Source organism: Pseudonaja textilis, chromosome 7 (assembly GCF_049901715.1).
Source record: "Pseudonaja textilis isolate UNSWEBS1 chromosome 7, rPseTex1.2, whole genome shotgun sequence".
Lineage (NCBI taxonomy): Eukaryota > Metazoa > Chordata > Lepidosauria > Squamata > Elapidae > Pseudonaja > Pseudonaja textilis.
This window is the reverse complement of record NC_141996.1, coordinates 32,756,307-33,044,664: the sequence shown is the minus strand read 5'-3', so window position 1 is coordinate 33,044,664 and position 288,358 is coordinate 32,756,307. Positions and strand designations below refer to the sequence as shown.

General features: G+C 36.3%; 1 protein-coding gene across 27 annotated transcripts; it reads right to left on the bottom strand.

The window, feature by feature from the left end:
• Positions 1-88,617: 88,617 nt before the first annotated feature.
• On the bottom strand, positions 88,618-215,549 carry BBX (BBX high mobility group box domain containing). 27 transcript variants are annotated; one of them, XM_087937400.1, is made up of 19 exons: positions 214,633-214,796; positions 211,914-211,986; positions 181,981-182,153; positions 169,707-169,758; positions 156,858-156,921; positions 130,690-130,860; positions 124,929-125,171; positions 122,338-122,536; positions 121,070-121,137; positions 115,361-115,441; positions 114,474-114,554; positions 112,498-112,557; positions 109,741-109,821; positions 104,740-105,658; positions 103,110-103,248; positions 101,800-101,948; positions 99,940-100,059; positions 96,914-97,106; positions 88,618-93,434 (listed from the first exon to the last, which is right to left on the bottom strand). In XM_087937400.1, exons 6-19 carry the CDS (start codon positions 130,849-130,851, stop codon positions 93,347-93,349), a joined length of 2,583 nt encoding a protein of 860 aa, XP_087793526.1. In that variant the 5' UTR covers positions 130,852-130,860; positions 156,858-156,921; positions 169,707-169,758; positions 181,981-182,153; positions 211,914-211,986; positions 214,633-214,796; the 3' UTR covers positions 88,618-93,346. The 27 variants fall into 27 exon arrangements, with proteins under 27 accessions (XP_087793526.1, XP_087793524.1, XP_087793521.1 ...); XM_087937398.1 differs by lacking the exons at positions 181,981-182,153; positions 214,633-214,796 and adding an exon at positions 214,930-215,396; XM_087937395.1 differs by lacking the exons at positions 156,858-156,921; positions 214,633-214,796 and adding an exon at positions 214,930-215,388.
• Between the last annotated feature and the right edge of the window lie 72,809 nt (positions 215,550-288,358).

The following is a 288,358-nucleotide window of genomic DNA, read 5'->3' as shown; positions in this document are numbered from 1 at the left end:
AAAGAAAATGCTGGATCTGGTTAAGGCATCAGCTTAGAAAGCAGGAGACTGAGAGTTGTAGTATTTCTTAGCCATAAAAGGAAGGTAGATGAAAGACCAACTCACTACACAGAGTTGTTGATGTCGGGGAAAATAGGAGGGGGAAGGTGAACTGAATCTGTTTGCGGCCTTATTTTTAAAAATAATAAAAGTGGCGTATAAATAAATAAATAATTGCTCTTTTGAGGGAAACTCAAACCCCTCAAGTCTTTCCCCTTCCTATTTCAATTACAGCTAGTGGAAAGTATGTAAAGATTTGATTTTTAATTTAAAAAGAGGAGGATTTTTAAAAAACTTGTAACTCCAAAACTTTTTTTGTAATGTATAATAATGTGTAATTTTATAATGTAGATTCTTTGTAATGTTCAGAAATGGATCCTCTCCCCACATCCCCAATAACCACTTTAGAAAAAAGGCTTACAGGAAGATTGATTTTCCAGCCTTCAAGTCTTAATTAGCTTTCCTCTATCTTTCAATCTCCATTGTTCCTAGATAACTATTCATACAGGTTGGGAAAAATGGAAAATACCCCATGTAAGTAAAGATATGGGGGAAATAACATATCAATTGCTCTGCCTGTATCTTCATATATTTCACAATTATTCTGTATTTTTACCAGAATCCTTCTGCTTCCAGCCAGCCTAAGTGAGGTTATCATCAACATGATTGTATGCTTGGTAGATGCTAACAACATATATCTAATATTGAAACTTCAAAATCTGTATTACAAAAGCAAAAGGTAACTATACATTTCATGTAGAAATAAAGGGAGACTAAACATGATAAATTCTAAATACCCACCAGCATCCCACAGATTGTATAGAAAAATCTATCTGGCAGGCAGCTTTATTGTTTTACTGTCTTCCTCTGAATATCCAATGCTCTGTATTAATAAAACACAACACCCACCCCCCAAATTAACTTTTGCTGCTTTGTATTGGTTAGTTACATGGTACAATTAAAATAATCTATTTTCCGATATTTTCTGCCAGCTGTAATTTACCGTCTCCTCCCACAGCATTTTTTTTACATCTGTTTAGGCAATTTTCCTTTTCTGAGAATGAGTGATGCTCGTTAAATATGTTCATTTGCAATTTTTTTGGTTAATCTGCATTTAGATGCCAACTCATACTGTAGAAAAGATGTCTCTGTTTTGATGTTTGAACTGGCCAAGAATTATAATGACTATTAGACACATTTCAAAACCTATTTCTTTAGAGCTAGCAGAAATAATGACATGAAAATAGGCGGACTGAAGGGAAAATGGCAGCAGCACAGGGAAGACGTTCTGTCTGCCTGTAGAACTGAGTCTAATGTACTGGAGTGCAGCCACCATGTTCCAATATAACTTTCAGGCAGTGATAAAGAAGCAGAAGTCATTGAACTGCTATGTAGATTATTCATATCCTGCAATAGCAACTGCTGTTCTCTGATCAAAATTTAAAGGCAAGTTTCCAACCCAAAACAAGAAAGCAGTTTTCCATTCACTTCTGTGGAAGAAACTATGTGCATGTTAATACTTAAAATGCTTGGTCCACCTGTCTACCTTCATTTCCTTTAGTGTTCCCATATGTCTAAGTTGATTTCCAGTTGTATGCTGCAGTTCTGGCATCCAAGCCAAAAAAGTAGAAAGTAGAGAAAACATCCCTGTAGAAGGTACAGGAATGTCCCTAAGAGGAGTTGAGTTGTGTTTGGGTTTATGCACTAATTGCCTGAGCAAGAAGAAGGCAATGCATGCTCCACAACTGCTTTCCCTCCCTTAGGCAAGCTGGAAGTATTGGCATTTGGAAGAAGGGAACAATGAAGTCTCCTTCAGAATCATCAATAGTTCCCACCAGCTCATGCAGGTGCGTTGATTGGGCATGCCCTATACCTTCTTCCAGCAGATCAATATTCCTGACCATTCACGAGGGAAAGAAATTGATACTGCATACCCTATCACCTCTTTCCCACTTAGACTATCAGTGGTCCTGGTCTTCTTTCATCCTTCCCAGCCATTATTGAGAATTCCTGATACTAGCCAGCCTAGAAGCATTTCAGCCAGTGCTGGGGGAGAAAAGAGAAGAATCCTCACCCCTGTATTGGACAAAGCATTTCTGGACTGGATTGCTTCCAGAATCTTTGCTGAAATCATCCAGTCTTGGACCATTTAACCAGAGGTTGGACTGGCTACTGGATAGCTTCAGAAAATGTCTCTATTCTTTATCTTTGCCCCAACTAACTTGTCTGAAAATTCTGGTTGTCATGATGAACAAAAATAGAAAAGAGAATGAAATTGCAATGAAAAAAATAAGAGTTTCTTTCATCTTTCCACATGAGATCATTTAACAGGTGTTTATAACGTTTCATTTGTTCCAACCTTGTCCAAACATTTGGGAGGGTTTGTTGCCATTTTTCTAAATTATAATAAGAAGAAATGGTTAAATTAAAATATATGGAGAAGATATGCTCTTTGTTTAGCAAATGGCTAAACTGCTTCCAAAAAGACATCCAGGACTGGTGACCTAATACAATACTTAGAGTTGTGAACAGACCATGGGAATACTCATATAGTAGCTCTGTGACTAGAAATTACAAATCTATATGTCAACTTAACTGTATTACAGGTTTATTACAAAGCTAAAATACTATTTGGAATATCTTGGAGAAAACGCAATGCAACATCATTTTTAATTGAAAATCAACAGGTAAAGTTTTAATACATCCTGTCAAAACATGGGCAGGGAATCTACAATTTTCTAAATGGAACTACAATTGCTAGCATTTCTCATCATTGACCATGCTGGTTTTTCTTGGATGTATCATTTAGTGAATTCTGGAAGCCTACTGGTTGTCATTCCGCTATAGAAAAAAAATCAACCTAAAATTAGTATCATCACTGGACAGTTTTGTTGCATCAAGAATTATGATTCACTAGCAGCTTTTGATTGAGCTGTGGGGTTTGGGGCTGCATATAGTCCTGGATCCCCAGATTATAGCTTTCATTCTAGGATAAAGAATGGTAAATAAGATTAAAGAGCCCAAGTCATGTGTCCAAAGGGCCTATCTGCTCCCAAGATCACTCTTCTGGCACTTTTCTGGCCAGGGGATTAACTTTTTTCTTGTGAAAGTAAAAGAACTAAATTTCCTCCCCATTCCTGCTGAATTCCTGATATTTATCAAACACTTCTTTCCAGCTGATACTATTGGCATTTTTAAAATAACTTTGGTGCAAAGAAGCTGTTAACTTCACTTTAGTTTGGCAGCAGTTTTACTGCCCAGGGGGTGGTTATTTCTTTTTGTGCTTAATTTTGTGTCACAGATTCACCAACTGCCCAGGACTTTGTCTCAAGTTTGGTATTTCCCAGCTGTCAAGGGATGAATGTTTTCTAAAGGGCATAAGTATGATACCATATATGTGTGCATCAGGTGTTTGACTTACTCTATAGCCTGTGGCTTTCGCCATCTGCTTCCATTATCTGAACTTTTTTGCTCTGTGGATATGTCATTTGTTATTGCTTGTAACATACGTATAGCCTAAACTATACTATATTAATCTATGGGGTGGGAAGTTGACATGAATTTGTACTGATTAGGCAACAAGAAGTTTTTAAAATCATCTAAATCAGGGAGATTTGATAATTATCTCTTTCTTTATCAATGGACTGTACTGGGAAGGTACACTTAGATATCAACCTTTTTGAATTTAAAACCTATCATCCTCATCAGATACTGAATATGCAGTAACATTTCAGCTTTAGTGTTAGAAGGGGAGGAAAAACAGGCTAGTTTTGGATAATATATTGCAGCTGCCAAAACAACTAAAATAACAACCCCAGAATAACTAGATATCCTAAATATCCTACAAGCAAAAAAAAAAAAAAAGCCACACACATGTTGCAATTAAAATATCTTCTGGTATTGAAAAATGCCAAGTTTCTTCATTGCTTTACTTAACTTTTTAGAGATAGAATGAACATTGGTATAGAGTTCAACAAATGTTTAATATAGTATTTAATGCATGGCTTTAGAACTTTGGTGTATAATTTTACTTGGACCTCCTCTCCTCTCCCCCACCCTGCTCCTCCTATGAGAAACAAGCATTTCCCCCTTATTATTATAAAAAAAATATACAAATGACCTGTACTGAACGGATAGTATACATATTTTGATGTAAATATGGTTGTACAGTTATTTGTGGAACTACTGGCTATTACACATTTCACTGAGTGATCTTATTGTCAATGTTATCAATTTTGCACATTTGTTTTCCGTCTCATTAAGACATTGTAGCTCTATTGTCAGAAAAAGAGGACAAAACTAGTAGTTATGCTATTCTTTTCTTTCTCCTTACTAAGAGAGAACAAATGAAGATGTAACAACAGGGATCTGCAAGAATCAACAATGAGGAAAGTCATAATTCAGTTGCAGCTCAAATATCTGTATGTAAAAAGCATTGAGTATAAATTCTGATTATACAGATATTGAAAGCAATCCTGTCTGAAACTTCAAAGTGTATCTGTTAGTTTGCACAGACTAGAAATACATATTATTTGTCTGCGCAAATTCAGGTTTTGACTTTTGCCTGGATGCCAGAGACATCAGGAAAAAAAGTATATACATGCAAGAAGTAGTGAGTTTCAGGGTAAGGAATATTGAGCTAAAACATCTCTGAATGAGCAGAGATGATGACCATGACTAAGACCGAAGGACCAGTGACCAGACTGCTCTTATGAAAAATCTCCAAATAAGGAGAGGAAGGGAAGTCACCCAGTTATATTCCAGATGGCTTCTTCTCAGGACACTAGGATAGCAGTTTCCTGTAGGTTTGAGAACCCTAAGATGAAAGGAACCATCATGCTTTCAAGTACATCAAAGCCTTTTAAAATCAGCCCCCCCAACTCCCAGCCCATGGCCCACTATCTGTTTGGAACCAAGATTGGCCAGTGCCTCTGTGCGCACAGCTCAAATTATGTGAGTGGTGGGCTAGTGTACGCATACGCAGCTTGACTTGCATGTGTGTATGCAGCTCAACTTGTGTGAGTGGGGGGCCAGCACACATGCACGCACCTTGATGTGCAAGTGGGGGGCTGGTGCACATGCACACACCTTGACTTGTGTGATCAGTGGTCTGGCATGCATGCATGCACAGCTCAACTTGCATGATTGGTGGGCTGGTGTGCATATGCTTGCAGTTCAACTTGTATGATTGGAGATCGGTGCACATGCCTGTGCAGCTTGACTTATACAGGCCAGTTCTCCTCTTCCTCCACTGCTAGGCCACCAACCCATAACCAAGGTTGGGAACTGCTGTTTAAAAGAACACTGAGCTCACCCCTTTTATGATCGTTTTTGAAAATTACCTATTCAACTACCATAAGGACATCAGAGATCTTCAAAACAATTTGTTTCAAGCACTATCTGGTAAGTTTTTCTTTGTTCCTGAATAAAATAAAAATCAACTATATGCTTAAGAATGTAGAGAATTAGAAATAAGTGGGAAAAAGCTAAATAAGAATCTGATTTAAGAAAAGTTATAAATAAATTAAGGGATCAGACAAACTTTGAATAATGGAACATTAGAACTTTTTCTACAAAATTTTGGAAATAATTACATAAATGAACAGTAGATCTGTGAAACCAACTGATTTATTATCGTCAGTCAAAACAGTATTTTGAGAGTTGATATTATAGAAACAGAACTAGAGATGATTCCAGGCATAAAGAGAAAATAAGAGTCTGTCTTATGTTTTTGATCAGCATTGGAATTTGTAAAATATCAGAAATGCTTTTACATTTGAAATACTTCATGAGATTTTTGAAGAGTGGGGTCAAAAAATAGTATTCTCATGCTTCTGTGGATATACTATGCCCTAAAAACATTAAGGAAGAAATTACTGATGTGAAAGAGAACATCTTGGAAGATATAGAATATGAAGAGATGAAGCAAATTTCTCCTGATGCAGAAATACCAGAACATTAATGGAACATACTGCATTTTTTGTATAAAAAGCACTAGAAGACAGACAAAATAACTAACGTGGAGGTACAAATGACGAGTCAAGAAAATAACCTGGATAAGAGATAGAACTATTTTTTTTTACCTGGATAAGGATTTTTTTACAAGATTTAGAAAAGAAATTGGCTAAAGTCTTGAGGAAAGCTTCAAGATAGAAAAAAAAAAAGAAAAGAAAAATGGAAGGGAAATAAAACCCTGCAACATTTGCAAAGTACAACGTTGGCTTGTTTGATGAAGATTCAAATGATATGTTTGTATAAATCTGGGGTCCCTATAATGACTTTTTGCTGAAACTAGGACTGCAATGTTAATGATTTATGGATTTGCATATGGATAAGGGATGGGTTATGGGAAGAAAACATACTTGCATGTAATATTACATGGGATGGTGAGTTATTAAGTTTGTATTTTGGATGCAAATAGGAAGCTACTTTTTAATATTTGTTTCTACTAAGTCTTATACGTCTGCATAAGGAAGGATTATGGGCTGCAGTTCAGGATCCACTGGATGTAAATGCTTGAGATCCAGATAATGAGGACGATGCCAAAAAGTTAGCTGACTTTAAATGGAACAATGAACGAGCTCTTTGTATAATTGGACTAACACTGAGTGACCAGCAGCTAGTCCATATTCGTGGAGAAAAGTCTGCTGCTAGGTGTTGGGAGAATTTGATGAGGGTTTATGTTCGTGACAGTGTAGGTGCACACATACATCTTACACGTAAACTGTTTAGAGCACGTCTTCTGAAAGGTGGAGATATGTTAGCTCATTTGAACTTCATGAGAAGAACTTTTCAAGAGCTACATGAAAAGGAACTGATTTTTTCAGAGCTACATCAGGTTTACATCATTCTTTCCTCATTGGATGAAAGTTATGATGATTACATATTTTCACTGGAAGTCCTGATGAGAAATGAACTGACATTGACTGACATAACCAAACGATTGTTAGAAGAGGCAAAAAGAAGGCTGGAAAGAGACCAACTGAGAGAGAAACAACCACAAGAAGAGGATTTGTTTTCAACTACCTATACTGTTAGGAAATGGTTTTCTTGTGGGGCTAGGGGACATATAGCTAGATTCTGTAAGAAGGGAAAATGACAGAATACTGGTAATCACCAGAAGGCTAAGAAGAATGTTAATTTAGCTATGTCTAGCAATTCAACTGTAAATCATGATTTGTGGGTAGTTGATAGTGGAGCATCACAGTGCATTACTAGAAATAGAGGTTTGTAAAGATGTCCACGAGTAAGCAACATGTATCATTGACAAATGGATAGAAGATGAAAGCATCTGGTGAAGGTACTGCATATTGTTCATGTGTAAATGAGCATTTACCTATGTTATATGTACCTAAACTGAAACTTAACTTGTTATCAGTAAGGGCTTTAGTTAATATTGGTTATGTAGTAACCTTTAGGGGAAATAACTGTATAATAGAGAAAGAGGGTAAAAGTGTTACTGCTACTTTAGAGAATGATTTATATGTTATACATGATGACCAGCTGCAGATGGCTAACTTGGTTTATAACAGTGTTAAGCCACATGATGAATGTATACATTTATTGCATACACATCTGGGGCACATTAATTTCAAAATGTTGAAACAAACTGTCAAATTGTCAGAGGGAGTAAAAGTAGAATCTTGTAGCAAATACTTAAAATGTAATGCTTAAAATGTAAAACTTAAAATGTAATCAGGAGAAAAGCAAGGTTACTCCAGCAAACAGACTGAATGGGTTTAAGACCAATGAACCTTTAGAGGTTGTTTTTGCTGACATAATTGGTCCTAAGAAACCCAGTTGGGAGGTGCCTGCTATGTTTTGAGTATAATGGATCATTACTCATGGTATGGTTTCTGCTATCTAATGAAAAAAAAACCAGAAACATTCCAACATTTCTTTAATTGGCTAAGATTTGCAGAAAGGAAAATGAGACATAAGGTAATTACTTTAGTTACAGATAATGGGACTGAGTTTATTAATAATAGATTCCAAATGATGTTGAAATTGGCTGGTATTGAGCATAAGCGTTCTGCACATTACAGGACACAATATAATTCATTTATAGAACGAAGAGGGCAAATGTTACAAGCCATGGCTCACATTATGTTATCTGATTCAGATTTGCCTGAAACACTTTGGGGTGAAGCCATAATGTGTAGCAACCATGTGTTAAACAATTTGGTGAACACAACAACTGGTGAATTGCCATTCACTCGTTGGCATGGCAGAAAACCAAATGTAAGTTATCTACACACATTTGGAGTTCCAGCATGGGTGCATATTCCCTCACAAATAAGACTGAAAGGGCAACATAGAGCTAGGAAATTATTTTTCATAGGTTACGAGGCTAACCATAGATCATTTAGATTCTGGGCTCCAGGCACAGCTAATATTTACTGTAGTGCTAGTGCTAAATTTCTTGAGCACATTGAGTGGAATAAACTAGAACAGGAATCCAACAATGATGTTATCGACACCCAAGTAGTCCCTAATGATAATTAAACCATCAATAGCCATTAAAGAGGAAGAACAGGCACAGGAGGAAGTAGAAGAACAGGAGCAGGTGGAACAGGAGAGTCCACCAGTAAGCCCTGAGTTGCCTAGATGTTCAACCAATGTAACACAACCACCAGATAGATATCAGGCTAGTATAGCATGCCAAGTAAATATAATTCCTACTAACTATAATGAGCTGAAACTGTATCCTGCTAAGGATCAGGCTGCTTGGCAGGAAGCAATGGATAAGGAACTGAAATCCTTACAAAGTTTGGAGGTATATGAAAATGTCAGGTTACCACGAGGTGAGCATACCATAGGGTGTAGGTGGATTTATAAAATGAAGACAGGTGTGGATGGGACTGTTACCCATAAAGCCAAGTTAGTAGCACAAGGGTTCAATCAGTCAGCCAACGACTACGACAAGGTGTTTGCACCTAGTCTGAAGGCTACCACATTGCGAGCAGCATTAGTGTGAGCACTAAAAATAAATACACAATAAAACATTTAGATGTGGAGACGGCATATCTTCATGCACCATTGCAACATACTATATTTAAAGAAGCCTTTGGGGATAAAAACTGATAACAAAACTGGTTGCTGGAGATTAAAAAAGAGTCTATATGGATTGAAGCAATCAGGCTATGAATGGAACCAATGCATAGTGAAGGAATTAACAAAGATAGGTTTTGTAGCTGGCATGGCTGATCCATGTTTATTCAAAAAGGAAAGTGACGGTGTAATTTCATTGTTGCTATTGTTCACTGATGACATAGCATTAATCACTAAGACTGAGCAAGAAGCTGCTGAGATTAACCCTAACCCTAACCCCAACTCTAACCCTAACCTAACCCTAACACCTGTCTGATCTTGATGAATACAAATCACCGGGGCCTGATGGATTACATCCCAGGGTTTTAAAGGAGCTTGCAGAGGTCATCTCAAAACCACTGCACCATATCTTTCAAAAATCCTGGAGCACCGGGAAACTAACAGAGAACTGGAAAAGAGCTGATGTGGTTCTTCAAAAAAGGGGGAAAAAAACAGAGCCAGGAAACTATAGACCAATCAGCCTAACATCAATACCCAGGAAGATATTGGAAAAGATAATAAAAAAACCAGATCTGCCAGCATCTAGAAACAAGTAAAGTAATAACTAACAGTCAGCACGGGTTTGTTAAAAACATATCATGCCAAACCAATCTTATTTCATTCTTCAACATAGTGACTAAATTAGTAGACCAGCAAAATACTGTGGACATAGTATATTTAGATTTCAGCAAGGCATTTAACAAAGTAGATCACAACCTACTTCTTAGTAAGCTAGAAAAAAGTAGAATAGATAGCACCACCATTAGATGGACTCGCAACTGGCTGACAAACCATACTCAACGAGTAGTCCTTAATGGGTCTAAGTCTACATGGAGGGAAGTAAGCGGTGGGTGCCACAAGGTTCTGTCTTAGGCCCAGTACTCTTCAATATCTTCATTAACAACTTAGATGAGGGAATAGAAGGGGAACTTACCAAATTTGCAGATGATACTAAGCTGGCAGGAATAGCCAACACTCAAGAAGATAGGCTCAAGATCCAGATGGATCTTGACAGACTGGAACACTGGGCCATATCTAATAAAATGAAATTCAATATAGAGAAAAGTAAAGTCCTACACTTAGGCAAGAAAATACAAAAGTGCACATATAGACTGGGTGAAACCAGGCTTAATAGCAGTAACTGTGAGAGGGATCTTGTAGTCTTAGTGGACAACCAGCTAAATATGAGCCAGCAGTGTGCAGCAGCAGCCAAAAAAACAAATGCAATTCTAAGTTGTATTAACAGAGGGATACAATCAAGATCAAGGGAGGAACTAATACCATTCTATAAAGCTTTAGTAAGACCACACCTAGACTACTGCATCCAGTTTTGGTCACCATATTGTAAAAATGATGTGGAGACTCTAGAAAAAGTACAGCGAAGAGCAACCAGGATGATTAGGGGATTGGAGACTAAAACATATGAAGAACGGTTACAGGAACTGGGCATGGCTAGTCTAGTGAAGAGAAGGACCAGGGGAGACATGATAGCAGTCTTCCAATATTTGAGGGGTCAAGTTATTTTCTAAAGAGCCTGTAGGCCAGACAAGGAATAATGGATGGAAACTGAACAAGGAGAGATTCAACCTGGAAATAAGGAGAAACTTTCTGACAGTGAGAACAATCAACCAATGGAACAGCTTGCCCTTGGAAGTTGTGGGAGTGCCACTTGAGACTTTCAAGAAGAGATTGGACTGCCATTTATCAGAAATGGTGTCCCGCTTGGGCAGGGGGTTGGACTAGATGACCTATAAGGTCCCTTCCAACTCTGATTAGCTGCTATCTGTTATCTCTTAAGTGCTGACATCTACCAAGGGCTATTAAGAAAGGTGGGGGCTACTTTCCATTTCTCATCCAGGAAATATTCTGCCTTTTAAATATTTCTCAAAATATTTCATTCTTATAGGAGAGGGGTCTTCCCTCACAACCTTCTGACAAGGAAAGTCAATGGGGAAGCTGGATTCACTTAAGAACCATGTTACTAACTTAACAACTGCAACGATTCACTTAACAACAGTGGCAAGAAACATCATAAAATGGGGCAAAACTGACTTGAGATGTCTCATTTAGCAACAAAAATGCTGGCCTCAATGGTGGTCAGGATTACCTGTATCAAACTCAAGAGAAGGAAGGACTAGTTCTTTTGGTTCAGGGTTGTTCATACTGTACTTATAACATATAGTATAATCTAGTTCTGGCCCTAGCATTTTACAAATGATAGTGAGAAACTGGAGGAGGTCAACTAAGATAAGGCGTCTTAGGAGAACCTCCTGGAGGTATTGGACACAGGTAGTTTTTGATACAGAATTCTAATGCAGCCTTAATCTTAAACTGTGACATTCATAAAGCAGGGGACTGGAGGCTAAAACATATGAAGAACGGTTTCAGGAACTGGGTATGTCTAGTTTAATGAAAAGAAGGAATAGGGGAGACACGATAGCAGTGTTCCAATATCTCAGGGGTTTCCACAAAGAAGAGGGAGTCAAGCTATTCTCCAAAGCACCTGAAGACAGGACAAGAAGCAATGGATGGAAACTAATCAAGGAGAGAAGCAACTTAGAACTAAGGAGAAATTTCCTGACAGAACAATTAATCAATGGAACCACTTGCCTCCACAAGTTGTGAATGCTCCAACACTGGAAGCTTTTAAAGAAGAGAATTGGATAATCATTTGTCTGAAGTCGTGTAGAGTTTCCTGCCTAAGCAAGGGGTTGGACTAGAAGACCTCCAATGTCTATTCTATTCTATTCTATTCTATTCTATTCTATTCTATTCTATTCTATTCTATTCTATTCTATTCTATTCTATTCTATTCTATTCTAGGACTAGTTCTCCTTATCAAAATATAAACCATTCAAACTCTCTGCTCTAGAAGTAAACTTGACTACATTTAATTTGAAATGTTTATCTATGAATCAATTTTTTGAGGCCTCTTACTTTAGAAAGTATTTCTTCAAGTTCAGTTATAATGTTGCCTTCATGACAAGTATTCATGTCAAACTGAGAACCTCATTTGTGTAAAACTCATATTGAAGTACATACATTAAAGATGATGTGAATTGCTAGCCAAAGTACGTTACTATAAAAGCGACAGCTAGAAAAATGTTAAAATATTCACTGTGAAAACAGGGAGTGGGGGAAATCTTCCTGTGAATTACACTCTTCCCTCTGTTCTAACCTGACACAGAAAAACCTGTATTAAATTCTGAACAAAACCTCCTGTTTAAAAAACTTCTTCGAGGATCTCAGTGTAAGTATACTTCAATGACTACAAAACCAGCTAACATTCAAGAACATTTTCTAGTATCAAGATAGATAGTCCTTGTTGGAGGAGAGCTTAGATTTTTCTCTGTCACTTAGGTTTTAAAAACATCTTTGTCTCTGCATGACCAAAGGCTTCATCCTTTCATGTATTGCAAAATAACAGCTACTACTGTGTATCACAGGTGTCAACTTTTCTCTGGAGACGGTGACCTTAGCCCACAGCTTTGCTGAAAGCTCTAACACTCAGATCAAGATCTGCAGTTCAAATCTATATTTTTATTCTGCCAATCTGCCTCCCTTTTCCACTTATACCTTACCATATCTATACTGAACACCACATTGAACTGTAACCCTATAGATATTTTCATGAAAGCTACTCCAGTTAAATTCAATTAAATTTCATCAGATTGTGCAATTATTTCCAAGTGCTGACAGGGGATGGAAGTAGGAGATAATTGAAAGTCTTCAGTAAGTGTATACGAGATATTTTAACTGAATAACCCTAAAATTATATTTTAACTGCATGTCACACCATAAATTATGCCAAATTTGTAATGCTTCTTTCCTACCTTCCAAATGTTTTTCCTCTTCTAAAGTTTTTGGATCTGCTCATATGCTCTTATTTCAGATACTTCCTTTTCCTTTATTTGCTTAATTTGTAAATCAAATTGGTGAAATAATAGTAATAGCACCTAGACTTATATACTGCTTCATAGAGCTTTAAAGCGCTCTCTAAGCCAGTGATGGCTAATCTTTTTGTCATAGTGTGCCGAAAGTGCATGTGCGCGCATGTGACAGTGTGCACACATGCCCACACCCATAATGTAATGTGCAAGCATTTCCCACCTCCCGCGTATATGGACACAAGCCCCAGTGCTCCCTCCATGTCCCACGCATACGCGAGCGATCCCCCTACTCCCCGTTTTGGGCCTAGTGGACCTTCTTCCAACCTCCTGGGAAAAAAATGGGCTGTGGGGAGATCATGCACATGCAACCCCCTGTGCTCTCCTGCCTCCACACATGTGCATGCATCTCCCGCATGCCTCCTGCCCCCACACATGCACAGCAGAGACCCAAAAATCAGCTGGCCAGCAGGAGGAACACATGCATGCTCAGTGAAGCTGAACTGGGGCAACGGCTCGCATACCCGCAGAGAGGGCTCTGCATGTCACCTGTGCCACTCATGCCATAGGTTTGCCATCATGGCTCTAAGCAGTTTTCAGAGTCAGTATATTAACCGCAACAATCTGGATCCTCATTTTACAGATTTTGGAAGGATGGAAGGCTGAATTAACCTTGAGCTGCTCAGAATTGAACTGGCAGTGGGCAGAGTCAGCCTACAATACTGCACTTAACCACTGTACTCTTAATGCAAAATAATGCCTGGGTAATGCATGAAATAATTTCAATAATAAATAGTACTTATGAAAATCTAAATTTTATTATTACAATCAAATAGTTTTTTTATTATTCAGGATTGCAGGAAACAATCCCTTACTTCTTCATCTTTTGACTGAAATTCCTGTTTATCCTATAGACAACTATGATCTTCACTGCTACAACTTATTTTTGGTGCTGCTGCTAATTTCATTCATTTCTCCCCTTCCCAGTTCTTCATCCAGAAGTGTAATAGAAAAGATAGCCACCTTTTTCATTAGTCAGTTGTGTCCATAATTCCCATTCTTTATTCCATACTCAATACAAATTCCTTACTTTTACTTTTGCGACTCTTCATCGTCTATCAATTTTATTCTACTTTAATTTATTGCTGTAAACTTTTTATGACTTCTTTTATCTAAAACTAATATCATTATTGACTGGTGCCCATTTATATTACCTTAGGTAATCTCTCTGGTACTTAAATTTTTGTCATGTAATAGTTCAGTCTATGGTGAACTGCTTTAGAGCCAAATCCTCAAAAAAATGACCAATTGCTTAATGACCAATTATTCAAAATTACAACAAACTGCCTAAAAGATACTTAAAATCTAGTTTTGAAGTTCTGACAGACATGTGACCACATTATGGGCACTTAGTAACTGGTCTGCATTTATGGCAATTTGCAGTGTTCTATAGTCACATGACTGCAATTTGCAACCCCTTTTTGCTGAAAAATGGCATTTACTTCTGTTTCTTTGACAAAAAAAGTCTCATAGAGAACAGCAGGTTTGCTTAATGACCACTGTGTTCGCTTAACAACTGCAGATTCACTTAACAATCATGGCGATTTGCTCAACAATGGCCACCAAAAAATTGCAAAATCAAATCAATCACATGATGACATACTTTACAACTGTCACAACTTATGACCATAAGAGAGAGTCTCTCTCCATTACAGTCATAAGTTGAGGCCTACCGATAACATTATCAATGTGTGAGACAGTAGTGGTTTTTTTGGCTGTTAGTAGTAGTTGTGGGAAGAGAGATACCTTCTTCCATGATGTTTCCTTGGTATTTCCTTAGCGTATTGTCTTATCCCAGATTATGTTTGTGCATTGGCTGTTGCGTGTCTTCGGCGGGGAAGGAGGTTGTTTTAGAGTGCTTCCTTACTAAGATTTTGATTGCAACTTTGGAATGATATGTAAATATGATTTAATGTATCTCTATGTGCCTATTAATGGCTGAATTGTCTGAATTTCAGGAATTCTCTAAAATTTTTGAGTTTGGCTTGATCTAAAATGTTGACTTTTCTATTTGAAGCTCTGGTTGAGTTTGTCCATGTGTTGCAACAGAGTTTTGTCATGTCTTTACATCACCAGATCATGTTCATGGATGTGATCTACTAGTCTTTTACCAATTACTGTCTAACATTACTAATTACTATCTATCCTAATTACTGTCTTAAGATTATATATTGTAAGTGATTCCTGTTTTTTCTTCTATGGTTTGGGGGTCTTTTGGTTTTAAGATATTTTGGAAGAATTTTGTTGGTTTGTGTGCTAAGTGATGCTGAGTCTACAATAGTTCGTTAATTGACTCAGAAATGTTTATGATATAAGGGACCTGGCAGCTAAAAAGACCAAAGGAGTATCTTTTTAGTTGATTAACACAACATATTAAGATTATAATGTGATAATGGAAATAGAGATCTTGAACTATGAAAAACAACAAGAAATGCTGGCAGAACAAGAAGGGTGGGACAACAAAGAAGCCATCTTTAATGACCAAGCAATTTTAAGCGGGGTAAAAAAGGGAAAGGGGGGAAGGGAGTTAAAAACTTCAGCACTGAAGCAACAACCAAAAAAAAAAAAATTGAAAAGTAATAATATCAGGAAGAAGCAGAAGGGAGGATCACAGAAGGGAGAATCAGATAGAAAAGGGAATAAAAAGGGGAGGGAGAAGAAGAGAGGGAAGAGGGAAAGGAAAAGAAGCTACAAAAGACAGAAACAAGATATAAAGGTACAGGAAAAATGTACAAGAATTAAAGGTATAAGCCTATTTAAAACACACAGAGACAATGATTAAAATTTAACTTGAGAGGATTCTGCAAGGGTGCATGGGATAGCATTGTTATATTATAAATAGTTTAAAAATATGTTAGATGATTAAAGTGATAGAAAAAATTTCTATTGATGTGTAGTGGAACATTCGTTTGTAAAGAGAATAAGGCTCTCAATGATTTGAAAATTACGTTTAAAAAAAACTGAAAAGAAACATGGAAGATTTTTATCAGTTGACAAAATGAACTTGAATAAGAATAATAACTTTACTGATTACTGTTAATAACTATTGTTTGTTTTTTTATTTAAAGACAGTAATAAGTAAAATATGAAATATAGACAACTGATATTACTAGGTAATGTTTGTTAAAAGAAATAGAAATGTAAAAGATTGTTATTAATATTAATAGCAGAGCTGTACTTGAATAGAATAATTATTCCATTTACTATTGTTATACGTATATACACAGATATACACTGCTCAAAAAAATAAAGGGAACACTTAACACTTAAACAACACAATGTAACTCCAAGTCAATCACACTTCTGTGAAATCAAACTGTCCACTTAGTTTGCAATACTGATTGACAATCAATTTCACATGCTGTTGTGCAAATGGAATAGACAACAGGTGGAAAGCATAGGCAGCAAGACATCGCCAATAAAGGAGTGGTTGTGCAAGTGGTGACCATAGACCACTTCTCAGTTCCTATGCTTTCTGGCTGATGGTTTGGTCACTTTTGAATGCTGGCGGTGCTTTCACTCTAGTGGTAGCATGAGACGGAGTCTACAACCCACACAAGTGGCTCAGGTAGTGCAGCTCATCCAGGATGGCACATCAATGCAAGCTGTGGCAAGAAGGTTTGCTGTGTCTGTCAGCATAGTGTCCAGAGCATGGAGGCACTACCAGGAGACAGGCTAGTACATCAGGAGACATGGTGGAGGCTGTAGGAGGGCAACAATCCAGCATCAGGACCACTACCTCCGCCTTTGTGCAAGGAGGGACAGGAGGAGCACTGCCAGAGCCCTGCAAAATGACCTCTAGCGGGCCACAAATGTGCATATGGCTGCTCAAATGGTCAGAAACAGACTCCATGAGGGTGGTATGAGGGCCCAATGTCCACTGGTGGGGGCTGTGCTTACAGCCCAACACTCTGCAGGACATTTGGCATTTGCCAGAGAACACCAAGATTGGCAAATTCACCACTGGCGCCCTGTGCTCTTCACAGATGAAAGCAGGTTCACATTGAGGACATGTGATAGACGTGACAGGGTCTGGAGATGCCGTGGAGAATGTTCTGCTGTCTGCAACATCCTCCAGCATGACCAGTTTGGCAGTGGGTCAGTAATGGTATGGGGTGGCATTTCTTTAGGGGGCCACACAGCCCTCCATGTGCTCGCCAGAGGTAGCCTGACTGCCATTAGGTACTGAGATGAGATCCTCAGACCCCTCGTGAGACCATATGCTGGTGTGGTTGGCGCTGGGTTCCTTCTAATGCACAACAATGCTAGACCTCATGTGGCTGGAGTGTGTCAGCAGTTCCTGCAAGACAAGGGTATTGATGCTATGCACTGGCCTGCCTGTTCCCCAGACCTGAATCCAATTGAGCACATCTGGGACATCGTGTCTCACTCCATCCACCCATGTCACATTGCACCACAGACTGTCCAGGAGTTGGGGGATGCTTTAGTCCGGGGGTGGGAGGAGATCCCTCAGGAGACCATCCGCCACCTCACCAGGAATATGCCCAGGCGTTGTAGGGAGGTCATACAGGCACGTGGAGGCCACACACACTACTGAGCCTCATTTTGACTTGTTTTAAGGACATTACATCAAAGTTGGATCAGCCTGTAGTGTTTTTTTCCACTTTAATTTTGAGTGTAACTCCAAATCCAGACCTCCATGGGTTGCTAAATTTGATTTCCATTGATAATTTTTGTGTGATTTTGTTGTCAGCACATTCAACTATGTAATGAACAACGTATTTAATAAGAATATTTCATTCATGCAGATCTAGGATGTCTTGTTTTTTTGTTCCCCATATTTTTTTGAGCAGTGTATATACATATATACTTTTTCCTTTTAAGAATCTAGTGTGTATTTTAAGGGAATGTACCAAGCAGAATTTGATTGAAAATAGATATGTGTTATAAAATAGAGGTTAGAAAATGAATGTTATAACTGTAAAGATGTAACTTAAATTTTTAAATAAGATTTGAAAAAAGATACAAAGGTGTTACACTCTAGTCTAGTAATTATAGGGGAAAATTTGTTTTATGTGAAAAGATAATATGAAATTGTAAACAGGACAGACGAAAGTATAAAAACATTGATTAGAAAGATTTTAAAAATTAGAAAAAGATATGTAATTGAATTAAGAAAGGAATGTGATAATTTAAAATAAGGCTATAGGAAGTAAAGAAAGGGAAAAGCTATTGAAAAAATTGTGAAAATAGTTATAAGATATGGATTAGAATGTATAAGATAAATATGTATTGAGTTTATGTCTGTATGGAGAAGTGATAACCCGGGGCCATGCTGTTCTCAAAAAAATATATTTTATTTGTATTTGTATGCTTTGTGAAAATTTAAATAAAACTTTTATTTAGAAAAAAAGATTAATGTGATAATGAATACAACCATATTTATTTATTTTAGCTTAGTTTAGAAGTTGGTTTGGATCTGCTATTGCTTTCCAGAACATAGAGTATGTCTTAGCTTGATGTGTTAATCAGCCAAGTGTAGTTTATTCAACCAATCATAATTAACCAAAATTGTGCTAGGCAGAAAAAAAATATTCTGCATTTCTTTTTTTAACCAAATTTTATTCCATTCAGTGAAAAAAGACGTGCCTTTGTTTAAGAAGAATTTTAGCTCTGAGAAATGAAAACTGAAGGCAATAGCAAGCAGCAATATTTTTATATGCACAAGGATGGTAGGACTTACAAATACCTACATTGGAAAAATGGATGGTTCAAATGATGGAATTGGTGGTGATGATGAAATTGACAGCTTTGATTCAAGACTTGCCCAATCTTATTTCTACTTGGAAGCTATTTGTGGCATTTTTGTGAGACAGTGAGAGAAATTAAATTTTGATTTTGGGTTTTGATATTGAAGCTATGGGTTTTGAGAAGTAAGGTGGACGCTCATTTAGGAGTAAGAGTTGGCAGTACTTTTTATCTATTTTTTAACCAATGAAACTTGAAAGGTGTTCTTTTGCTTTCTTTTTTTCTTTGCTTTTTCATTTCTTCTTTACTTAGCACTTTTATCTTGCTTTTTAACAGACAAGACTAAATTTGATGAGACTCCCATCTATGGTGAACACTTTAACTCGGACTCAACAAGAAGTTGGATTTTATTCTCTTTAGGTATCTGAGGTAAATTAGCATTCTGTAAGTACTGTTTAACTCTTTCCTCATCAATATTCTCTTGCATATATAATTTCCCATAGAAGTCTCGAATGATTTCCTTCTTCTCTTTACTACCATGGCAAACTTGGCCTTGGTCATCTATTAATTGCAATATTTTCCTTGATTCTTTCTCCTTTCTCAATTTGTATGCTAACCATCTACCTGGTTTGTTTGCATCTTCAAAGTAGTTCTGTTTAGCACCTCTAATTTTCTGTGCTAATTCTTCTTTTTCTATTTGACCCATTTTGTGTTTAATTATATCCATTTTTAGCTTGATGTCCTGGCATTTGTGTAGTTCTTTTTCAAGTCTTTTATGCTCATCCTCTAGGGCCTTAGAGGCTAGTCTTTTCATAGTATTCCTTTTCCTTGTATAGTCTGTTATCAAGCCTCTAACATATGCCTTCATTGTATCCCATACATTCTGAATTAATGTATCTTCTTTTTTGTTTTCTCTAAAGAAAAAAGCTAATTCTTTCTCCATCCACGGGTGTGAAGTCTTTTTCCTTTAAAATAGTATTATCCATCTAGATCTTCCTCTATCCATCTAGATCTTCTTTTTTGTCCTTTCCATTTAATTCTCATTGGATTGATCTGCCCAAGTACTTGTTTCAATATTTATTTCTTGAATGTTAGTTATTAATTCTGTTGACATCCATATCATATCTATTCTGGACCATGATAAATGTCTATTTGAATAGAAGGTGTATTGTTTAGTTTTAGCATTTTTTTCTCTCCATGTATCTTTTAAATTTATTTCATCTACCATTTTAAAAAAAGATTTAGGGAGAGTCTTTCTGTTTTGCTTTATTGTTTTCTGTGCTGTATAGTCCAATTTATTGTCTATAATTCCATTAAAATCTCCCATCATAACTATATTAGCATAGTCCAGTTCGATTATTTTCATATGTAATTTTTTGTAGAATTCTTCTTGTTTGTCATTCGGAGCATAAATTGCAATCAGGAGTGTTTTCAGATTATTATCCATTATTTCCGCCATTAGTATTATTCCATCATCATCGGTATAGATCAATTTTGCTGGGGTGGTCTCTTTAATATATAAAACCACTCCTCTTTTCTTACATTGGGTCAAGGAAGTAAATATTTTCCCTAATTTTGGCTGTACCAACAATTGCTCATATTGTTTTTTAATATGTACTTCTTGTAGACAAATTATATCAAATTTTAATTTCTCTAATTTATGAAAGGTTTTCCTTCTTTTAAAGGCTAAGTTAAGTCCATTTATATTAATTGTAATCAATTTTTTCTCTTCCATGGTTATATTTTATAGTTAGGTTTAGCAGCTCTCGTAGATCTTAGTTCATGTTGTTCTTTAGCTTCCACCTTTCCACCTACTGCGCCTTCTTTTTCAGTCGTCATTTGGCAGTCCTATTGGAATTCAATTAGTGAAATCTCTTTTTCTGCCTCTTCCTCTTTCCTCCAAAAAATTCTGTATAAAATAATTCCGCTTTCTCAATTGAGTCAATTCTCTATGTCTCTGTTCTTGCCCTGTGAACATTAAACCTTCTGGAATCAGCCATCTATAATTCTCTTTCTTAAGTAGCATTTTAGTCAGGAATCGGTATTCTCTTCTCATCTCTCTCACTCTTCTGGGTATTTGTTTCAAGACCGCAATCTCCTTGTCTTTGTATTTCAGTGTTTTCTCTTTTGCCACTTGCAATATTTGCGTTTTAATGGCTTTCTTTGTAAATCTAATGTGAACTTCTCTTGGTAAGCTATTTCTCATCGCATATCTTGTGAAAACTTGATAAACCTCATCTATTCCATCCATCATCTTCTCTTGAGTTATTTCCAAAGGTTCAGCCAGTATTTCTATCATTATCTCAGCTAGGTTTTGTCCTTTTTCTTCCTCTACATTTTGGAATCTAAGATAGAATACTGATCTATCCATCTCCCATCTCAACATACCACTTTTATCTTGTTCAACCACCGTTAATCTATTATCAATATTTCCAATCTTCTTATCTCTTTATTTATCTTCTTCTTCAATTTTTTGGAATCTCTCATCATACTTCAACATCATTTGTTGGATGTTCTCCACTTTTTCATCGGTTTTCCCTGTTCTTTGTTCAATGTTCTCTGTTCTTTGTTCAATGTTCTCTGTTCTCTTTTCAATATTCTCTGATCTTGCTTGAATATTTTGAATTCCTTGCTAATCATCTGCAGAGGCACTTTTTCTTGTTCTTTTTCTTGCTTTAACATTGTCTGTATTGAACGTTGTCCTCCAGATGGTGGAGAGGAAGAAGTAGAAGTTGAAGAACCAGGAGCTGTAAATTTCCTACTCATTTTAAGCAATTCAAAATCTTCAGGTTCTTCTAAACCTTAATCCCGTTATGAAGTAACCAATTATAGTTCAAAATAAAAATAGTAGAAAAAAGAAGCCCAATAATAATAATTAAAAAAAAGAAAAAAAAGGGAGGACAAAATTTCTTCAGGTTCTTGTATACCTTAATCCAATCAATAGTTGGATGAAGAAAAAGACTTAAGAAAAAAGAAAAAGAAAAGAAAGGAAAAGGAAAAATTCTTCAGGTTCTTCAACACCTTAATCCAATTGAAAGGTCTCAAATAGAAAAAAGTGCATAAGAATAAACCAGAAAGGTAGATGAAAAAACAAAAATACCAGGAAAGGAAGAAAAAAGGGCTTTTAAGTCTTTCCCTTTAAAATAAAAAGAAAACATAGAGATTGGACTTCCAAAGAAAAAAAGAAAAACAAAGACAAGCTCCAACAAAGCCAAAAACCCATATAGTTATTACAAAAAAAAAGATAAAAAAAATACAATAAAGCTGATGAGGAGGGATAGCACAACTTAGAAAAAGTAAAAAAAAGGCACACTGCACTTTGTTTAATTATCCAAAGCTCTTATTATAACTCTCTTCTCCAAAAACTTATCAACTTTTTCCCCCTATGTTTCAACACCAGACTCCACCTGTTGATAGAAACCCAGAAGAGCACCTGCAATAATACTCTCCCATGCTCTTCCCTTTCTCTTATCAAATAGCAATGTCCTTGAAAAAGAGTCTCAGTTCTTTCTTTCTCAGCTTTGTCTGGTCACAGGGAAATAGAATATTTTCAAGCCTCTAGTTGGCAGTGTTACAAAGTTTCTTTGCTCTCACTTTCCCCCTCCTTTTCTGAGCAGGATATAATAAGAATTAATAAAAAAAAAAGAAAAAGATATTTTTAAAAAATGAAATAACTAAAGGGAGCCTCTAGCCTAAAATATTATAAAATCAAAAAGGAGAAGAAAAAAAAATAGTATAAATGAAAAAACCAGTCCAGTTTCAAAATAGAAGATCATATATAGAAAATCCAGCAATGAGAGAAAAAAAAAAAACCATTAATTTGACATTCCTGTTTAAAATCACCGCTTAATCACTTCTGTCAAAACTTTTACAGATTCTTTCTTTTCCTTAGGGTGTCCTTTCAGATCTTAGAATTAAAAAAAAGTTCTCACCAAACCAGCACACTCTCTCTTTCTGCTCTCTTCCGTTTCAGAGCTGTCCAAACTTCAGCAGCTTTAATGGCTGCCTCTTTGCCGCTGGCAAGAAGAGCTTCTCCCGGATCTGCCAGGGACTTTGCAGTATCCCTGGGATTGACAGGATGCGTTCTTCACTTTCACCATCTCTTTGGGATGGTTTAGATCCGATAGGACCGTCCAGGAGCAAAGATATTGGCAGCAATCTCAGACCTCCAAGATCGCATGTCGTATCGTCGCGACACCAGCTCCACAATATAACGATGATGGAGTTAACTGAAGCACTTAAGAAGCAAAATAATGGAAAGGCATCAGGCCCAGATGGACTTCCGGCGGAATTTTACAAAACATTACAAGACTCGTTGAATCTTCCAGAAGTTATGAATGAAGTTATGAATGAAGTTATGTTAAAGAAGAAGATACCTAAATCATGGTCAGAAGCCTATATTACACTTATTCCAAAAGAGGAGGCTGACCCATTACAAATTAAGAACTATAGACCCATTTCTCTACTAAATGCAGATTATAAAATCTTTGCTTCAATATTGGCAGAAAATATTTAAATAATTTTATCCATCCTGATCAAAATAGATTTCTGCCAAAGAAACAAAGACAATATGAGAGTAATCTAGGACACTTTGGAATACTACAAGGCACATCCTGAAAAACAAATGGCTCTGATAATTCTAGATGTACAGAAGGCATTTGATAATGTGAATTGGTGATTCATGTTATTATTGTTGGAACAGATGGGTTCAAGCAATAGAAGCTATATACTATAAGCAAACGGCAAAGGTAATGATAGAGGGAGAAGTGACAGACTCTATCAATATAAGAAAAGGAACAAGACAAGGGTGCCCACTATCACCTTTGTTGTTTGTGTTAACTTTGGAAGTGCTAAACAGAAATATTAGAGATGAAAAGAATATAAAAGGAATGAAAATCAAAAAGGAAGAATTTAAGCTGCAAGCATTTTCAGATGAACTGGTTTTTATCTTAGAAGACCCTTTAGAAACAACATCAAAATTGATACAAAAGATAGAGACATATGGAAAGGTGGCTGGTTTGAAAATAAATAAAGATAAGACAAAGATTTTGACAAAGAATATGCTATTAAGACAAAAGGAAGAACTGGCAGACTTATTGAAAATTCAGGTCACAGATAAGATTAAGTACTTGGGGATATATTTGACAGCAAGATGTAGTACATTAAAAGAGAATAATTATATTAAACTTAAACAGCAGGTAGCGCTAGATTTGGCGAAATGGGAAAATTTACAACTATCACTAATAGGGAGAATTTCAAGAATCAAGATGAATATATTACCCAGAATTTTAAACTTGTTTCAAACAATTCCAATTAGGCTTGGAAAAGACTACTTTGAAGATTTAAATAAAACTGTGTTGAAATATATATGGCAAGATAAGAAAGCGAGAATAAAGTTAAAACTTTTGCAAGATGCTAGAATTAGAGGAGAATTTGGTTTGCCTAATTGGGAGTTGAACTACCAAGCTACAAATCTGATGTGGGTTAAGGAATGGATAACAGTAAGAAATACTAGATTGTTGACATTAGAAGAACATGATTTGTTGTTGGGGTGGCATGCTTTTTTATGGTATAAAGGAACAGGGGTATTTCGGAAGACATTATATACGGGAGTCTCTGTGGTTAAACTGGGAGAAGATTAAAAGACAATGTTATTTGAAAATTCCAATCTGGTTATCAACCATTGAAGCATTTTCTTATCCTATAATATATAAAAAGGAACAAACAGTTAGATATGGTGAAATATTGAATGAAAAGGGTGAACTTAAATCTATGCAAAAACTAGAGGAACAAGGTATAAAGATGAATTGGTTCTTATATGCATAAATACATTTAAGGTATGATAAAGAATCTAAAACAGAAGGTTTCTATGATAAACTGACTGACAGATAAGATTTTGACAGGTACTGATTAATAAGTGATTTAAAAATTGTATGGATATTTATTAGAAATTAAACTAGAAGAAGAACAAGTTACAGAAACTGTGATTGCTTGGGGGAAGAATTTTGGATATGGGATTGATTTAGAGAAATGGCAAAAATTGTGGTCTCAAAATTATAAAATGACAATGTCAACAGCATATAAAGAAAATTTGTATAAGATCTTTTACAGGTGGCATTTTCCCCCCGACAAGAATAGCAAGAATGTTCAAGAATAAATCCGAAAAATGTTGGAAATGTCATCAGACACCTGGCTCATATTACCATATTTGGTGGACTTGTGCAGATGCTAAAAAATACTGGACTAAAATGCACATGTGGTTGGAAAAAATGACAAAAAAATATAGACTTGAAACCAGAGATATTTTTATTGGGAATTTTACCTGAAATATATAGTAAAGACTTGAAATACCTGATTGTAAATGTATTAACAGCGGCTAGGATTGTATTTGCTAAAAACTGGAAAAATGAGAAAATACCATCACAGGAGGAAATCATTAAGAAAATATTGGAATGTGCTGAAATGAGTAGATTGACATTTGAAATCAGAGAACAAGATGATAAACAATTTTATAAAATTTGGGATCTTTTCTATCAATGGTTAGACAATAAAATGCAGTAATGAAATATGTAGACTTTTAGAAAATAATAAATATATAAAGATGTACTTCTTTCTTATTATATCTACAAAATGATTTTAGGATAGATTTGGGATGATAATATGAACTGTTATAAAATAAACTAAATAAATTATGATTATCTTGTAAAACATGAATGAATAAAAGTATAGTCAAATGATTAATAATGATACTAAGGTATTTAATTTTTGATTGACAATATGAGATTATATGCAATGTAATTGTAATTGAAGACTACGAAATGGAAGCACAAAACAATTTGTAAACCAACCGGCACACTGTATGTACACCTATGGAAGATAGCTTGATGTTTTTATGTTTTGTTTGTTTATGATTGTTTTTAAAAACCAATAAAAATTGTTTTTAAAAAAAAGAAGTTGGATTTTATGTCTAAATGACTCCTTCCATTTCCATATTTCCAGATTCTTTTATTCTTAATGTCATCAAAAGGTCATCAAAAGGTCATGTAAAAGCTGTTTTTATACCATTCTGCCCAAATTTAAAGCACTTAGAAACATTTTAATGTTATCACATTACGGCTTACGCTTGACTCTGTTATATCTGATCACTTTGAATTAAACCTTGTTGTATTGCATTTGAAATTCAAATAAAGTCTTGGCTAATTCATGAATCTCTACCGCATGAATTAAGCACTTAATTAGGGCAGATGGTATTCTTTTCTAGCTCCTCTTGTGTTGGACAACCTTGATATCCAGCTAATTTATTTCTTTATGTCACCTTGAAATCAACAGTAGAGATGCCTCATAATGCTGCATAAGAGTGCTCAAAGCTCAAAGCTTTTTCAACATGGCAGACAAAATTTCCATGGTGGGAAAATTTTGTACCTGAGGATTACAATGGGACTGACCAGGCCTTTTTAGAGATGTGGGTTTTTTTTTTTAATTTTTTTAATTATATTTTCTCTTGTGAGTGTATTAAACTTTTTCCTACTGTTTTCACACCTGTTTTTTTTCCACTGAAAATAAGTATAAATGGACTTTTGGGAAGGGGACAGGGTTTGGCAATTTGCTGCTGTATTACAAGAATTTCAAGAGGTATTGCACCTGCAAAAAGAGATTTGGAACCTCTTGTTGGCTATAAGATCATGGGTTAGCTGGGGAAGAAGGCAGAGCCTCCTCGCCGACGGGCGGTAGATCACAACTCTCTGCAGCTATCGTTCATGCACTTTCGTCGGAGAGCCCCAATCATTTTGATTAGGGGCTGAAACTGCCTTGGAGGGGCAGCGGAGTAAGAGGAAGGAGCAAGCCTGATTGTGGGGAGCCACATCTCCCCCTCCCGGGCTTGTTTTTTTTTCCTCCTGAAGACAACTGCAGCGGTGGTCTAAAATGGCCATCCTGAAGAGGACAACTCAGCTGGACTAAGATTTGTGCAGGAGGGAAGAAAGAGGTGGATAACATCTGAGCCGGGACAACTGGGCAATATAACTAAACAAAAGTACCCCAGGATTAAGGTAATATAGAATTTTTAAGAAAAGAAAAGTGAGTGGCGAAATTACAAAGGGACAGAGAAGATCATGGGTTAGCCATCCACTAAATTTACATCAAAAGTCAGCCAGTTATCTATCAGAATTCATTACTACAGCATTTCCAATTAACGCCCAGCCATACCCCAAATAAAAGTCTAATGTCACCAAATAAAAGGTAGTTTTTGGATGTGTCTCATAATCTATTATTTTACCAAATACTTTTTAAAATGTGCATTACCTATGCTTTTGTATTAAGCATTTTAAAATTTCTAAAACAAAAACTATTTTCTTTCATATTTTTGCTCTGGCCCAGCTACACTCTGAATGCTCAAAATGTTTATGAAAGGCTTTTTCTTTGGGTAGAGTTCATCTATATTTGGACATTATCACACTAGCATGCAGAGACAGAGGAGGAAAGAGAGGAGGAGGAAAGATCTAGTTGACAAAAAGATTGAGGACTCTGTTGAAAAAGAACATATCCTCAGATTTGCAGCTTTTGAACAGAGTTTGTGCCAAGAGGAGATCTTACAGGTCCATGTATAGTGGGCAAATGAAAAATAACTATCATTTTAAAACTCAATCACTATATTTATATCCCAGCTGTTATTTTAAAGCAACTTTCTGGAAACAAAACAAACCAAGACAACAAAAAAGCAGGTTTGATTACATTTCAAGAGAGCAGTGCAATTTGTGACTTACAACTGTATTACCTGATTCTGTCAACTCCATCTCAAGAATCTCAAGGGCTAAAATTTTCAATGGCCATGGCACAGTGCTTTATTTTTGTTTTGTGCGATAAAGACTTAGGGGAGTTTAAAGACTGTAAGAATCAGCCAATGCTAATATTGTTATCTGTAAGCAGAGGATGATAATGAAGAGAGAAAACAAACTAATTCTTCTGGTTATGGTATTGAAAGATTACTGACTGAAACGTTTGGCTTTCTTCTGCTTCAAGGAAAGGTTCCCCAAAACTGACATCAAAAACTGTTGCTGGATTAAAGAAAGTCCATACTGAATTCTTATTGCATTTCTTAAAGCATCTAAAACTGTAGTTGAGAATAATATTTTGGTAAGTAATCTCTTTTTACTTATGACCACACCAACATCTGCATTCCACAAACTAGTTAAGAGAAAACAGTGTTAAGATGGATTCTTGATCCTGTGACAAATGCCACGTGAAAAAATATCTCGGCAGCAAAATGTTCTGAAAATGTGAGAACCAGCTTGAATGTGTTGTCAGGAATAGTTCTGCTTAGAATATTTAAAAAGAAAGTATCTGTAATACTACTTATCACAATTCACATAAAGGAAAAATTATTCTATAGTTTGTAAATACTAAGCAGAAATTCTTGTCTACTTTCACCAACTTTATCTCTGATTTCCTATACCGTCTAGAAATAACTACACAAGCAACTATAAATTGGTGGTTTTAAATATCTTGTCCAAATTCTTATTTGTCTGATCATATATTTGTAGAAATCCAGACAATCAGTGTTGGGAATGTTAATTAGTAATATTTAAAATCTGAAAAAAAGTTATTCCCCCAAAGGGACACTTCTTTATAAAACCACTCCACATGAATGTTCATGCCCTTGACAGCTTCTCCAACAACTGTCATAATTCATATACTGAAATAATTCATAAATAATTTGTGAACATATAACAGTTTGTCAAATTATCCTTCCAATGAACCTTTTTAAAGCAATTTGTTTAACATTGCAGGAGACAGATATAAATGAAAACAGTTACCAAAATGGAAACCCAAGTTTTTATTTCAATTTTGATTTGGCATTCCAGCTCCCAGATATCTCTAAAAAAACCCTTCTATATATGTATTATAAACACCAAGTGAGAGGTTCTTCTATTTGTTTTTTCATATTACATTGTCTAAAGTTTAATTATTGTAATATAATAATAATAATTCACAAAATACAATGAGTGCAAATAGAAACAGAACAGCTGGGGCAAAAGAAAGCAACGATGGTGCCAATAGTAATAGGCAACTTGGGTGCAATCCCAAAACAACTGGAGTACCACTTGAACACTTTCAGCACTGACAAAATCACTATCAGTTAACTGCAAAAGACAGCTTTACTTGGACAGCTTACATTCTGCAATGATATCATCAAACAATAACATCTGTCTATCCCAGGTCCTTGGGGAGGAGTTGATAAGTGGATTAAAAAAAGCAAAATCTACTGTAATATATATTATATGATAAGTGGATAAAAAAAGAAAAATCTAGTGTAAACATCTGTGTGACAAACAACAACAATAACAACAATAACAACAATAATCAAGATCTGCTTATCCCAGGTCTTCGGAAAGGACTTGATAGGTAGCCAAAAATGCCAAAACTAGTCTCAATATTTGGCTGATTTTTCAAGCAGCAGATTTGTTGGGAAGAGATATAGATACAGAAATATCACAGATGGTGGAGAACATTGAGAAGAAATGTGATTTCCCAGTTGTGAATTGGCCAGGAAGAAATATAGACTCAGAAATCATAGAGTCGACTCCATACTCAGGAAGCTTAACATTGTGCTTTTATATAACAGCAGAGAGCTCTCTGGGTGGATAAATGGCAAATAGTCCCACCCCCCATTTATTTTTATTTTTAAATATATGTCAACATCAATACATGAACAGTGTGGCACCTGGGTATCATTCATTTTGATTCAAGTAGCAATAATAATATTAATAATATTTGTTACATTAGTCAAACTTATTTAATCCTAGTATTAATATACGTGTTTGTTTTAAAGTAATTATTCAATATTTCAATGTTTCATTTTAATGCCAATCACAATATTATTTTAGCATATATAATATTGGCATCTTTCAACTTCTAATCTTTCTATCTAGTTATTGCTTTTATTCTATTATATAAAAATATGTATGCTAATATTCCCCCTATTTCTCATTTCTACCTCTAGTCTAGCTTCTTGTCAGGCCATCATTACTAATCCTAGTATTAATACACATGTTTATATTAAGATATAGTCCTTCATTATTTAGTTATTAAATGTTTCAATGCACCATTCTGGTGCCAATCACCATATTGTTTAAACATACATAATAATACCATCTTTCAACCTCTAATCTTTCCATCCAGCTATTGTTTTATATAAAAGTATGTATTCTTATTTCTTCCTCTATTCTAGTTTTTAATCAGGTCATCATTATATTAGAAAAAAAAATTCCTTTCTATCCATCATCTCTTGTTCATTTGAATACTTCAATTCTTATTCATTTTTTAGCTTGCGTCCCATACTTCTCTCTTGGATCTTTGCCTCTATCTACAAATGTGTCTTCACTATTCAGTCTAAATATTTCTCCCATCTCTATCCTCGTATGCCAGGTTTCCAGAGTATCTGCCCAAGCCCTATCTTCCTTTCAAAAGTACCTTCCTGTTTATCTGATTCCATTTTTAAATCTCTTAAAGTACTTTCCCCTTGGTTTATTTCATCAGTCATTATCTTTATGTCTTCTCCTTTCCATCTTCTTGCTTTATTTGTTGATTTGTCTGTTTTCTTTTCTCCATTCTCTCTCTCTTTCCTGGACTTTTTGACCTTCATTCATTATCAGCTGTAGGGTATTTTCTATTTTCCCATTTATGCCTTGCGGTAGGTTCTTTATCTCCCTGTGATTCTTTGTCATAGTATCCTTAATGATTCGGAAGATCAACACCATTTCTTTTAAAATTTCACTCATTTCCCCTTGGTGGAGCATCTTGTCTTATTTTAGTAAGTCACGCTCTTACTCAATATTCCAAAAACAATATATTCAAGCCAAATGCTGCTCCTCAGAAAGTACAGTAATCATAGTTCTTTATATCCTAGGATTATTCAATCAGTTCCATTTAGGTAGTCCAGGAAGCTTTCCAAATGTCAAAAGTCACTTTACTTTACTTAAAAGTCTTCCTTATTCTTACAATTGAGTCTCCAGTAATCATAAAGTAGATAATTATGGAACAGTAGGTATCACCACAGTCTTCCAGTTGTTTATTTCTCTTATCAGAAACATTTCCAGGCTTGTAGGGGTATGATACATTTTCCATTTATCAGTAGGTGGCACCCTTAGCTTAGGTTTCAGGATTGTTTCAAATTTGAAAGTTATTTCATCCAATTTTAATTCAATTTATGGAGGCAAAGTCAGTTATTCAAGTAGATAGTTCCAGCATTTTAAAATGCATTTCCAAAACAATGCCTACCCAGTTTGAAAGTTCAATTTTCCATGTTTTAAACTTTTAAAAACTTTTATCCCCTTAGTTCCTTTCTTTTGGGTCTAGAATTTTTCTCTGTATAATTATTCGCTGCTTCAACAAATAGTTATAAGAATCTCTTTTCCTGGATTTTCTTTTTTTATCTTTTAGGGTTAGGTTCTACGTAAAAAAGGAATAATCTCACCGAGTTCCAGTTCACTGTTCATCTACACTGCTCCTGCACTTTTTTTTTTTTTTTTTTTTTTGTCCGAGCTTCCTGGTAGCCATGATAGCTGCCTCTTCTCCTTGTCATGGATGAGAGGGAAGAAGCCTTAGGTTGAGTGGAAGAGTGGCGGCTCTCTGCAACCTACAGGGCACCCCCCCTTTTCTTCACCACCCCTACAGGATGGCTTTAGCTCCTTTCAGAGAGAACAGGGAGAACATGGTGCGGGAGTGCAGAGACCCACTCCTCACATCCGATCTTGCTGCGATGTCAGCTGGAAGTTTTTTGTAAGGGGTTTTAAGGAGAATAGGAAATTGACTTAATATATCTAATTGAGGAACAATTTGATCTGTTTTTTGGGGGAAAGGTAGCTTGGCTTTGGAGACTGGACTTATTGTGCTCAATCAGCAATTGATAAGAAATGGTTTAAAAGAAAAATATGGATAATTGATCCAAGACCAATTAAGGTTAATATTTGGGGTGATTGGGGATTGTAGCTATGGTAAATTTTCTATGAATTTATTACAGTAACAGTTTGTTTACAGAGAGCTTTGGAATTTCAATCTTATTTTTGTCTTATTACTGTTCACAATTTTTATTACATTTATACTTTTATATAATATATCCATTATTATGTTTTTTCTGTTAATCATTTTGTTATAAATATAGTTTATAGATGACAAGCTAACAATTCCAAGTAGATTTAGTAGTTTAATAATTTTAAAGTCTTTCGACCTGCCTCGCAAGGAGTGGGAAACCAACGTTGGTGTATTATACTAATCAGCATTCAACTAGATATGATGTTACGTGTATATATGTCAGTCTTTTTTTAAAGACACTTTTTTCATGTTAATGTCATTTTTGTTGTATTTATTTTTTGTTTCTAAAAAAATATTTTGATGTTTTAACCTTCTTTGAATAAACTAACATTTTCAAACAAGAATCAAATTTTAGTAAGTCATTTTTCTGCCATCTCAATAAGAGGCTTTACATTGAATATCAGAGTGATTTATAATTATATAAAACTAGCTCTATACCCTTGCTTCACTATGAAACTATGTGATCAAGCTTAGTTTTGAGGGAAACCAAGGGGGGAAATTGTGCCTCTGCCTACCAGCATCCATCGGTATTCATCTGACTGGCATCCTATCAGTGTGTGAGAGAGTTGAGGGCTGTTTGGAAACTGAAACATGGAAACTGAAACAATATTTGCTGTGTGAGCAAGAAGGAGACAGCAAGGAGCCTGGGCGTGGCTTGAGCTCAACTGTTCTGTACTAAAGCTGGTTGTTGCTGTTAAACTGAAACTGAAATAGAAACTCCTTTCTTCTGCTTGTGTTTTGCATTTGAAACAGATTTCTTTTCAGGTGGGGAAAAGAACTCCTTAGCATCAGAGTGTGTTAATAATAATATATAAAATATTAATGCTCTGATGGTCATTTTGAAAAAAATCCTTTCTTAGTGAGCACCTAGAAGCCAAGAGGAACATATGTGCCAAATTTCAAGTTTGTAGGCTTTACGGTTCTGGAGATTTTGTGATAATGCATGAGTGGTATTTCACTTTTATATATATAGTTATATTTAAAGGTTTTAGCAACATTAACCCCTTAATCATTGTGTATGTGAATATGGAGATACTCATACATATACAGAATATACTAAAGTATACTGTGTCATAATATTTCTTTATAATTTCATGTTAGGTTCAGATCTGAAATTTTAAGGCTAGCTGAATTTGGTAGATAATGAACAGCATTTTTACATATTTTAGATTTCATTTTACTAGAGAAAAGCTTAGATAATTTAACACCAAAATTATGCAGCTTTCTGAATAAATTTAATCTAGTTTCTGTTTGTAGCATCAATTGACCTGAGGTAATTTGTCTGTTTTAGAAAAATCCACGAAGCAAGATATATTTATTATAATAATATTTCAGACATTTTGAAGGTTTGAAACCTAAATAATTAAGATTATCACCCACAGCTTAATATGACATGCCTGCTTTTTGCCATTATAGGCTAACACAGCTCTGCTATAATGTTCTGAAAGAAGTCAGTGCCATTTGTAATAAGGTTTCTATGGAGATGTGTAAAAAATGGTTTGGTTTATTGCACACATTCTCTGGAAATAATTATTCTTGGAAAAATATCTTCAGTAGCATATGTTTATACCACAAATTGTATAATACATTAATTGTATTAAATACATATAATATTATATACAATTATTGTACATTTATGTACAACACAATATCAACAGTAGGTTCAAATTTCTAGGTTCTATTATATCACATGGTCTAAAATGGACACCTAACATAAAAAAAGCCCAACAAAGAATGTTCTTTCTGTGCCAACTCAGAAAGTTCAAACTGCTCAAGGAGCTGCTGATACACTTCTACAGAGGAATTATTGAGTCTATCATCTACACATCTATAACTGTTTGGTTTGGTTCGGCAGCCCAACAGGACAGACACAGACTTCAGAGGATAATTAGGACTGCAGGAAAAACAATTACTACCAACTTGCCTTCAATCGAGGACCTGTATACTGCACGAATCAAAAAGAGGGCTGTGAAAATATTTACAGACCCCTCACATCCCGGACATAAACTGTTTCAACTCCTTCCCTCAAAACGACGCTATAGAGCACTGAACACCAGAACTAGACATAAGAACAGTTTTTCCCCGAATGCCATCACTCTGCTAAATAAATAATTCCCTCAACACTGTCCAACTATTTACAAAGTCTGCACTACTATTACTATTAATCTTCTTATCACTCCTTATCGCCCTTCCCCTCCCACTTGCAACTGTATGGCTGTAACTTTGCTGCTTGTATCCTTACGATCTATATGGACTGTTTCCTAGTATGATTTGATTGCTTATTGTACCCTATGACTATTATTAAGTGTTGTACCTTATGATTCCTGACTCTTGATGAATGTATCTTTTTTTTTATGTATATTGAGAGCATTTGCACCAAGAAAAATTCCTTATGCGTCCAATCACACTTGGCCAATAAAAGAATTCTAAAAAAAGAATACTAATTCTAATAATTGTATATAATAACAATATATTATGTATAATATAAATATGAAAATTATTATTAGACATTTTAAAAGGAATGCATATTTTATTTCCACTTAGTTTATTTAGGCAAATTAATGATTAAAATTTTTATGGCATGATCAGATTATAAAGTTCTCTCTCTTCCCCCTCCCCACACACTTCCTCCCTCTGAATTTGCAAATCATGAGGTGATTAGAAGGAACTATTTGTAACTGGCCTATCTTTCCTTACAAATCTTACAGAAGATATTTGGGAGATGAAGTGACAGAAGGCACACCTAGTGGAGGATTAACATGTTGGATTAATGTTAAAGATTCATGATTAATATAATATGGATAGACCAAAGAACAAACAAAACAAATCCATAATGAATGCACAAATGCATTGTATATATTACTAGTCAAAGCCTATAAAATTTAGATGTTTCAAAGATAGATCACAATCAAAAAGAAAATGGTATGCAATGGTTAATGAAATTGAAATAACTTCATCTCCTATCATATCAACCAACAAAAGGCAAGAGGAGAAAACAAGAACAGAATAATTTAATTAAAGCTATGTCCTTGCTGTTGTGAATGTTGATTACCTGACAAATGCTAGAATGCTGCATACTGAACAATCCATGATATATTGGGTCCTTCTGGGTCCTTTCTAGGCAGCAGAAATCTTGTCTGCTCTACTGTTTTAATTCATTTGGCTCCATTCCAACTCTGTTATTCTGTATTTCTGTATTTTGGGTCATCTTTTCAGATATTTTTTTTTTTTTACCCAAACAGAGAAACAAAATTATCACAGGCAAGGAAAAGGTCAGTGGCAGCAATTTCCAATTTCTATTGTTGTAGTTTGTGGGAAGCTGGCAGGGAGCATCAGAAATCTACCCTTTTCCTCCTTGGCTGACCCACAGAACTGTCTTGCTACTTTGTGGTGGTAGCGCTGGGAGAAAACAATAGAATGGCTATGAGCAGGCAGAAAAACAGTGAGATTATGAGTGATTTTTGACTTCCTGTAGGCTTCCCCACTGACTGCTTGTGAGAAGCTGGCACAGCGCATTGGAAATCACTCAAACTCCTCCTTCTTGGCTGACATGTGGAGCTGCTGTCACTTTGCTGAGAGGAGGGGTAACAATGGGAACTGTGAGGAAAACTGCATCCCCACTTTCCATTTTAACATGTCCCCAAGGGCCTCCTTCCCCCAGGAAGAAAGAAGATTCACCCATCAATTGCTAGGGCACTTCAGTCAGCCCTACCTCATGAGTAGACACCCGAGTCATTTCCTTATCCTTCCCTTGCCGCCCACTGCCATTAAGAGATTTTAAATTTCAGCCATGGTCCAAAGCAGCCAATGACTACTCACCTTTCAGGCCTTGCTGCAAGCTGATTAGTGCAGAGGCAGAGTGAAGAAGGAAAGAGGGAGGGAAACACTTCCATCCTCCCTTTTACCACATAACTTATGGTTTTGTGGGAAGTATATTCAGATGCAGAAGGCACAGTGGCACTGAGGCAGCTACAACTTCCCCAGATTTCACTCCCACAGGAGTCATGAGTCCCAGCTTTTTGGAAGTCATCTCATTTGAGTTATCTTGGTTCAATAATGGTTGCCCTTCCAGTTTTAGCCAATTGAAGATTACAAACAGTCACAAGAGTTTTAGTAATATAGAGATTTTTCGGCTTAATGTATTTTAAGATTCACTTCTTAAAACTACATTGTGCAGAAAAGGTCTCTGTACCAGCTAATGAAATGCAGTTACCTCTTCATTAAAATCAGTGAGATGTTTCATAGCAATTCTCTACACTGTAACCATGGAAATGGGACAATATATAGCATCAGAATGAAGTGATATGTAGAAATAAAATGCTCTTAGTGACACTAAACATTTGCTACAGCATCTTTTTAAAAAATCAGATGACTAGATGGCTATTTCATGAACTTCAATAACTAGAATTTTATTTCATAATCAAGTAGGAAAAGGTATGCTGAAGCTGGCAGACCAAAATGTTCACAATAATGGTTCTGATATAGTTCGTGTACGTTGCATATGACTAATGATCCAGAGAGTTTCCACATATCCACCCATATCAAGATTATTCATCTGTTAATCTCAGTAATGCCCCTACGAGCATCCCAGAGGCCCACAGATAAATTTCACTGCAGCCTTTCTAAAAGTAAACAATTTCTCCCAGTTCCAGGGGTATATTTTTATACTCTTTTCTATTCTCTGAGCAATAATAGACTTTAGCACTTCACTACTTATTTAGATTTGAATTCTTTTTTCCCCTTCAGTCATAAAAACAAAAGAAGAGCTAATCAAAATAATCTTGTAATTCAACACTGTTCTCACTTTAGTCAATCAGATGCCAATAGAAAACTTACAAAAAGGAGATAAGAAAATAGTGCCCTCTAGTCATATTCCTTGGCAACTAGTATTGAGAATTTGCCTCTAATATTGAAGGCAACAAGCAGCCTCTATGATTAACATTATTTACAAAATATATAGGCTGGAAACCAGTGGAGGCATATTTTGAACCATTCCATTATACAGACGAAAGTCTCACACCAGAGGAAAGAAGTCAACATACTATTTTATAGACAAGAAATATGCTGCAATTGTCTTTGTCTAGTAGGATACCTTAATCCCAAAAGATGTCCATAAATTTGGTTGATGTAGAGACATCTTAGCTGTATCATCTTTAGACTGAAGTAGGCAAAATAACATCTTTATGACCATCAGGTTTTTTTCTCCTGCTCTGAAAAGAATGGTCAGATTTCAAGAAACAATTACCTAATAATTTGTAGAATGGTAATGTTGGAAGGGATCTTAGAAATCACCTATCTGTCTACACTCACTTCAAGATTCATTAGAACTTTCTGACAGAAGATCACCCACCTTCTACTGAAGATCTCTACTATTTCATGTGGCAGCTATTCTAGCAGCTACCAGTTTACATCATGAAGAATTTCCTCCTAATATTTATTCTGAATCTACTGTCTTTTAGCTTTAATTGTCTTGTAGTCTTGTAGTTTTAACCCACTGCTGCTGATATTGCTCTCTTAGAGGAATAAAGAATAAGTCCACTCTTCTATATGATTTCTTTAGTTAATGGAAGACCGCTATCATATCTCCCACAATTGTCTCTTCTATAGATGAAGTATATACAAAATTTAACTGTTCTGAATGACGCACAATATTCCAACATGGGGGTTAAACAGGGAAGAATATGTAGGACAATTATTTCCGATGCTCTGGACCAGTGGTTGCCAACCGGTGGGCCGTGAGAAAATTTTGGTGTGCCACAGAAAAATCTCACCCCCAGAGCACCCCCACAAAGCAATTAATCCAGGCTGCACAGAAACACAAGGCTGCGCCGCCCACATGGCCTGCGGAAACCCTTCCCGCCAACTAATCCAGGCTGCACAGAAACACAAGGCTGCGCCGCCCACATGGCCTGCGGAAACCCTTCCCGCCAACTCCTTACCCAGTAAACTTGCCTACTAAATTGCTATTTTTCCTTTTTCCAACCATCATCTGTTCTGCTGTGCTGGGAGATTTAGATTAGCTAGGAAGCAGGAAATGGTTGGAGTTCTTGCTTTCTAGATAGTCTTTAGATCTTTGGCTCAGCACAGCCAAACCTCCCTTAGGACTGAAGGTTTGTTTGCAAGTAAATTCAGTGCACTCACAGCAAGCAAATTTGAGAGACTGAGCTAGCCGATGGCAGATAGATAGATCACTGAATGATTCTGTGAGCAACTCAATCTGCCTGCTTTGCCTGATTTTGGGTAAAAGTTGCTCTTTTTTTAAATAAAAAAATCAATATTTACATGCATGGTATGTTGTGAGCTAATTTTGTGAATTTGCTTGCTAGCAAATTTTATGTGACAGACTAAGCTAGCCAATGGCAGATAGATAGATGTCTGAATGAATCTGTGATTCTGTGAGCAACTCAATCTTCCTGCCTGCTTTGCCTGATTTGGGGTAAAAGTTGCTCTTTTTTTAAATAAAAAATTCAATATTTATATAAATATTTATAATATTTACATACAAGCCATGCCCAACCAGTCACATGACCAAGCCACACCCACAAATTAGGCCATACTCACAGAACCGGTTAGTGGTCCCTGGGATCTAAAATTATGAGTTTGGTGGTCCCTGAGGTCCAAAAGGTTGGCGACCCCTGGACTATATGTTCCTTTTAAGGAATTTAATGAAGGTAGGATTTTATCAACTACATTACACTGCTGGTTCATTTTTAACCCATGCGTGACAAATATACACAGATCCTTTTTACAGGGACTACCAGGAACTACTGTGAAACCAGATATTCTCTATGCTATACTTATGTCTTTCTTTGTACTTGCCCAGTTTCAAAACTGTACTTCTCCCTATTACATTCCATTGTATTAATTTCAGATGTAGATATCTTCCTTCTCTAAAGTGTTAAACAACTTTCCAGCTTTTTGTCATCTAGTATCTGAAAAGATTCCCTTCAACTTCCTCACCCTCATCATTGATAAACAAGTTGAACAATATAGAATTTAGGAAAGAGCCTTCTGTTATTCCACTCAATTCTTTCCTCCAAGTTAAGAGGATCCATTAATCATTTATTATGAATTTACCTATTTGCAATATCGCCTAACCCATATTCTATCATTTTATTAAGATTATGTAATATTACATTGAAATATATTGTATTCGCTGAGATTCATGTATATGTCTCTGCACTTATTTGATCTACCAGACTGCCAGTTCTATAATTTATTTTTCACTACACCTAGATAGTGCTCCACATTTAGATTCCTAAAATGTTTCTGTCTCCCCAAAGTACATTGGAACAGCAATTCAGCAGTTAGTTGTATCTCTTTCAATCAGGGGATCACCAGGTTATCCTGACTATTAAAATCCCTTGCCAAACTCCAAGATCTGTCTATCTTGGGACAATCCATAAGACATTCCAGGGTTATACTGCATGGATTCTACAGGCACCAACATTCATCTATTAATCTGCTCTGGCCTCCTTGTTCCAACTGATTTCTTAAAAATTCTTTAAGTAAATAAAAAGGGAACTGGCTTGCCATAAAGCAAAGCACCTACTTCTTTATTTCAGGAATGGACCATAAATATCTTACTGGAATGGAAAAGTACTGCAGAGAAGTTTCATTTTGTGGAAAATGCTATTTTGCAGTGAATCTTGCCTATTATAGCAGCCATTTTCTAAAAGGCAAATCCTTATAATAGCTATTGTTTTGTATGTGTGTCTATCCCCTCTCAAAATTCTAATTGATCTCTGAGCTCAAAACGGTTGGCTACCCAGTAAAAACTCATTCACAGAAATAATAATTTTTTAAAAAGTAAAGCACTGTGAAATTCATTCTGGGATACATAAATGGAATGAGAGATGATGATGATGATGATGATGATGATATCCTAATTTTTAATAAAATTCTACAAAGGATCCAATGTTGCTTTTTGTGATTTTCCACTAGTTTTTCATTAAAAACAAAAGCAAACAAAAATAAGGGAAAGACAAAGTGATTTGCAGCGTAGGATGTGTTCCCTGGAAGCACCTTGATATGCAATTTGAATAAGAAAACCTATATTATCCCTGCAAACAGAAAAGGTAACTAAGAATGATTGAGACAGGCTGATTATTCAATGAAAGATAACTATATTTTTTACATTGACTTAGCTTATCTCTATATTTTTCATAAATTCTAAAAGGAATTCATTGATTGGTGGAAGAATAAGTAGAAAAAATTGATCATACCATTGATAATATTATTTGTAGAGTTTGTTGTCGCTTTGAGCGACCGGTCTGTTGTTTCGGCTTACTGGTTGATTGCTGAATTCCTCTCAGAGAATAACCCTCGCAAGGGTGAGATAAAGTAACCCTCGCAAGGGTGAGAAAATAGCCCTCGCAAGGGCGAGATAGCGCGGGACCCTCGCAAGGGTGAGGCTAGGCAAGACTCTTGCAAGAGTGATTGCCAAGCAAGCGCAAGAAATGAAACACACAAAACACAAGCGATCTTCCAATGAGGCAACACTTTGAGCCTGGGGGAGATCGGATTCCCCGGCTGCGCCTGGAACAGATGGAAATGTCCGGGCTTCTCTGCTTTTCCGCTCCTCGCTTCCCCCAGGCTTTTAGCTGTCCTCTTTTATTGTGCTAATTCAAGGGAGGAGGTGAGAGAGGAATTTTACAGGAAGATAAAGAGATACAATGTTAATCTTTTAGACCAGGCTACGTGACATGAGCAACGAACTCTGTAATTGCTACTTTGTAACTGCTATAGATAAGCATATCTTCTTTGAATACACATTCTTTGTCTGCGGTTAATCTTTTATTAACTCCCTTCCTGTCAGTGCTTTCCTGCTACAATGTTCTGAACTGAATACGTGCTGTTTAGCAAGATTTCTTCTTGTGGAAAAATACAGGACAGAGCCAAGGTAAAATAGTCACAATTCCTCCTTTTCTTTATTTTTTGTGCTCATGACTCTAGGTAGAGTTCTTTCTCTTCCAGAGTAGTCTCACAAGGTGGCAACAAGCCCTTCGGTTTGTTGATGCCTTGCAGAACCAGCTCATACGAGGAGAAGTCCTCATCCCCCGAGTCGTGGCTGGACCGAGTTAAGAAATTTTCTTTGGGAGAAAAGAAGTTATTAATGTCTATTTCCTTCTCTGACTCTTGGTCAGAGTACCATTCCAACAGCGGTTTTTTGACCAGATCTTTTGATTCAATGCTGGATGTAAGAAAGCTAACTGTTTTTTGAGTATTGTTAATTTCATTGTCAAGTGTTTTCAAACGATCCCTCAATAATTTTAGTAAACGTCCTATTACACATGGACCAATAGTACATGCAAGAAGCAATAACACAAGAGGACCTATTAAGGCTGATAATAGTGTTGTTAACCAGGGAGAAAAATTAAACATGCTTTGATACCATGACTGTCCTTGTTGTCTTTCATTCTCTCTATCCTTCAATCGTTTACGTAATTCAGCCATGGAATCTTTAACAATTCCTGAATGATCAGCATAAAAACAACATTCTTCTTTTATTGCTACACATAATCCCCCTTTGTTTAAAAATAATAAATCCAGACCTCTTCTGTTCTGAAGAGTCACTTCAGTCAGAGATGAGAGAGAATTTTGAAGAGCAGTAATTGAAGTCTCTATTCGTTTGAGATCTTCATCTATTTGTAAACTAAGAGTAGCTAACTGTTGATGACCAACAGCTAAAGCTGCTGCACCTGTGATTGCACCTGCTGCCCCAAGGCCTAACAATACAGATAGTGTTACAGCTGTTATTACTTCTCTTTTTTTATGAAGGGGAAATTGTGGAGATTCAAGTTCATTAATAAGTTCTGACCCTGGATAAAATGTGATCTTTGGAATCAGTTTTACCTGAATGCAAAAGGATTTCTGAGCAATAAGAACATCACCATGAACACAAGCAGTTGCTCCTGTGGAGCATGCCCATATAGAATTATTACCTGGGATAAAGAATTGTCCTTTGAGACGAGCTGTGATATTGCCATTGGAGGTGGTGTATAGAGGACCATAGCCTCCAATGTTAAGGTTTGATCTTTCTTTTGGTAAATATACATCACAGTGATATCCAGATGAAACCTTCTGACAATATTGAGAGTGACTGGCAGGTATGTTTCCTAGGCAACATCCCTTACCTACTATGTCAGTGATAGTGATGGAGGAAGTATTCCATCTGCATTGTGTGTCACTGGTGGAGTTACTAATAGGTTCATTGGAAGCTACTGCTTCATAGAATGGTGGCAAATCAGATAAGCAAAGCCAACATTGATCAGTTTTGGATGAATCATTAAGTGTAGTTGCTAGCAATTTGTAAGAAGAATTAACCAATTGTACTAATGGATTCACCTGAATATTGGGTTTTTGTAGAAAGTTTGATTTCAAATTGTGATTGGGACCAATATCATAATTAGACATAGATATAGAAAGACGAATTGTAAAGATATTCCCTTCATCTCCTAGACCATCCCACTGACGTCCTCCCCAAGTAAACCCAACCATCCATTGTTTTTTTGTAAGTGTCTTTCCTTTTGCAGTAAATGTGATTCTGAGTGGATTTAGTCTCTGTCCACAACAAGGCCTTGAAGAGCAGGGAAGATGTTCTTGAGCACGGGTAATATGAATATAGTCATTTTTGGTAGGCGCTTCCCACCAGATATGACCTGTGGATACACAACTCCATTTTTTACAATATCTGTCAACTACCCCACCGCAGGCAGCACGAGAAGCACCAGTACTGTGAGCAGGACAAAAATATAGTCTAAAGTTGTGAACAGGTGCTGGAGAACAGGAGCCTTGCTTGTCCCATATATCAGCTTGTAGTTTTTTATCTGCGAATTTTTCTACTCCTGTCCCCATTTCAGCAAAATCCATGAAAAGCTGAGGAAACCATGGCCATCTAGTATAGTTAGTGGTGGTGTTTAAAATATTTCCTTGAAAATCAAGGATAGTCCAGGTATAATCTTGAGGTTGATGTTCATTTGTAGAAGGTTGTATGCTTCGAGGAATGCGATGATAGCCAAATCTTGGAACAGCACGAGATGCAGACCGCTTAGAGATGGAGTTGTCAGCGATGAAGACAGGGTACCCAAGATGGCGAGCTCAAATGGGAGCTGTAGTCTTACGATGAGTGTCATCAGGGATGGGGTGGCGTCTTCGCACGACAGGTGTTTTGTAGTGAACAGGAACCCAGGAAGATGAATGATGCAATATGCATTTGGTGACATCACAGGGTGGAAAGCAGCAACGAAGATGCCATTGCAGTTTGTCTCCAGGAAAAGTTGTCTCAGAATTAGCTTGAGATGGCAATGTAGGAAAAGCAGAGGATAGTGGAGGAGATGCCACTGAAGGAGTGGAAAGTAATAGAACAGTGTAATTAAAGTATGTGTGATTGTGAAAAAATCCTAAGCAAGAATAAGATCCTATAGTAGATAGAGTAACATGTATAGTTAAAAATATTAAACAAAGAGAATAGTAATAGTGAACAGTAATGTCAGAAGTAGGCGAAAGAAAGCTACCATTGTGTTGGAAAACATAATTACATGCAGAAAGGAGATTATCTTTAAAAATAAAGGTAACAGTGTCAGCAAGAAAAGTAAAAATAGCATCAGGAGATGCCCTGAATTGAGAAAAGACAGGAAATATTGATATCAGAAGAAAAATTAGAGTTAGAGTTAGGTTTGCCATGGTAAGGTCTGACACAGCGAGCAGGAACCCAAAGCACTCGATCAGGAAGTTGGACAGCAGCGTAACCTTTTCCCCAGGTGATGAGCTGTGCAGGACCTTTCCACGCAGGATCTGGAAGCTGTCTGAAATAAACAAGAGGACGGGAAGAGGGAACTACTGGCTTGGTGAAGTGGCGAGAAGCCGCTGTGGAAGAAGGAGAGCCAGTAAGATTAAGAAAGTTAAGAGAATAGAGAGTAATGTTCAAGATGTTTTGTAACGCCGGGAGGTTCGGGGGCCTAAGCCTTTTTCCCTGTTTGCCGATCAAGGGCATTTTTCAGAGTTTGGTTTGCCCTTTCCACAATAGCCTGACCTTGGCTATTGAAAGGTATGCCAAATTTATGTGATGGCCCACTTATGGCAAAACTCAGCAAAGGGAGAACTGACATAAGCAGGACCATTATCTGTTTTGAGAATTTTTGGACATCCCAACGTTACGAATGACCGAATACAGTGTTTAATAACATTTTAGTAGCCTCTCCTCTTTGTAATGTTGCCATAATAAACCCTGAATATGTATCAACTGATACATGAATGTATTTCCAGGGAGCAAAGGGAGGATAATGAGTTACATCCATTTGCCATGTATCACAGGCTTGAGTACCCCTAGGATTAACACCTTCAGGGATACCTTTGGCCTGCAAGCTACATGTTGGACATTGTTGAATTATTGCTGTGGCTTCTTGATATGTAATCCCAAATTGCTGTACCAAGGCCTTCTTATTTTGATGGAAATAGTCATGACTCTCCCCAGCTGAAAGCTGTTGTGGAAGAGGAGAGGAGGCCATAATTTTACAAGCCTCATCTGCCATATGATTGCCTTCTGCCAGGAATCCAGGCAATTGCTGATGATTTCTGATATGAGCTACAAATAAAGGTTTCCCTCGCTTTTTCAGCAGTGTCTGAAGCTGTAAAAAAAGTGTCATGAGAGAAGGAGGGGTAACAGGAGAAATATATGCATCGAAAATATGAGCAACCATCTGAGTAACATACATGCTATCAGATATTACATTTAAGGATTCCTGTGGAAAAAGAGACAAGGCCAAAGAAAAAGCAGCTAACTCAGCTTGTTGTGCTGAGTTCTGTGGGGCAGTTAAGCGTTTGTTCCATTGAGCATTTTCACACCATACACATGCTCCAATATTTTTTGAACCATCAGTAAAGACAGTTAAGCCTTCCTTCAATGGCTGTTGGACAAAAGGTGATTGTAAAACAAAAGGAACTGTCTTCAACACCTGTAGTCGTGAATCAGATGGAAGGTGGCATGACACTTGGCCACACCAATCTTCCAATGCATCCTGCAGTGTTGTGGAAGTCTGAAAAAGAGGTTCCCATTGACTAATCTTAAAAGGAATATACAATGTAAAAATATCCATTCCCATCAGGGCTTTGGTTCTCTTGTGCCCTTTTTGTATAAGAAAAGCCATTTGTGCTGCTTTAGTAAAAATAGAGGTTTTTGGAGTATGTGGTAGGTGTAACCATTCCAAGAAATGAAGATTTTTTGCATTAGATACTTGAACAATTATTGCAGTCAGTAATTGATGAGTGGAAATAATAGCAAGAGAAGGTGGTGTGTCTGCAAGTGCACGGTTTACCCATTGAGTTGCTAGGGCTGTGTTTACTTGCTTTAAAGCTTCTAGATGCTGAGCTGAAAGATAGACCTTATCTGCAGGATTTTTTAATCCTACTAGTGCTTGAAAAAGTGGTGATAGCATCTGTGTGGTTAGAGCAAGATATGGTCAAGCCCAGTTAATAACTCCCAAGTACTGCTGTAATTGAACCAATGTGGTTGGCTGTGGAAGTGTGAGTGAAGGAATATGTGGAGATGCTGAGGAAGCTAAAACCTTGTGACCTAAATATTGCATTGGGTAGTGAGACTGGATTTTTTCAGGTGCTATATGTAACCCTGCTTTTGCTAATGTGGTCAAGAGGATCGGAAAAGTTTTTTGTACCGTCCCCTTTTTTAAAGAAAAGCAACGATCTCCTATTGCAGCCAATGCAAGATTATTAAGAGCAGAAGAATCATATAAGTAAGGAGCTGCAACCACACCCTCTATTGTAAGAGAAGAATTGGGAATAAGCAAGACAGGTGTGGAAGGAGGAAGAGGTTTGAAAAGCGTTGCAGTTAAAGGAAGAGTAAAAACAGCACCAGGATCATCATACACAAGATCCTCTAACAATACCACAGGAAACGTTGTGGCAGTTAGTTCAGCCTTTGTGGCGGGGCTAGCTGAAGACCCCTCAATTAGTTTCCCGAAGGTTGTGAAGGAGAAGGATTAGAATAACAATTTGAAGCCCAATGATAGCCTTTCCTGCAGCGAGGACAGATAGTTTTTGGCTTAGATGAAGAGGGTGGACCTCTGGTTTGGCCACGAAAAGCAGCTCCTCCCCCTGGCTTACGACATTGATTTTTAAAGTGTCCTGGCTTGCCACAGTTAAAACAATTGCCATTGCGTGTTAAAGCAAAAGCATCAGGAGGAGAAGTGGTAGCAGAATTAGGATTTGGTAATGAAGCTGTGATTGCAGTAGCAAGCATATCCATTTTATGAGTAGTCGTTCCTACAATTCTACAGAGTTGTAAAAACTCAGCCAAAGTCACTCCTGGCTTATTAGCGACTGGCTGTAGAATTTTTTGACAATCATGATTAGCATTTGAATAAGCCAATTTTATAAGTAATTCTTGTTTAGCAACAGGATTATCTATCTGTCTATCTAAGGCTGTCTGAAGCCGACTTATGAATGAAGCATAAGGTTCTTCAGGTTCTTGCATAATTTTTAAAAATGCTTGAATGGACTGAGAATCTGAATCATCCACTCGCTTTAAAGCATTCATAGCACACATATGAATAATGGCAAAACTACGACGAGGAGAATTTTGTTGTTGTGCTAAAGTAGAAAATTGACCTTTCCCCAGTAACTGATTTTCAGTTACTCCAGCAGGCAAACCCCTGCAGATTTCAGCCTCAATACCTTTTTCATATTCAGATTGCCACACAACATATTGTGCTGGAGTCATAAGCATAGAAAAAAGCATTTTCCAATCATACAATAACATAACTGTATTAGCTGTAACCAAAGAATCAAGTATTCCCCTAGTAAAAGGAGAATGCAATCCATAAGTTGTAACTGCATCTTTTATATTTTTCAAAACTTTAAACTCAATGTTACTATGAACATTGCCTCCTCCCCCAGGGATGATAGTCATAGGATAAGCAGAAGGTTCTTCTGTTTCTAAAGATAGAGGTGATGACAAAAGATTAGTTATGATTCCTCCCATAGGATTCATAATAGGAGAATCAGAAAGAGAAGAAAGAGCAGAAGGAGGAGGGGAAGAAATATCTGAATAAGGAGGTGGTAGGGAAGAATTTGATTCCAAATGAGCTGCAAGAGGCTTAGAAGTTTTTGAATTAGAAGAGTGGGAGTCAGAAGAAACAGGAGAAAAAGAATTTTCAGGAAGACTAGAAGGAGGATAAATAGTTGTTATAGCAGCCATTATTGCTCTCCATGAAATAAGTATATCCATGGGAGCTCTGGGAACTTCATGTAAATATTTTCCTAATTTTTCCCAGTGAGAATGGCTAAGAGTTCCAGCAGATGGATAGGCTGGACAGTGTGCCTCAATATAAATTATAAATTTATTTAAAGATTTTTTAGAAATAGGGTACACAGTGGTACCATTGGTTTTTTGAAAGGAATTAGCCTTCTTCACTAGATTATAAAGTTCGTCCCTATGCCCTGACGAAACTTGAGAAATCGAGGCGCCCATACTTACTTTTTTGTCGACGTAGCCTATACCAGGCGAAGAAGAATGAGGGTGAAGGAGATGCACTTCTAGACAAAAGTCACACCTTGGAACCAGTAAGGCGAAAGGATCCCAGACGATTAGAGATCCCGGACGAGCCCCCAGCTGTCGCTTCGAGCGACCGGTCTGTTGTTTCGGCTTACTGTTTGATTGCTGAATTCCTCTCAGAGAGTAACCCTCGCAAGGGTGAGATAAAGTAACCCTCGCAAGGGTGAGAAAATAGCCCTCGCAAGGGCGAGATAGCGCGGGACCCTCGCAAGGGTGAGGCTAGGCAAGACTCTCGCAAGAGTGATTGCCAAGCAAGCGCAAGAAATGAAACACACAAAACACAAGCGATCTTCCAATGAGGCAACACTTTGAGCCTGGGGGAGATCGGATTCCCCGGCTGCGCCTGGAACAGATGGAAATGTCCGGGCTTCTCTGCTTTTCCGCTCCTCGCTTCCCCCAGGCTTTTAGCTGTCCTCTTTTATTGTGCTAATTCAAGGGAGGAGGTGAGAGAGGAATTTTACAGGAAGATAAAGAGATACAATGTTAATCTTTTAGACCAGGCTACGTGACATGAGCAACGAACTCTGTAATTGCTACTTTGTAACTGCTATAGATAAGCATATCTTCTTTGAATACACATTCTTTGTCTGCGGTTAATCTTTTATTAACTCCCTTCCTGTCAGTGCTTTCCTGCTATAATGTTCTGAACTGAATACGTGCTCTTTAGCAAGATTTCTTCTTGTGGAAAAATACAGGACAGAGCCAAGGTAAAATAGTCACAGTTTGTCCCCAAATTTGTTTGTATACAAATATGCAATTTATATATGGAGAATTTGTCTCTGGTGCATACACTTTCAGTACACATACAAACAACAAAGTTATATAATCATAAAATACCAATAGGAGAAAATATGAAAAAGATAATGGTAATACAGCCATGCTACATGGATAAATATCATTAGACATAAGACAGTACTGTGGTAATTAGTTGTTCAGCAGAGTGATAGCACAAGGGAAAAACTGTGTTTGTGTCTAGTTGTTTTGATGTGCAATGCTCTATTGTAGCATCCTGAGGGAAGAAGTTGAAATAGATTATGTTCAGAATGTGAGGGGTCTGTAGATACTTTCTCATTTCTCTTTTTGACCCATGCAGTATGCAGATCCTCTGTGGAAGGCAGGCTGGTTGCAGTTCTTCCCCACCACACTATCCTTTGAAGTCTGTACCTGGTTGCTGTACCAAACCAGACAGTTATAGAAGTACAAATGACAGAATGAATAATTCTTCTCTAGAATTGTATCAACAGTTCCTGGGGCAGTTTTTCTGAGTTGACACAGGAATGTCATTAATAAAAGGAAAAAACAGCATTGTGATAATAACACGTATCAATATTGCCATTCCTCAATTACATAGAGGCAGAAATGCTATTAGGCTTGTATTGGAAAGAATGTTTTCAAATATATGGCGTAGTTCTGCTTTTCAGTTTCTACAGACCCGATTTTATTTCCTTGTGAAGTATTTAGTTTATTTTTTTTAAAAGGAGGAGGAGAATCCCACAAATCACCAGTTCAATGATCTCATTTCTAGTTTTCCACTCATTTCTCTTTTTAATATCTTGTTAACATTTATTAATTTGGATAGTGTAAAGAACAGAAGCTGGTGTTTCACAGCACATCTCTGCTTAATGCAAGTCAGGAGATTATATCATACCTGTCTTTTTTCTGGGCCCACATACTTTGATTCTTGCTTAGAATGCCAACTTTGGCTAATGATCAAGCAGTGTGTAGACATCATCCTTGGATTTGTTGTGGGTGCTGCATCTAGCTGTAAAGCTCTTTGAGGTGTTATTAAATCCAGAAGTGAATAAATAACAGAGGGCCTTGTTCCAATATCTTTTAAATGTGTAAAAATGTCACTTACAAATGTTGAAGTGATTATGCGCTAATTATAACTGACATTTTAACAAATTGAGTTTCTATTTAATTTTAACACTTCAATTTTATGATGAGACCTGTGTTGTAATTTTTGGTCTCAAGGACAGTTTGAGCATGTCTTGGTAGCATGACACACATTATGATGCAGAGAGGGTGTAGCCAGCATTTTCTGAAAGATTTCACTGGCTGAGAACAGCAAACTCCTTTTAATCATGCTGCATAGTGTATAAGGCTGGAAGGTTACATTGTCACCTAAGGAAGAACATTCACAGGTTCTTCCTCTCTCCTACTTGTAAAAATAAAGGAACATTACATTAACACCTGAACATCTGCTGCCCTTTCATCCCATACAAAATCAGCTGCCTAAGGGATTCATAGCACTCTACCTAATCTTGCCCAATCATTTTTAATTCTAAACCCCATGACATCAAGCTACCTAGATCTATACACAAATAAATACATGGATGCTAGCACGAAGTAAGATGCTGGGGATGGGTTGTGGGGGAGAAAGATGTTGGAAAGGATCAAATGCTGAGCTGAATGAAAAATATGAGAAATTAATTGGAAACAGGAATTACAAAATTCATAAGTAGAAGGGAAAGTAACACTCCTCGGGGCCTTTCCCTACTGCTGAGTTGGTGTTATTCACCTATCCTTGATTCAGCAGAAAACTCTATAAAAAAGAAACTTGCAGTCCCCTGCTGTCTCTACTGTTTCTTTTGCAAGTCACTGTAATCACCTGACTTCCCTCTGGGACAATGGATAACAAAGTTGAACAGATTTAGATGAAGAAAATTCTCACATTAGTACCAGTACAGTTAGACAGCTTAAAGTTTTGTTGGTCATAGACTAGAGTTGGGAAGAAGGCATTGCCATGAAGACACAGAAGAACAGAGATGTGCTCAAGACAGCAGTGTGTCAAGAGCACATGGATGTGGAGAAAGAATTTTAGACAAGTGGGCTGGCCTCCCTTGAAATAGGAAAAGTAAGGGGCATATGAGACCTAATATTATTTGTTTCAATATGACAGGACACATTATTTAAAGTAGATGATTACATGATAAACGAGACAAAATGAGATTCAGGAAAAACATTTCACATCTCAGGGGTGATGTACAATAAAATGAAAAGAAAATTACAACATTGCATATATAAGTTGGGAAACAAGGTTATGGACTTGGGGCAAGAAATAACTGGCTCAGAACTGACACGATGAATTCAGAGATCATCAAAGAAATGACAAACAGGGGGTGTACATCTGCCATGAATGTTGAAATGGAACTAGGATGGGGGAAGGTGATAGAATACAGCATATAATTCAGGAGAGAAATATCCTGAGTGAATATCTAAGGTCAAAAAGCAAAAGAAAAGCAGGTGTGATATGAACGTTGAGAAAATAATCAGGGTAGGGTAAAGTATGGATAAGGGAACTTTAATTTCATAGTATCCACAAAATCCTGAATGAAATTCTTGTTCCCTTATCTCACATGGTAATGGTCATGGAACTTTAGGCAGGCATCCAAGCAGTATTGCCTCCTTTGTGTAAACTTCCAAATATTTTCTTACAGATATTTTCCCTTTCTTCTTCTGATTTCCCTGGAAAATGTGTAAAATATGGAAAGCAAAAAAGTGATGACGTTTGTGACGTGAATCTGGAAAGGGGGTGGGGAGGAAACATTAATATGAGATAGATATTATAGTAAAACTCAGTGACTAGCTGCACAGTATCTTTAGATTGGGTAGTCCTTCTCAAAGTCAGATACTGTTGTTTGATCATGTTAAAGGTATCATCACAATATATAAGCTGTTCCAAGTAAAGCTGCCTTTTGCAATTGACTGATGGTGATTACAACAGCTAATCAGGTGCTGTACCATCTAGTGGCTCACTGACACCAGTAGCAATTGAATTACCTATATGGTACCATTAAAGGATAAGCAGCAAGCTGTTATTTTGGAATCTGAATGTATTCCTGAAAGAGGAGAGACAGAGAGTTGTAGGGGGCTTCATTCCATAAGTAATCAGAAATGCATCTTGGGAGTGGTAAGGGAGGGGAAGAGACATGGAAAAGTCAACAGTGTATAGGGGACCCATCAGCATGCAGAATCCCCGGCACTAGGTGCAAGATAAGTCGCAGAGCAGTATGTGGAAATCTTAACCCTACAATTGAGATTCATTTACTATCACTATTTCTAAGGAAACGTGGCACTGCACCCCATGATTTCCAGCCCACCAAATGCAGACCTGTTGGCTTCTAATATAAGATCACAGATTTCTAATGTATGGAATTCCCAATGGCATTGGTGTGTTTTAAACCTGTGTTTTTAGAGAGGTTCACCCCCCCCCTCCCCACACTCCTGCAACTTTAGTGAGATTCCTCATGAAGATTACATGGAGAATATCCTGGGTACTCTTGCATGTATTTTGGGCCTTTGACACAGGGTATCTCCAGGCATGCAACACATGATCACTCATATATCGTATACTACTTGCCCAGTTTTCCTTGACTTACTGTTAATTCACATGGATGGTTGCTATAGAATATGAGCCATACATATTGCTGACGTATCACCTGACTGTCCTTCAGATGACTCCTGCTTTCTGTGTGAGTAGTTTGGGTGACTGCTTTGCTTTGCTATCTGAAAACTAGCTGAGCACTGCATGGTAGTTTCAAAATGACTCAGACCAGTGGTGGTCTGAGCCAGTTCACACTGGTTCAGGCAAACCAGTAGCAAGGATTTGGCATGGGTTGCAGAACCAGTAGTAACTTCTGTCTGGCCATGCCCCGACCCACGTGCCCAGGCGCTGCTTATTCACTTGCCCCGCCCACCTGATGCTTGCTCACCCTGCTAGCCTAATGCCAGCCCACCCAGTCACTCCTTAAGGTATTTCCTTTCCCCCCCCTCCTGACAACCAGCTGCTCCTACAGTCAACTGCGCCAGGATTCCCCTCACTTACTTACTGCTTCACCCAGGAGTCTTCCTTGAAGCCCAGGAAGACAAAACAAAAAACAAAAAAAACACCAACCCTTCAATTTTTTGCCTTCCTGGGCTCCAGGGAGGCCCCAAAACAAAGAGTGGGGGGATGTTGCGCCCCCAGCAGGCTTAGTTTTCTGCCTTCCTGAGCCCCAGGGAAGCCTTCTGGGAGCAAAAATGCCCTCCCAGGAGGCTTCCCTGAGGCCCAGAAGGCCCCTAAAGGAAGCATGGGGGTTTCTGGGCCCCCAGGCTCAGTTTTCTGCCTTCCTGAGCCCTAGGGAAGCCTTCTGGGAGCAAAAACATCCTCCCAGGAGGCTTGCCTGAGGTCCAGAAGGCCTAAGAAAAAGGGGGGAGGCTGCAAAAAGCAAAACAAAAAGCTACGCCCACCTAGTCACATGGCCACGCCCACTAGCTATGCCCACAGAACCGATAGTAAAAGTTTTTGAATCCCACCACTGACACAGACCCTAACTTGATCAAGGTGTAGCCAGCACGATGGGCATCTTCTACCTCTAATCGATGCTATTCCAGAGACCAGGGATGGAGACAGATTATACATACTTCATAGGTTCCCACAATATGGCAAAGTGTAATAGAAGGAACTTGGAGTCCTGAATGCATCAGGCAGGCAGGCAGAAACAACGAAGAAGCAGTACTTCAGATTACAAAGGCCTGTCGCTTTCTTTTTTTGGTACCATGTCTGTGCTCATTTGGGGGCATCCCTCCTTACTCACCTACCCCCTTGGTATCTGCTGCAATGCAGCAAAGTGAGGGGTAACTCTGCTTCTGAAGTTTTAGAAGACTATTTAATTGACTATCTTCACCTAACACTTCCATGGATAGGGATATTCATGCAGGATACCAATGAGTGAGGGTACTGCTGTTCAGTTTCCAAATGTTTTATGTGAAGTTTAATCAATTTTCTTTTGATATAGCCCCTGTTGTCAAAAGACAAGATATCAACACGTACTGACACATATGCTGTCAGATTGGACCCCTCTACAACCAAGTACTCAATTTGTCTATATGTTCTTTAGGATTTTTTTTTTTTTGAGCAAGTCCACAGCATATATGTTGTGTAAGCTGGGACCCCTTTACAAGCAGGCACTCAACATTGGCTTTATCTCCTTGAGCATCTCTCGAGCAATTCCATAGCATGTATAGTTTATTGTAAATGGAGCTGAATTAACTTGCCTGACAGTTTCATCTAAGTGGGGAACGCTATAGATTCCAACCAAATACATTGCTCAAAAAAATAAAGGGAACACAAAAATAAGACATCCTAGATCTGAATGAATGAAATATTCTTATTAAATACTTTGTTCATTACATAATTGAATGTGCTGACAACAAAATCACACAAAAATTATTAATGGAAATCAAATTTAGCAACCCATGGAGGTTTGGATTTGGAGTTACACTCAAAATTAAAGTGGAAAAAAACACTACAGGCTGATCCAACTTTGATGTAATGTCCTTAAAACAAGTCAAAATGAGGCTTAGTAGTGTGTGTGGCCTCCACGTGCCTGTATGACCTCCCAACAATGCCTGGGCATGCTCCTGATGAGGTGGCAGATGGTCTCCTGAGGGATCTCCTCCCACACCTGGACTAAAGCATCCCCCAACTCCTGGACAGTCTGTGGTGCAATGTGGCACTGGTGGATGGAGCGAGACACGATGTCCCAGATGTGCTCAATTGGATTCAGGTCTGGGGAATGGGTGGGCCAGTCCATAGCATCAATACCTTCGTTTTGCAGGAACTGCTGACACACTCCAGCCACATGAGGTCTAGCATTGTCGTGCATTAGAAGGAACCCAGGACCAACCGCACCAGCATATGGTCTCACAAGGGGTCTGAGGATCTCATCTCAGTACCTAATGGCAGTCAGGCTACCTCTGGCAAGCACATGGAGGGCTGTGCGGCCCCTAAAGAAATGACACCCCATACCATTACTGACCCACTGCCAAACCGGTCATGCTGGAGGATGTTGCAGGCAGCAGAACGTTCTCCATGGCATCTCCAGACCCTGTCACATCTGTCACATGTGCTCAGTGTGATCCTGCTTTTTTCTGTGAAGAGCACAGGGTACCAGTGGCGAATTTGCCAATCTTAGTATTCTCTGGCAAATGCCAAACGTCCTGCATGGTGTTGGGCTGTAAGCACCACCCCCACCTGTGGACGTTGGGCCCTCATACCACCCTCATGGAGTCTGTTCCTGACCATTTGAGCAGCCACATGCACATTTGTGGCCCGCTAGAGGTCATTTTGCAGGGCTCTGGCAGTGCTCCTCCTGTCCCTCCTTGCACAAAGGCAGAGGTAACAGCCCTGATGCTGGGTTGTTTCCCTCCTATGGCCTCCTTCACATCTCCTGATGTACTGGCCTGTCTCCTGGTAGCACTGCCATTCTCTGGACACTACGCTGACAGACACAGTAAACCTTCTTGCCACAGCTCGCATTGATGTGCCATCCTGGATGAGCTGCACTACCTGAGCCACTTGTGTGGGTTGTAGACTCTGTCTCATGCTACCACTAGAGTGAAAGCACCACCAGCATTCAAAAGTGACCAAGCCATCAGCCAGAAAGTATAGGAACTGAGAAGTGGTCTGTGGTCACCACCTGCAGAACCACTCCTTTATTGGGGATGTCTTGCTAACTGCCTATGCTTTCCACCTGTTGTCTATTCCATTTGCACAACAGCATGTGAAATTGATTGTCAATCAGTGTTGCTACCTAAGTGGACAGTTTGATTTCACAGAAGTGTGATTGACTTGGAGTTACATTGTGTTGTTTAAGTGTTCCCTTTATTTTTTTGAGCAGTGTATATGGACCCCTCCAACCACATTCATATCCTGGGTCTCAAGGTTAATGGCTTTGACTCCTCCCTCCCGCCCTTGAATTCCTGCCAGCTTTCCCAATTACTCAGCTTGTGGGAAGCTTTCAGGGAGAAAGCAAGCAATAAATTGCATGTATAAAACCAACAGGCAGATAAATGGCTGCTGCTGGGTGATGAAGGGAATGAGGCGATATGCAGTAGTGCAGATCAGGAATAGTATTTAAGGGTAGATGAGAGCTGCCATATAGTTTGGGAAGGGTTTGTGTGGGTGCAATGATGCTGCTTGGGTTGTGGATTGTGTACATGTGGGCAGCATAGGTCAGGAAGATTACCCAAAAGGAGCACAAAAAGTGTCATGTGGGTCAATTAGAGCCTGAAGGGAGGGCTGCATGGGTCAGAAAGGGTGTGTGAGAGGTGGTCAGAGCAAATGCAGGGCTGGTAGTAGAGGTTGGAAAGGGTGACTGCGAGTATGCAAGAGGTACCATGAAGGTTAGGGATGGCACACATGGGGCAGTACAGGTTGGGAACAGTATGTGATGGGTAGCCAAGAGGTGTTACATGCATGAGGAAGGTGCAAGGAGGGGCATGGGTAATGGAAGTGATATGGGGTTTAGTTAACCCAAGGGAGCAGGATGGCTTAAGAAGTGTGTGTGGCAGGAGGAGCCACATGAGTCAGGGAAAGCATGTGAGATTGGTGGCTGGGTGGGAGAGGTAGCAAAAGATTGTAAGACTGGCTGAAAAACTGTCGTGGAATGTTGAAAATGAAGATTATATGACTGCAGTAGGAGCCCAGCAGCATACAGTAGCACTGAAGCAGCCACAAACTTCTTAAATTTCATTGCTTCCTGCTTGACTTTTGAGATTGTGAACTTCTCTTGACAAGTGACCTGTCGTGGGTGTACTTTCAGTTTTGCTTGGTGGCTTTACATTTGTTTAGTGGCCTTACTTGTTGGAGCAGCTTTCCAGTTGTTTTATGGACTATTGGCCATTGCCTTGTGGATTAATCTTTTCTTGCTTGTGGCAGGCTTTATTTGGGACAGTTCTGACGCAGGGTGAAGGGAACTGCTGGGGAACATCAATAAAACTCTCTATAAACCACACGTATATCTACATGTGTGTGAGTGAGTGGGGCAGCACAGGATCCCAGATGTTGGATGCATTCTGTAAGTTAGCCCATTTGAGGTACTTTGATTCAAAAAGTGTTGTTCTGTGATGCACTATTTCAGCCAGTTAAAGGATATGATGAGATTTTTCATAGCATATACAGATGCATGCAGAGATTTCTAGTTATCTCTGCCAATCATTACTGTATGTTAGGGTTCCCTTCTCTTGGAGGTGCTATAGCAGAGGTCTTTTCAGCGAATTGTAATGTTGGAGAATGGTTTAACAGGGAAGTACAAAATCAGAATAGGGCACAAAGAGCAATCAGAGATCAGCCAGATCAGAGAAGAAAAACCTATTGATCCTCCAATACACCTGATGCAGGGTAAAACTGACAACCACTGTATTCCCCCATTTATTCTAGAATCAGGCAGATAAAGGTACAGCTACACATTTGAGTAGTCCTAGTGGGATGCGTATTGAGCATGAGGGAGCATTGTTCTATGTTCTACATCTGATTGCAGCACTGCAAAAGTATTGATTAAATCTGATGCCCAGAATTCCTTTTTGGTAGATATACCAAAAAGCTATATACTTTAGTTTAATAAATAACAATGAATAAAATTGCTCTACTGGCATAGCCATCATTGGAAACAGGTGGGTTGGCAAAATATTATGATGCAAATTCCGTTCTCTGTACACTTTCACATGATGTTGTGACCTTGACACAAAAGTCTAGAGCTTGCTTTGTGATGTCAAGATGCCATGTTTCATCACTTTGTTATGATTATAAATGCCCGTGCCTTTTCATTCAGTTTTTAAAAATATGAGTAGCAGAAATTCTTCAGCTTTGTAGGTTTACTAATTCAGATATGTCCTACCTGCAAATGCTTCAGCTTCAATCATAACAATACAAGAGCACACAATAGATACAAACTCAAGGTTAACTGCACCAATCTTGACTGCAGAAAATACAACTTCAGCAACAGAGTGCTCAATGTTTGGAATACTCTACCTGACTCTATGGTTTCTTCCTCAAACCCCAAAAACTTTAATCTTAGACTGTCTACTATTGACCTCACCACCTTCCTAAGAGGCCTGTAGGGGGCGTGCATAAGCGCACCAATCGTGCCTACCGTCCCTGTCCTATTGTTTCTTTTTATTTTTCTTATAAGTATCTATCTCATGTATTCAAAACTATGCTTATTCTTATACCTGTATCTTGTAAGCGATTGACAAATCAAATAAATCATATATATATATATATATATATATATATATATATATATATATATATATATATATATGTATGTATGTATGTTATGTCTCCTCTTGGAAATTCAAACGAACAAACAGAAAGCAGCCGTTTCACTATCAAATCAAACTGAAGGAAATAACAAGATAACAGCTGGCAGAAACTGTTAGGACTCCCCTTCGAAATTCAAACAAACAGAGAGCTCTTTGCAGTAATGTCCTCATTCAAAATAGTCATTTTGTTTCTGGCAAAAGGCACCAGCTCAGCTGTGTCCTTTTATACCCATTAAGGCAACGTGCTAATTAACTGGCTTGCCCTTCAGGTTAACGTTTCCTGGTTCTGACGTCAATCCACGATCTAACAGTCATCAGATTCAAAACTCCCAACAGGACCGATCCTTCCAATCACAACACTATCCCCCACCGCAGGGCCCTTCCCCCGAGTCTGATGATTAACTTGACAATGTTTCGTTGACAACCCCACTCTGTCTCCCACAGCCAATGGAGGCGTCGCTCATTCCAATTGTCTCAGGTGGTCTACACATTGGAGACTTGGAAAAGAAATACCGTTCTGCGACCAAGCCACCAACGGATTGTGCAAACGCAACCAGGACATTCCGAGCACCAAAGGGAGATGAAGGTTCGAGGTGATATAAAAACTTATCGCCTCCTCATGATCCCCAATGATCATACGCACTGGCTGGGTGGCGAAACAAATGGGCCCAGACTTGAGCTCACGCCCATCCATGGTTTCCACCTTAATGGGTGGATGTACAGCAACCAATGGGATCCCATAGTGCGTAGCAAAAGCTCGGTCCATAAAGCTGGTTGTAGCCCCTGAGTCCACCAACGCAACAGCGGGAATTCCCTCCTTCTGTGACTGTAGAAAAATTGAGTGTCCAAAAGTAAATGCCGAGGAGGGCCAGGATTTACTTCAGCAATTTGAGGTGGGGATGTGAAATGTGTCCGACCTAGGGTTTCCTTGAGGTCAGGTCTACCCTGTTTTCCTGACAAGCCAAGAGTGGTTTCAGGTACGGGTCTGCGGGTCCCTCTCCGTTTGCAGGAATTAACAAAATGTCCCAGACCCCGCAATAAAGGCACAAGCCTTCCTGGAACCTTCTCGAACGTTCTCGCACTGTTAAGCGAGGGCGGAGTGCACCTAACTCCATCGGCTCCTCAACATTAACCGTGGGTTGGAAAACTCTGGTGGCGTGGGTTGTGCACGAGAAAACGAAGATGGTTCCATACCGAGCCGTTTGCGTCCATGTTGCTGTAAACGAGCTTCAATTGTAAGCACTGAACTATCAATGCATCCAAAGTTAAAGCCCTCTCTGCATGGACCAGCTCATCTTTGATGGCATCAGACAAGCCTTCCTGGAATGCAGCCATATGAGCGGTTCGTTCCAGTTAGAGTCCAAACACAGCAAACGAAATTCTGCAACGTAATCCTGCAGGGAACGTTCCCCCTGATTTATGTCCCATAACCATCTGTCCACAGTTTGTATCTTAATTGGGTTCTCAAACATCACTCTCATTTGTTGAAGAAAACCCTGGAAATCATTCAACAATGGGCTATCTTGAACTAACAAGGGAGTAGCCCAATTAGCAGCCTGCCCAGATAAAAGGCTAAGAATAAATCCTGTCTTGGCCCGATCATTTGGAAAGTTTTCAGGCCTCAAGGACATAAATAATTGACACTGCCCCAGAAATGCCGGAAACATGTCCATTTGTCCTGAAAATTTCTCCGGCATGGATACTGGGCTTTTCCTCTCAGGAGGGGCAGGGGGAACAGCAGCAGGGCTTGGTAAGCTGGAAACATAATTCAGCAATTGTGTTACCTGATTCTGAAGCGTCACATTGCTTTGCAGTAGCTGATTAATTTGTTGTTGTTGCTGCTCTACCAAACGCTGCAGTTGATTTAAATCCATCTTGCTTGAAAGATGGTTTGTTTGGGCCAGAAACAATAATGTTATGTCTCCTCTTGGAAATTCAAACAAACAAACAGAAAGCAGCCGTTTCACAATCAAATCAAACTGAAGGAAATAACAAGATAACAGCTGGCAGAAACTGTTAGGACTCCCCTTCGAAATTCAAACAAACAGAGAGCTCTTTGCAGTAACGTCCTCATTCAAAATAGTCATTTTGTTTCTGGCGAAAGGCACCAGCTCAGCTGTGTCCTTTTATACCCATTAAGGCAATGTGCTAATTAACTGGCTTGCCCTTCAGGTTAACGTTTCCTGGTTCTGACATCAATCCACGATCTAACAGTCATCAGATTCAAAACTCCCAACAGGACCGATCCTTCCAATCACAACATATATATATATATATATATATATATATATATATATATATATGTATGTATGTATGTATGTATGTATGTATGTATATGTATATTTCTTTCTTAAGTTTTCGCGGGTACTTACATGTATGGCATTCGGCTTTGTTCGGGTATTTTCCCACGTCATAGTAGTTGTGCTTTTAAAGTTGTAGCGACGTTTCAGCAGAATCTCATCTGCCATCATCAGGCTTCTGTATTGTGTTTGTCTGTGAGTCAGACTTTCACAACCATTTCTGTTTTAAAAGAAGCCTGATGATGGCAGATGAGATTCTGCTGAAACGCTGCTACAACTTTAAAAGCACAACTACAATGACGTGGGAAAATACCTGAACAAAGCTGAATGCCATACATGTAAGTACCTGTGAAAACTTTATATATATATATATATATATATATATATATATATATATATATATATATATATATATATATATATATATATATATATATATATATATATAAAGTTTTCACAGGTACTTACATGTATGGCATTCAGCTTTGTTCATATATATATGGATCTTTGGTTGTTCGGGTTTTCTCCGCGTAAGATTCAAGTATCTAGGCAACGTTTCGATGAAGTCTCATTCATCATCTTCAGGCTTCTGTCTTCGGCTCTTGCTTCTCAGAGTGATGTGAGATTGCAGCTGCTTCTTCCTTTTAACTGCTAGTGAGGGTGGGACTTGATTGGGTGGGGGCTTGGCTGTGTTCTGATTGGGTGGGGTGTGTTCTCATTGGTAGGGGTTTGGCTGTGTTCTGATTGGTTGGGGGTTGGCCGTGTTCTGATTGGTTGGAGGCGTGTTCTGTTCAGGTGGGGGCTTGGTTATGCTCAGGTTAGTCTTAGTTGCTGGGGATTTGAGTTGGTGAGCTGTGATCTTGCTGTTTGGCTTCGAGTTCGTGGTCGTGCTGCATCTTCATAGTGGGTGTCGGTTTGCTTCATGTATGGCTCGGAGGGGTTTGAAGTGGGTAGTGATGCAGCTGCAGTGCAGCTTCTGGTCCATGGTCGTGTCTCATCTTCTGAGTGGGTGTGAGTCTGTTTTCTACATGGAAGTGTGGTGGTGGCATCTTGTGTGGCTCTCATGGGTGTGGGTCTGGTGTCATTCTTCATGTTAGGTACTTGTCTGTTCATGAGGGCGGGTTTCCAAATGGCTGGAAGGCGGGAGGTGTCATCTCATTTGTTCATGCTGTGTGGGCGTTTTCTATCTCTATGGCTTCTCTGATTATTCTGCTGTTGAAGTGTTCGGTTTTGGCGATAGTTCTGGTATTTTTAAAATCAATTTCATGTCCTGTGGCTTTGAGGTGTTGGACCAGGAAGAGGTCGTTTCTTCTTTTTTGATTGAGTTCTTATGTTCTTCAATGCGTGCACTTATTCTTCTGTTCGTTTGTCCAATGTATGTGGTAGGGCAGGCAGTGCAGGGGATTTCGTATACTCCTTGGTTTTCTAATTCAATTTTGTCTTTGGGGTTTCTTAGGATGGTGGATATTTTTCTGTTTGTGCAGAATGCTGTTTTGATGTTGTGTTTTTGGAGGATCTTGCTGATTTTGTCTGTAGTGCCTTTTATATATGGGAGGAGGGCTTTGCCGTTTTCTTGTTCTCTGTCTTGGATTTTGGTTGGGGTTTCTTTTTGGATTAGGTGGGTAATCTTCTTTCTTTGGAATCCATTGGCTGTAAGTACGTTGGTGAGAGTGTGTAGTTCGGTTTTTTGGTGTTGTTCATCGGCTAAGCATTTTGTTCTGGAGATGAGTGTCTTGGCTACGGAATTGATCTGTGCTGGGTGGTGGTGTGAGAGTGCATGTAGATAGCGGTTTGTATGTGTTTTCTTCTGGTAGATGGTGTGTCCTAGGGAGCCATTGGATCTTTTGTATACCAAGACATCTAGGAAGGGAAGTTGATTGTTGGCTTCTGTTTCCATGGTGAATTGTATTTTGGGGTGTAGGCTGTTGAGGTGTGTGAGGAAGTTGTTCAGTTTTTCTTTCCTGTGTGGCCAGATTATGAAGGTGTCATCTACGTATCTGAGCCAGAGTTTGGGTTTGTGGTCGTATTTTTCTAGAGCTTGTGTTTCAAAGTGTTCCATGTAGAGGTTTGCGATGACAGGTGAGAGGGGTGATCCCATGGGTGCTCCTTCTACTTGTTTGTATTTTTGTTTGTATTTCACTACCCACTTCAAACCCCTCCGAGCCATACATGAAGCAAACCGACACCCACTATGAAGATGCAGCACGACCACGAACTCGAAGCCAAACAGCAAGATCACAGCTCACCAACTCAAATCCCCCAGCAACTAAGACTAACCTGAGCATAACCAAGCCCCCACCTGAACAGAACACGCCTCCAACCAATCAAAACACGGCCAACCCCCAACCAATCAGAACACAGCCAAACCCCCTACCAATGAGAACACACCCCCACCCAATCAGAACACAGCCAAGCCCCCACCCAATCAAGTCCCACCCTCACTAGCAGTTAAAAGGAAGAAGCAGCTGCAATCTCACATCACTCTGAGAAGCAAGAGCCGAAGACAGAAGCCTGAAGATGATGAATGAGACTTCATCGAAACGTTGCCTAGATACTTCGAATCTTACGTGGGAGAAAACCCGAACAACCAAAGATCCACATACAAATACCCGCGAGAACCTCAGAAAACAAATATTGCACCTCTACAGGGAGGAAACCCACCATCTGACCAGGACTTATGAAAAACTTGAAGTCCAAAGAGCTTCCATTTTATGTGACCTTGCATTCCTATGTAACTGCTGAGATAAAAATTTAATTCCCACAACCTTCCAATTGAAATTCCACACCAACACAGCAGCCACCAAACGCATCCTAAAAAGAACAGAATTGGCCCTAATTAGAAATGAACTTCACACAAAAAGGTTTCTCCTAGACCAAATCAACAAAGATCTCCTCACACTCCACCTCAGACTCAGCAACAAGATTCACCCCCTACTTTGGGTCAAATCCAAACAACTCGCTGTCTGGAGAGCCGAAACACAGACCACCCTCAAGACAGACACACACACCAACAAACTCAGGAAACTACAACAACGCCAGAAACCAACTCCTCCCCCCCACAGCCACACATGAAACAAACAGTGCACAACATCTCAGACAAGATCCTCACTGAAGCTGAAACCAAGGTCCTTTCAAAAGGATTCAACTTTGCTGTCGCTCCCAAACACATCCCCACAGAAACCATCATATGCGGAGTTGAAACCAGCCTGGCCAAAACCAACCCTGACGATGCTAACAAAATCAGACTCGAAATCACCAACATCCTCTGCACTAACAAACCACCCAAAAGCAACTTATCCAAAGAAGAACAAACTGCACTACTTAACCTGAAAGAAGACACCAGCATAATAATCCTACCAGCAGACAAGGGCAACGCGACAGTGGTTATGAACACATCTGACTACCAAACCAAGTTAACCAACCTACTCCAAGACCCCACATACAAACCCCTAAAGACAGACCCCACCACCTACCTAGAAAAAACTACCAAATCCAAAATAAAAGCCTCCCCCATCAGTGAAGAAATCCAGCAAAGAATCATACCCAGAGAGAAATCATCCAGATGCCCTAAGCTTTATGGTCTCACCAAGATACACAAAGAAGGAACCCCACTCAGACCAATAGTCAGCTCCATAGGCTCACCTATACAAAACCTGGCCAAATTTCTCGCCAAACAACTACAACCCTATGCAGAATCCATCAACTCACACGTAAGAAACTCATTCCAGTTCATCGAGATCATAAAGAAACAAAACTTACAACCTAGCGACCTACTAGTAAGCTTCGATGTCATATCCCTCTTCACCCAAGTGCCAATAAAAGAAGCCTTGACAGCCATCCAAGACAAATACAACCCCCAAGCACATCCTAGATCTGACCAACCACTGCCTATCCAATACATACTTCACCTACAATGGACAAAAATACAAACAAATAGAAGGAGCACCCATGGGATCACCCTCTCACCTGTCATCGCAAACCTCTACATGGAACACTTTGAAACACAAGCTCTAGAAAATATGACCACAAACCCAAACTCTGGCTCAGATACGTAGATGACACCTTCATAATCTGGCCACATGGGAAAGAAAAACTGAACAACTTCCTCACACACCTCAACAGCCTACACCCCAAAATACAATTCACCATGGAAACAGAAGCCAACAATCAACTTCCCTTCCTAGATGTCTTGGTATACAAAAGATCCAATGGCTCCCTAGGACACACCATCTACCAGAAGAAAACACATACAAACCGCTATCTACATGCACTCTCACACCACCACCCAGCACAGATCAATTCCGTAGCCAAGACACTCATCTCCAGAACAAAATGCTTAGCCGATGAACAACACCAAAAACCGAACTACACACTCTCACCAACGTACTTACAGCCAATGGATTCCAAAGAAAGAAGATTACCCACCTAATCCAAAAAGAAACCCCAACCAAAATCCAAGACAGAGAACAAGAAAACGGCAAAGCCCTCCTCCCATATATAAAAGGCACTACAGACAAAATCAGCAAGATCCTCCAAAAACACAACATCAAAACAGCATTCTGCACAAATAGAAAAATATCCACCATCCTAAGAAACCCCAAAGACAAAATCGAATTAGAAAACCAAGGAGTATACGAAATCCCCTGCACTGCCTGCCCTACCACATACATTGGACAAACGAACAGAAGAATAAGTGCACGCATTGAAGAACATAAGAACTCAATCAAAAAAGAAGAAACGACCTCTTCCCTGGTCCAACACCTCAAAGCCACATGAAATTGATTTTAAAAATACCAGAACTATCGCCAAAACCGAACACTTCAACAGCAGAATAATCAGAGAAGCCATAGAGATAGAAAAACGCCCACACAGCATGAACAAACGAGATGACACCTCCCACCTTCCAGCCATTTGGAAACCCGCCCTCATGAACAGACAAGTACCTAACATGAAGAATGACACCAGACCCACACCCATGAGAGCCACACAAGATGCCACCACCACACTTCCATGTAGAAAACAGACTCACACCCACTCAGAAGATGAGACACGACCATGGACCAGAAGCTGCACTGCAGCTGCATCACTACCCACTTCAAACCCCTCCGAGCAATACATGAAGCAAACCGACACCCACTATGAAGATGCAGCATGACCACGAACTCGAAGCCAAACAGCAAGATCACAGCTCACCAACTCAAATCCCCCAGCAACTAAGACTAACCTGAGCACAACCAAGCCCCCACCTGAACAGAACACGCCTCCAACCAATCAGAACACGGCCAACCCCCAACCAATCAGAACACAGCCAAACCCCTACCAATGGGAACACACCCCCACCCAATCAGAACACAGCCAAGCCCCCACCCAATCAAGTCCCACCCTCACTAGCAGTTAAAAGGAAGAAGCAGCTGCAATCTCACATCACTCTGAGAAGCAAGAGCCGAAGACAGAAGCCTGAAGATGATGAATGAGACTTCATCGAAACGTTGCCTAGATACTTCGAATCTTACGCAGGACAAAACCCAACAACCAAAGATCCACATACAAATACCCGCGAGAACCTCAGAAAAAAAAATATATATATATATATATATATATATATATATATATATATATATATATATACACACACACACACACACACACACACACACACATACATACATCAGTGATAGAGAGAAATGTGAAGCATGTAACTTACATTCATTCTTGTCATGTAAGGATCACTTTTGAAGACAGTTGTTTTGTCAATTATATTTCCAGGTTACTGCATTAGCTCACAATTTCAAACAAGCAAGATACAAATGAACAGAGAAAATCAACCTCTGGTCTTCCGGGTTGAGCCCTCCTTGCTGACAGACCATAGATCGTGACTGTCCGCGGCTATGGTCCGTGCTCTTTTGTCAGAGAGCCCCGATCATTGCGATTAGGGACTGAAGCTGCTGGGGGGGTTGGAGTAAGGGGAAGCCGCAAGCCAGGTTGAGGGGAGCTGCATCTCCCCACCCCTCAAAGGTGGTCTAAAATGGCCACCCCGAAGAGGAGGACTCAGCCCGACTAAGATTTGTGTAGGAGGGAAGAAAGAGGTGGATAACATCTGAACCGGGACAATTGGGTGAAACAACTAAACAAAAAGTACCCCGGGATTAAGGTAACATTGAACTTTTGAGAAAAGAAAAGTGAGCGCAGAAATACAAAGGGACAGGAAAAAAAAAGAAATAAAATAATTTTGATAGCTAAGCAGGGCTTCGAACTGGGAAAGGAAGAAGCTGGGACTAAAGACTTAATTAAATTGGACTAAAATATTTCGGCAATAAAATAAACGTGGACATAAGATTGTCAAATAATAATAATAATAAAACTTACAAATTGGAGACTGGATTGTGCTGGAATATTGAGGTTCGAAAAACCCTAAATAAAAAAATAAGGGGAAAAGGTGAAGACTTTGTATAACGGAGAGTGCCATCTTCTGACAAAAACTTGAACTCAAAAGGGAAAGCATCCTGTTTCTGTATGAACTTGTGTTGATATAATGTTAAAGAAATATTGAAACAAAGTAAGAATCTTAGAAAGTGAAAGCTGAACCAGAATAAAGAAAGAAGCAAGGAAAGACTGATTGTGGGATTGATTGACGTTTTTGGTATAGACCCTGGTCTGGAACAACTGAGAACTTTAGAAAACTGGAAGAAGAAAGAAGGAAAGTAAAAGTGTGTTTTGTGGACTTCAATGATTATAAAATATAAGAGTGTGTAATGATGATATCTCTTTGGGAATTAAAAATGGAACTTAAAAATATTAGAGAACTGCTACAGCAGTGGTCCCCAACCTTTTTTGTACCAGGGACCAGTTTCACGCAGAAACACCTTTTCAAGGACCGGGGGGAGAGGGGGAGGAGTCCGAGTTTGGTGGTTTGCTTGCAGACGTTTCATTACCTGACTAGATAACATCTGATGTTATTACCTAGTTGGGTAATAAAACGTCTGCCAGAAAACCACCAAGTTCAGGGAACGCCAATGCCTCCTCATTGCAACCCTGAGCGACAGATATTCTCTTCTATTGGGACATTTAAAACGGAGGGTTTCAGCTGCAGATTCAGGAACTGCGCCGGGCTGAGAAGTGCCTTCAAAACTGAGCACTGGGCGGCGGTGGCCCGCGGCTGTCTCTGCGGCTCAGGACAAGTCCCTGCAGGATGGCTGAGAAGCCTCGTCTCTCAGCCCTGCCTCCCTCAGCCTTATCCCTCAGGTGTCTGCCTCGTTCCTCTCTCTGTCACTCTCTCGCTCCTCCACCAGCCCAGGAAGAAACTGCTTCAAAGAAGCCGGCAGGGTGGATTTTCCTGTCAGCGCAGCTCCTCTGAAGTGCCCATTCACCCCCACCCCGCCGCCCACGGTTCAATCCAGTGCTCCGTTCTGCCTGCCTGCCTGCCTTCATTTCTGGTTGTTTCGGAGTAGCTTTGGCTGAGAATAATAACTATTCACCTCTTTTACTCAGCCGAAGCTGCTCCGAAACAACCAGAAACGAAGGCAGGCAGGCAGGCAAAACGGAGCACTGGATTGAACCGCGGGCGGTGGGGTGGGGTGAATGGGTGCTTCGGAGGAGCTGCGCTGACAGGAAAAGCCACCCTGCCAGCTTCTTTGAAGCAGTTTCTTCCTGGGCTGGTGGAGGAGCAAGAAAGTGACAGAGAGAGGAACGAGGCGGGAGGAAACCGAAGTCGCTGAACCGGAGAGCAGGACAGGCTTTGGTTGCTTCCTCCCTCCCCTTCTTTCATTTGCGTCCTTGATCCTTGATCCCAGCAGCATTCACCGAAGGCGAAGAAAGCCGCCATTTTTATTTTATTTTTATTTTCTTTGCGGCCCGGTACAAAATGATCCATGGACCGGTACCGGTCCACGGCCCGGTGGTTGGGGACCCCTGTACTACAGGAAAGAGGCAAATCACTTTGCTCTGTGTTAGAAGAAATGGCAATGGCAATTGAAGAACAAGAAGAAAGAACTTTAGAGGAGGAGGAGGAGATTCAAGGAGAAGCCATCTTAAATAGACAATTAACACAAAGAACACTACAAAGATGAATGGAAAGAAGGCAGGCTAAAAAGTTGAGCTTTAAGAAGTTAATCAAAAAGGGGAATACCTGTGAAATTAGGAGAGGTAGAAAGATCCAGCAGAAAAGGGGGAAAGGAAGATATCAAGAAAAGAGGGATATAAACCAGAATGAGAAAAGATATGGGAAAAAGAGGGGAAGGACAGGCAGTAAGAAACCAGTGCATGAAATGAAGAACTATGGAAATAGTAAAATGATGAAAAGAAATCGTTTTTTCAGAGATAATGGTTGATGAATTAAAAAGGGGATTCTGCAGGATGACAAGGGGTAACAAGAATATATTTGCAATTTAAAAAAAATACTTAGAAAATAGGGTAATATAGATTATTAAAGGAGGGATAGATACTGATAACTCTTATTAGATGAATATATATATTTATTTTTATTCTCAAAAGAAAAGTTAAGGTTTATTGAAGACATTGTTATAATTGAAATGGATGTGAAGATGTTTAAAAATGAGGTAAATATCAGTGACCAGAAATTGAATAGTCAATTTTTTCCCTTTTACTTCTTTTGAAATTAGAAATAAAATTAAGGGGGGGAAAATATGTTGCAGAATCCAAATGAAAAGATGTAATGATTATTATTGTAACTACTTAAAACTAATGGTTTATTGGGAATTAAGATGAGGGAATAAAGGTATATTTTAACCACTGAGATGTCACACTCAAAGCAGTAAAAGGGGGGAAACCTATACTTGTTTCTTTTTCTTTTGTGTTAAAACTTGTATTAACCTAGAATCTATAGAAAGAATGTGTGATGGAAAGAAAATATGACAGATTAAAGAACTACTTAAATTAATAAGCTAATATAGACTATTAAAAGGAAGGGGAGACATTGGTAACTTTTTTTTATTAGGCAAACATATATTGTTACTTTTATGTTTAAAATAAATATTAAAGGATTATATTTGAAATAATTGAAATGGAACGAAAAAATGTTTTGATTGAGATTAATGTAAGAGACTAGGATTAATTTGCTTGTTTCTCTCCTTTCGGAAAGTTTGAAATGGAAAAGGTAATAATAGAATTAAGTATGCATATATGAATGTATAACTACTGTCATATTTGTATGTAAAAGTGATGACCCAGAAATAAGTTGTCCACTAAAAAGAGCTTTTTGTTTTTATGTGAAAAATTGAATAAAATTTGTTTTTTAAAAAAGAAAGAAAATCAACCTCCATTCGTACAGTACACCAACCTCCATTCAAAAACCCATTAAAAAGTTCTTGTGTAAATTTCAGAGTATCCAGATTTCTTCAGTTTTTGTAAACTGTTTTCTTTTAGAGTGTAAGCATGCTTATTTAGAAGTAAATCTTACTATGCTCAATAAAACATACATCCTAATAATTGTGCTTAAATTTGAAGCTTAATATCATTATATTTTTAAATTAGCAGCTTAGCCCTATAAAGCGTGATTCTGCCTCTTGATTTAATAACTTGGCTAGACAAAAGTGGCATGGAGAACTCAGGAAATAATTCACTCTGTACAACTTTAGTAAATTGATAGGAACAACATTTAAAGAAAACTGGGTAAGCAAATACTGTGCAGCAATTTGGAGAAGGATAGAAAAAAGATTAGCAATTAAAAAAGAAAGAAAGAAAGAAAGAAAGAAAGAAAGAAAGAAAGAAAGAAAGAAAGAAAGAAAGAAAGAAAGAAAGAAAGAACACCACCACCTTACCAGAAAGATATTCACAAGTGTGCTACAGAGTTTTTGTTATAAGAGTTGAAAACAAAGTCCTTCATAGAAACAAGACAGTTTTTCTCTTTCCACATCAAAGCATTTATATCATTTTTCCTCATTATGCCAAATCAGTCACTTTTTAACTTGGTTCCCAATTCTCATAATAAACTACATGAATCAGTGCCTGAATGTCTGTGATTTGTCTCTTAAGAATATAGAAGAAAGGCAGTGACAGATAGAGAGAGGAAAACCCTTGTGGCTTCTAGCTCTTTGCTCACGGAAGGATTCTGGAGAACTGTAGAAGAATGTCATGTACTGTGTGTGGAGTATTTCCCAATCTGGACAACTTCCATATGCATGGATATCTCCCAGAATCCTTAACATGATAGCTGAGAAAGCCTAAAAGTAGATGTTCACAGATATGGAAGCTGGGAGATTGAATTAAATAATACATTTAGAGGTAAATGCAAGATGCAATGATAAACTTGCTAGCAATGAGTTAAAGCTATCAGATTTGGGATGCAAAAATTCAGATAATGGTACCAGAGATACAAGTTTTCTTCTAGTGGCTGCCCATATTTTCTGTAGCTTGGATATAGTAGTCCTATGATGCATCAGATCATTTTTTCTGATGTCTCCATTGATCTGCAAATGCATCATGGAACATCTTAATTTTCATCCTTTTTATGTTATAGGATTTTTCAAATACACTGAACTTCAGGTGGGCAAAACCTATGTATTCTATAGCAAGGATGAGAATCAGAAAAATAGGAGCATTTAAAAACAAACAGAAACTTTCAAATGTTCCCTCTTTGATACTGTGAACTTGTTTTAGAACTAACCTCACAGTCCAATGGAAAGCAATGCTGCAAAATGAAAAAAAGATAATATATCAAAGTCAACAATTAATATCAATAAGGAACAGGAAAAGCCCTTTTCCAAGGGCATCAGGGGATGTAAAGAGGTTTCATAAATTGGAGGTCTGGATAAATTGGGTCTTATTGTAATCTCATTGGTAGTATCTATCTAGTGCTGCTTGCTTCAACTTTTCATTTTAATAGGCATGTATTATTTATAAGCGGTTGTGATGTGCCACAGGTTGTAACCATTGCTTTGCTATGGCTGCTTGTCAAGAGCACTCATTATATTTCTGGGTATAGAGCATGTAAACACACATACGCCCATTTTATTGTGAACACATTAATAATTCAACCATTTGTCAGGCCAGGGGATCTATCTGGAGCTCTTTGCATTTTGAAAATACAAAGTTGCAGAATCCCAAATCCCACTTTTGACTAAAAAAAAAAATGTTTTCTGAAAAATAGAGAATTTATGGAGAATTTAGAGCAGGAATCGTCAAGCTTTCTAAACTATTGAGTGCATTTGGAATTTAAAGGCCAGAACACTGTAGTGATTCAGAAACAGGACTCAGATTCTTATCTACCTTCAGGCATAAAAATTCAGTGTCTCTGGACTTGACATAGTCTCTCAGGCCAACGTATTTCCCAGGATTGTTGTTCTGGAGAAAAAAGGAAGATGGAGTTGTAAAGATGCCACCTAAATTTCCCAAATAAAATAAATATATATATAATAAGATTGAAATTAAGAATGGAATTTTTCATTCTAATTAGCACAAAATGGCTATTGGGTATGTCCTGGTATACAAAACTGTTAGCCAATCACACATCACTAATTTTGCAGAACAAAATCTAATGAATATGTTACAAGAATTTCTTTGGGGGCAATCCAGAATGGGTGTCATGGTTGACTCGCTACGCAGCCTCATTTGCAACCAGACAACTGTAACAGAAGGGGGGAGGGAAAGTATTGGAATATAAAGGAGGTTTGGGAGGGAAATTTGGAATACAAGTGTGCTGACTGGAAGCCTGAGACAGACCCAACACCACAAGGTCACCAGCTGGGGAAGTCCAAGGCAAACAGATTGTTCGCAAAACAAAGAGAGTGCAAATGATTGGTGGACAATGGGAGGTCCAGAGGAAATGGGAAAGTTTTAACTTATGAAATCATTAGGCTTTTCTACTTCTGTAACCACATGAAATCTTCAAAAAGTTATAATCTTGGTAAAAAAAATGTGCCAGGAGTTCTTTTGCTGTCTAATCTAATGTGTGATGACCCTCTCAAGGTGGTGCCACCATGTCTCAAAAGCGACCTTAACTGCCAACAGTTCCTTGTCCCAAATTGTATAGTTGCACTCTCAAGCCGACAACTTCCGAGAATAATAAGCGCATGGGAACAAGGTGCCTGCGAGAGCATAGGCCTGGAGGAGCACCACACCAACAGCCACATCGGAAGCATCTGTTTCCACCACAAATGGCTGGCCTGGATCAGGGTGTTTGAGGATAGGCTTGGAAGCAAAGGCAACTTTCAACGCCTCGAAAGCTGCCTGATCCTTAGCACCCCCATGGAACTTCTCCCCCTTCTTGAGCAGATTAGAAAGGGGAGCAGTCAAGGCAGCAAAGTGGGGGATAAATGTGCAGTAGTAATTTGCAAACCCCAACAGTCGCTGCACATCCTTAACCCACTGTGGAGGTTCCCACGCCTGCAACGATTGTACTTTTTCCAGGTCCATTTCCACCCTGGCAGGTGAAATACAATGTCCCAAGAAGTCAATCGTGGTTTGTGCAAACTGACACTTCTCACGTTTAGCAAACAGGTGGTTATCGCACAAATGTTGTAACACCAGCCGCACATGTTGCCAGTGTTCCTGCAGGGAGTCTGAGTAAATTAAAATGTTATCTAAATAAATGACCACATATTTATCCAACAAATCACGGAAAACATCGTGCATGAAGTGCATGAACACAACTGGGGTACTGGTTAATCCAAAAGGCATCACAGTATACTCAAAATGCCCGTACCTTGTCCGGAAAGCTGTTTTCCACTCGTCCCCTGCACGAATGTGAACCAGGTTGTAGGCCCCACACAAGTCCAACTTCGTAAAGATCTTAGCTTGATGAAACCGCTCAATCAGTTCAGGGATGAGGGGAAGCAGGTACCAATTCCTCACTGTGATTGCATTCAACTTGCGGTAATCACAACACAAATGTTGCTCTCCTGATTTCTTTTTCACAAAAAGCAACGGTGCAGCCAATGGGGTGGTAGAAGGCCGGATAAACCCTTTCCAGAGGTTCTTGTCAATAAAATCCCACAATGTGGCCAACTCCGGTTCCGACAGGGAATATATCCAACCCACTGGCAATTTTGCATCAGGCAACAAATCAATTGGACAGTCATATGCCTGATGTGGAGGCAACTGATCAGCCTCCTTCTCCCCAAACACATCAGAAAAATCCACCAACTCCGCAGGTAGATCCAGGTCCATGGGCGTAGCCACGCTCCCTGCACAGGAGCACAAGCAATGGTTGGCACACTTCCTATCAAAGGACTGCACAGCTCCAGATGACCAGACAATCTCTGGATCATGGGCCTGTAACCACTCCAAACCCAGCACCACCATAAAATGAGGCACTACAGTAATGTAGAACATGGTTTTCTCCAATACGCATGCAAAGGGGTTTGGTTGCAGCAACCACAGGGGCCGACCATAAATCGTCTCTACCATTACTGGCAGGGACACCTGTTACTGAGGAATGAACCACTGCTCTACAAAATGAGCATCCATGAAATTGGCTGTGGCCCTTGAGTCGACCAAGGCTTGGAACTCCACTTGCTGTCAACACAAGATGCTTCACCAATAACAATTGTGGTGGAGACGTCAAAGGTGGCGAGGATGGCAAGGTTGGTGAAGATGGTGGGCCTAAGGACTTTACACCCCGACCTACAGAGCCCCGTAGGCAGAGCGATGCTCGTTTCCCGCCACCGCAGGTGTCGCCACTGTGGATGTCTTAACAGGACACTTGGCCGCAAAATGGCCTCGATTGCTACAATAGAGGCATAAACCATCAAGAAGACGTCCATCCTTTTCTACTTGAGTCAGGCCAGGGTGGCCAGCTCCCAACTCCATGGGTTCCTCCAAAGGCACTTCCACCAAGGGTGCTGTCTTGCTGGAAACAGATACGGTCTCTGTCCGTCGTTGCACCCATCGCTGCTGAAGTCAAGCATCGATATGAAGACACAGATGCATGAGCTCCTGAAAGGCGTGAGGGCATTCAATGTACGCCAACTCATCCAGGAGCTCCGACAACAAACCCTCCTGGAACTGGTCTAATAGTGCTGCCTCATTCCATTGTACATCCTGAGCAACCACCCGAAAACTAGCAATATAATCCATGAGTGAGCCATGCCCCTGCTTCAACTCTCTCAAATGTCTGTTTGCTGTTTGGCTTCGAACAGGGTCCTCAAACATGGCCTGAAACTGATGGCAAAACTTGGCATAATTGTCCAACACCTGGTCGGGCTGGGTCAACAGAGGCATCACCCAATGTGCTGCAGAGCCTGATAACAAACTAATCAAAAGCCCCACCTTATCCCAGTCAGTGGGAAAGTCCTCAGGCTGAAGGCTCATGTAAAGCTGGCACTGCCCCCAAAATGCTGGAAATTGGGCCAGCGAACCTTCAAATTTATCTGGCACTGCCACTGGGCATTTTTGGCGTGGCCGGGCAGCTTGCATTTGTGTCACCTGTGCAGTCAAAAGAGCCACTTGCTGGCTTAACTGGGCAATCTCTGCTCTGAGCTGATCCATAGTCACCCCACAAAAAAAAAAAAAAGCAAAAATAAGTTGAAGGGGTGGCTGGAGTAAAAATGTGATGACCCGTAGTCTCTCAAAATAATCCAAAACCCAAAACATACATTAAAGTCCGGTAATGCCTTCAACTTAACTTCACTGTTTTATTAGGCACAGTTTAAAGTCACAAAAGTAAATAATGAGGCAAAAAGAAAACCAAAACAAACCGCATTGACGAGAGTTCCGAAGCAAGCCAAGATAATTAATCATACATTCCAGGAAGATAAGGGAAGAGAGTCCATGGGAAGAACACCAGCAAAGAAAAACCTCTTTCAAAGAAAACATTAAAGTTTGACTCCAGCAATTCTGACTGCGCAGTTACAAACTTATATACATAGCTCCCAGCTGCAAGCCACGAGGAGGATCATGGTAATCTCCTGAGTAGACCTCGCTTTTTCCTGATCCTGTCCTCCCTGTGTGACCTAGGATGGATAGGGGATGAGCCTGGATCCTCCTCTGATTGCTCAGCTGGCCTCTGCCCTTCCCCAGCCTCCTCCACCACCTCTGGAGCCACACTCCCACTTCCTGTTAGTTGTTCCTCCTCTTCCTCAGAGTCAGTCTCCACCAGGGGCATGACATAATGGGATGGTTGACACCGGGCCTTCCAAAGACCACAGGATAGAGCCAGGGGTGGGATTCTACTGGTTTGGACCAATTCTATAGAACCAGTTGTTACGATTCTGCAGAGTTCAGAGAACTGGCAAATCGCACCACTGGCCTGAGAACAGAACTGAACCTTCCTTAGGACTGAAGCTTCTCTTTTTCAGTGCAGACTCAGTCAGCAGATTGCAGAAAGGTAGATCTGTGAGTGACTGTGTGATTCTGCAAGCAACTCAATCTGCCTGCCTACTTTGCCTTGTTTTGGGTAAAAGTTGCTCTTTTTTTAAATAAAAAATTCAATATTTCCATAAATATTTACAATATTTACATACAAGCCATGCAAGCCATCACATGACCACCAAGCCACACCCACAAATTAGGGCACACCCACAGAACTGGTTGTTAAGAAACTTGAATCCCACCCCTGGATAGAGCAGAGGACAACTGCTTGAAGCAGAGGTGAATTTTATTCAGCAACATAACATATGCCAATCAAAGATGACCACAAAATTAGTGTTTTGTAGTGGTTACTTTTACAGAAAAGTAACCACTACATAAGTTTCTCACAGGAACAGATCCCACCCTCTAGGAATTAATGAAAAGACCAATTGGCTTGATGGCCAAAAAGGGGTGCTCGGTGATCAGGTACCCTGATGGGTACTTTCCCCACCTATTTATCCATTTCAACTGGTTTTCTGCTGAACATCACAGATACAAGTAGTAGGCACATGGAGAATTATACAATCACAGGGCTCAAACGGAACTTGGAGGTCTTCTAGTCCAACCACTGCAGAGAAAGGGATTTTATGTTTATTAATGGGTGGAATCTCTGGTATTCTGAAAGGAATGTTTACTCAAATGGGCTGTCATCTTTGGCCATCTTTGTGTGCCCAGGTGAAGACCTTGGATGATGTGTCCGGATCTGGAAAATCCTACTGTGTATCTAAGGGATTTCCATATCTTAAGGGGACTTCTAATGATTTTGATTGAGTTGCTGATATTAGCTAATTTCCTGGTGGAAGATGCATTTCTCCCAATTGTCTATATGGATGGAAAGACTTAAATAGTTCGTTCTTTGTTCTAATGAGGTCAGGGCTGGTCTGGTTAGGTGAGTGGTCTGGGGTCAAAGGTGACATGGGTGTCCTGTCTTCTCACTAATGCAAAATAAATAATAAATGAATGAATGAATGCTCAAAGTGGAAAATGGGGAGGTGAATTTCAGAACACAGCAGTGCCTTTTCCCCTCCCTTTTGTTCCAACGCTGAACAGTAGTCATTCCACCCTACAGTGAAGCTTCTGCCTGTCATTCAACACTTGGTTTCAGCAATAGGGTTTTCTTACTTCTTGCACAGGAGACAAACTCTGATCTATTGCCAAAAGCGTTGGAATTTAGATCCATCCAATTCAATTGCTGTACATTGAAAGTTCGAGAGCATCCATGGAGTTTCTTCTCCTTTAGTCCTTGGCCCTGTCTCCTTTACTCAAGTGAATGATGGCAGCAAGTGGTATTTGCATAATGGGCTGTAAGTAAAAGTGTGGGTGGTGATGTGCCTTTAACCCCAGTTAATGCAAAACTAAGGACAATTTAGTTTCCAGACATAAAGTTAATTTTATTACCTTGTAATTAATCATTGCAAAGAGTAAATATATGTACATTACAATTCTTCAGGCAACCAACTATACACAATATAAAGAAGAGATGAAAACTATCCCTTTATGCAGCTAGTGGCATTTTAGTATTCACTATCAGTTGTAAAATCTCTGTATTCCATAATATACACAGGATTTAATCTTATAACAAATATATAAGGGATTCTGCAGAAAGCGATACAAAAGCATTATATACACAGGCACCTTTTGTAGAGCAAAACAGAAACAATCTAAGATGAGAACTACAAAACCTCAAATAGGCTGTTGTATAAATATTTACTTGAACATTATCAACAGCCTTTCCATAATGTTGGCTGATCACTATTTTAAGCACACAGTCTTATAAACACTTTTTTAAATGGCGCAGACTTCCTGTAGTTCTTATATTAGTTTTTAAACAGTCTTTCTGACTTTGCTTGCAGATTAAAAAAAACATACACATTTATTGTGGACCCTTACAGTTATTTCAGTCTCTGATCCTTTGAGTATATTTCTATAACTCTTATTTTAATCAGTGTTTCAGGCATTCAGGTTTGTATTTATAGTGTCATAATTACAAGCACTCATAGCAGCCTTGGAATATTGTAATAGAATCACAATGTATTTCTACGGTTTAAAAGTATTATGGAGGGGATGTAGCTCAAACATACCTTTTTATTTAAGTTGCCATGCAAATTAATTCAAAACACTGTACTGTGAAAAGTATCTCTCCCATGGCATTCTACAAAAGGCTTTAAGTTACTAAAGAATTATTCACATGACAATATTTAAATATTCTGTGAATCATTCCTAGTAACATTTCCACACAGTGAACTCTGAATAACTTAATCCATATTTTGAAAATATGAAACTTTTTGTTGTTGTTATCCTGTATTCCCTAATACAAAGAAATAAATTATTTTCACGCCTCTATAACCCAATGAATAATTATAAGCTGCTAGTAATGCACACCAACTGCTCCCAGGTGGAAGGTAACAGACTTTTTAAAATTCTTTTTTCAAGAAACCTGATCATGTAACATGTTGAATACATAGGTTAGAAGAAATTTAAGGTATATGGAGTAGTGGCATTTTTCAGGATTATACTTGGGTTTTGGGAAAAAAGGTGACTTTCCTTTAGATAGTTTGGTGGCATAACCTTTATCTGTAGTTAGTTTTGACTTTTTTGGTGTTAGGATCAACTTCTCAGAACAAGCTTCATTTGAAATATCAAACAGATATGAGGCACAATCTATAGTACATAAGAGCTGCTGTTTATAAATAATTTTGTCCATAGTGCATCATATTTTCAACCACGGTATTTCTAAATTTTGTCCATAGTAAGGAGATCTCCCTTAATAAGCCAAATCATGGTAGGTAAAATGCAGAAACATTCGATGGGGTGGGAATGGGGCAGAAGCAGAAAACACATATAAAGTGGCCACAATGATCAGTTGTTGAGTTTATGGTTTGATTTCAATGAATGTATAAATTTGAATGATTCAAAATTACAGCCAGTGCCTCAACATATTAGTGGAATGGGATTTATAGCCCCACGGACCACAGATCTCTGCCTTTTTTGGGGAGATCAAATGGTCATTTTAATATAACATGTTTATCCATCTTCCATAAATCTAGTGGGCTGTCCAGCTACAGTCTATGTTGCAATACATGTTGTACAGTAAAACATAGATGTGCATGTATAAATATGTGGAGGTATGATAATAAGCAGCAACAGAAGAAACAGAAGAAATTGTATGTAATTCTTTCTGTAAGTAATGTGATGCATTGACTTATCTATCATTAATGTATCAAAAGCAAAATATGTCTTGGAATACTGCCAAATGCTGAACATTTGCTGAACCATTCTCTACTGAAGGCAAAGGCCCAGCTTTTGTTTAAATGCTATAAACTAATGATTGAAAAATATACGGGTAATCCTGGACATACAACAGCTGATTTGGTGATTGTTTGAAGCAGAGATTTGCCGGTTCTCTGAACTACTCAAAATTTCCGTTGCCGGTTCTCCAGAACTGGTCAGAACCTGCTGAATACCACATTCAGCAGGTTCTGACCAGTTCTGGAGAACCGGCAGTGGAAATTTTGAGTAGTTCAGAGAACTGGCAAATCCCACCTCTGACTGGAGATGTTACAGGATCCTTCCCCTGCCATGCCCACCAAGCCACGCCCAAAGAATCGGTAGTAAAAAAAATTGAATTCCACCACTGGTTTGAAGTGACAACAGCATGGGAAAAAAGTGACTAGTGACTGTTTCTCACGGTTACAATCTTTGCAGCATCCCCATGATCTCATGATCCAAATTCAGATGATTGGCAAATGTTTCATACTTATGACCATTGCAGTGTCCCAGGGGGTCATGTGATCCTTTTCGCAAATTTCTGAGAAGCAAAGTCAGTGGGGAAGCCAGATTCACTTAGCAATCGTTACTTATTTAACACCTGTAGTGATTCACTTAACACCTGTGGCAAGAAAAGTTGTAAAATGGGGCAAAACTCATTTAACAAATGTCTCTTAGCAACATAAATTTTGGGCTCAATTGTGATCATAAGTCAAGGATTACCTGTAATTTGAGCAGCTTAAATCTTAACCGCTTGCTCATGAGATTCAATAAGTAAAACAATGGTAGTCAAAGTTTTAAAGCAAAGATTAAAATTCAAAGGATGAAATATGGTATGTATTTGAAATATTGGTATATACTTATTGAAAAGGAATAAATTCTTAGTATGTTTTGCAATCAAAGTATCCCAACCTTGAAAATTTTTAACCTTATCAAAAGTGGCTGTAGTTGGAAATGACTTTTTAAAAGACAAAACAAAGACTGGAATGGGTCTCTTTGAGGCTGTACACACATAATAAAATTAAAGCCAAATATTTCCACCTGTTTTCACTTATTACCCCCTCTACTTCAGAAATTCTAGCAATATTTCAAAATAATTACAATAAAAATACAAGCAAAGGAAATTCTAGGCTGAAGATTTAATCATCCAAACTGTAGCTGGACTTGAGCTTGCTCTATCAATTGCTCTGGAGGAAGGATCCTAGAAGTATGTTCAATCTTTTTTTTTATTTTGTTTACAATTGTTCACACTGCTTTATCGGGTACTTTGGGAGACTTGATACATTATAAAAATAATGGCATAATAATACAATAAATAGAAATGGAAAAAATTACACATTGTCTTCTTTCCATCTGAGGGATACTTAAATGAAATTAGAGTTCCCTTGTACCCAAGTATTATGTACAATAGAACTGGATTAATAAACAAAGAATTCTAAGAGTCTGAGTCTAAGACATTTATAATTACAGTGTGGAATTTCATAAAATTAAGTAAAGGCAGATTTAGCTGAATTACAATGAAACCCTCTAGTTGTCTATTCAGATATAATCCCTACTGAATTTAATAATCGTATCTTTATTGGCATGACTGCAGGCATGAAGTCTTAAAGTTATTTCATTTTGGTTGAAACGTATAATGTTGGGTTTAAAATATAAATGTTATTTTCCATTTCAGACTACAGCTGCATAATTATATAAGTTTAGGTATCCCAGTAAATATCTTTCTCTGTAAAAGCTTTCTTCCTCATCCAACATTATTCAACACCTTTTTTCCCTTTAATTAATGAGCATTATTAATTTGAAGTAGCAGACTCCAGCAACAATTGTAAGACATATGGTCTAGACCAGTGATGGCAAATCTATGATCTGTGGTGACACACCATGATATTTTGGGTGACAGGCCAGCATTCACCCACACCCAACAATATTCTCAAAAGCATACCCTGTTCTTGCATGATTTTCGGAGACTAGACAAAAATGGGGTGTACCCTTGTACAGCCACCACAACCACCACAAATCATGTCTAGAGTGGTAGTGGAAAAGCATCAGGGTAGGATGCAGGACTCTGTCAGTAGAAAGAAAACAACCCCGTGAAGTTAACTGACACGCAGATAATCCTGGGAATCAGGATTGGACCACATTTTTAAAAAATGAATATGTAACATCTTGTTTCTTTTTTTAAGGTGTGTGTATGTCTGTATCTGTGTGTAACACACCAGCAAAATCAACTGAAGCACTTTTCTAATTGTTGACATGACAAACCCCCCAAAATTGTCATCATTAGTCTAAGCTGAAACTTACCTAGTAAATTGGGATAAAAGCAGCAATGAGTTGGATTAGAGATAAAAATAAGTATAAGAGATTTTTAAAAGTATTTTTCTGTTTTGAAAACTTATCACACTTCTCTAAGCAATAGCTTATAAAAAGGCATAGAAGATTCCTAACAAAGATAGAAAGGGCTTTTGAAATTGAATGAAAAGCTACACATTGGCTACTCTTAATTTAGACTATGACTTAACATCTTCTAGCATGCAATGTCACCTTAGCTTTGTTAAGTCACACATTGTGCAACAGCACTGTCTTTTTTCCAGTTGAAATGGAAAGATTAACCTTTGTAATTGAATCTTGCATATGTATAATGCATAGGCAACTTGCAATATTCATCTTCCATATTTTTTAATGTAGAATTTCCAGCAAAAGAGGAACATGAATTTTTAGCTGCTATATTACTAGCAGTTGATTTTAAAAGTTTAGCTTTTTGAAGTGTGCCTTCAAGAATTAAAATGCAATCTGATAGGTAAAAAGGTAGATGTAAAAAAATAACATTTAACATTTTAAAGATAAAGGCTACTTACAATGGCATGGTCTGGGATAAAAATCCAAGATTTAAATTTCTTTTCAGCTGAATTTGCTTAATGACTGCGTGTTTCACTTAAAACCATGGTGATTTGTTTAATGACTGCAGTAAAAAGCTCATAAAAACAGGTGTGACTCACTTAATGATCACATTGCTTTATGGCAGAAGTTCTGTTCCCAATATAGTTGTAATTCGAGGGCTAACTATACTCATTTATTCACTTCCTCACAAATGAAACGTGAATGGTGAAAATGAAAAGGAGCACAATACTAACAAGAAAGCAGCTGAGTTTTATTAGAATAAATATATTGGTATTGGCTCTGACTTCCAGCATAATAGTACAATGCTCTTCTGGTGTCTACATATCACCTGAAAATACTGTATTGCTGAAGAGAATATTGGCTTCAGATTGAATGGATAATTCTTAACAGTGGTAAATAAGGATCTTCCTAGTAACAAAAGGAAAATGGTCAATTCTCAACAAGACAGGATCTTGGTTTCTTCCTTGAGAACTATAGCCTTTATCCAATTCATTCATCCCCTCTTTTATTGCACAGCCTTTTTCTTTCTTTCCACTCCTCCTCTTCTCCTATCACCCACTTTCATCTTGTAACTTTTTGCATCAGCATCTTAACTCACTGCGGGTTACAAGCATTCATTTAGTGCAGGGGTGTGAAACTGGATTTCTGTGAGGGCCGGATCAACACTGTCGTTCTCCTCTGTGGGCTGGCCGGTGGGGGGCAGATGGGATGGACTCCTGCAGCACCCTGCTGCCCAAAATGGGGCGTAGGGGGCTGCACGCGCCCCCCGTGCCCCATTTTGGCTGGCAGAGTCCTGCAGGAGGCCACCCAGGCTGAAAATGGAGTGTAGGAGGCTGCATGTGGGCCCCACCACACTCTATTTTTGCTGGCTGAGGCACCATGGACTGGTCCTTTGCTATTTCCAGGCCAGCTCCATAGGCTGCATCCAGCCCAGGGGCCTTGAGTTTGACAACCCTGATTTAGTGACAGTTCAAAGTTACAATGGCACTGAAAAAAGTGACTTATCTGACTTTTCTGTATTTGCAACCATTGCAGCATCCTTCTAGTAATGCGATCAAAATCCAGACGTTTGGCAACTGGCATGTATTTATGAAGGCTTCAGTGTCCCGAGGTCATGTCATGTGATTACCTTTTGCTTTCTGACAAGCAAAGTCAACAAGGAAGCCCATTTCACTGAACAACCACGTAATAACTCCAGTGATTACTTAATAACTGTGGCAAGAAAGATTGTAAAATAGGGCAAAACTCACTTAACAACTGTCTTGCTTAGCAATGGACATTTTGAGCTCAATTGTGATCATAATTCAAGGACAACCTATATCTAAACTGGCTTCTAACACCTCCTCAATTAAGTATGTTAACATTTTGGATCTATCCAATAATGTGTGTTTTATGGGAAACACCGTCCTCAAATTCAAAATACTTATTAATAGTAAAAACAATATGCCTTGAGTTCAAAACCTATTGCATTTTATTTATTGCTAGACATCTTTTATCAATCCCAATGGCGGATTTCCCTAAAAAAATGTTACATTTCATTATGGCTACTGAAATCCTAATATTTGCATCTAAAAAATCTGCCCAGCAGTACATGCAAAATATTTTGCTTTGCTCTAGGACTCATACTAAGTATATTTGAAATCTGCCAGCTTCATTTTCCCTCTCTTGGAGAAACAAATGCTTCCTGATCATTGAGTTCTATTGTATTAGTCAATTTTTAACTGAATACCAATAAAAGGCACTTCATATGCGCTTGGTGCATTCTAGTCAGATACCATCTGCCAGAACAGCACAGTATAGTTCTGAAGCTTGTTACAGAAAACTTGCTTAAGCTGTAATTAAAACCACAGTAAGAACTTGATTTGTTTATGGGATATGCAAACAAATGTATTTGTTAACTACATTCATGCAATGAGCTAAATACATTTTTAATGGTGAAGCTACAGTGTTCTCCTAGAATATGCATTGCCCTTCTGCACTATATATTCTTGCTGTTGGAATATTATTGCTGTGAGCTCAGAATCAAAATCATGACAGCTGTTTCTGCACTAACTACTTGGTTCATTTTAGTTCTTTGGCTACAACAAAACACATCAATTCTTTTAACATCAAAAAACTCGGCTGAGATTTTTTTTGAGGCAGGGGAGACGCCTAGCACCTTAACTAGCAGATTTTATTATGCAGAGTACAATGTTTTTCAAGATAAATTTAAACTTCTCTGCCTTTGTTTAAAGATAATTCATTCCTATGCTGCAATAAGCGCTATCTTAGAAGTGTACTCCAATTCTAAATTATGCTCACTGTAAGACCCATGAGTTGTCTTAAAAAAGAAACTTAGCTTTTTTTCCTTAAGAATTCTGCTTTTAACCTTTATTTATAAGATTTCAACTCATGCAACATATTAAATTTCCTTTGAGTGACAGCCCTATAATCAGGTAACACAGATTGCAAATTCAAGGTCTAATTTCTATACGCAATATAGAAACAAGAAAATTAATCTTATCAGATTTTCTTAATCATTCTTAGTACACTTTTCTACATTCTCAAACAAGCAGGATCATTCTCCAAATAATGCCTAGCACTCAGTTCCTAAATATATGAAGAAGAGATAATTACTGCATACTCTTTTGACCACCATTCAGAAGTTAGGGTCATTGGTGGGAGTGATTAAAATGCAGTATTGCAACTAACTCTGCCCACAGTCTGGTGTTTCATCCTGACTGGCTCCAGTTTGACTCAGTCTTCCATCTTTCCAAGGTCAGTAAAGTGAGGACTCAGATAGTTGGGGACAATATGCTGACATTTGTAAATTGTCATTCAGAGTCATAAAACACTATAGAATGGTATATAAGTCTAAGTGCTATATATTTTAAAGTAAATGAACATGTAAAGAATTGTCTCTTTTGTTTGACAAAAGTAGTGACAAGCAGAATCAAGCTAGGCATTTCCCCAATGTTTAACATGCCAAACCCCAAAGGTTTGCCATTACTGATTTAGTATATATTTCTTTCTTTTACTCATGGTTGGCACCAAGTATAGAAGGAGCCACATGCTTACTTTGTTTAAAGCAGGCATTGGGCTGATTTTTCTGAAATGCATCTACTCATCTGCATGGATATATTTGTTTTTCACTTTGTAGCATATTCTAACATTGATAGTTAATTTTAGTAGCATTTGTTTATAAATATGTGTGTTAAAGAGCAGGAAATCAGATTCAGCATTAATGCAAGTTCATTTTTTAGGAGCATTGATACGAATGTTTTGCAGGTTTCACACTATTGATTTACAGAGTAGTTGTTGCCTTCACACAATAGATTGTATAGAATTGTTGATGTCAGTTCTCATACCCTAAGTCAGTTCACTAGTTTTAAAAATAAATACACACTCAGGTCAAAATGAAACACTTGTTTATGATAAATGCCAACATGTTCATAGTTTTGACGGGCAACTTTTCCTTGCATCAGGATAATTTTAAAATAAGTATAATTACATATTAGTAAATGTTAAGGAAAGTGTCTTTTTTTCCTTTCCATATCCCTGCAACAGAAAACACCCAAAACATAACAGAACAGAATTTAGTCATATAGTATGGCTATATGACTAATTATAAAACTCTTTTGATCCTAAATATGGTCCCATTTTCAGGTGCAAGGATTTTAATGATTAACTTGGGTCCAAAGTTCTGTATATTCCTTTATCCAGCTGTATTTTTCTTTTTCAAGTTACTGGATGAGTGAATGTACATTGCACTTTCCCACCCACACATCTAAACAAAGAGCCAAATTATATGTTATTTTAAAGATGTAGCTAGCAGCCTTTTACTAAAATATAAGCACAGAACTGATCTGTATCAAAATCCAAATAATCTGCATGCATGTTCCCTAACTTGACTGGGATACTGGAAGACAGCAAAAGGTTAAAGACTTTGTACTCTCCATTCTACTACCCAAACTAAGTTTCTCCTTGATGCTAGGAAAGGGTGCCACACTAGCCACATTTAGCACAGTATGTCTTGCATAACAAGTCTGTCTCATTTATTTCCAAACAACCAATTATTTTTCAAGTTACTATTAAATCTATTACTGACCTTAATGTCTTTACTTGGTACAAAAATAAGTGTTGTTTTTTTAAAAAGACTGATAAATTTAGTAATTAAAAAACAACATTCAGTCACAGAGGTAACTAAAACTTTGGCAGCAGATGACCCAATTTGCTGCAGGAATTCTTAGAGTAACAATGCTCCAAGGTACTTTATTTAACGTTGTGTCCTAAAGCTAAGTTGGAATTTGATGATGATGATGGCTGGGAATTTTGAGTGCCAAATCCAGAGTATCCATCTGGGGGCTGCCAGGCTGGAAAGGGTGTTCTGACATGTTTCATTCCTGGAGAAGAGAGGCTCTCCATCTCCTGTTTGGATTACTGCAATAAACTCTACATGGGTCTACTGAAAAACTATCAGGAAACTTCAGCTGGCCCAAAGTGCAACCCTACACTGCAGCCTACACTGGCTGCCCAAAGAAGGGCAACACAAAGAGCAAACTTCTTTGACTTCTGGGTCTCATTGTAGAGGTTGGCCCTACACAGCATATGGCCAGGCTACTTATAGAACGGGCTTTGTTCCATTACATCAGTCCAACACACCTGACCAGGCAAGAGATATGTTGCAGACTCTATCAGTTAAATAATTTTGACTGACAGGGTCTAAGAGAACTTTCTTTGCGGTTGCCTCCACCATATGGAATATTCTTCCCTCAGATGAGACAGGCACCTGTTCTCTTAGCCTTACAAGAAGGGGTTAAAACATAGTTCTGCACCCTTGTGTTGGGAACCCAAAGGAGTGGGCAGTCATGGAATTGGTACCATGAAAGGCCTCCTTTGCTCTGATTAACCAACTTTTACTGGGTTAACTTTTCTTGCCTCCTTAAAAATTGTTTATAACTTTAAAAATTATAATTTTTAAAACATTTGAACTTCAGTTTGAATTTTACTATTTTAATTTTTTATACACTGTTGTATATTTCAATGATTTATTATATACCATCCAGGTCCCTTCTTGAGGGTGATGGATAGTTTAGAAATATGAAATAAAAATAAATAATCGTGCATATTTTCTGAGGTATCTGAAGTTAGAAAAAAAGTTTTTAGGAATGAATGGGTGCCATATGTAAGCAGCAGTATAACCATAAATTGTATACCAGGGTTTTGAAACTCTGTTCTGAAAAAACCTAGAATCCCGTAACTCCATGGGATTTGGTAGACCATAAAGGGGTAGGAAGTTCATTTGAATAAGGCCAGTGGTATCCATAGCTATTTTTCTAAGATACATTGGAAAAAGCAGGTCTTGTCACAGTTGACATTTTAAAAAGACTATGGTGTGTATATTTATAATAACAACTCATTACATTGCTTCTTGATCAAAGGTCTTACTATTTTTTTAAAAAAATAAAACTTTTATATAACTTTTTTTCTATGGTGTATAAGTTTGAAAATTTCTGTTAATCGGGGTTTATCAATGAGAATATTTCAGAAGAAGGTGTTTTTAATTAAAATGCTTTGAATTAAGAAAAAGAAAAAAATCTTTTAATTGCTGTCTTCAAGTCATAAATTGAACATATTTATTATACCCCGAATGTCTGTAGATATATGCTAATATATTTGAATTTGCTGTAAAAATGTTACATTTTATGAATTATAATCTCTAAAATATTTACCTCTAATATATCTATGTATCAAATGAGTTAGATTTATAGTTTTTCTGCATGACACAAAACTACAAAGATATAATACAACTAAACACTTGAGACATTAAGTTTTTCATTTTGCATCAAAAATTTTTTTTTAAAGTAAATACATACAAATAATCCAAGTATGGAAAAGGATCTATTGGAATTCTTTTCAGGCACACAGATTAAGAGACGACAAACAACAGAAAGGTATGGCAAATGTGATATATATCCAGCAGACTGATAATCCTATTAAGCAAAGAATACAGCCATTCATTATAGAATATTAGACGTCCCCACATAATTGCAGATACTTCCTCTTTCACAAACCCCTATACACCACTGATATTTTGTAAAAATACAACTGTTCACATTTTAAATAGGAAATGTACACATCTGTAAATAAAGTCTCAGAGTAAAAGATTTAAATGTTTTAGACTTCAGGGGTTACCTATAGTCAGTTTAAACAGACCATGTAGTACAATTCTTTAGCAAAACATTTTTGATAATGCTCGGTTTTAGTTTACAAAGAAAAGCAGATGCAAATTATAATATAAAAAATAGCTCCACATATGGAACATTTAAAGGGTTGATAAAATATTTATTTGGAAAATATGATCTGCAACCGATATTTGAAATGAATTGAAAGATCTGATCTTCCAAGATAGGTTAACTGGCAATAGGTACCTGATACTAAAACACAATTTAGATATTCATAGGGGAACAATTCCTTGGAATTATAGGATGAAAAGCTATTAATTTACGTTTGAGAAATACTTAACCACTATAGTTGACAGTCCATTGTGAACTATGGCAGTTTTATATTTTTATTCAAAAGATAAACAACCTGAATATTTTGTTGCAATTAATCATCTATATTACTAAATCAAAGCATTTCAGTTATTGCCTCAAGACCAGGAGCAGAAGAACTTAAGGAAAAAATGGCGTGATAAAACAATAGAAGATTTCAGCATTGGGAACTTATTGTACTTGTATGAACTATTTTTGGTTTTCAAAAACAGATAATTGAAAGTTAGAATTTAGTAACATAAAAAGGTATCTACTGTAATACATTTTGTACTACTATCACTTTTAAGGGAATGGGATAATGGTTCTCATGGAATGTATTTTATATATTGGAGACACAGCAAAGGACAACAGAAAACCTAACATAATTTCATGCCTATGAAATTCTGTATATTAATGGCCTGACCCAGTTTTCTATGAGAAGAAAACTATATAGTACAATGACAAATATTTTTGTATAAGAATGCATGTGTGCTTTTTGTGTGTTTACATTTTAGGTATATTATGTAAAAAGCAAAACTGTTCAGAACTTTCTATGAAAAACATTTAGTACAAATGTTTTGTGCAATATATTTGTATGTATATATGTTTACAATTTGGACTTAAAATGTATACCAAAATTTAATGATAATATAAAATTATAATACCTGCCATAAGGATATTACAATGATAGAATTATTGTGGGTCATAAAGATTTACATTGCTGAAAACTGCTGTATTTGTGTGTGGTCCCAAGTAGTCATCTATTAACTTAAAAAGACTTCATGAGGAATTGTGAAAATAAATGAAATCAACTGAAATAGTTTTAATAGAGGTAGCATCAGAATTAGTTGTAGAATACAGTGCAGCTGAGAGGCATAAATATACATTGGTACAAGGCAAACTCAATTATCATTATAGACTTTACTACAATTTTCCTTCAAAAACAAAAGCCACCCCCCCCAGTGAAATCATGTGATGTTAATGCCCTATTCTTATGCTTTGATTAACTCTCATCACATAACTGTTTCTTTCAGCATACATTTTATATAATCATTGAACATGAATCGATCTTGCAAAGCATTCAAGCTTTTTACTAAGGTTCAGAGCTTTTCCAGTCTCATTGATGACTAAAAAACATGTATCACTGAGAATCAAATGATAATTGCCTACAAGAACTCAATTTTTGAGTTTTGTAGTCATTATTCAGGGAACTATTAGGTTTTCTGGGTATAATCTGAAAAAGTAAGTTATTGCACAGTTCCTCACTCCAGACATCATGCTATATTTTTATCCTCATTCTGCCACTATCTCCAGATCTTCAGTAATAGTTACCGTGCACATGGAATATTCCAAGCCTATCAATGTGAATGTTCTGTGCACTTCTGGCCTCATCTTGAAACCAGATAATGTAGAAGGTTTGCAGATATTCCCATCCTTCCTTATGTACAAATTCAACAAATGCTGTTCCTTCCCCTATTGGGAAGTACTAAGCACTATATGGAGATAAAGTTGTAATGACTGTATATGTGTTTTAAAAGCTGACTGAACTGTTCCTCAGGGGTATATCTCTTTTTTATATATTAGACTTTACTCATCCCATTTATGTTATCCTTGTGATGTCCCACTATCCAACTCTTCTGAGTTTGCAAGTGAATATGTAGAGTCAACAAATGATAAGTGATTAGCAGCTACATTTATGCAATAGAGGTTATCTAGGAAAAAATAGTGAAATTCACAATATTTTAGTTTGCTTTGTATGACACAGATTGAATTGCAGGTGAGAAAAAAAAAGAACTGCTTTGCTTGTAACTTTTAGATATTGTATTAGTAAAAAGCACACTATATCTTTGTAAATAAATATATCCTATTTCTGGCATCACAGTACAATCCAGAGAAAAATACTGTCATTAAGTACAACAGCATGATATAAGCTCCACAAGATTTTACATTAGTTTTGGTCTTGAATCTGGAAAACACCCTAACAGGAGAATCAAAATCTAATGCACATATTAAATACTTTGCAGAACTCATTTCCCATCCCACCTTCTAATACAGTACTAACACAATTACATGAAAATGACATTACAGTATCCTCCCAGCTGAATCTATGCTTGCAATATCAGCTACTATGTGTATATCTCAGAAGTAGGTGAAATCAAAAATCACTAAATAAATAAACTACCATAAAGAAAACTGGGCAGTGCTAAATTTTATATTTAGAAAATATCTCATCTTCAGAAAGAGAACACAGAGGAGAGTAGAATATGTTGTTTATCTTATTTAAATTTTGTTTGTAAAAGAAAAAAAACACATATACAGGTTTAGACCTAGAGGATATTGTTAAATGCATAAATACTGATAACTTTGCTAAATTAGAATGGGTTTGATAAACTATAATACAACATTCTGGAATAAACAGTAGAGAACATAATATTTTGGTTTTTTGAAATAGTTAAGGTGCAACATTTCTTGCTCAAAATGAATTCATGGACATAAGTTTGATAGTGACATTGCTGATATATGAAAATACGTATCACAGAAATGAAATTTCTTTAAAAAAAACACACAAATCAATAAAAAATAAAACAGCAATTTAACAATACATTGTTGGTTTTGCATTTTTTTGTGCTAACAAATGCTCTTTCTTTCTGAAATCAGGGATCCCCATTCTAATAAATTCAGCAAGTCTCTAAAATTAAGACGTCATTCAACAACAAAAGAAAGGAATCATAGGGCACAATTTATCTGGCTATTCTTTTGCAGAACCCCCGCTGGAATGAATGGAAGCTGTGCAATACCTACATTCCAATGTGGATGCTGCAGAGAATCTTCCAAGTGGTGTTGTGCTCCTAACGAACTATAAAGCTTTGCAGGATTTCTGCTACTCTTGGTGCCTAATCGCTTAAAAATTAAGCATATCTACAGAAAAGTTTATTAGCATCAGAAAACACTCATGTTCAGTAAATTGACCCATATTCAGTCCCTTATCTTAGGGATAGTCAACAAAGTTTTGGAAAGAAAGGTAATCAAGGTATTAATTTACTTAGAAAAAGCTAATTTTCCACATTTTTATAAAGGTACCATTCATACAAAGAAATATTTTAGGAACCAAATAGAAATTTAAAATGAAATATAGATGATGTACTTTTGCAAAATGTAGTTATTCTAATGGATTCAATAGAATGTGTATGTTAGTACCCACTGTAAAGATGAAGAGTAAGATATTTGGATTTCAGCTACTAACATATTTGAGCCATAGCTAGTACATGGTCATATATTCCTTTAGCTACCACAATATATGCTCAACGGTATGGCATGATGGCAGCATTCTATTTTGTTAAAATAATTTAGAAAACATTAACAAAATTGAACTATTAAAATAGCTCCACATGTTACAGCAGCATGTGGAAGTTTCTTCTACCTGAATTTTCTAAAAGTTTTTGTTTTCTCATGCCTGTTGAAACTGTTTTTTATTCTCCTTTTTCTTTAATATTTGTAACTTTGAGTTTTCCTTCTTTTTACATAAGTGACAATTTTTGTTATCAATTATTACAAAGCATACGATCTGCTTGTTGTTCCTGGTTCAGACCCTGAAAAGACATGCACTGATTAGAATAATAAAAGGCTAAGCCAAGCAAATTTTAAGAGTCACTTTTTGTATGGCTGTTAAATCCAATTACAAAAAAAGGGGGGGAAAAAACCCCATATTCTCTAAATTTTGTCACATACAAATGAAGAAGGCCTGATAACACTGTGAAAACGCTCATAGAGAGACCTAATTAATATAAAAGGGTCTCACTGAACTAAACAATACCACAAAATTCCACCAGAGACAAGACTCATAGAAAATTATTGCTGGGGTCTGATCAATAGCATTTGGTTAAATCTTTGTGCTATGATGCAAATCAAAATAGGGAAATTTCTTGTGCTGTGGAAGAAGTACCCTGTATTAATGTGTAAATTTCCTGTCAAATTTGTATGAAAAATAAAATGTTGCTGCTAGGAATATTGTTGCCCTGATCCAGTCAGGGTCTGTATACATGTGGAAGGAGACTTCCATTTGTGCATCCCTAGACAGATGGAAAATTGTGTACACAGATGCCAAATTCTCCTACTTGATGTTACAGCAGAATTACTGTACTTGGGACCTTGGACAAAAATTAAAGTACTATCTATCAATTATTTCATATCATGCAGCCAATTTAGGGTGTCTTTTTTAAAAAGGAATCTGTATAGATGCTGCTGTATGTTGTGTTGAATGACAGCAAACTGGCATATATAAAGTAATTAAGAAATGCCATAAAATAATAATAATTATATAAACTCTGGAACCTACTCTGGCAAGAGATGTAGAGATGGAGAAAGGGGATGCAACACAGAATAAAGATAACACAAATTGAAAAATGGTCTGTTTGATGGCCTAAATTCTGTAACATTATTCTTCAGTCATCATCTACTTATACTATACTCAGCACTTTACCATCCCAAACTACCACTGGCACTTCATAAACTGATGAAGCCAATTCAGACTGTGCATAGTATTTATGACAATTCCAGTGTTCATAAAATGTAAAATATATTCATCAGTGTATATGTCAACTGAAAAGATTTTTCCCCAAAGGAGTTGAAGTAGTACTAAGGTCACTTCTGAACAATATATTAATAGTATTTCCCCATTTCACTGCTTTAAACTTTGTCATTCTGAATTTCTGTCCAAAAATAAATGAAATTTTCAAGGCTTGAAATTCAAACCAGTAATCTGTAATCACTGCTCTTATCTGTATGCCAGACCTTTGCTTTAAATGTAAATCTTCATTATTCTATGCTTAATTTAAAAAAAGCACATTAAAGCCTGTCAATATTTTTTTGCCAAAAATTCTATCACCCTGGAGGCAAATTCAGAAAAGTGCAGAACTTCTTGGCCGCATGGCCGCACATAGACCTCAAACAACAGTACACCTCCCATGCGTTCTTGGAGTCTACAAACAGGTTAAATTCACTTTTAAATATAAATGTAGGCATAACCTATTATATAAACCACCCGAGAACTTAAAATGTTCATGTAAAAAGGACTAAGATTATCTAGTAACTAGTGCAGTGTATCAGTTCTTTTTCTTTTCTTTCTTTCTTTTCTTTCTTTCTTTTCTCTTTTCTTTCGCTGTACTTTTGTTTAAAGTAGCTAGACTTCATAAGAACTACTTTTGACAGAACAGGTGCTGTGTGAGCTACAGTAAAGTTTGCCTTCTTCATGTAACTGAATTTACCACTTTAAAAACCTTCACTAGAAAGCAAAGCTCCAGGATATTTCATTTCTGTTCCATAAGAGAAAAATAATATCACTCTCATAGTACATTTTAGGCTCAAGCTAAAGGGACCTGGATCAAGCTACAAGTGAAATCTGTGCCACACTGAACATGAACCACTCATTTTCAGTCTATGAGTTCCTCCATCACATGGACTGACTACCATCCATTGGTAAAGACAAGGCTAGAATATTAGGTAAAGCACAATGTTTTACAAAAGGGTAGAGCTTCACTGGTCAGCACAGGAAATAAGCACTGGAGCCTGAGACATTTCTTTTGGCTGTCCATCACAGGGAAGAGGGGCTGTTCTCTGATTCCTACAAAGGAAGAATAGATGTAATGTTAACTTAGAAAACATACCATTTTTTAAAACCCTGAACATAAAATATAGCAAAAGCTTGTTTTACTGGAGTTTGATACAATGAATTTTTATATGCAGCAGACTAAATTTTGACAGTGATTTATGCCATTTTTTGTGATGATGAAAAATATTTGCATATTATGTAAATTGTAAATTACACAAATGATGTAATTTGTGCCATTTCTGTAATTAGATCATCACACAAATGATTAAATATATACAATGCCCTACTCTTAGATTCAACAATTTTTCTTCCAATTAATATGTTATAGTAAGATGTCACTGTATAATCAATTATATTCAAAGTGCCAATTAAATCATCTAGTAAGAGTAAAGTAAACCTGTTAAAATGTTACAACTTTTGAGTTATAGATGCTTTGTTGAAGAAAAGAAGACAATCTCTTAGTAAAAAATAATAACTACAATGTTCAGATGAAATACTGTTAACATACTGGGAAGTAAGAAAGAGGGCTTCTACCACTGGAGATCTGCCTTCACATTTATATTACATCCACACTAGCTCCTACTAATCATATTAATAAACCCACTCCTCAGTTTAGTGATAATAATGCATCAAGGAAGTGATTACACTAGTAGAAGGGAAAGAACAGAAAAGGCACTTCAATAGTGAATGTATTAGACAATACATCTGAGATTTTTCTTACAATGTACAGCTTACATAGAATACAGACAACTAGAAGCAGTATTTGGAAAACAGCTCCTTAGCTTTTATTTCCTCTTTCAAACGGTTTCCCTAAAAGTTCAGTAACAACAGAACTCTCAGAGTGCTGCTTTTTTTAAATCAGGAAGCTGAACTGCTTGGGCAAGTTATCAGGAACAGTTTTTGCTATATGAAAATCAAGGCCAATTTACTCCACTGTAGTTAGAAATTTCCTGTTCTTAATTCTTACATAATTGCCTTTATAAAAACAACAAGTTTTTTTTTAATTTTTCAAAGGTTGAATATATAAAGTGTTTTATTTTCTAAAAGCTGAAGCTCTCCTACAGATCGTAGAATCCCTTGAACAATTGCTGAATTCTTTTCCTGGGCGTTTCCAATCTTGAGAAAAGGAAAGAGGTATGCTGGCTGCTAAATATTGTACAGAATCCTACTACAATCTTCCCTCCACTATTCATAAATGTATTCCAATCACACAAGGAGGGTGTTAGATTACTTTCCTTGCATGCTTATTTAAATCTTTTTTTCCAATATAGTTATACAGAATACTTTTCACAATACTCTTTCTGTTTTCCTTCTCCTTTTGTTGGAAAGCTGCTACTGCAATTTGAAAATGTCTGATATGTGCATATAATATTGTAAAGAATAATACAGGAATAATGTCATAATGGTAGCCAGGAGAGTAAGCTTTATTACAATTAAGTTTCCTTAGCAATAGTTTCAATGAAACCTAACCATTGTGGGGTGGCCTGGTTCAAATTTCTAACATAGTGTCTCACCCATATATCACAAGGCCCATGCATATGAAACTCTTGAGCCTTAGGGGTTTTTAATAATAATTTTCCAGAGAACCAAAAATATCTGTCCAACTAAAAACCGTAACTTATTTGTGTCACTCACGCTCATGTATTCTAGAGAAAGATAAACTGAGAAATCACTGTGCACAATTTTGTTTATTGTTCTAACAATACTCAACACTTCTATTTCTTTCCTCATATTTCACATGAACTGGTCCTACATAGGCAATTAAGTTTTTGTGAAGTATTTTCAGGGAAATCCTCATCTTCTACATTAAATTCCAAGTATTAGGATACTAAAATGTAACACAGAAACTCTATGTCATCTCTACTGAATAAATGCTCTAAAACATAAATTCAGAACTTGCTTTCTACATTAAAGTATCTTGTGTTCTTGTGTATTGGAACCTGTTTCCTGACAGAGTCTTAATTTCTGTCTGGCCTTGGGTGCTAACATGCTCTGGGAGTCCCTGGTGTTTAGTTCATTCCAGAAGATGTCTGCCATTGTTCTAATCAGACATGTAATGTCTCCAGGACAAAACTTTCAGAAATTGGCAAATACATATGCTTGGCAGATAAAATCTTTTGGAAGAATATTTTGTATTCTCAATTTGCTTACTGTGGTAAACAGAGAAAGATTTGCATTTCTTTTGGAATAGATTTGGGAATTTATATATACACATCCATATATAGTTGTAAGAAAGTAGAAAGAGTATGCTAATCCTATACTTTGGGAAGGCACCAAATCTTTGTAAAAGCTGGCATACTTTTAAGAAGCCATTTTCATAACTTTGATCTTATTTTTTCATCTTTTGATTCCCCCTTTAAAATGGGAATTGAATTTAAGCCAAATTCTAAATTTAAAACAGAAAATCTTGAATATATACACATTGGGTTTCAGGAACCCCATTAACACAATTCTTAACACAAATATAGTGGTCAAATACTTTACAGTCATTCTTATTTCCATTGGCATGGGAAATAAGGTTTGCATTTTGAATATCATTATAATCATTTCCCAAACATTTGTTCAAAATTCCATTCTGGTGAAAATTAAAATGCAATGAAATAATGCTCCAATGTTTAATGCAAAAAGGAGGTTAAAAACTAGCAAAAATAAGAATAAAACAAAAGTGCTGAATGATTTTGTTGACACAAAGGTGTTGCTTTGGCTGACCTATTAGCACAGCCAGTAGAACACTTTTTTATCACCTCTGTCACTCCTTCTCAGTATATGAGAAAACACTAACTGAAATTAAATTGATGCTCTAAGTTCAATAATTGTATTACTGACACACAAATCACATTTCAAAATGCTATCTTTGTGATTAAAGGATACACAATATTGTACTGTTTTTTTAAAAAAAACCCTTTTGTGGTAAACAAAAAAAGGTACAAAATCAGTTTCTGAAAATGTACATTTATGTATGCAAACATATGTATCACCATAACATTTAAATAGGCATAGACATAAACTTTCATTTCAATATTTTGGTGCTGAAAACAGGTAAAATTTTGCAAATTCTACATTTTTTTTTTGAAAAAGGGTGGGTGTGAGTTTAAACTAATATGACTTAACAATGCACACCCACATCATTCTATTATATCAATGTTCATAGAAAATAATATATGCAATCAAACTATTGGACAAGGCAATTAGTGCAAGAAAATGTCACCTTCCCACTGCACTCTACATTCCAGGTCGTTCCTAGGTGCACAGACTGGCTTTTAAGAATTGCAAGTGCTGTAGCACGGTAAAGAGAGAGATATTTTCCCCTTATGGGAACAAGATGGTAAAAAAATTAATGATATCATAGTTACCAAATGATGTCTGTATATATGGAATGTCTAGCTAAAATGCTTCATGAGAGTCAAGTAAATATATCTTGGTCTGAGTGCCTAATTTTAGGCACAACTACAGATATAAAAAGGTTAAAGTTTCTTTTAACTAGTACTTACCTGTGCACATTTTCCATTGCCGCTACCTCTGCTAAGGCAGCTAGACTGAAGAATGCAGATACAGATGGCATGTCTGATGTCATACTATGATTTTCTGCCAGATCATTGTTTAGCAAGGATTCCTTACTGCATTCCATCCCTGTATTTAATGTTCTCTGTAGAGTATTCTGCAGTTGCCCTTTTGGTTTCTCTTCTAAAAAGAAGCAAAATAGCAAATGTTGTTTTAACAGAATCCAATCTTCTTTACACTGAGATGAAAAAAATAAAGCCTTATTCGGGGGGTTTTCTTCTTTATAATCAAACCAATATGGAGACATACAACATAAAAACAAATCCAGCCAATCAATTCGCCATTCACTGTCCATTGAAGAAAATATAGGAGAACTTCTGTTCTTCTAATGCTTACCTTGAGATTGTGCTACTTTCTATAGTCTTTAGTATATTACAAAATGTTTTAAATTGTGTGCATTGTACCACATTTTAAACAAGTCTTAATGTGGTACTTTATTCTTTTGCTAAGCCATTTCAGCATTATTATAAGAAAAGTGAAACATATACTTTTGAAATATAAATTTAAGTGGACTAGCACTGGCCACATTAGTTCAGATGACTATTAGATATACCATAAACCAAAATGAAGTATGAAGCAACAAAAATACTGAAAAGAACAATGCATCCAATAAAAGACAGAATCATAAATACAGCATTAGAATCAAGGGAAGTACAAAAATATTAATCTTGTACAAGATAATGGATAAGTATAGATACAATGGTGGAAAATACTGAGGAACTCTATGGCCAATTGTAACGGGTGCATCATCCATGTCAAATTGAAAGTATTAAAGCAAGTAGTTAATATAATACGTGTATAAAATAATGCAAGGAACTAATTTAGTATGCCTATCTTATGAAAAATAGAACCCTCGCAGAACTAAAGAGACACTGCAAACTTAAGTAGAAAAACATTCCAGAAGGAAATGATGCAACTAGCTACTAGAAAAAAATGTTCAAGATATCCCAAAGAAAGTGGTAAAAGTTTGTGAGTCTTCGCTTTCACCCTGCCTGGGCATCAACAACTGCACTAAACATTTCCAATAACTGTTTTCTCACTCTTGCACATTGGCTTGGAAGAATTTTAGTCCATTCCTCTTTATAAAACAGCTTCAATTCAGGGATGTTGTTGTTAGTAGGCTTCCTTGCTTGAACAGCTTACTTCAGACCCTTCTACAAGTTTTCTATAGGATTATGATCAGGATTTTGACCATTCCAAAATATTAACTTTCCTCTGTTCTAACCATTCCTTCGTTATACAATTTGTATATTTCAGGACATTTTCTTGTAATACAACTTGTCTTTTGGAAGGATATTAGCTCCATAGAAATCAACAATAAGAGTCCTAAAGTAATTAAGACAGGAAGTAGGCAAACATAGTGCCTCTTTAAAAGATGCTGAGTCCCCCAGACCTCTCAAATCCGCTGGAAAATGCTGTTTTGCAACCTCTTCAGAAGGGGTCAACATTGGTGATCCTTGTTTTCTTAGTCCAGAGAAGAGTTCTGAGGAGCTAATCCCTTCACGGGGTCCTATTTGACCACATTCATTAGTTCCACAAAAAGCAAAGTCATGCTTAGTCTGCCATCCTACCCTAAAAGTCAAAGCTTAATATGAATATATAAATGAAAAGTAAAAAATAATCCAACGTAATATGAAGGCAAAGTATGTTTATTTAATGTAGAAGTGACAATGAAGAAATCAAGTTAGTAGACAAGTTTTATTTCTGCGATTCAGTGATAGATAAGTATGGGCAGAGTGCTAGGAAATAAAGTATTGATGTTTGAAATGAGCTAAATTTATTTTAAAAAAGGAATTTGGGCCATGAAGGCAGTGTGAATCGCTCTATCAATTTTCTTTCAACTGCTTCAGGTCAGTGCTGAGGAAGAGAAAGCTGCTCTCATCTTTCTTTGCTAGTGCTGGCTGAAATACTTCTGAAGCTGGGTGGATTTAGCATTGTTTCCAATGGAGATACTCGGTCTGGGAGAAGTTTTGGTCAGGGATGCTTGCCAACAAGGCCGATGGAGGACAGTATCCTATACAGGTAAACTGTGGTTGTAAATTCTTAATGTGGTTGTGAGGAAGTCAGGAATGCTTCCCTTCTGGCATTGCCAGAACATTTGACAAGTGTGAAAACATAACAGTTGCCTCTCTTCCTTACTACTCACCAAGGCAAGCCCCTTCCAATATCACTCTGGGATAACTGGCAGCACTTACTAAATGTTGTGCATGCAACACAAGTATATGATGGGTTAGAAAAGAATGATTATGCCTGGTAAGATTGAGGTAAATATAAGAGGAAAACAATAGATATGTTGGATGAAGGAGATCAAAGAGATTACCAAAATGTCCTTGGATTGATTTTATTACTGAAGGAAGGGAACCATAGCGGGCATTTGTTCATATAGTTGCTACAAGATGAACCCACTCTATGCTAAGTAGTTATACTATCTAGTCACAAGACATAAAATATTACATGATTCATTATGTATAGTTTTCTTGATGTACATTGATCGAGTTTTATAGTTTTCTTGATGTACATTGATCGAGTAATTAGGTATAAATTCAATGAACTTAGATTAATTCAGGATAGGTTCATTTCTTTTTAGACTTTTAAAATACTGACACAATCCCAAAAATTATAATTCAAGAAATCTTTGTACCAGAAATCTGGACATTTTGATAAAAAAAATTGGGGCAAATTAGGAATGGTCATGGGCATTGTTTTCAAGTTCTTTCTTAAGTATATGTGATTTTTTTAAATTCTTTACACAACACTTCATTCTGAAACTGTGTAACACTAATAACACAATATATATTCACTTGTACCAGGCTTTTTAAACAACTAATAGCTTGCAAATCTACATTTTTGCGTTTTCTTTTGTGTTTCTATGATTCCTGGAACTCACAGAGAAATTTGAGTAATGAATGAATTTGTAGTAGTAGCCAAAGAAAATCAGTCATATACTAGTACTTACCCAGACCTTGCCCTGCTGGTGAAACTCGACCATCTGCTGTCCGGACAAGATGTGTGATCTTGGTTTTCCTTGCTTTTCTCTTCTGACTTCCAACCAAAGGTTCTTGTATTACCACAGACTCTGGAATATTTAGAAGAACGTTAGAGCTGTTATTTTTCCCTAACACCTCATTGGTGCTAGAATTAGGTTGCAATGGAGAAGCTACTTGACTGTTAGGAAAATATTCTATACAGATCTTGTAAAAAATTCTAAATAAATGGAAGAAGCTAAGGAAAAATCTATCTACTGTAGTTTCAATAAGACTTAAAAGAGTCACTACAGTATTTAGTTATTTCATTCAAAGTTTTTATCTGCACACTGGAACTGGACAGCAATGAACACATTATTAGCAATGCTATTATTCTATAACACTTTTGATATATTTTTAAAATTATAGGTACTCCTCTATTTATGACCGTTTGTTTAATGACATTCAAAGTTTTGATGACACTAAAAAAGTGACTTATAACTGGTCCTCCCACTGGTAATGTGTGAGAAGGCATCTGACAGGGAAATTCAATGGAGAAAGTCAGATTCACTTACCATGTGATTAGTGTAATAACTGCGGTGATTTGCTTAGCAACAAAAAGTCATAAAATCGGGCATGACTCAGTGAACAATCATAGTGCTTAGCAATGGAAATTCTGATTCCAAGAGTGGTTGTAAGACAAAGACTCATAGGAACAATATTTCAAATGTTGATTCACTGTTTCATCCCATAAAAAGCAAATAAAGTAACTTAACCTTAACTAAATTGGATTGTTTTCACACAAGCCACTGTATTAGAATTCTTCAAGTTGAATTATTTACTAATTTGTTTTATTTTCAGTATTTTTCTTATGGGTATCTCTACTTAAGTAACATTAAATAACTGGTTTCCTCCCTGAGAAGAATGCTTTCAATTATACTTGTAGAGAAAAAAGCTCATTTATGAGTAATAATAGAAGTAATTTAGCTGCAGTGACATCGCTTGGCAACAGTAAAGTATTGTAACATATTAAATATCATATGAAGCAATGTATTTAATACTGAAGCAACATTAAAAATAGCTTAGTTAACCAATTTGTTTACAATCTGTATGAGAAAAGGAGTGAACAAATATAACTTCTAACTGATTGGTAGGAAAGCTTTGACTCAGCAGCATTACTGATCTCTGGGGTGGATGAATCTCTAGTTCTACAGGTATCATGTGCAATCTTGATTAACTTTTGCTAGATTATATTTCACAGGGCTAACACTGTATAGTGTTATTTCATGAATCCTCATATGTCCTAATTGGCTAATGCTTCACACACACAAATAAAAACACAAAAGAGAGATGAAGATTCAAGGACTCCTAATAGGCTTTTTTAAGGTCCCAACTTTAGGATTTAAAGAGCAGAAACTTTTTTCCCCTGATGTTAAATTATGTCCCATTCTTGGAGGCTGCAGTTTTCTTGGCATGTTTTTTTTTCCATTGGCCATTGCCTTTTTCCTAGGGTTGAGAGAAAGTGACTGGCCCAAGGTTACCCCATTGCTTCATGCCCAAGACAGGACTAGAACTTAAGAGTCTCCTGGTTTCTAGCCTGATACTTTAACCACTCCACCAAACTGTTTTTCTGAAAAGTATCAGTAATGAATTATAAAACATAAATATATTACACAAAACAGCCCTGGATTCTAGATTTGTCTTTTCTAGCCCTCTGAAATGTCAGTGGAAAAATAGGAAAAGAATGCAAAAATTCTGACATTCCTTCATTTATCTTCATGCATAAATAAAGAATAGCACTTCTGATCTAAAAATGTGGCTTCAAGTGTGTTTGCATTGCTGTAAGTGCTTACCTTTGTTAGATTTTGTTTGGTCTACAGCATAACTGCCAACTTTCTTCTTTTTTCTTGGTAGAGAGGCATTTTTACGATCAAATGTAATGGGACTGTATTGAGGAAGGCTGTTGAACTTTTTCTCAAATTCTTCTTCAAGTTTTGCTAAGCTAAAGATGTGAAAACAGAAAACCAAACAGATTAAACTAATGTAGTTTTTAAGATACTATTAAGATATTGAATAAAATAGGGGAAATGGTCTAGCCTCAGGACCCAAGTGCTGGAATCTTCTAGAACCTGAATTCTCTTTCCTACAGTCTGGCCCTATCCACTCATGAAAAAGCAGAACCATTAAAGAAGAGCAATTCCCAGCTCTCATCGAAGCATACAATTTTAATAGTATAAAAGGTGACCAAAAGATCTAGCAGGGTCAGTATGGCTGTATTCTCTTAGCCATGTATAGGTAATCAATGAGGTGACGTATTCATCAAACAATATTATGATTTGCTCCTGTACAGGGCAGTTTTGCATGTATAGGCTGCACACAAATGATTTTTCATGTCTTGCACTTTTAAAGTACCATATAAACTTGCAGATAAACCCATTTGCAGATAACTTGATCCTTGAATTTTTAATCAAAATGCCATGGAAAAGGTACCTTGGATTAGCCTCAATTTTTTAAATTTTAATTTGTGATAAATCAAATAATTATTATAATCATTTCATGTATTTTAGTTAAAAAATAAAGGATCAGCTTATCTGTGAGTCAATACGGGTATTTTTAAAAAGTATTATTTGCAGATAAGCCCATTGGGATAAGTGAAACAGTTTTGGGGATATAACATTCTTGACTTATCCATGAGTATATAGGGTATACATGTACATAACTGAAAACAGTTCACTATAGTTTGACTTGACTTCAAATCTAAATTTTGTACATCATTTTTGCAAATCTAAAATTTGCAAATCAAAGAAATCATGATCCAGATAGTATAGGCTGATTTTCCTAAAGGTCTTTCACATGTAACTTTGACAATATAAGTACATTTCTCAGTAACTGTTGTGCTTATTGTGTAATATTCAAAATTCAACATGTAATCTAAGCTAAAGAACCAATTGGTGGATGTATGTATGCATTCATGCATGCGTTTATGTGTGTTTATACCCTTGTTTGTTACTATTCGTATATCCCCTTTTGAAGTTGAAAAAGAAACTGACAAAAGTGACAAAAAGTGAACAAGATATCTGTTTAACAAAATATTTCATTTATAATGATTACCAAACTATTTGGAAAGTAACTTGTACCCTTACATACTTATTATATCACTTACCCCAAAACAACGTCTTCCTTTGGCTTACTTCTTTTTAACTTTTTGTTCCCACTTGCCCCACTTAAGGAAAATGCCCAAGTCTCTTCATTCCAGCATCCTTCCTGATCAGAGTTGCCACCTTTTCCTGAGCTTCGTTTTCCTAAGAAAGTGAGTAGGAAAAAGAAAAATTGCATGGAAATTACTGGGAAACTTTGTAACAGAGACACACTAGAAACATAAATTACTGCTTTTTTGCTAAGTAGGATGACTGATTCATCTCACTAGGTATTCATCAGAGACTATCCTAGGACTCACAAAAGCATTACATCATCATTTAATATGGCAATTTCTGAGCAAGTCCCCATTAATTGATATAAGTAGTATAATTTAATGTTAATTAGTAAGTATGAACCTAGAATTAAGAAATGAAAGAGGAAAATAATCTGCTTAAATAACAAATACATCCATAGCAATCATTGTTTAATAATTCATATTGTTAGCATTTTACAGCCTTCATATAAAGTTTTACTAAGCAACCAGACAGCTACTATCCTTAAGGCTAAAAATGGAAATGTATGTTTAAATCCACCCCCCCCCCCCGCACATATTCCTAAGAGCTCCAAAGAGACTCACATAAACAAATATACAAAGGGAAAATGAGTATTAACTTAGACACTCTCCTCTCTATGTATTGAAAATGATAAACTAGTACTGTTTATAATTGGATGTAAAAATCTTTTCATGCCATAGCATTTATTCAGATCCCAGTTTGCTTGAAGCTGAGGGCTGATTAATCTCTGGGTGAAAAACTACCTTGGAATCCTATGAATCCACAGGAAAAAAGTGAGCTACAACTATAAGCAATGAAGAAATAAATGCATTCTTAGAAGATTTTTGCATATGATCTATATATCTTGCACAATGGTTGTAGGTGCTGGTTTTTCTTTTTTATTAGTACAATGTTCAGCCTCAATGAGCAATCATTTATCTAACGGCAAATGTATAAGAGCAAATGTTTTGAGGGGTACAGCCATGGTATGAAAGATTTTTTTCTAATTAAGATCTAAAAATGTGGAAGGAAGATTTGGGATATGAATTAAGAACAGCCCTTCGAAGTACCAATTATTCATTATGGTATGAAGGTTAGCTACATTCTAACAAAATTTCAAAATATGTGGGGAAGATTAGGATAGACTCCCCAATATTATCAATGACATAAAATGGCTTTAGAGGTTGCTGTAAAACCTATGATGTACAACAATGCACCTAAAATACCAATTCTTGAAGTTAGGCTTTAAGTATCACCAAGGTGATTGAATATTTTGGAAAATATGGCTTATCATTTGTTCGATAGATCTTAGTTTGAACTTGCTAGCCTCTTCTTTTTGTCCCATCTGGAAAAAGCCTTTGCATTGCATTTGAACCACATGGCACGTTAAAAGTGTTATAAATAAGTAATTTAAAACATGGAGAGAAGATATGCAGCCATTTGCTATTATTACTGACACATATTCTAGAAATAAGCTCACTGAAAGCAGACTTATTGTCAAAGACTAGAAGGAATTATATGAATAATGAAACATAAAAACACAATTCATTATAATTTTGTGGGTTTTAAAATTTTGAGATGGACATATGAAAAGCTAAATACCTCTGTCAACATTGGAACGCAGAGATGTAAGCATGCCTTCTGACACCAGTGTTTTGTATAGTGCACCTTTGCAAGCTCTTTCAGATTTTCTCGACCCACAAATTTCTGCCTTTTTATTACAGTCACTGTCCTCAATTTTTACTTGATCTGGTAAACTGCGTGATATTATATCCTCTGCTGGGGTTAGGATATCTGATATTGTGTTTTCAGATACTTCACATGGTACATCCTTGTTATCTTTAACACTAAAAAAATCAGGCGGCTTTGCTTCTTTGGTGGTCTCTAAACATTTTTCTTTCAGTGCTCTTTTTTCTTTTGATTTTACTTTCTTCTTTGGTGACTTTGTGTCCAAAATATTGCCTTTCACTGCAGAAGAAAGGCGAATTTTCTTATGGGACATTTCTGTAAGTCTCTCTGTCCCCCAGTCCCCTTTTGCAACTGCTTCAATAGTATAAATGACACTCTCAATATCTGATTCGGAAGACTGCCTTTTTTTGCAAGTCTTTTTAGGAGTACATTTTTCAAGTCCTTGCCGGTCCAGTTTATTTTTCTTCTTTTTCTTCTTCAGTTTTTCTGGTTTGTTTAATCCTAAAGTGCTGATGTCAGCTACTGATGTCAGCTCATGGGAACAGCATGCAGGATCTTTTGCTGTTGCACTGTCATGTCCAACTAATGTAATGCTGTTCAAAGCTGGATCTGAAATATGTTTACACCTTGTTACCTCTTCGAAAACTCCAGTCTTTGCCTTTTCATGTTCTTGTCCCTTCAATTTCTGAGATTTTTCTGTTTTTACTTTTGTTTTCTCTGAATCTTCAACTTTCATCTGTTCAGATGATTCCAGTGTTTTGACAATCCTGGCTGTTTCAGTTTTTGCCTTCTCAGGTTCTCTCACTTTTACTTCCTCTGATGCAAGGCACATCTGAAACAAAGTCCAATATTAATTCTTCTTTATTATGGAATTTTAAAGATTGCATAACAGTTCTACAAATTACTATAGCATTGGTATACTCATTTTAGTAGCAGTGCATTCTATATTTCTTATACTATATACCATGGAAGATACATCTAACAAAAACAATTTTGTGTCTTCATGGTGACTGCACTGAACTCTTTGAAAGCTGGGAATATACAAATTGTATACAAATACTTTGGAACAAGTATATATTAGACTAATAAATTGTCTACAATGGTAAACACATTACATTCAGTTATGTACTCCAAGCAACCTGGTAGTAAAATCATTGAAAGGCATGGTGAAAACACAGCTTATTTCAATTTCAATTAAGCTGTACGAGTTCTCAAAAAAATAATAATCAAATCTAGAGTACTTGCATAGTACCTTTTAATTTCTGTACTGTATACACATGGAACCCTACTTAAGAGATTTTAAATAACAGCTATACTTCAGGAACTGATCCAACGTGTCAGTTTTAGACTCAGTTTCATCTACAAAGTTGTTGCTTTTTAAACAATTCCAAAGAAAATAATATCAAGGGCATAATAATAATTTATTGGTGTAAATGAAAATAACTGGACTGGACTATGCCTATATAATTATGATGGGAGACTTCAGTGGAATTGTGGAACAACAACAAAGCAAAATAGAAAGATTCTCCCTAAATCCTTTTTTAAAATGAGAGACGAATTAACCTTAAAGGATATATGGAGAGAAAGAAATGCTAAAACTAAACAATACACTTTCTATTCAAATAGACATTTATCATGGTCCAGATTAGATATGATTTGGATCTCAACAGAATTAATATCTAAGATTCAAGAAACAAATATTGAAACAAGTACTTGGGCAGACCATAACCCAATGACAATTAAATGGAAGGGACAAAAAAAAAAAGATCGAGATGGACGCTAAATAATACTATCTTAAAGGAAAAAGATTTTATATAATGGACTGAGAAAGAATTGGCTTTTTTCTTTAGAGAAAATAATTTATTGGTGTAAAGCTAATAAAATGGCAGTGATAGCTTTGCTGACATTCTTTTAGAGTTTCATATTAAAAATGCTTTTATAAAAGCATAAAATTCTTAATTTAATAAATTTCTTGCAGTTTGAATTTGTCAGCATGCTGCATTTGCCTCAAAGTTGGTGGGATGTAAAAAGGATTATGCTGACTTAGGAGATTCTGTCTTTGTACAGATTCTGTCCTCCATAGAATAACGTGAGCAGTAGCAGTAGCATTTAGACTTATATACTATTTCACAGTGCTTTACCACCCTCTCTAAGTGGTTTACAGCATATTGCCCCCAACCATCTGGGTCCTCATTTTACTGACCTTGGAAGGATGGAAGGCTAAGTCAACTGAGTATGCTTGATTTAAAACTAGGCTCTGGTTTCATTTCTGGCATAGAAGCTTACATTGCTGCATATCTGACATAATGATGAATACTGAGCTAAAAGTTTCCAGTATTTAATAAGGAAAATTCTGCCAGTGGGCCTGGGGAACCGAGAGAGGGATGGAGCCCATCAAATGGCTCATGTGATCTGCTGTAGTCGGGGCCGGGGGGTGGGAGTTGGAGGTGATTTTTTATTTACTTTTTCCCAGATTTTGTTCTATTGTACTTTATTAATTTATTTGATTCTTTTTATTAGCTTTTATTGTTTTTTATTTTAAATATGGTTTTACATTCTGTAAGCCGCCTCGAGTTACCATGGGCAAATAGGCAGCAATATAAATTCAATAAATAAATTAAAAACAATGGAAGTGAATGATAACAGGCTATATATGAATGCCAAAAAACTACAGTGTGTCAATATTTCTTTTAAGGACATAATATATAGGGGAGTGAATACAAAGCATAATTGACAATATAAATAAATAATCTTAGTTTGATCATGTGGACAGAATGAATGAGAATCAAATGTATAAAGAATGAGTAGTTCCAGAGGATGGGAAGGACTAAGAAATATGGAATTGATGATATTCAGAAAAAGGGAGAGGTAAAGAAATTTAAATATCGTAAGTCAGCTCATGCAATTTATAAGGCTAGAAAGTACAGGCAGTCCTCCATGTACAACCACAATTGAGCCCAACATTTTTGTTGCTAAGCAAGACATTTGTTAAGTGACTTTTGTCACATTTTACAACCTCGGCTGCCACAGTTGTTAAGTGTATCACAGCAGTGGTTAAATTAATAAAATAGTTGTTAAGTGAATCTGGCTTCCCCGTGGACTTTGCTTGTTAAAAAGTCACAAAAGGCGATCACCTGACCCTGGACACTGCAACCCTCATAACTATGAGTCAGTTAGTTGCCAACCTTCCGAAATTTGATCATGTGACTTGAGGAATGCTGCAACGGTCATAAGTATGGAAAATGGACATAGGTCACTTTTTTCAGTGCCATTGTAACTTTGAATGGTCACTAAATAAACTGTTGTAAGTCAAAGATTACTTGTATGGAGAAATAAAGTGTATGGTATTTGTTTTAGTTATGTTTCCTTTTTATTTTGATCTCATGTCTTTAAATTATTTTACTTTATTATTATTATTTTATTATGTTTGTGTTTTGCATATTACTGCTTTTTCTTAAGAAGAACACAATGTATATGTGTATGCTATATATATATGTAAATTTCTTGCATAAGATCCAGCCTGCTTGTCAATATTTTATTACAAAATGCAGTATTTTATTGCAAATTGAGTGCATTGAATTTACCCATAGAGAAAATCGCTATTATAAAATTTGTATGGAATGTGATACCGCAGACATGTACTTAATTAACAGTGTTTATTTCATTAACATTAACAAAGAACTGAACCCTCTTGGACAGCAAGTCAATTAAGGTCTTACCCTTAAAGATGTTTTAAAAAGAAAAGAATAATAGTTTAAATGCTTTATATACTCTCAAATGTTTTTACAATGTATTACTCAAAATATGTTAAAATTCATCTGCTATTTGTTTGCCTTCCCTTGGAAACTTGGTATATCATTCCTGAAGCTGCTTTTACTTCACTTTTTGTTTTTAAAAGTTGCACACATGAAAATAACAATAAAAATATGCCTGAAAAATATATATAATTTATTGGCACTTGGTTGATTCTCGGTGCAAATATATAAATATGTGCCATGTACTAAACAGATTTATATGCAGTTTCAATGAATTCTAGATTGATGTTCACGTTTGACTGTGCCTGAAATCTTACATTGCAACACTCAAAGAAGGTTCTTTACAATTATTTTCTTTTCCCTTTCTGATCAAATTTGAGGGAATTAATTCAACATAAAAAAACAAGAATTTATCCCCATTTGTTTGCTATCTTTATCAAGAATTATAAATCACCAACTGTGGAAGAAAGACAATGATAGAGGGCAAGGTATATAACTTAAACAATAAGAAGGTATCTTTAGAAAGTAATTTATTCTTGATTAACTACTACCTCTGAGACACGGACAGGCTTGAGAATGTAAGGTGAGGTAAAGACCATGTAGCTGGATACAGCTTTAGGACACTCATCTGTGGAAGCAAGAGAGCTATTGTGTCCTTGGCATACTGCTTTGGCTGAACATAGTGGGAAAAGGATGTCTTATAGTTTAGTGTTTGGGTGGATTTAAGAATCTCACTCTCTGAATGAGAAATAGTTTCCATGATTTCTCTTTTATAGTCTGCAACTGGTCAAGGCCCATAAAAGTGATGAGTGATACAATTTATTCATACATCATTATATGAACTTCTTCCTTTAAAAATATGAAATGTTTAAAATTAAGAGAAATTCTGTATGGACTTTACAATTATGCTCTACCTCAGTAGGCTACTGTTTCCTGAGCTAGCTGTTTGTAACCTTGGTACTACGGAGACTACATGCCTAATGGTTAGACAAGATAAATCTAGATTCTTGACATGAACAATAATTTAAGCTTCTATAAACAACGATGCTAATTATGTCTGTATTAGAGCTCTATTTCCTAGACTTTGGCAACCAGCATCATTCAGCTCCTATTTCCCAAATGTACCAGTAGTAATTAAGCCACAGGATTTTAATACTACCTCTGCCAACTGAAACAATGCTGATGTCCCACACTGTTTCGTTAATTCAGAAGGACCTGAATGGGATGTACTTGATGAGATCTAAAGTAGAAATAAAGAAAGTGAGGGGTTGAAGCAAATAATATTACAAAGTCACTAATAAAGTTGCATCTTCAAGGTGAACACTGAATATCTATGGAAGCTTCACATTTGACAGCAATATTTGGAATACTGGAATTCCATAAAAATAAAAAATATTCCATCAACTAGGTTCAATTTCAATTCAGTTTTTATAGCAAGAATGAATTATACCAATACAAAGAAAATTTAAATTTAAAAGTTACATAACTACACAACTGGAAATTGCAAACGTTTTTTATTTTCATGGTAGTTCATTTAAATTTTATGTACATATAAAATAGATGCAATGAAGCCACGCACTAGAATTCCAATAGCATCAGCTATTTGAATTTCTCTTCTTCTGTCCTCCTTCCATTTAAAAGAAAAAAGGACTCTTCTGTGAACTGAACTGTGTTTAAACCACGCTCTTACAGCCATTGGAATACAACACTTACTTCTAAAAGTGAAAAATAATTAGGCTTGAAATGACAGGGGAGGTGTAGTTGGCTAATTGACTCTGTATTATTGAGATTTCATGCTGTATTTAGTGTCATTATTATAACTACTCTATCTGTGTTTGAGGTAGTATTGTCTACATTGTCTTTTAAATCATTTATATTAAATTTATTTTATCTGACTATTTTGCAACATTCTGAATTAACATGTTGCGAGGGAAAGTATTCTGTAAGGTTCTATAAACTGATGAGTGAGAATGAAACAAAAGTATAGGGGAAATGATTTGGAAGCTCAAATGAAAAAGAATAATGAATAGAATTTATTTGCTAAGGGAAAATTACGTTTATTTAAAATACATGACTTAAGCCACGGTCTATTAATGTGTAAACATGGCAAATGAATTTATCTGAAAACATGTTGATTGTTGAAAGCTGAGAGAATTATGGAGGGATACAAGGCTGATGGAAGGTTCTGAACTCTGGCTGGCTTTTGAGAAAAAATGAATATGATGAAAAAAAGAAAAGAAAATTAGAGTGAAAACAGAATTGCAAGGATAGAAAATGCTGGCCTATGAAAAAGTATTAAAGATAGGGTAATCTTGTAAAAGAAGGAATGTGAAAGAAGAAATAAGGGGACTACTATATTTTTCAGAATATAAGACACTTCGAAGTATAAGATGCACCTAGCTTTTGTGGAACAAAACAAGAAAAAAAAATCTGCCTCTGCCTTTACCTCCCAGCAATTAGCCTCCTTGCAGCAAACAGCCTGTTTCAGTTTCAGCACAGCCTGATTAGCAGAAGCAGCTGATTGTTGGTTGGATCAGCCTCCTGACCATCAGGTGATTCAGGATGCATAGCCTATTGCCGCCCCTGCATGCCCCATTTTTGGCATCTGCATCCCATTTTCAGCCTCCGTACACCCCATTTTTGGCCTGTTCTGGGCAGCGGGGATCGGAACAGGCGGAAAATGGGGTGTGTGGAGGCAGAAAATGGGGCATGCAGAGGCCAAAAATGGGATGTATGGAGGCAGCAATAGCAATGGCAATTGTCGGGAAGTCGATCCAACTGACAATCAGCTGCTTGTGATAATCAGACTGTCCTGAAGCTGAAACAGTCTATTTGCTGTTTGCTGCAAGGAGGCAAATGTCAAAGAGTGGGGGCTGGTGGGCAGGGCTTCAGCAACATTTGTTGTATAACACACAAGACATTTCTACCCACTTTTGGGGGTGGAAAAAGTGTGACTTATACTCTGAAAAATACAGTACTTGGGACAGAATGAAAGGAATTATGTTACAAAGTGCCACAGAAGTAAGGCAAGGATGCTTAGATATAGATGAAAATATAGTTGCAAAGAACATTGCAAAAGGCACTGAACAAAGAATTTTGATGCAAATAAAACGTTTTTGGAAAAAATGAAGGGGACTAAACCAAGAACCTGTAAACAGAGTAAATGAGGACAAAAATAACACTGATAAAATAATTTGAAATGAAGTGAATGGAAATAGAAGTAAAACTGAGGAAATGATCTAAAACGAACTTGAAGTTAGAAAATGTTGAAAAGAATATTTTAGAAATTTATGTGGGAATAATATTGATATTTATTTTAGTTAGCTGCACATGAAAACTCTCTTTTCTTTCACAGAATATGTTGCTTGGTATACAATGAAGTAATATTTGAAGAATTATACTTGCATTTTTTGTTACAAACTTGTATATAAATTAAAGCATCTTTTCAGAACCTAGAGTATTATTTTCAGTTCCAGATTTCTAGAAACATGAAAGTTTTATAGGAATTTATGGGATTGGGATTCTGTTTAGAGGTTGCAAAACAATGTAACATCACTGGAATCCAATATTTTTAAAATACCATTTAAGAAGTGGTGTATGCTTGAAAGTGATGATCAATGTTTTGCAGTTTCTATATATCTATCTACCTTTCATATATTATGGAAAAGACAGATCGGTAAAACTTTTGCTGAATCTATTAATACCTGTCTTCTCTTACTACCTGTAAAAGCATTTTACAGGCAGATTTAAGATTCGTGATCTGATAAAAAATCAATTTGTGTTCTAAAAATAAGTTACATCACATTAATAATTGGGGTGATCTGCGCTAACATAGACAATTCTCAACTGTACCCTTTGGAATATACTTCTGGTGCCTCTTTTTCCAAAGATCATAAAATTAATAAAACAAAATTACCTCAGCCAACTGGAAGAGTGCTGATTTTCTACAGTGCTTGATTGACTCAGGGCCCTTCAACTGGAAGCAAAGATATACAAATTATAAAATAAGCAGAAAGGAATTAAGTCCTTTAAGTGAAAAATAACACATACATGGAAAACTTATTCCTTTTAGGATATTTTATTCTGGCAGTACTAGCATAATCTGTGTTGTTCCTATCAGTGTTATCCTAAAAGTTACAATTTTACTGTAGATTCCAAGATTCTACAGGTGGTGCCTTTCAATGTCTCATTTTTTTCACAATTCTTCTGAACCCCTATCAAAAAGTTTCAGGATTTCGAAGTAATTTTGGTTCTCTCTTTAAAAATGATAGGTAGACACACAAGATCATATTGTGGAAACTAGCTGACTGCTGCTTTAGCTTAATTGGAAATTTACAAATGAGAAATTTATGGTTTATTCTACAATCAATCCCTGGTTTCATCAGTCAATCAACCATGCTTTCCTTTTTTTCACCTTTGATATTCTAAAAAGAAACAGATGATTATGGAAAAGTAATTTTTTTTTCTTATACAAAAATTAGTAGTCAGCCTTTGATCTTTTCATTTCAAAATTGGTTCTGAGATGCTATAATACATTTGATAAAATTGTAAGAATTTTATAATTTTTGTAAATGCATACTATTTGCATACTATTAAATGAGAAATAATGAACTGATGCTATTAGAAATTTGCCATCTTAAATAGGGGTGGGATGCAAATATTTTAACTATCGGTCCTGTGGGCATGGCTAGGTGGAAGTGGCTAGGTGGGCATGGCCATGTCACTGGGTGGCATGGCTTCTTCTTCTCTCTTTTTTTGTGCAGCACCCTTCCTGCTCCATTTTTTTTCCTCCCGGGCCCCAGGCAAGCCTCCTGGGGGGCGTTTTTGCTCCCAGAAGGCTTCCCTGAGGCCTGGGAAGGCAAAAAATGGAGCATGGGCACCCCCCATGTGCCCCTTTTTGCTCCTGGGCCTCAGGGAAGCCTCATGGGTGAAGCAGTAAGACAGTGAAGAGGATCCCTGCACAGCTGATCATCAGGAGGAAAAAAAATACTGGTTCAGCTGAACTGGTAGCTGTTTTTTTACTACTTGTTCGCCCAAACAGTAATATTTTTTATTACCGGTTCACCCAAACTGGTAGAATCCCACCACTGATCTTAAAATTAGATAAGTATGGAAATAAGAAAAATGTGCAAGAAATAGTAAAATAGGGAAAAGACTGATAAAAATGTGAAAAAATATGTGAAGATGGAACAAAGTTTTACATATGCAGAATTAAAGCATATTTCTCACTGATATTCAGAATCCTGACTACTGTTTTGATTGTCTCTGAATTATTAAACATATACATAACGAATGGATATTGTATATGTATACTAGAAGTACAGTACCACTGGTACAATACTTCTCAGTAACTTCAAGGAGAGGGAACTACAATTCAACATATTATTTGGATTTATTACATCAGACAAGTAATTTACAAATACTCAAATCAAAAGATAATACTATAGCTCATGTTTAGTGACAGCCTCGTTTGTAACTGACCATTTGCAACTACAAGGATCTGAAAAAGTAACTAACAACTAATTCTAGCATTTACAACATTTGTGGGTCTATAAAACAAGGAAAAATAATGTAGGATGATAAGAAAAGTCGTGGTTAACAACTGAGTTGCTGGTCCCAACTGTGATTGCTAAATAAAGACTACCTGCATTCAGATCAGTGCTAGAATCAATATGTGACATGCCCTTGCTGTGAAGATTATTCTGCACATTAAATTGCATTCTTTTCTTATATTGCTAATCCAATCCTCGATTTGAGCAGTATATAACTATCCAATGTGTAATTGGGATTAAAACCATATATAACAAAATATAACATATACAGCTACATGATATTTTTACAAAATTAAGAGTTATTTTATCTCCTTTGTAAAAAATAATAGTATAGTTTTACCTCTGAGAACTGAAGTAGAGTTGATTCATCACTTTCTTTTGGATTTTCAGGAACAGTTCCCTTTGGCAGATTTGAAGAAATCTAATGGAAAAGTATTTTTTCAAGGTTATTAACAGTCTATTTTTCAAACGACATATAACATAAATGATATTTGTGGCCACATTATAATTGAGCATTATTTATTTATCAAATATATGAAGCTGCCCAACTGAATGAAAGTGATTGTGTAGCATGTACGAGCATATAAGGAATATGAATAAACCATTTTCCAAAGCAAGTAGCTTTAAAAAAAATGATATAATTTCACAATGAAAATCTTACAAAAAACCCAACCTCATAAATAGACAAATAGGGAATAGCAAAAATAGTCTTCAACAGGCTTTTATTAAATCAAAGATTTTAACTGAATATTTCTATTAGCTGAATGAAATTATGCATCTCATATTGCATGTTAAATGTTTAGAAGCACTCGAATAATGGTTAGCAGTTAAGGTACCAGACTAGAAACCAGCTGAGTTCTAGTTTCACCTTAGGCATGAAAGCTGGCTGGGTAACTTAAGGCCTGTCATTCTTTCTCATCCCTACTCACTTCACAAAATTATTTTTGTAGAAAAAAAAAATAGAAGGACAAAGGAGTATTGGATATGATCGCTGCCTTGGGTTATTAATAATAACTCAAGTAATATAAAGGTGGGATTAAATTTTTTTTTGAAAAAAATAGTTTTTCCAATCTGAATCCAATACTACTTTATTTACAAGAAGTAATAACTGCATGATAACTAAGGCTGTCATGGAATTAAATTGTATTCCATTAAGGAAATATTTTTCAGTAGTTATAAACTGTTGCTATATCACTTAACAAAAAATGGTCATTATAAGGAGTTTACCTCAGCAAATTGTAACATTGTTGAGTTTAGACATCCTTCAATAGAATTAGGGGAATCAGAATGACATGTATTTGAAGAAACCTAAAGTAAACAATATAAAAAGGAAAATTTAAGGATTGAACAAATAATCAAAAAAATTCAACAATATATAAGACCAATAACTTTTTTCTTGGAGATTTACAATATACTGGAAAAAAGGAAAAATGTGTATGTGTGAGAGAGAGAGGGAGGGAGGGAGGAAGGGAGAGAGAGAGAAGAGAATAATACCTATCTGAAGAGAAATTGAATAAAAGACAACAGTCATAAAAATTATAAGCCAAAAGACTTGCAGTAGAAATGTTGATTTAACCAAAATTAACAAAAACATTTCAATAGCCATAGTAGTATATTCCAACAACATAGGACAGCAAAGAAAATCTGAATATTCTTGGCTTTTAAGAAATATATAAAGAAAAATAGAAACTTCTTAAAATAAAAGGAAGATATTAATAACAAGCAAATGATGAATAAACCAAAAGTATTTTAAATTAGGATAGATACATATATGAGTCTAACTTGAAGAAAAAGGAACAGATAAAAGACAAGGTTCCTCATATACTAAAAGAATTTTATAAACAAACAAACAAACAAACAAACATGAGATCAGAAATAGGAATTCCCAACAAAAATGAGTAGAGATAATATAAGGGTTGCAATCGCATTCAGGAAGACTAAATGCAAAGAACTTTCTGATTTTCATATACAAATACACTAAAGAGCAAACAATGATTATCTTCCATTCTACCATAAAACTGAAAGGTGGTTTAGGAATAAAAGTAAAACAGCAATCAGAACTTTCATTTTCATTTCATTTAAATTTCATTTTATAATCTAAAGGGTGCAATTTGTACTTAAATTTTTTTGTCACATAACTGCATTGATTGTTCATTTTCATTATCAGGTACAAACATTAAAAAGCATCTAAATCATTCACAGCTTTTTGCTACACGAGACAGCTTCCCTATAATTAAGTTTTTTATAAGAAGCTAAGCAAAATTAGTAATTGTCAATATCCATAAAACTGTTTAGCAGATAATCATTACTACAATTAGCTTAATTGTCATAAAATATATTCTTAATGGGAACACAATACTATTTAATCTCTACCAATGAAATACACATGAAAATTAAGAATGGAAAAGTGCTTTTTTCTACTCTAACACTATTAATATTTTCTCCTAATTTTTTCTAATTAAAAAGACTAAAGTTTAGGAAAGATTAGAAAAGATGATAATCATAGGCATTGTTCTGCAATATATTTATGAGGTTTTTAGGAAGTGCCTTCAATCTACAATTAAATTCTTAGAACTTTGTAGAAATATGATTTTCTAAATGGAACTGTGATAGCATTACAGTACTGCTACTCTACTATAGTTTACTTTACTTTATTTTACTGTCATTTCACCTTGCACAATGAAATTAAATGCCATCTTCAGTGTACATTATAACTATAAAAATAAACACAAACACACATCCTTCACATTCTATACAACTGAATTGAAAACCCAATATTGCATTAATATTGCACTATACAGTAGAATTCAATATAGTTACTGCCCTGGGAGAGAAGCTGTTTTTCAGTCTATTTGTCCTTGTTTTTATTATCCTGTATCATCTGCCAGATGATAATAGTTCAAAAAAAGGGTGCCCAGAATGAGATGGATCTTTAAGAATGTTTTGAACTTTCTTAAGGCAGCAGGAACTATAAAGCTCTTCCAAAGAGGGGAGAGGGCAACCAATGATCCTCTGGGCAATGACATTAACCCTTTGGAGTGCTGTCCTATCTGCCACTGTGCAATCAACAAACCATACACAGGTGCAATAGCTTAAAATATGCTCTGTGGTGCAGCGGTAGAAGGTCACCAGCAGTTTTTCATTCAGTTGTTGTTTCCTGAGAAGTCCTCAGGCAATTGGAATTGGAATTTCTGTCATTCAGTGATGTGATCATAAAGCATGATGTTGCATGACTGCATTGCTTAGCAACAGCAATACCGGTTGTCATTGTCACTCCAGGATCATATGGGTCATTAAGCAGGAGGAGGTAAGAATTCCAAACAATGAGTGCAGGGATGTGAAGGGGCTGTGGATGCGACAGCTAAGGGGGTGCTACAGAGCATGGGTGTGTTGAGGGGATTGTGGACCAGTGTGACAGAGTATGGATAGGTCAGCAGAGGTATGGTAGCTTGGTAATGATTGTGGGTGAGCCAGAGCTGGAGGCTGGCAGGGCAGTGCTATAGCTTATGAGGTCCCTGGGATCTTGTCCTTATTTCACAGTGGGGCTCCTAAAGAAAAAGCTGCAAGATCAGCTTCCAGAAACAACTTGTGATCTTCCCTGCTGTATTTTCCACTAACCTTGCTAGTAGGAAACTGGTAGCGCAGGTTGCAAAGGAGGATCATATGACTGCAGTATATTACAAATACTGTAAGTGTGTACTGATTGCTAAGTGCCCTAATTGCAATCGTATGACTGTTGGGTACTGTGATGAATGGAACTTTGAGTACTGGTCATAAGTACCATTTATTCAGCATTGTTGTAACTCTGAATATTTGCTGACCTACTGGTTATAATCCTAGGACTGCCTGTACTTAAGCTGGCATAAATGCTTAGAGAAAATATTTATGCTGACAAATTCTCTTAATCTTCTATAAATTCGTGGATGAAGGCTTCCATTCATGAAAACACTGAATTAACAATGCATCTACAGGTTGTCCTTGTTTAGCCATACAGACACTGAAGTTATGCTGGTGCTGAAGAACACTTGTAATTGGTCCCTGCAGTGGTAGCCACTGCAACATTTCTGCATCACATGATAAGAATTTGAATGTCAGAAATTACCAAGGCAATTGACAAACAAAAAAACAATAAGGTGCCCAGTCCAGATGGACTACTGGCAGAGTTGTACAAAGAACAACAAAATATTCTGAGCCAACCCCTATTGGAAGTTTTTAATGCAGTCCTATAGGAGGCAAAAATACCAAAATCCTGGACAGAAGCCAACATTGTACTGATACAAAAAGATGATGCAGACCAGAAACGGATCCAAAATTATAGACCAATATCATTCCTGAACACAGACTACAAGATTTTCACCAAGATTATAGCTGAGAGACTCAAAAATTACCTAAACGAATTTATCCATAGTGACCAAAATGGCTTTCTGCCGAAAAAACAAACCAAACACGATATAAAGACAGTCTTGGATATCCTTGAATTCTATGAATCACATAGCAAATGTCAAGTAGCACTACTATTTCTTGATGCTCAGAAAGCCTTTGATAATGTTAATTGGATGTTCATATTACAGCAATTAAAATATATGAACATTGGCGAAAATTTCTTAAACATAATCACGGCAATATACTCAAAACAAGAAGCCAAAATAATAATAAACGGAGAAGCGACAAATAACTTTAATATACAGAAAGACACAAGGCAAGGGTGCCCACTCTCATCGTTATTATTCATATTTACACTTGAAGTATTAAGCAAGGATAATTCGGCAAGAGCCTCAGATAAAAGGGTTAGAAATTAAAAAAGAAAATTTTAAATTGCAAGAATTTGCTGACAAACTAGTGTTTATCATGGAAGATTCCTGAGCCACTTCTCAGCTGTGTTATAAAGCTCTTCTAAAGAGGGGAGAGGGCAACCAATGATCCTCTGGGCAATGACATTAACCCTTTGGAGTGCTGTCCTATCTGCCAGTGTACAATCGGCCACTTCTTAGCTGTGTTACTTAAATGATCGCACGCAAATTGCATGATCACCAAACCAGTTGTTAAACCTGGAGAATCCCATCCCTGGTGCTTAGCAGTTGACTCGCAGTTACAATAGTCACAGCATCTTATGATTGCCATTTATGCCAGAAAGAGGTTGTGAATTGTGATCATGTGACATAGCAGTTAATGACTGCACAGGATTTGCTAAATAATGGCAAACAGAGCAACTACAATTGCTGGCATAAGTTGGCACAAGCATATGATGTCACACTTTACTACCAAAGCACTTAGCAACAAAGTTACCAATCTAGATTATTGTTGTTAAACAAGGACTTGAAGACTTTTTTCCGGCCTCCCAAAGGCTTGAGGAAGGCTTCTGCAGGCCAAAAACTAGCCCCATTTCATCACTTCCTGTTTTTCTGAAAATATCAGAAGTGACAAAACGGGGCCAGTTTTTGGCCTGCAAAGCCTGCAGAAACCTTCTTCAAGCCTTTGGGAGGCTGAAAAAGGCCTTAAACCGGCCGAAAATCAGCTGTGAGGCACAGTGCAGGTAAGGAGTGGGTGGGGAGTGGGTGGGGATTACGTGTGCATGCATAGAAGGCATGCATTGCCTTCTGGGTGCTGGCACACGAGTGTGAGTGTGTAAGCATGCACACAAATTTTGGCATAGAAACCCAAAAATATTAGCCACCACTGCCCTATATTAATTGCTTTGGTTGGAAAAAGATTCAATTTTTGCTTTATATTGAGTAATGTTCTAAGTGTTTCCAAGATTAATGTAAATGGCAATTTGCATGTTTCAATGCGGAATTCAAGCAGCTAACATCTCTCTTAAATAACAAACTCTTTAGAAACAAAAGGAGAAAAACTGTCTTGTAAAGAAAACACTACAATACTTGCTCATATAATGGCCATCCACAAAGACTCAAAATAGACTAAAATGCACAGCAGTCATTCAAAAAACTCAATTTCTCCATCTTCTATAAACCATAAACATCTAAAATAAAAATTGTAACTAGAATATAATCAATCAAAATTCAAAGGAAAAAAAGGCCATATATCTTCTGAATGAATCTTAAATCACAAACGATTTAACTGTTTTACAATAAGCCAGCAAGCCAGGTTTAATTAGTTTCAAGCCACGTGGGACGTGTAAGTTAATGCCAGCACTTTGAACTTGATCTGGAAAACTATTTCAAACACGTGCAGGAACTTTAGCACGTGCATTGTACTATTCAATGGATTATTGTCACCAACCATCAAGCCACCATACACTGAACAACAGTAGTTTCCAAATTATCTTTAAAGGCAGTTCCAGCTAGGAAGTGTGGAATATTTTATCTGCATAGCGATAAGTGCCTGATTTGTAAGACCTTGCTAGTTTCCACGTCCAACAGCTGAAGGTATTCAAAGGCTCCCCTGGCCATGGCTCCCCAGGCCCCATCTGCTGCTTGAGTTTAGGGGAATCTTCACATTCTGATCTGCTCCTTCAGTCTATCTGAATACAGAGCTAATCCAGCAAGTGGATATGGCAGTTTGCCTATGAACTACCGACTGGGGAAGAAAATACCTCAAAACAAGTGGGGCAATTGTATGGAACAGATAAAAAGAAATAAATAGTTGGGTTCCTCAATGGTTTGAGGAATAGAAATGGAATGCAGCTAGTGGTGCTTGAAACAAAAATTCTTCACATGCACATTTTGTTTCAGAATCTCACTTGTTATTAAATGTAATGAATCTTAATTAAATCCTTTGAAATCTGGAAAGCCCCATTTTGAGTTCTAAACCATCATTCTGGATAGAAATATACTTTTTGACCACTGATCAACTCTTGCTAACTGCAAACGATGCAGACATTTTGAATAGCTGTGAAACTACATTATGTAGTAATGTAACCTATTAAACATTTTCTTTTTTTAAAGAAATAATTAAACAGTAAAGATAATTACTTACTTCTTGTGCAGTCAAGGCATGTTCTCCTGCTAACAGTAGCATGCTGAGGCCTCCCATTTGCGTAGGATCTGACAGAAAAGAAATTATATATGGAAACATTTTAGTCAAAATATTTATTTAGAAATAGTTTAGACAAACATATTGCCTTAAACATCTGGAGCTTTAATAGTGAAGGAACCTGTAATAACTGCATATCTTAACCTAGAAGAAAGGTATCTCAAAATATGTTGGGAAAAATGGATTTTGTCTTTTCCTGAAGAAAACTGTTAGGGGTTTTGTGTGTGTGTGTGTGTGTGTGTGTGTGTGTGTGTGTGTGTGTGTGTGTTTATACGCCTACATAAACAACCATACAGCTATTTTGATTCCTTTAACTGAAAAAAGAATCAAGATATTCGGTATCTTGTAATACAAGGTATTTACTTTTAAAAAATAGAAGATCATGTTAAGAAAAATGAATCAGAATACCTTAAAAAATCACTCTATATACAATAACATATTTATTATGACAAATAAATTACCAAAAAGATACCGATATGACCTGCAAATTGTATAGATATTTATTTATATTTTATTACTGAAATTTAATTCCAGAATAGTTCTGAGCAGCTTACAAAATGTGCAAACATTCAAAATAAATTATAACGTTTTTTTTAAATCTAAGCCTAACAACAATCAACTTCTAATCTAAGCCATTGATACACCACAGGAAACAATCCGAACACTAACTATTGCCCATGTGGTGGAGGACTCACCATACAACCATTCTCCTAATGGCTTTTTAAACAGCCAGATCTTGAAAGCCAACAAGTTGGTACTGTTTAGACTTCATATGGAGTACCATTCCAAGTTATTTACTGTTTAGGAGCTGCTATAATTTGGCATTCTAAGTCTTCTCCAATGGGAGTAGGGCAGAAGAACATAATTACCCCCCTCCCCCTCCAGGAACAAGAATGACAGGATTCAGTAATAACTGATTAAGCAACTACTTGCAATCAGCATAATATTTGAGGACATCTTCTGAAAAACAAGGGAAATAAAAAATTTACTATTATACTGATGGCTCAGGAAGATACCACAGTTAGACACTATGTGAATGAAATGCAAAACTAAATATGCCTTTATTCTAATGTAGGAAGGTTTTAATGTTGGGAGATGAATATATGAAGGGGACTTAGTCATTTTTTTTTTGTTTTTGTTTTCCACAAGTAAAAGCCACAACTCAAAGCATCCTTCTGGTGAGCTTGTAAGACCGGGGTTGACAAACTTACCTGCCATTGCAAAATTCAGCTGAGGGGTTTCTTCTGTCTTCATCAGCTTTTTTGGACTAGGCAAATCTTTTGTAACTTCTGATGGGAAAGCCCAAAGCTTTTTTCGATTTGTTATTGTGGGTGACTGAGCTTTCACAGGTTTGTTTGTAGGTGGACACCATTTGTAGCCAGGATTTGCTTTCATAAATGCATCTTTATACTATGAGAAGAACAGATAATTTACTTTAAAGCACAGCATATTTTTTTGAGAAAAACGGATTAGTTTTAGGTTAACAGATCATTTATGCCATCAAACAAGCAGTCCACCCATGGCCATTTGAAAATTGCCATACTGAAGTGAGAGCTGCTCCCTGAAATAAATGTGTCATGCCTTCCTATACACATCATAACAAAGACAAACTTTCCCTAAAATAAGGAATGCCACTGAAAATACAAACCTTTATTTTCTATGTATATTTCTTGCTGTAGAACAAAGAAATGTTAAGGAGGCTCAATGGCAAGTTTTGTTGCTAATTACTGCTGTTATACTCTTAAACCACATAAAGAATAAAAATTATATGTTTAATTGAATGTTTCTTACACATTCTTGGAATGAACATTACTGGGTTGAACACTTAGTCATATTGTTTCTTTTCAATAGAAAATGTGGAACTTACTTTTAGACTCATATCATGAGAGGCATAGTACTGTACTGTAGGCTTCGGCCTTCTTAACAGCTTTTAAACCGTATGTTTTTATAGAAATATTATACAATAATTTCCTGCCCCATGAATTAAGGCTTTGTTCATCAAAGATAAATTTCCTATTACATTACATTATCCCTAATATGTAATTTACTGCTCAGTGTTTCATGTATCTACTTCATTTCTTCAATTAATTCATTGTCAATATTTTAATCATCAGTCTCCTAATTTCATTACAGATACTTCTAATTTCATTACAGATATCTCATTACAGATTGAGATACAACCAGTCACTTAACTGTCATTCAAAATTACGACAGACTTCCTAAAAGCCATATATAATCCGGTTTTGAAGTTATGGCCATTGCAGTGCCTCTGGGAACATTTGCCCTTACAATTGACCGCAGGGACACTGCTGCATCACTCCACCTCTTTTGTTCCCATCCTTCCCCACTGGGACCCAGGCTTTGGCTTTTTCTGCACATGCCCATTAGCCATTGCACAGCTATTTTTTGAAGATCTCTGGACCTCATGTTGGAGAAGAAGACCACGCATCCCAGTGCCATGTATGGCTTCCTCCCTCAAGCAACAAACATTTTCAGTGCACCTGCAAATCCTTAAGATATTTTGCAGAAGCTTTCTGCAGTCCTGGGCAGACTATGTTAAGCAATTGCAGGTGCAATGAAAATGATAGTCTCTTCTGGAAAAACATGGCACAGAGTCATGTGGTCTGTCCTCTTTCCCCAACATGAGGCTCAGAAATCTTCAAAATAGAAGTGAGGAAGAGAATGTGGGGCCTGGTACAGTGGGGTGGGGATCGGGCAATACTCATGGGGTCCCAAGGGATGACAAGCAGAGCGTGTCAGAAGTGGTGGTGGAGACCTTGGAGTTCCAGAGAAGGCAGGCTTGGGACTGCACTAGACCTCCAAGGGCCTACCCTGATAGATCGTGTGCTCTGCTTAACGACCTACAAGTTTATTGAATAGCTGCATCAGGTGGGGATCCTTAAGCAAAATCACCTTACTTAATGGTCATCACCACTTGTAACTCTAATGGAAAGGATCTATTATAGTTGTAACTCAAGGACTACCTATATATGGCTCAAAAACAAATAGGTATTTATCATTTTCTATTGTATCCTTTTCTAAGAATAGGACTGCATAGTAAAACTATTTGAAATAATGCTAAATTATCCTGTAAATGCACTGCTAAGGAAGAGAACTTAGTGATATAAGTGATATAATTCCTGAATAACTGGAGAATCATCTTATCTAAGTATAATCTTATATTTTATACTTAACTCAAAAACACCTTTGTTGACATTTGTCTTTGAAAATTAACTCTATGCAAAGGTAGGAGAACCTCTATGGGAGGAATTAAATAGCTCATAAAATATAGTTACGTTTTCAAGCATATCATATTCTTGCAAAATTTTAAACAAATAATAAACATAGCTTATTAACATACTTTATTTGGTTGAATAATGGATCATTACTTACACAATTCTTGTCATTGCCAATTCCTTATTTTGATATTTATTAAAATATTTCACTGAACGATGTCCTTCAAATAAAAGTGGAGGGAGCCTCCACCAAAGCTATACAGGTCTAGCAAGGGCCAAAGTGGGTAGAGCAATAAACCAAAGAGGGTGGAATGGAAGCTCTGAAATTTTTTTGTTTGTCTTCACTCTGCTTGCCACTTTTAACTTTTACTTAATACATAAATTTATCATTTATTTCACTATTAACTTTAAGTTGTAGTTTTTAATTTTATATACTATTCTTTGATTTGTAATTGTTAGGATTTTCCTGAATAGAAAAGTGAAGCATAAATCAAACAAATATATTATCATATCAAGAAAATGAACAATATATAATTTAAAGACCTATTGATCCTGTTATTGTATACCTCCTTGGCCATGTCAGTGTATTTTTGTTTTTCTTTAGGCTCAAGAAGAGACCACCAATCTGCCAATATTTTGGTAGCACCACGATTGTCCAGACGAGGATGTTCTTGCCGGACAAGGGAACGATGACGTTTGCAGAACAAAAGGAATGCATTCATTGGTCTGCGAGCTCGCTGTTCTGAAGATTCCTCATCTTCTGTTTCATCAGCATCATGATCAAGACCATCAGCACTCAGAATCTGGATCTATTTTACAATGAAGAAAATATAACATGTAAAGAATGTTACTGACAAGGATTTATTACATCCATAAGTTATTTGTTCTGATACTGTGCTTGCACTGGCACGAAGTAAAGAAATATGTCTGTATCCAAGAACAAAAACAATTTTTTTCTCCTTAAACAGACTCTCCACTAAGATGTTTAAATCTTCCACTTTAGACAGCTTAAGAGTATGAAGTCTTTGATACTAGACATAATATATAAATTAATTAAGTAAATAATATAAAATATTATGTTGGTTACAGTAAATTTCTTCTTCTTTCTCTTCTTCTTCTTTCTCCTCCTCCCTTTCCCATTCCCCCCCTCCAATAAGGATTAGTGTCCAATGAAACTGCATTTCTTTTATTTTTTTAATATTTTCCCCTTCTCCTCTCCTTCCCTTTCTTTCCCTCTAACTCATTTAACTATTGTAATTGCCATATGTCTGTCTGTCTGCCTGTCTCTCTCTCTCTGTGTGTGTGTGTTTGTGTGTATTCGTAGATTTTCACAGGTACAGGTATGTAGGTCTAGGTGTGTTCGGGTCTTTTCCCGTGTAAGATTAAGAGTATCTTGGCGATGGTCCCACTCGCCATCCTCTCAGGCTGATGCTTTCGGCTTCGTACCAGTGCAAGCAGTGTGTGATTGGAGCTGCCGTCTCTCTATAAATACTGGTGGTGGGGGCTGGTGTGCTAGGCTGGTTGGCTGTGCTGCTGCCTCTTGATTGGTTGATGGAGTTGATGTTGGTATAATGGGCTGTGTGATGGCCTTGTGAGTTTTGTTGTGGAGATATCCTGGATCTTGTGCTGTAATCTCCTGGGTTGTTTGTTTTGTAGTGATCTTTTTTCCATTAGCCTCTCGTGTTTTAACGGCTTGCGAGTTCTTTTGTTGTGGTATCCTGGGTCCTGCGTTGTAATCTGCTGGGTCGTTTATTCTCCAGCAAGAGAATAATCAGGGAAGCCATTGAGATAGAGAAACACCCCCCACAACATGAATAGACGGGATGATACCTCCCGCCTACCAGACATCTGGAAGCTAGCCCTCACCAACAAACGAGTCCCAGCCACGAAAACCAACACCAGACCCAAAACAACACGGGACACCACCACCAACCCCCCTCATCAGACCCAGGCCCAAGCCCATCCTATAAACGAAGGATAACCACCATTCAGAAAACAGACCACGGCTGCTTCGCCAGCTGTCGCACCCACCGACCCCAAAACCAAACAAGCTGACACACGCCAAGAACAGACCCAGACCCCAAACTCAAAGCCAGACTAAAACCCAGAATGCTACATCACAGCCACCTGCTCAGGACATCACATCAGAAAACTCAGGAAATTACACCACAAGAACTCAAGAAGTTGCAACACAGCAAATGACCCAGGATATAACAGCACAAGACCAAGGATACCACAGCAATAAATCTCATGTCATCACACAACCCATTACCCAAGTCGTTACTACACAGGAGGCTAATGGAAAAGAGATCAAAACACAAACGACCCAGGAGATTACAACGCAGGACCCAGGATACCACAACAAAAGAACTTGCAAGCCCATCACACAACCCATTACCCAATGGGCTGTGTGATGGCCTTTGTTGTGGAGATATCCTGGATCTTGTGCTGTACAACAAAACTCACAAGGCCATCACACAGCCCATTATACCAACATCAACTCCATCAACCAATCAAGAGGCCAACCAGCCCAGCAGCCAACTAGCCCAGCACACCAGCCCCCCACACCAGTATTTATAGAGAGACGGCAGCTCCGATCATACACTGCTTGCACTGGCACAAAGCTGAAAGCACCAGCCTGAGGATGGCGAGTAGGACCTTGCTGAAACGTTGCCAAGATACTCTTAATCTTTCACGGGAAAAGACCCGAACACACCTAGACCTACATACCTGTACCTGTGAAAATCTATGAAAATATATATACATACACACACACACATACACACACACACAGAGACAAATGGCAAATATATATATATATATATGCTTTTCATATTACGCAGGTGCGTATGTACATAGGTTGGTCAAAGGCAATCCATTTTTATATTACTAACCTGGTTTGAGTGGAACGTATTTAAATAATGAAATGTAGGAATTAAAAAGTAAGATAATTTATTCTAATTTCATTAACAAATAACTGTTAAAATTAGCTTCCTTAATATTTTATGTGAAATTGAAAAATATATAAAAAACAATATATTAACGAGAATAATAGGATCTGGCCAGGTTGAATTAACATTAACTACTTACCTTAAGAGGAACATACAACAATGTTGGAAGGAACTACCAATAAGTGATGTATTATAAAGCATGAAGCTATCCTGGCAATTAAATTCACAATTTCCTGATGGCTTCCAACAAGCAAAGCAGGCAGGAAGTTGCAAGCCCCAGGTGGATTGCAAGCAATCTGGAGGGCAGGAAGTGATTGCTGCCAGGTGGGAGAGGCTTGGCAGTATGGCATAAGTGCAGCAGGGCTAGGGAAGGCTACTGCCAGATGTTGGATGGTTGGCAGATGGCTGGTGAGGAATGAGTGAGGTCAGCCCAAGGATTGCTGCTCTTGGTAAAGGAAGATGTGCAAGTGCCCAGTGAGACATGGCATGAACAGATGGCCAGTGAGACATGTCAGAGGTGGCTGCCGCTGGGTGGAAGAGACTTACCAGAGCAACTTCTGACAAGTGTAGGCTTTCCCCATTGATTTTGCTTGTGGGAAGCCAGCAGGGAACATCACAAATGGCAATCACATGACCATGGGATACTGTAACAATTCTCAGTGCAGCTGATTGTCAAGTGATCACATGCCCATGGAGTTATTGGGACAGATGGAACTTGTGAGGACCACTCAGAAATACAATCCATTCAATGCAGTTGTAACTTTGAATGGTTGCTGAATGGGTTGTCATTAACTACTTGTACACCAATGAAATTCATTTCCTGCTGTCAGTGTTGTAGGACCATGAGTGACAAAGTTTGTCTTCCAACAGATTGTCAGAGTTAAGTTTCCTATCTCTATTATTTTATGTTTCTTTGAAAGATCTGCAGTTTTGATTTTGGACAAATCTTCCACATTTGCTTTGACTAAGTGGATGATAACTGACACCAACAAATATAACTTTTAGTGTTTGTCCATGTACTTTGACTCTTTATAATATTGTCAATTTCATTACTTTGAATTCTCTGTTTATTGCTTCCAATCCCCTTAAACAAACTTTTTTCTTCTACTATTACACTGTAATCCATGATAGGAATTTCACCAGATGTCTGTTATATTAATACATTTTATATACTTCTCTGTACTAGTTGATGCTCATTTTATTTTCCATATCCAGAACATCAAAATATAGACTATGAAGGCCACAAACTTTTATCATTCATCTTCTTTTTGATGTTTCATACTGAGGTGCAATAGGTAATTACATTAAAGACGCCTACATTCTTCTATAATGTTCTAGTTTATCATTTATATCCTCACATGCACATTCTTAGTTCAGAAAGTGAAAAAAACAGTAATAAAAAAAAATAAAACTACAAAAACCAACAGAAAAAATGCACAAACATACATTTCAGATACCATCTTTCATCAGCTCCCCAATTCCCTTTAGAAAAGGTCTATTTTTAAATATAACTGGGGGGGAACTAGAATTTGTGTCAAACACACAACGGCAAGAGGCCATTGCAGAAGGTCAGCCCAATGCCGGAAAAACAAAGTCTCTAAGTCTCAGTCCACCAATCTCCCCAAAATGGGGGATAATCAGATGCTTTTCCAGCATGATCAAAGTGGTTTGATTTATGCCAATGAAGAGATAGTTTTGACGGTAACCTGGTGCCAAGCTATAATGGGCTTTCTAACCAACACTTTAAAGTGCAGTAGGCACCCATTGGTACCCACGCATCTCTGGGTCATTGCTTTTTGTATCAAATGAAGCTTTCAGATGGTCTCTAGAAACAGCTCCATATTACAATAATTGCAATATTTGATTTGCCTAGCCAGTAAGATATGGGTGGGCTTACTCCAGGTTCCATTTCTTAAGCTTTGTTTATCTGACACAAGACATGATTTGCCTGCTGCTGTTTCTGTTTGAACAAGATTTCCCTGAAGTTCAGATGACCCCTGCCTGCCTTTTTGAAGACTATGTTTTATCCCTAAGCAGTAAGTCAGAAGTTTTGTGTCTGTTTCTGTTTTCGATTATTTGAAGTCATCTCCAGCAACTCTATATTATATTTTAATGTGTTTTTCTTTTAATTGAACACACCATGCATGTCCAAGTTGATTGACTAAATGAATAAAAAAATCATTCCAAAAATGCATAGGTGGTTCCCAGTTTCATATAGTGAGGATGTGATAGTCAAATCCACCGTTGGTTTTTTTTTTTTAATAATTATTTTGTAGTTTTCTCTGTTTGGATTTATTGTGTATTTACATGGCTATACTCCAAGAGCTGTGGTGGCACAGTGGTTAGTATTGCTGGCTAATTCTGTCAACTTCCAGCAGCTCGATCCTGACCGGCTTAAGGTTGACTCAGCCTTTCATCCTTCCAAGGTCAGTAAAATGAGGACCCAAATTGTTGGGGCAATATGCTGACTCTGTGAACCGCTTAGGCTGAAAAGCACTATGCAGTATATAAGTCTAAGTGCTATTGCTAAGATCAATTCAAAATCAGATAGTGCCTAAATTGAATTATTTAAATTAAATTAAATTCACTCTGTACATTCTCTTTAGCATCAGATATTAATAGCAGTATTTGGATGAAGGTGGCACAACTTTAAGGAAAAGACTTTGAGGGCTTTAAGGTCTGGTGTTTTCATATGTTAATCAAATATAATTTGAGGAATAATGTGGTCATCTGTTGTAGTCAGGATCCCACAATATGATTCAGGAAATATCTTCCGTTTTCAAACACAGTATATTTCTTATAAAAATGCTTGTCAAAACACCATTAAAGATATGGTTCATTGAGTATACAGTCCATTTTCAGGCTCTGATATGAAAAAAGCTATTTATAAATTAGCTTAATTTCTTAAAACAGGTAGTCCTCGACTTACAACCATTCATTCTGTGACAGTTCAAAGTTACAACAGCACTGAAAAAAGTGACCTATGATGATTTTTCACACTTATGAACATTGCAGCATGCCAATGGTCACCTGATTTACATTTGGATGATTGACAACTGACTCACGTTTATGATGGTTGCCCTGTCCCAGGGCCATGTGATCATCTTTTACAACCTTCTGACAAGCAAAGTCAATGGGAAAACAAGATTCACTTAACAACCATGTCACTAATTTAACAACTGCAGTCATTCACTTAACAACTGTGGCAAGAAATGTTGTAGCATGGGGCAAAAGTCACTTAACAAGTGTCTCATTTAGCAACATAAATTTTGGGCTCAATTGTGCTCATAAGTTGAGGACAACCTGTGTTTTGAGAAGATCCACATAAACTTAGGGGTGTCACTCTTAATTCTACTTTTCAAAAGGGTAATTTTACCTTTTCAATATCTTCCTCGTCTTCTTCCTCCTCCTCCTCTTCAGAAAAGTCAAGAATTTTTTTTGCAAGTAGTGGATGCCACTGAAGACACTTCCTCTTTGGTCGTTTTCCAGTTCCTTCTCCGTCTGTTGAGTGATCTTTATTCCTATTGCTGCCTTTCATTACTGTGACCTACAGGAAAATAAACATGTATATTTTGTATATTAAAACATGTGCATTGAAAACAATATTGCAATGTTTGCAAAAATAATTCATTAGTAAGTGTTATTCACTAAATTTTTCAGCCTTTCACAATGCTACTATACAAATAGTTAATTTTAATGGGATGGAAGAGGAAGATAGCAAAGAAGCCAATGTACAATAGCACTTTTCAAGAAGGTTACGATCTATTTTCTTTTATTTCAAGGACAGGGAAAGATACATTCAAGTTGAACCTTGGAGAACAATCAAACAATTAGAACAACAAAGAAAATAATCATTTCAATTGTTAATTTCAACCAGAGGCTGCACATATATTTTATTAAACTATTGCTAATGACATTCATATTTGTTTGATTAATTTTCCATCAGATTACATCTCAATGTAAGGTCAAATTGTGCTGGTCTCCTAAATGGATAAACTGTTGTTTTTAACAGCCATTTTGGTGTTATGGTTAAAGGCAGGTGACTAGAAACCAGGAAGCCTTGAGCTTTAGTTCTGCCTTAGACATCAAGCGAGGATGCCTACAAAATCTTTGGAACTAAGTAATTTACTCTGCATCTCAGAAAATCACCTTCGAATTTTAGCAGCAAGCCCTATCATGTTTTTAGTATCACAACATGATAGGACCTGCTGCTAAAATTTGAAGGTGATTTTCTGAGATGCAGAATAAATTACCAAATTTCAAAGATTTTGTAGGCACCCTGGCTTCAAGTCTAAGGCAGAAGTAAAGCTCAAGGTTTCCTGGTTTATAGTCACCTGCCTTTAACCATAATACCAAAATGGCTCTTAAAATTATCGTTATTTAAACTGCATGTTCTCAGATTTTTTAAAATACCATTTAGTATCCTAAACTTATTTACACTAAAATGCAAATACTCAGGAGATATGTAAGTACTTCTGAGTGTTAATTCCAATTGCTCATTATTTACTTCACTAAACTATAATTCATCTCTGTGGTACCAGAAATCTCAGCTGCCCACTGTTCGTGTTAATGGCATATAGAAATTCTAATTCATGATGTCCCAGGGTTAAGAACCTTTAATATTAGCTATAAATATATGATTAACACAAGAATGCCTAAAGAAGTATTCCTGAAGGTGATTCAATGAAAATACACCTCCCCACCCCAGTTTAGAGGAAGTAAGTTATTAAATACTACCAGTATTACAATGGAAATCTACCATTTTCATAAGATCACATTTTACGATAATATACCACACATATCAGACTAATTCTTGTTTCCTTGGAGCAACTGATACTCTGTGCTACCACCTTTATTTTCATGCATTTTATTATTTCTGTAATTTTATTTGAAACTCATTTATATATTTGCATTCAATTACAATATAACTTAATTGTATGTAACACATTCTTTAATTTTAAAACTGACTCTCTTGTTATAGTTCTTAAAAATAAGTAGAATGAGAGGGCAGAGCTGGTGTCGCGGCGGTACAATGTGCGATCTTGATTCTCCGAGATCACCGCCGATATCTTCACTGCTGGACGGTCCCAATGGACCTAAACCGTCCCGTAGAGATGGTGATTGACTAGGGCACGTCCTGTCGATCCCAGGGACACCGCAAAGTCCCTGGTTGATCCAGGAGAAGCCCTTTTGCTGGCAGCGGAGAGGCAGCCGTTCTACCTGCTGAAGCTGGGACAGCTCTGGAACGGAAGAGACTGAAGCGAGATGAACTTTTACTTATTATTACTTGAAGAGAACATCCTGAAAGATTTAAAGTGAAATTAAAAGTGAAGAGGAAAGAGTTTAAGTGGTGAAATTAAACTAGTTAAAGTGAAGTTTTTTTTTTCTTTTTCCCTTTTTATTGGAATTTTGAATTTGGTAAAATTACTGAACTTTAAACTGGACTGATTTCTTTTAAATTTCCATCCTTGTTTTCATTTTTACTTTTTTAAATAATTTTTTGAAAGTCTGTTTTGATTAAGACTTTTCTTTTGGATTTCAGTTGTATTTTTTTCAAAAAAAAAAAAAGGAAGGATTCTATTTTTTCTTTTTGTTTCTGGTATTGGATACAAGAGTGGGGAGTGAAAGTGAAGGGGGGAAAAGTAGCACTGCCATTTAGAGGCTTGGACATATTATTTCTTTCTTTCTCAGTTTGTTTATGTACTTGTGCTATACTCAAGGACTCTGAGCTTTGCAATGGAAAAGATAGTGGGATGAGAATGGTAGATTGTTTATACAGGTGCTCATTTGTGGAACTAAATAACTAGAGCTTTGAGCTGAAGTTGAAAGAAAGAAGATTGAAGTGACCTTGAAAATACCGGAACCAGAAACATTGAATTTTATCTATCAAAGAACCTTGGATACTTAGTGGCAGCAGCTGGCTTAATTCTAGATTATTTTAGATCTCCTTTTCTACTCTTCCCCCCTAGTTTGGATTTTTATGTTTGGATTTTAACCACCTATTCCAGAAACTAGAACATTTTTTTTTCCTTCCTTTTCTCTTTTTTATTAAGAGAAATAATACGATTAAGGTACATAAGTGCTTGAAGATTTTTCTTTTCCCCTTTTTTGGGGAGTAGCAACTGCCTGCCTGTACTCCTTTTTTTTCTTTTTTCTTTTTCCTTCTTTCTTTTTTCCTTTTTCTCTCCCTCTTTACAGGTAAGCACAAGATGAGCAGAAAGACCTGCTTCTTCAATACCAATAGCCTCTTCCATCCTTGTTTTCATTTTTACTTTTTTAAATAATTTTTTGAAAGTCTGTTTTGATTAAGACTTTTCTTTTTCCATCTGGAGGACAACGATCAATACAGACAATTATACAACAAGAGAAAGAGAAGGAAGTGACATTACAGATGATTATGCAAGGAATCCAGAAGATTGAAAAGAGGATGGAGAACATTGAGCAAAGAATTGAAAAGACAGATGAGAAAGCAGAAAATATTCAACAGATGATGATGAAATATGAAGATAGATTTTTTTAAAAATGAAGAAGATACACAAAGGGACAAGAAAATTGGAGATATTGATATTCAATTGAGTGATATTGAGAGGGCAGATCCAAACCATTAGGATGGGAAATTGACAGATCAGAATTCTACCTAAGATTTCAAAATGTAGAAGAAGGAAAAGGTGAAAACCTTGCTGAAATAATGACAGAAATACTGGCAGAAGCGTTAGAGATAACCAAAGAGAAGATGATGGATGGGATGAAGTGTTCGGTGTATATACAAGATACACAATGAGAAACAGACTGTCAAGAGAAGTTCACATCAGAGTCACTAAAAAGATTATCAAGACACAGATACTGCAGGTGGCAAGAGAGAAAACTTTAAAGTACAAAGATAAAGAAATTGTGGTGCTGAAAGAGGTACGAGAGATGAGAAGAGAATATTTATTTTTGATCAAAGAGTTACTTAAAAGAGGAGTAAATTACAGATGGCTGATGCCAGAAGGCCTCTTGTTCACCTGGCAGGAACAAAGACACAGAATTGACACAGTTGAAAAAGCCGAGCTATTCTACTTAGAATATTTTAGAGGAAAAGAGGAAGAAGCTAGAAAGGAAGAGTCACTAATTGAATTCCAAGAGGAGTGCATAGCAGTAATTGAAAAAGAGAAAGAAGAAGGTGCAGTAGGTGGTGTGCCCAGAGAGCAACGAGAATTAAGACCTACTAGAGCAATAAAACCCCCTCACAAAGCTTAACATGGATGAAAGAAAATTGATTACGATTAACATAAATGGACTTAATTTGGCTACTAAAAGAAGGAAAGTATTTCATAAACTAGAGAAATTGAAATTTGATATAATTTGCTTACAAGAAGTACATATTAAAAAACAACATGAATATATACTTTAAAAAAAATAGGGAAATTATTTACATCGCTGTCACAATCTAAAAAAATAGGTGTGGTTTTATATATTAATGATATAATACTGGCAGAATTAATTTATACAGATGACGATGGAAGGATTTTGATGGTGGAAATAATGGACAATAATGTTAAAACACTTTTAATTGCAATTTATGCTCTGAATGATAACCAAGAAGAATTTTACAGGAAATTACATATGAAAATAATTGAATTGGACTATGTTAGTATTTGTATGATGGGAGATTTTAATAGAACAGTTAATGATCGGTTGGATTACAAAACGCAGAAATCAACAAAGAAAGCTAAAAAGATATTATCAAAATCCTTCTTTCAAATAAGAGAAGAATTCAACTTAAAAGATACTTGTAGAGAGAGAAACATGGAGAGTAAGCAATACACCTTTTATTCAAACAGACATGCTTCATAGTCTAGAATAGACATGATATGGATGTCAGCAAAACTACTGGCTAACATAACAGAGATCAAAAAAGAAACAAGCACTTGGGCAGATCATAACCCAGTGACAGTTACTTGGAAAGGATACAAGAGGAGATCCAGATGGACCTTAAATAATATGATATTAAAAGAAAAAGACTTTAAACAGAAAATAGAAAAAGAACTTGCTTTCTTCTTTAAAGAAAATAGAAAAGAGGATACATCTCTACAGAACCTCTGGGACACGATGAAGGCCTACACAAGAGGTTTGATAATAGACTATACAAGGAAAAGAAATATAAAACAGAAAAAGACTTTCAAAATATTACAGGATGATTATAAAAAATTGGAAAAGGATTTGCAGAAGTCCCCGCAAAAAAGATATTTAAAAATAAAATGGATATAATTAAACATAAAATGGGACTAATGGAAAAAGAGGAACTAGCACAAAATAAAAATAAAAATGCCAAACAGAATTACTTTGAAGATGCAAATAAACCAGGCAGATGGTTAGCCCATAAACTGAGAAAGGAGAATCAAGAAAGATTAGCCAACTAATAAATGAAGAAAGATATACATGTTATGGAAATGAGGCATAGAAAAAAAATATACAAGATTACTATGGGAAATTGTATTTTCAAGAGAATATTCAAGAAGAAAAAGTTAAGCAATATTTACAGAAAGCGAATTTACCTCAGATACCTAAAGATGTTGAAACAATGCTAGAAGGGAATATAACAATGAGGGAATTAACAGAAGCTTTAAAAAAACAGAATGTTAGAAAAGCACCAGGTCCAGATGGTTTACCAGCGAAATTTTACAAGACTTTTAAGAAAATACTGAACCTTCACCTATTAGAAAAATACCCCAAACATGGACAGAAGCCTACATTACACTTATACCGAAGGAGGATACAGATCTGCAGCAAGTTAAAAATTACAGACCTATATCTCTATTAAATTCAGACTATAAAATCTTTGCTTCAATTTTGGCAGAAAGACTAAAAAGATATTTAAATAACTTTATCCACATCGATCAAAATGGATTCCTGCCAAAGAGACAAATCAAAGACAATGTGAGAATTATTTTGGATACTCTGGAATATTATGAGGCACATCCTGAGAACCAAATGGCTTTGATGTTTTTAGACACACAATTTATGTTATTGCAATTGGAACAAATGGGCTTTGGAAAAAAAATTATTCAAGCCATTGAAACAATATATTATAAACAAACTGCAAAAGTTATGGTAAATGGAGAACTAACAGAATCTATAGATATAAGAAAAGGGACAAGGCAAGGTTGTCCACTGTCGCCCCTGCTGTTTATGTTAACATTGGAAGTGTTGAATAGGAATATTAGAGAAGATAAAGAAATAAAAGGAATGAAAATCCAAAAGGAAGAGTATAAATTGCAAGCTTTTGCAGATGACCTGGTATTTATACTAGAAGACCCATTGGAAACAGCTCCTAAATTAATAGGAAAAATAGAAGAATATGGAAAAGTAGCAGGTTTGAAAATAAATAAAGATAAAACAAAGAATATGCTAGTAAGACAAAAGAAAGAATTGGAAGCAGTCTTAGAAATACAGGTCATAAACAAGGTTAAGTATTTAGGGATATACATTACATCAAGATGGAGTACACTGAAGGAGGATAATTATTTTAAACTCAAACAGCAGATTGCAACAGATTTGACAAAATGGGGAAACTTACAGTTATCATTGTTTGGGAGAATATTTACAGTTAAGATGAATGTATTGCCTAGAATTTTATATTTATTCCATACAATTCCAATCCAACTAGGGAAAGAGTTATTTGAAGATTTAAATAGAATTGTGTTGAAATATATTTGGCAGGGCAAAAAAGCAAGAATAAAGTTAAAATTGTTATAGGATGCAAGAATAAGAGGAGGTTTGCCTTGCCTAACTAGGCGTTGTATTACCAAGCAACAAATTTGATGTGGGTAAAGGAATGGATAACATTAAGGAAGAACAGACTATTGACCTTAGAAGGGCATGACTTGCTGTTGGGATGGCATGCCTTCCTTTGGTACAAGGGAACTAAAACACAGGGGTATTTTAGAAGACATTATATTCGAGAGGTATTGTTTTTGAATTGGGAGAAGATAAAAAGACAATATTATTTAAAAATTCCACTATGGATATCTACCATTGAAGCTTTTTCTTATCCAATAATATATAAAAAGGAACAAACAGATATGGTGAGATATTGAATGAAAAGGGTGAACTTAAATCTATGCAAGCGTTGGAAGAATAAGGTATAAAAATGAACTGGTTTTCATATTTGCAAATACAATCTAGATTTGACAAAGATATTAAAGCAGAAGGTATTTATGACAAGTTGACTGATTTAGATAAGATTTTGATGGGTACTGATGAAAAGGTAATTAAGAAACTTCATGGACACTTATTAGAATTTAAATTGGAGGAGGAACAAGTTAAGGAAATGATGATTGCTTGGGTAGAAAATTTTGGAAATGGGATTGATTTAGAAAAATGGCAAAAATTGTGGTCTCAAAATTATAAAATGACAATGTCAACTGCATATAAAGAAAATTTGTATAAGATGTTTTTCAGGTGGCATCTACTCTGACGAGACTTGCAAGAATGTTTAAGAATAAATCGGATAAATGTTGGAAATGTCATCAGATACCTGGTTCATATTACCATATGTGGTGGACATGTTCGGATGCAAAGAAATATTGGACTAAAATCCACACATGGTTGGAAAAAATGATAAAACAACATATAGACTTTCAACCAGAGATTTTTTTATTGGGAATTATATCAGAAATATACAACAAATTGTTGAAATATTTGATTGTAAATGTATTAACAGCGGCTAGAATTGTATTTGCTAAGAATTGGAAAAATGATAAAATACTTATGCAGGAGGAAGTTATTAAGAAAATTATGAACTGTGCTGAAATGAGTAAATTGACATTTGAAATTAGAGAACAAGAAGATAAACAATTTTATATGGAATGGGATTTGTTTTATCAATGGTTGGACAAAAAGATACGGTAATGTAACAGACTAGATAATTTTGTGATAGAAATGTAATAGATTGATATAAGATATAATATATATATAATCATTGGTTGAAAGTATAACATAAATTTTAAGATAAAACTTGGAATATCTTGTATAAAATGATGGAATAAATAGTTCAGTCATGTATGATTAATAATTGATAAATATATAAGCATATGTTAGTTTGACAATGTGAAAATTGATATAAATTGTGAGTAAATGACTACAAAAGGATAGCACAAAAGATTTGTAACCAACTGACACACTGTATGTATATAAAATGGAAGATGGTTTTGTTTTTATGTTTTGTGTGTGTAGGTTTGTTTTTAAAAATAAAAATTCTTTAAAAAAATATATAGTTGAATATAAAAAGGATAGCAAGTTTAGGAAATCTATGATCCTTGAAAAGTAAGGCAACATTAAACTTCTACTCAGTTTTTATTATTTTCACAGTGGTATATACTGTATGGTAAATCAAATATTATAACAGGACTTTTTTTCTCTATCTTAACCCCATGTCCCATACCAAAATTGCTCTAGAATTCTCTAGTTAAGTAAATAAATATGTTGTATTAGACAATATGGCCCCAAATTCTAAGTTTTAAAGGATCTGTTTATTCTTGGGTTATAACCACCATTGAAAATTGATAAAAACACAAGTGATTCCTGACTTTTGAGTGTCATCTTACCTTGTGATCATGCTAATCCTGTGAAGATTTTTTTATACTTCTGTTTGAGAAGCTTCACAGTAACAAAGAGACTATAAATTATAGCGAAATAAAACTGGTATGTTATCCTTGTTCAATGACTTCTCATTCAACAACTGTTTGAAGTTACAATGGCACTGAATGAGCAATAATGACTAGTCCTTAAAGTCATGCATGCAAGTTGTCTCACACTCCTGTAGTCATGTGATTGTGATCTGGGCACTTGGCAGTTGGCTTGCACATATGACGGTTGAAGTGTTTATCTGATGACTTCCCATGAACAAAATAAATGGGGAAGTAGAAGGAAGGTTACAAGTCACTCCAAAAATTGCTTGAAGTCACCCCCAGCCATGCTACATTTGTGCCATACCTGCCACCTGCACAATCTTCCCTGCCTGGCAATAGCTACTTACCTGTCTATTGGCCTGCTTGTGAGCTCTCTGGCACTCGCTTGATGAACAACAATCCTTGCATAATGATCACTACAGGGTCTTCTGGGATCGTCATCACTAAGCAATGTGGTCACATGATATTGTGATTTACAACTACATCGCTTACGCGAGCTAAATTCTGGTTCCTTTGTTAACCAAAGACTACTGATATTTATTTATTTATGTTTATAATTCAGACTTATAAGGTTATCAAACTCAACATTGACTCTGGGTGGCATACAAATTAAATGAACTCACCTTTTATGACTCTGTAATCAATTCTTAAAATCTACCATTAAGAATTTAAGTTTACAGTATTTTTTAAAAGGCTATTAAAGCTCAGAATTAGCAAGTCCATTCTTGGAATTATGTTTCATAAAGCACATTTTTTAAATTTAACTTTACCTTAAACAATATCCAAAAATTTACACTGAAATTCCTTGATCTCCTTTTTCCATATTCTATTAACTTTAGGCAAAGATATGGATTATAGGTAACTGCTTGAGATTCCTAATGATACATCCAAATCATTGCTGGTGACCTTTAAAATAAACAGTGGAATTATACGTTTTGGAAGAGGACTATCAAAAAGAACCACTGTATATCCCACTTAAAATTTAAGTATTCTAATATTTACTGTACTGTGAGTTGATATTTACTATGCCAGCAGTTTAGATTAGTTAGTTCATTTCCATAACCTAGTCCCATCCATCTCTGTTCAGTTAATTAAACAGTTGGTAAGATACCTATTTATATGAAGGAGTACTAAAAGATTTTTTAAAAAAGGTTTGTGAAATCACAAACAATTTTGCACAAAAAGGCACTGATGAATTGCTACCATTTTGCAACCCATTAGAAGTGGAATTATTCTGTTCCCTGCATCTTTAACTGGATTAAGAAATCTTCTCAGAGTATAAATAATCTCTCAGCATGATACTAAGTGCTCTACTGTATAGTACTTGAGAATCTTTCGGAATAAAATAGTGTCTAAAATGAAGCAGAACCAACATTTTAAATAGTCCTCCAACTTGTAATGAAAACTTTACAATAGATATTATTTGTTATCCTATCTTATGAACGATTGTTTACAAAATTTTCCATGTTTTCCAGATGTTCATTATCTCATTAATGATGTGAAATACAATTTATTGAATAGGTACAACATACAGATTATATTTCCTGAAATAAATTTTATTATGTCATATTATTGTACTGCCTTTCTAAATCAGTGTTCAGAGTATTTTAATATACAGTATAATCAAAAGAAAATAAAACAACGATAAAAAAAGACATGTACTCTGGATATATTAAAATATACTTGTTTGCACCATCAATGAATAAAAGAATCCCACCACGTACAACCTTCAAATATAAAAAGGTGAAATTATGCTTTATTTTTAGAAACCTGAATTTATTGTTTCAGTGGTTAATGAAGTGATATTTTAACTTCCTATAAACCTATGATGAATTTATAATAAAAATAAGATTTGCAAGGTATGGAAGAACGAAGTGAACTGGCTGAACTAAATCTCAAATTATATTATCAGACCGAATGTCTAACTTGGATTACAGACTGGATGATCATACCAACATATAGCTGAATTATTTCTACTGATGAAGTAGGACTCACAGAAGCTTGCATAAATATTTTATATTGGATAAAAACAGAAGTATACAGTCTATAAGGTACCAATAATTATATTGATCCATGGGAATAAATGCAGAAAAATAGTAAGCCTAGACTTACACCCTTGTTTCAGTACTAAATATTTATTTTCATGAAGGTAAATTGACCTACCTCACACCAAAAAAATTATTACTGGAGACATTTTTATAAATTGTGAGATTTAATCTTTAATCAAACCAAAATGAAATATTTGGAGAAGCGAGTGTTGACCATTTGGAATGGTCAACACTCAAGAAACAAACAAATTTCAAAAACTTGCAATGTTAGCACATTTGTTGGGGATTATTTATAAAATGATTTTTAAATGTGTTTCAAAAAGCTGAACGTATCAATATTGCATGGTTAAATGGATGGAGAATTTAAACTAGAGGACTGATGTATCATAACAGGAATACCACTAGAAGATAAATATTAAATTAACTGCAAATATTACATAGTAGGAAAGTAAACTATTTTAATTTTGTAAACTATTACAAGATTTTTGGTAATTCATGTTTAAAAATATTCTGGAAATGTCAGATTTAATCATTTTTTTTCACATTTAATGAAAATTATGAAGCTTAAATATTCAGAAAGATAGATCATAAATGAATCTTAAGTATTTCTACTTTTCTATAATAGCAGTCAAAGATGTAAGAATATGCATCAATGATGCATATTCCCAAGGAGCTGCTGATACAGTTCTACAGAGGAATTATTGAGTTTGTCATCTGCAACTCTATAACTGTCTGGTTTGGTTCTGCAACCCAACAAGACAGACACAGACTTCAGAGGATAATTTGGACTGCAGAAAAAACTATTACTACTACCTGCCTTCCATTGAGGACCTATATACTGCATGAGTCAAAAAGTGGGCTGTAAAAATATTTACAGACCCCTCACATCCTGGACATAAACTGTTTCAATTCCTACCCTCAAAATGCTATAGAGCACTGCACACCAGAACAACTATACACATGAACAGTTTTCTTCCGAACACCATCACTCGGCTAAACAAATAATTCCCTGCTTGTATCCTTATGTCTTATATTGTTTCCTAGTATGATTTGATTGCCTATTTGTACCCTATGACTATATTAAGTGTTGCACCTTATGATTCTTGATGAATGTATCTTTTCTTTTTATGTATGCTGATAGCATATGCACCAAGACAAATTTCTTGTGTGTCTAATCACACTTGACCAATAAAGAATTCATTCATTCAATGTCAAAATAAAAACAAGATTGCAATAGTATTCAATTTTTGCTACAAACTATTTATGGGCTATAATTCTGCAAATGAACTTTTCCAGCTGCAATGTTTTGGTTTCTCTCAACGTTGTTTTTCAAATATTAGAATTTTATCTGACTCATTATATGATGATAGTTTTCTTACATTATACAGAAACTCATATTGTTTATTCTGATGAATTACTTTGACATTGGTTGCCCCTACTAATTATTGATTTTAATAAAAATATAAAGTTTATTATTTTATATCTACTATTAATTTAATATAATCTATTTGGGCACATCTCATCCAATTTTACATAGCTTAATTTAATTTCCTTCTTGTTTCTTTTGCTCTTTTTCTTAGCATTTTGAAATATCTGTTATAATAAAAAATGTACTCTGTGTGGGAGTTATTTTAATTATATATAGACAATTTATTCATCATTCACATACATTTTCATTTTTAGATATTTTTATTAACCATCTTTATATATATACTTGGTGATTTGTCTAAAGATATAGATTTTTATTAGTTATTTTGTTTATTTGTACCCTATCCTCTGTGAATAAGAGAAGCAGTTTCTAAATTTGATAAATGCACACCATGGTAAAATATAAAACTAGCTTAATGTGATATGTAAACTTAAGGAATCCTCTTACCCCACAGGGACTGGCTCGCTTCATCCATGCCGGTAGAGAAGACATGCTGCGGGCACATGTCAGTCAAGGAATTCTGGCTGGTGGGGTCCAGGACAAGAGCCTTCCCTGCCATGCCCCTGCTCTTTGGAACATCTTACCTCCTGATGTGAAATTGGCTCCCACCCTTCTGATCTTTCATAAGGGCCTAGAGACCTGGCTCTGCCAGATGGCTTGGGACGCCTTATGATGGGGGTCACACGGAGATGGTTGATTAACTAAGAGGCAACCCCACTTCCCTGTTATAATTCTATTTTTGATTGTAATTTCCATTTTTATTGTTTTAGAAATATTTATATTTTATTATTTTAATGCTTTTAATGCTGTACACCACCCAAAGTTGCTTCAAAATGAGACGGGTGGCAAATAAATTTAATAATAAACAAACAAAAAATAGTCATTTACTGCAGTTTCCATGTACTGAAGTCTTTAATTGAGAAAGAATAATTCATACATTGTGCTAAATAAAAGCTACATTTTAGGTTAGCATACTATATGCGAAAGGTAATTTAGAAACAGAAGCTAATCTTTTAGGGCACCTTATGAGACTGCCTAACTAGAGTTATAAGCTGATATTGGAGTTTCTATTAGTTTCTTCAAAAGATGGATTATAATAGTAACAATGGACTCTATCAACATCATACAAAAAGCATTTGATAGTTAAGAGAAGCTTTCCCTAGTTGTTCTACTCTCTGGACTCAAGTACTCCCCAATATACTTCAGGGATAATCCACTATTCTCAAGAATATTGTCAAGATTGTATCTGAAAAGCATATGGAAGGTTGTAGAAATCCATTCAGTAGTAATTTCCATTTTAATGGCAGAAGCACAGCACAAAATAAAATCTGAAACAAACCACTTCATCAATTTGTGGTGAATCATGATGCCACATAAAGTTGAGTTTATGAAAAAAAATCAATATGGATCATTAGAAGCTTCTAGTCATGCTAACCAAACATTAGTTCTGGAAGAGTCAAGGATGGAATTTGTACTATTCAATTGTTTTTATGGAAGGCAGTAACTGCAGGAACAATAATGCTGTACTGATAAAATGCAAAAACTATGTTTATGTCCTTATATATGATTTTATATATTGTTTGACTTAATAACAATTATTTAATATTAAGTGAACAGTTAATTTTAATTGGGATCTTAGCTCTAGGATAACTAGGTTATTCAAGTCAGCTTATGAAATGTAAAAAAAGGAAAATGCTCATTTACTTGGTACCAATTATTGACCAGACAGTGAATCAATTCTGTACTGCTTCACAGCAGACAGCTAGTAATGAGCATTTCTAACTTTTACAGAATTAATGGCCTAATGGGGAACATGCTGTGAGCAAATGGTTTCAGTTTGCCAGCAGAGAAGAACAATAAATTGAGTTACCATACAGTAAGTAACTAACAGAAAAGCAAAACTGTCCCCTTTCTCAGTTGAACGGGATGGAGAATCCAAAGCATGGGCTGTCTCCTGCTTCCTTGCTTAAAGACAGAGTCAATCAAAGTTTAGTCCAGCCCCCTTTCCACTGTGCATGCCCAGTTTTTGACTCCATCTTCATGCAAAGAAGACACGAGGAGAGAGTGCTCAGAAAGAAAGATAGAAAATATAGGATCAACGCTTTGGATTCTTTGAGGAAAAAAAGAGAGAAAAGAGAAAGAGTGAAAGTTAGCAAACCATGAGTAAGCGAAAGAGCCGGGACCTCATCCCAAGACGGGAAAGGCTACATAGCTGTTTGGTGTTAAGAGAATAAGCCACAGCAGCCTCAGTAAGAGCGGGCGGACTCTCGATTGGCTAGCAAAGAAGGAGGACAAATTAACTCAACTTTCCCAGAGCCTTCGTTAAACAAACCAGAAGCCACACAAGCCTCCAGAGCTCTCTTTAATTGGGGGCAAACTTAGTCTTAGGCTGAGCAAGCTTCCATCACAGCCACACAAGCCTACCCAGGAGAAAGGGAGGCTAGAGTCCATGCTCAGGCTGGTCTGAGCATACTCTATTGGCAAAAGCCAAAGGGAAAGACCATGGCCGAATTTTCTGAAACAGAGGCAAGCCTGGAGGAGCAGGAATCCCCTGCCCCCAGTGTGAACAGAGAGTAAAGCACAAAGGAACCCAGAGAGGCTGGGAGAGCTTCAGAAAGGCCTTTCAGCAGGGTGTCCAAGGCAGATGAGAGGGAGACATTAAGGAGACAAAGGGTCATTAAGAAATGCTTCCCAAGGGCGGAAAAGGAGGCGGAGAAGAATGGAAATTCCCCTGCTCCAACAGGCAAACCAATAAGTATCAGGAAAGGAGTGCAACACTAGAGGGCACTGAAGACCAGCCTTTTCAGCCTGCTCTTTGTGTGAACGAAGGATTGAGTGAATCAGAAAGACAATGCTCTCAGGCATGCAATGAAGAGCCTTCCCCCAAGAGAAAGAGATTTTCAACTGAGTGTAGTTCTTCCTCCACAGCATCGAAAGTCAGGGAACAGTCTTTTAAAGAGGAAATGAGGGCTATGATGAAAGAGATGATGGCAGAATTCAGGGACAGTCAGGGTAACAGACCTAGCCTGAGACATAATGAGAGGAGATGGGAGGCTCATCAGGAGGAACTGGGCTTCCAGGGAGACAGTTCCAGTAGATCAGACACTCACAGTGAGGCCTCTGTTTCAAGAGAGGAAGAATATAGGGAGTCAGCATTCTCAGATAAAGAAACTAATGAACCAGAAATTTCAATGTTCACAGGTTATTTCCTCACCAGCTGTTTAAGATGCTGCTGGGGAAGGGATAGCAACAGGCCTGGGGAGAATCACAGGGACAGAAGGGTCTGAGTTAGAAACATCTGATCTCAAAGATATTTTTGCCAGAACCAAGGTTGAAAGTGAATCCATTGTTCAGGGAAGTGGTGAAAGGTCAGTTGGACAAACCAGTTATTTTCCCAATGCCAGGGGGGAATGAGAGGAAATTTTATAATGTGGAACTAGCGGACCTATTCCCAATTCCCATGATAGATAGCCCTGTGGCAGCCTCCACGTCTGCTACAGTCTTGGCTAACGAAGCTGAGGATGGTCTAAAAGGGGAGGATAAGAAAACAGAACAGACCCTACAAAAAGTTCACCAGGCCGTGACATAGGTGGTAAAGGCAACATCCAAGGCATCATTTTTCAGCAGAGCAGTCCTGATATGGATTGAACAGATGCAGGAAAGGATGCCACCTGGCGATCTTCGATTGCAACAGGATTTGAACAAAATAACTGCTGCAACAGAGTTCATAGCATACGCCACACTTAATGGGGTCAAGTACGCAACTAAGGCCATTGCGGCTTCAGTAGCTGCAAGGCGACTTGTTTGGCTCCACCACTGGCAGGCAGATCTGAAACATAAATGGAAACTGGCATCAGCTCCAGTTAAAGGGGACAAACTTTTCTGGGAGATCACTGAGCCATTACTGATTGAAACCAAGGACAAGAGGAAGGTCTTACCCAGGAACTTGGTCAGGCAGATAAGTGACCTTCTCCATATACACGGCAAGAGCCCTTTCCTATCTCAGGGGGTGGCTTCAGCCACTCTTCATATACACAGAGACAGTACACACAGACCCCTACTATTCATCCAGATAGGTCAGGATTTAGAGATGGGGTGGACAACGGTCCCAGGGAAGGTACTCCTTCTGAAGTTCGACCGGCAGGGCATTCCGGCATACAAAGTGACAGCCGGAACAATGCGCCCATCGGCAGGAGGCCGGGCCTATTCACCGACTGATGGGTGTTGACTACAACGGACAAGTGGGTCCTAGACACTTTAAGAAAAGGCCTAGTTCTGGAATTCATCTCCATACCCCCAAGCTCATTCAGAAGATACCCGACGCCAAGAGACAGAACCAAAAGGGTAATTATGGAAACAGCAGTTCAACATCTGCTGGGCATTCAGGCGGTACAAATGATACCAGAGAATGAACAGGGACAAGGGTTCTATTCAAACTTGTTTGTTGGGCAGAAGGCGTCGGGAGGGGGTGGAGACCAATTTTGGATCTCAAATTACTAAACAAGAACATAGTATACAGGAGATTCAAGATGCAGTCTCTGTAGGCTATACTAGGGAGCATACGGGAGGGGGATGTCCTGACATCAGTAGACCTCACAAATGCTTATCTGCACATACCGATTACCAGGAGGCATCAGAAGTTCCTGTGGTTTTGTTACACAGGGAGACACTACCAGTACAGGACTCTACCATTCGGCCTGTCCTCAGCACCAAGGACTTTCACCAAGGTCCTGGCAGCAGTAGCAGCCTTCCTCAGGACAAAGCCCATACGGGTCCAATGCTACTTAGATGACATATTAATACAGTCAACATCGACTCTAAGAGCACAGAGCGATCTAGAAACCATGATACAGACATTACAAGAGCATGGCTTTTCGGTGAATTTTGAAAAGAGCCACTTAGAACCGACCAGGCGATTACAACACTTAGGAGCTGTAATAGACACCAACTCCTGCGAGGTTTACCTGTCACAGGAAAGGCAGGACAGCATAAGGTCATCAATAAATAAAGTGAGCACAGCTCCGGGGGTGTCCCTGGACTTGCTGTTACAAATACTAGGGAAAACGATATTGTGCATCTTGATAGTACCTTGGGCCAGGCTGCATGCAAGGACATTGCAGTGGTTCCTATTACCTTACCAGAGAGCAGGCAAGGGCAATACAGGAACCAAGGTACTAGTCCCCACTCCAGTGGTGGAGATCACCTGTAGTGACGAGGGGATGTGGGTTCAAGGAACCCACCTGACTGACTATCACAACAGATGCAAGTTTAGTAGGCTGGGGAGCCCACTGTCGAAGTCAGATTACACAGGGTCAGTGGTCTCAGTCAGACTTCAAGAACAACATCAACTGGTTGGAGCTCAGGGCATCTCATCTGGCTCTAAGGGCCTTCAGGTCAGTGATAGTGGGACAGCATGTGTTGATCCTGACAGATAATGTGACCGCCAAGGCTCATATCAACAGGCAGGGGGGTACTCAATCCCTAGCACTCATGCAAGAAGCAGAGCGATTGGGCCGCTGGGCGGAGATGCACCTTCTATCAATCAGGGTGGAACACATATCAGGAGTGAAAAACGTTCAGGCAGATTGGCTCAGCAGAACAATGGTTGACCACTCAAAAGTGGCGCCTACACCCGGACCTGTTCAGGGAACTGTCATACAGATTTGGGAGAGCAATCCTGGATCTATTTGTGATGCCAGCAAATGCACAACTCCCATGATTCTATTCGAGATTCCCAACACAGGGAGCGGAAGGAACCAATGCACTCCAAGGAGTTTTGCCAAAGGGGCTGCTTTACGCATTTCCCCCACTCCCCTTGATACCAAAGGTAATCAAGAAAGTGATAGAAGAGGGGGCGGAGATCTTAATGGTAGCACCTCACTGGCCCAGGAGGTCTTGGTACGTGGATCTCATAGATCTGTCGGTATCCAGACCATGGAGAATTCCCCCAGACAAGGTAGAACTGAGTCAGGGAGCCATACAACACCTAGAGCCACAATGGCTGCAACTAACCATATGGCACTTGAGAGGACCACGCTAAAGCGTTTAGAGTGCTCAGACAAAGTAATACAGACACTCCAGGCATCCAGGAGACCATCAACCAACAGAATTATGATGCTACTTGGAGAACATTTGGAACCTAGTGTTCCAAGAAACAAATAGATCAAACCACAGTGCTGGATTTTCTCCAGGAAGGCCTGGAGAAGGGTTTAACTCTTAAGGGTTTAACACCTTAAGGAGACAGCTTCAGTGTTGGGTTGCGGGACCTCAGAGTCCCTCTCACGACACCCCCTAATCCGCACGTTCATCAGGGGAGCAACCAATCTAAAGCCACCAGTGATACACAGGTACCCTACTTGGGACTTGACAAGGGTGCTAAGGGCGCTCATGACTGAGCCCTTTGAACTTCTGAGGTCAGTAGGACTACCTTCACTCACCCTTAAGGTGGCCTTCCTAATAGCCATTACATCAGCCAGAAGAATTTCAGAGTTGGCAGCATTATCCGTGAGGGAGGACCTCTGTATAGTTCACCTGAATAGGGTAGTATTAAGATTAAACCCCACCTTTATCCCAAAGATCAATCTTACGTTCCATAGAGCACAAGAGTTAGTACTACCAGACTTCTGCCCGGAACCAGTCCATAGCCTAGAAAGGAAGTGGCACTCCTTAGATGTTAGGAGAGCTATACCCATTTATATTAAGAGAACAAGGCCCATTAGAAAAACGGAAGCATTGTTCGTTTCATTTAGACCGAGTTTGTTGGGACAAAGCGTTTCACCGTCTACCATAGGCAGATGGATCAAGACATGTATCACAAAAGCTTATGAAAGCCAATCACTGCAATTGTCGGGTAACATAACGGCACATTCAACCAGGAGTGTAGCCACATCAGTGGCATGGAACACACAGGCCTCGATTGAAGAGATCTGTAGGGCAGCAATGTGATCATCACCATCTCCATTCATTAGAAATTATAAACTGGACACATTTGCATCAGCGGAAGCATCCTTGGAAGAAGACTGCTACAAAGATTTCACATGGAGATGGCGGCTCGGAACAAGGAGTTGGCCCACCCTCAGGACAATTAGCTTGGGTACATCCCACGCTTTGGATTCTCCGACCCGTACAACTGAGAAAGAGCGTTGGGCTTACCTGAAACGCATCTAGTTGTACGGGAGGAGAATCCAAATCCCACCCTTAGATAGTTAGTCCTGAACTCAGAACAGTCAAGAACGAGCACCAAAGAACTCTCCAAGTCAATCATCAGCCTTCATTAAAAACTGGACATGCACAGTGGAAAGGGGGCTGGACTAAACTTTGCTTGACTCCGTCTTTAAGTGAGGAAGCAGGAGACAGCCCACGCTTTGGATTCTCCTCCTGTACAACTAGAAGATGCATTTCAGGTAACGCTCTTTTTTCCCCTGAATATCATGCCTTCTTTCCATTTTAAGACTGTTATTTCATTCTTTCCACAGTTTAAAATCAGAAGGGTAATGTGTTTATTTAGTTTTGTAATGGATATTTTTAAAAAGAACAAATATTTTAAAGAGATATTCCAACAATATTCCCTTCACCGTAGCCTATTACTAAATAAAAGAACTGTTTTGGCAACGTGAGAAGGAAATAGCTAATTAATAATTCGGGAATGTGTATTTAATTTTCACCATACTAAATAAGTAAGGATGTTGTAATGAAACTTGCAGTTCATTTCTAGTTCAAATAATTGTTAGGTTCATACAAAACTATCATAAAGGAACTAAACATCTAAATTTCAAGAAAATTTAAAGTTATTTTAGAATGATAATGAATTGCTGAGAGATGTCCATAACTGATGCCATTAAGAACTAACTATATGCCTTAATCAAGGCAGACAAATAATAAATCCAAAACCCAAGTAATTAACAGAACAGTTATATTGAAAGAATACTGATCAAGGCCCAAATAAAGAATAATTAAAAATAATCAAACAATGGAAATCATATTTGTAAATGATTTATAACTTGCTTTAAATATAATATAGTTTATTGTCTTTTGAAGGCACAGGATTGGATTTATACTCTAGTACAGGGGTACGGAAACTTGGCTCTTTTATCACTTATGGACTCCAACTCCCAGAATTCCTGAGTGAGCCATAAAAGTTTCCCCATCCCTGGCATACTGGTTGTGGGGGAAATCAATGTTTGACTTGAATGGGACTGTTTAATATACAAACGTAGGACAGAATATGTCTTACATTTGTATATTAAACAGTCCCATTCAAGTCAAACATTGATTTCCCCCACAACCAGTAGGCCAGGGATGGGGAAACTTTTATGGCTCACTCGGGAATTCTGGGAGTTGAAGTCCATAAGTGATAAAAGAGCCAAGTTTCCCTACCCCTGCTCTAGTAGATTTATGTTGTATGTGGAAAAGGTTTAAGTTTTAAATAGGTTAATGGGAACCTGCACTAAACAGAGGAACATATTGTTGTTCCACCTATTTGGTGTTTTTTTTTGTTCAATGATGTGAATTTATAATCTAATTTTACATTATAAATTTATTGGTCATGTAAAAAAAACCCACCACTGTGAGATACTATCATCTTTTGGTGCTCACCACCTTTCCTGATGCTTCCATTTTTTAGCATCTCTAACACATCTCTTAATTTCTTCATAACTTAAGGGCAGATATATTGTTACAAAAACCTTCATTTTTCCTGTTGTTCCTCTTTGGCAAACTCTTTTTCCTTCAGACTGAATTCAAATTAAGATAAATGCATAATTAGAGCCTTGCCATCTATGCTGCTGTATTTCCTCAATGCAAACACAGACTGTTGCTTTTTTGTCTTATTCTAAAATGTATAGAGCTCTAATCTTCTACATAATTAGGTGCTTGACCCTAATGTCCTCTAATGGAGGGTTTCTAATATTTACATTTTTGTATATGGACCTAATAAGTATTTTTGATGAAAGAGCTCAGGTGATGCATATATCAAAAAGTAACTATGGACAAAAAAATTTTTTTCAACGCTACTTCTGTTATTTGACATTACTATACCAACTTTTTACCTTTTTGTTTTGTTTTCAGGATAACAAAACATTTTAGATAATTGCAAATTAGTTACAGAAAAGAAGTGCTGAAAAATACTAACGCAGTATTTTAAAAGCATACATTTATCTTTTCAGTTATTTAAATTTGTTGTCTTAACAGCTAGTAACAACTACAGTAAAACAGTGTCAATTATATTATGTGAGAATTAGGTGCCACCTAGTGGTGATTTTATATTTATATTCTTAAAAAACAGACATATCTGTAAATATTTAATTAGCATAATTACCTAATTTTGTTTTAAAATAAAAATGCATGCCAAAATGTAACATTCATGTTCAAAACTTACTTATAGGACAATATGTATGTTTCCAATTCTAATCATTTTCAGTTTTGCTCTTTCTCTTGTGCCCAGCAATGTCAGCATTTCCCCATCCGATAGTATCCTTATGGACTATTGTTTAAATTATTAAAAATTTCCCTAACTCTTGTGTCTGGATGATGGTTTCAATACATATACAAAAAGCCTGTGCCTTAATATTGAAAACAAATAAACAAAATATAAAATGATCAGGAAGCACATGATTCTTTGCTATTTATCAAAGTAATCTGTAGTTGTTTCAAGAGCTGCATTAAAATTAACGAACTGACTCATTAAAGCATTGTAACATTTTTCTATGTTGCATGAAACCCTGAAAAAAGATTTAATTAATAGCAGAAGTAAGCTCATGTAATGTTTGAAATGTGTATCCCTAGTCTTTTCCAAAGTATGCACTTATAAAGGTATTTCTAAATTGATTTTACCCAAATAAAAACATTTGACTTGACACTTCAATTAAAGCAGCCTGTTGATTTCCAGATACCAGAAATCAAGGGTTCAAACTGGATTTCTTCAAGGGTCAGATCAGCATTTTAGTTCTCCTCTGCGAGCCGGAGGCAGAGGATAGGTGGGACAGATGCCTCCTGAAGCACCCTGCCAGATAAAACAGGGCACGGGGGGGGGTGTCTGCGCGCAGCCCCCTGCACTTTTTCGCCTCCATGGCATCCTGCAGCACTCTGCCAGTTGAAAACAGGCCGTATGGCCTATTTTTGGCTTTGTTTTTTGGCCTGTTTTTGGCCTGTTTTCAGCCATTTTGGGCCCATTTTTCAGCCCATTTTGGGCTGGCAGGAGGCCATGGAGAGTGAAAATGAGGCATGGGGGAATTACATGTGGCCTGTTTTAGCCGCCAGAGACACTGCGGGCCGGTCCTTTGATATTTCCAGGCTGGCCCCGTGGGCCGGATTTAAGCACCCCTGCCATAAATTATTGTACAATTTCTAGCATTCAGAAAACTAGCAATAGCCTAATTGGTTAGGGTGATAATTACATCTTGACATATTTGGAAGAATCAAGGATGACTGAATGTCATGGAATCAAGGAAGGCTACATTATTTTATCCCGCTGTTATTACTTTATAACAATTGTAGATGATGAACATACATACTACTTCATCCTCTTCCTATTTTCCTCAAAATGAGATGGGTTGAGCTGAGAGAGAGTAACTAGCCAAAGTCACCCAGCCAGCTTTCACACCTAATGCAGAGTTACAACTCAGTCTCCAGATTTTTAGGTCAACATCTTAACATCTGGGTATATTTGTATTTGTGTATGACTGTAAATAACAGAAATCTCATACAAATTGGAAGGAAAAAATTCTATATGCTAAAATGTATTATGAAAGTTTACTAATCTTAATTAATTAATTAATTTCTTAAACAGAGATTGAAAACTTGAGATGCCAAGTTGCATGAAGCTGTAAAGTCCCTTTTTATGGTTCCTGATACTAACAGATTTGTTAAACCTGGTGGCCAGAGTTTGACCTTTTTTTAGTAGAAAACACTAAAAATCGTAATGTACTTAGTTTGAAAATAAAAAGAAAGAATGTTTCAAATCCTACCTCCTCCAATACCTATAAAGGGAACATTTAAATACTATCATCACTTACCCTGTAATACATCATTTCCCACTTACAAAGGCCCTTGCTCTCCAGAAATGTTAACATATGCAAGGTTATAAAGATCTCCCAGACTTGTTCTATATAAATGTTAACATTTTATCATGCTAGAAATTTTACAAGATTAGTAAAACCACACACCCCAAAACACACACTCGCACACACACACACACAAATAAATGAACAAATGTGTGTAGTGTGTGTAGTTGACAATTGTTAAATAGGTGAGTTTGCAAAAAGATTTTTGTATTATCTCACATGACAGGTACTATATTTTATAACATAATATATAGGGTATGTGGTTGCTCTACTTTGTTCTCTAATTTTAATTACTTCTATTTTAATTACTTGTATTTAGTTGAAGAACAGGATATAAGAGAATAGTATCAACCAATTTATTTTCAGAGACTCTAAATCTTAACAAAAAGAGAACTAAAATGATATCAGTATTTTTTAAAAAATCCATGCAAAAAGTGCATATACAGCAGACAATTCAACTGCAACAGCAGATGTTTCATATTAATAATAAGTCTGGGATAATATGCTATTAAATTCTCCAAGTGAATTCCCCTGTTAACTAGAAATGACAACCTAATAATAGTAACAATAGGGTCAGAAAGACTGAGTACTGCGAAAGACAGTAACAGTTGATATCCACCCACATCACGATTGTCCCCAAAAGCATTTTTATGGGCAAATACTTGAATTCTATTTTGGAGCAAAACCAAGAATAAATAATAACATTTTAGAGGGATCAAAATAAATCTAAACAAAAAGCCCTAATGCTTTAGGTTAAAGATTTCATGTATTCTAAAAAGCATGGACAGTAAATTAAGTGATAATGCCTAAGTACACTACAGTGCAGTATGGTCTGCATAAATCCAGACTGATTTATAAACCATGGTTCATGATTTAGTATCAAATCAAAATCAAATCATGTTCATTACAGTCAAAAACCAAAGAGCAGAACAAATAAAAACACTCAAAAAATATCCAGTAAAAAAATTACAGAATAAAATAATGACAGATAGAATCTATATTAAAATCACAATTTGGCATCCAATCTGTCAGCTACACATGACCCAACTAAATTATAATATCAATCCTTAAACTGTGAGGCCCATAGTCATTAAATACTAAAATGCAAAAAAGTAGTAATACAAAAGGTTTTGCTTCATTAGTTGTGTAAACAGCTATGGTGGATTAATCAGGTTTATGATGAAACCCCAGTGCTGCTCTGCAGCCACCCGTGTTATAATCAGTCTATTCATCCTTAAGCAAACACTGGAGATAAAGTGTCAGAATGACCAGGATACCTATTGATTATTGGGGATATGTTTTTTTCAAATATCTCTATAGAAAGAGCGTCGAAGGAGTATGTGTCCATTGGTCTCCACCTCTCCTGAGCCATAGGAACAGAGTGTCTTTTCAATCATTTTTTATATTTGCCATATAAGACAGCAGATGGAAGCACATGGCACTGTGCGAACAAAAATAGTTTCTTGTGGTTTGCCGTCTCCAATTGGTTAAGATAACTGGCAGGAGTAACAACATATCTAATAGAATCTGGAGTCAAAAACAACATAGCTTTCCCTAAGTCTGCCCAGTTCATGATTTAGTTAATATATGAACATCTGTCTTTAGTTTAATAAACTTATGATTACAGTATATAATTGCTTAGCACAATGTATGAGCCTATCCACTTCACATTTTTACATATTGTGTCTATGTACAATGTAATCCATAAACGGTACTCAATGGCTTAGAGGTGCTGGAGATGGTCTTTGCTTTGGAGGTTCAAGTCCTAGCACTGCATTGTGGAATGAGCTCCCTTCACTTGCCTCTAGCTAACTTAGCAGTTTGAAAGCATGTCACATGCAAGTAGATAAAGCAGTATCACTTTCGTGAGAAAATAACAGCATATGGTGTGGTAGTATGAATCCAGCTGGTGCCAGACCTTTGTCAATGTAACACCAAGTATGAGGCAATACCAGTGGAAAGAGAAGACCCTGATGACTGCTATAGAACACCATTAAACCTTTCTGAGTGTGGAACTAGTCTGCTCCCTGTGGTGCACTCTGGATAGTACACAAACGTGAACTGAATGTTGGCAATCAAACAAGTACTCTGTACCAATACTGTAGTTTCCTGGATAATGCAACATTTCCATACATTAAATAAATGTAACACATAGAAAATTAGTAACTTAATAAATGATTGTTCCCTTAGAGAGCAGGGCTGTCAAACTCACATCATCACATGACATATCACAACTTCTTTCCTCTTTGCTAAACCGGGCATGGATCTCATGAAAAAAGAATTGGAGAACAAATTTGGAACTTTCTTATTATACATGTTGACAGCAGAAAGACTGTTATATGTGCAAAAATGGAAGGACACTTCAATTCCTAGCATGGAAGAATGGTTGCAGAAGTTGATGGAGTTGGCGGAAATGACTACTTTGATTAAAGAAAAGAACATAAGTATTTTTGTTTTCACATGGAAATACCTTCTGAATTTCATGCTTGATGTGGAAAAGAATGTAACTCTGACTTTGGGTTTTACAGATTAGATTAATAGATCTTTATTGAAATGACTTATTTATACTATTAGGGAAAAGCAAGAAGCTGTGATTTGATATTAATACCTTATTTTATTGTAACAGAGGTTGGAAGTCAATGCTTCTTTTTCTTTTTTCCGGCCCTATCTTTCCTCACTTCACTTCCACTTTTCCCCTCCCCCCTCCCCCTCCCCCTGTCCTTCTCTTTACTTTTATATTTTGTGTTTTATAATACTATGTAACTTAAAACTTTTGAAAAAAATTACAGCATTTCCTTTGTATTGGAGAGCATCTTACACGTTTTCACAAAATTCTTTAGTATAAATGGAGTTTATCAGTTATGTTTGACTTAGTACAAAGCAAATTTAACATTATCTTTGTTAGCTTAAAAAAGTTTTCCCTAAACCCAGGTAAATTACCCCAAATTAGGTAAAAAAAAAATTCTTTGGATAATAACACACATATTACCCAATCACAACAGGGACATTTAAATTGACTTTAAAAGTTTTATCTATATTGGGTTAAAAAAAAAATCTGATATGCAGTTTTGGGTACTGAAGGAAAAGGTTTGAGAAGCACCATCTTAAAGGTATTGCTGCCTGTCATGAAGTTTAGTTTTCTAGTACTGAGTTGGCCCCCTGCCTAATACCCTATTTCATTTTTTCTTCAAAAGCTTAAGTTTGTAAGCAATGTACAGAAAAATAGATGAAGTTAGAAAGTGGCAAAAACATATGAGGTGATATACACTTACTTTGTAACAAGTATATATATTGACTTCTGTAACAGAACTTCATAAAAAAACAAATGCATTTACCTTCCACTCATCCAGAACAGCAATGTACAGTAGTATCTGTGAAGGATTCCATGTGCTAAAGGGACTGAAGAGAGATCTCCAGTAAGCAAATGTACATTATTAGATCACTATTTCTTCTAGGTCCACCATGCATATCTCTTACATAAAATAACCTCCTATAAATATCTATTTGCAAGTAAATCCTAGTGATTCAATGGGTTGATTCCCATGTAAGAAGTAATAGGATATTACTTCAATCTCTTGAATTCTTCATCTAATATGTAGGCCGCTTACATTCAACAGTTGAACACGTCTGCTTTGTAATTATGCATGCTTGTAAATATATATTAGAAAACAATAACTTTTCATCTGAAATTTTATTTAGTACTGTTGAAAAAATGGTAAATTATAGTATATGTATCGTATAACAATGCTCATATAATGATATAGGTAGAAACAGCTCTCTGTTTATCTTGAAACATTAACAGATAAAAAAATAAGAAATTACACCTTGAATAAATATTCAACTATATAGTCTTTAAATTTTGCTTTTGCTCACAGAAAGTAGAATATAAAAAATTGCTTGTTTATTGCAGCCTGATATACTGGGACAACTTATTTCAGAATTCCCGCTGAACATGGCTGATATGCTGTTGGCTAATAATTCTGAGAAATCCAATTTACTTGGTTGGTACCAATTTGCAAAAAGCTACACTAATATTCTAAAAAATATATATTTGGCTTGATTTAGAAACTTACATAATCTGCCTCAAGTTCACCATAGCAATATTATACTGAAGAAGGTATCATAATGAGTCTTTTATCTATTGCTGTCTAAAGAAATCTATTCAGCTAAACATACAGGAATCCTCACCACTTTGCACATTATGATCTAGAATATTTCAAGTTCAAGGTTCTAGAACACTGCCTTATTTGTTTAAAGGGGAAATTAATGCTTCCTGTTTAAATGCATATCAAAACTTCGATAGTTTCTCCCCCTTTGGACTACTACTATATTTCACAATTCACCTTTTGTATTGTGATTGAAGTATCAGGCTAAAAACCGGGTAACCTGGAGTTCTAATCCAACCTTAAGCACAAAGCCAAGTGACTGTGGGCTGGTCATTCTCTCTCAGCCCTAGAAATCAGGCAATGGCAAAACACTTCTGAAATCTTGCTAAGGAAATTGCATGGACTTTTCCAGGCAGTCTCTGAAAGTTGGATACACTCAAAGGGAAGAAAATCAATTATCACACATATACATAACTTGCACCTACTAAGTTTCAAAACAGACATTACTCAATAGGTTCAAGTCTTTTTGCTGTCAACAATATCAGTAGCAACGTAAACGTTTTTATAGCAAGGGGGGAAAATTAAACATAAATTGTTTATACACACACACACACACACACACACATATAAATAAATGGATGGTATTCAGCTTTGTTCGGGTATTTTCCCATGTCATTATTGGTGCTGACACACAGATGAACCCAATACAGAAACCTGATGATGGCAGATGAGATTCTGCCAAAACATTGCTACAACTTTAAAAGCTCAACTATAATGACATGGGAAAATACCCGAACAAAGCTGAATACCATACATATAAGTACCCGCGAAAACTTAAGAAAACAAATATATACATATACCTATATATGTATGTATGTATGTATGATGTATGTATGTATGTATGTATGTGTGTGTATATATATATATATATATATATATATATATATATATATATATATATATATATATATATCTCCGAACAAAGCTGAATACCATACATGTAAGTACCTGCGAAAACTTAAGAAAACATACATATACATACATACATACATACATACATACATACATATGGCATTCAGCTTTGTTCGGGTATTTTCCCATGTCATTGTAGTTGTGCTTTTAAAGTTGTAGCAATGTTTTGGCAGAATCTCATCTGCCATCATCAGGCTTCTGATGATGGCAGATGAGATTCTGCCGAAACGTTGCTACAACTTTAAAAGCACAACTACAATGACATGGGAAAATACCCAAACAAAGCTGAATGCCATACATGTAAGTACCCGCGAAAACTTAAGAAAAAACACACACACACACACACACACATATATATATATATAAACATAATTAAACATAATTTTTTGATATATATGTATGTATGTATGTATGTATGGTATTCAGCTGAATACCATACATACATACATACATATACATACATACATACATACATACATACACACATATATATCAAAAAATTATGTTTAATTATGTTTTTAGATATATATTTTTTCTGATGGCAGATGAGATTCTGCCGAAACGTTGCTACAACTTTAAAAGCACAACTACAATGACGTGGGAAAATACCCGAACAAAGCTGAATGCCATACATGTAAGTACCCGCGAAAACTTAAGAAAACACACACACACACACACACACATATATATGTGTGTGTTTTTTCTGTACAGAAGCCTGATGATGGCAGATGAGATTCTGCTGAAACGTCGCTACAACTTTAAAAGCACAACTACTATGACGTGGGAAAATGCAGAGCAAAGCAGATGCCATACATGTAAGTACCGCAAAACTTAAGAATATATATATGTGTGTGTGTGTGTGTGTGTTTTCTTAAGTTTTCGAGGGTACTTACATGTATGGCATTCAGCTTTGTTCGGGTATTTTCCCACATCATTGTAGTTGTGCTTTTAAAGTTGTAGCAACATTTCGGCAGAATCTCATCTGCCATCATCAGGCTTCTGTATTGGGTTCATCTGTGTGTCAGGCTTTCACAGTTGTTTCTGTTTTAAATTTGGTGCTAGCCTACTGCTGTGTCAGAATGATTTTTTCTTCATCCTGATTGGTTGGGAGTCTTGGTCTGTGTTTATTGGTCTTGGAGTTTGCTGTGTTCTGCTTGATTGGTGTTTCTAATATCTTCTGTCTGTTTTGTAGCATTTTTTTTGTCTTGATTTGCTGGCAACATTGTGTTTCCTGTATTGGAGGCTTTTAGTGCGGCTTGGCTTCGGGTAAATTGACGGCTATCATTTATTAGGAAGCTAGGTTTCATCTGCGTGCCTGCTTGGGGTGTGTTTGAGCTGGAGATATCAGGGGGGTTCTGTTTGTGCCCAGGTGTTTGCTTGGCTTGTGGTGTGGATATTTTTTTGTTTGTGAGTGTAGGCTTCCAGATAATTGACAGTCTGATGGAGTCATCTCTTCTATTCATGCTTTCAATATCAGGACAGCCTTCGGCATTGGCCAAAAAATAGCCAACATCCTAAGAAACCCCAAAGACAAGATCCAGCTAGAAAACCAAGGAGTTTATGAAATACCATGCAACAATTGCCCAGCCACATACATTGGACAAACCAATAGGAGAATAAATGCACGCATCACAGAACACAAGAGCGGAAGAAAATACTTCAGAAAAGAAGAAAATACTTCCTCCCTTTTCCAGCACCTTAAAGCCACAGGACATGAAATTAATTTTGAGGGAACCAAATTAATCTCCAATACTGAACACTTCAACAAGAGAATAATCAGGGAAGCCATCAAAATAGAGAAACACCCCCATAACATGAATAAACGGGACAATACCTCTCGCCTACCCGACATTTGGAAACTAGCCCTTATCAACAAATGAGTCCCAGCCACGAAAACCAACACCAGACCCAAAACAACACATGACGCCACCACCTATCTCTCTCACCAGACTCAGACTCAAACCCAAACCCACCCCACCGACGAAAGACAACCACCATCCAGAAACCAGACCATGGCTGCATCACCAGCTGCCACACACTCCAACCCCCAAACCAAGCAAACGGACACATGCCATGGACACATATCCAGGCCTCAAACTCGGAGCCAAACGAAAACCCAGAACCTCACATCACAGCCACTCCTCATCACGGAACTCAGGAGGCTACACCACAAAACCTCAGGATGTTACAACACAGCCAACGACCCAGGAGATTACAGCACAAGACCCAGGATGTCACAACAATAGAACTCAGAAGTTCATCACACAGCCCATTACCCAGGTCGTTACAACATAGGAGGCTGATAGACACACAGCCAATACCTCAGCCACACATGTTCTTATGAAAAAGCCAGCCAATCTGCAAACATCAACTCCATCAACCAATCAAGAAATGACAACACAGCCAACCTCCCCACAAGATAACCTCAATCTTATATGGGAAAAGACCCGAACAGGCCAAGACCTGCACGTATACATACATACATACATACATACATTGTATTTTGTTGCTTGTTGTTTGGTACTGACGAAAGATTGATCACTCAGAAAAAACAGGTTACTGAATGTGAAAGGATATAGAGTTTGAGATTTGAGTGGCACGCCTATCTATGATATGACAAATCTAAGGTTAATAAAGATTTTCATGCTGTACTGAATGTTTGGAATAAACAGATTGACTTCCAAAATTTCGCTGACTGTCACCCAATAAACTTTTCAGAGGAAAAATGGAATTTACACAAATTTGGTTAACTTAAGCAGATTTATTGACTTTTTGAAGGAGACTTTAAATAAAAAACCAGGGAACAATTGGAACAGGAGGATATTAATTTTTAATTATTTATGTTCAACAGTTAGATACAATTCTGATAAGAATTTTGGTTTTACAAATGAGAAAACTTAATTTGAACTGGATTAGTTTACTATCGATGAGCATCTTGTTGCCAAGATGTATAGTTATTGAATATATAAGATCAATGTTAAAGATTTTATGACTAAATGGGTATTTTTTTTGATAAAATATAATGCTGTCAGTGGGAGATTATATGGAAGAAACTGAAATTCACTTTGAGTTATAATTTAAAGAGAATTTTTTACAAGATGATGTATGTTGATATGTGACACCTGATACATTATCATGAAGTATAATTGGTATGTTAAACATATGTTGGAAATGTAAATTATCTGAAGGCACTTTTTCATCACCTTTGGTGGCTATATAAGAAGGCTAATAGTTATTGGGTTCTTTAATTCAGAGAATTCTTAGAGTAAATGTATCACTGAACTAGAGCTTTTTCTTTTAGGTTTAATGGGTAAACAGATGGAAAAAAATGGGACTTTGTTTTTTTATATATGATATCTCAACCATGCTAGACATTCAGATCATTATTATTAATAATTTATTATAAATAAATTAGGGTAGTTTTCTTGTGAGTAGGTATCTGCAGAATTGGATTGGATTACAAAGCTGGCGCTTCACTAAAATTTAAACCTTTCTGTGGTTTCAGAGAATGAGTTAATCTCTTAATACTGTTATCAGTGACTTGCATGGGTGTCATTCTCTACCTCCTGCTAGTTTTCATTTTAATCAAGAATGACACCAGTCATTAGAGCAACATCATTCCATGCTGAAATGGATACATGACTTTCAGCTACTTGGACATCTTCAGCTACTGGAATTATCCAGGTCTCTAACCTTTAGTCGTTTTTAAAAGAGAAAATTTAGTTCTACTACCTATTTAGATTTATATTAATTAACATTGAATCAAATACGTTGAATTGCATGATGAATTTGAACAAAAGAATAATAAAGTCACCTCATATATGGGAGAAATTAATAACACTATTTAAAACTCAATTGGGTATACAATGTAGATGAAAGAAGCGCTTTACAATCTTCGAGTAGAACAATGGCTCAATCGCATTAAAACAGTAATGTTCTTTGGGACTTACATGGCTGCTTTGAAGATTATTTCTATTATGCAAAGACAATATTTCTGGTGGGATTACCAATGAAAGAGTTATGCATGCACAAACATAAATACGTAGCCAGCAGCAGCCTCTGAAGCGGCTTTACCACCCTTCTGAAGTTGATAACAACTTTACTGCTTCAAGATGTAGTGCATAGTTCATATGAACAAAAATTGTGAAGAGCTTCTTTTGAATGCTTTGCAAATCCTTAGTAATTAATTCCCTCCTGGATTGCCACAGGTTGTTTTTCTTTCTCAATTAGTAACATTGTTAACAAATATTTGGATGGATTACCAATAAATATCACAATGAATATTTGAAAACACCACATTTTCCGATTTAAAAACAATTCCATAAATTTGCTTTCTGAATCACTGAATTACAAAGACCTTTTGAAAAGAATTATTATGTGCATCAAGTCAGACATCTGGAAACTAGCCCTTATCAACAAACGAGTCCCAGCCATGAAAACCTGTTGACTCTTAGCGACCACTAAATTTTCTCCATGATAATCTGTCCCTAATTTAGTCTTTCAACGGTGCCTCCACTGACCCTGTAACAAGGAGAAGTTAGCTTGCTACTAACAGATTCTCTTACATTACTAAACAGCATTTTACAATTCAACAAGAAATCTTACTTTAAAATGTATAAATAAAAACAGTCACATAATTTTCTATTATTTTCAGATTTCCAGTCTACTGAGGTAACTGTTTTGGTAGTTCAATTGTTAGGTTAAACTGAATTTCCTTGTATGTGTATTTAAAATGTTACATAATACAGGCTGAAGATTTTATAAAATACATTCCAGGATTACTCTCGAAAGAAGGAACAGTTTCCTTATGAAAAGGATAACTGACTGAATGAACAACAGAAATAACAATATAGTTGCTGGTGATTATGTGCCATCAAGTTGGTGCTGACTATCAGTGACCACATAGGATTTTCCAGAGTGATCAATCAAGGAGACAATATACTCTTCAGATGTTCTAAAATACATTCATTGCCACTGTAATTGATTTCACACACACACACACACACACACACACCCTTGCTGTTGGTTGTCTTTCTCTTTCATTCCATCTTTTCCAGCATTAGATCCTTCTCCACCTACCTAAGTTTTTGTATTATGTTCATAGTGGGATAATTTGAGCACGCAAGGGAACTATTGTTTGGGGACAGTTGTATAGATGGTTTCTTTATATGTGAGGAAATTCTGGATTCTGGCTAAGAGGTCCTCAAACAAGCATTTCTCCAGGCAACAGAACAAACCATTTAATCAGTTGCCTGCCATAAAAGAATTCTCTCTCCCAACAGTGACATATACTGTAGTTTGCAGATAATCTCTTTTTTGTGTACAGTGAAGTTATTTTATCTGTATGAAGTTTTCAGCAAAAGAGAACAAGAGACCTCTGGTGGCCTAACATAATATTGTTGACTATAAATATTTCCTTATTTTATAAAAATGGGTAAATAGCATACTGTGGATATTTTATGCATTTCTATTGATGTATATTTCGCACAAATAATTTTGTGCTTCATATTGGGAAGCACATTCCCTGATATCTTGTTCATATTCCCTAATTTGGGAAGACTAAAAATATATTAAGTAAACAACTATGTAGCATAGCTTATCAAAACTTTAGTGTGCTGATAGTTTTTCTATAATCTGCAAACTAACAAAGCAACTCTTGAAATATTTTGTTTTTAAAACTATGGCACGATATATAAATACAAAGGCCCCTCCCCAAATAAGTAGTAAATAAAAGGTATTAAAGGTAGGAAATAGAAAAGAAAAACTAAATATAATTTGCCAATACTATTCAATATCTTTTTACCAACCTGATTTTACCATGTCTATACACAAATTTATACTCTGTAACACTGATTATACTCACTCCTTGGGATTTCATCAACCTCACCTATCCAAACCTTTTTCAGTCTCCCCCTTTCAATAGATGCACTCTTTTTCTTTACAAATTTGTTTTCCAGTTTTAATGTTGTTCATTTCCTCTATCTGACCAAACCACTTCAACTGACTTCTTTCATACCAGTTATTCATTTTGAATACAATCAACAAATATTCATCAGCCATTCATTCTTGATCCTATTTTTTATTTTAACACATATGCTTTTTAATCAACCAATTTCAACTGTAATCATCTTTTTTATTCTGACAAAATGAATACTCATGTCAGTATAATAAAGTACACAAAAGAATATACATAAATTTTCCTACTTTCAAATTCATGAAATGAAATGACAATGTCCATCAGTTTCTTGATGCCATAGTTGAGGCATGTGCTGATCAGTAGAGGCAGTCTTGGGAATGCTGCTCCTGAAATACCACCCTTTTCTTGTAGTCAAATCATGCCCGATCGAGATTAAGTCTGCAATCCCATCCACTGTATGTAACCCTCCACTCTGCAAAGGTTAGTACCACCAACACTGGATGGGGTTACAGAGTTGGGCACAGTACACTTTGATTCCTGCCAGTAACTTATCTAGCCTGTTTTAGATTCAACTTCTTAAAAATGGTACAAAATTCTATAATTCTAATTGTAGCCTTATGGCAAACAAGATAATTAGGATATTGCTTGTTTTGTGATTTTTAATCATAGAAGCTTTACAAGGGAGTAGTGTCAGTTTATCAATAACAAGTGAAATCAGGCTTTAAAATTGTTGCTAGTGCTATGAAAATAATTATTTCAAACATGGACCATTAGTTTCTGACCAGCTTTCATAAATACAGGAAAGTGATTTCAGCAGTACACAGAAGAATGGGGTGGAGCAAGCAAAAAATGAGCAGAGGAGGAATGAAGCACAGACAAGACTCTTATAGACTATACTTAACAGCTAAATTGAAGAATACTGCATTACTGACATACCAATAGCATTGCTAACATAAACAATAATAACCCAGTCACTCTTTCATGTAGCACTGAATGTTTAGTGGCCATTAAAGTATACATTATTAGACAATTGGCCCATCCCCCAAATTGAATCATTGAAGACATTCATATTATACTGAAAGCAAGTTGAACTACAGATATATAGGTTTCCGGTACATTTGTTAACTGAAGTCTTACAAGAACAATCATTACAAAATTGAAGATACTAAAACTGCATCATTGTCTGTGGTAGAGAGATTTTTATTATAGCAAGTGCTGGATAAATAGATACAAAGAAAAAGAACCTGGAAATGAAAAGTCCTATGCCAGGGTTCCCATCTTCAAATCGTTAAAGCAACTATGGATTGTTTATTTTTCAGCCTCATCCAGCTGCTTTATAAGTTGTTTCCAATGAGGGCCTAAAGGCACATATTTATCTAATTCATGTAGCAAATGAGAATACCATAAAAATACAGAGCAATACAAAATCAACCTAGTCCTTATCAGAATTCTGTGTGAATATGCGTACAGTTCTAATTTTGTACCTTAACTTCAGGCCAATGGAGCATCCTTGCATTATTTTTGTATTTCCTACTTTTGGTATTGTTAAATTACAGTAAATTATATAAGCACAAGTATGTATATAAATCCATAGCCGTGTTAAGAGTAATGAGCATTTTTCTGAGTTTTACAATTTTCCTCAAAAAGATTTATTTTTATATATATATATATATATATATATATATATATATATATATATATATATATATATATATATATATATAATGATTATACAATTATATATAATTTATGAGTAACTGGACTCTAGTAAACTCAATTTTTATCTGAGTAAAAATAAGCAAATTTAGAATTGATATACTAATACATCAATTTTATCCTGTTTGTTTTCCCCTTGTTTTCCCTTTATGCAGATAATTGTATCTTTAATTAAGAATGCCTAGAACTAAATAAGTCAGAATACATCTTTGAATATGAGACATATAATTCTAAAGTTTGTATGGAACTGAGGTTATTCTACTAGGCCACAGTGTGGTCAAGTAATCTAAAGTTGGCAATACTAAAATAAATCAATTTCTGGAAAATGAACCCATATTGAAGACGGCATGCTTTTTTCTGACAAATCTAACTGGTACAAATTAAGAAAATAAATGTTCATTATATCATAATTTTGCCTTATATTTTCTGCAGATAATTCCAGGAATGTTAAGTTTTAATCCAACAGCAATCAATAATAAAACTGAAACTCTACGTATTTCTATCATTCAAGTTCTTTTTAAAAACACATTTATTTTGGTTTCAGAATCCATGCTTTCAAATTTACCTTTGTCAGTTATCTGTTTATGGTTTAGCTAATACCATCCAGAAAAGTGCATATCACTGAGATTACTTAGTGGAAAAACAGATCATTGCTCTGAAAGCCTTTATAACTTCAAGGCAAATTTGTGAAAACCTATAAAACTCTGTAATGTAGCTGGTTTTATTATTTATACAACCTATGCGCTCCATTTAGTAGATATGAATGATTGTCCAAATCACTAACAGAAAATATGCATCCTTCTAATAATTCTGATCCTGGATTAAATAATATACCTACTTGTTAAGTGTAATCAAGGTAGGTCCAATTCTGGCAACTCTATGGACAAATGCTCACAATTTCAATCTTATCTTTGGAACAAATCCTTATTTCTTCCAAAGATACCCCTGTAATAACCTTCATCCCACCCTACAGTTAGGCTTATAGCTAGAGAAGACATGTTAGAAAGCAGCAAAAAAAAAGAAGAAAAATCTCTTAACATCTTTTTCAACTAACATATTTTATTAAAAGGCATGAAATTTCATGACTTGTAGTTTTCACAATATCTAAAAAGGATAAACTAAGGCGATATAGAAAAACCTTATTCTATGTGTTTTAAAAGTTAAAGAGCCAAAAATTAAGTTTGCTCTAGTAATTAAGGCACCAGACTAGAAATCAGAGATTATGAGTTTTAGGCATGAAAGTCTCCTTGGTGACCTTGGGTCAATCACTCTCTCTCAAGTCTAATTCATCTCATCTAGTTGTTTTATGGAGAAAATAGGGAAGGGATCTTGTAGGTCATCTAGTCTAACCCCCCACCCAAGCGAGAGACCCTACACCATTTCTGACAAATGGCAGTCCGATCTCTTCTTGAAAGTCTCAAGTGATGGCGCTCCCACAACTTCCGAGGGCAAGCTGTTCCACTGGTTGATTGTTCTCACTGGCAGAAAGTTTCTCTGTTTTTCCAGGTTAAATCTCTCCTTGTTCAGTTTCCATCCATTATTCCTTGTCTGGCCTACAAGCACTTTAGAAAATAGCTTGACCCCTTCCTCCCTGTGGTAGCCCCTCAAATATTGGAAGACCGCTATCATGTCTCCCCTGGTCCTTCTCTTTACTAGACTAGCCAAGCCCGGTTCCTGCAACCGTTCGTTGTATGTTTTAGCCTCCAGTCCCCTAATCATCCTGGTAGGAGAAGGAAGTAGTATTAGGTATGTTCTCCATCTTGAATTATTTATAAAAACAATAAAGGCAGGATAGTAAACAAACACAAAACAAGCAAACAAACAGTTGTTTTCTGGAAAGTTTTGTTAATTATTAAAACTATGTGTTCTTTATTCTAGGCATGAAGACTTACAGTACTGTTGTAAGATTTCAGATAAAACCTCTGCCTATGGCTGAATACCTTTGGTAGCTACTATTTTTCCCCATTAATTTGAGTTATGAGATCATGAATGTTATGCCTAGACTTTATAATAATTATGTGCAATCTATGAGTAGTGGACCACATATCTTTATCTTCCCAAAGAGTTATCATTATTGCACAACTGGAAATGATATAGTTACTAACTGAAGAGCTGTCGGGGGAGGTGCCATTTTTAAAAAAGGTGGAAAAGAGAAGCCCACTAATTATCAAGTACCGATCTCTAAATGTATGTTAGAGCAGGTAATAAATCAGGCTAGTATATATATCCTGAAAACAATTGTTAATGAACTTTGGCAGGGAACTGTTCTAATAGGCAAAGGGAATACCGTGAATATAATTCACCTTAATTTCAGCAAATCTTCTGACAAAAATAATTCATGCAACATTCTCATTGATGAGTTCTAGCAAAACTGGCTAGTTAACTGCTCTGAGAGTTAGTTACTGCTTTATATCAATATATCTTGAGGTAAATATTATTTAAGATTTAATTAATGATATGGATAATTACACTGATGGGCTCATTATCAGATTTGAGGATGATAAAGATTGGGAGACCTGGCCAACTTCCAGAATGACAAAACTAAACTAGTTTAATCTGGACAAATTGGCAGACTGGACGGACAGGATCAAGATGTCAATTAATAAGGATCAAAGATGTAAGGTATTACATTTAGGGAGAAACATGTAGGACACACGTACAAAGGGAATCATGATATGTAAGTATTAAATTATTAAAGGAACTGACAGTAAGATGAACATAAGCCAGCAGTGAGAAAAGCTGTCAGAAGAGCTAATCCAGTTTGGGGCTGCATTAGAAGTAACATTATATCAAAGGAATAATGACATTAAGTCATTATTCCTTTCCATTTAGAATTGGTGCATGCATACCTGAAGTACTGGGCCACCATATTTCCAGGTAAATATTTACAATTTTGAGAAATTTCAGAACATGCCAACAAAGGTGATATAGGAATCTGAGGACATATGCTTTAGGAACAGCTGAAATTATTTCTCCATGTCCCTTCATATACCTAACAGAATAAAGGTGGGATTATTTTTGGTTTTTTCTCATGGAATAATCTCAACATGGAATGATCTTTTCTGAAACTCTCCATTAATGTTTTATTCATTTCTTCTTCATATCCATGACCAAAAACCATTTCTTCACAGAACAACTGTGGATCAGACTACCTGTAGTGGTAGATTTTACATTTCATCTTTCATCTATGGGGTGAACAATTAAGATCTAAAGTAGGATAAATTGTTTGACTTTTAACAGGACTGTGTTCTGCTAGGGGTGATAATTTACTACCTTTTTACTACATTCATTCAAATGGAGAGAATATAATGTAAAAAAAACTGACAGCTAAGAGAGGTTGAAAAAATAGTATGAATATGGACAAAATTTAGACATGCTAATAACATACCTAAATCAACAATATGTTAATGACATATCTAATCAAGAACTAAGTCACATAAATTCCTTGCTATTCAAACAGCCTTTACACTTACCATCACCTCACCAGATTAGCAGAGCCTTTCTACCCATCCTTAATTTCGTCTCCTAGAATTTGCAAAAATATATTATGTCAGTATCTTCTGCGGTTTCATTAAAATCCAATTATAAATTAGCAATTTCTAATACACTTTAACAATCCTTCAAAAATACTAAATATTAATGTATATTATGTTAAAATTTGCAGGTACAACACTATTTTGGGGATTTATAGTATAAAGGAAAATGATTTAAAACCATAGACAATGCAGACAAAAAACAATGAAACTAATGGATAATTTATGATAAATGTCAATGTTATAAAAACCCAAACTGTCAAATTATACAGTAAGTATGAACTGATAGGGTTAGGGTTCTGTATTACTGTTCAAAACATTATTACAAATGTATAAGGATCCAAAGGTAAGCCTGTTTTATATTACAGGTTGTATGCATTTTGAGTCTCTGCCCCTACATGCTTGCAAAGAGAAGGCACCCATACGCATTTGACCAGCCAGTTTAGGCTATGCCAGCTTAGGACCCTAGCCAGTTTTTTCCATTTTGGTGGTGCAGGAACTGCATGAGAAAGTTTATTTATTTATTTAGTGTACGGCCTATTATATGTAGACTAACATTATATATTAACATTTCACCTAGATTAGTAAAACACAATAAAATGTACATGTTAAAAAAGATCTGTGTTCAAATACAAATGTCTAGCCCATCTAACCACTGAAGCACATTATTGTTTATATTTTAAAAAATCAGATACTGCAACAATGTATCCCTTCAGATACAGCCTGTCAAGATGTGATATACAGTTTGATGTGGGACACAGCAGTCACGCAGAATGGATGAGACTATGCCCCATTTATATGGAGAGACCCAGCAGACCGACAAGTTAATTGGCCTTAACGGAGCTCTTGTAGTGATTAGTGTTTCACTGTGAGGAAAAATTTGATTAAAAATAGGGCACTACAAAGGGCGCTTGGTCAGTGGCTGCAGAGCCACCTTTTACTCTGCCCATTGCCACTTGACTGTGGGTCCTTATCCAGGAGGAAACATGCGGAAGCTGTTGGCCATCTAATCACCCCGTTGCCAAGTAGGAATAAATGTTCTGCTTGAGTTGGGGCTACATGCAAGAGTGTCCTTCAGGAAGCCCTATCCTTCATTGCTTCTTCCATTTCCAATGCTCATATTAGACCAGGGATGCACTCCTTGCAATATGCTTATCTGGAAACCCACTTTTTCCCCACACCAACCCCTTTCCTCCCAAACAAACCACCACTATCCAAGTCTTCCAACCAAAACACCCTATGTCTCTGCCCCAATCAATACTTGTCTTTGGCACCTCCCTGCCCTATCCTCATCCCATTTGCCAACAACAGTCCTAATAGAGTAATTAAAGATGAAGTGATCAGAACAGCAACTGCTGGCACTAGAGCTGTGCTTTCAATATGATTACTCTCTTCTTATTCCTTTCCCTCCAAATAAATGTAAATACCACTTTTGTTAATTATCAAGCAATGGGATGAGCATTCCAAAGAGATGTTAGGAGGCAACCAAAAATACAGTTGCAGTCATGTGATTTTCTATCTAGTAACTGCTTTGCTTAGTGACTAATTGTGGTCACTAAATGTTACCTGTAATACAACTTAATTTCTTCCTCTAGACTCATGTGAATTATTGCCTTAAGTTATTTGTAAAAATAATAAAGGCATGACATGAATAAGTAAATGAAAATAAATAAAATGATCAGAAGACGTACAAGAGGAAAGAGGAAGACGTGGGCTACTAGATTTTAAATTAAGGAGTCCTTGGTGATATCTGAGCTTGCTTATTGTCTTGCAGTTTCATTATCCTAATTCAGTTACACATCAGTGCTAGCAAGGAGTGCTTGTTTGCTGTCAGTTTATCATCTGGTGACTTGCCCGTCTGTGTAGATGGGGGCAATCTTAGAGATTCTTTGATTGAGATGTTTACTGATGGCTCTTTGGCAGTTTTTGATTGGAGTATTGTGTACTTGATTGTTGGTCTGAAGTTATCTTGGAGTTAATCTATGCTGATCTGGTGCCAATTACTGGTGGAGAGGTTCTGGAGTCTTTTTGTTCTCTTTTGGGTTGGTTATCTCTTTTCCATAGTTTATAGATGTTAATATCTATTAATGACTGATTTGTCAGAGTGTCAGGCTTCTAGAAATTCCCTAGCATTTTTGGACTTGGCCTGGTCTAGGATTATCACATTTTCTCAATTGAAACTATGATTAAATATGTCTATATGTTGTGAAATTAAACTATTTTCATCCTAAGTTCTGACTGCCAGTTGGTGTTCATGGATGTGTTCTGTCAGTCTTCTGCCTGCTTGCCCTACATAGTGATTGTTGCAGTTCTTACATTGTATGTTGTAGATGACTTCTGTATTTTCTTCTGGGGTTGCTAGTTCTTTTGGTTTGTTTGGGATGTTTTGAAATATTTTAGTTGGTTGTGTGCTACACTGATTCATCAAGTATATCTCGGAAACGACCAACAGACTACTACAACTGGAATCACTGTGTGCAACTCCTTTTAGGGTTAGTATTGGTTATGCTGTATTGGGTTGAGCAGTCATTGACTTTTTGATGATGTTGTGTGGCTATCTATTTTGTTGGAATGTGTTGCATAGATGCTCCGTTTCCTTTGTCTGCTGTTCCAGGTGTGCGTTTTTGCAGTGTGTTTGGGCTCGTTTAAATAAAGTCCTTGCACAGCTTCTCTTTTGAGAGGTTGGGTTGTTGCTTTAGTAGTGGAGCAGCTGGTTAGTATGGGTGGGTTTTTTTGTAGACTTGTATTTCTAGTTTGCCATTGTGTCTCTGATGATCAGGATGTCCAGGAAGGGTAGCAAATTGTTTTCTTCTATAATAAACTGGACTCCTTTAAAAAATGTTATTAATGGTTCTGTGGTTGTTCTCTAACTGATCCTTTTTTGTTATGGTGAAGGTGTCATCTATATACCTGATCCACAGTTTTGGTTGTATCTGTGGAAGTTCTATCGCTTCTAGATGTTGCATGACAACTCTGCTCTAAGTCCTGAAAGCAGTGATCTCATAGGTGTCCCTTTAATTTGTTGGTAAATTTGGCCATCAAATCGGAAGTACGTAGTTAAGCAGAGGTTTATGAGATCCACAGTTCCTGGTGTTTTGATCTTTGTGTATTCCATTAAATCAGGTGTACTGTGAAACAATGCAGTCATGGATTCTTTGGCTAATTCTGGATCTATAGATGGGAACAGGGCTGTGACATCAAATGAGACCATGATTTTAAACTGTATTTTAGAGGTGTGGTAGCTTAGTGGCTTAATGACACTGGAATGGTTTCTGTTCCGGCAGTTTGAGTCCTAGCACTGCATGTCAGGGGGAACGCCCGTCATTCACTCATCTTTGAAAGTTTAAAAGCATGTTCTTTGTGAATAGATAAAATAGATACCACTTCAGAGGGGCAGACAAACTGATGCTCTGCGCAAGCAGTCAGATTCCTGTCCTCTGTACTTTCTCATTTGCAATGGCTGTTTGCAAGGTGGCTCTGGGGTGGGAGGATGCCTTGGATGACATTGCAGGAAGAGCTGCTTTTTTTCTTTCTGGTGTGAAGCCGGCTCACCCTAATGTGGCGCACTATGGGAAGGATTTTTTTTCTAAAGCAGAATTGACACTTTGGCAACGAAACTATTACTCTGTAATTGCATTGTAGTCTTCTGGCTAATGTAACAATGCCATACAACAACAACAAAACAACAACAATAATCATCTTGTGGGACTTTTGAATACAGATGGATAGTCATTTAGAACACAACACACCAGATATCACAGTCGTCGAAAACCGACGCGTACAATTTATTGATATTGCTGTACCAGGAGACACCAGACTCGAAAAAAAGAACTAGAAAGAAATCATGAAATATTGTAACCTGGCCATCGAAACTACGCCATTATGGATGAAACAGGTGACAGTGATACCCATTTTTATCGGGGCACTTAGCAACATGTCCAAGAATTTTACAAAATACATTAAGAAATTACAGCTTCCTGCAATAACACCAAGCAGAACTGCAAAAAAACCTGCACTATTTGGAACAGCATACATTTTAAGAAGATACTTGGTCAATACGTAGGGTGCTGGCAGCAACCCGTATCAACCATCAGTGCCAGTCAATAATATTTGTGATACATTTTTAAATGTTCAGTTGACTGAGATTCATGTTTAATGAATAAAAGTATTATAGTAATAATAACAACTGTATTTTGCTGTTTTCTTTTTGGTTTAAATGAAACAATGCTTGTTAAGAAATAAGAAACTTTTAGGAAGAAATGCTATGAGGTTTGGCATGGTTACTTACGATATGACAAGTTTAAAGCAGATTTTGAAAAATAATATTAGGAATGAAATAGTACACATATATAGTAGAGATAAAACCCCAGCCTATGTACGAAAATATTTTTACTGGCATCAGTCCAAGAAGTGTTTTATAGAAAAGAAGCAGGCAATGACAAATGGTTAACATATAAATATTTACTAGTAGAGAGCCTGTTTGGTGTTGGTTAAGGTGTGGCCTAGAAACCACGAGACCATGAGCTCAGTCCCACCTTAGGCATGAAAGTTAGATGGGTGACTTTGGCCCAGCCACTCTCTTGCAGTCCAACTCCACCTCACAGGGTGGTTGTGAGGAAAAAGAGGAGGGAGTATTATAAAGTAATAAAGTAATAATGTTGAGATAGAAATGAAATAAATCAAATAAATCAATAAACAACAATGGGGATTTTAGGATGAAATCAAGAGGATAGTTACAGAAGGATTTAGATTTCAATGGTTCTCACATGCAGAATTAAAAGAAAGATTTAATATAAATAAAAGTATTCCAGAAATATAATATGATAAAATAGATATGAATGAATAACATATGAAACAGGAAGAGCATGTTAAGAATGTATGATAAAATGATCAAGAATTTTGATTATAATATTCTTCTTTCTTCTACACCTACAGTGTAATTCCACAGTAGGTTTAAGGAGCTGCAGATAGCTACTTGTGTGTCCTCCCCTGCCAACACTCTTGGGTACTTTCTGCCTTAAAATCCAAAGCATGGTAAGTTGTTATTAGTACTTTGTAGTAAAAGTATAATATGCATTTAATATAATTAAGACTTTGCATGGAAAAACACCACAATAGAATTGTAATTTCACTTGTGATAGATCTCATGATAAAGTTCTTAAAGCCATAGTTATGAAATAATTAATTTGTACTAAATGAACACATTAAATTGTAAAATTACTGATGTTGAATATTATGATAGGGAAGAACACAGCTGATACCCAACTGTGTATTTGACAGATGCTTGGAGGACACAATTTGCTACCAGTCATCACATAAGTTCATATGCAAAGTATATTAAAGCATTTGATTTCTACAAGTTGAAAGTGAACAACAGGTAGTGAGTCATTTCCTCTTTGTCCCCCACCCCCATTTTTCTCTCTCTAGGACACTCAATCTCTTGCAGCTGTTTTGGACAGGATATCAAACTGGATAAACTACTAGTGTAACTCTGTATACTAATTCTTTATTATATTACTTTCTTAATTTCTGTTGGATTCCTAAGTTCTACTTAACACCTCACACCATTTATTACTTGTCTCTAGCAAATAGCTGATGCTACGTATTAAAAAATTCTTCAGTTTGCAATATATTTAATTTTGACTACTAGTTTTGTAACAAGAACCATTCATATATAAATTGTATGTGTGTGTCCAGCAAACCATTCTTAAAGGGAAAGAATTCAACGTGACAATTTCATATGTACATATGAGCAGAAAAAACACTAATTAACAGACATGCATGTGAGAAGGAAATATCAATTAACATTTGTAATTAAAACATATCCTTTTGTTTATGCCATATAATTATGCAAAACTGTAAGAATGGATACAATTTATCAAATTATGTATCTGCGTACATATTATTGCACTTTTCTACTCCCTGTCAAAACAATTTCTTTCTTTCTTTCTTCCTTTAGATATTACCCAGATATGTTTTCATAAGTTTGACATTTTTATCTGATTGGACAATACTGCGCAATAATGATTAATAATAATTTATTTAATCAGTATTTAACCTTACAATAATTAGGATGTATTAAGCCTGTGAACTTCATGGGAATTTTCAAATGAGAGATAAGCTGTCTGATGTCTGTTTATCTTTTTTTGCATGATGCTCTGGTAGATGTCACAATTAAATATGCATTAAATTGACTTCCCATTTATTAAATATATTTTATCTATATACTATTTAAAATTGGGATTCCTGTCATCTTTAACTAGGTGAAGGGCAAAACTTTTTGAACCAAGTTTAAAAATGGGCTAACCTACAAAATGAAACAAAAATCTGGAACTTCCATGGAATTGAAATTTGGAAATGTTTATAACACAATTTATGACATAAACTTTATCATAACACAAAATGTCATAAATATTTCTTGTGTTGAAATTTGACTGCGCTACACAGTTCAACATGGGCTATTTTTAAGGCAGATACATTTCTGAATGTAAAGTCAGTTCTCAACTTACAACAGTTTACTTAATGTCCATTCAAAGATACAACCACACTGAAAAAAGTGACTTATGACCATTTTTAATGCTTATGAACATTGCAGCATGCCCATAATCACCTGATTCACATTTGGATCAGAGGAAGGATTCAGCTGGTTTAGACCGGTTCAGGTGAACCAGTTCTTAAATTTTTGTGCGGCACTGGTTGGCCGGCCCCACCCATCCCACCCTGCCCAGTCACTCCTTATCTTGCCTTGCCTGCCTTGGCCGTGGCATAGTAGCTGCTGCCCTCTGGCTCCCTTGCTCGCTACCTCAGTTGCCTCAACCACCTGCCCCTGCAGCCCAGCCCACATGCCTGACTTTGCCCCAGCTTCCCATGTGGCCCAGCTCCCTGCCGTGCACCATTCTCCGCTGCCTCCTACATGATCCAGGTACGTCACCCTACCTGCCTATTTACCGGTGTGAATGGTCTGCTGCCGCTTCTTTGCCACCGGTGTGAATGGTCTGCTGCCACCCAAACTGCCACCTCTGCCAGCGCCTTCCACTGCCATCTCTTTGCCGGCATGAATAGCCTGCTACAACCATCTCTGTGCAAACCACTGCCACCTCCACCTCTTTGCCAACCCAAACCGTTACCTCTTTGCCAGCCTGAACTGACGTGGCAAACTGTTCGCGCTGGCAAAGAGGCAGTGACTGCAGATTGTTCGCACTAGTAAAGCGGCAGCAGCAGTAGGCTGTTCACACTGGCAAAGAAGTGGCAGCAGGCTAGTTTCTTGGGGCGGAGTTGTTCCCAGTTGCACCAACAAAGGTCAGAAATAGCTGCCTGCTGTTTCCTGCTGTAAAATTCTTTTTAAAAACCCTGTTGGGCAGCAAGAGCCAGAAAGAAATGGGTGTCGGAGAATCACCATTGCTGTTGTTGCACAAAGGCTCTGGTCATTGCCACAGCCGCTTTGGCCCACCTGCGCCGCCCCAACTTGCCATGAGTGCCATCGAATTGGCCACCCCCAGACACATGACCACCCCAAGCCACATTAGGAAGAACCAGTTGTTAAATTAGTTGAATCCCACCACTGATTTAGATGGTTGACCATTGACTCACGATTATGATGGTTGCCCTGTGCCTGAGTCATATGATCATCTTTTACAACAAGCAAAACAAATGGAGAAACCAGATTCACTTAACCATGTTACTAATTTAACAACTGCTGTGATTTACTTATCAAATCTGGCAAGAAAAGTCATAAAATGGGCCAAACGCACTTAACAAATTTCTCACTTAGCAACATAAATTTTGGGCTTAATTGTGGTCATAAGTTGAGGACAACCTGTATTACAAGGGCAATACATTAGAAGCTATGTCATTTTTTAAGGCATTGTGGAATCTGATAAGGAAATATCTTTGAAACAATAACCCAACAGGTCTTTATTTGCTTCCTTTGCTCTTCATAATTTGTGTTTGTTTTTTATGATAAGTGTGTGTATATATAAAAAAAGAAACTTCTATTTTTTTCTAGTAGGAATTATTCCAGAAAAAAATAATTAAAAATTATTAAACATGCTGAAGGATAAAAAATTGGCTCAATATTGTAAAAGGGTTTTTGCAGACTACATCCAAAAGAAGCCATAGCCACCCTATAGGGGTGGTGAAGTAAAGAGGGGCTCCTTGCCGGTCGAGGGGAGACGTATCTCTCCTCCCTGACTTGGAAAATCTCCCCCATCCGAAGGAACAGCAACAGTCATCATGGCTGCCACGAAACCAGAAACAGCCAGAACATCTAAGAAAGTGCAGGAGTGAAGAGAGCAGTGAACAGAGATTGTTGCTGGATGAGATGTTTTCCCTTTTACTTAAAAATTAACCATCCCACTTTTATTGCTACTGTGACAGGAGTTGAAGGAATATCTGTGGAAACGAGAAGATTTCTTAATGAGATGACCTTGGTGTTCCAAAATTTTATGAACTTATTTGAAGGTATGTATCAGAAAATAGAAAACACTTTGCAAAGAACAAGGAATAAAGATGGGCAGATATCTGGGAGAATTGGCAGCACAAGATTGTACTGGGAGAAATGTTTAGACTGAACAAGAAAGATAGAGGGGAAGATCGAGATAAAGATGAGGAGTGTGGGAGGCAAATTAAAAAATAGATAAGAATTGAAGCACTAGAGAAAACAGATGATTGATAGATAGAACTGCCCTTAAAACATTAAAGTAGCCTGATGTAAGCTGAAGGAGGCAGAAACAAAATTAGACAAGGAAAATATTAGAAGATATTTTTTTATAAAATGAATAAAAATAGATAGAAAGATTAGAAGTTCATAGTGGCCAGGCACCTTTTTTTAGTGTATATTTCAATAATACAATGAGGATCACTTAAAGTGGATAAATGTGATAGAGTTATTAACATCGTTAGCGTGAAATGGATAAATATGAATGATACTCAGAACTAACTTTGTCTATACACAATAGAGAAAAGTTTATTATTAACAATGTTAGCGTGAATTGGATCAATATGAATGATACCCAGTTAAATTTGTTCATATATAATAGAGAAATGTTTAAATCTAACAAGAAAGATGAAGATAGAGACTAAGATGGGGAGTTAGGCATTTTTATTTGCTTATATCTGAACAGTATAATGAGGATTACTTAAATTTGATAAATGTGATAGAGATCACTAATATTGTTATTGTGAATTGATTAATATGAATGTTACCTGTTCACATACAATATGGATGTATATCTTAAAAAATAATAAAAATATATTTAAAAAATACCATGAGATATAATTCTTTTATTATCATTAATAAAGATGAATGAATAATTGTCTATCTTTAGTCTCAATTTGTCCAATAAAATGAGGTTTGCTATAGGTACAAGTATGTAGAATTTATATTTGTTGACCATTTCTGCAGCTATTGCTTGAAAAATAAATGTAAAGTTGCCTACTGATAACTTTAAACCAGTGTTGATCATTCAACTTTACAGATAAAAAATAGAAATATCCATTCTTTGAATATAACAATCATGTTGCTGATTGCAACATTATAATTAATAGTATAATAAAAATAACATGCCTATTTGTTCTAAGAACTTAACTGGAATGGAACTGGAACATGTGGTGCTTGCTTCAATTTTATATATAAAGCAGATGACAGCTTTTGGAATTCTTATTTCTCAAATTCTACTTTGATATTTTGTAAAGTGTTAACAAGCTAAGCCCTTTGATTGCTAACAGAAATCAAACAATGAAATGTTGTCCATTAATTATGAATATTATTTTTCTATATGAGTGTAATCTTATTTTATTTAACATGTTCCATTAATATATTTTGCAGTGCAGCAAAACCAAATTGTCAATGTTATTTCCAGTCAAGGCTACTTTTCACCTAACATATTGGACTTCATAGCAAAAATGAAAAGTCTTCACTTTCAAAGAATACAATGGTTTGTTCACTTAAAATGAATGATAGGAATTTATTAGCTTGATCTAAAGGAATCTCTAGTTCCATGAGTGTTAATGTAACAGAAATAGTGGCAAGTTTAAAACTTTTGGAGACTTGATCAGAAGAAAGAAAAACTCAGGTAAAAAACAAGAGTAGAATACAAATGCAAGGCCGCCCATCAAAGGGCTTCGATGCCTATACATTAATACTCAAAGCATAGGGAAGAAATAGTCCTAATACATTAGAACAGGTATAATATTATTGCCATTATTGAAACTTGGTGGGATGGAATTCACAACTGGAATATACTGCTAGAAATATATAAATTAAAAAGCAACTACCAGACCCAACAAAAGAAGAGGGGGGGCTGTATTATAAGTAAACTAAACCTTTATAGAAATACATAATATCATGGATGAAAGCTTTCTCAAATGCATTTGAGTGAAAACGAGAGGGGAAAAAACGACATTACTATACATACACAATATGGGCCACCCAATCAAGCAAAGGCAACTGATGAAACTTTTGCTACCAAAAGCAGCACTGTATAAAACAGAACAGGAATGCAGATGAAAGTAGGAAAGAAACTGCTAAGAAAACATTCATCCACTCTAGATAATTTCAAATTACCAGGACAAGGAGGTTTATATCCCAGAGTTCTGAAGCAGCTTGCAGACATGTTCTCAGAACCGCTGAACAAATCTTTCATAGCTCCTGAACATGGGGAAACTGCCAAAGGACTGGAAAATAGTTGGTGTGGTTCCAATCTACAAACAAGGGGAAAAGTGGATCTAGGACACTACAGACCAATCAGCTTGACATTTGTATCTGGGAAAATCTTGGAAAAGATAACCAAGCATTGGATTTATAAACATTTAAAAATGAAGGAAGTGATTGCCAAGAAGCCAATATGGGTTTGTTAAATAGATTGTGCCAGATTGCCTTCTTCGATAAAGTGACTAAATAAGCAGATAAGGGAAGCACTGTTATATATATTCAGGTTTCAGTAAAGCATTTGGACACAGTAGACCACAGCTTACTTCTTAGTAAGAAAGACCAATGAGAATATACATAACATCACCAGATGGATTCACAGTTGGCATAAGCATGTAGTCTTTAATGGAACCACATCTACATGGAGGGAAGCATACAATGGGGTGTTATGAAATTCTGTTTTAGGGCCAGTGATCTTCAGTATCTTCCTAAATGACATAGATTTACCTGAGGGAATAAAAGGGGAACTTATCAAATTTGCAGACAGTACTAAGTTGGGGGAACTGCTAACACTTTGGAGGACAGATTCAAGATTCAGAAGGATCTTGCGCATTAGATCATAGCAAATAAGATACAGGATAGTAATGAGAAAAGCAAGGTCAAATGCGCAGGTGCAGACGGTTCATAGCTCAACAATACTAACTGTGAAAGGGGTCTAGTTGAACATCATTTAAGTATGACTGAGCAGTATGCTACAGCTGCCAAAAAAGCTAATGCAGATGGGTGACATAGACATTTGATAAATAAATAAGGAGCTTTTAAGTGATTTGAGCCCAATTTCATTACCTTTTTCCAGGGGTGGGATATGACAGGGTTAACTACCGGTTCGGGATTTACGAGCTTCCGTGCAGGCTGCTAGCTGCCCGCCTGTAAATCATCATTTACAATGAGGATTTGTACTGATAGTTATTTTATCTTTTTCAATTGCAGATAATATTTTTTGCTGTATACTTGCTGTGTCATTTGTGAAAAATATGTATGTATGTATGTATGTATGTATGTATGTATGTATGTATGTTATTCAGCTTTGTTCGGGTATTTTCCCACGTCATTGTAGTTGTGCTTTTAAAGTTGTAGCAACGTTTCGGCAGAATCTCATCTGCCATCATCTCATCTGCCATCATACAGAAGCTTGATGATGGCAGATGAGATTCTGCTGAAACATCGCTACAACTTTAAAAGCACAGCTACTATGACGTGGGAAAATACCCGAGCAAAGCCGAATGCCATATACATATACATATACATATACATATACATATACATATATATATATATATATATATATATATATATATATATATATAAACTTATTACCAGTATGGTAATCTTTAAATATTGTTATCTTGTATAATTTTTAGGCACCATAGTGTACAGACAAAAAGGTAGTGAAAAGGAATGATTGTTATTTGCATTTTTATTGATTTTTATAAATTTAATAAACAATATTAACTTTATTAGTTAACTGCCTTATAATATCATGATGTCTAATTGACTGGCTAGTACCTGCATGTCTTCTGGAGCTGGAAGAGCCATAAGATCTTTCCTTTCCTATTCTCCTTGACCCACTCTGAGATTACTCATCTGGATTTGGGAGGGTCTAACCCATATATAGTGCAGATATTCCTGCATACAATGCCAGGTATTTAATTGTGCCATTCAGTGTATGCTTTTGCTACCTGAAAAAGGTAAAAGTTAAAAGGTTTTAATCAAGAGACTCACTTCACTAATTTCACCCATATGAACATGTACATATAAAGTCACTTTTTAGTTTATATTTTGGATTATACTTTAATTTATAGTTGGAATTCTTTCTTTAATATTTACTAGCCTTTATTAGATTTTAAATTTGCTTTTGTTTAAACACATGTATTAAATGTTAAAGCTTTAACATTTCTTATTTTTTGTAATGGTATCATTTTATTTACTTTTTTATGATCCTGCAATCCCTTAATTCAGGGTAGAGTCCAGGTGACTGGATAGAGCTGAGTATTTACTGTCTGGATGCCCTTCCTGATGCCAGTTCACAGCAGGTATTTTTTCTTTGCACTCTAGTAGAGAACTACACCTGATACTACCTAGGATTAAATTGTCAACCTTCTGAATGAGAGGTGAACATAATTCACCACTAGGCCACCACCCCACTCAAATATTTCTAGAATATTTACCACAAATTAGGGTAAGTTAATTAGAAGAGTCAATCAAACAATATAAATCAGCAACCTTTATTGTACTTAGAAACTTAACTTCTTGATCAATTGAGGAAAACAAAAAAGGGCGTATGAATATTTGACAACAGTGCATATGAAAAAGAATTTAAATATTGTATTACTTATATAATTAAGACATACAATAAATGCATGCAACTGCTTAATAGCTGACAGAAGATATCTAAAATAAAATGCTTCTTCGTGTAGAGATAGTCCTTGACTTGCAACAGTTTGTTTAGTAACTTTTCGAAGTTGCAATGGTAACTTGTTACAAGGCAATCTTTCAACATGACAAGTTTCTGTGTATTTTATTAATTTTTTAAAAAGTACATGGAAAGAAATAATGAGAAAATTCTAGTAGGAAGTTTCACAGATCTATATGCACTTTGGCTGCCCACAAGGAGCATCTTATCTTCCCTTGAGCTATACAATTCAATAATAGTTTGAGAGTCAAAGTTCATTTGCACAACATATAAATGAACCAAGGTAATATATTTGACACAATACTCTAACTCAAATATCAGTTTTATTATTTGACACTGTGTCTTCTGCCTATAGTTTAGTTCCCAAACAATTTATTTTTCAAACTGGCATGAATGGATGCTATTATTAAGAAGTTTAGGCTATGGCTTTAATTTTGTTCTCAAACTTCAGGTATATATAAGAATCCATCTCCCGGCTATTAATGACTGTCTTATAATTTCAGATCTATGGGGTTTTTGTTTATACAGTAAGTATTTTATTTAGCCTTTATCTATTATCCTTGTAAACTGTCCAGAATTACATATGGGAAGCAGGACAAGATATAAATTAATTAAACAAATTAATAAAATAAACAAAATTAAATGAATAAATGAAATAGTTCTATATTCTCTTAACTGTTTTGTTGGAACAATGGTACTCTTGTTTAACTTAAAAACCTTTTTTCTTAGTTTCACAGACTGCACATTTAAAAGCAGGATCCATTTTGATTTCTCTATGGTGAATCTTTGGACTTCCTTCAAATAGTATTTAAAATAGCATGATTATACTTACATGAATATGGCCAAAATACAATGTATAATATAATGAAATACAATTACAAATTTTTTGATTAACAATGTTGTCCCTATGCTCCTATAATGGTATGACTGTCAGAGAAATGATGTAATTATTAACACATTACAATTTACTAGTAAACATAATTAATAAGGTTAACTACATAATCCAGACAATTTAGTAGAGTATTAAATTTGCAGTACCATTTTACAACACCTGTGGAACTTGCCCTCTGTTCTTAGGATATTACCTTCCACAAATTCAGTGGAATTCAATGGTGAAAAAAGTAAGGTTCTACATTTAGGCAAGAAAAACCAAATGCATAGGTATAGTATAGATGGTACCTCGCTCAATAGTATTAACTGTGACAGGGATCTTGGAGTCCTAGTGAATAATCATTTAAATATGAGTCAGCAATATGCTACAGCTGCCCAAAAAAAGCCAACACAGTTCTAGGTTTCATTAACAGAGGAATAGAATCAAGATTGTGTGAAGTGTTAATATCATTTTATAATGCCTTGGTAAGACCACACTTGGAATGCTGCATCCAGTTTAGGTTACCATGATGTAAAAAAAAAAAAGATGTTGAGACTCTAGAAAGAGTGCAGAGAAAAGCAACAAAGATGATTAGGAGCCTGGAGGCTAAAACACATAAAGAACTGTTGCTGGAATTGGGTATGTTTAGTTTAATGAAAAGAAGGAATAGGGGAGACATGATAGCAGTGTTCCAATATCTCAGGGGTTTCCACAAAGAAGAGGGAGTCAAGCTATTCTCCAAAGCACCCGAGGGCAGGACAAGAAACAATGGATGAAAACTAATCAAGGAGAGAAGCAACCTACAAATAAGAAAAAATTCCCAACAGTTAGAACAAGTAATCAATGGAACAACTTGCCTCCAGAAGTTGTGAATTCTCCAATGCTGGAAGTTTTTAAGAAGAGATTGGACAACCATTTCTCTGAAATGGTATAGGGTTTCCTTCCTAAGCAGAGAAGAGCTTCAAGGTCCCTTCCAACTCTGTTATTCGAATTATGAATGTTTTAATTAGAAATTTACTAATAATTATAGTAGCCCACAAAAGTCTATTTCACTTAGTTTCTGACTCTTGGCTCTATTAAATAATTTTGGGAAGAGCTAAATTCAACAATATCCAAATATGGCAAAATATACAACTGAATGTTCCTTTTTGTTTGACATGCATGGAACAAAATTTTCCTACCATGTTATTCCTGAACATACATTAAATACAAAATCACATGATCATGGCAATTTATGGTATTTACATAATGGTATCACTTCATAAGTCACTGCTGAAGCTGTGACTTTGAGATAATTAATTATCACAGTTTTAGTGCAACATATCTATCATTTATGGGAGAAGATTCAGACAAAAATGTAGACTATGACATCCAAAACTGCTAAGTGAGGAGTCAGTAAATTAAGGTTCCATTGTAGAAAAAAACAACTAGAGAACTGGATGTAATCATTCAACTTTCTAATCTTAAGTGTTAATATTAAAAGATTTGTGATGAAAATAAGCAAGAAATACCCTTTTCTCTATTAATATGAACAATTTTGCTATAAACAATACTTCTAAAGTCAAGAACATGGAATCAAGTATTTGTTTGAAAGCATTGGGATGAAACATGATATGTAAACATTATAGTAGTCTTTCAAATATAAATGGAAATGCAACTAGGATTTTGCAAATATAGGTCATCCTCACTTAATGAACCTAATTTAGCTTGGTCACTAAGTGAAGTGGGTTTTGTTTAACAGAAATGTGACATGACCATCCCATTTAGCAATGGTAGTTCTAGCAGTTCCTGTTGCGGTTGTTAAACAAATCCTGTGGGCCATTAGGCAGGGACCCATGTTGATCCAAACCATCTGTAACTTGATCCCTACCAGCTTGAAGTCTTGGTTCTTCTAAAGCAAGAGACTGCCTCCCATTCAAATCTCCCCACTCACCTATCTCTCCTCCTCCCCTTTTGGCTGCTCTGCAAAACCTGAAGGGATGGCTGTTCCCCTGGTATCATCCCCTTTCTCCCTGTCCTCTTCAACACGATTGCTGTGTCCTTTTCCCCTTCATTGGATTTACCATCAACATGAAATTATGCCTGAAACACTGCAACATGTCAAGCAGCCCCACTGCATCAACAAGATCCTGAGCCAAAGTGGGCCAGGAAGCTCTGAACTATGGCATGCCAAGCAAGCACAAAGCATGGATAGCAAGCAGTGCATGAGGTACAGTGTGGCAAGAAGTGCCTGCTTAGGAGCCCATCTCTTCCCAGGCACCAACAATTGCTTACTGAATGAGAAGTGTCTTGCATTGCTCGCCTAGGTTGATCTTGTCCATTACTCCGCCACTACAAACCATTTTTGCAAAACCCACACCTCCTAGAATGGCACTCATGCCTTGGGCTTGATATCACCAGCCAGCAGGATGTAGCCAAGGATAGCGAGCCCAGTGGAGGGAAAGCAGACAAAAATGACAACGAAAGTTAGCTGGAGGGAGGACCAGTCACAAATAGAGGTATGCTTGAATTGTTATCACATGCCTGTGTGGACACTGCAACTATTGTAAGTTTGAGGACTGGTCACACATTCATTTTTCAGTGGTATTGTAACTTTGAATAGTTGCTGAGGGAATGGATGTTAAGTGAGGACTACCTATACCAGGGTATTTTGGTAGGATTAAAAAAAAAAACACTAGACCTCATGATTTTGAGAAAAGAATAATAGAAGATCTTATGCTTTCTGTGCTTCATAATCTATAGTGTATAGCATAAGCATAAATAATAACTCTGGCAGCATGGTCACTGAATTAAAAGCTCAAATTACCTACAAGTTTGTTTACTTGTTTCTTTTGGTTAGAATAAAATACAAATCAGAACATATTTCAGAGCTATACTAGAAAATCCTAACCAAAAGGACTTTATAATTATTTTTGAACATGTGCAAAATAGTATGAAAACATTGGTCTGCATAAATATAAACCAAAAGTTAAAATTAATTCAGATGTGTATTTCATTTTCCCAAACAGATTTTTGTTATTGAAATTGAGCTGCTTTAATGAACAGGAATCCTAATATTCATCAGATCACTTACATTTTATGTTAAATTGAAGGTAATGCTTTTATTTCTAGCCAGTCAGATTAATTTGAAATAAACAATTCTGTCCATCCCCTACTACATATTAGAAGTATTTACTGACAAAAACAGGCCATGAATAAATAACTAAGTGTATTCACAGTAAATCAAAAATATGTCCTTTCCTACAAAAAAATTCATCAAAATTAATTACAATTTATATTCAGAAAATATAATTCAGAAAAATAACACACTTACTGTAGAACTAATGTTAATATCTGCCCTCTAGAACATAGTTTCTCCAGAGGTGAAGTTTGACAAAGTGACTAAATTAGCAGACCAATGAAATGCTGTGGACACAGTATATTAGAGTTCAGCAAGGCACTTGACAAAGTAGACCACAACTTACTTCTTGGTAAGCTAGTAAAATGTGAGATAGACAGCATCACCATCAGATGAATTTTTAACTGGCTAACAAACTATACCCAACAAGCAGTCATTAATGGGACTACATCTACAAGGCGGGAAATAAGCACTGGGGTAGCACAAGATTCCGTCTTAGGCCCAGTATTTTAATATCTTCATGACTTAAATGAGAGAATAGAAGGGAAACTCATCAAATTTGCAGATGACACTAAGCTGGCAGGAATAGCCAACATTCTAGAAGACAAGCTCAGGATCCAAAAATATCTTGACAGATTTGAACAACGGGTTCTATCCAACAAAATGAAATTTAATGTGGAGCAAAGCAAAGTTTCACACCTGGGCAGGAAAAGTTAAAGGTACAAATACAAATTAGGCAAAACCTGGTTCAAAAACAGTAATTGAGAAAGGGACCTTGGAGTCCTAGTAGACAATCACTTAAACATGAGTCAGCAGTTTGTGGCAGCAGCCAAAAAAACTAATACAATCCTTGGTTGTATAAATAGAGGAATATAATCAAAATCACATGAAATATTAGTACCACTTTATAAAGCCTTAGTAAAGCCACACTTGGAATACTGCATCCAGCTTTGGTCACCACATTACAAAAACATGTTGTGACTGGAAAAAGTGCAAAGAAAATAAGACGATTAAAGGCCTTCAGACTAAAACATATGAAGAACAGTTGCAGAATCTGGGTTTGGCTAGTCTAGAGAACAGATTGACTAGGGGGAATATGACAGCAGTATGCCAGTATTTGAGAGGTTGTTGCAAAGAGGAGGGGGTCAATTGATTTTCCAAAGCATCTAAGGGAAGGTCAAGAGACAATGGATGGAAATTAATCAAGGAAAGAAAAAAACAGGAATGAAGGAAAAACTTCCTAACAATGAGGACGTTTAACCAGTGGAACAGCTTGCCTTCAGAAGTTATGAGTGTTTCATCACTGGAGGTTTTTCTTTAAAAAGAGGCTGGACAGTCACATTTCTGAAATGGTATAGGGTCTGCTGCTTAAGCAGGGAGCTAGACTAGAAGACCCCTCCCCCTGGTCCCTTCCAGCTCTATTCTGATTAACCTTTATAAAATGTGTGGGTTTTTTTAAGTAAGACTGGGATCCCCTGGACCCTGTGTGCTGGTTGTACTTTATGTAACGTTTCCTCTAGGGATTTGTTTCACCTATTTTTTATGTTTAAATGGGTTTGTAAAGTGGTTCAATTCCTAGTTTTATTCTGTACTGCCCAGTTACTCTGTATGAGATGGGTAGCCATATAAATTTGACTAAATAGACAAATAAAATATATATGTGTATTGGGTATTAAACTTTTGAAGGTGAATATAGATTCATAAAATGACCACGATGGCAGATGTGTCAATCTCTATTAATTTCAATATATATTTACTTCAAGGTTACCAAAGTGGGAACTTCCAGTAACAAAACACCCATCTACCAGGATGTAACAGTCTCACAGGTTACAAATGCAATGTTGTGGGCCCCAAGACATTTCTTCAGATAGATATTATGCTTGATGACAATGATTTCCCTTGTAGTAGGCTACAAAGCTTCCACATTTTTAAAAGTTACTTTTAAAAAGTTTAAGCAAATCTGTAGGCATTGGGGAAAATGTCTGAATGAATAATTGTTGCCTATTTCTATACTACATTATTAGTTAGGATAAGAGCAAGCTAGGGTTTGCAATTTAATGTTACACTTATTCATTTTCTGAATCTGACATTTAATCACTATCAGAAATTTAAACTTTTTTCAGATCTTTATTTTTATAATTTTATCAAAACTGAAAACTGAAGTTTTATCTATATTGAGACACAAGCCCCAACTTTGCTATCCTTTTCACACATTTTTAAATTTTATTTAAATGAAAATACTACTTAATATTTTATAACTTATTTTTTTATTTTTCTTTACTAAATGGTAGAAAGAATTTTGTTTTCCAATAGAAATTTATTACAAAATAGCTATATTTGACATATAGAAAATTATCTTAAATTAATCTCAATATATATTTACTTCAAGGGAACATCTTCTATCTAACAGCAATTGTCTTTTTCCTGAAAGTTTATTTCCTAATCTTTAGCCATCATTCTAAAACAAAATAGAAGTTATTAGGTTGTTTCAAAATAAGGCTTTTATTTATATTGGTGTACTCCCATTATAAAAACTAACAAACCATTCAGATAACAAAAATCTTCCATTTGTAATTTTTCCATTATTTTGTGTTCTTCTGCCTTTTAATCCACCAAAATTATTGCAACTATTTATACTACCCAAAATATGCCAATTACTATTTAAATTACACATTTAAATATATTTTGATGGCAATATACATACTCCATTATATCTAGATATGTGATTTAGAATAACTATTGCCCATGAAAATCAATGTGAAATCAATCCACTGATTTACACAGAAACTACCAGAGTTTAAACCTAATCTAAGACCTTTAAGGGGAAGGTAAATTTTCTTGAAAATTGATTTGAAATGACTAAGAAAATAGCAATAGTAATATAGACTTATATACTGCTTCGCAGTGCTTAACAGTCCTCCCTAAGCTGTTTACAGAGTCAGCCTATTGCCCCCAACAATCTGGGTCCTCATTTTATCGACCTCAGAAGGATGGAAGGCTGAGTCAACCTTGAGCTGATGAAAATTGAACTGCCAAATTGCTGGCAGCGGGCAGTCAGTAGAAGTAACCTGCAGTACTGTATTCTAACCACTGCTCCACCACGGCTTAATGAAAAGTTAAACCAGGAATAACAGTGATGACAACCAGGATGACAATGAAAAGTTAAACAGGGAATAAAACGACAACTTTCAGAACTGTATGTATAGTTAACACGAGCTTGAATTTTCTGAATTCTATAGGAATTGGCAATATACAATATGCTAATATGAGTATCAGTATACCTGAAGAGTATTTGTTGTGACCTGTCATGTTTTCTGATCCAACTAATTTTATTTTATTAAATGAAAAAAAAAAGGAGAGGAGTATGCAAATCTTTTTATTTAAGAGTTTGTATTTTTTTTAAAAAGAATACTTTTGTATCTCAACCGACAAAGCAAAACAAAGACTGAGACATTTTGGGAAGCCGAAGTTAATATTCCTCAACACTTCTTTGCCTTCTCATTATATAGGTGTTTGTCATTGGCAACACCGTCATATTATGTATATCCAAACTATATTTTAACCATGTTTATGTAAACAATTGCAAACTTTATTTCCTCAAAATTCTAGATGTGTCAGGAATAAGGTCTTATTCCTGTTCACAACGGCCCAGTTCTATATAAATTGTCCTTTAACAACACTAATTGGGATTGGCAATTGCACCTCTAAATAAAGTGGTTATTAAATGGGAAATGTGATTTTCTGCTGGAAAGAAAAAGGACCACTCAGCTTTCACACCTTTTGCTTTTGTTTGTCTTCTAAACCTTCCCCAACCTTTGAAATGGTCCAGTACCTGCTTACTGTCTTGTACACTTTAAAAGCAATACAACTGTGCTGGCAGCCCAAGATAGGAGCCTCTCTTGAAACCTTTTTCTCTCTAATTCTCCACTCTGGGGAAACAAAGTGGATGGAGGGAAACAAATGATTTCTGTAGGCAATCTCTCCTTTGCCTGACTATTTCCCACCACCAATGTTATTGTGCTGCTTTTTATGTGTAAAAGAGCAAAATATACTCTCTTATACTCCCTTTCCAATTTCCCTGTTCTGTGGTGAATAGGGGAGGGAGAGGTGCAAAGGGAAGATTACCTATAGAATGCGCTTACTTCCTGTCTTCTCCACAGAGCAGAGAATGAAAAGAAAAAAATTTCAAAACAATACTATAAGCTGTTACATAGCAGACCTGTGGATCTGAGCCCTGGGTTAATACAATTGCACAGCTTTAAATGTATAAAAAACAATAAGCAAGCACAAAGGTAAATATTTTTTTTAGGCAATTACTCCTTTGTGTGTCCCATTCCCACTGATGGCATGAAACCATTGTTTTCAATGTGCAGAATTGCAAACAGTTGACTCTCGTAAGATCGCTTTCCAATCTCTCTGCTCTGCGAGTGATGGGGGGGGGGGGAGCAAGTTGTATCTGTAGGCAAACTCTTCTTTGTTTGACCCATCCTATCACACCACAAAGTGGACAGATTGGAGAGAGAGAGAGAGATTTCAAGAGAGAAAAATGTTTACTCTTTTACACATAAAGAACAATACAATCATAAAAGGCTCAGACATAGGACAGAATTCCTCAAAACTGGATCACTCCCATTCCCTTTGCAGGGTGAAGTTTGGAAAAGAGGAGATATCAAGAGAGTAAGCTATTTGCAGTTTTTCTTTTTGGAAAACTTGAAACAAGCATTGGTAATTTATAGCTAAACAAGCATTGGTGTTCTTCTGTGTAACTTACTCTTCTATGAACTCCATTTTTATCCAGCACTTTAATAAACAATGTCTATAAACTAGATAAGTTTTAAAGTCCTTAAATGTTATTTTAATTTTTTTTCCAGCTACTTTTTAGTTATAAATTACACATGATTCAGATTGAACAGCATTTTGGAGATGATTAATCAACAGAATTCCATTGCTTCAGAAATAGTTTTTGGAGGGCAGAGCTGGCATCGCGACGATATGGCATGCGATCTTGGAGGTCTGAGATCGCTGCCGATATCTTTGCTCCTGGACGGTCCTATCGGATCTAAACCGTCCCAAAGAGACGGTGAAAGTGAAGAGCGCATCCTGTCGATCCCAGGGATATCGCAAAGTCCCTGGTAGATCCAGGAGAAGCTCTTCTTGCCAGCGGCAAAGAGGCAGCCATTAAAGCTGCTGAAGTCGGGACAGCTCTGAAACGGAAGAGAGCAGAAAGAGAGAGTATGACGGTTTGGTGAGAACTTATTTTTTTTAATTTTAAGATCTGAAAGGACACCCTAAGGAAAAGAAAGAATCTGTAAAAGTTTTGACAGAAGTGGTTAAGCGGCGATTTTAAACAGGAATGTCAAAGTAATGTTTTGGGTTTTTTTCTCATTGCTGGATTTTCTATATATGATCTTCTATTTTGAAACTGGACTGGTTTTTTCGTTTATATCTATTTTTTTTTCTTCTCCTTTTTGAGTTTGTAATATTTTAGGCTAAGGGCTCCCTTTAGTTATTTCATTTAAAAAAAATCTTTTCTTTTTTATTAATTCTTATTATATCCTGCTCGGAAAAGGAGGGGGAAAGCGAGAGCAAAGAAACTTTGTAACACTGCCAACTAGGGGCTTGAAAATATTCTATTTCCCTGTGACCAGACAAAGCTGAGAAAGAAAGAACTGAGATTCTTTTTCAAGGACATTGCTATTTGATAAGAGAGAGGGAAGAGCATGGGAGAGTATTATTGCAGGTGCTCTTCTAGGTTTCTATCAACAGCTGGAGTCTGGTGTTGAAACGTAGGGGGGAAAAGGTGATAAGTTTTTGGAGAAGAGAGTTATAATAAGAGCCTTGGATAATCAAACAGTGTGATAATCAAAGTGCAGTGTGCCCTTTTTACTTTTCCTAAGTTGTGCTATCCCTCCTCACCAGCTTTATTGTGTTTTTTTTTAACCTTTTTTTGTAATAACTATTTGGGTTTTTTGGCTTTGTTGGAGCTTGTCTTTGTTTTTCTTTCTTTCTTCTTTTTTTTGGAAGTCCAATCTCTACGTTTGCTTTTTATTTTAAAGGGAAAGCCTTAAAAGCCTTTTTTTTTCTTCCTTTCCTGGTATTTTTGTTTTTTCATCTACCTTTCTGGGTTATTTTTATGCACTTTTTTCTATTTGAGATCTTTCAATTGGATTAAGGTGTTGAAGAACCTGAAGAATTTTTCCGTTTCCTTTTTTTTTTTCTTTTTTCTTAAGTCTTTTTCTTTGTCTAATTATTGATTGAATTAAGGTATACAAGAACCTGAAGAAATTTTGTCCTCCTTTTTTCCCCCTTTTTTATTATTATTATTGGGCTTCTTTTTTCTACTATTTTTATTTTGAACTATAATTGGTTACTTCACAATTGGATTACGGTTTAGAAGAACCTGAAGATTTTGAATTGCTTAAAATGAGTAAGAAATTTTTAGCTCCTGGTTCTTCAACTTTTACTTCTTCCTCTCAACCATCTGGAGGACAACGTTCAATACAGACAATGTTAAAGCAAGAAAAAGAACAAGAAAAAGTGCCTCTGCAGATGATTATGCAAGGAATTCAAAATATTCAAGCAAGATCAGAGAATACTGAAAAGAGGATAGAGAACACTGAACAAAGAACAGAGAACAATGAACAAAGAACATTGAACAAAGAACAGGGAAAACTGATGAAAAAGTGGAGAACATCCAACAAATGATGTTGAAGTATGATGATTCCAAAAAATTGAAGAAAAAGATAAACAAAGAGATAAGAAGATTGGAGATACTGATAATAGATTAATGGTGGTTGAACAAGATAAAAGTGGTATGTTGAGATGGGAGATGGATAGATCAGAATTCTATCTTAGATTCCAAAATGTAGAGGAAGAAAAAGGACAAAACCTAGCTGAGATAATGATAGAAATACTGGCTGAACCTTTGGAAATAACTCAAGAGAAGATGATGGATGGAATAGATGAGGTTTATCGAGTTTTTACAAGATATGTGATGAGAAATACCTTACCAAGAGAAGTTCACATTAAATTTACAAAGAAAGCCATTAAAATGCAAATATTGCAAGTGTCAAAAGAGAAAACATTGAAATACAAAGACAAGGAGATTGCGGTCTTGAAACAAATACCTAGAAGAGTGAGAGAGATGAGAAGAGAATACCGATTCCTGACTAAAATGCTACTTAAAAAAGAGGTGAATTATAGATGGCTGATTCCAGAAGGTTTAATGTTCACAGGGCAAGAACAGAGACACAGAATTGACTCAATTGAGAAAGCAGAATTATTTTATACAGAATTTTTGGGAAGGAAAGAGGAAGAGGCAGAAAAAGAGATCTCACTAATTGAATTCCAAGAGGACTGCCAAATGGCGACTGAAAAAGAAGAAGATGCAGTAGGTGGAAAGGTGAAAGCCAAAGAACAACGTGAATTAAGATCTACGAGAGCTACTAAACTTAACTATAAAATATAACCATGGAAGAGAAAAAATTGATTACAATTAATATAAATGGACTTAACTCAGCCGTTAAAAGAAGAAAAACCTTTCATAAATTAGAGAAATTAAAATTAGATATAATTTGTCTACAAGAAGTACATATTAAAAAACAATATGAGCAATTGTTGGTACAGCCAAAATTAGGGAAAATATTTACTTCCTTGACCCAATGTAAGAAAAGAGGAGTGGTTTTATATATTAAAGAGACTACCCCAGCAAAATTGATCTATACCGATGGTGATGGAAGAATACTAATGGTGGAAATAACGGGCAATAATATGAAAACATTCCTGATTGCAATTTATGCTCCGAATGACAAACAAGAAGAATTCTATAAAAAATTACATATGAAAATAATTGAACTGGACTATGCTAATATAGTTATGATGGGAGATTTTAATGGAATTGTAGACAATAAATTGGACTATACAGCACAGAAAACAATAAAGCAAAACAGAAAGACTCTCCCTAAATCTTTTTTTAAAATGGTAGATGAAATAAATTTAAAAGATATATGGAGAGAAAGAAATGCTAAAACTAAACAATACACCTTCTATTCAAATAGACACTTATCATGGCCCAGAATAGATGTAATATGGGTGTTAACAGAATTAATATCTAACATTCAAGAAATAAATATTGAAACAAGTACTTGGGCAGATCACAATCCAATGACAATTAAATGGAAAGGACAAAAAAGAAGATCTAGATGGACGTTAAATAATACTATTTTAAAGGAAAAAAGACTTCACACGGTGGATGGAGAAAGAATTGCCTTTTTTCTTTAGAGAAAACAAAAAAGAAGATACATCAATTCAGAATGTATGGAATACAATGAAGGTATACGTTAGAGGCTTGATAATAGATTACACAAGGAAAAGAAATACTATGAAAAGGCTAGCCTCTAAGGCCCTAGAGGATGAGCATAAAAGACTTGAAAAATAAGAGCTACAGAAAATGCCACAGAAAAAGGACATTAAGCTAAAAATGGATATAATTAAACACAAAATGGGTCAAATAGAAAAAGAAGAATTAGCACAGAAAATTAGAGGTGCTAAACAGAACTACTTTGAAGACGCAAACAAACCAGGTAGATGGTTAGCATACAAATTGAGAAAGGAGAAAGAATCAAGGAAAATATTGCAATTAATAGATGACCAAGGACAAGTTTGCCATGGTAGCAAAGAGAAGAAGGAAATCATTCGAGACTTCTATGGGAAATTATATATGCAAGAGAATATTGATGAGGAAAGAGTTAAGCAGTACTTACAAAATGCTAATTTACCTCAAATACCTAAAGAGACTGAAAAAAATGTTAGAATATAACGATGATGGAGCTAACTGAAGCACTCAAGAAGCAAAATAATGGAAAGGCATCAGGTCCAGATGGACTTCTGGCAGAATTTTATAAAACATTACAAGAATAGTTGAATCTTCCATTGCTAGTGGAAGTTATGTTAAAGAAGAAGATACCTAAATCATGGTCAGAAGCCTATATTACACTTATTCCAAAAGAGGAGGCCGACCCATTACAAATTAAGAACTGTAGACCCATTTCTCTACTAAATGCAGATTATAAAATCTTTGCTTCAATATTGGCAGAAAGACTTAAAAAATATTTAAATAATTTTATCCATCCTGATCAAAATGGATTTCTGCCAGAGACAAATTAAAGACAATATGAGAGTGATCTTGGATACTTTGAAATACTACGAGGCACATCCTGAAAAACAAATGGCACTGATATTTTTAGATGCACAGAAGGTATTTGATAATGTGAATTGGCGATTCATGTTATTACTGTTGGAACAGATGGGTTTTGCTAGAAAATTTATTCAAGCAATAGAAGCTATATACTATAAGCAAACGGCAAAGGTAGAGGGAGAACTGATAGAGGGAGAACTGACAGACTCTATTAATATAAGAAAACGAACAAGACAAGGGTGCCCACTATCACCTTTGTTGTTTGTGTTAATTTTGGAAGTGTTAAACAGAAATATTAGAGATGAAAAGAATATAAAAGAAATGAAAATCAAAAAGCAAGAATTTAAGCTGCAAGCATTTGCGGATGATCTGGTTTTCATCTTAGAAGACCCTTTAGAAACAGCATCAAAATTGATAGAAAAGATAGAGACATATTGAAAGGTGGCTGGTTTGAAAATAAATAAAGATAAGACAAAGATTTTGACAAAGAAATGCTATTAAAACAAAAGGAAGAACTGGCAGATCTATTGAAAATTCAGGTCATGAATAAGATCAAGTACTTGGGGATATATTTGACAGCAAGATGTAGTACATTAAAAGAGAATAATTATATTAAACTTAAACAGCAGATAGCGCTAGATTTGGCGAAATGGGAAAATTTACAACTGTCACTAATAGGGAGAATTTCAACAATCAATATGAATATATTACCCAGAGTTTTATATTTGTTTCAAACAATTCCAATTAGGCTTGGAAAAGACTACTTTGAAGATTTAAATAAAATTGTGTTGAAATATATATGGCAAGGTAAGAAAGTGAGAATAAAGTTAAAACTTTTGCAAGATGCTAGAATTAGAGGAGGATTTGGTTTGCCTAATTGGGAGTTGTACTACCAAGCTACAATTTGATGTGGGTTAAGGAATGGATAACACTAAGAAATACTAGATTGTTGACATTAGAAGAACATGATTTGTTGTTGGGGTGGCATGCTTTTTTATGGTATAAAGGAACTAAAACACAGGGGTATTTTAGAAGACATTATATACGGGAGTCTCTGTGGATAAACTGGGAGAAGATTAAAAGACAATGTTATTTGAAAATTCCAATCTGGTTATCGACTCTTGAAGCATTTTCTTATCCTATAATATATAAAAAGGAACAAACAGTTAGATATGGTGAAATATTGAATGAAAAGGGTGAACTTAAATCTATGCAAAAATTAGAGGAACAAGGTATAAAGATGAATTGGTTCTCATATGCGTAAATACATTTAAGGTATGATAAAGAATCTAAAACAGAAGGTTTCTATGATAAACTGACTGACAGATAAGATTTTGACAGGTACTGATGAAAAGGTGATTAAAAAATTGTATGGATATTTATTAGAAATTAAACCAGAAGAACAAGTTAAATTAAGTTATGATTGCTTGGGGGAAGGATTTTGGATATGGGATTGATTTAGAGAAATGGCAAAAATTGTGGTCTCAAAGTTATAAAATGAGAATGTCAACAGCATATAAAGAAAATTTGTATAAGATGTTTTACAGGTGGCATTTCCCCTGGACAAGAATAGCAAGAATATTCAAGAATAAATCCGAAAAATGTTGGAAATGTCATCAGACACCTGGCTCATATTACCATATGTGGTGGACTTGTGCGGATGCTAAAAAATACTGGACTAAAATCCACATGTGGTTGGAAAAAAAGACAAAAAAAAAACATATTGACTTGAAACCAGAGATATTTTTATTGGGCATTTTACCTGAAATATATAGTAAAGACTTGAAATACCTGATTGTAAATGTATTAACAGCAGCTACGATTGTATTTGCTAAAAACTGGAAAAAATGAGAAAATACCATCACAGGAGGAAATTATTAAGAAAATATTGGAATGTGCTGAAATGTGTAGATTGACATTTGAAATTAGAGAACAAGAGGATAAACAATTTTATAAAATTTGGGATCTTTTCTATCAATGGTTAGACAATAAAGTACAGTAAAGAAATATGTAGACTTTTAGAAAATAATAAATATATAAAGATGTACTTCTTTCTTATTATATCTACAAAATGATTTTAGGATAGATTTGGGATGATAATATGAACTGTTATAAAATAAACTAAGTAAATTATGGTTATCTTGTAAAACATGAATGAATAAAAGTATAGTCAAATGATTGATTAATAATGATACTAAGGTATTTAATTTTTGATTGACAATATGAGATTATATGTAATGTAACTGTAATTGAAGACTACGAAATGGAAGCACAAAACAATTTGTAAACCAACCGGCACACTGTATGTACACCTATGGAAGATAGCTTGACGTTTTTATGTTTTGTTTGTTTATATTTTTTTTTAAAAAACCAATAAAATTAAAAAAAAGAAAAGAAATAGTTTTGAAACTTTTTTCCAAACTAATAGGTATAAATGACTTTTTTAAAGGACATTCTCATAAATTGTGCCCCTAAAGAATGCATGATGAAAACCAAAGTATGATAAAATGAGCCAAGGTTTGTGGCATTTATATACAGCATGATTAGGCTTTTAGATAATTTAGATTAATATTTACTCAACTGGCCCCATTAATAAATAAACTAAGAAATTATCCATCTTTTTCTGCAATTATGCCACTACTTCAATCAAATTCCTGAAGCTCTGATACTATTAGGGCATATAAAAATTCAGAAAATTTGAATTGGAGGCATATTTTTTATACAGCTGAATAAATAGTAATGCACAGACATACTTTCACTCATGCAATCAGAGTTTTCTTTTCCTTTTGACCACTTTAAAATATGCACAATCCCCAACTCAAAAATTTTGCTCTAGAGAACCGGCTAAATTTCCAAATATGGAATATCTCTTCTCCACACAAAAGGCCAGTTAATTGCAACTTATTGTACTGCATATACATCCATCACAGAATCAAGATATAATTGTCTTTTGTAAGATTTTAAGGAAAGCATGTATAGGATTCTAGATATTTTTAATTTAATTGTTTTAAACTCTATCACATTTATTTTGGTTTCCTGCCATGTAATTCAAGTAGGTTTAAACAGGTTTTTCCCTTAAAAACAACAACATAGAAGCATTGTCTTTACATTGTACAGTGGCAATGCTTCATCAAAAAATTATTTTCTCACCTAAGCCAGTTCGGTCTAGGCTAGAAACCATGGCTAAAGGCTCTAGGCTAGAAACCATGAGACCATGAATTCCAGTCCTGCCTTAGGGATGCAAGCCATTTGAGGGATTTAGACCAATTATGCTCTCTCAACACAACTTGGCTCACATAATTATTGTTGTTGGGAAAATAAGAGGAAGAAGTGGTATTAGGTGTGTTCACTGCCTTGGGTTATTTATAAAGATATAAATTTTATATTCCATATAAAAATATGGAATAAAAAATACTATATCTACATAATCTAAACCTGTTCTAAAGTAGCCATATTTACTCTGCTATAGAAGAATTTAAAAATAAATCATTTTTGTTTCTTTGTACAATCAGTAAGTGAAACTTACAGGTAGTCCTCACTTAACAACAATTCGGACCAGAAACTCATCATTAAGCAGAATGGTTATAAAGTACAATGACATGTGACTGCACTTGCGATGGCAGTTCCAGTTGCAGTTATTGGGTGAATCCTGCATGGCCATTAGATGCAATGTCACATGATCATCATTTACATCCTTCTGCCAGTTTCTGGCAAGCAAAGTCATCTGATGCAAAGTTTCTGGCAAGCAAGGTCATCTGATCATGTGACACTGACCTAATGGCCATGCAGGATTCACCTAATAATTGCAACTAGAACTGCCATTGCAAGTCAGCACATCGCAAGTCATCAGCTTTGCTTGTCAGCTGGCAGAAGGATGCAAATGATGATCATTAGACTGTTAACACAGTTGAGAAAGTCCAGAAATATTTCACAAGAGTTCTCTGCTCTTCTACTCATTGCAGAATACCTTATGTCACCAGATTTGAACTCTAGACCTAGAAAATCTAGAACTACGCCGCCTTCAGTCCGATCTAAATATAATATATAAAATCATACACTGCAATGTCCTACCGGTAAATGAATATTTCAGCTTCCACCATAACAATACAAGAGCACACAAGAGATGCAAACTCAAGGTTAACTGCACCAAACTTGATTGCAGAAAATACAACTTTAGCAACAGAGTGGTTAATGTCTGGAATACTCTACCTGACTCTGTGGTTTCTTCCCCAAACCCCAAAATCTATCTACTATTGACCTCACCCCTTTCCTAAGAGGCCTGTAGGGGGCATGCATAAGCGCACCAATCGTGTCTACCATCCCTGTCCTATTGTTTCTTTTTATTTTTCTTATACGTATCCATCTCATGTATTCATAAATATGTTTATACTTACACCTGTTATCTTGTAAGTGATTGACAAATCAGATAGATAGATAGATAGATAGATAGATAGATAGATAGATAGATAGATAAACTGTCAATGACTTTGCTTGCTGACTTTGATTGTTGGAAGCCAGAGTGGAGAAATTGGAAGGTCATAACAAGAGGTTTGGTTGGCATAGGTTTTTATGGTACAATAAAGTTAAAATGTGGATTTTAGAAATTACTACGTGAGAAGTGACATATTGAGGATATAGAATAAATTACAAGCCCAGATTGTGCCTGAAGTATCTTTACTGGCCTCAGCAAAGGAAGGATTATACTGAAGAGAAACAGCAGATAGAGAGAAATGGCTAACATATCAAGACTTATTAATACATAAGAGATGAAGAAATTAAGATGAACTCAAGAGAATAACTGACTGCAGAAATCAGTTTTCAGTAGTTTTCATATGCACAATTAAAAAAAAAGATTTAATATGGACAAAAAGACAATTGGAATTTAAAAAAACAAAATGGAATTTGAAATTAAATTATACATCCATGATGATGAACACATAATAGCAAAAATGTATAAACTCTTGTTAAGATTTGAAAAAACAAAATGAGCTATTGGTTTTGGATATAATAAAGATTATTCTTGGGAGAATGTGGGTAACTGGGATTAAATTTACACTGTATTATTTAAGATAATTTTTAATAAAATAATGCATCATTGGTATACAAAACCAGAGAAATTATAAAAAAATATATAAAGGTGTTTCAAGGTAGTGTTGGAAATGTGAAAAGCATGAGGGACATTTTATCAAGGTGGAATTGTGAGAAAGCTAAAAAATTATGGGTATTAATTTAAACAATGGTGCAAAGGATTTTAAGGATTCATATTACAAAGAAACCAGAATTCTTTTCATTAGGACGTACGGACCATGAATTAGAAAAGTCAGTCCACATAGAAAACATGACCACATAAAGCCCAAACTGTCAACATTACCACAACACAGGGAAAGTCCCTTCAGAGCCTTTTGCTCTGTCCACTAGATAGCTACAGACTATGCTCTCCTTTATCTGACTGTTACCTCGACTCAATCGACTAATAGTAAAGTTATTCTATATAGAGCTGCAACAAAATTATTGCATACACAACAACTTAAGAATACTAAAATTCCCACAGTGAAGGAACAGACTTTGAAAATATCAGAATTTGGGACTTCCAGTTGTGCTTCCATCGCGTTGGAGTGGAATCCACAATCATGCGTGGTTTTGCTCTGTGTTCACTTGTTGGTCCCAATAGGGAACAGAAGCACCCTGGAGGAGTGGTGAAGAAAGGGATGGTGAAGAATGCCTGGAGGGTCAAGGGGAGCCTCATCTCCCCTCTCTGACAAGGTAAACCCCCTCCAAAGACAAGTTGCAGCAGTGGTCAAAAATGGCCACCATGAAGACAGGAGGCACTCCGGAAAACTAAGACTGCTGGAGCAGTGAAGCAGTGAGCGGTGTGTGAACCAGGCAAAATACATGGAAATTAAGGTACCCCGGAATTAAGAAACAAAGAATTTTTTAATGAAAGATTGTAGAAGTGGTGACCAGAGAGAGAGAGAGAGTGAAGAAAATTGGGAACTTGTAAAATTGACTTTGGACTTTGAAAAGAATTTATTTGGAGGTCAAAAATTCAGAGGAAAAGATTGGATTATAAAAGGCTTGGAAATTAAACTGGATAATTATTTGGATTTTGGCACTAATAGGCATAACTAAATGCTGGAATTGAATGTATTAAAAAGAAATAATAGCTAATAACTGGAATTAGTTAAATTAATAACAGCTTAAAAAGGGGGGGAAAGTGAAAAGAAAGGGTGGAATGTGGAAACAGAAGTGAGAGCACCATCTAATGGTAAAGGAAAAATTTCAGTGACTCTTTGAAAAGTGCTTGGTTTTTTTAAAATTGGAATTTGAAAGGAAATAAAAGAAATTCCATGACAATAAAATTAAAACCCTGAAAAGTTAATTACTAGAACATTACAAGGAAAAAAAATGTGAAGAAATTGCCCTGGGATTATTTGGTGACTTTGGGAAAAAGTTAGAAAAGAAATTAACAGAAGTAACCTGTAAACAAAGACTTATGGACACTGACTGTTGAAATTAAATATAAGAGACGCTGGTTGTAATAAACTCCTGGACAAGTGGATTGGACATAAATATTAAAGAAAGGGAGGGAAGAAGAAGAAGTGTACGAAATAGGAGAATTATGTGTAGAAATAAAATTGGAACTACAAAATATGAAGGATGATGAAAGAAAGCTTGGAAATATGCAGTATTACACTACAAAAATTAGAAATGGTGACGCAGATTGAAGAATAAAGAGAACCAGAGGGGGAGGAGTTAGAAAAGAGGAAACCAGACTTAACGAACAAGTGGAACAATTAATATTAAAAGGGGGGGAGAGAATTAAAGATAAAAACTTGAGGTTTGATGTGATAATGAAAAGGGGAATTGTTTGGAAAATTAAACAAAGGAAAAGGAAGCAGCAGAAAAGGGAATTACAGAGAAAAAAATCAAGAGAGGGAGGGGAATAAAACAAATAATTGGAATAAGAAATGGAGGGAAATAATATAGGAAAAAAGGGGAATTAAGAGAAAGGACCAGAAAATGATGGGAAGCAGAAAGAAAACAAAAATGAAAAGAAATTATATAATCAGGAGGATGAGAGACAATGGGTAGAAAACAGGAAAGGGGATTCTGGAAGGTAACGTGTGGTGATATAACAAGAACATAGATTTAAAAATAGAAAAGAGTGGAACTGGTATTTTTTTCCTAAGGATTATTGTTATATATAGATTTAATTGAAATAAATATGGAAATGGGAATTTATTCTAAGTATATTAATTGATATTTAATAAAGCGATGAATAAAGTTAAAATGAGTTATGAGAACTGTAATGGAAAGACGATTATCAGTTTCTAAAATTAACTGAATAGAGCAATATTTTTGAAACAAATAGATGATTTAGAATGTAATTAAGTAAAAGAATACCATGCGGAATCTGATTCAAATATATATATGCATATGTGATATTTAGTAGTTAGGAGATTATTGTTAATGTAGAATGTGATAATTAAAAAATGACTATATTATGGTAAATCTTTATAAGGATTTAAAGATAATAAATTGGGGGAGTGTATAAGGTAAAGGGGTGGCAAACTCAAATTGATAATTAAAGGGGACAACTTTTGGATTATTAGAATTAGGATGGAACATAGTGAACAATGAATGGAATAATAGTATGTAATAAAATTGCAAATGTGACAGATAAGAGTAAATATGTTTAATAAATATAGAAATGAAATAAGAATCTTAGATAATATTGTAAAACAAGATATGAAAATATTTAAAGAAAAATGAAATGTTATGATATGAATTGGAATTGAATAAAATAAGTGTAATGAATATAAGAATATTTGAGAATATTTAAAGGAAAATGGAATAAATAATAATACGAGATGAAATTGAATACAAAAAATGAATATGTAACTATGGTCATGTTTGTACTGAAATGTAAAAACCTGGAACCACATTGTTCACCAAGAGATGTTTTTAAAAAAATAAAAATAAAAAATTAATTGGAAAAAAGGACAATTTCAGAATTTGCAGAAATGGCAAAACTGACCTGTTTGATCAGACAAAAGAAAACAGCAAAAACTTTTCTGAAAGATTCCTTATATAGGCTTTTTGCTGAAAGCAGAAAGGAGTGAAATGGATTTATCAAGTTGAAGATTTAAATAAAGATTAAATGAGAGGCTGAAGGAGATTGTATAACATCTAAGAGGGAGGAGGAACAATAAGATTGTAATTATCTGTTGAAAAGAAGATTGGAAGTAATTCATATTTCCCTAACTTTGGGGGGGGGGTTTCTGTATTTTTTCTCTTTTTCCTTTTTTTTTTCTTTAAATGTGTCTTTTATCGTATGAGGTGAAAATCTAAATCAATAAAAAATGGAAAATAGCAATGAGGGTTACCGTGACCGTATGACCATAGTATGCTGTGATTTTTGTAATTGTGAGCCAGTTACCAATTATTTGAATTGTGATCGTGTGACTGTGGGGATAGCCAAACTTTTGCTATTTCTAGCCTAGAATGTAACGAAGTGCCTGAATTGCATTTATTGTATGCAACCTATATGGACAATCTAGTAGAAAAACGATTAAAATTTAGGATAAATTGTATCATTAATTGTAGCCATCTTTTGTGGATAATCTGGATAAGGTCCCTGACATGCTATTTTTTTCAGTTACTATCCCTCATTTATAGCCTCATAGAATATTGTTGCCACTGACACCCATGCTTAATTGTATTGTCCAGTAGTACAATTGGTACGTATTTTGCATCTAACCGCCCATTTAAGTCCACTCTTGCTCTCCTCTAAGGAATGTTTCAAAATGAATGCTTACATTTTCTGCTAAGAGTCATGTACAGAACTTGGAATATTGTACCAGATGATGACCTTGTCATCTCCACAGGGATTGATTACACTCGCTCTTATGCTTCCCATGTTTTATATCTTTACTGTCTGCACATGCCCAAATGATTTCTCCATAATTATTACATAACAGTGCAAGCCTGTATATTTCACTTCATCAGTAAATACAAAATAATTACACTGCTGAGGCCCATAAAAATCTTTCTGGTCCACCTTGCACATAGCAAAGCATGCTGTATTTTTGAATATTCAATTAAACTTGAAAATAAACAGTATTGTTTTCCTCCACACGACCAACAGAACAATATCCATCAATTATTTTCTATGGATCTATTGCATTAAATTACTATGACTCCTGCTGCTCTTTTCTATCTGCAGTAGACACAGAGCTATTGTCAGGGTTAACTGTTTGCAGGCAAAGCCAGCTCTGTGCACGGAGATGAGCACACTAGAAAAAGAAATAGGCTTCTGGGGACAGTCTGAAAGCAGGCTAGTGTTGAATCAATTAACCAATTGCTCTACCTAAAGAGTCAGGATCAAGTCTGGGATATTCTAAAGCAGGGGAAATTTCCCATCTTACCTGACAGGTGCTGAATTAGTTTCTAACATGTTCCATTCTGATCACTGATACTGGTTGTATTCATGTATGACCCAGAAGTTGTAACTGTACTTAGAGAATCTTCATCTTGTTTTCAAAGTCTCTGATTGAACTAGCTGGCATTTAACTTAGATGTGGTAGACAGCAAAACCAAAAATAGGAAACAGAATCTCAACTTATAAATTTTTGTACATTACTGTATTCTTGACATCTGATTCATGATTTTGAATGGAATTAATTCACCTGATAATGTATTTTTTCCACACAATCCATGAATCACTATGTAAATCAAGTTTGATGATGTGCAATAAAAGCAACCAAATGAGTATCAACAAAAACATAATTCCTAAATGTCATCCATCAAGACCAAAGGGACCATGGAATAGGTCTTCACAATCTTGCAAAATGTTAGGTAGGATCGGGCTGCAACTGTTTATGTGGCACACTATTCCACAGGTTGGGGCCATCACTACTCTAGTGCACAATACAAGGAGAGGAATTCTGTATAGAACTCCCATGTCACAAATTACCTTTTCAGGGGAGAACTGCAACTCTGCCAGGAATAATTACTTGTACCAAAGCCACCAGATATTTGTTGATAAACAGCAACTCTGACCTGGGAGAATTTAATCACTACTAATCTCCAGTCATTGGTTCAGGATTTTAATAGCATTTTCAGCTTGGCTGGGTGTCAATGTATAACTGAGTATCATCAACATACTGATAGTACTTCATACCAGATCAACAGATGATGTCTCCCAGAAGTCTTGTATAGTTTTTTAAGAGGCTGACTGAATCTTCCGGTCATGAACATTCAGACTTAGAAAACAATTCTCCCGGTTAAGTAAAATAACATGAATCACATGCTGTAAAAGAAAGAAGCTTCCAAAGTTTTTGCATTAATTTGTTACTGAGCATCAGAGTAATATTACATAATGGTCCCTGCTTTTAAATATGGATGACAGATCTCTGATTAGTATAGACGTCTTTTCTATGAACTATGATGGATTATAATATTCAGACAAATACAAGTTATGCATTCACAGCCTTTCTAATTCAACATCCCCAGATATGATAAAATATAATTGAGAATGCCGGTCTTTGTCAGTTATACCTGATGAAAGTTGCACTGAACTAAGGAGCATCATTTGTGCAATGTGAACATAACATCTGAAGTGCTTCAAAACTGTAACTTTATTGACATTAATTTATTCCATTAATCATCTATTTTGGCTCAAATGAACCCACAAAGTAGCAAACAAAACAAAGAGTTCTTAAACTAACTGATAACTAACATTTTGACCTTGTGAAATATCTTTCTAGATTTTTTTTTTAACTGGAAGATAGAACGGACCAACTGAGAACCCAGAAGCAGTATAGAAGCCCTTTCGCCCAGCCTGCTAGCACAACACACCTCACAGGATCATTGTTACTGGAAATGAGATGAGGAAACATTGCGTGCCACCTTGAGCTTCTGACAAAAATAAACATATGAATCTAATAAATAAACAACAGAACAAGCATCCGATACCAGGAAAATTGTCAGTAAGACCTCTCCTGCAGATTATGATTACTGGCAAGTTTATAAATAAAAACATAGTTTAGTTGTACTTTAAGCTTCACCTTTAGGCTATTGTTGAACCTTTAGGGTATTAAAGATGAAAATAAGTTTCTTATACCTTGTATGGGACAGCAGCCTAGCTGTCACTTTTTCAACTAATTACTACTTGTAGAAGTTTCCTGCAGTAATTAAGACAGGATTTAATTAAGCCCTGGATAACTTTACCATCTTATTGGCTAAGGAAAAATAGTAGGAGGTACTGTACACTAGCTGCAAGTGTGCAAAAACAATCTCCACCAGTCACTATCTTTGAATTCATCAACAGTCAAGATCAAAAAGCTCTTTTAAAAAGCAGCTCTGCTGTAAAGTAGCTAAACAATTATCAATTCTAGTTACCTATTTACAAACACCTGCATTTATCTGGATTCTATTTAAATACCCTAAGGATACTAATTTAGTATATTCTGCCAAATGAACATATGTAGAATAAAGTCAATCTGCATTCATTAATTGTAATCTCAAATAGCTTTGAATTTGAGTCAAACTTAACCATGCTTTCCACATGGTTAAGTTTAATTGAAAGATGAACCTTATGTATTCAACTCAAACACAGTATAAAAGATGTAAAGATTAAGTCAATACTGGAATTTAGTTGATAGTTCTGCTATTAATTCACCTCACAGGGTTGTTGTGGAGAAAATATAAGGAGGAAGGCATATTGGATATGTATGCTACCTTGAGTTATTTGTAAAAGTTATAAAGGTGGGATATAAATAAATAAACAAACAATGTTTACCTAAATCCAAACTTATTAAAACTACTAATAACAATTCAACATCTTGACTTGAAAACATGTACTCAAAGATGTGATGATATACAGGAAGTCCTTGACTTACAACCATAACTGAGCCCGAAATTTCTGTTGCTAAGTAGGACAGTTATTAAGTGAATTTTAACCCATTTTCTAACCTTTCTTGACAAGTTGTTAAGTGAAACATTGCAGTTGTTGTAAAACAGTTGTTAAGTGAATCAAGTTTCCCCACTGACTTTGCTTGTCAGAAGGTCGCAAAATATGATCACATGAACTTGGGACACTGCAACTGTTATAAATATTCAGCGGTTGGTAAGGGTCTGAATTTTGATCATGTGACCATGGGGTGCTGCAATAGTAGTATGGAAAATGGTTATGCCACTTTTTTCAGTTCCGTTGTAACTTCAAACAATCACTAAATGAATGGTTATAAGTTGAGGACTATTTGTATATATTTGAGATTCTGGACATTTACAACTTAGAATGCAAATTTACAATTACTTCAGCACTGTCTTTAAAAATTACATTTATTTTTACTAAACCCTAAGCTGCCTCTAAAAACTAACCTATGATAGTTCGTTCAAAGAAGTTTTAAACCTATAAGGCTTTGATACAATCACATATTTATAATGCATAATAAATGAAGATATACGTGTGTGTGTCTGTGTGTGTGTGTGTGTGTGTGTGTGTGTGTGTGTATACCACGGTAGTCAGGACAATAAATATTACTTACAGTATAGTTTTCTGTATTCATCACTTTCTTAAAACTGCAGTAATACAACAATGTAAAAGAACACAAAGCAATTTGCCTTCCTACATCATCATACTTCATATAAGGCATAGAATTTTAATGTAATTGTATATTAAGGGATTTGAACATCCATTATCTTACTACTGCTATGAGGTAGAAGGATTTTTTTATGCCAGAATATTGTAGTAGGGAATCTGAACAAATTTCTATGACAGAGATGAGATATTTCTAATACATAATCATTAAACCACATCATATTGTGTATCATATGTTTTTGGAAGAGGGATGCAGATAAAGGGAGATTGGATGGATTTATTAGTTAACTAGTGACTACTACTGCTTGCTCTTGAAGATAGACCTATTCTGGAGACTTAATTTATTACTTTTAATAATACCACAACTGACAAGATATTAAGAAACAAATATAGATTTTTGACCCAGGACAATCTATTTATGACTTTTGGGATGATTCAGGATTAAGGTGTCATGGTAAATTTTCTACAAGTAGATTAAAATAATAGTTTGTTAACATAGAGTTTTGAAACTTTAATTTTGTTCTTTTTTACTATTATTGTTTTTCCTTAACTACTTTGTCATTACTATAACATATAGAAGATAAGTCATCAAGTTGTTAATAGATTTAGTCATTTAAAAATTCAGGGTGGCCCATTTCGCAAGGGGTGGGAACTGATGTTGTAATAATATATTAATCAGTATGCAACTATAGGGGATAATATAAGTTCTGATGCATCTTTTTTAATGTTCGGATTGCTTTATGTTTTTCTTTCTTTTAGGTCTTCTTGGATTATGTAGTTTAACTTTGTTCTGAATAAAATAAAAAAATTAAGAAAAAGAAAAAAGAAAAAGTAGAACTATTTATTACCCAAAACAATTGCATAACCTATATATAATGGCAAAATAAATATGAGCATCCATTCATGTAAGAGTGAACTACTAAGACCTTTTAAAAACATTTAGGTATGGAGCCAAATTCACATAGTCCATAATAAGGCATATCAATAATATATCAAGCAACGTGATGCAGAATAAAGACTGCAAGTCTGATCTAACAATAAAAAGAGAGGGTCTGCCACAATTCTCACCTCTGTACAAAGTTCGTGGGGCATGGACCAAGTAATACGATTTCCCAGGGCAGTCCACTTTATGAAATACCTACCAGAGAAGTTTAAAAGGCCCAATTTGGTTGATATTTTGTAAGCAGATCAAATCTATTTTATTCAATGTGGGTTTGGCCTTAGTTTAGAATATCCAATCTCAAAAACACCCATCATGTTTATTGATGATCTTTTGATGATGCCTTAATTTTGTGAACTTCTGTTCACTTTTGTTGTTCAGACCTTTTTTCATATATCCTGAGTCTCTCAAGATTGGGACAGGCTATAAATACAGTTACATAAATAAACATTAAAAAAATTGTAGGACCTAAAATACAACTAGTATTCCTATAGATGCCATGTTCTAATAATTATTAATAGTTATTATTACTATTCCTAATAGTGGAAAATTAAGCAATGTAGTGAATATTCTGGTGGATATGGAGGTCTGCATGAGGAAAAATAGGCTTCAGCTTAACCCAGCAAGACAGAGAATCTTTAGGGTTGGGGCCTTGCAAATTCTAGGACTATAACATCTTTAGTGCTGGGGTTGGACACCCTAGACAGACCCAGTGTGCAACCTGGTAGCCCTTCTGGACTTACAACTCCTGCTAAAGCTAGTGACAGTCATGGGTAGGATGGCTCTTGCACAATTTTGTTTTATTTACCAACGGTGCACATTAATGAATTAGAGGGCTCTGCTCAGTCACTCATGCCATAGTCACCTCCCATATGGATTACTGTAATGTATTCTATATGGAGTTGCCCTTAAAGAGTATCCAGAAACTTTAGTTGGTGCAAAATGCATTGGCTCAGTTATGTGTGCTCCTAGGATGCCAATTGTTACACTTCTGGTCTATGAACTGCATTGGTTGCAAGTCTGCTTCAAGGTTCAATTCAAAGTTTTATTTTTGACCTTTAAACCCTACATGACATGGGGCCAGGTTATCTGAGTTACTGCTCACCTCAATTACATCTGCCCTTCAAATCCAGCAGAAAAAAAATGTGCTATGGATCCCATTTGTTCAGGAATTAAACTTGATGGGCCCGTGGAGGCATGCCTTCTTTGCCATGGTGTCCTCCTTATGGAACATTAGCTACTTACTTTCCATAGCTACTTACTTTCCAGTAAGTTCCTCAAAACCTGGCTCTGTCATCTCAGGGGACCAGTGGGATTTTGAGTTGACTAGCTAATCCAGCTAATGTAATATATGCTTTATACTTTTAAAACTTTTTAATAATGAATGGGTTTTTTTTACATTTTATTCCCATTTTTGTTGTATGCTGTCCAGTGTCACTACCAATGAGACAGAGCTTTAGAGATATAAAGATATTTAAAATCTGGAAAATTAAACTATAGGGGGGAAAAGTAAATTGGATTTAGAGATGAAATTTTCCCAAGTTCCAAAAAAACATACATCCTAATATTGAGTGAATGAAGTCACAACTAAGTTATTACACTAACCTATTTATAAGAATGGCATCTATTATATATATCATCGTAGGGATACTTAATTATTAGTACTGTGGGAGAAATACTCAGCTTTTATGTGTACAACAAAAATAACTAATTAAAATTAATATTAAAAAGGCAAATTAAATTTCAGTAAGCATCAGTGTTGTATAGAATATCTGAATTTTAAAATCAGATGAACTTATTCCCTAGTTCTAACACACATCTACTCTGTATTTTTTTTAATCCATAACTTTTAAATTATTATTACCATTTCAACTAGTTATACTTGTGAAATACTTTATTGTATAACTCTTTTGCTTATTTTAATAATCTATGGCATTTGTTACAAAATATTAATCACATAAACAAACAAAAATTCTTTGGGAAGACAGCTTTATCTCTTAAAAATTTTAAGTGTTTAGAATTTTCTGTGATTATTATTTTCTAAATTTCTATGTTTAAAATATTTATTGGAAACAAGTTTTCAACAAAATCTAATTTATGTATTAACACTCCATAGTAACAAGGAAATTCACCTCGCACATATTGTACATATAGTGCATATTCTTACATTTGCTGCCAGTGCTAACAGGAGCCATGTTTTATGAAGAACTACAATGTGTTAAAGCAGCTCTGACCCCCAAATGACAGATTTTATCTTATTATTATCAGTAATTTGTATATTCAGTTTACATACTTACCTAGGATGGTAAATGAAAATTACAAGGGCAGGAAAATTAAACTGCCGCCAAACCTTTGACATGTGATAATGACCTAGAAAATATTAAATAAGAGAAATATCAATGATGGAACCCCAAACTTACAACTTATTTTGCTTCATCTTTTAACTCCCCCCACAAACATGAAGTTGATATTAAAAAGTGAATCACTGTGTGCCTTGAGAAAATAAAAAGTGGAAAGCTAAATAACTAACAAAAAAAGCATCATGCTTATAAAAGGACACTGGGACTAAGCAATCAGAAGGATGACTTATTTTTGTTTTTCCTTCACCCTCTCTTGGGCCACTATATTTAATATATCCAAGATGGCAAATACCAAGAAAGTTGAACTCACATTGAAATAAGAATCCAAACAGGAAGGAATTGTTCAATCAGGGATGTATATATATTTAAACTACATCACCATCATAGACCAAATAAAATCTGGTCTGGAATCCAAACTGTAGATTAGAGATCTACAGAGGAGAAGCAGCAACATTGTAGCATACTTCCTGATTAAAATCCCTGTTCCCTTTTTCTCACCAAGAAAATCCAAAGAAAGAGGAAAAAAAATAACAAAGATTTGACTCCCACCAGCCTACAGAAAAGGAAAAGAGTTTTTGCTTGCAAACCACCCCCACCCAACTAGCCACCTACCCCACCATGCAAAGTGTAGGCAGGGCCAGAGGGTCTGAGGGTGACCAAGGTTATTAAATATGGAGAGCAGCTAAGAAGAAACCTAGGGCTTTTCTCTCTTTTTTTTCCCCTTCTGGTCACCATCAAGTTTGCATCTTAGTTACAAAATGTCGATCTTAAAGGCTGACAAGACACAGGGAAAGAGAGTGAGGAAAAGAGTCCATCTTGCTGGGGTGGGGGGTGCTTAATGAAAGGCAGTCATGCAATATATAAATCTCAACCTTTCTTGGGGACGTCTACACAACACCTTGCAGGAGAGCGTGAAGCAGAAGAGAGAAGGCAGAGAGACAGGATCTGCCCCATCTTCCTCCTCCACACACCCTTTGCCTCCCCAGCGATATTTGGTGAATCACACTGGCAGAAAACACCTCCCTTCTGCCGCTGCTCTTACTTCCCTGCTGCTCCTCCCCCGCGCAGGCCCAAGCTATGATCCCGCGGCTGCTGCCACCGGGGAGGAGGAGAAAGGTGCCGCTGCTGAAGCCACATGGAAACTCAGAATCCCGTGTTAGCTCCATCTTCTAACGCGTTTGGGGACCGATGGATTGGAAAGGGGGAGGGGATATATAAACGTGCGCGCACATAGACATCCCCCAAACATAAGTAAGCGTCTGGATGGGTGATAAACTGTCCCTATCTCATCCGTGCACGGGATGAGAGCAGGGATCTAAACATGTCAAGGGTAGGGCAGGCAATGGTTTCAAAACCCCAGGCCAAGTGATCGTCCTAAGCCTGCATCTTTCCTTTCCATACTCACCCGCCCCGCATGTCTCTGACAAACTTTCCGACATCTACCGGCAAGTAGTCGCTAATTTTCCCCTTACACTTTTTAAAGGAAAACAGAAAATGAAAAATAAATGAACCAATCAAGAACCAAACGCCGATCGTGACATGAATGACCGCAACCCGGTAATTGCTCTCCCGCCCCCTCAACCCCCCCGCGGCAGAAAAAAGAAAACGGACGGCAGCGTTTCTGTCCTTACTGTCTCCAGCCCCCTTCTACACATACACACACACACACACACACATACACACTCCCCTCGGTCGTACATGTTGCCTCAGCTTCTTTTTGCACCGTTTCACTTCACCTTCCACATTCAACGGCAGCGGATTGTTACAGAGATATTCCTAACACAAACCTACCGCTTTCTAGATCCCGGGATTAAGGAGACCGTCTCCATCTCCCTTTGCTCAACTGTTTTGTTTTGTCCCCCCGAAAAAAGCCCCGATGCTGGATCCAGCTATGCAAGTTTCACATAAAACACCCGGGAGGAAGGAGAGAAGAGGGAGGAAGAAGAGAGCAGGATGCAAGTCTGATTTCTGTAATTTACCATCGACCCGATCTCGCAGCAGCAAATAACAGTTTACCACCCCGTCTGCTGGTTGAAACCTCAATAACGCCTCCAAGACACATATTCTTCTTCCTGGGCAAATAATCTGCAAGTTTTCTGTCATCGCGACCATTCGGCGTTACAACTTACCTTTAGAAATAGGACTTTAAACTGCCAAGGCCTTCCTCTCGCCCCCCCCCCCGCCTCGCTCGCTCTCCACCTTAAACTTATTGACACAACATAATCCCACATTCATGCAAAATCCTGACACAGCCTCTCTCCTCCTACGTCCTTTCCTCCCCCCACCCCCCAACAATCTCTTTTATTCTTCCTCTCGGGTCGCACTATCTCCCTTTTTTTAAAAAAAGAATCGCCTAATAATTGCACATTTTGTTGTTTGTATGGCAGAACGGAGGGAGTGAAAGTAATGGCAAGATATGATTCTGTACCGGAAAATGCCGATTTCTAACTCATAAATCTAAACTGAGCCCCGCTAGATGGCTTTCCGCCCTGCACCCAGCTTCTCTCTTCCCCCTGGCCGCCCACTCTGACACAAAACACGAGCCACGCAACGCAAATAAATCAACGCACCAACATGCCCCCACCAGCTCCGTGCCTCCACTCTTACAATTAAGTTTCATTTCTTGCTGCCCCTGTCAAGACACACACACACACACCCGGAGAAAGGGAAGGTTGTTTTCATTCCTCCGGTGGGGCGCCAGCTTTTATTTTATTTCCCTCCGCGGCTGCTCCTGTCTCTGCGCGGTGAGAGAGGTGCTGCTTTTCCAACGCCGCCTGGCACTGGCTGGCCTACCCTTGTCCCCCTCCCGCGCCGCCTTTCCTCCTAATGCATTGCATTACAACTCACCTCTTTCCTCCGCCTCTCCCACCTCCCCCACCCCCCCAACACACAAACCCGGCGGGCGCGCGCGCACAGACACACACCACGGAACCCCAACCCACCATCCGCTGACCTTCTCTCGGGTTCCCCCATCCAAAGTTTCAGGGGACAGGCGAGCGTTGAGGCGGAAAGTGAACGGGAATTGAAGCAAGAGGTAAAGGACGTCAAAAGGTCTGCGCCTTCCTCGCCAAGAGTCCAGCCCGCCGGTTGTGGCGGCTATCGCTACTGGCGGCGGCGGCGGCGGCGGCGGAGCTGCTTGACGGAGTCCTGGGGGGTTGCCCCAAAGCTTTTAAGTGAGTAATAATAGAAAGGGAAGTGTTGGGAAGAGGAGCCTTTTCTCCAGAGTCGCTCAGGAAAAAAAGGGGGAGACTAGGGCACTTACCTCCCACTTGTGAGTGTATGAGAAGGAGAGAGAGGGGGAGAGAAAGACTGAAAGAGAGGGAGAGCGCTAAACAGCAGTGGCCACTCAGTGTTTCTTTATGTGAAAGTGAAGAGAGAAGCTCTGAGCAGAGCCCACCGCACACTGGTTTCACATACAGTACATGTAAGCCAGAGACCGAAAACATTCATTTTTATAGAAGAGAGCCTGCCATTGGCTCGCGGACTGAAGGACAGATTAGCCAGCCATACAGCTCGCCTGTTACACCCAAAGAGAAAAACGCACGCAACTATACTCACACGGAGGCGCACACATACGGCCCCGTACACGGTCTCCCGCGCGCGGCGCGTGCACGAGCAGATACACGCAAATGCGGTCACGTACCTAGAAATCGGTCTTTTCTAGACCTGTGGGCAGTTTGGTGCCGGGGACGCAGGTAGAAAAGAGAAAGGGGGAACTCGTCTCTTGAGAAGAAACGAGCACTCGTACACGCGCATACAAATGTCCATTAACTGACGTGAGAGGGTGTCTTGGGGTCATAAACTCCCCAAGTCCCTTGGACCTGGAAGTGTGTTTCTTGGTCACCGGCATGCGATGACCCACGGAAAAGCAGGGCTTTGTGTGACGACTTTCGAGGGGAGCTGGTAAACAATTGCCGCGGGACTGAATTTTAGTGGCGGTTGCAGAAATTATTCCAAGCTGTACTGCTCCCACAGAGGCCAAGAATCCCGAAAAGAGAAGTTCATAACGCCCAGAATGCCTCTTTTGGAGGCGCTGCCGGGCAGACGGATACTTTCCTACTTAGAAGTAGCACCCCTCCTCAGGAATGAAAGAAGAAAAAACTGAAGTAATACTTTACTGTCAAAAGCTTCTCATTCAGTATTAGAACAGCAAAGTGATGAAAAGCTGCACGGTTCAGATTTAAAATATACTTGAAGTGCCAAATCTAACCTTTAAATCACTGCTGGAAAAAACAGTGATGGTTATTCAGACGACATTTCATTACAGCAAGACACTTTATTATGGCAGATTTGCCATTACAGACAACTTCATACCATATCTTTTTTATCTGGTCAGCTCCATACGTTGTATTTTGTATCTGGTATATTGAATTGTACTCCACTTTATTGCATAGCTTTTTTTTCCAGATTCACTGAGATTTTCTCCCTTCAACAAACTAACATGGCTGATCTGCTGGAAACCAAATTAAACCGGCAACCTATGGTTGTTCAATTGAGCCAACATGTTATCAATATCAGATTTATGTTTGTTGGCATATTTTGGAGCTTGCCTAACTGGCTTAATTCATTGTATATCATGATGTGGAGTTTGTTTGAATATCTTGAATTTGTGATAAATGTAGTGTATATCATATAACCACAATATTGAAGTGGAAGAGTAGCTATCAGGAATTTTCAACAATTTGTAACCACAATTTTCTCCACCCACCCAGTTATCGGAGAATATTTTAACATCAATTTTTCTGAAATCTCTGCATATAATACATGTTCCCGTAACTAGTAATAACAATTGGGCTGTAAAACACTGTTGAAACAGTATATAAGTCTTAAGTGCTCTTGCTGTTGCTATTAAAATAATGATGAATATTATCATTTTCATGTTAATTTGTCACTGACCATCAGTGTATGCCTGTTAATCAACTTCTCATGATTTATAGAATTCATGCTATAATGAAATAATGTGATGGGGCAGAAAGACAAAGCAAATTTGGGGAAAGGTTTTAAATTGGAGAGTTACCCTGTGGCAACTCACTGTGTTTAGTGACAAAAATTAATAAAATAAAAATAAAATAAATTGGTTCCAAAATGAAGGTAACCTTTGTAAAATATTATTGTGCTCACTATTGTCCTGTATTTTTAGCACTTGAATAAAAAAGAATATTCTCTCTATAGAAAAAGTTTCTCCAGGATATAGATTTTTGTGTGTCATTCTTAATGTTTGTTTTTCTTTTTACAGGGAAGGAATGCCAAAGGGTATATGAAATTATAGGGCCATTTTACAAATTATGATTTAGAAAATAATTATTTTACCAATATGTTACAGTTATCAAGATTTGTGCTAATTCAGATTCCCTGATATGCACCTATATGGTAAAGTTGTTAAAGCATCCATGGCCCTCATTCTGCTGCTACCCAGAAGAGCCCTAAAACCTGGCTCTTTACCCAAGCCCACAAAGAGGGAGACCAAGTCCCCTCACTTCATAGCACTTACCATCTTTTATTTTTATTTTATTTTTGTATTTTCTTTTATTGTTAGCATCCCAGAGTTGGGTAGCATATACATTTAATAATTGTTATTATCTTTCATATCTCTGCATTATGGATGAATTTCATAAAATTTCTTAACGGTTACACTTACTCAAGGGACCCTTATAATACTTAGATGCTTTTCTCTATTCAATCTGTAAGAAATTTTTGAAATTTAGGGAATTATCAAAAGTAATATATTGTGTCACAATGTTTTATTAAAGAAAAAATATATAAGCTGGATTATTAAAAATATTGAAATAATGAAATAATAATCACTCAGTTTTACCACATATTAAATAATACTTTAGATCATGCAAAACTAAATTTTGACTAAAACTAGAAAATCAGTTACGCTAAGTAAACTGTGATTAAATTGACAATGGCTAATCATGTTGTCTAAACCAAGAAAAAACAATAACTTCTTTTATTAATCATATCATGTTTCTTAGATCAGCAGTCACCATCCAGTGTTCCACGGAGCACTGGTGGTCCGCAAGAAAATTTTGGTGGTCCACAGAAAAATTATTTCCAGTTTTTATATTGCACTAAATGCTATTTATCTTTTTAAAACATTCATATTAGTGGTCTGCGGAATTTAAAATTATGAATTTAGTGTTCCCTTAGGTCTGAAAGGTTGGCAACCCCTGTCTTAGATTCACACATATACAAAATATTGAACCACTAAATTGAAGCTGTAGAGAGCCATGGTGGCACAGTGATTGGAATGCAGTATTGCAGGCTAATTCTGCTGATTGCCAGCAGTTCAATCCCAACTTCCTCAAGGTTGACTCAGCCTTCCATCCTTCTGAGGTCAGTAAAATGAGGACCAAAATGGTTGGAGGCAAATAGGCTGAGTCTGTAAACTGCTTAGGCCTGTAAAGCACTGAAGGGTATATAAGTGCTATTGCTATATGGGAGACACCCAACAAGGGGATTTTCCTGCTCAATGGTTGCCTTTCCAGGTTATAGTCAACTCTCACATGAAATCTAGAGTAAACTTTTTTCAAAAATGTATGCCACAACTTACTTACTGGCCTTATATATGCCTGACAATAATTGATGTTTATGCAACAGATTATTTATTTATTTTGGAAACCTATATGGACACTTATACCATAACTCTGGTTCACAGCAATAATTCCATTAATATGAACAATGTTCTGGTATGTCCTGTAATCAACATCATAATGATAGGTCATAATTAAATAATTGAAGTTCAGTAATATAGCTGAACTATTAAAGGTACTGGTATTTCACTGAAAATTATTGCAAAGTAATATACAGTCATATCTATATTATGGCAATATTTCAAATTTGAACATCACATTGAAAAACTACACTGTTGAAAGATGCATGAGAAATGCATATGTAAATCTGTTTATTTAGCCATAATTAGAGCACGTACATTTCTTGTGATCAAATAACAGATTGGATCAAAGTAGCATATCAATTCTTGATTTATTGAACAAACTGTACTTCTTTGATTCATACATTAGACATACTTAATGGTTTACACATCACATTAAATCATAAGTAAATAAAAGTGGATAATATATATATATATATATATATATATATATATATTTGTTTTCTTAAGTTTTCGCGGGTACTTACATGTTTGGCATTCGGCTTTGCTCGGGTATTTTCCCACGTCATAGTAGTTGTGCTTTTAAAGTTGTAGCGACGTTTCAGCAGAATCTCATCTGCCATCATCAGGCTTCTGTAGTTGTGCTTTTAAAGTTGTAGCAATGTTTCGGCAGAATCTCATCTCATCTCAGATGAGATTCTGCCGAAACGTTGCTACAACTTTAAAAGCACAATTACAATGATGTGGGAAAATACCTGAACAAAGCTGAATGCCATACATGTAAGTACCCAGAAAACTTAAGAAAATTATATATATATATATATATATATATATATATATATATATATATATATATATATATGACAAGAAAATTATTAAAATACATATTATAATTATCTAAATAATCCATCTTTATTGGTATCTGGCCAAATTTATTTAGAAACAATGCTTTCAGTCATTTCCACAGGTATCAAAGTGACATATTTCTATCAATTCAGAATGAGGAAGCATTCTTATTCTGAATTGAATATTACATATTTATTTTTTAATAATTGGCATATTAACAGCTGGAATCTAAATATCAATTTTGCTGTCAGTGATCATTTTTTAACTAATGGCAACATGGCCATCTCTAAATTGTGATGAAAATTTTGCCCCTTTTGTACTTTAGTGATATAACATTACTCATAATACATAAAATATGTGCATTGTGACATCACTACACATTTCATCATTTTGATGAAATGCTGAGTTGCTGTGACTGTTCCTCATTAAAAACAGTTGAGAATCAAACTTCAAAACAAATTTAATAAATAATGATGAAAGAATCTTGTTGAATCAATCAGAATTACTTGATTTAAATGAAAAGGAATTAATTATGTCACTATATTATTAGTGCCTCATAAAATCATTGGATAATTACACATTAGTTTCACTGACACTGTACAGTATAGAAGATAGAATTCTTGATGCTTCATGGTTTTACTATAAAGCAACCAGCAGGCCATAAAAATACAATGTCTTCAAGTCATCCTGAACAGCTTCCATAGAAAAATATCAAAAGTATGAAAAGCTGGTGAGTGGTTCAGTAAAATTTAATCAATGATGAAAAATATCCCTTAATCTACTTTTTTCACACATGCATATTGCTTCTGCAACATCAAAATTTACAAAATTATACATTGGGTGAAAGGTCTTGTCCTGTTTTTTGCTTTTCACCTAATTCCTAATTCAATGTCATTCAGTTCTAATATGATGAAGACAGAACTATTCTGTCCATTATTTTCATATCATCTTAAGTGCAGCCCTACTGCATCAGGCAAAGATCCATCTTAGCTGAGCATTTTGTTTCTTATAATGATCAAACAAATTCCTTGGCTTATAAATAGAACAGGAAAGTACACTCCACTGTTGTTCCCCTGTCATTAGTTTCGTATGTAAAGCATAATATCTCCAACCCATATGTAACAGTTTTCAAGACCAATAGTCATTGATAGGTATTGTTGCATAAATGTATTCTTACGATTTATATTTACTGTTTCCTAGTACCATTTGATTGCTTATTGTACCCTATGACTATCATTAAGTGTTGTACCTTATGATTCTTGATGAATGTATCTTTTCTTTTATGTATACTGAGACCATTTGTACCAAGACAAATTCCTTGGGTGTCCAATCACATTTGGCCAATAAAGAATTCTATTCTAAATGTATCTAATCCCTTTTTAAAGTAATTCAAATTAGTAGTCATTGACACATCTTGTCGTAAATTTGACAAATTAATTATGCTCTTTGAAAAAGTTTGTTTTGTCATGTTTAAATCTCATTTCAAACAACTTTATTCCCTAGGCAATAGGCCCTTAGTTTTATTATTTTGTGCGAGTTCAGTAGCATCTTTTAGCATACCAAGTGAATATTGGGATCTCCAAGTTCAGAGACCTTTTGGAAGACTCCTTATTTGTTCATGTCTTTCCATGTCCAAAGTCTTTACGTATATGATAATATATATATATTTTGATCTTTCAACAGCTCTCTGAAATTCTTTGTTAAGTTCTTTCCCGAGACTGTTGTCTTCCCTCCCCCCCCCGCCCCCCCCCATCTTCTCTTCTTGGCAATTTCTATAGCATGCACTTTGCTTTGTTCTGTTGCTTGGTCCTTGGCAATGTCTTTTCACATTCACCATTTGTAACATTTTTATTACAATCAATAATTTATCCTGTTCTCTATTGATGAAGTTCAGAACTACAGAATGATTTCCTGATGTTCTCCATGAAAACAGTGGGTACTGTACATGCTCAACATCATATAATATAAAACTGGTTGGTTTTCTTCTTTTACTTCTACTTCAAACTTACATAGAAGAAAGTTGTGATCTGTTTGACATAAAGCTTCTGGCCATATGTTTGCTGCTATATATGAGCTCTTCCACTTCCTTATACCAATAATGTAGACAATTGTTGGTGTCCATGTATACCAGTGTTTTGCTTTTTTGAAGATTCTGTTAGAAATGAAGATGTTGCTGGATTAACTGAAATTTATAAGACATCCTGCTTTATTTCCATTTTCTAGGTCACATAGTAAGCTACATTTCTTCTTAATATTTCCAATTTTGGCATTCCAGTCTACATATATAAGAAGCACACCAAATTTTGTTCCTCTGTCCATTTCTCATTTCTATCCATCTTTTAATCTACATTCTGTTTTTCATTGGTAATTGATGCATCAACTTGTGTGATCATCATATTAAATGAGTGTCCACAAAATTTAATGTGATCATTGACCACATATTGTTCTTGCTATACCCTTAACTATAAAAACAATACTATTTCTTCTTTGCTTTTCATGTCCTATACAGGAAACAGTCTGATCTTCTGTCTGAAAGTGCTAATTGCAGTCAGTCTCAATTCATTGATATTGCCCAAAATATCAGTGTCAGTCAATTCATTTCAACTTTCCTATATATATATATGTATTTTACATTACACATTCCCACTGCAATTCTGCCTCTGTAGCTTTGGATTTCTTTGTCTTTAAGGCAACATCAGCAATTAGATATCCCGAAGACTATAATCTAGCCACATCATACACATCATTGTTATTTGGTAAGATCTCAGCTCTTTCATAGCAGTACATTGACTGCCATCCAACCTGCCATCCATTCCTGGACTGTTTATCATTTTCTATTTTTTATAAAGATAGAATGTACAAAATGATATACATACTGAAGGAAGGAAGCATGTTAATTGTGCAATAACATTTTGGTTATTAGGAGAGAATGAAAATAGGATTGTAATGCAAAATATCAGGAGGGCTATCCATTGGAGAAAGCCATATCATTCTATAATATTCTTTAAATAATTTAAAATTCTTTCCTATTATTTGAAGTCCACATTCAGATAATCTGGATTAAATATTTCAGTTAATAATCACCTGAAAGAAAATAAGTGCCATTGAAGAATGCTATTGGTGCAATTCCCAAAAATTTCCTCTGCTAGCATTTTATGTATATATTGTACTATTTTCCTTTAAAAATAAACAGGATTCTTTAAAAGAAAATCTCCTCAGATTGAAGTTTATTAACTTCATTGAGACATGTATGAGATATTACTTTATTCTGCTGTTTTTGCACTTTGGGACCTGAGGTGACCATTGGTGGATCTGCAGTGCATGATCTTTCTCGGTAGTGTTGCATGTTTTATTATGAGAGATGTGAAGCATTAAGCCATCCAGCTGCTGCCTGAGCCTGCAGGCTTCATATATGAGCTGTTATCAGGACCAGCTATATTAAGGGCCATGGTATTCTCAGGAAAGAGAGACTATAAGGCTGCCAGAGAAGCACATATTTTATTTGTACAACAATATTCTCATAGTTATGAGCTAAATCCACAGACCTGCCAATTTTATTTATGTGTAATATATTTTGCTCTGCCCTCATCTATAAACTTATTGGCTACTGTATCTTTCAATCATAGAAAAAATCTTGCCTGGAACCCATATAAATATTTGTTCTCATCTTTTGTTTTAAAATATTTCCATTTTTCAAATGCTAAGTACATTTTTGTTATTTTATATATAAAATATTGCATTTACAGTATATCTTGTCTTTTCTCAGGATTTCTGCACTGTACCCCTCACCTTCTTTTGGACAAAGAAATAATAATTATTTCAAGTACCTTTGGCTTCCATAGTCAAAGAATGATTTCTCTTTGTTTTTATTAAGAATATGAAGAATCATGATCAATTATTCAATTCATTCTTGGAATTTTATTTTGTCTTAATATGTAAGTCACCTAGATGCTTTCTGATTGAGGCGGCAAATAAGTTAACTGATTAGATAAATATAAATGCAGATCTCCCTGGCATTCTTGTATATTTATCCTGGATTCATGAGTTACCCAAATATAATTATTTAATATTACATCCAAAAGGAGTATACCCAAATTATATGCAACTTTGTGATACTCTGAATTTACTCACTTGTCTATTTACAGGAATAAGTGCTATAGGTCAGAACTATATTGATGTATTAATTGGTACAAAAGTTAGCGTAATTACTGTAGCCGTGTATGTATGTGTCTATATGTGTTTCTATAGAAAGTCCTTCAAACTTTTACAATTTCAGTGTTTCTCTTGATTTTTGCCCCCAACTATTATCTAATGACTAGATATTATAGTGATTAGTGCTTTGACATGGGAGACCAGAATTCAAAACTCAGCTGGCATCAAGCTTACCAGTAGGGATACTGACCCAAAACACTTCACCTGTCTACATCAAATATAAAAGTCACATGATCAAGAAGAGTACTGCCGGTTTGGATGTTGCCTGGATTTACAAAGTCCACCTCAGATGTTGGGGAAACAAGATAATTGGATGATAAATGGGCTACTGGAACAAACCACACATGGATAAGATAAGAGAGCCTGGAATTGATAGAATGCTACTATACTAGCAGACCCAATGAGAGGGGATATATGAAATGCATGAGAGAACTATAGATGAACAGAAGACGTGCATCCACACTAACTGAGAAATTGCTAATTACTCAACACTTCAACATAATGAACAGTTATGACTGCTTGGAGTTTTATAAGATTAGAGATTAAATTGCAATAAAACTTCCAAAAAATGCCTTGGAATTGTGTAATTGAATGTTGCCCCAAGAAGAGAAAGTAGAAGAAAGTGAAACAGACTGTGCTGACTGTGCTGATTTTGATTGCTTGATGACTTTGGGACCTTAACTATCTTTTGAAAGACTAAGAAAACATTTGGATTGTCTAAAATATATATATATATATATTTTACAATGGTACCTGTTGAAGAACTGAAAATGCAATTTGAAAGACTAAGAGAGGAGGAAGAGGAAGGCAAGGGCTCTTTTGGATCTATCTTTTGCTTTTTAGAAATGGCGATTTCTGCTTACCAGGAAATGCAACAAGAAAAAGGCTGGGATGATGAAGAAGAAGCCATCTTTAATGGACATATGATTTTAAAAAAGGGTAAAAAGGAGAAGAAAATGAATAAGTTCTAAAAAAACAATCAAGAAAGGGAAAAGGTGAAGAATCGATATAATGATAGAAAGCAACAGAAGGGAGGAATACAACAGAGAGGGGAGACTAAAAAGTTGGAGATCGACGGGGGGGCAAAAAGGTTAGATTTGATAAGGAAGGAAGGGATAAAGTGGAGGGAAGTTATAAAGTTATAAAACAAGATGTTAATAAACAATTTTTTTTCAGAGATAAAGGGTAAAATATAATCTAAAGAGAGATTCTGCAAAAGTACACAAGATTGTATTTTAGTATTTGTATTTGAGATATGTGTTAATAGAATACTGTAGGGATTGTGTAATTAATGTTTAATTAACTAATTTGCTATGGAACACTATTTTTAATATACTATAAGATTATTATGTTTTATATTTTAAAATGTTATGTAGAATGTACTAAGCAGAATCAGAATAGAAACTATGTCTAATTTTAAGTGTTAAATTTGGGGGGAAAATAGAAAGGTGTCATACTTCAACCAGTCATTACAGGAAAAAGTTTGTTAAAGAGAAAGATAAATGGATAATTGAAAAAGAACGGACAAAAGATACAAGTGTAATGATTTAAATTGAGATTAAATAAATAAAATAGAATTAAGAGAGTGAAAAGAGGGGAGAAGATATATGCAAAATGTAGAATATTAAATAAGATATGAAATAGTATATAAGCTGAGCATGAATTTGATTTACGTCTGTACAAAAAGTTATAACCTGGGGTTAAGCCGCTTTCTAAAAAGAAGTTTTATGTTTTTATGTTATGTGTTTTGTTAGTCTATGTTTGTCTATTGAGGAGTAATGATGTTGGATAAGAACATATGAAATAGTAATAATATGAAATATAGTAATATGAAATATATGAAAGTATAAGTCTAATGAATAAAATTGAACAGAAATAAAGGAAGAAACAGTAAGAAGGTGGAAAACAGTAATAAGATATGAAGTTGAATATATAAGATGCATATTAAACTGTGTGTGGAAACGTGATAATTTAGAACTATATTGTACTTAAATGAGATGTCTTATTTGTTTTGTTAAGTAGTTGTTAGAAAGGATGTTTTATGTTCTTATGTCTTATGTTTTGTTTGTGTACTCTCTTTGAAAATTAATAAAAAAAAATTTAAAAAAAAACCAGTTATCAAGGCTCAGTGGAGAAGTACCATCAGATAGTATACTGGAAGATGCTAATAGAACCTTCATGACAATCCCTGATTCCACCATAGCTCAAACAATGAATTGGTATATGCTCAGCTGCTGTAAACCTGGAGATGCTTGGCTACATAAAGAACAGCAATACATACCACACATGAAAAATGAGGTTAGAGACCAAAAGTGAAGGCCATTGAAAGAAAGATTAGATAGTTGGTGCAATTACAGAAGTGTGTGAAGGATAAGACTCAGTTCCTGAAAAAAATACAAGGGCCTGACTCCATCTGAAGCCCTAGAGATTTCTAAACAAAGGCTCAGAAGATCCAGGCTAAGAAGATACATTAGAGAAGTCAAGGCCAAAAAAATAATGCCCTGTTTTCCAAAGTGGGTCAAGAACATGAAGCTGGATGGCACCTGGCCTGAACATGATCCTCACCTACTAGCTAAAGAAATTAACAGTGATGCATGAACGTCTAGCAACACAGATGAACCAACTGCTAGCAGCATACTCTCACCCACACTGGCTAACACAAGGAAGGACAGTGCTATCATAAAAGATAACTACAATGGAACAGCACTAGTAGCAATAATCTGTCTCAAACAACATGGAAGTCCTGTTGGGCATCATAACCACCAACATATAGAACTATATGAGCAAGTATGAGCATAACTCAAAAGGTCATTGGGAATACCAAATGCCATTTACTCATAGATAGACTAGTCTGAATAGACTACAGGAAAGCCTATAACTCAATGCCACATACATGGGTCTGTAAAGAGCACACTAATGATCTTCCACAAGAATTCAATGGGATGTGGCAGACAATACTGGAAATCAAATCAAGTTTGCTTACGCAAGTGGCAGTCAAGTGCAGCATACATGAATATGATGCAATGTGCCACTGCTGTTATGTATAAGCTTGAACCCACTGCTGTTATGTATAAGCCAAGCCAGATAATTACAAGGACTAGATACAGATACTAATTCAAGGGTGGAACTATCATCAGTCATCTCCTCTACAAGTAGGCAATGACAACATATTTCTGAAAAATCCTGCTAAGAAAATTGCAGGGACTTGTCATCAAAAAAAATATATTTTAAAAAAAATTGAAGGTAACCAAAAAATCCCCAAATTTTTAGCTAAAAAATAAAATTAAATACTTTTTAACATCGAATAATTTATCTGAGATTATCTTTGAACAGTAACCAAAAGTTGCAATCAGTGTTAAATGTGGTAGCTAGATTTTCTAACGGATGCACAATGCAAAGTTCATATAGCATCTGTATTTAAATATATATACAGATTTTCATTACGTATCAGATATTACGGCTTGGCTTTCTGAGGAACTGCCTCTACTTTTATGAACCTGTCAGGCATTTGCAGTATAACTTTTATTAAAATGACTTCACTACCAGAGATCATTCAGGAAAAGGCCTTTTCCCTGCATCACTCTCAGATCATGGAATTCTCTCTTACAGGAGTTGTATTTGGTTCCCATTTTTGTTTGAAAAAAAAAATCAGTAAAATGCACCCTATGCCATGCTGGTACTGAAATTATTAATTAATTTTAGTGTTTTAACATTTTTTTTAAAAAAAACTACTTTCTCTTTTGTATTTTAATAATTAAAGTAGTATTATTAATATACAGAAAACAATTTCTTTGAAAAAGTGGAATATGAATCAAATATTTCAACATAATATATTTACTTTAAAGAATTTAGCTATCAGTTTAATTTGATATAGGCAAGGTAGTATTTATTTCTTTACATTTATCATTTAAACTTATTACATTTATTTTTAAAATTCTTTTATACTCTTCTACAACCCCACAGAAATTTCATATTGACATTTGCAAATACCAAATTCTTGAAATATCCCTGCTACAAAGTACAATTTTTTATTTGTGCTGTAGGACGTTTCTAGTATTCTAAAATAGTATCAGCAATTTGGTGGTCTCTAGTTGATGTGGCTTTCAACTTCCATCACAGCCAATAACTAATCCGTTGTGGTAAGTCAACCAATTATGGATTGTGGAAACTGCACCACTGTCTGGAGTGCATGAAATTATTTATTCCTGTGATACATAGAATAAATATACCATGAGGCCAACAAAAATATTTATCAGTTGACTTACTTAAATATTATATCTACTTAACTGTCCCAAGTTAATAACTGTGTAACGTACAATGAAACAAATCAATGGTAGTACAAAAACAAAATAAGACTCCATTTAAAATGCAACAAAATATACATACAATACCAAAAGTATATTGAAAAGGGAAAGTTTCACAATTTTCCTGAATACAAGAAGGGATAGATAGCACTGGTCAAACCTCCAGGATTAACATCAGCAATACAGTGGCTGTGCAAAGATGGCCTTCCATCTTGTACAGTACAAATCCATGAAGTTTGGGCATAAAAGGATCCCTTAGAGATGCCTCCTCTAGCTGTCTGAACGGGCTGATTTATCTGTGGCAGAGCATTGACTGATGTAACACAGTGCTATGCTTTATAGAGATTTATAAGTAATGGCTAACACTTTGTACTGGGCTTGGAAGATAAGAAGCCAGGGCAGAAATCTCAAAATTGGTTTTGCTCTGTAACGATGGGATTGTCCTGATCATTTTAGATTAATTGACTCTTCCTAGCTATCACCAAAGACTTTTCCATGTGGAATCCATCTGTATGGCAATTAAGATGTAAATTACTAGTCAAACATTACTATTTGAGGAAAGTGCTTGCAAAAGTGCTTGCAAAATGAGTATTATTCCAAGATTAGTTTATATTCTGAGAGGAATTCTGGTTTATATATCTGGAAAATATTTTAGAAAATGTCTGTGAGGTTCTTAGATTCCAAGAATGTCTTTACAGAAAATAAAATCATCATTTAATGAAGGAGAACTTGGTTTTCCAATTCTAGAGCTATATTATCATTGCTTACCTATTATCAAGTGCTAAATACTGGAAGCCAAAAATCAATTAGCCAATAATATATAAAGCACCTTTGGTTCAATGTACAATATTGAGATCTAAACATACTAAACCTCAGGTATCTCTGGAAATTGTTATGTCAGTTAGAAAGTTATGGAATGTAATATCTAATATTAAAAAAGACCCCTTTTCCCCAAATTGACCTTATGAAATCCAACCTTAAAAATTGAGAGAAAGATAGTGAGTTGGAAAAATTGGATGGAAGTGGGGATTTTGACTTTGGACCAATTAATGATGATGAAAATTTAAGATTCTCCAAGTTAAGAGATAAATGTCTATCAGGTATAACCCAAATATTTACAGTTTTAACATTTATTAAAAACTTGGTTTAAACCACCAGCACTTTCAACATCTGAGACACTAGAACACCTTGTTCAATTTTTTAAAACTAAAAAAACCCTATTAGGTTTTATATTAGTTATCAATAAATCAATGTGATTTAAGAAAAGAGTCAAATAAAGAAGTCGAGATTCCTATATTATCTAGACTAGTCGCTCTTAACCTTTTTGAAAGAATTGCCTCCTTGAGCTATTGAGGAAGTTATCATCATCCCCCTCCCGCAACATAACCTCTCAATCACAACACAGGGAAATAATTCTTCAATTTATGCAAACACGTTTTTTGTTTTCTTTAAAATTGTCATCAGGACATATTGATGCAAATAATTTATTTCCAGTCTTTTCCCCATATCCCAACTGTGTGAAAAATTCTGATGCCAGCCATCACTTTACTCCCAAACTTCATGATACATGTATTTCATTATTATCTTATTTATTCAAGACACTTAAATGCAAATGACCACTGAAAACAAAATTCAATTGGAAGAAAATGAAATTCCTGAAAAAAACAGTAACATTTAATGGTTTAATTACAAGTTAATTTTAAGACTCAAAAAGAAATATAAAAAGGGCATAAGATCAAACTGCAATGCAGGAACTAAGAATTTCAAGACAAAAACTCTGAAACTAAATTAAGATTCGAGGAAAATATATATTCATGCACACTATAAAAAGGGTTAAAAATACACAAATTTTTTACAGAAGGAAAATCAGAGCGACAAATTTAATGGGTAGAGTGATAGAGGCTGCTGCGCAACACGCATGAAAATGAGCGATGCATATTCACATATGTATGGCGTTCTGTACTGAAGCTAGCTGGAGGAACATTTTAAAACAGTTCAATCCACTAATAGCGAGCAATCTGATGTTTTTGTATGACAGATATACAGTGGTTCCCTATAGGAAAAAAGTCTCAAAAATTTCTCACTTCATCGCTCCCATATCACTCCCCCCTTCCATTCCTTTGCCCCCGCGTTGCCCCTTTTCGTTCCATTGCCTGAAAAATGAAATTGCCCCCTGGGGGGCAATATCGCCCAGGTTAAGAACCACTGATCTAGACAATGGAAGAGTGTCTTTTATAGTAAGTCAGTGGATCTCAAATTATGATTTATATAATAAAAATAATATTTAGAATTTATTGGACTCCGTTACATTTGTACAGAAAAAGATTGTTAAAAACAACATTTTCTTTGAGATGTAATAAGATATCTCTTTAAAACATACGTTCTACACTGTCCTCTACTTACCAAGTTTTGGGGAAAGTAGTGAATTACATAAATGATGATTGTGTGACAAAAGCTAAAATTTTCAAAGGATGCTATAGTACATGGAATTTGATAACAGGAGAATGTAAATAGGTTCTTCATGCCCTTACTATGACTAAAAGTAGTATTGTAAGTATAAATGTATGACTCCATTCAATGTATTGAAGATCAGATTGCACTTGCCACATGAGTGGATTGGCGATAGATAGATGCAGGCTTTATTTAGATAAGTATAATTATATATGGGCCTCATTTATACAGAATACACAAGGTTAAAAAGGATAAAAAAATAGATGTGTAAATGTATTAGAAATATATACATATTTGAATAATATTTGGATTACAAAAGTGTATCTGAAGTATTTCCTTTGTATTGATTGATAATGATATATATTACGGGTTTTTTTTCTTTGTTGTATTTCTTTCACATTTTTGTTAGAGTACATTTCATATATGGTATGTTGCTCCATAATTCCTATCCTGATAAACTGCCATAATTTAACAAATATATTTGCAAACCAATTACCATGCTTAAAATATTTTGGCCTTTCCACTGAGGCCAAATACAGAGCTTAAAAATGTTGTTCAGTTCTATTCATTAATCATATATTCTTATATTCATCATATTTGCAGATTTATCAAATCACATCATTCCATTAATTATTCACAAATTCATCTTAATTTATTTCATCCATTATTTTATCCCCTTTTTAATATTATTTTTGCCACTGTTGTATATTTCTATATATTTCATGTACGCCCTTCCCTCTAACTTCATGACATTTACACAAATTATATTTTCCATCTTATTTTCATTTAGCCAATTATATAAACAAATAACAATATAATCATTTTTATGCTATGTTCATATACCTCATTACCAAATATGTAACAAGTTATATACTCTGTTAAAAATATTATCATATCTATCTATCTATCTATCTATCTATCTATCTATCTATCTATCTATCTTTGGTTGTTTGGGTTTTCTCCCGCGTAAGATTCGAAGTATCTAGGCAACGTTTCGATGAAGTCTCATTCATCATCTTCAGGCTTCTGTCTTCGGCTCTTGCTTCTCAGAGTGATGTGAGATTGCAGCTGCTTCTTCCTTTTAACTGCTAGTGGGGTGGGACTTGATTGGGTGGGGGCTTGGCTGTGTTCTGATTGGGTGGGGTGTGTTCTCATTGGTTGGGGTTTGGCTGTGTTCTGATTGGTTGGGGGTTGGCCGTGTTCTGATTGGTTGGAGGCGTGTTCTGTTCAGGTGGGGGCTTGGTTGTGCTCAGGTTAGTCTTAGTTGCTGGGGATTTGAGTTGGTGAGCTGTGATCTTGCTGTTTGGCTTGAGTTCGTGGTCGTGCTGCATCTTCATAGTGGGTGTCGGTTTGCTTCATGTATGGCTCGGAGGGGTTTGAAGTGGGTAGTGATGCAGCTGCAGTGCAGCTTCTGGTCCATGGTCGTGTCTCATCTTCTGAGTGGGTGTGAGTCTGTTTTCTACATGGAAGTGTGGTGGTGGCATCTTGTGTGGCTCTCATGGGTGTGGGTCTGGTGTCATTCTTCATGTTAGGTACTCGTCTGTTCATGAGGGCGGGTTTCCAAATGGCTGGAAGGCGGGAGGTGTCATCTCGTTTGTTCATGCTGTGTGGGCGTTTTTCTATCTCTATGGCTTCTCTGATTATTCTGCTGTTGAAGTGTTCGGTTTTGGCGATAGTTCTGGTATTTTTAAAGTCAATTTCATGTCCTGTGGCTTTGAGGTGTTGGACCAGGGAAGAGGTCGTTTCTTCTTTTTTGATTGAGTTCTTATGTTCTTCAATGCGTGCACTTATTCTTCTGTTAGTTTGTCCAATGTATGTGGTAGGGCAGGCAGTGCAGGGGATTTCGTATACTCCTTGGTTTTCTAATTCGATTTTGTCTTTGGGGTTTCTTAGGATGGTGGATATTTTTCTGTTTGTGCAGAATGCTGTTTTAATGTTGTGTTTTTGGAGGATCTATCTATATATATATCGCAGATTTTCACGGGTACAGGTATGCAAGTCTTGGCGTGTTCGGGTCTTTTCCCGTGTAAGATTGAGAGTATCTTGGCAACGGATCCCAAGACATTTTTGATGTTAGGTGTCCATTTTAGGTCATGTGATATAGTAGAACCTAGAAATTTGAAGGTCTCTATTGTTGATACAGTGTTGTCTAGTATTGTAATAGGTGGTAGTCTGGGAGGGTTTCTTCTAAAGTCTACCACCATTTCTATGGTTTTGTATGTGTTCAGTTCCATATTGTTCTAGTTACATTGATTGTTCCCGTCTGTATGTGGATTCATCGTTGTCTCAAATGAGAGCAATCACTGTTGTGTCATCAGCAAACTTCAGTATTTTAACAGATGAGATGCAGTTTGAGATGCAGTCATTGGTATATAGGGAGAAGAGAAGTGGAAAAAGCACACAGCCTTGGGGTGGGGGGGCTGTGCTGATTGTACAAGTATTGGATGTGATTCTGTCTAGCTTCACCTGCTGCTTCCTTTCTGTTAGAAAGCTTATGATCCACTTACAAGTTTGTTCAGGTACCGCTAGTTGGTTTAATTTACTTAGAAGAGCGTCTGGAATGATGGTATTGAATGCTGAACTGAAGTTTACAAAGAGGACCCGTGCATAGGTATTTGGAGATTCAAGGTGTTGTAGGATGTAATGCAGAGAGCCATATTAACAGCATCATCTGTCAATCTATTTGCTTGGTATGCAAATTGCATGGGATCGAACAGCAGATCCGTGATGGTTTTCAGGTGGGACAGCATAAGACTTTCAAAGATTTTCATAACTACAGATATTAGAGCAACTGGTCTGTAGTCATTCAGTTCCTTGATGGAGGTCTTCTTTGGCACTGGGATGATAGTAGAGCATTTGAAGCAGGAAGGAACATAGCACATCTCTAGTGAACTATTGAAGATTCGGCTGAAGGTGGGGGCCAATTGGTCAGCACAGACTTTTAATCAAGAAGGAGTTATCTTGTCTGGTCCTGGTGCTTTTCCTGTCTTTTGTCTGTATAATAGACAAAAACTTCTTTTTCTGTGATCACCAGAGGTTGTGAACCCAATGGATTGGAGCCAGTTGTAGGAGGCTTGGCTGTTGTTGGTGTGTTTGAGATGTGGGTTGTGGAGATAGATGGCTGAAGTTTCCTTTCAAACCTGCAGTAAAACACATTCATCTGCTAGTTGTTGATTTCCTTCTGCCTGGAAACCATTAGAGAGCATTTCACAGAGGCAGCCATCGTCGGCGCCATCTTGGCAGAGAATCACTATGACTTAGCTGTGATCACTATGAAATAAATAATTTATATCAATTGCTTTGGTCATTCTTTGTGGGAATTCAGGGATTTGTGGTCAAACATGTTTAGACAGGATGATTTAGGAATGCTGCACTAGATTTCTAATGTCATTAGATCATGATTTTGAATTCTGGAGGCCTTCAGTACTGCCTCTTGTTATCAAAAGTTATGGTCTGGATTTCCTCTCAACTTGTTGCCTGGTCTGCCTGTGCTATTGGTTAAATTAATAATTAATTAAATTAATAATGACTATCTATCTATTTAACTAGACACTTTATTGGAATTCTCCGAGTCTTCTCCAAATGCCACTCCAGTTGTGCTGGATGGCAACTTCAAAGTTTTTACTAGTTTATGACTATTTGGTCTCAAAATTCTGTGAATTGTATTGTCAATATCTACTAAAGGTAGGAGGAAGTCTATTCTAGCGCTCTTTCCACTTTAGGCACTATTCCTTTACTCTGTGTTCAAGTAATGCAATATTATCTAATTTATTTTTAACTTAGCATCCTAATATGAATTCTGTTTTCCAAAAGGTCAACTCTTGTTGTTTAACATCACTGGTCACATCATTGGTCAGTTTCTTTTTCAAACATCTCAAATTTAGCTTCCATAAACTGCGTCAGTTTTGGTGTAAATTCCGCAAGCTCTAAAAAATTCTAAATCATTCTTGTGACCATTTGGCCAGGGTCAATTACTATTGTGTGTCTGTGTGTGCATTTATATATATGCATGCCTGTAAAATACAGTATATACATACATATACATATACATACATGCATACATACATACACTTGTGTGTGTGTGTGTGTATACACACACACACACACACACACACACACACACACACACACATATACAACATAGCTTTGCCATAGCTCCATCTAGTGTTCACAAAAATTAATGGAATAAGAAAAAAATTACAGCAGGAAGCACCATTGGAAACAAGAAGAAAAAGTAAAAGGAAACTCCAAAAAGTGTCTTGTCAAGAGAATTTCAGCTTCAGTTTGTTCATAGAAAATTAAATTGTGATATGTTAAAAATATTTAAACTATTCAAGCATCCATCTCCTTTACCTGTTATTGGAAATAATGTCCTCTGACAATGTTTATTTTCTAAACATTGGAATCAGACACTAGATAACTCTTCATTACTATAATCTCGATAATTAACACATCTGTATTCCTGAACTATGATTCTGTGATAAATTACCTTGGCACAAATGTTATTGGTTCTAGTAGCTCTTAGGTGTATTTAACTACCTGTATATTATTCAGGAAATCAGTCATTCTGTGTCATATGTCTCATGTTAGTCAAATTAAATAGAAGGGTAATTACTGGTAACTTAAAACCCAAACACCTATAATCATTTTTCTTCAACTTCACTGTGACATTCCTAAAGAAAATATCTTAACACCTGGTAGCAATAAGTTCATGTATAAACAGGAAGTCGTTAAATGGATCAAAAATGACAAAAATTAGTTCAGGATGGAACCTAGTACAGTGATAATTTTTGAGTTAATTATTTACTTTAGCCTTGAGAGTAATAATTGTTCTGAAAGGTTCTCTGAAAAAAGGTAAAACTTAATACATTGATCTGAGAACTGTGATAGATGTTTACAATTCTTATTCTCCATTTAATTTTAAATGTATTTGAATTAAGGAATGCAAACTGTGGCCATGAGCAGTCAATACACAGAGAGGATTTCGGGATCTAGAATCCTGAACTCTAGATATTTTGCCAGATCTGGAGTGGGTATATCTCTTTATATGAAAGGTGCTATATAGATTTGCTAAAGCTACCAACTCACATATGCTGTATGTTGTACAGTTGTAATTGTAGAAGTTGTAATTGTTATTATATTGTCATTAAAATTTATTTTTCAATTCTTTTATTCTAATCAATTGCTTCATTCCCTTCTCATGAGAGTTTCCATTTCACTGGTCCTTTTTATTTCCTGGGAAGAGGCATCCTGAAGGATCAGATCTGTTTCTCTTTCGTACTTCAGTGAAAATGACAAAGTATCCTTATTTATTTGCTTGATTTACATAGCAATTCATCTCACATACATCTGAGTGGCTTACAGAGTTAAACAAATGGGGTAATACAAAATGAACCAAAATCAAAGACAATTAAAGTAATAAACACCACTAAATAGTCTACTAAAACAATTAAACACATAAATTTGTGGGAGAGCACATTTAATCTAATTAACAATACAGACATTTTGCACATTCTATACCACCACCACCACCACTCACTGAGGCCAGATGGCAAAACCATGTCTTCAAGCCCAGTAGAAAGCCAATTCTGACTACAGGAGGAATGTTCCACAAGATAGGTTCCATGGCAGAAAAGGTTTATTTATTTATTTGTAAAATTTACTGGCCACCCAACTTACCTTAAGGTAGCTCTGTTTCTCCTAGATCCTGTCAGATAACATTCTTTAGTGGATGAAACTTCCAACATGCCAGTTCTAGCAGACCTGATTGAGCCAATTCCTCAAGTAACTTTATGGCACTTGTCTGGAAGAGTTCTGATAACAACTCCTATACTGAAAGGATTGAACTTGGTGCTGGTCCAGTGAAGCTCAAGGGCATCCAACATGACTCTAAGGAATACAATTGACACTAACTAACTTATATTCGATAGGCTGCTTTTTGCAAGTTGGCTCTGCAATTTGTGATCATTGGGCATGGCTGATTACCTGCTGCCTCTTCTCTTGTGCCAGGAGAAGATCTTTTCTACTAGACTGGGCCCCACTTCAACCTCATGTTTGTTGCTAGTTGGGAACACTAGTGTACAACAGTGTGAGTATTTGAAAAAAAAAATCAAGGTTCCATGATGCTTGCTATCATCCTTTCACTGTCTTGATAAGGAAATCCTGCCTTTATCCTCTTTTTTAATTCTGTAGTGGCATCTTCTTTTTTCAGATTCATACAGGGCTTTCTCTAAACTAGGAAAAAAGTCAGAAGAAAAAGCAAGTTTTGAGATTAATATATGGGTGCAGTTCATGAATATACATTGCATGACTACTTCTATAATCAGCTTTAAACGCAAATTCATTAAATTGTACAAAATTGAAATTGAAAAGTAATCGAAAGGTTAAAAACATTTAAAATATATTTACCAATCATAATATTACTTTAAAAGAGAAACATTAAAACATTGATTTATCTAAATCATCTAAGTAATATTACCAGGGAAGCCCCAACAGTACTAGGCATCCAGTTTCAGTCAAATGATCTTCAGGCAAATGATCTTCATAATAATAATCAGATTTTTAAAAAACTTTTTGTGCTTTTTGCAGTCAGACTTGACGTCAAGCAACTGCTTAGACGTGCCCTTGCAGTTTTCTTGGCAACATGTTCAGAAGTAATTCACCATTGCTTTCTTCTTAGAGAATGATTGGCCCAAGGTCATCTCTGGCTAGCTTTGTGCCTAAGGCAACACTAGAATTCACAATCTCTTGTAACCTGGCTTCAAACTGTATTTCAATCTCTACAAAAGCAAAGGAGAATCAAAACTGTTGTTTGGTCCTTTAGCCATTTGCTTAAATAACTGCTGCATCCCTTGGCCTTTCTATCTCATCCCATCCAGCCTAAACCTATCACAATAAATCCTGCCCTTATGCTAGAAAAGTGAAAAGTCCTAAGAAGCAAATCCCTTTCACCCCAGAAAAGAGCCCAGTTGCAGTATTTGAACGATCTAGAACACTAAAAGTCATATTACTCAAAATGGGTTAGGTTTTTTTTTATTCTGAGCACATAATAATCTAAATTCTTGGAATAGTTAGAACAGCTTGAGGGTCCAATTTGAAAGATTGAAAATTTGGAATGTTTTTTAAAGCTCTTATAACAAGGGTCTTCAAATTTGGCAAGTTTAAGACTTGTGGACTTCAACTCCCAAAATTCCTAACATGACTGGAGGAGTAATTCTTGAACTGAAGTCCACAAATCGTAAAGCTGTCAAGTTTGAAGACCCCTGCTCTATAACCCTACATTTTAATATTTGTTGCAAAAAATAGTTCTTTTCCTTACTATAGGTCCTTCCTTCCTGCCTGCCTGCCTGCCTGCCTGCCAAAGTTGCTGTAGGTGTTCTATGTAGGCTTAATCTTAGTCCCTTATGCTAGAATCTAAAGGCGATATCTTAGTTTTATTACAGGATAGAACTGTTGGATCAATGGGGATATCTTAAAATATTACAAATAGGCTGTGATTACAAAACAGATATGTAAAAAGTTAGACGGTAAAATATACAAAATTACACTTAGTGCAATCAAGCAAATTAGAGCAATCTCAAGTCATTTCAGGTTAAAACGGAAAGGATTGTTGTTCGGAAAAGTTTTTGCAAAAATTATTGGGGAAATATCATCTGATATTATTGTACAATACAACCAAATCTGATAGGGCAAACCTCTTTTTAATGACATTATGCTAGTCATGTAACTCAGCTGACTAGAAAGTTCTTTAAAATATTGTGCTAGTTATTATTGTTGCTTAATATATTTTTAAGCATTGGAGCAGCTGCTTATTTTCTGTCCAAGAACGGTGCCAGGTTGCCTCTCCATTGTCCCTCCCATTCAAGTCCCTTGAAATTCGAGGCCAACAAAGAGATGCATAACATAAAAACTACAATAGCAGCATCCTTGACTATTTTGCAATGCTCAATCAAATAAGTTCATAACACTACAGTAGTTTGTGTTTCCCTCTCAAAATTTTGTTCTTTTTTATGTTTAATTGGTTTTGAACTGCTTTTGTAGAATATTTTAATTGTTGGTTTTATTGTATGCTGCGCAGAGACATTTTATGCAAGATATGGGCAACCAAATTTGCTTGATAGATAGATAATTTTTAAAGTCTATTAGAATAAAGTAGAAAAAGTAGATTTTCCAAAGGAAAATCAGTTTTGTTATTAGACTTGAGAGATCTCACCTGTTCCAGTAACTGAAATAAAACCATGGAAGTTCTGATTTACACTATTCATGAAAATAAAAGGCCCAATGCTAGCAGCATGAATATTTAGAAATTATTGGAAACATTTCCACATTGAACTTTCTGGTGCGACAAATAACCTTCTCTTTAGGGAGGAGGAGTAACATGCCTCCCAACTCTTAGGTCAGAGAAGATTGCCTAAATTACAAGGTTTTATTGTTCTAACGAATTTTATTACCATATCTCAGAATATGTTTGATAGTGGTGAGAAAATAATTATTGCTTCTCTTTTTATACCACTAAATTACCTGATACTGATAAGAGGGAACAAAAGCTTAATAATTTCAGGCTGTTTAGAAACCAACAAGTACTGTACTCACAAAAAGGCTTCTCAAGATTGTACTGAATATTTTGTGTTGTTGCAAAAGTCTGACCTTGCACAGGGAGAAAAAGACAGCTGATACCGCAAATCATATGAAAATGCAAAATGTTAAATGAAAACCCAAATAATGGCATCATTCCAAATTTCTGTAATCCTTGTGTGATAGTGCTGCCTTGAACCTTATATGTAGTTATGAAAGCCTTTATTTATTTTGATATATAATATACTGTTTTTCAGTCAAATGACTTTCAAGGTACCTTACAAGAAATACAAAACAAAACAAAAAAATCCAAATGCACAACCAGCTCTATAGTCCTTGGTCCTTGCATAGGGTTAGACTATTATTTTCTTTCTGCTCTTTTATCCACAAACATCTGGTACTTGAGGGTTTTTTTTAAGGATTCTTTAGAAGGGCCATGAAGAACATTTCTTCTGTTTCTTCTGTGGTCAATAGATGGAGTTAGGATGGCCTTTTCCTTGACATTATGTTCTTTTTGTGAGTCAGGATGTCCAGAGATTACAGCAGTCTTTCTCTAAAGATCTTTTGCAACAACAGAAATCCCTCCTTTTATATTTACAAGAAGCACAACAGAGAAAGGTTGATAGAAAGTCATCTAGTGAGTTTCTCCGAACTTTGAGCAAGTACTGCAGCACAATTGCACCAATTGGAAGATATTAGAAGGAGATGGATTAATGTACAATAGTTTCTAATACATTTATTCCCATGTTATTTATTTTGAGAGCTTACTGTAAGGTCATTTGGAAGAGTTGTACTTGTTTATTCAGGAACTTCAGAACCAATATATCTCTGTTCTTGATATTATTTCATACAATAGATTCATAACAGCAGTGCAGAAGTTACTTTAATAACTTTTTCTATTTAATTTTTTATTTGCTATACTGCTTTATTACAATAAAAACTTGCCACAATTTTTATTTTTTATTTAGTAAGAATAATGATTTCATGGTAGCTATGTAATTAATAGCTTGCAACTTTCTTGCTTCTGCAGAGTCTAATTATCCGCTTAGGCATGCAAGTACATTGTTAAATTTGTATTCTTACTTCTCTATTTCTTTTTTTTAAATAAATTTTATTGATTTTACAATTAAAACAGACCAACAATACATACATAAATGTAAGAGAGAAAAAGAAAAGAAGAAAAGACGAAGAAAATAGAAAGAAAAAGATAGAAAACAATTAAAAACATTTTCATCTTCAACAGTTTGTGAGACCTCCTTTTTATCCTTATTTTATGCCATATACACACTTAATCCTTACATATATCTGTATATCACTACTACAATTCTATCCTATCCTCTTTTGCCTTTTAGTGTGAAATCTATCTTTGGTCTATCCATTTGTACCAGCAGTTCCAGCTGTTGTAGTATATTGAAGTGTCTTTATTTTTTAATGCCAAGGTTAATTTGTCCATTTCTTGAAATTTTTTGAATAATCATCTCCTCTGATGGAACATGAGGCTGTTTCCAACATTGTGCGAAAGCCAATCTGGCCGTTGTCAAAATATGTGTTATTATATATTTCACTTTTTTTGGTATTTGTTTATCAAAGATCCCTAATAGAAAGGACTCTGGTTTGAATTCGATCTGTTCTCTTGTCATTTCCTCCAGCCAATTTCTAATTTTCTGCCAATATTTTTGAGCTTCTGTACAGGACCACCACATATGGAAGAAAGTTCCCTCCTTTTTTTTTGCATTTCCAGCAATTCGGACTCATATTGGGGTGCATCTTCACTAATCTTGAAGGAGGAAGGTGCCATCTATAAAACATTAAAACCCCAGTACCTTTTCCCATTCTGTTATGGTGATACTACGTCCTATATTCCTACTCCAGGCTATCATGTTCCCTTTTACAATTTCTTCTAATTCTACTTCTAATAAATAATTATAAAAGTTTGTTATTTTTTTTTGCCTGATCCTAATAAAATTTTATCTAATTGCTGGAGTTTATTGTTAACTCCAAATTCTTTCTTGTCCTGTTTATATCTACTTTGAATTTGAAGATATGCCCACTGATCAATTTTTAATCCCCGATCTTGAAGGTCTTGCCACGATTTCAGATTTCCTTGCGTATCCAATAGGTCCTTATATTTAATCATTTTAGTATTATCCAGATTATTTGGGTGAATCATCGCCTCCATTGTTGAGATCCAAATTAGTATTTTTAAATAGTGTTTTTTCTGTATTTTCTTCCAATTAGTCAATAATGAATCTCTGATTAGGTGTCTGAAAATATTTCTGGCTAGTTTTCCCAACATCCCATAAAAAAGCATTCTACCCCCTCTGTAAGTCATGGCCTTCTAAGAATAATATTTTCTTATTGGTTAAATTCACCCATTCCTTCAACCATACTAAAGAGGCTGCACTATAATACAACTCCCAATTTGGAAGTGCCAGCCCTCCCCTGCTCTTCATATCCTGCATTGCCTTTAAGTTTATTCTGGGTTTTTTCCCTTGCCAGATGAATTTTACAGTTATTTTATTAAGTTCTTCAAAAAAAAAAAATTGTGTACTTTGATTGGGATCGTCTGAAATATATAGAGGAATTTTGGAAGAATATTCATTTTAATAGCAGCGATCCTGCCTAAAAATAAAAGTTGCAGCTTGCCCCATGTTTCTAAATCCTTCTTTACCTGTTGCGTCAATTTATCATAATTAATTTCCTTAAGTGTCTTACAATGTGCTGTCAACCATATTCCTAAGTATTTAACTTTCTTTATCACTTGTATTCCCATAACTTCTTCTAGTTCTAATTTCTGTTTTTCTGTTATATATTTGGTCATTAATTTTGTTTTCTTCCTATTAATTTTTAGTCCTGCTACTGCTCCAAATTGTTCTAATTGATTCATCAATTTTTGTCCTCTTTCTATTGGTTCTTTAATGAAAAAAATCATATTATCTGCAAATGCTTGCAACTTAATATTCTTCTTTCTTAACCTTTAATCCTTTTATGTCTGGGTTCTGTCTAATTCGCGTTAATAATATTTCTAGTGATAATATGAAGAGCAGGGGTGAGAGTGGGCAGCCCTGTCTGACTCCTTTTTCTATTTTTATTGCGTGGGTATATTCCCCGTTTATTATAATATTTGCCTGTTGTGTATTATAAATGGTTGTTATAATATTTTCAAATTTGGTGCCTAAATTCATATTATAAATGTTTTGGATTAAAAATTGCCAATTTAAATTATCGAAGGCCTTCTCTGTGTCTAAAAACATAAGTGCAATTTGTTTTTCGGGGTGGGCTTTGTAACATTCTAAAACATCTAATACTATACTTAAGTTATTCCTGATTTGTCTGGTTGGGAGAAATCCATTTTGGTCTTCATGTATATGCTCATTTAACATTCTTTTTAGTATACTTGCTATAATAGAAGTAAATATTTTGTAATCAGTATTTAACAATGAAATCGGCCTATAATTTTGTATATATCAGGGATCCGAAACCTCCTTCGGGATCAGCGAAATCAATGCCCCCCTCCATGAATCTGGCATCCTGGCTGCCAATAAGACGTCATTAAAAACTTCCAACCATAAGAGGTCCTATTTGTTCTGCTATTGCCTTGTACAGCTTCCCTGAGATCCCATCTGGTCCTGGGATTTGTTGTTTTTCTGGTTCTCTATTGCTGATTTCAATTCGAACCAAGTAATGTCTTTGTTTAATAATTCTTCCATTTCTTCCCCAATTGCTTTATCCTTCATTTCATCTAAATAGTTTCTTATCCTATCTTCATTAACTTCTTCCTTTTTATATAACTCTTCAAAATACTCATGGGCAATTTTTTTTTCTGTTCTATCTCCTGTTGTATATTCCCCTTTCCATCTATTAGCTGGTATATCAATCTTTTTTCTTTCCTTTTTTTAAGCCTGTATGATAGCCATCTCCCTGGCTTATTGGCATGCTCAAAATAAGTTTGTCTAGTTGTATTCAAATTTATAATCATTCTCTCTTGTTCAATTAAATTCAGTTTATGTTTAGTTATTATCTGATTTTGCAATTTTGAATCCTTTGGGGTACTCTGTAATTGAGTTTCTAATTCCTTAATTTTTTGTTGTAATTTGTTTTGCTGGGCGTATTTTTCCTTATTCCTCTTGGCATTATAAGAGATTATTATACCTCTTATTACTGCCTTCATTGTATCTCAAATGTTTTGTTTCGTAGTTGCTCCATTATCATTTTTCTTTTAAAAATAGTTTAATTTCTCCTTGAGTTTGTTGGTATATTCTTTTTCTCTTATTAACTGAGTATTTAACATCCATCTTTTCTTGGGTTTTTCCCTACCCTTCCATATTATCTGAATTGGATTGTGATCTGCCCATTCATTGGGTAGAATTTCAGTCCCTTTTATCTCATTTGCTATTTCCCCATTCATCCATGCCATATCAATTCATGTCCATATTTGATGAGGATTTGAATAGAATGTAAATTGTTTTTCCTCAGGATGTAATCTTCTCCATATGTCAATCAAATTTAACTCCTTCATCATTTCCATGCATATTTTGGGAAGCTCTCTCTTTTTCCCCTTTGTTCCTTCCCCTATTACTGTGGTCTTTTTGATAATCAGCAATAGAATTAAAGTCCCCTATAATACAAATATTTCTTTTTTCCAATCCTACTATTTTTTCCCTAAAGATGCTTAAAAAACTCTTTTTGATCTCCATTCGGGGCATAGATTACCACTAAGAGAATTGGGATGGCATTAATCCAGATCTGCAAAACCAGAGTTCTTCCCTCAGAATCCGACCATATTCAATCTGCTTTCAAATCCTTTTTAACATATACTGCAATGCCTTTCTTTTTCCCCATATCTGCTGGTGCGGTGAATAGCTTCCCTAATTTCAGACATTCTAAGTATTTTTCATCTGATTTCTTTATATGAGTTTTTTGTAGACATACTATATCAGCATTTTGTTTGATTAGTTTGGCTATTATTCTTCTCCTTTTTATTGTCGAGTTTAAACCATTTATATTAATTGACACCGTGTTTCTCCAACAATACGCCCCCCCCAATAGGAAGACCCAGCATGTTTTCTAGGCATAAAATGAAATTAAGCCCCTCCCCCCAAATTTAGGCCTAGTTTAAAACATGCAAAATTGGAAGGGAGGCGGGAGAACTTGCCATTAGGAGTGCCCCGCGGGCAGCTACGCCTCACCGCCAGCCTCTCCTAACACCATGGTGGAGCACGGAGGGCTCCCTTACCCCTCCCTTACCCAGGTCAGCAGACGGGCAGCATTGGCGTGGATGTCTGGCAGTGTTTTAGCAGCTTCTCAGGCCTCTGTAGCTTCCATGGTTCCCACTGGTGCTGGCGCCTCTCTCTCCAGCGCCATCTCCAACAACAGCGTCTGATTCGCTCCTGTTTTTCCTCTGTCCCCGTAACAACAGGAAAAAAAAACATTTTGAGGTACCTGGGAGCGCCACATGCTTCGTTTTGGTTTAATCCCGAGTGGCTGGGTGGGCGTGAGAAGAGCCGAGCAAGCATCTCTGCTGCTGCTACCCTTGGTGCTCCAGCCTCCAGCTCTGCAAGTTTGCAAAAGTTCTGGTGTGCAGCCCGTTCCTGCATTCCAAGCGCCCAGGCTGAGCTGCAGCTTTCCCAAGCACCCAGGCTGAGCTGCAGCTTTCCCAAGCACCCAGGCTGAGCTGCAGCTTTTCCTGTCTCACCAGCACCATCTCCAATAACAGCGGCAGCAGTGGCAGGAACTGTGGAAGCGTTTTAGCCACTTCTCAGGTGGGGGAGCCACCTCCGTAACTTCCACAGTTCCCACCACTGCTGGCACTGTTGTTGGAGACGACGCTGTTGAGAGAGGGACAGCTGCAGCTCAGCCTGGGCGCTTGGAATGCAGGAATGGGCTGCGCACCAGGACTTTTGCAAACTTGCAGAGCCCGAGGCTGGAGCACCAAGGGTAGCAGCAGCAGAGACTCTCATTCGGCTCTTCTCATGCCCCCCCCAGCTGCTCAAAATTAAACCAAAACGCAGCGCACGGCACTCCCAGGTACCTCAAAATCTTTTTTTTCCTATTGTTATGGGGATGGGGGAAAAATGGGAGTGACTCAGACGCTGTTGTTGGAGACGGCCCTGGTGAGTGGTGGGGGAAGAAATTAATTCACCCCCGAAAAGACGTCCTAGCTGTTTTTTCCGGGCTCAAAAAAAAAAAAAAAGGCCCCGGCCTTATTTTGTGAAAAATACAGTAGTAGTTTCTTTTCTTTTCCCATTTAATTAGTTCTGTTTCGCTCTTTGTCTTGTAATGGCTCCGGTCTCTCCTTGTGCCTGAAGATGTGTCCTACTTTCTTCTCTCTCCTGTTGTAATTGAGTATTTCCTTGATTTCCTAAAGTTCCTTCTCTGTTCTTATGATAGCCTTGATCTTCCTGGGAGTTCGTTTCCAGTTCATCCTTACTGCTCTGGTCTTCTGGGCCTACCAATCGGTCATAAAATTCCTGGGCCTTTTCCATAAGTCTATTTTGATTTCCCTTTTGTCCCAAGAAACTAACATCCCCTCTGGGATTAGCCATTTAAATATGATTCTTTTCTGATTTAGAAAAGCTGCTAAGAATTTATAATCTCGTCTTTGTTCTCTTACTCTTCTTGGTATTTGTTTGAGAACCAAGACTTCTTTGTCTTTACACATGATTGTTTCATCTCTTGACATCCTATATATGATATCCCGGACACTCCTTCTCGCAAATCGTATATGGACTTCTCTTGGGCATTTGTGGCGTCTCGCATAATTAGTGCTAACCCTGTAAACTTCATCAAACTCCCTCAAGATGTCTTCTTTATCCTTTTCGAATAGTCCAGCCAATATTCCTGCCATTAGTTGTTCCACGTCTTCTTCTTTGGATTCCACTACATTTTGGAATCTCAAGTATGTAGCAGCCTTATCCATCTCTAGGTAGACCAGTGAGTCCTCCATTTCTTTACTCACATTCTTTAATTCTTCATCTACCCTTTCTAATTTCCTTTCAGTTCGTTCTGTCCTTTTTTCTACCTCTTTTATTGTTGCTTCATTTTTCTCCAAGACCTGCTGTAATAATCCAACTTTGTTCTCTACTTTGGAGATACCCACTTTCATTTCTGCTTTTAATTTCCCCATCTCCTCTTTTAGTTCATTGATATCTGCTCTCATCTCATTATAGTTTTTCATCATTGTTTCTTGCAGCTTCATCATCGATTCCTGTAAAGTCAGCAGAATTGATTGGATGTTGGCATTCGAGATGTTAGCTTGTTTCTCCACTGGTAATGTTTCTTCAATGGTTTTTTGTGCCATGGGTGAAGCTGTTGCCGACATAATTGTTAATGTCGGGGTGACCTTTCTTCCAGTTTTCAGAGCTGTAGTTGTTGTGGAAGTCATTTATTTTAAGATTTGTTTCTGTTGTAATATATTAATTATATTATCCCAAATTAACATTCAGTAATAGAATCTCTATATTAGGATTGACTGGTATCTAATTACTTAATCTATCTATCTGCTGGATAGCTGTGCTCATAGATAAAAATATTATCACTGTATTATTTTAAATCCAAATTCTAAATCACATATATAATTTTGTAAGGCCTCAATGCTCAGCCTCTATACATAACTTCACATAATAAAAATAAATAAATAAATATTATATCCAAATCCAACTATATTTAAATATTATAAATAAATATATGCATCATCTAACCTTTTTTTAAAATATTCCTAAACACAAACAGTATTACATTCATCCCCAAGTGGATTAATTGTGATCGCACAATGAATTATAATATTAATATATAAAATCCTATAGCTATTAATTAATGTTACTTAATGTTCTTACTATTTTCCCTATATATCTAATCAAAGTATAACTATCACTATTATTAATAAATCAATTAAATCAGTTAATTCAATTATTTAACAATCAATTACAACAATTTTCCTTTCCCCAGTATACATATTTATAATCATTATAAAGAGAGATTGAAGAAGGAGAGATAGTTCATCATAGAGCCGGATGGTGGGGGAATAAAGAAAAAATGAGCAAATGTATACAGGAAAAAGGGAGTAAAGAAGGGGAAAAGGGAATTTTAAAGTAAGTTTTTAGCTTTCCGTCTCTAAGTTTAAGAGCTTACACTCCAAACGCACCGGAAGTGGGGAGGTAAGAAATGCTGAGTAGTGACTGTAATTACATGGTATCTCTACACATTCGGAAGCTTCCACTTTTACTTTTCGTCTTAGTGTTCCTAAGTTCAATTTTCCTGATTTTCTTAGATGGAACCACCTCCTCAGTTAGATCACTATACTCCCTGAAGGGCAGTTATGTGGTTTACATCAGTTATATTGTTACGATAACTTCAGGGTTTCTAAGTATCACCTGTGGCGTCGCACTATCTCTGTTCCGTCAGCTCCGATCTTCTCCCCGTCTCCGATTTAATAAAGTCTTTCAGCATAAAAATCGAATGAAATAGTCCAAATCCTCCACACCTTTCAGTCACCTTCCAGCCGCTAGATTCCTTTCTATTAATATCGGTGTGGTATATCTCCTGACCTCGTAAACTTCCCTTTTTACTCGTTATTGTCCTCAATCTTTCTTCTGTCTGCCAAGCCCCTTCACTTTCACTTGCCTCACATCCTCTTTTTGGCCGCTTCCTTTTAGGGCTCCGGACAGACACTTGTAACAGCCTTATAAAAGTCTATAGGATTCCAATCATCCTCTCCGCTGCTAATTTTCTCTGCCACACTCTTCACCAATGATCCCACACTCACTTGCTTCTTTACATCAGTGGCAGTCCAGACTTCGAAGCCGCCATTGATAGGCGGCTGTTTCTTGCTTGTTGGGCTTTGGAGGGCTCCTCTTTGCTGCAGGGGGGTTGCCTTCCCCACACTGCAGCCCGAGTCTCCCCCACACCAGCACGAATCTCTCCGGGACTCGTGCACCTTCAAAGGATTGCACCAACCGCAAAAAGAGATTAACTGAAACCATGGGTGGGCTTCTGCACCTCTGTTCATCCTTGCCTTACCACTGGCCTTCTCTATTTCTTAGAGAAGAAATGATCTTTGGTCATTCTTAATTCAAGTTCTGTTTGTACTTCAATTTTTTACATGCAGTTTTTATCTATGTTTTGTCGGTTTTGATTTACCAAACTCTAAAACCTTCATAATCAGATTGCTTCTAAAATGTTATTTGTAACATAAGCCTGTTTACATGATTGAACTTTCCCAGAAAACATTGCATTTAATTGTTAATTGTGTATCTTGCATTATAAAATGGCTATATAAATAAATTGACTGAATGTTCAGGACAAGTTGTATGAAATATTATTGTGTCTTGTTATGCTTAAGAATAATACATATTGAAGAACCATGAAACATCCTTCTCCTATTATTTTATATACATGTATAAATATTCAGCTATTCCATTTTTTCTTCAGACCCCCAAAGTCTCCAGGGCTGAGTTAGATTTGACCATCTCTGTTCTAAATATATAATTGGGTATCATCATCATATTGATAATAATAAAATTCTGAACTACTTCTAGTGTTTTCCTGTAGAAGTTAAACAAGGGAAAAAGGTATTGAACCATGTGACACTCCTCAAAGGAGGGGGAAACTTACCATCAACACTAACTAGAACCAGCCACAAAGTAAGAAAGAGAGCCACCATAAAACAGGGCTCCAATTTCCAATCCCCATGGCTGGTCCAGAAGGATGCAGTATCAAAAGCTGCTGATAAACCAAACAGCACAAGGATGAATCTGTCTCAGCTCTGCCAAAGGTCATCAACAAGCATGACCAATCCTTTGCCCATACTGAATTCCAGTCTGAAGCCTTGTGTATATTTTTTATTTATCTGTTTATTTATTCAATTTATATGGCCACCCACATCAAGTTTATGATTTTGGTGGCTAAGAATTGTTTAAAATATACCATAAAAACTTCAAAAACAAGAAAAAACATACAATGTATAGCTGCATTTTAAAAAGTCATTATTGACAAATGAGCACAAGTCTAATCTTTGGAAGAATCCCAAAGGATGAGTGCAACGATGGAAAAAGATCTCTTCCTACAGAGATCTCCCTTTTAGATGAGATTGGAAGCATGCTTCTTCTGCTGGACCTAATGGGACAGGTTTATATAATGGGTGAGAGGCAGTTCCTTCAAATCAATCATCTTATGTCATGAAGGATTTTATCAATTACAATCAACACTATGAATTGAACTTGGAAGCATACTGGCACCCCATGGAACTTGTGAAACAAGTTCATCGAGCACACATAATTGCCCATGTCACTGTGTTCTGTACCACCTTATCTTCCAGACACAGATGCAGAGATCAAGTACAAGATCAATCAATACCATTTTTATCCCAGGTCTAAATGCTGATTATAAGAGTACAAATAATCAGTTTCTACCAGGATTTTCTGAAGCTGCCACAAAAGGGGAAGATTGTAAACTGGTGAAAAATTGTCCAGTGCAGTAAAGTCCAGCAATAGCTTCTTGAGCAGGAGATGAATCACTGTCCTTTTAAGAGAGAATGGAATAACCCTGTTTCTCAAGGAAGCATTCACTAGAGCTAGGATCCAACCACATGTCACTTCCTAGGAGGCCTTAGAGAATGAGAAGGACAGGGCCATGGGTCTAATACATAGGGGGACAAGTTGACAGTTGTGATAATTGTATACTTCAGCATCATTAGGATCAAATTCTTGCAGATAACCAAGCAAGACAGCTCCACAGGACCTGCTCCAAGGCTAGAGTCCAACTTAGAGTGAATCTAACAGAGGCACAGCATATTTTATTGTGGGTAGATCTCTGAACCCACCCTCCCAGTGTTGTCAGAATTATCTTAAGATGCTGATGGATTGCACATAAGAGCAAAGGAATGTTCGATCTTTTGCCACCTTTACTGCCATTATATAGGCTGTATTAGTGACTGAAACTCATCCTAAGTTAAGTTCATTCAGTTGCTCTCCGTGGCATTCTATGCTCCATCTACTTTTTCTCCCTCAGTTCCAAGGGAAATTCCAGAGGAATGAAGAATGAAGGCACATAACATAATTCACTTCTTCCAGGGTTCTCTATAACTGCAGTCTAGTCAACTTCTTAGCCATCTTTCATAAAAAAGGAAAGTTGGACTCAGGTAATAACTGCAGAACTGTTGGCTCTAAGGAGAATCTTTTGAGGAGGGAGCAACCCACCACATCTTTCATGATAGAAACCACCACCACCTGTCTCAAGGAAACCAACAACCAAGTATGGACTCAATCAAAACCTGTGTAGGCCCAATTTTGAATGAGGTACACATCTCTCTAGACCATAAAAGGGCCCTGTTATAAATGCCAGGCTGGCACTCTTATGCATGATAAGAGAGTGAATGAGTGAAAGACACTTTATTAGTAGTCAGCCTGGCATTTAAAACTGCAGCCTCTGAAGATTCAATAACCAAGCACTGAGGGTGAAACGTGAGACCCAGATTTCCTTGAAGCAGCAAGCCAATTATCATTTGAGGGTTATTAGAAGGTAATATCCATTTTTGCCATCCAGATAGAGCTGCCAGCCTTTCTGGCAATATGGCAACCAGGTCAGTGAGGAAAAGCTCAAAGTGAGATTCAGGCTATGGAATGAGTTGTGGTTGTATAAAAAGAGAGGTGCTGATAGAATCATGGAAGAGCAGTCCAGCTTTAACAAAGAAAAAAAAAAGAAATTGAGTTCTAAGAAACTGATTCAGGAGCACTTTTCTCTCTTGTAATAGAAGTGAAGGAAAAGCAACTCATGAATAAACAAAACTGAAGGGAGAATACAGAATGTCCTAGCAGCAACTGAGCAGAAAATATTTTATTCTCTATTAAATTTGGAAAAGAGCAAACATGGGAATGCAAGGGAGTAAGGAAACTCAGTGGGCAGAAGGAATTTACTCAAGATTGCTTGATTCTTTTGAATCTAACAATGAGTTCTTGAAGATTTTTCTACCAATCTTAACAGTCACATTTTCACCTCTCTTATCAGATGTATGAGGTGAAGTATTCTATATGCTGATAATATCCAGTTATACACCTGTACCTTGGCCATCCATTCTTCAAGGTTCTTTCTCAATGCCTGGAAGTTGTGGGATCTGCATGGGGAAGAACTCTGGCAAGAGTGAATGGCTCTCAGTTTTGAGACTCACTTTTCTGGGGACTTACCATATTTGGTTCTGAGTAGACCTTTGTGCAGCATTTTGATGCATGGTAATGGTGCCTATTCCTAAACCAAAAGATCAAGCATGGTCACTCATGCTTTGGTCATATCCATTTTGAATTACTACAAAGCATAGGACAGTCCATAAAGACCAGTCAAAAGGATTCTTCTTTGATGTAGAAGGTAGCTGTGCTGGAGGTTATTCACCTATCTCAATATTCCCATGTTACATCTCTACTTCATGAGCTGCACTGGCTCCAAGTCAGCTTCTGTGTGCAGTTCAGGGTTATGCTTGCCACTGATAAAGCCCTTTATGGTACAAGGACAGGTTATCTGCAGGTATTCCTGTCTTCAATTATCTCTGCCCATCTTACAAACAAGTAAAAATGCACAGGATCCATTCAATTAAACAATCATATGATGGGTTCAAACAACCAGACCTTTTCTATTGCAATACCTGCCTTATAGAACAACATAGCCTCTGACATTAGATGGTCCTGCTACTGTTATCCTTGTGTGTGGTGTATTTACTATTGTTTTAAATCTGTTTTTATTGTTGTTGCTTTTAATGAATATGAACTGCCCAGAATTATACATGAATTGTTTATTCAATCATATAAATTGAATGAATAATGAATGATGAACTGCCAGATGGAGGATCAGTTTAAGATTAGAGTTAAGTAGAGACAGAATGAGAAAAACGGTTCCACGAGACTGCAGACTTAACTGTTTTGCATACTCAGCAAAAAGAAATGACTGAGTTTAGTTCTTTTGTACTGTGTCAGGGATGTCAAACTCATGGCCCGCAGTCCAGATGCGTCACATGCTGGCCATGTCAACCCCCAGTTTAGTGAAGGGGAAAAAAGTCCCGATATGTCACATGATGATGATGGGACGACGTGAGTTTGACACCCCTGAATTATGTCGTGCATTTTTAAAAACTACTTTAAAACTATGTCCTTTTAAGAGAGTTATTCAACTCAGTAGCTTTGTTTACAGGATATAAATTTAACCTTTATCATTATTTGACAATTATTAGGAGTGAATTTGTTACTGTTGACAATCAAGAGAAGTGTGGATAGATTTATTAGTACCTTCCTAATGGGTACTTCTTGGTGCTAAAGTGCAAGGAAATTGTGGAACTTTACTGGAAGATCAGCTCTTAATCTCAGGACAAGATTCTGATTTAACAGAGGGGCAATAGTAGGCAGCTATGGTTTCACTCTTTCATAGTATCAATCCTATGTGGGTAAAATGTTTTTATTTGTATTCAATAAGATTATACATAAGGGATTTCTCAAGATTGCCTTTATAAAAAGCTTCAGTATTCAAAATGAAGAAGTGATAACAAGTGCTGTTTAGAAATCTTGTTTGGCAATGGGATTTAATTTTGGATCCTGTCTCAGGACTTATCAGCAAACTGTATTTCTCAAATTTATGATTACTCAATGTTTCTGTTTTCATGTAAAGCAAAGAGGAAAAGCAATTATTTCCATCACTCATATTGACACTGCAATCTAATTATTTGTTCCGTCCATTTTCTTTCCCCAGAGACACATTATGTTATTCGGAAATATCACTTTTATGCTGAAGACAAATTAGTATTATGCAGAAATATTTCTATTTTTCAGAGGATGCTATTTGATATTTTTTTTTGCTGTAGCTTTTTTTTACATTTGAGGTTATTTTCCCCTTCAGTTTTGACTTTCTTAACAAGAGACGTTGACTTTCAGTATATTTTGTATTTTCCCCCTCCCCAACCTTCAAAATAGCTATAGGATCTGAATAGATTCTTAATTTCAAATAACAGTAGAATAATTATTGTATGTATTTCTTCATCTATTTATATATTTGGCTTGTTTTGGTTGTTTCTTTCCTACCTTGATGTGAAAAATGAGCTGAGTTTTTACCTGAACAGGATTATGTTGTCTTTAAATGATCACACATAGGCTTTGTATTAATTTATTCCAATCATTTCACAATGTATAATTGCATCACATCTCCTTTGACATATTTATTTCCTTTGAAATATTTCTTGATAATTGTATTAAATAATTCACATATTAATTGCCTTTCAAATACTTTTTGGGAGAATTTCAGAGTTTAATCATTATGCAAATACACTAGCAACTAAAACAGAAACTGAGTGAATCAAAGAACTATCTCAAATAGAAGGCCGTAACAATAGTCACTCACAGTGAATCACTACCTTGACATGGTTGTGGGGTTTTGTGGTTTGAGAAAGATGAGAGCTATGCCGGAGCTTCAACCATTCTGGACAGATATCATCAGAGGAGATAAAGAGTGTCTCTCCCATAAACAGTATAGTGAGTTATAGAAACTCATACCAGATAAATTGGTGCCCAGATCAACAAGGACTGTACTGTACTATGTATTAGATCTCCTGGACTTATAATGACAAATGGTCTACAGGCAGTGGTGGGAATTCAAATAATTTAACAACTGCTTCTCTGCCCTAATGATTTCTTTCAACAACCAGTTCACCAAACTGCTCAGAAAGTTAACAACTGGTTCTCCTGAAGTGGTTGAACCGGCTAAATCCCACCACTGTTTACAGGACTCTAGACTGCTGTATGAGGAACCAGGATCATTGGCTGAAGAACTACTGGAAGAGAAGTTGCTTACCTGTCACAAATATACAAGGACTGGGGAAAAAAGAAAAAAGAAATAATTATCGCAAAATGCTATTTACTTGGAACAGCTTACATCCTGCAACAGGTGGACAAAAATGCCAAATTCAGTCTAAATATCTGCCTGTGTGACCAACCATAATCATCAAAGTTAAATTCTTATGGAAAAAAGAATTCTGTTATTATACCAATCATGATTGAGCTATTTGGAGCAATATTTAAAGGACTCCATCAATATCTGGAAATACTGAATTTATCAGATTAGAACCTCTTAATTTTACAAAAAAACTTCCCTGCTTGCACTGCCTACATTTTTAGATGCTACCTTAATAATTATTATGTCTTGTTTTGAACTTAAATTGTTAATTTTCCATTTAAGTGTGTGTGTGTGTGTGTGTATACATATACATAAACACGCATATATAAAAGGAAGTACACACACATATATTATATAAAAGGAAACTTGGAGATAACCTGATCAATAGTATTGATTGTAGTATCAATTCTGGATCATTTCAGGAGATTAAGAATGGGACACAAAGAGTTGCAGTGGGTTTCCCCCCCTTTCTCTGGAATTAGTTCCAGACAATGAGGGAAGGAAGCGTTTCACAGTGCTCTCTTCTGCTTCTATTGAAACCTATGTGAAGCCACAAGTGAAGTCAAATGTGTTGAATAACGAGGTTCTTACCAATGGAAACTACCTTTGAAGAGCATTTGGAAGCTGCAGCAGTTCAAGAATCTGGTAGTGAGGGCAGTATTCAGTGTTTCATGATTTGCATGTATAATGCAATTACTCCAAGAGCTTCATTGCCTTTCAGTCAATTTCAATTCAAGGTGCTACTGACGACTTACTATATACACACAATATACTGATTATTGTAATTTCTGTTTTAAATTACTTGTGGTTGTTTTGTTGTTCTTTTGGTCTTAATTTAGTATTGGCTGACCAGAGTTGTAGCAGTAAGAGGAATAGCAGCATAATTTGTTTAATATATAAAAAAACAATTCTCCAGGTCCCAAAGTAGTCACAACTGTCCTGCTAATGGTGAATACACTCTCAAATTCTGTTATGGGAAGCAGATGTTTAAACTTCTCAGCTCCATTAAACATGCAGTCTGTAAAATGTCTCCTAACAACTCACAATCCCAACTCCCATGTTAATTTAATCACAATAGCCTGCAGTTTATTGCTAAATTGAAGTTCTCTAACTCCACTGGAAGGTAACCAGAATTTACAATGAGGTTTTTACTGTACTGTAGGAATTATCATTTTGGAGAGTCTACACTCTTTTGGTAAGATCTTCAATTCTAATTATTTTAGTACAGTGCAGAATGTTTGTTTTTTAGTTTTTAGTTCTTCAGTTTGACAGAACTAAAATGTTTTTCAAAACAATACAATTCTTATGGATTAAAATATAGTTCTTGCACTAATCTTTATCATAAGATGATAGAGAAATTTGAGTGACTATGCAATTATTTCTCCAGTGATTTGCAGCCTCTTTGACTTCTAACTCCTTGCAAAATTATCAGGAGGGAAATTCTTGTATGAGGCTTTTTCAAGAAATGTGGGCAGAAAAAATGTTAAAGTATAATGAAAATGTGACAGAAAACAGTATCAATTTCTACCACCTTCATAAATTTTATTTTTCTTTTCTTTGTAGCATTTGCCTGCAATTGCAGAATCCACTTTTTGGGAATCAACTATAATGTAGCACTTTAGCCACTAGAGGTCAGCCTAAATACACTAAGTAGAAAGGATAACTAACTAGTTCAAGGATAGATGAAATGGTTCTTTTCAATTTTGTTCTGCTTCCTGTTTTGCTAGCTTGTTTTAAATTAAAATTGTTTGATTCTATTTCTGAATCAGTTTGTGATTTCTCTTACAATATCTGTGTGAAAATCCATATTTGTAATTAAAAATTAAAATGGTATTAGCTTTTCTTAATGTATCAATTTTTCCTTAGCTGTGTCCCTTTATAACATTTTAGATTTTTTTTTTGCTTTCTGTAATTTAAATTCCAGTTACAGGAGAAGGTAATAATGCCTGTATATAAGGAAAACTACATTAAATAGTTCTTGTAAACAGAGGTTTTGAGATATGCTATTATAAAAGATTGTTAAGTAATGCAAAAAGTGAACTTGGGAAGAAAATATTTGTAGCTTAGGATTGAATGTTGATATTTAATTATTGGATTTGTGAGGGTTCCTCCATCCAGTGTGAACAAAAAAGCACTAAGCCAGAATCAAATTAGAATCACTTAGAGGCAAATACGAATGCAACCTCTCTTTTCCAGTGATGCTATTCCTGTGCCAGCAGTTCACTTTTCAAGAGCCATTCACGGCTAATAATGGTGGGGACATTTTTCATGTTTGTTGATAAAAGGATTTTAAAATACAGTTTAGGTATTTTAAATATCTACATTCTTTTCTTCTCAATTTTGGGGGATTACATGGTAACATTTCACTAGGGCAGATGCAATATTATTTGCTAATTCTATGATCTTTCTTGTTTATAAGCATACTATTTGTCTAAAGACAAGTTCCTGGATGCAGGATGAAGGGAATACATTAGATTCTAAGACAAAATAGTTTTGTTTTAATACATAAAAAGCTGCGTTTCAGTAATGTTTTTCACTGAATACCTAAGTGATCAGGTTTTACCTAACTAAAATAAAACTTTATTCTACTCCAGAAGATGGCAGTGCTAGCTAACAGATTGACACTAAATAAATTCATAGCATAGTTTAGCAACAAATCAATTATCCTTGTACACATTATTACAATACAAACCAGTTACTATAGCTATGAAGATGTCTTCAGAAAGACAAACCTTTAGAATAATTCTACTACTGTTGAAACTAAGTTCTTATGGCATCTCTGGATCCCTGTACAAGTGGATAGCTATGTTCCTGTCAAACAGCAACAAATAATCAAAATAGGGAGGGCCTATCAAATCCAACACCAGTTAACAGCGGTGTCCCCCAAGACAGGGTTTTAGAACCCACACTCTTTCTGCTTTACATCAATGACCTATGTGAACATATTAAAAGCAGCTGAGTCCTCTTTGCCGATGATGTAAAATTATTTAACACCACTCACAATGTTGCTGTCATACAAAGCGACCTTGACTGTGTCAGAATGGTGTAACTAGCAACTCCAAATTTCAAATAATAAATGCTTTGTCCTACACATTGGCAATAAAAATCAGAACACCAAATACAAGTTGGGCAGAAGCAATCTCGTAAATGGCCCTCACTCTGTCAAGGACCTAGGAGTACTCATCTCAAATGATCTAAGCCCCAGAGATCACTGTAACAACATTGCCAAAAAGGCATTAAGAGTTGTTAACCTTATTTTGTGAAGCTTCTTCTCTGGTAACATAGAATTGCTAACTAGGGCATACAAAACCTTTGCCAGACCAATTCTTGAATACAGCACGTCTGCCTGTAACCCACAGTGTATATCGGACATTAACACAATTGAGAGGGTTCAGAGGTATTTCTCGAGAAGAGTCCTCTACTCCTCCACTCACAATAGAATTCCCTATGCCTCTAGGCTTGAAATTTTGGGCTTAGACAACCTGGAACTGCACTGCCTGCAGTCCAATCTAAGCATAGTACACAAAATTGTCTGCTACAACGTCTTGCCTGTCAATCACTTCTTCAGTTTCAAACATAATAATACATGGGAAACAATTCATACAAACTCAAGGTAAGCCACTTCAAATTCGATTGCAGAAAATATGACTTCAGCAACAGAATGGGTCAATGCCTGGAATGTTCTAGAGTTACAGGGCATGCATAAATGCACCAGTGTGCCTACCATCCCTGTCTTACTATCCCCATTTATCTGTATTTACTTCCTTTGTTCATATTTATGTTCATACCTATATTTGTTATCTTGTACATGTTTGAAAAATGAATAAAATGAAATAAAAAAATAAACTAAATTAAGAATTTAGTGGAACTATTTCTGGCTTTGTGTGTAGCTATACAGACTTATGACTAAATAGTCTTAGGGTTATGTAAAATCAAATCTTTTCAGGATGAATATCTTAATATATGAGGAAGCAAAAAGGAGGTTATTTACAGTATAATATGGCTTGGTGGTCATGTGACTGGGCGGGTGTGGCCAACTCGACATCACTTATATCAAGGAGCACTTCTCCTTGCCTGGCATCTCATGACAGTGGGGATGCTGCAACAGTCATAAGTGTAACAAATGGTCATAAGTCACTTTTTTCAGTGCCATTGTAACTGAATGGTCACTAAATGAACTGTTTTAAGTCAAGGATTACCTGTACAAAAATACAAAAAGCTTCTTTGTTTGCAAAAAGCTGCCCTAAATACCAATCATTAGATTAAAAATATCTGCAAGCCGAAGTTACAAATCAGGCAGGGTGCCAGAGCACCTTGAGGAATGAAAATAGTTAAAATGCAGTGATAACTATAAGCAGCCAACTCTTGCTCATAAAGTGAAACCCTTTAGCAGAGATGTCATTTAAGCTCTCCAGAAAAAGCACACCCAGGAAAAGCAATCCTTAGATCCATTTGCACTACTTAAAAATACCAGCTGGCCTCACTCACCTCACAAGATATCCTAAGGAAATCATCCAGATTTAAGGAAAGGTCACATGCCCCACAGAAAGGCAGTTAAAAAAAATCAGTGCCAAACTTGCATCCTGCCTCTTGGAAGTATACTCCAAAAGGACAGTGCCAGATAGTATCAAAGCAGTGAAGGAAGATCCGCTCCCCAGATAGAAAAAGAAACCATGAGGAAAAAAAATTCAAACACAATACAAATAATTAAATCCTAACAGTAGCTGTTGCTTGTTAAAGTTGAGTAGGGAAAATTATCCCATCAATAAACACAGGATTAAACTTCACCAAGCACAGAATTAACCTTCATCAAAACCAGTTTTAGACCAAAACTCAGAAAGGATATGTAAACTCACGTTTGAATGTAAATCTTTCTTGCTAGCCAAGAAGCCTTGCTGAATGTCACTCATCTTGGTTCCCTGTCACTAAAAGCTTTGCTTCATTATTCAATTATTTTTTCAAAGTGCTGATTGTCCAGGGAAGTATTTTCTCCCAACAGCAGTGTAAAAATCTTAAAACAACCCTTCCCCTTTAAAAAAAGCCAACCCCCAAAAGCTCCAGAGACAGTAAGTCTAGGCTGTCTGCCAAGAATGTAATAAGGGTAGAAAAAAATAAGAGGAGATTGCTTCTAACTTCTGGTTCTCTGAACTGCTTAGAAAGTTAACAAGGAGTTCTATAGAACCGGATAGAACCAGTAGAACCCCACCCCTGGCTATAACGCAAGTTAGTTGTATATTAGCAATATGTTTTGGCCTACTGAAGCTTATATAGTTTTCAAATAGGGGAAGATAAAATGTCTCTAAGTTTATTTTTGGATTCTTATGACTCCTGTCAGTTAGATCACAGACAAAGGCATCAGTTAACTAAACTTTTTAAAGGACTTGCAGTAATTATTGCAAATAACTCCTTTGAAAGGCACTATCCTCCATGATGAGAAGCAAAATATCATGTCCTTTAAAGATACTTAACTATTGGTTTAAAGCTAAGCTGAATTCATGAAAAGTTTTCATAATGCAACTTCATCTTGAAGTGTTAATTATAAAAAACTTGATAATTTTTTTAAAAAAAGTTACTCTAATGTAACATGCTTGTCTAATTTAAAAAGAAGATACACACAGTAAAGAAACGTGTGAAGCCAGCAATAGACATATTTTTGAAAGGTCTAAGGTCAGTGAATTACTTTGGTGAACGGCATGGCTGTGTAAATCTGAACAAACAAGAGGTATAGAAATTTGAAAACATTTAATCAAAGACAGGATTAGATCAAATAAGCTTATACTTCTTAGCCTAGAGAAGATAGATGGATGGATAGATATAAAGATAGATTTTTGATACTGTTTCAAAATTAATTTCCTTGAAATAAGAGAACAGCAGTTCCCAGAATGGTTTTAATTGTTTCCTTCAAGCATCTTCAAATCTCAGTCTCACAGTCTGCCATGGAACACAAAGCCGAAAAGACATTTATAGGAAAATACTGACCCCATACAGTTTAGGGCACTGTAATTTAGTCTAACCTGAGACATTACAAATGCTGAGGTGAAAGTTGGCTCCAGAAGTAATTGATTTCTTTACACTTGAGTTCTGAATACACTGCTTCTGTATTCAATTCAGCATTAACTAGATGGAATGAGTTATATGATGGTTAGGATGAGGAACAACTGCTCATTTGAGCTTTGCTTTATTGAGCTTCTTTTGCAATATAACCCTGTTATTTTCTTACAAGACTTTACAACTGAAAGCTGTACTGTAATTGATGAGAAACACATAAACAGGGCAACCATTACTTTCTGGATTTTGTGACCTCTATTTCTGTAGCATCAATCTCATCAAAACTATTTCCAGAGCAATATATTAAAGCTCTTACTGAATCCCAGCCCCATTCAGTTAAAAAATAACTATCCCTAGAGTGGAAATTCATTCAAAAATAAATTTTGATTCATCCTAGGCCAGAAAGTGTATTATATTCTAAATCTAGACTCTTTAAATTTCAGGAGTACTGTAGAGTATCTTTTGGTAGCTGGGTCACTATATAAATTTGCTAAATAAATAAATTTATAAATTAAATACATTTATCTAATATACATTTAAGATTTTTAAATACATATAGTGGCCATAAAAATAAGGAAGCTTAATGATAAGCATGATAAGTTTATTTCACTTCATGTCTATTTATGTAGTAATGTCTCTATAATTAAAACATTTTTTTAAATTTATATGCCTGACTTACCTACAATAAACATTCAGTAATGTACATTAAACATGTCTGGGTATGTATTTGCATCAAATATCTGCAATACAGTGTTTAACTGAAGAAAACACATGCTAGCAAGTAAGCAAATAAGTAAATAATAACCTAAATAAATGAATAGAGTTTTACACAGAACCACAGTCAAACTGATATCAGTACAGAGTAAAAGAAAAAGCTGTTGCATGCAAAGGATTAAAATAAAATTAAAATGCACAATTTAAAACCTCTGAGCAACATGTACTCCACTTTTTACCTCAAAGTAAAAAAAAAAAGTAGATGAAATACTGGAAACTCTTATGCTGCTGCCCATAACCCCTGCAAAGATGGAGCTTCTGAAGAGGGTTTCATGGAAACTGTTTATCAAATGGCACATACATATTGGACCATGCAGTATGAATCCTCATTTATTCAATTATACAAGCTTACATTAAACTTATAAGCACAACTCACATGATTTAAAAGCTTACATAGACTGAGTGTAGATATTACATCTTCTGCATCTAATCAATACTGGAAGCATTTAAGAAGCTCTCTTCTGTCTCTCATCTTTAGCTAATCATCCAATTGAAATGCAGAAAATTTTGTGTTTGTTTAGAAGGGAATTTCTTCTGCAGTAACTGTGAGAGGGATCTTGGAGTCTTAGTGGACAACCAGCTAAACATGAGCCAGCAGTGTGCAGCTGCATCCAAAAAAGCTAATGCAATCCTAAGTTGTATTAACAGAGGGATACAGTCAAGATCAAGGGAAGTACTAATACCACTCTATAAAGCCTTAGTAAGACTACACTAGAGTACTGCATCCAGTTTTGGTCACCATATTATAAAAAAGATGTTTAGGCTCTAGAAAAAGTACAGAGAAGAGCAACCAGGATGATTAGGGGACTGGAGGCTAAAACATACAACGAATGGTTGCAGGAACTGGGCTTGGCTAGTCTAGTAAAGAGAAGGACCAGGAGAGACATGATAGTGGTCTTCCAATATTTGAGGGGCTGCCACAGGGAGGAAGGGGTCAAGCTATTTTCTAAAGCTCCTGGAGTCCAGACAAGTAATAATGGATGGAAACTGAACAAGGAGAGATTCAACCTGGAAATAAGGAGAAACTCTAGAAAGTTTCTCCTTATTTCCAGGTTGAATCTCTCCTTGTTCAGTTTCCATCCATTATTACTTGTCTGGACTCCAGGAGCTTTAGAAAATAGCTTGACCCCTTCCTCCCTGTGGCAAGGAGAGATTAACCTGGAAATAAGGAGAAACTTTCTGACAGTGAGAACAATCAACCAATGGAACAGCTTGCCCTCGGAAGTTGTGGGAGCACCATCAGTTGAGACTTTCAAGAAGAGATTGGATTTGTCAGAAATGGTGTAGGGTCTCCCTCTTGGGCGGGGGGTTGGACTAGATGACCTACAAGGTCCCTTCTAACTCTGATTATCTGTATCTTCTTTTAAAATAGTCATTTGGCATCCACAGTGCTAGAATTTTGCTTTATATTGGAATATTTCTATTTAGCCAGTGTTTAATCATATACTATTAATTTCTTTATAAATTTTATATTACTTTTGTGTTTAATTTTTAAATTCATTTTTTTGTATTTAATGGATTGTTTTAATTGTTACTGTAATCCACTTTTACTAAAAGAATTTCTGTGTAAAGATGTAGATCAACCTTTTGGAAGTGGTAGAGTTAGGATTAGATTTGGAATGATATGCATTTCTAATGATATACCTGTCTAAACAGGTATATTATACCAACAACTGACATATATAATTGATTGGACTGGCCATAAAGTACAATATGAGTTGATAGGAGTGCAGATACGTCTTCAATAAATTTTTAGCTCTTTAATGAAGTTTCCGTAACTTCATGAAAAAAGAGATGAAAGGAAGGAAGATAATTAAACTGTCTACTCTTTAAAGGATATTTTCCTTCACATATTAATAAATATTTTATTAGCATCAGTTATGTCATTTATAAATATTTTATTGATGTCATTTGTATTCATCTGTTTGTGCCATCACAAAACCATGATTAAATATACTATATAATTTATTTTCAAATTACAATATACAAAGAGGACATATTCCATGGTTTAGCATACTCTCACCCCAAGTTGAGCACATTTAAATAGGAAAGAAAGATAATAGACTTCTTAATAAACTAGTTGATCTCATTGTTTATGAGTAATGGCAATTGGTAGAAAAATCCCTACACTTAATAATAGGGGGTCAAATAGAAAACTCTCATAGTTTAAATATCTAGGAACAACACCCGCTGAAGATGGAAAAATAGATTAACATGCAATGCAGTAAGGCTAACCAACTATTGGGACCGCTAGCCCCACTCCTACAACACAAGGCAGTACCAATCAGCACAGAGAAGTTTCTCATGCAAAGCATATTCACCCCCACCCTATGTTACCAGTGCCAAACATGGACACTTGCAATAAAGCATAAGGGAAGTTAGTCACCATAGAAATGAAATGTTTGAGGAAAGCTGCTGGAGTGACTACCAAGGTAAAACAAAAAAATGAGATCATAAAGCAAGTTAAATGATTTGTTCACCTGGAGAGAATATTTTGGAATCCTGTACCATACAAAAAGAGGAGAAGGCTAAAGAACATGAGGAAGACCCAGATGGAAAGACAATATCAAAGATACACTACAACAGGATTAAATAACAATGGTTGAGGCCACCAGAATTTCAAGAACCAGAATTTTGTATCTCCCTGGACACCTGAAGTGGTAAAAGGAGAAGTTAAGAAGAAGACATCATTGCATTTATGACCATCCATTTATGACCATTGATGCAACTGTATCCAGTTGCAAAATATCAATAGTCAGTTCTGTTTGAAACAGGGTATTACAGTTTAATTATTGCTATTAGTAATTCAAAAATATAAACAAGAATAGCCTATTACACTCAGCCTATGAACATCCTATTCATTGGTTTCTGAAGCAATCAATGACCTTAGGAATTATTTAGTAATAACATAATGGAAAAATTACAAAGCAAACAATTAGTTGACATTGTAAATAAGGTATTGAAGAGTGGTAATAAAATAAAATGAATGTCAATGATCAGGTTTATTATCAACACATTTTAGTCTAGTTTTTTCCCTCCAGTTCCTAACCAGGTGTTTCTAGAATGCTCACCAGTAGAAAGCAGAGTCATATCCCCATCCTACAACAATTCTTTTTATTTGGACAAGTTGTTTACAACCCAGAGGGAGTATTAAGATTTTAAAAATAATTATTTTTCTCCGATTTGAGGTTCATGAATTTATGCAATCTCTTTTAAATGTATCTGAGTTAGTGGTCATTATCATATTTCTAATACTTGATTTTCTTATAATACTTATAATACTTAATTTCATTGATTAATGATGGGAAGTAGTTCTTTCTATCTGTTCTAAATCTTTCAGTCAGCTTCACTGGATGATCCTAGCTTCTAGCATTTCAAGAGAGAGATTAAAAAAAAAAACTATTGCAGTTTGCTTTCTGTAATCCCTGCATGATTTCATGCTGTCAATCAAGTCTTGACTGTCTTTTCCCCAACTAAAGCTAACACATTCTAGCCTTTTCTTGAAGGTAAGAGGTCTGTAGGGGGCGTGCATAAGCGTACCAATCGTGCCTACTGTCCCTGTCCTATTGTTTCTTTTATATATATTTTTATTTTTCTTATATGTATCCATGTATTCATAACTATGTTTTTACTTATACCTATTATCTTGTAAGCAATTGACAAATAATAAATAAATAAATAAATAAAATCTCCTTTGGACAATTGGTTCCATTGTTGAACTGCTCTGACTCTAAGGAAGTTTTTGCTAGTATCTGCTTTCAGTAACTTAAATCCATTATTCCAGGGGTGTCAAACTTAATTTCATTGAGGGCTGTATCAGAGCTGTAGTTGACCTCGGGGGGCTGGATGGGCATGGCTGACTGGGTGGGTGTGGCCGACTGGGTGGGCATGATCAGCTTGACACTACTCTTCAAACTGCTGGCTCTTTACATTGGATAGACTGGACCAACACCATGCTGGCCTGATCTTTCCTCTTCACACTGGATAGACCACGCCAAAGCTACACTGGGTAGACCAGGCCAATCTTTCCTCTTCGCATTGGATAGACCAGGACAGCCCTGCAGGTTGGATCTGATCATATTGCAGGTCAGATCCAGCCTGTGGGCCTTGAGTTTGACACCCCTGAATTATTCCATGTTCTGAAATCTGGAACAAAAAATAAGTCCTGATATTCTTCTAAGTGACATCCCTTCAGTGTTTGAAGAATGCTATTGTCTTCTCTCACAGCTATCATCTACCTTGTATCATTTTTCTTAAGGCCTTGAGAAGATAAATCTTCTATCTTCTCAAGTATATACATATTCATATCCTTCAATTTTTCTTCATAAGATATAGTTTCTGGCCCTTCTTGGTCACCCTTCTCTCAACCTTTTCTAATTTGTCTGAATCCTTCTTAAAGTTTGGCACCCAGAATTGGAGATGCAGTCTGGCCAAAGCAGAGTAGAGTGGAACCATTGCTTCCAGTAATTTGGAAATTATACCTTTCTTGATAGAGCTCAAATTATATTTTTCTTTTTTGTATCATACTGTATAATACTGTAGGTTCCTATTCAGTTTGCAATCAATTTCTATTCTAAGATCTATTTCACAAGTACAATTATGAAGTCAAGTATCCTTCAACTTATATCTATGCATTTGATTTTTTTTCCTCACTTCTGACTCTGTTAGATATTATCCTGTTACTTTCATTCCATTTCACCTATCTATCAAGATTGTTTTAAATTTACTTCATCTCTTTGGTTATTAGTTTCATGTCATCTGGAGATTTGATAGACATTTCCTTCACCTCATTATTCAGATTTAATGTTATCTTTTAAAATACAAGTTTCATGTCATTTGCAAATTTGATAGACATTATCTTCACTTCATTATCCAGATCGTTAAAGTATTGAAGATGTTATATAACTGATTTCCACTTTTCTCCAAATTGATAAGGAGCCTTTTAAAGCATGAACAAATTTATCAATTGCTAAGATGAAGAGCACTGAGGGAGGAACTGACTCCCCATAACATTTTTGTTCTCATGGAATTTAGAAAATGATATATTTGTAATCTCGTATATAACATGCATATCTTTGATTCTCTCTATTGTCTTATAATTGTACTTTGCTCAGAAAAAGTGAGAAAAAGTTCTGCTGTGATTGTCATATATTCACCGTAACTTTGTCTTGGCAATCCATTTTAGCATTTTACATAGAATATGCAAACAAGATTTTCATTACAAAAATGAAAATCATAGATATTTTTCCATTTGTAATATTTTGTATGAATTCTAGACATCATGGCACTCGATCCATATTTTCCTTCTACTATTTTAAATGTTTACTTTTAATTTTTTCCATACATACAAATATTAAGGAGAAAAAGTTCTTTATTTTTATCAATAACTATGATTCATCCAGCTAGAAGTGAACTTATTTGTTGAGTTCTACTATGGATATTGTGTTAACAGAATAACAGAAAAACGGAATTGAAAGGGATCTTGGAAGTCTTTACTGGAGGAGCAGTAAAAGGAAGAATTTAATGAAATTTCCTGTATATATTGAAATTTTGTACATTGTTTTGCTACTTACAACTTGTTCTTTGTCTTTAGATGTAGCTAATGTATATTTAAATTTTTCCTGAGTTAGTTCAGGACAGTTCCAGAAGAGTTAGCAGTAGATGACATGTAATCTCTCAACTATTCAGATTTGATTACATTAAAATGATGAAACAAAATCTAATGTTGGTAGAATACATTATCCTCATACTAATAAATTTCCTTAAGAAGCTGAAAGATACTGCAGGGCCTCTATGGAGTGATGCAAATTTTACCAGCATGTTATAAAGAACAAATATTTTATTCCATTTCTTTGTACCTTTAATACAGGGGGTGGACAATCCTTAAGGGATTGGGTCCTAATTTAGTAACGTTTACTGTAACCTGGCTGAGATTAATGGAACCTAATTTAATGTAATTTAAACCAACCTCCCCCATTATTTTTAGAACAGTACACTGTAAATAATATATATGATTGATCCAATTTATAGTAAAGAGTGGAATAGTCACATATTGTGCTAACTCATAATGTGATTTATTTGGCTTTATCTTATCACATTTTATGAGTACAGTCATTGTGATGTGTGAAACCAGTAACTTAACCAGCACATAATTGCTAAAAAGACACAATTTGTACAATTTATGAATTTTGCTTTATTTACAAATATTTTTACCCTAAGCTTAGCATAATCTTGGTGATTCCCCTTTTCTCTGGCACTGCCATGAGTCAAGATGCAAAATTCATCATGCATTTTAGTATTACAAAAATGGTTTCTCATAATTTAACCACTTGTTGAAATTGGAGTACAAGTATTTGATTCAAAATCACATAAGAAAGTTAGATAACATGAAAACATCAGAAAGCTCTTAAGATTCTCAGATATTATTCAAATGTTTTTAAAGGAATTAATGAGATGAATGGAGAGCTACAAAATCTATGTGGTTAAATGAGTCCATGAACACACATGAAAGTAATAAATGCAAGCATCAATAAAGCTTTATATTGTTAATGCGGGGAAAAAGATATTTATTTCCTGCATATTTAAAATGACTGCAGTCATCAAACAAACTGGAAAAAAAAAAGATCATATTCCATCATTCTTGTTCCATGTATTCCAAAATAATTCCTTGTCCCTGTCTTCACTTTCTCAGTGCAATAATCTACACCTTTTACTTCTGGGTGACAGCTGCATATGAGAGAAAAGTGAATTTAATGTTCAAGGCAGGGTATGCATATGACTTAGATTATTGAAATTAAATGAAGACCAAAGGAGAGAGATAGTTTATTTGTCACATACCATATTTTTTGAATATAAGACACACTTCCCTCCCCCAAAAGTGGGTGGAAATGCCTGTGCATCTTATGGAGTGAGTATTGCCTCGCCGCCACTGCCTGTCACTGCCACCACCTATTGCCACCGCTTGCTGCTGATGTTTTCTGCCACCGCTGCCTGTTGGTGGTTGAATGAGCCTCCCAGAATACCGCCAACCAGCTGTTCCAGGTGATCGGTTGGATTGCAGCTGCCACCTGTTGCCACTGCCACTATTTGATGGCGGCAAGCGGTGGCAATAGGCAGTGAGCAGCGGTGATAGCCAGGAAACACTGCAAAGGCTCCAGCATTTCCCAGCAGAGACAGCAGACACAGAGGCAGCAATAGTGTTGTTTCTGGTCGGCCAGCCCGCTGATTGGTGGGGCTGCGGGAGGCCAGGATCCAGCTGTCGCTCAGCTGACCGATGGTGGGTGCAATGGAGTGGACCCCTGACAAGCCACATGCTGGGGCTGGGAGACAGGCAGATTTTTTGTTTTCTTGTTTTCCTCCCCAAAAGCTGGGTGCAGCTTATGGTCTGGAGCATCTTATAGTACAAAAAATGCAGGGTAATTGAAAAATGATTAAATTTTGCCAGGTTTTTTAAAAAAGAAAAACAATCAATGCAGCTAATATAATATATAATATATAATTTCCTCCTCATGTTTCACAGAAGAAATGATTTTGTTTCTTCAATTCTTGCAGACTTCTCTTTCTTTAAAAATAATTCAAATGTTTTTGCTATCCCTAGTCTCATAGGGCTCTATCATTGTGGTTACTTGTTTTTAGATATTTTTAGCAAAAGCAATTTTAACTACATTATAAGGTACAATTCAACAGTGCTGAATTCTTACATTATTCAAGCAACTCCATGTGATAAAGGTTGAAATGACATGTGAAAACTTTATTGCTGAAAGTGACAGGTAAATGCATGAGAGGTAGCATACGTCTTCTAGAGCAAATTCACTGTCCCTGCAAATGCAAGCTTCTCAGGTTTATAAGATTTGTACCTAAATATTAGACATTATTTAATATGTTATGCTGAAATTGACAGGAAGTAGCAACAGCCTTTGTGGTGTATTATATTACAGAGTCAAAGAAAACAAAGATTTCATTTAGCAAAAGGGCATTTTATTTCTGTTTAAAACTTCTAACAATAGAACATTTCAAATAAGATGACACTAAAGATGTCTTAAACCATCAAGCAGTTCAAATTGAAATAAAAATGAGACCATCTTGTGAAAATGAGATGCTGTCCCCTCTCCATGTGAGCTGCCTAAAGTGTCATTATAAGAAAACATTCATAGCAAGCTGAATTGACCATGAGTGGTGACAGGGAGAAGAATCAGGGCTGAAACCTGTGGCCTAGAAAATCAAATTATACATATTCATTGACCATATGTCAGAGATAATATGGCTAGCATGCTGACCTAGCAGGAACGGATAAATAAAAATTAGGTAACATGGATGGGTTTATTTTTTTAATGTCACATTGTGGAATTCACTTTTCCCCCCAAATAAGATCAGATCTTATATTTTGGGGGGGCACCAAAATAAGCACTAGGGCTTATTTTTGGGGAAACATGAATTCAGGATGATCAGTTCTGCTGGATGCTCTGCTCCTGGCATATGCACAAAATGTAGTGAGCGTGCTGGGATTGAAGGTATCTGGAAGCATCTGCAGCCTGCTGGTCCCCTGGTTGGCGCCCTCAGGGTTTGTGCATCCCACACAGCACAGGTGAATTGATTCCCTGTCCAAGCAACAAACAGAGGCAGAGTTGTGGGAGGGAGGGAGGCAACCAGATGCGATTTATGGGCTGTGGGAAAGCCGAGAATTGCTGGGTTGCCACAGGAGGCCAGCTGTGGAAGGCTGGCCATGGGAGGCTCATCTTCATGCGGCGGCACTGACAGCAGATGTAGGCGGAGGCATGGGGTGGAAGGCAGGCGATCCCAATGCACCCCACAGGCTGCAATGAAGCTGAGACACATGAAGATGAGCCTCCCGCAGCCACCTGTCCACTCCAGCCCATTGACTCAGCTTCCCTGCGTCTGCCCAGTGCATCCAGATTTCCTGCTGGAGCTGCCACATGAAGAGGAGCCTCCCACGGCCACTCGCCACTCTGACCCACCAAATCTTGGCTTTCCCGCAGTCCAAGCAGTGCGTTCAGATTGCATAGATAGATAGACAGAGGAGTGTACATACTCACACACATATATAAATACATATACGTGATTCTATCATACATACACATACTGTTTAATAACAATAGCACTTAGACTTACATACCACTTTATAGTTCTTTACAGCTCTTTCTAAGCGGTTTACAGAGTCAGCATATTGACCCCCAACAATTTGGCTCCTCATTGATTGTATATAAAAATAAAACATAAAATAAAATTATGTTCTATGCTTGAAGTGAGTTGATTGCTTATGTGAGGCTAAAAAACAGGGTTACAACCTAAGGGGTCCTCCTGGACTTTAAGCTCCTGATGGAATATCCAACAATAATGTAGCCCATCTACATTATTGACAGTTTTCTTTTTTATTATTATTCAGGAGATCAGTTTGATTGACAATACATATCTGAGCTTCAGATCATACTTTTCCAGCAAGTCACAATATCTCTTCAAGAATTTTAAGTACGAAATATTATCTCCCACTGACATTTCTTAAGAATATTTCTATTGAGGCTAGCCCTTAGGAAAATGCACTTATCTAATATATGAAGCTGTTCAAAATCGCTAGATATGTTTTTATTAAATCAGATTCAGTGCAACAGTTTTCAGAATGGGGAGGGGAGGCAGAAAAGTCAGCATTTTACCATCTGCTTTCAGAAATACTTCTCTTTCAATTACATCAGAATCCAATTTTAGAATAAAAGACTGAAATATCTCCCTGCTAGAACTTTCTAATCCACCTAATAGCTGAAATTCTCTGTGTGTATTACAAAGGTACTTTAAATATTAATAATTCTAAAGAACATTTTAATAGAAAAATATTGAAGATCTTGAAGAGATTGAAATACTATTAATAATATCACAAATAAGATATAAATCACTTGAACTACAAGATCGGCAATCAACCAATCAATTAATCTTAACAATCTACTACAAAGGCAAAATAGGTGGAGTACAGAAGAATTAAAAGTGCTCAGAAAAGAGGATCTGTCTAGTGTAGAAGGCATATAATATAATCAGGTTTCTAGCTTGGAAGGGACATCTATTTAAAGGTCTCCAAAGGTGACAAGGCAAGAAAATGAATTGGGGAGGAGCCATTCATTCCTTGATATTCATACATCATATATATATACCAAACATAGACGTTTTTGGTTTTCCATGTTGATTATTTATAGTCTTCCATATATTTAGGAAATGTGAGAGTCCTATGCAATTGTCCAGAAGATTCTAGTTATGTTGAATCCATGTTGTGGTTGTTTCTGAATTTTGGAACTCTGTGAAGAATATCCACCTTACATCTTTACTAATGTCCTTTGGAAAGTTGATGAAATCTTTTTTAGTATAAATTAATGTTGCTGTTTTTGATCAAACTATTTTCATGACATAAAAATTTTAAATAAAAATTAATTCAGTATGCCCACTTACAGTGTCTCTTTATTCATGTATAAATAAAGTGCTACTGGTAGAGTTGATGAAACAGAATATTATGCAGGAGACAAAATCTGAATTCCATTCAGGAGTAAAAGAAAGGTTATCTGTCTGAATTGATTGGTCAGACTTCTTTCTTCTTGATTAACAGGACCAATATTGCAGGTGCAATCAGAAGTATTCTTTTTTACACATCCATGTGCAATGCTTGTTAAAAAGAGTGTGGTTTCAATTTCTCACTTGTGTCTGCTACTTAGTCATTGTTGATTACCCTCTAAAAATGTCCTTGAGAAGAATAATACAATTTAGTTGTTACAGTTCAGTTTTAAGTTTTCCCAAGATGCAATTAAAATCTCTTATCTATGTCTTGATCTGTGTATAACTACTCAGGAACCAGCAGAGCTCCAAAATAAATAACACATTGTACTCATTACATGTGTTTACAGTAAAATAAATAAGATGATATATTGCATATATCAAAACATGATCAATGCTTTATTTAAATATACTAAATGTATTACTTAGTTTACATTTATTTAAATACTGAAATAATGCTATTCTAAGCAAGTTGTTTCTAAGTTCTATTAATAACATGCAAATTAAATTATTCATAACTAAATCCCTTTTATATTAGTGAGATTAAATTAGTTGTGATGACTAATTGTCTCATTAGTTTAAGTGGAGCTTCTCATGAGTAATTTTAGTCTGAATGCCATGCTATAAAACAGTAAGAACCATTTTGAAATGTAGCATTGAAATAAAGCAGCACAACTGGATAATAATAAAATCTTTAACAATATGTACAGATGGCAGATTAAATTACATTTGTCTTTTCCACTAATGTTCCTTATCTTCCAAGGCCAAAAAGAAGCAAATTACATTCCTTTTTAATTTGGAATGGAATGCTACTTTTAATGCTAAATAAGGAAAATGTGGCATCAATCCAGTCTGCCCAGACTTGTGATCAAATACAGGTAAATCTGGGCTCTTAGGGGAAAAAGAGGAAGTGAAATCATATCCTCATTGCCATGGATCTTGACTCTATTCTCTGTTGCTATTAAGGTATTATGAATTGAAACTGGGCCTAGATAGGCTTCTCCTGCAGAATATATTAAATCTCTTACATTTGTTTCTGATGACTAGTTATAGTATGATGCTTCCCCCCCATAATAATCAGAGCTGAGATTAAAACTGAAATAAAAGAACTAATACTGAACATGAGAACCCATAAATAATATAAACCCTTTGGTTTCTCCTAGGTAAGAAAAGAATAACTTTCTATAGTTATTCTTTTCCTATTTGGCCAGCACCTATGTGGGAATGACCAATCTTTTAAATGCCTCCAGATATTTCATTAAGAAGTCAATGCTACATCACTGAAAAAATAACATTTAGAGTGGAATAGAAGTGCAAAACTTCAAAATGAAGCTTCTTGAGATCAAACCTCAAGTAAGTAAGAGTCAAGATTGAATTCTCCACATTCTCTAAACTAAGGAAGCCATCTAAGATTAGGTAGTGTTGGCTGAGCAAAATTCTGTGTGGGGAAGGAAGCAATCAAATGTTGGAGACAATATCAGGCTTAATAATCTCTTATACATTTCTGCCCAGCCTTGAGCTAAGCTTCCTTACTTTGAAACATGGCCCGCTGCTTGATTATGGTTGTCTTCTGTTCTAATTGTACAGGATTCTTATTTCTAGCACATGGAATGGAATCTTGCCATCCTTTGTACTTTTCATTGCATTTGTAGTGTTACCATACTAAAAACTACAGTTGCTCATACCTTAGTATCAATATTTTGTGCTCTACTTTTTATATGTGCCTTTGTGGCATTTCTGGGCTGGTGGGGGGGCGGGAATCTCCAGTGTTTCAATTGTTGTTTACTTCTGTGTTTGGCAGAGTATTCCCCTCCGTCCCCTTTCAGATAGAATATATCAGTCATGATAGAATAGGTCACTGTAGACCTAAGCCAGGGAAAGAAATAGCCTTCAGAACCAATAGCCATCTGAATAGTAGGGCTAATTTAGACCCAATAAAAGAAGTCTTTTATTGTAAGGAAGAACTATTAAATTGTACTTGAAGAGCCAATCAAATGTGTCACCTAGACAACTGCTAGATCATGCTTTTTAACTGAGTTTTTGGCTCAACTTGGTATTGAAACTGTCATAGCCATCATGATGGATAACCTGCATCACAAACTGGAGGAGATGGGTGGCTTTTCCAAAGGGTCCAGAAATTTGCTGTTTATTGTTATCCTATAATGTTTTGATTTTATGATTTCAACTAGTCATGAACCCTGATTGATTGCTGTACTTTCTGTATAGACTTGGTGAGAATGCAGGCTACCAATTAATTAGATGTAATACAGTCTTTTAAAGTTAGAAAAATATAGCTCATATTTTATCACTAAAAAGCTGAGTATTAAAAAAAGAAATATTAATGGGCGGGACTGTTTCACTATATTACTGCTATCTTTGACTTATTGTCAAATATCTCCTTAGCTTTATCTTTCTGAATAACGCAATTCAAACATAGATCAATTCATTATATAAAAGCTGATTGATATTTATTAATAAGACCTTCTTCTGACTGGCACTGGCAAAAAGACATATAATGCCTCATGGTTCATGCTATTGCATAAAGTTATAGATAGTGCTTCCATAAATAAATGTTTGTACAATTGTTATTTCAGTCCTCATTATTGGTTTCTAGTTTTTTTTAAGAAAAGAATAGGTTAGAGGGAGCAACTTGGCTTTTTGAAACACTTGCTTGGTTGATTGTTTACACTGCCCAGGGCAATCCTATTGATACTAAAGATCCTTTAAAAATATATTGTCAGCATAAAAAAAGAAATTCAAGCAGTTTTCCACTGAATTTCTTTTCACGGGGAATGTTTAAACTGCATAGCATAGAACAATAGCCATGTCAATATTATATTTGGGGAGGGGTCCATATTTCATACATCAAAACAAGTTATATGCAGTATTCAGAGGAGGATCTGTTGGGAATGACATTTGATTGCAAATTCATCTGCTTTGAAGGCAGAGAGTCCAAGGTTCCATCCTTGGCTGAATTAATATTGGTACAAAAGATTTCATATCAAGCTAATCTATCTTAATGGGAAGACAGTCATGGTAGCTTCAGCAGGCTAAGGATGGAGGAGCGTCCAATGATTTCTGATAATCTGATTCCTAACACTTTATTTACTAAATATTAATGTTCTTCCTTACGACTGCAGAATTCTTTTAAACCATATGATGATTACATTTGGTAGATCAAAACAATCAGGGCCTATATTAGTCTGAAAAACCTTGGGACTGCATTTGTTATTTTTGTTTTCTTTCTAAAGGAACATTGCTACGTCATGATTAATTTAATTATTTTAAAGTTTTTTTCCCCTTCCCTCCCTTATTAAAATAGTTTGTATACTGTACATTTGCATCTGCAGTTACATGAGGAAAGGGAACAAAGGCAAATCACAGTTGCCCTTTTATCATCATTTTCTGGAAAAAAATGATGATATTCTGTGTGGTGCTTCCTTAATGCAATATGAAACCTTTAGAAATTATGTGAAGAATCTCCATGAATACAGAATGATCCACAGAACAGATATGCATCACTATCAAAAAGGGATCCTGGTGGATTCATGGGGTAGTTGTGAGGATATAATTCTATAACTGAACCATTTCAGTGCAGATTTCTTAAAGGCTTTCAGTTAATTTTCATGCAATTCGTCATTGTCTTCTCATCCCGTCACCATGAAGACAATTCTTAGTCTTTAAAAACATTTGAAATTTTTTAATAAATATTCCTGTATGCATAATAGTTGAATGCACAATTCAAGGTATTCCTTGTATTAAAAAAAACTTTTTAGCCATTTTTTCTGTCTCTATATTATTTTAAAAGCAACCACCAATAGCTCCATGTCAGTTTCATTTTCAAGAAAGTAAATTTTAAAGCATTTCCTACCCTATTGTTTATACTGTTGCAGTTTTCTCAGGAGATTCAAACATTTACTCAGTTTTGGATCTGGTATTTTGCCCTGGGCATGAACCTGTCTTGTGGTTATTTTGGAAAAATAGGCAATTACAATTACATAAGGAAATCAGACCTATATGTGTCATTTCTTTTTCATTATACAACTTTGTTACTATCTCATACCTAGTCTTATAATTTTCATATAGTGGTGAAAATATTAGCTTGAGATCATATGCATATACACATAGGAACAGTAACAAAGCAATCACTTACATTGATAAACAATGGACTTCTTCATTTAGTCAGTAATGAAGAATTACATAAACATAATAAACAATGCTGCTATAGGCCATAAAAATAGGGTGCTGAATTGATTTATGATTTACTGAAATACAAATTTCATTAAATGAACATTTAGGCAGACAGTTACACTGGTATCAGTTTTAATAAACTATGATAATGAATGTTATGTGGAGATAATATATCTGTCTAACTTAGTAAATGTTCTATTGAAGAGAAAAGTCAAAATCTGGCAAGGTAACAGAAATCTGTATGGAAAAGGGCCTATTTCATTTCAATTTTAATAGTTTTAATTATGTTGGATGATTAAGATGCCCATCCAGTAAGGGGAGAAAATATTAAACCTCCTTTATACTTGGAGTTAACCAATAATGTTTCATTTCAAGCAGCTTTGGAGAATCAGTGGAAGGTAGCTAGCATTACTGACAACTGGAACGTATAAATGGTTCTTAAAGAAATTAAATTTTACAATTGTAACAATTGAATTTCTTTTGAGTACATTTCAAACATTCTAGTTGAAAATCAGTGAGTTTCCTTCTTTTCTTGAATGCAAATATGAATAATAATTAATTTTTATTTTAAAAATACACATATAATGACATAAAGAAGGTCTACCAATTTATGCAGTATATTCTCCAATGATTTATTATATAGGGATTTATCATAGTTGTTTATAAAGTGTTTGTGTGCCATGCCCCCTCTGCGAAGTTCGCGTGAGGCTCTTAAAAAGTTCTTTGTGTATAAAATCATTGGTGGATGTTACTATGACAGTCCATGTGAGGGCTACAATGAGATATTTACTTTTTTACTACACTAGTATGCACAATTAGGACATTATATTGTATCACAGCATAGAGTGGAATGCAAGTTAAACACCCAGATGAAAAGAAAGCTTTCCTCTTTGTAACCTCAATAAACGATATTATGAGACAATTACCAGAATTCATAGAACCAGAAGTGGTAGATTTAATGTGCAAACAATAAACAATCATTTTGGAGTCAATTAGGCAGCCAGACATGGAATATGAAAGTTAACCATATCTTTGCTGAAATCAATTTCTTAGGAAAAAAGGCCTGTACACCAAAACAACTTATGAAACAACTTGTGTCTTGATAGTTGTATACAATGTGCTGATAAGTTCTTATCAACAGATGAGATCACCCAGAAATTCAGTGAAAATTTTGAAATCAAAGAAAGCCCTGGAATAGATCATGTATTATTAGAGAAAGAGAGGGATGAATGGAGGTTTCCTAGTCAACCAGAGAAGAGGTACCGCTGAGTTATATCCAAATGGAAAAAACTATAGAAGAAAGACACCAATGACCAGAATACACTGGTAAACAACCATTAGTGTTGTGGAGCGGTGGAGATACGAAACTGAGCCAGAGCGTTCGTTTAAAATAGGCTTTATTCAGGTGAATAAAGGGTTGCTGCATCTGCCAGGCTAACTCGGCAGATCAGCTGGCGGCAACAGCTGATGCCGTTTGACAGCTCCTTTTATAGCCGGCTGTCAAACGGCATCAGCCAATGGGAGCGGTTGGCGCTCCCGCTCGAACTGCGGACCTGGTTGGGAACTCCAGCCAGTTCTATAGACACAACACTCCTTTCCCCCGGCCAGGAGCATGCGTAGTCCCGCAAATAGGCCGGTCGTCTACGATGGCGGCAGGACCGCCGGAGTTCAGGAAAGTCTCTGGCTGGAGCGAAGTCCTCGGCCCCGGGGAGCGTCTCAGAGACTGCAGGAGAGCGGGTTCAGTCTGCGAGGCCCTGCGGTGGATCAGGTAGGCTTCTCCGTTCGGTTCGTTTCTGGCGCGTTGTTCGGCCGGGGCGGTAGACCGGCTCGCTCGGTTGTAAGTCTAAAGTCCTTCGTTGGTAGACTGGGCCCGGTAGGGAGTTCTTGGTGTCTCTCGGGTAGATCGGGCCCGGCGGTGAGCTCTCGGCGTCGGCGGGGTAGATCGGGCCCTGCAGGGAACTCTCGGCTGGGTAGATCAGTCCCGGCAGGGAGCCTTCGGTGCTGGCTGGTTGGACTGAGTAGACCGGCCCCTTGCTGGTTGTCGGGTAGGCTGGATCATTGGTGCTTGCTGGGTAGATCGGGTCACTTGGCTGGGTGTGGGAGCCATCAGTTGTGCCTCTCCACCTTCTCTTCAGCTGGTCCACGTGCCTGCACCACAAGCGTCCGTCTTCTAGGAGGACTCTGTAGGATCTTGGCCCTGCAACTGACACAACCTGTCCAGGTACCCACAGTGGGTGCCCTGCATAATTCCTGGCGTATACCAGGTCATGCAGGGCAAAGTCCCTGACCAGGCTGTCAGATCCCAGGGGGGTGTCTGGGCTGTAATGGGGATGTAGCCTGTCCAAGGTGGTCCTAAGACGCCTCCCCATTAATAGTTCAGCAGGAGATTTATTTGTAGAGGTGCATGGGGTTGTATGCTGGCTTAGAAGATAACGTGACAGTTTGGAGTGCCAGTTTTCCTGGCCAAACCTAGCAAGTGCCTCTTTTACTGACCTGACTGCCCTTTCAGCCATCCCATTGCTAGTTGGGTGACTATGGTTTGCAGCTCAGCTGTCTGATCATCAACAGGGAACTGTTGGTATGCCTGGGACATATCTAATTTGAAAAAGATGGTGCCAGGTTCGAAAGTGTGTAATAGGTGTTGGATCACAGGTACAGGGTATGCGCTGACCTGCAGAAAACGATTGAGGGTGGTCTTGTAATCAGTGCAGATTCTCACGCTGCCATCTTTTTTGAGTGGGGTGACTATGGGGGTCTCCCATTTGGCAAAATCAGTTGGCTCTAATACCCCTTGCTTTAGTAATTTATCTAATTCTAAATCTAATTTTGGACGGATGGCAAAGGGTACCCTGCGCGGCTTGAGGCAAAGGGGAATTGCCTGGGGGTCCACAGTGAAGGAGATGGGGGTGCCAGAATAGCAACCTACTTCATTGCTAAAGACATCAGAATAGTCTGTGAATAGGGTGTCTATTTCAGAGGTTCAGACAGCATGGATTCCAGTTATACTAAGGCCAAGGGAAGGGAACCAATCTAGTCCCAGCAGACTGGGGAGGGCACCATTAACAACCACCAAAGGCAAATGGCCTTTAAAACCTTGGAACTGAACTAAAAACTTGCCTTTCCCGAGGACAGGGATGTTCTTGCCCTGGTAGTCCCGTAGGGTCAGGTGGCATTTCTGGAGCTTCTTTTTTGAAATTCTGGGGTGAATCTTCTTCAGGGTCTCCCAGGAGATGATTGAAAGCGCAGATCCCGTGTCCACCTCCATTCTGCAAGGCTTACCTTCTAAGAAAACAAAAATACTTATTTTGTTAGAGGTTTTAGAAGTGTGGTCTGCGTGGTAGCAAGTATAGCAATCTTCCACTTGCCTTTGGAAATTAGCAGTAGGTTGAGGTCTCTGAGGGAAGGTTCTCCCTGCTTGACAGATTCTAGCTAGGTGGCCTTTCCTCTGACAGTTTAGACAAGTGGCATTCCTGAACCTGCAGGATGCTCTAAGGTGGGAACCCCCACAGCTCAGACAAATGGGAGGTTGCTTGGGGGTGAAGTTGTTCCTTTGCCCTGCTCCTTCTTGTGGGGGCTTTTGCTGCCTAAGGCGGTTTATGTCTGTTGTGCCTATGGGGTCTTCTTCTAGGGAAACTTCCTCAGAGTGAATAGTGGAGCTGCCTGGCCTGATAGGAGTTCCTTGAATCTCAGCTGCTGATTGAGCAGAGAGCTCAGCAGCTTGGGCTTCTTCTATAGCTAAGGCCAGGGTTAAGACTTTTTTGGCTAGCAAGCGTCTTTGAAGCCTAAGGTCCCTGACCCCACAGACAATCTGATCCAAGAGCATGTCTTCTAGGTAGTCTCTGAACCCACACTGTAAGGCAGCTGATCTCAGGGCTGCCATGTACTGACTAATTGACTCCCCCTCAGCCTGCCTTTTGCTTCTGAAGGCATGCCTCCTAGCTATCTGGGAGGGTTTAGGTGAGTAGTGATTGGAAAGAATCTCTTGGAGCTCTTCCCAAGGGATGGTTCTTACAGAGCGAGGGGCAGCTAGTGCTGTAGCGGTGTCAAAAACCGCAGCCCCACAGTAACTGAGGAAGAAAGATTTTTTCCTATGCTCTGCAGCGTCTGTGAGGTCGATAGCATCCAGGAAGTAGATAAACCGGTTTTTGTATGACTCCCACATTTCTTCGGCTGGCTTGAAGGGTGGGAATGTCGGGTTGGTGTTCATCTTGAGGCGGCAGTGCCTGTCACCTCAGCTGCTGCGGCTTCGAAAATCGCACTCTTAGAAGAGTGTTATGCGGCTGCGCCTGTCAGGCGGCGTCTGTCTCCTCGGCTGAGGAGGCTTTAAATTTCGCGCTCTTGGTGAGCATCGGTGGCTGTGGCTTCAGCGCTGGTGGCTTCGCCTTTTTAGTGACCAGCTCTGCAATAGGACGTCTGGTAGCCTCTTATTGTATCCCGCCCTTGTCGCCAGTGTTGTGGAGCAGCGGAGATACGAGGCTGAGCCAGAGCGTTTGTTTAAAAGAGGCTTTATTCAGGTGAATAAAGGGTTGCCGCGTCTGCCAGGCTAACTTGGCAGATCAGCTGGCGGCAACAGCTGATGCCATTTGACAGCTCCTTTTATAGCCGGCTGTCAAACGGCATCAGCCAATGGGAGCGGTCGGCGCTCCTGCTCGAACTGCGGACCTGGTTGGGAACTCCAGCCAGTTCTATAGACACAACAATTAGTATCAACAGGCCATGGGAAATCTATTATCTACAGTAACTGAAACAAAACTAGACATCTCAACAGCAGATAGAATTTGGTACTCAAATGTCACCACATCTATCCAGGATGAGTATAGCACAATGAAAACAACACTGAACCTGTCTACAAGTATGAACTTCATGCCACTCCTGTCTCTTCTCCATCCCCTTGCCCCTGAAGTAGAACAAGCAGCAGAGAGACTACTCTTTTCTAGCAAGTGAATATGGTATGCATACAGTTTCAGAATGCTTTGTGAACAACTTTTAGGGGAGTCTTCCCAGCAAAGAGCCTTCCTTAATGACTTCTATCATTCTTGACCAAAATGGCCATTTTCATGACATTAGAGGAGGTTACTAACTGGCATGTGTTGGCAGTTTGTGGAAACCGGCAGTCATTTGTTTAATTAGCATGTCAGTGAAAAATAACTCTTGTTTAAAAGAGCAATGAATTTATCATTGGGTCCCAGCACATTAAAGCTTTAATTATATGTAGGAGGATATGCTTCTCTTGACTATTTCATCTAACCTCCAAATATGTAGGATTCGGAAGACGCTCCTCCTGGTTTATTGCTTGCAGAGGTAGATGTGCTCTGTAGTTTCTCTTGTTTTAATAATCCATTAATAAAAATCATCTTGGATATGTCTTCCTGCTTGCTGCTTTTTGTGCTTCCCTTGGACAAAAATGGTAAAGCAAGTCATTGCCTAGGAAGTTGGCATTGAGCTGAATAATGCAACTGTTCTCTTTAGTAGTATTTTGTAATGAGCCACATTCATAGGTGATTTTTTTTTTTCCCCATCACCATCATGCTGTAGGGTTGTCTGCTTCTCCAAGCAGAACTGCATCTCATTTGGCTGAAAATGAAAGAAAATCTGACAGCGGCACAAGGGCACCTTAGTTTTCTTGATTTTTTTTTAATCCACCACTATGGCAAATAAATCTACTCTCCAAAGAGAAGTTTCAATTTGCTAATCTGTAACATTTCCCCCACAATCAGTTAGCAATTATACCTAATCATTGACCATTCACAAATGAATATATGGAAAGAAAAAGAAACTGAGGGGGATAAAAGCTTTAATATATATAACAGATATAAAATAAGAAGAGGAAAGTGGGATATCTCTCTTTATCATATATAAATAATTTTAAAATATTTTAATGTAGATAGAAGCATTTATGTACTATGAAGTAAGAGTAAACTCCCAGTAATCAATAATAATAGAATAATAGAGTTTGAAGGGACAGTGAAGGTCTTCTAGTCTAACCTGCTGCTAAAGCAGGAAACCCTCTACCAGTTCAAATGGTTTTCAATCTAATCCATCAGTAATGAATGGAATAACAAATTTAATAAATAAATCTAGATGAGCGACTGTTGCTTCTCAATGTACGCTAAACTTAGAAATCAATATATTCCAGTTCCTCTAATCTTAAGTTATGAGTTCTGCTTCCTCCAAGATACTCTGAAGCTGTTGCATATCCATATTCATCATCTTCCTTAAGGAAAGGTGTGACATACTGGATGAAAAATGTCCAGTTTGAGGAATTCGGTGATGTGTTTTTTTAGCTGGGGTAAACCAAGACCTCATTAACAGGTAATGGAACAACCTCCTCACTCAGAAAAGAATAAGCCACTGCCAGAACCCATTCACACAACATCTTTGAAAGCCAGAAGGGAATGGGACTAAATAGTAGGTTTCTTATGTTCTCAGGTCCATCAGGTTCAAACCATTTCCGGATAACTGGGTAAGATATCCTACCAGGCATCTCCTCTAAATTTACAACAAGGCCAATGTCCATCTGGGGACAAATCAGAACTACTTTATCCAACTGAGACTGCACAAATTCCCCCGAACTCCCTGGTAAGAGGGTCTCCATGCCCACTTTATCCAAGAGAGCACTGAAACAGGACTGCAGGGCAGCAAAATGTGGATGCAATAAGAAAGGAGATTGTTGGTGTTTTACCACTCATACTACCACAAGGTAGACCTTAATAGCAGCCTTAACAGGTGATCCATCAAGTCTGTCCTTCGGTACCAGCAATGCTCTATATTTGTCTTCTCATATTTTATCTCCCATTCATTTTTTAAAGAAAGATTTGAATCTATCAACCCATTTGTCAAGGTCAAAAGTTCTCTACTTGACCTCACTCCATCTTGAATTGATATTGACCTATCAATTCAGGTTGGCCTAGAGACTCCATAGATTTAAATAGGCTATGGCATATCCAAGAATACATTTGTGACAGAGCAAGGAGCAAAAATGGGATATTTAGACTGAATTGTTTCTAGTGCAAAGATATCTTTAGGCAGACAATATGTATGCCATATAGCAAAAGTACTTCAGCTTTGAAAAGTGTGATTGCTGGAGGCTCGTATAGCTGGTATATCTGATCATTTTGTTACAAGCTTTTCATGCATGGTGTGTAAGATTTGAGGATTGAAGTTTTAGCCTCATTTAGGATACAGAAATGATAGCAATTGTGTCAGCTTATAAAACATGGAAATTGGATTGTGAGCTAGAAATAGAGAGTGGAATTCAGCTTTAGTTGGAGTTTATATGATTTCATTAGCATAGAAAGTGCTGGTATTAACCACTGAATGATTTGACCAGTTTATCAAAAAGAGCATGTTTTCCAACCCTGGCCCTACGCTGTTAATTGCTTTTATTTAGGAGTCCTTGCTCCTAAATAAGACAACATAAGTGGGCTATAGTTACAGAAAAGGACCTTTTTAGCATTGGAATGCCTTCTATCAAGAAAGTCTCCTAGAGTCTACATGGAAATCCTTTAGGTGTCAGATGAGGCTATTTTGTTTTTCTAGACATTTTAGAAACAGTCTAGAAGTGCCAGTTTTATTGAAATAGCAGTACTGATACTATCATTTTGTTTTATTGTGCTTGTTTTATATGTCCAATTTCCATGTTCATACAGGGCATTATGCATCTTGGATAGTATTTGATATACTTTAAGTATCTGATAATGTATTGCAGGGTGACCACTTATTTCAAATAACTCTTTAATCAATGGAAAAACTGCAGTAGGAGATTCAAGTTAGGCTCAGGAGGTATTTCACAGGAGCAAATGAAATGAGCTGCCGCAAAAAGTGGGAGATAAAAGGATTAAGATGAATTTGTAGAGGTAAAAACCACCAATGGCCGCTGATCGTGATGGCTGCAGGCCACTTTGTGTTTGTGAGTAACAATCTATTCCCAACGATATCCCGTTCAAAAACAAGCATATTTTTCCTTTAAAAAAAATCACTAGATGTCACTGTTGCACATTCTATACTTTGGTCAAAAATTAACAATCTTTCCAAGATACTTAGACAATTTAAATACAAACTGAACAGCATTAAAAGGGCAAAAATGCTAGTCTTGAAATTGCATCATTTTTGGTTCAACAGCTCTGTTGTAATAGGAACTTACTATTGTGAGTAGTGTGACCACTGCTTATTTTAATTCACGTATGCAAAGTGGTACCATATTTCCTTATTTATAAACATTGACTTTTGAAAGTCTCTGAAAATTTTGTGTATACATCCTTGCAAAGATTTGGAGGCTTTTTTTTTTAACAACAGAAAAGTCTTAGTTTGTAAATCTCAATGCTAAATCAATGATACCTTTAGGAGGATAACAGAAATGTTATATAGGTAGACCACAACTTACAACCATTTGTTTAGTGATTGTTGAAAGATACAAGAGTACTGAAAAAGTGACTTATGATCAGTTTCCACACTTACGACAGCATTGCAGCATCCCGATGGTCATGTGAACAAAATTCTAGTGTTTTGCAAGTAGAATGTATTTATGACAGTTGTACAATCATAATGGTCATTGATCACTATTCATAACTGTTCAGGTATTAAGATTTAGAAACTGACCAGCAGCGAGTAGCTGCACGATACTGTGAAGCTGATGTAAGTCTGGTTGATGTAACAAGAGTGATTCAGCAGAGTATGAATATTTCCCTTTAAGGCTGGAGAGTAAAGTTCCCCTTAAGAGGTGTGTACATAAAGGCACCCATTAGAGGACGTGGTTCTCTTTCCTCGTGACCAGTATTCAGTGCAGAAGTTCTCAATGTGTTAGGAAGAAGAAAATCTTGCTTGTAAAGGTATTTTGCCACCATGTGTATTGTCCGTACATACCTGTTGTATATTAAACCACTGTTAATGTCTAAGTCTCTGTTTGCTGTGTGTTGCTCCTGGGTTATCTCATAAAGGCAGTCATGCTGCCAAAAGCTCCTTCCAGATGGCTCCCAGATGGCTTTTGATGACCAAATGAGGGAAGCCAGATTCTCTTAACGATTCACTTAACAATTGCAGTGATTCATTTAACAACTGTGGCAAAAAGATCATAAAATGGGGCAAAACTCACTTAACCTTCTTGAACAATGAAAATTTTGGGCTCAATTGTGCTCATAAGTTGAAGACTACCTGTAAAACCGTGTACGAACTTTGGAATTTTCAAGAATTCTTTATCAGAAAGTATGAATATTCCAATTTAAAAAAAGGACAAGAGCATAGGACTGATATTAATATCAGATTTGGTAAGAAGAAACTTGTAAATAATAATTGGTCCTCAATTTTTGGAATATAAAATAAAAAAGCAGTGAATTAAGATTCTTTTGGCAAGGGGAAAGGGGAAAAAAATAAGAGGGATTAGATTTATATTGCATTTTCAGTATACTACCATAAAAGCCCAGGTTTGTAAATTAGATTGTGAAATTAAAATAATGTCCTTGATAATTTCCCCGAGGTTGTCAATAAAATTGACTCATCAGGAGTTGAGTTTGGTATAATAATATAGTCATCAGGAACTCAGTTTGAAATTGAAGAAAATTACATAGTATGTGACTTTTATGTTACCAGTATGATGGTAAATTAAAGAAATAGTCCTAATGAAAACATTCTATTATCAGTTACAGCACCAAAAAACCAATATTAGAATCAATATGTCAGAGAGTTGGTGGGCTGGTCTTGGGTGGACATGGCAAGTTTCATTCTTTTGTAGGTCCTTTCCTGATTAATCCCAAGAAGGCAAATGCTAATATGATTTCAAGACAATGTGTAACTTTTCACTCTTTTCTTTTATAACCTTCCAATGCGTTTTCCAAATCTGCTCTGAATTCCCATATGTATGTGTGTGTATATTATGTTATATATAATTTGTATTACCAACATTACTAAACCACATATGCCATAAGTTATTTGAATGTTTATGGTCATATTAAAGATTATTTGCTGATGGCAATGCCATTGATATGTGTATATATATGAAAATAAATCATGTATCATAATAACCAACATAACTAATAAGACAGCTTTGACTTCACATCATAGTATTAACATTAACACACCTGAAAAAATAATTAGGAAATGTACTACATCATTTTTATTTATTCTGGACTGTCTTCTATAAGCAAATGGAGACTAACTAAGATTGCCTATACATGCAGTATATTAAAATATTTAAAATTTATACAGAACTAGCTTAACACATTCTTTTCAGTCAAGTGTTCACATAGACCAATGGGTTCAATGTAAATAACAACAGCCGTTGACTCTGTTAGCTGGGAAATTGTGCAATAAGTAATGCAACACTTCTAAAATGCAGCTTTTGGGGGGAAGCATAAAAGTTTGATGTGGTAGCAATGAAAATTCTCAAACACATTATTATAAATTATTTTATGTGTTATATTTTTATCCCACTTCTCCTTCAATGACTTCAAAATGGTAGGCATACAGTATATTAAATTAATGTTCATGTGCTGTCCTTCTACAAGGGAAACAGTGCTCAAGGCATTTCATAACAGATCAGATAAATAATGTTTTGGCAGCAATATGCAATAAATCAGCCTTTTAGAAATAATCTAATAATATTTCAAGAAACTTTGCTACAATCTTAAAATACATTGTTGAAAAACCGCCACAGTCACCAAGTTTATAATAGTACAACACACCATTAATTACTTGATGGTGATATGTGAGTAACTCAAACTCTAATTCCTTGAGATGTTTTTCTTAGGTATGTTATCTCCTCCAGCTGTGACCTGAGTAACATTGTATATCATGCTTATTCTTTCCCACAGGGGGAAAGAATATTGTAAAGAATATTGAAAGAATATTGTCGAACTATTGTAATTATTATATTAATAATGCCTCCAAACAATAGGTGATGTTGCTTCATGTTTCAGGCTAACATTCCATGTTTTTCTTTTTCTTTTTGTCATGGAAGCATTAATACACAGATTTATGTTGCACATATATGTGACTAGTTTAATGTGGAGATTTCTAATGAAGTATGTTCTTCTAAGCAAACAATATAATATTAAGCAATTAACCTTTCCTTCCCAGAACATAGTGATACACCTCCTTCACCATCTGTTTTATGACAGCACAAATATCTCTTTCAGAAACTGCTTCCTCTAATAGATTTTTGAAATGAGCGATAGGTGGGATCCCCCCCAAGAATGCTATGACGTGTTGCTGTCAGAAGCCTTCCTTAGCCTGTGCAAATCACCTTCGAGCAACACTATCCCACTGACTGAACAGAAGGCCAGGGCAAAATAATATTTCCCCTAGTGCACCATCCCAATCTATTGCAAATCCTAAGGCTATAATCCTCAAATCTGTGAAAAAAGGGGAAAAAAATAAGCATATGCATCAAATAGTTGTATGTATTTGCTAGGCCAATTACATACAGTGTGTATTACCAAGAAATTGAATGCAGATGCTTATTTTTCTTCTTTGTGGATTTTTCTTCTTCTTTATGGATTTGGTGTTGTATCTTGAATTAAAATAGGAGTCAATGCAGTTTGTGTAACAGAGGTGTTATATGTGCCATCCTAGAAGTGTTAAAACTCCACCAAATTCTGCACCAACTATGTTTTCCAAATACTTTTCAAGGGTAGCCCCATGTAGAACACATTGCAGTAGTGCAAATAGTTCTATAAACTACCAGGCCCTCACGTATTTTTCCACTTTCTAAATGTGACAGTTGAATTCAGTGTCAGTTGAAACCTAGGAAGAAAACAGAAGAAAGTTTCTCAATGATAAACCAGATTGCCCAAGGCTTTAAACTTGCTAATGAAAAAAAAGTCTTTTTTTCCCATTGGCTTTGGTTACACTGCAGATGAGCTGAAAATAAATTAGCTCAGAATTAGAATTCAGGTATGTGCTATCTGTACTTTCACAAATCTTTGATGCCAAGTTCTATGTGGGGCATAATTAAAGATTTTCATATCTTCCAGATGGAACAGTGAAGCTTGAACCCACCTGGAACCACACTGAAACTCCAATTTTGATTTATCTGTTTCTTTGGATTTCTGCTTTTGTGAAGGGCAGTATTATGGCAAACTAGGAAGCAAGCAGGTAAACAAACTAACAAACAATGCTTGTGTATTTTATTAAATACGTGTATTTTATAAAAGTAATGGTCTGGAAAATAAAATAAAATATTGGATTTCAGGAATTCCTTTCAAAGCAGAAGATTCTCTTTAAAAGCTATCATTGCTAAGCTTTCTGTAAAATAGTCAATTTTTATTTCTCTGTTTGCAGCTCCTGTTTCAGACTTGATTGAAATTTGTATTCCGCTATTCTGAAAAAAAGATATATGTTAGATAGTTTTTTAAAATGAAATAATAGATTTCTATTTTATTTTTCTTTAAACATTCCACTCCAAGTATAAAAGGCACAAGGCACTCTTTCATAATTGATAGACAATTTGAAATTTTGGGATTAATCTCCTAATTTGTTACTTAGGGGCAAATTAATACCAAAAGATTCAGAAAGAAGTCCTAAAATAGTAATATATTGTAAAACCACACATAAACCTCTTTTCTTTAAATGACAGCCAAAAGGAAAATAACCCTTTAAGCTGGAAAAAGAAAAGAAATGAGCAAAATCCACCTTGGCAGGTTTGGCCATCCTAGGGCGCATGATAGCTGTTAGTCTAAATGAAGCTTTACAAGGATTTCTACTGTGTGAGATAAAAAAGGGACAAAGGTCCTACCTTTCAGAGAACCTTTTGTGTAAGTACTGTCTCAGATTATTTACTTTCCTTAAGCTAGAGTGATTGCTACCTTTGAAGACATCTACTCTATGCTTGGTGTTCAGCAACATGTACAGCAGCAAGGAACAGCAGACAAAGCAAAAAATATTCTGCCCCACAACCTGCTTCA

What these genes read in the sequence shown, in the direction of transcription:
- BBX (XM_087937385.1), bottom strand. Translation starts at nt 213,415, where the DNA reads ATGTCGGAAAGTTTGTCAGAGACATGCGGGGCGG. An exon ending in GCTGAATTTTGCAATGGCAG is followed by an intron (nt 121,138 to 122,337) that starts GTAAGTTTGTCA and finishes CTTTTCTGTCAG; the next exon opens with ATCCTACGCAAATGGGAGGC. An exon ending in GCGTTCCAATGTTGACAGAG is followed by an intron (nt 103,249 to 104,739) that starts GTATTTAGCTTT and finishes TCACTTTCTTAG; the next exon opens with GAAAACGAAGCTCAGGAAAA.